The sequence below is a fragment of the Heteronotia binoei genome, chromosome 2 (genome assembly GCF_032191835.1).
Source record: "Heteronotia binoei isolate CCM8104 ecotype False Entrance Well chromosome 2, APGP_CSIRO_Hbin_v1, whole genome shotgun sequence".
NCBI lineage: Eukaryota > Metazoa > Chordata > Lepidosauria > Squamata > Gekkonidae > Heteronotia > Heteronotia binoei.
Window position 1 is genome coordinate 175,057,417 of NC_083224.1, and position 288,358 is coordinate 175,345,774.

At 44.4% G+C, this 288,358-nt stretch overlaps 5 protein-coding genes and 1 non-coding gene across 8 annotated transcripts in view; 4 read left to right on the plus strand and 2 right to left on the minus strand.

The window, feature by feature from the left end:
* The first annotated feature begins 28,143 nt into the window (after positions 1-28,143).
* FAM20B (FAM20B glycosaminoglycan xylosylkinase) lies at positions 28,144-49,483 on the plus strand. The gene is made up of 8 exons (XM_060232497.1): positions 28,144-28,379; positions 35,436-35,965; positions 37,185-37,271; positions 38,677-38,786; positions 39,977-40,148; positions 42,873-43,064; positions 44,049-44,108; positions 46,603-49,483. The coding sequence occupies exons 2-8, from the start codon at positions 35,589-35,591 to the stop codon at positions 46,832-46,834; spliced, it is 1,230 nt and encodes a 409-aa protein (XP_060088480.1). The 5' UTR covers positions 28,144-28,379; positions 35,436-35,588; the 3' UTR covers positions 46,835-49,483.
* Positions 49,484-52,979: 3,496 nt separating this feature from the next.
* Positions 52,980-131,289, minus strand: LOC132567376 (centrosome-associated protein 350-like). The gene is given in 40 exon segments (XM_060233050.1): positions 52,980-53,230; positions 54,778-54,865; positions 55,140-55,174; positions 56,163-56,309; positions 56,772-57,167; positions 58,582-60,464; positions 61,620-61,702; positions 62,212-62,348; positions 63,509-63,669; positions 64,255-64,399; positions 65,152-65,366; positions 66,247-66,443; positions 67,506-67,657; positions 68,463-68,609; positions 71,110-71,197; positions 73,470-73,654; positions 76,217-76,401; positions 83,964-84,121; positions 87,285-87,293; positions 88,526-88,642; positions 89,678-89,814; positions 91,701-91,838; positions 99,105-99,215; positions 99,923-100,086; positions 101,733-101,932; positions 104,686-104,818; positions 105,328-105,482; positions 106,074-106,227; positions 106,864-107,882; positions 109,250-109,371; positions 110,440-110,847; positions 111,010-111,239; positions 114,013-114,150; positions 114,611-114,724; positions 116,165-116,275; positions 117,193-117,800; positions 120,490-120,613; positions 129,383-129,435; positions 129,437-129,446; positions 131,280-131,289. Coding segments are annotated over 40 exon segments (8,832 nt in total). The 3' UTR covers positions 52,980-53,065.
* A 1,525-nt stretch (positions 131,290-132,814) lies between these two features.
* ABL2 (ABL proto-oncogene 2, non-receptor tyrosine kinase) lies at positions 132,815-188,221 on the plus strand. Of its 2 annotated transcripts, none has more exons than XM_060232498.1 (11): positions 132,815-133,275; positions 171,670-171,840; positions 172,967-173,262; positions 173,690-173,962; positions 174,721-174,805; positions 178,759-178,936; positions 180,162-180,346; positions 181,207-181,359; positions 182,815-182,904; positions 184,705-184,878; positions 186,367-188,221. In XM_060232498.1, the coding sequence occupies exons 1-11, from the start codon at positions 133,077-133,079 to the stop codon at positions 188,076-188,078; spliced, it is 3,516 nt and encodes a 1,171-aa protein (XP_060088481.1). In that variant the 5' UTR covers positions 132,815-133,076; the 3' UTR covers positions 188,079-188,221. The 2 variants fall into 2 exon arrangements, with proteins under 2 accessions (XP_060088481.1, XP_060088482.1); XM_060232499.1 differs by lacking the exon at positions 132,815-133,275 and adding an exon at positions 166,359-166,482.
* An 11,818-nt stretch (positions 188,222-200,039) lies between these two features.
* On the minus strand, positions 200,040-210,688 carry TOR3A (torsin family 3 member A). The gene is made up of 6 exons (XM_060232500.1): positions 210,211-210,688; positions 208,049-208,150; positions 206,281-206,546; positions 205,099-205,274; positions 202,640-202,764; positions 200,040-201,398 (listed from the first exon to the last, which is right to left on the minus strand). The coding sequence occupies exons 1-6, from the start codon at positions 210,611-210,613 to the stop codon at positions 201,148-201,150; spliced, it is 1,323 nt and encodes a 440-aa protein (XP_060088483.1). The 5' UTR covers positions 210,614-210,688; the 3' UTR covers positions 200,040-201,147.
* Positions 200,281-200,352, plus strand: TRNAA-UGC (transfer RNA alanine (anticodon UGC)). The gene has a single exon. It is a non-coding gene; the product is annotated as a tRNA-Ala (tRNA).
* Positions 210,689-268,758: 58,070 nt separating the features above from the next.
* Positions 268,759-288,358, plus strand: part of SOAT1 (sterol O-acyltransferase 1) — a 57,829-nt gene continuing 38,229 nt past the window's right edge. The window contains exons 1-3 of one of the 2 annotated variants that reach the window (XM_060232502.1): positions 268,759-268,872; positions 280,604-280,662; positions 281,538-281,668. In XM_060232502.1, the coding sequence (XP_060088485.1) occupies positions 281,554-281,668 (115 nt within the window). In that variant the 5' untranslated portion in view covers positions 268,759-268,872; positions 280,604-280,662; positions 281,538-281,553. The remainder of the gene's footprint in view (positions 268,873-280,603; positions 280,663-281,537; positions 281,669-288,358) is intronic. The other variant, XM_060232503.1, reaches the window with a different exon arrangement.

Consider the following 288,358-nt stretch of genomic DNA (forward strand, 5'->3'; position numbering starts at 1 on the left):
TGCAAGTATACCTTATAATATTGGAAGAAGATCTGGGACCCTCCAGATCTGACTCAGACAAAATGTGTGTACCTATTACCCTGGATCTTACAATAAAAGGAACTTTAGAAAGAATAAAATACTTTTTATTTCGGGGAATCAGGGAGGGGGAATCTGACATGTTCCAGGAGATTTGGGACATGTGCCTGGGAAGAGTGGAGACTGAGATGCAGAAATAACAGGAGAGTTTGATTGCATTTTAGGACTTCTGTTTCTCCTAGACTCTATGGTATACTGTAGAGTCCATCCTCTAAAATTGCTGTATCTTTCTGGGAAACTTATCTCTGCTGTCTGGGCATCAGTTGTAATTCTGGGAGATCTCCAGGCCCTACCTGGAGATCAATAATAATCAATACTGGGGATCACAGTGGAGATACATTACAAGAAACAAACAACATAACTGTGATTTAAATAGGCTATCATACTTTTTTATATATAATACCACACTTTATACCATACTTTAAAATATATAATTACTTTTGAATTTACATACTTTTAAAATATAAAACTAATTTTAAGTTTACAAATCTCTGGGATTTTAGGAGACAGTTGAATTGCCATGGCCGCAGGGGGGCGCTTGAGTGCCTCCCTTCCCTGCATGTGGATCCGTTTTGCAGGTGAAGGTGAGAGCCCTGCCACAACCATCCACCGCTTTCCGGAACCCACGTGTGACTTGATCTTGAAACATGAGATCTTAGATGACCTTTGGGTGGACGATGAGTGGAAGGGCTTCCTCTCCTTGCCTGGGGAGAGCTGACTTCCCAAGTGTTCCAAAAATGCTCCTATGACAATCCCAAAGGCAATCCAATGGTCTCCAAAACATGAGATTTTAGGAGACAGTTGAATTGCCATAGCCACAGGAGGCGCTGGAGTGCCTCCCTTCCCCTCAGGTGGAGCCGTTTTGCCAGTGAAGGAGAGAGCCCTACCATGACCATCCACCACTCTGCGGAACCCATGTGTGACTTCACCTTGAAACATAAGATCTTAGATGACCCTTGGATGGAGGATGAGCGGAAGGGCTTCCTCTCCTTGCCTGGGGAGAGCTGACTTCCCAGGTGTTCCAAAAGTGCTCCTATGACCACAATCTCAAGGGCAATCCAACGGTCTCCAAATGTTGCACATTTTAAGGGTTAAGTAACTCTTTGGGGGGTTATTTAACCCTTAAAACATGAGATTTTAGGAGACAGTTGAATTGCCATGGCCGCAGGGGGGTTGCTGGAGATCCTCCCTTTCCTGCAGGTGGGGCTGTTTTCCCAATGAAGGTGAGAGCCCTTCCACAACCATCCATAGCTCTCCTGAACTCATGCACGACTTCACCTAGAAACACGAGATCTTAGAAGACGCTCAGGTGGGGGACAAGCAACAGGTCTTTGTCTCTCCATATGGGGAGGGCTGACTTCCCTAGTGTTGCAAAAGTGCTCCTATGACCACAATCCCAAGGGCAATCCAACGGTCTCCAAAAATAGCACATTTTAAGGGTTAAGTAACCCTTTTGGGGGTTATATAACCCTTAAAATGTGACATTTTAGGAGATAGTTGAATTGCCATGGCCAGAGGTGGGTGCTGGAGTGCCTTCTTTCCCCGCAGGTGGGGCTGTTTTCCCAGTGAAGGCGAGAGCCCTGCCACAGCCACCCACCACTCTCCTGAACTCACGCGTGACTTCACCTAGAAACATGAGATCTGAGAAGACTCTCAGGTGGGTGATGAGCAGGAGGGCTTCCTCTCTCCACCTAGGGAGGGCTGACTTCCCTGGTATTCTAAAAGTGTTCCAATGACCACAATCCCAAAGGCAATCCAACGGTCTCCAAAATTTGCACATTTTAAGGGTTAAATACCTTTTGGGGGAGTTATTTAACCCTTAAAATGTGAGATTTTAGGAGACAGATGAATTGCCATAGTCACAGGGGGGCATTGAAGTGCCTCCCTTCTCCTCAGGTGGAGCTGTTGCCAGTGAAGGCGAGAGCCCTTCCACGACCATCCACACGTGACCACCTTGAAACATGAGATCTTAGGAGACCCTCAGGTGGGGGACGAGCAGGAGGGCTTCCTCTCTCTTTGTTACTGAGTGTATTTCTGGCTTAGGGATAGATGCTTTCAAGGGACAGTGCTTTTTATCAGACACTGCTGGTGGAGCAGGTGATCTTGGTAGGTTGCAGTCCCACCTGCTGGTGCTTCTGACTTTGAGATGGCCTCATTGATAGGTGGACTTTCTCTCCTTGCAGGAAATTCCATGGAATGCCTTAATAATCCATAGATGGGGAAGGGATTAGAATTTCCCTTCTTATCCCTATCTCTTGGCCTCAAGTGAACCCACTGGCACACCTGGCCTCTGCCATGACCCTGCATTGGGAAGGGGGAACTGCCCAGGTGCTAGAGGTAACCAGCCCTTGGACAAGCTAGTTCTCTGCCTTGGATCATTTTGCCTCCATCCTCTTTTCCAGCTCTCCTTGATTCTCTGGTGTCCCACCTCTACAACCCACAATTCAGTGGGAAGACTGCACCTTCCCATAATCCCCACCTCCCAGGCAGCTCTGACTGAGCATCTCTAGCCACTGTTCTCAAAAAGCATGGCCTCATTAGTTAGTAGGTGATAGTAGAATTTCCATACCCACATGTGAAGGATATGGCTGTTAGCTGTATGAGGATCCAAATGACTGCAAACCTTGTTATGCTAAAGCCAAGGAAATTGGCAGTAGAAACCCATCCTTAATAGGCTCTCTCATCGGTTTCCCTTTGAGGCAGCCTCTTTACTTATAAACACTCCCTGGGCAAAGGGTGCTGATGGTTTTTAGTTTTGGGTTTTCCCACCCCCGCCTATGGGAAACTCTCTCCCCCCCTCCTCCCCAAAGACTGGAACTTTGGCAACTGGGAGAGAAATGAATGTGATACCATCACTTTAATTAAGAACAGAAGCAAGGAAAACAGAACCAAGGAAGTTTCTGGCTTTCCCCAGACACTGGGCTTTTTTGAGTGGTGGAGTCCTCCCTACATTCAATGAAAAACAGGAAAAACCTGATCAAACAGATTCAGATGAGCCAAACACTCCCTTCAAGATCTCCAAACAGGTTAACCCTTTCCCAGATTTTTTTTTTGCCTTCTTTTATCTCAGGGCACAGAAATAGGCTACTCTTTATGCATCACAGAGAGGAGGTTGAGGTTGGTTCCCTGTTCCTTATTCATTCCTAATCTGCGACTTCTTCATTAATTCAACCAAACATTGAGAAAAGTTTAAAAGCTCTGAACCCCAAAACAAAGTTTGGACCTCCATAAATCATGCGCCCCCACATTCAGGGGACTCTCTCCTTTGAGGAGTCTTACAGTGTTTCCCAGTACAAAGTGCAGTTCTCATGCCAAATGCTGCAAAGTGGGGTGCCCCAGGACATGGGGGCCGGGAAAGGAAAGGTCCCCTGTGCAAGCACCAGTCGTTTTCGACTCTGGGGTGACATTGCTTTCACAACATTTTCATGGCAGACTTTTTACGAGGTGGTTTGCCATTGCCTTCTCCAGTCATCTACACCTTCCCCCCAGCAAGCAGAAACTGGGGCCAGACTGCACCTCAAAACAATCTTTGTACCACCCCAAATCACACATCCCCACACTCCAGAGACTGTCCCCTGCATGAAGACATTCAGTGGTGCCCAATCCAAACACTGATTCTGGCACCACAAGATCATGCAGGTCAACATTCGGCTTGCAAAATTCTGAAGAGTAAGTACCATCTTAGAAGAGAAATCACTAGTGGGGAAAGAATAGAGGGAGGATCTTTACAATTCCTCTCAGACCATTTGATGTCATGCAAAAATATACAGGGAACAATACACTGGCAACAGAATCATAGATGGATTCCCCTAAACCTCAGTACAGGCCTGTTTCTCTATTTGCATTAGGCAGAGGGTAAAGTCTGGATCTGAAATCTGCACAGAGCTACCATTCCTTCTAATTTCTTGGTGTATGGCCTTGTGCACATATATGTGCTTGCATAGGTGGGAAGATTGCCGTTGCATCCTAGGGGGATTTCTGCAAGCTGGCATTGAACCAGTGTGTTACAGAGAGAGAGTCAACCTGTTTCTCTCTTGGATGTGCTTCTCTCCCCCTCCCCCCCTCTTTCTTTCTTTCTTTCTTTCTTTCTTTCTTTCTTTCTTTCTTTCTTTCTTTCTTTCTTTCTTTCTTTCTTTCTTTCTTTCTCTTTCTCTCTCTCTCTCTCTCTCTCTCTCTCTCTCATTCCAGCACACAAACCACAACATGGGCAGTACAATCCAGATAATGGTTGTCCCAATAATTTTAGCTGAGAGTATATATTGGAGCAAATACAACCTTCCATTACTCCCTTTCCTCCTGAGTGGGGATTCAGAAACATTTCTCTTGAGGAGCTCCTTATTTCCTGTTTAGATTTTAGTTGCTAGGCAGCGCATTAAACCACCCCCAACATTAAATTTACAGCTTTCCAACTATCCCCCTTGCCCCCCCTTCGAACCGCACATCTGTAATAGGTTTTTGATCTGCCAGGATTCCCAGGTTCCTCCATTCATCCTTGGCTCTGCAGAAATAGAAAAGGAACCTGAGAGCTCTTGTGGTTTTCACAATCCTTTTGTTTTCCTTCTCTGGTCTCCCCCCCCCCTCCCACCTCCATCTCTCCCCTGCCTCCATCTGTAATTAATTCTCCCACAAAGCCACATCTGTGGGGGGAAAGGGGTAGTGGTAAAAATGAAGTCACTCTCTCTTTCCCAGTAAATGGCAAAAATGCTGCAGGTGGGAAACAAAAACAATTGAAGAGCCTGGAGCGAATCTCTCTCTATAGCTCCTGCCATGTTACAACTGAATTGCTGGAGTTTGCTCACCCTTAAATCCTTCTTAATTTGGAGGGAATAAAATGAAATTTGTTCATTTCAGTGGCACTTGTGCAAAAGATTTTTGCAATTAGTTCTCTCTGGAAAGTGAGAAGTGAACCTTTATAGGGAGACCAGAAGAAGCCAGGAAAAGCTGCTCCAGACTCCTCATGAGGTATGTCAGTGTTCTCCAGTGTGGTAGACCATGGGCACTATGGTGCCCACCAATAATTTCCTTGGTGCCCAGAAAGTGGGTGAAGCCATTGTAAGATTTGGTTTCTTACTGGCTCCATTCAGTCAATGAAAGAGTTTTCCAAGGCTGCAAAGTAGGGGAGGATGTACTGCATTTGGCTCCGATTCCTGTGGCAGCCATTTTGGAGTGGCATTCTCCACTCCTTCTCAAAATCCCATTGGTGCATTCAGGCTCAAAAGGGTTGGGACCCCTAGCGTATGTCAGGAGCCCACTACCCAGATGGCCTGAAATTTGGTCAATGTTATCAATCTTCACAAATTTATATAGATATTTATTCCCCATAGTCTTCCTCAGTGGGGACGCAAAGCAGCTTATACAACATAATTCTCCTACTGTATCCTCACAACAACCCTGTGAAGTAAGCTATCTTCCATGGCAGTGTGGGGATTCAAACACAGGTCTCCCAGATTCTGCTATTACACACTAACCCAGGGGTGTCGAACATGCAGTTTGGGGGCCAAATCAGGCCCCCGAATAACTTCTCCCTATATCTTGCTTCTTTCTGCATAACAGCTTGCTTTGCAAGGTTTGCTCAGCAAAGCTACTGAGCCAAGTCTTTCTTCCTTCTATTGGCTGAGGCTCCCCCCCAGTCCCCTGGGGAAGGAAGGAAAGAGCCAGAGCTTCCTTTGCCCAGTTTCCTGGATCCCATGGGAGAGATACAAAGACCAATGAGTGCTAACATTTTAAGCATGTTTTAAGTTTCTTAAAAAATATATTTGTGTTTGTCTGTGTCCTTTATAACATTTATATCTCTGCTACCTAATCTTAAATAGGTACAAACGTGGCCCAGCCCGACATGGCTCGGCCCAACCTGACATGGCCCGGCCCAACAAGGTCTCATTTATGTCAGATCCGGCCCTCATAACAAATGAGTTCGACACCCCTACTCTAACCATTGCACCACACTGCAGTGCTATCATTTGGTCTGAGAGAGAGCCACTCAATACTTCTCACTCCCCCATGTCTACCTAACAGCCTTGATGAAAGAATCACTATGACATAATTTATACAGAGTGTTTGGGACTCTCTAAAAGCACAATATAAAGATGTAGCATTCTTATCACTCGCATCAGTTAATGCAGATAGTTTCATTTAGGTGACAGGTAGTATCCCTTAATCCAGTGTCTCTCTTGCAGTCGTCATCGTTTATGGGATTTGCTCCAGATGTTTATATTATAATGGCATTGTAATGAATTTTCACCTAATTTCAGATGTTCATTGTCTCTGGCTGACAAAGTCCTGCTGCAAAAAGAGTCATGTAGCTGAATGTGGGATATCACTGTTCATTTTGGTGGGACTTATGCAAAAGATTTCTGCAATGCACTCTTGCCTCAGTTCTCCAGGAGTTACAGAACTGGATCATGCATTGCTTTGAGCAAGCTCTCAGGACAATTTTTGAAATTCCCCAATCTCATCATTCCTGATCTACACAGGTCACAGTGCTGATTCCTTTGCACCTGAAAAACGGAATTAAGAAAAAAGAAAATTGCTCCCCCTTTCTCCGTGATTATAGATTCAGTCAACCCAGAGGATCACATCATACCATGGAAGGGAGGACAAATTTGTAAATCCCACCCAGGTTGATGTAGTGGTTAAGTGTGTGGACTCTTACATGGGAAAACCGGGTTTGATTCCCCACTCCTCCACTTGCAGCTGCTGGGATGGCCTTGGGTCAGCCATAGCTTTTATAGGAGTTGTCCTTGAAAGAGCAGCTGCTGTAAGAGCCCTCTCAGCCCCACCTACCTCACAGGGTGTCTGTTGTGGGGGCCTGGGGGAGGAAGGTAAAGGAGATTGTGACCGCTCTGAGACTCTGAGATTCAGAGTATAGGGTGGAATATAAATCCAATTATTCTTCTTCTCCAACCCCTTTGAGTTTTGCTTAATTCTCCGGAACTTGAGCAGAATTCTCCTTCTCCTCCCTCCCCTTTACCTCACACACCATTCCACTTCTTCTGGAGTCTTTCCAGTTTTCATCAGGCTGTTTTTTTAGAAGAAAGTTTCCTTTTTCTCTGGTTTCATTTACAAAGGCATATTCTTCTGCACACTTGGGAAATCCACCTGAAGAATTACAGATCTTCTACCTTGTCTGCAGACAACCCTGTTATGCTGTTTTCATCCTCCAGGCGTGGACCGACAGCTTTACTTCTACACAGCAATGCTATTTTAAAAGGTGTGTCCGTCACATCCAGGAAAAATTGTAAGTGAGGCTATAGCTGTAGTGTATTGATGTTTGCTGTAACAGAAGAGGTTTGTGTATTTGCTTGTGTGGCTAACACAGAACTTCACACACCTGCATCTTTCTGCAAGATATTCCTCTTTAGCAGGCCTCAAGAAAGCCTCTGTAGCCTCTTCCTCCTCAGAGGACATATTTTGTTTATTACAGCCCTGACCTGGAAAGCCCAGGCAAGCCTGATCTCTTCAGATCTCAGAAGCTAAGCAGAGCCGACCCTGGCTAGTATCTGGATGGGAGGCTTCTTTGAAATAGTCCTTAAAACAAAGGGGCAGGCTGTATTCAGCCACCTCTCTGAATATACTGCAGGCCCCCAGTAGGGGTCAGTCTCCAGAGGTCACCATAACTACCAGCATGCACACACACATATGAAAAATACAGACCGATTCCCCACTAGCCTTATGCCACTCTCACTCTCCTCTTCTCCACGGGGCTTCAGTCAGATTTCACACTATCTGCCCTGGGGCTGCAACTCACTTTGCCTTTTTCATGCTGCAAACAGAAACCGGTTTTTAGAGGATTTTGTTTGCTGCGCAGAAATCTGACGGAAGCTCCGCAGAGAAGAGGAGTGTGAGAGTGGCATAAGGCTAGTGGGGAATCGGTCACATTTTTTTTGTTGTTTATTTACAGTGTTATCCTGTTCTTCCTCCAAGGAGCTCAGGACAGCATGCGTGACTGTTGAATATTTGGGCATTGTTTGCAGAACACAAGGGAGGGGCCCTGGCTCAGTGGTAGAGCATCTGCTCCCAGGTTCAATCCCTGATGTCTCCAGTTCAAAGGACCAGTTAGGAGGTGGTGTCTGAAAGACCTTGACCTGAGACCCTGGAGAACCGCTGAATAGACAATACTGACCTTGATGGACCCAAAGGTCTGATCCAGTAGAAGGCAGCTTCCTGTGTGTTCATACGCAGCAGTGGCGTTTGCAAAGCCTCCTGTTTATAAAGATAACTTGGTCAATAATATAGCATATTCTGTTAACATATTTAGGGATGCTCAAACACCAGTTTGCCTCATATCCTGCTGGCTGGTCACAAATAGGGAGCCAATTTTTTGATGATCAGTTCCAAAGTTTGCCATTTGTGGCTGTTCAGCAGTTTGCTTCATTGTCCCTTCCCAACAGTGCAATTGGCTTTTCCTGAAGCCATGGCCACCATTTCCCATGTCATATCATCATAAGGCTTTTGGAAGACTTTTTTTTTTTTAATAAAACCCATTCGTGGCTATTGAGCATGTAAGAACTAACATTCTAACAATCTGTTGCCACAATCTCTAAATCCCCAGCATTTTTTAAAAGCAAGTATATAACTCTTTCCTCTATAAAATTATCAAGGGAAAGGCAAAGTACACATCCCATTTCCCCTTGTAACTCTTGTAGCAGAGATATAAAACAGTTTTTATCTCTGCTACCTAATCTTAAATAGGTATACACATGGCCCAGCCCAACATGGCCCAGCCTGGCCCGACAAGGTCTCATTTATGTCAGATATAGCCCTCATAATAAATGAGTTTGACGCCCCTGCTTTAGACGTATGCATGTGATACTAGTTTTAGTCTGCAGATAAACCTGAAAAATGGTGCCACCTGGTGGTCAAAAAAGACTGGCAGCAGAGCACCTTTGGTTGGATTTTCGTTTGATACAGGCAGACAAGAGAACATTAAATAGGAGTTTTGTAGCATCTTAATGACTTAAAGAACTTATAACATAAACTTTTGTGAGGGAAGACCCATTTCATCAGATGCATGAAGTGTGCCCCTCAGTTGGCAGGTGTGTGTGTGTATATATATATATATATATATATATATATATGGGGGACGGCTAAATCTTCAAAGACATTCTGCTGCTATCCAGAAGTCACTATGCTGCAGAAAAGGAACTCCCAAAAAAGTGTGGAATTGCCTAATTTGAATTCCTTAATACCTTTGGTTGTATTAATCAGGTCTTAAATTGAAATGGTACCTTTCTCTTCTACTTCAGGTGTTATTTGCTTATCATAACTAGGGATGTGACAGATAAGAGACAACAGGGGTGGAATTCTAGCAGGAGCTCCTTTGCATATTAGGCCACACACTCCTGATGTAGCCAATCCTCCAAGAGCTTACAAAAAAGAGCCTTGTAAGCTCTTGGAGGATTGGTTACATCAGGGGGATGTGGCCTAATATGCAAAGGAGCTCCTGCTACAATTCCACCCCTGCAACAACTTATTTATTAATTTACAATAGTTATAGTTCACTGTTCTTGGAAGGCATATTGAAATGCCCATCTCATCCAGAGCACTACAGTCTTCAAAAAAAGAGGAAGGGCTCATCACGGACGAGGCTAAGCTAGACAGGTAGGGACTTTTTAAAAAGGTCATTAGGACTAGATGACATTGCTGATAAGATTGGGAAGGGTTAGGTTTACTGTTGCCCTGACCTGGATGCTCCAAGATAGCCTGACCTCGTAGAATTTCAAAAGCTGAGCAGAGTCAGTCCTGGTTAAACTGTGATGGGAGATCACCAAGGAAGTCCAGGGTCGCTACACAGGCAGGCAGTGACTATCTCTTGCCTTGAAAACCCTATGGGGTTGCCACCAGTCGGTTGTGACTTGACAGCACTTTGCAGGACTAGTTTTAATGTTTATGACTAGTTTTAAAGCAAATTGAAAATGGACAAATCACCAGACCCAAATGGCATACATCCAGGAGTGGAATTCTAGCAGGATCTCCTTTGTATATTAGGCCACACACCCCTGATGTAGCCAATCCTCCAAGAGCTTACAAAAAGGAGCCTTGTAAGCTCTTGGAGGATTGGCTACATCAGGGGTGTGTGGCCTAATATCCAAAGGAACTCCTGCTAGAATTCCACCCCTGCATATATCCAAAATTTCAAATAGGTGACTAGTTCATTGCATAGTTTATAGGTGTTTATATGAAACTAGTTCAATTTCATTCATTTCTCTTTTCCCTGGAGCTATAGGGAGGACGGGATATAAATCTAATTCAATAAATACATAAATATATAAATGTTTTGGTTTGTATATAATTGGAGGTATAGAAAAGTTTCAGTTTGTATATAACTTAGTAAAAATATGCGAGGATTCACATGTGGTTTTATTTCACAATTTAGTCACTAATATGTATAGCAATATGTGTAGCACTAACTAGTTATCCAATATGCAGTATTTTTAAAACCCTGCCTGTCTTTACCTGATTTACCCTCACAGCAAGCCTGTGGATTAGTCTTTTTTACAGATGGCCATCAGAAAACATTAAAGCAAGAGTGAGTCATTTATGTTGGAATAACAGAACATAAATTGGATGCTACTTTTTGCAAAGGGTTATTTTAATTTTCCTTATAATCTTCTAAAAAAGAACTATTGGGAGATCACAAAATAAGTAAAATTATCAGTTTCCAAATATGAAATCTTGTTTGGAGGCCAATAGTTCAATGGATAAGAAAATATGAACTGGATATATATATATATATATATATATATATATATATATATATATATACACAGTCTTATTTACATGTCTTATTTACATGTCAAAGTGATTCTGTTGGATGTAGCCCTGTGGAATTTGTATTAATGGTGGAGGAAAGGTGTTCTAGTGCACCAAGGCATTGTGGTCTGTCACTGGACATGGTCCCTAAAGATCATCTTGTAAGTAACCAGTCGCTTTCCAACGGATATTCAGAAACTCTGTGATTTCCTATAGTCCTTAGGAAAGAACCATAGAGTTCCAAGACCCATTCTGCTCTTTGTCAAGGCAGCATTTAGATGTTGTGGTAAACTGGAATGACACAAATTTGCCACAAAAGACATGAACAAAGCTCGTTCATTGAAACCAAGTGCATGTCTCTCTTCTCTCCCACTCTTCTCACACACAGTACAGAAGCAAACTCCAGGGAAAAACAATTGCCTGTAATGTCTGAGTACAGTCTCCTGGCTCAAATGGAGTTTGCTGGCTCTCCACAAACTAGGATTCTATTCTGGGGTTGGTTTAGAATGCCAGCTTGTGAAGAGAAGACAACTCTACTTTGCTTAGGTGCCAGCATTTGGACACCACAGCCAACTGGAGTTTGTCTTGGCCTGGAGTTTGTCTTCGCACTCTTGAAAGGAGTGGAGGAAGAATGAGGGATGAGGAGGACATGGAAATATAGCAAAGAAGTCACGTGCATGCCCATGGGGGCAAACTGAGTTTCGTTCCAGCTTAGCATGACATCCGAACACAGATACAAGAATTGTGTCCCCATCATGCTCTTTAATTCCTGTTGTATTTTTGGCTCAGAAAGAGAAAAAAGAGATGAGAGAGCGGGAGATTGGACTCCTCTCTGAGCAGGGAAGAAAATACCAGATGGAGGGATATGGGGAAAGCAGCATTTGAAATATGTTTATAACATTTCACTCATGTTCAGTTTTTGCTCCAGAGACGCTTGCCAATTGGAGTTGCATCCTCCCTGATTCTGCTTTTGGACATGTTCAGTTCTGATGTGTTTTTAATGACTCTCTTTTGCATTTCCTTCTTCAAACGGTCTGAAGCCAGACTCAGCTTGGGGTACTGATGGATTCCAGAACTGGTTGTTACTTCTTCCATGGGACATCAACCTGAACCTAAAACACATCTGGGTTTCATGCTGTACTCTGAATCTCATTGCTTAGCATCTTCTCCTTACCTCCCAAACAGGAAACTGTTCATTCTCTTTTCACCTCAAAGAAATTTCAACTGGCCTGTTCATTGGCCTTTTGGCTGCAGTCCCAGTGGTTGGAATATCTGACTGGTCTCAATAGAGGGAAAAGAAACACAGGTTGGGAAGGAAGATTGTGGCTGTTTTGTGGTCAAAGTGATATTTTCCCTTGTTGTCTGCACCAGACAGGTGTGTTTCCAGGGTAATAAAGATGTGTTGTGTTATGCTGTGTGTGAACGATCAGTAAACTGACGTAAATTTACATAATCTTTGCCAGGTCTGCTAAGGTAATGGGTGAAGACTATTCCCACGGTAGAATGGGAAGCTATTTTACACACAGTTTACATTTATGAAGGCAACACAAACCCATCCTAATTGTGCATAAACTGCAGTTAAAGAAAACCCAGCAAAAGCTGGTTAAAAGGGAGGGGGGAAATTCCTGAAAATTTACAACTGTGGAAAAGACTAGATCAAATCTGTGAACTTTGTGTGAACTGCCGTATACAGACTAGAAGAGAAAACCTCCTCAAGATTTGCAGTAATCACCACTGCCACCTCTTTTGGAATCATAGAATCATAGAGTTGGAAAGGACCTCCAGGGTTATCTAGTCCAACCCCCTGCACAATGCAAGAAATTCACAAATACCTCCCCCTAAATTTACAGGATCCTCATTGCTGTCAGATGACCATCAAGCCTCTGATTAAAAACCTCCAAGGAAGGAGAGCTCACCACCTCCCGAGGAAGCCTGTTCCACTGACGAACCACTCTAACGGTCAGGAAGTTCTTCTTAATGTCGACCTGGAAACTCTTTTGATTTAATATCAACTCATTGGGTCTGGTCCTATCTTCTGGGGCCACAGAAAACAATTCCACACCATCGTCTGTATGACAGCCCTTCAAGTACTTGAAAATTGTGATCTCCTTCTTAAAACGTGGTACCCAAAATTGAACACAATACTCCAGGTGAGATCTTACCAGAGCAGAGTAAAGTGATACCATCACTTCATGTGATCTGTACACTATATTTCTGTTGACAAAGCCCAAAATTGCATTTGCCTTTTTAGCCACCGCATCACACTGTTTACATTCACACTGGACATTCAATATTGGTGCACCAACCACATAATGGGGGTGGACACTATGTGCAGACTAAGGGTTGCCAGACCCCAGGCAAGGCCCAAAGATCTCCCACTGCTATAATCGTTCTTCAGACAATAGAGATCATTTCCCCTGAAGAAAATGGCTGCTTTGGAGGATGGACTGCAGGGCTTTTTTGATCAGGAATGCACAGGAATGCCGTTCCACCACAACCTGTGATTCTCCTAATAATTCATGGTGGAATTAAATGGCCTCTTTGGTCTGTTTTTTAAAAGTTAAAAGAGACATGGGCAAGCAAAGCTTGTATTGGAGGGCATTCCACAATACAGAAGACATTCAAGATTTGCCCTCTCAGTCCCACTACCATCGTGGGTCCCGGTTCTACACACTAAGGCCATTGCATGGGTGATCCTGTGGGTGAACTCTTTTTGGCTTTCTAACCATTCTAGCAGCTGCCACCAGTGGTTTTGATCAATATGGGGGAAGGTCTTACTTCTCAACTAACTGTTCCGTTAGACTGGTCCTGATACTGATTTAGCCTGCTCTTGGTCTGCCTCTCTATCCCTTCATGTGTGCTGGAGAGAGAAATTAGGTTTCTTCCTCCCCCTCCTCTCTTTCCTGTTTTTTTCCCCCATTCCAGCCCCTTCCCCCATTCAGTCATTACAAATGACCAGACGGCCCATTGATTTATTCCAAGACCTTCCTCCTCAAAACCTAAAATTTATTGATTAAGCATGTATTCTAGTAAGCATAGGTATCTGGGTAACATCTACAGACAGGTGGAATGATCGTACCCCCAAAAAACAAAAGGAAATGCAGTTGTTGGTTAAACTTACTTATAATATCTAAGCATCACTCTCCTTACGGAATGGGTTCAAGGAACAACCCTTTGTCAGAAAGTCTACTGAGGCCTGTACAAGGAGTTGCTGGAGAATCATCTTGCCTGAACATACCCTGCATATGTTTAGAATGAGTCATGAAGAAAGAACTCCACACCAAGCTTCTCTGTTTATCTGGTTTCCCTCTAGTTTGGGGAGTTCACTTCCCCAGCCAATGGGTTCAGATTCAAAATTCCCTCCAATAAGATTTTTGACCAATCAAATAAAATGTATAGCAGTTCTCACCAAAATCAGTGTCATAGGCAAAACTGGAGTGCCACGTGCAAATAGGTGAAGACCAGAGTACTATGCCAAGATGCACAAATGGGTCAGATCACTATGTTGATTTGACCTCCTTCCTTCCATTCATCACTGAAAAATTATCAGTTGCTTTCTGGGAATGTTGCTTGTGATCTTATTGCCTGCTTTAAACAGGTAAACCTAGTATTATATTAATCCATCCATAACAGAGGCCACCACAGAAAAGGCCCTGCTCCTTGTAGGTAAGGAATCGAGCTTCCACAAATGATGGGATTTGTTAGGGGAAAGTGGGAAGGGGGCTCTCATTAAGGGGTTCCCACAATATTCTGGAAACAGGCTATATAGACTGAGTTTTAAAAGGATATACTGTCCATTTGAGAAAATCAGCCACCAGCAGTGTTCCATCACAACTGGTACTTGATTCTCTCAAGCTAAGCTGTTAAAAATTAGGCAACTACATTTTGAACTAGCCAAAATTTCCAATCCATTTTACAGGCAGATCCATGGACAGAGTCTTACAATAATCCAATCTAGACATTTCCAAGGCATGAGCAATTGGACCTTTTGCTGTATTTTTAATTGGGGAAGAAGCAGATTTTTCTTGTTCAGACACACAGTCTGTTTGAAAAAAACAACAACTGATGTGGCCAGATTGTAAAGGATGTAATTTTGTAATTTGGCATGAATGATGTTTAGTCTACAGCCACCTGGCTACTCTGTCTAAACCGATGGCTATTCGGTCCAGGTTTGCAGAGAACCAGTTTTGCTATGATTATTGAAAAGACTTCTGCTTGTTTGGCTAAATGAAGTGATAAATTAAAATCAGCTCTTACAGCCTCCATTTTTATAATATATTTGTATTGCCACTGATTTGCCTCTGGAAGCGCACCCACACTGGGAGAGGCTGTAGCTCAGCTCAGCGGCTGAGCATCAGCTTGGCATGCAGAAGCACTCCAAATGTATCCAGATGTAGACCATAAAACAGCTGAAAGGATAAACCTTACTCAAAAGACTTGGAGAAAATAAATGTTTTGAAAGGTGTAAGTATGGTAGTGGCCAGGTGAGCCTCAAAGGGGAGAGTATTCCAAAGGCAAGGTGCCACCACTGAAAATGGCCTATCTTTAGTTGTCACCTGCCTCATGTCTGAAGGTGGGGTCACAGAGAACAGGGTTTGGGATCTTAACTGGTGGGGACACACTATCGGAGGAGTCTTCACATACTCTGGCCCCAAGTTATTTAGGGCTATTGCAGGTAAGAACCCTCACTCTCAAGTGCAGCCCTAAAGAGAATTGTGCTGTATTTACTCTTTAAATCAGGGGTGGGAAACCTTCATCCTGAGGGCCGTCTACGGCCCTCGAGATTATTTGGTGTGGCCCTCAGGGATTTCTGGACTGAGCTGAGCCACGTGGCAGCCTCCCTGGGGCCTGGCTAGCCAGCAAGGATCATGGTGCCCAGCTGCACTGTGCAGCGGCCTTCTTGGGGCCCAGCTGCACTGCACGGCAGCCTCCCTAGGGCTGGCTAGCCGGACAGGATTGCTGCGGGGCCTGGGAAAGTTACTGTCACCGTTCGGGTAGGTTTCCCCCTCATTTCTACATTTTCTTTTTTCCCCCATTTCTTTTCCCTACTTCTTTATTTCCCTTTATTCCCATTTCTTTATTTCCCTTTCTTTCCACCTCTCCCCTTTATTTTCTTTCTTTCCATTTCTTCCCCTGTTTTTTTGTTTCCCTTTCATTCCATTTCTTCCCCCTTTGTTTACCTTTCTTCCTCTTTCTTCCTCCCATTTCATTTCCCTTTATTCTTCTTTCTTCCCCCCATTTCTTTATTTCCCTTTCTACTCCCTTTCTCCCTTCCTTCCTCTCTCTTTCTCTCTGTGGCGCCTGAGTGGTGGACATTGTGAAGGACTGCTGCTGGGGTATGTGGGTGCCTTTAAAGGTCTGCTGGAGCAGCTGCAGTTTCTGCATGAAGGGAGGGAGAGAGGGGTGGCAGGCAGGTGGGGGTGGGTGGAAGCCAGCTACCACCAATTCAATTTGCACTTGATTATCCCTGATGGTATGACCTAATATGCTAATGAGTGTGACATAATATGCTAATATTAGGGGGTGTGATCTAATATGCTAATGAGTTCCTGCTGGGCTTTTTCTTAAAAAATGCCCTGGACCTAGGCATTTGCCTCGGCTGGCAGGCTGGGTGTGTGGGTGTGTGCCAGATTAGACTTTTCCCACATGACTTCAAATAGAAAAACAATTATTTGCATTAATTTTGCCAGGCTGAATCATTCTCTCTCGGCAGAGCACTGCTCATGTGTTAATCTCTGGCTAGCTACTAGTGGCCAGTCTTCCTACCTTCCTGTCACAACTCAGCATCTTTTGTCTTACCTCTATGCTAATGTAGACCCTGTTGCACAAACCTTTTGTCTTCCTTCCTGACTCCTCCTCAGAGTATCAAACCAAATTGATACCTAACATTAAGCCCATCATGGCCCTTCCTGACAAACATTAAGGGTCATTCTCGTCTTTTCTCTTGAACTGGGAATCTATTCAGGTACTCAGCAATAATAATAATAATAATAATAATAAATGGGCAAAGAACCATCAACAACCATTGAGAGTCATCATAGCCCTGGAAAGGGTTTCAACCTCTCCAAATACTATAAAACATGCAAGCAAACCACAACACCCTGGTCAGTCTGGGCACATAGACAGGTTTTCCCCCACAACAACCATCACTACCAATGTCCCCTCTAAGCTGTGGAGTCTTGTGAGCAAAAATTCTACTTTGTGAGCTGCTGGCATTAAAGTTGTGAGCTACAGCATAAATTAATGTGCTCTGGGGTCATCCTTCCTGAGCTAAGACAAAAATGTGTGAGCTGGAGGCTAAAAAATTGTGGGCTAGCTCACACTAACTCAGCTTAGAGGGAACACTGATCACTACGGTGTTAAGCATAATCAAAGGGTCCACTAGCACAACAGAACATTTACAGAACTCGTTCGAGTCTGGCTTTGCGATTTCCCCATTCCACAAGTAGGATGAAAAGCAATGAGGAAGACCCAAGCAAACACAGAATTAGTTCAGTTTTACAGGACTGGAGAAAGCCAACAACGCACTTAGAGAGCCACCTGCTGAGAAAAGCTGATATTACAACCATCAGTGTATCTGATTCTGAACAGCAGCCCCAGAGTGTGGATCAAAAGATGGGGTAGACAAGGCCCAGCAGGAACTCATTTTTATATTAAGCCACATCCCATTGTTTCACCATTGTTTTGAGCAGGGCTTTTTTGTAGAAAAAGCCCAGCAGGAACTCCTTTGCATATTAGGCCACACCTCTTGACACCAAGCCAGTTGGAACAGCATTCCTGTGTGTTCCTGCTCAAAAGAAGCCCTGGGAGAGTGGGAAAGAAGGAAAACAAGTGCAAGGGAGAGGCTAGAAGTGCTGCTGGGGGACATAAAAGAATGACGAGATAAGAATGGGAGAGAAGGAATGATGAAATAAGATCCCTCCCGACTCTTTTGGGTTATTATTTTGGGTAACTCTGAAGTAGGCAATAGAGTGCGGATCAGAAAATATACAGATTGGAGCCAGGGATAGATTGGGGGATATTTCTTTCTTTCTTAAAAAAAACCCCCTTTATATATATATATATATATATATATATATATATATATATATATATATATATATATATATATATATATATATATATATGGAGGGGGGTGCTTTCTCTCTCTCTTTGAGGGTTACAGCCCCTCAAAAACAATAGAAACAGTCTCTGCAGCTTTAAGAAATGAATGGCTACTGAGATCTCACTAGAGTACATTCTAAGATCTCAGTGGCCACTTGGGGTGCTTGCTAAGCAACCATTACAACACTATTGTCAAGCCTTTCAAACCTTGATTTCTGTCAGTCAAAGGAGTGGAGGATAAATATTGACTGAGAGCCTAAAAAGGCTTCCACACCCCTCCCCTGCCTTGCTCCATGGAGCCACACACAACTAACCTGGATGACTTGCTACTGTATAATTTGGCCCAGACTGGTGGCAACCACCTCGCATTGTCAATCCCCAACTGGGGGCAGTGGATCCCCTGGTTTGGAGACCCTCCCCCTACTTCAGGGTTATTAGAAAGTGTAAGGGTGTGTGTGTCTGCTGGGCATTCCATTATACCCTATGAAGTCCAGTTCCCATAGGGTATAATGGAGAATTGATCCTTGGGTATCTGTGGCTGGGGGGGACCCTACTTTTTGAGGTAGAGGCACCAAATTTGTAGCATAGCATCCGGTGCCTCTCCTCAAGTCTCCCCCAAGTTTGAAAAAGATTGGACCAGGGGGTCCAATTCTAGGAGCCCCAAAAGAAGGTGCCCCCATCCTCCATTATTTCCAATGGAAGGAAGGCATTTAAAAGGTGTGCAGCCCCTTTAAATGTGATGGCCAGAACTCCCTTTGGATTTCAATTATGCTTGTCACAGCCTTGCTCCTGGCTCCACACCCGAATTCTCCTAGCTCCACATCCAAAGTCCCCAGATATTTCCCGAGTCAGACCTGGCAACCCTAATAGTAATTAACATGCTTTCCAGAATTTTACCCTTCAGCTTCACTTGTTGATTGACCTTTTCCTCTCATGCCAATCAATATCTTCTTGAGACCTAGGCAATTAAGGCTTTATCTATGCAAGCCTATAACTTGCTCTATCCTAAAAAGCTGCATTAACAGAATAAAATTTTACCACACACAAAAAAAGACTACAGTCCTGCCCAATCCAACATTGGGAATAGCAACTACCTATCATGAAGCCCACAAGCAATATTGTGAAGATTATAATATTCCATCATTCATTGCTCTCCAGCAACTGGTACTCAAGGATAAAGGTAAAGGTAGTCCCCTGTGCAAGCACAGTCATTTCTGCCAATCTCTCTGCTCACAACCTGAGTTCAATCCCAGTGGAAGCTGGGTTCAGGTATCTGACTCAGCCTTCCATCCTTCTGAGGTTGGTAAGAGCTTACTGGGTGTAAAGTATAGATGACTGGGGAAGGCAATGGCAAACCACCCTGTAAAAAGTCTACCATGAAAACGTGAAAGCAACGTCACCTCAGGGTACATAGCCTCTAAATTTGGAGATTCCATGTAACTATCATAGTCAATGATTGTTAAATTTGCCCAATTCCCTTTTGAAGTTATCTAAACAGTTGCTGTCACATCCTGGCACATTATAAATTGTATTTTCTTTTGTCTGTCTTGAATCTTCTTCCCATTAGTGGGAAATACAGTGCCATTCCATGAAAAGGAACACATTATCTGGACTGAATTTCCTAGTGAGGTTAATTTTTCCCTCTCAAGTCCAAAGGTGGGGGTGCGTATTGCAGCAACTACTGTGTTAGTCATGGGCAGCCTTTCAAAATGTATATTCTCTAACCTGAGTTGTGGAAGTGAGAGCTTGTAAGGGGCATCACATTTACAGAAAGATGTAAAAAGCCTCCACAACCCTTGGAAAAACATACATGAATACCCCTTTTCCCCTCAGACATTTTGCTCAAATATTTTCCAATGGAAATATCAGAAATGAAGCCATAGAATCTTGACTCATCAAAGCCTCTGGAAAATTTAGAAGGTCTTTAGGTAACACGGAGTCCCAATTAGATCAGTTGCAAGGAATTTTATTAGTCCTGGATTAACCATAAAACAAAATAAGCAAATTCTTAGGGCACCAAGGGAAGGGTGGGCACCACAGAGGGGTTTTTTTTGCTTATATTGTTTACTGCTATTTAAAAGGTAAAGGTGCAAGCACTGTGCAAGCACCAGTTGTTTTCGACTCTGGGGTGACATTGCTTTTACAACGTTGCACTGCTATTTAGGGTTAAATAAATAAAAAATAGAAGTTTATATTTCATATAGTTGTGGGAGGAGGGGTCTGGCCTGGAAGAAAACTGATTTTTTAAATCTCTTATTTAACCTTCAGCAGTTATTGAGTTGCAATGTCCTGTCAGTTAAAATATGGAAGGGCTAAGGGGCACCATTTTGGGGCTGGGCTTAGGGCCATTGTTGGGCTGTGTTTTCCTGATTGGTGGGCACCTGTTTTAGTTGTTATTCACCCTGGCAAATTCAACAGGTATCTTACCTTTGGGGTTGCCAGACCCCCATCAGGGGTGAGGAATCCCCCGCTTTTGTGGGGCACTTCCCCACTGCTAGTCAGCTGGTCAATGGGGGGAAATCCTGTCCCCAACTGGCCTGATAGGTGACTTGATGACATCACCAGGAAGTGACATAATCACATTGCTGATGTTGAGTGACAACACTCTAGTTTTTGCGCAAAACCCTATCGCGAAATTGCCTACAAACTATAGAGTTTTGCCCAAAAACTAGAGTTTCACCCTCCAGTGTCAGCGACATGATGGTGTCACTTCTGGATGGTACTTCTTAAATATGACAAATTTATCTTAATGCCTGCCTGTCTGTGGCCCAAATAGATCTATCTGTCATATATCTATCTCTCTGTCTGTTTGTCTATCTATCTGATTGTGCTTTATTAATGTTTGTATAATAAGGCAAGTATTTTTCTCAATGGTTATTATCTCTTTTTAGAAAAGCTAATGATTTCTGCTGCTATGTACAATTAAAAGCCTTCCTTTTATTGAATTCAGACTTTGTCTTTCCTGTTTTACTACATCCTTTAGAAAGTGACGTGTTCAGGCTAGCTCGTGTTTCTCAATATTTGTTTAAACAGGAGTGTCACATTTTTAAACCACTGCACCAAACACCTCTTCAGAATCACCGTGCTTTCCTTGACTTTATTTAGTCACCCATATTGGATGAACAGCACAGACCTATATTAATACTTGGGTGGCTTATACTAATCACAACTGATGGAAAACCAGGCCCTGCACAGGCAAGGTAGGGATTTCTACCTTATTTAGAGGACTCAGCAGGTAGGCAAAAAGTATCTTCATAAATACACTGCAGAAGCCACAGATTACATCACTGAAGACATGGTGTCTATTCTTCCCCTCCATGCAATTCTTTGTGCAATTCTTTGTGTCTGGCGTTTGTCCCGGAAAGTACAGCACAGCGTGCCTGTGGGTGGTGCCTGGAAGGAATGAACGCAGCCCGCCTATGACGATCAGTGGTGGGAAGTTTAACTGGCCAGGATTGGATCTGACCAGGAAGAAGGTTGTTCCGGGAAATGTATATAATGGGGGACCAGGTCCCGCCATGTTGTCTTTGTGATGTACTTGCTAATAAAGCATGTTGCCATCTGAACGTCTCCAACCTCAGTACATTACACTGGCGATGAGGATGGGATACCAGTGAGCAGAGAGCAGCCTCCAGCCGCCCACAAGTCCTGCCCTCTGAGCTCTAGTGCTTCCACAGCCGAGGCTATGGCTACTGCTCCTGGACAAACCCTACTGGCATTCAGCATCACCCGGCCCAACTTATGGGAATCATGGGTGGACCAGATCAACTACTACATAGAGCTGCAAAAAAAATGGAGGCACTGGCAGAGAAGAAGGCGCTTCTCCTGAGTTCGTGTGGGCTGGAGACCATCCATCTGATGAAGTGACTCATCGCACCGACCACCCTCACAAGGGCCACCTATGACCTGCTAGTCAAGGCGATGATGAACCACATGGCGCCCCAGCCATCCTGTCTCACACGCAGGCACGGGTTCTACACGAGACAGCCCTGAGTATAATGCTATGCAGTCCACCTTCCAAAGCAGCCTTTTGCTCCAGGAGAAGTGGAAAAAATGTTTTAAATACGTAGATAGTAATTAAATAAGTGATCAATGCAGTCTGGAGATCAGTTATAATTCCAGGAGATCTCCAGCATCCACCTTGAGGTTAGCAACCCTAATTGTTATTTTGGGAGAATTCTGGGCCCTGCCTGGAAGTTGGTAATTGTACCCAAGTATGCAAGAAAGTATCTCTCTGTGAATTTATTCAAGAAGATGAACACTCCCTCTCCTAAAGTGGCCTGATGTGGACTGAGCCAGCTCTTGGAGCTTTGGAATGTTGAAAACTGTTGAGAGTTAGTTAAAAAGTGGGAAGGCGAAGGGACCACCACAGAAAGGAAAGTGGCTTGCTCAAGCCCTTAAGAGTTTCTAGAATCCTAGAGGGGAGATTTCCAAATTATTCCCTTCTTGTACAATATGTTGGGGAAGGGTTGCCAGATTAGGGTTGCCAGTCCCCAAGTCCCACCCTCCCGATTTTGGGGGCTTCTCCCATCACGGACCAGCTGCCCCCAAGTCTGGAAGTGACCTCATCAAGTAGGGGACATTTAGGTTTGTCAATCCCCAGGTGGGGACAGGGGATCCCTCGGTTTGGAGGCCCTCCCCCCCGCTTCAGAATCATCAGAAAGCGGGAGGGGGGAAATGTCTGCTGGGCACTCCATTATTCCGTAGGCCTATGGAGACCGATTCCCATAGGGTATAATGAAGAATTGATCCGTGGGTATCTGGGGCTCTGAGAAAGCTGTTTTTTGAGATAGAGGCACCTAATTTTTAGCATGACAGCAAACGCTGAGAAAATGATGTAAAATTATTTTGGATGTGATGAGTGAAGCATATGAGTTGGTAAAATTCACTTGGATAAAGCAGTAATGCAAAACAGGAGTTCTGTAGACTGGTTACATCCCGCCTCGGGACTTGACCGGAGGGGGGGCTGGCCCCCTCGCGGCTGTCCCCCCAGTCGCTGTCCCACCCGCTTCAGCTGACCACCCAGGCAAGCCCCGCCAGCAAGGGGCCCTCCCAGCGGGCACTGGGGCCGCCTGCAACATCCCCACTCACCTCCCCACAACCTGAGGAGCCCAGAGGATCGGGCAGCAGCCGCACTAGACCCTGCGGCCACCCGATGTGGAAGGAACCGACCGGCTGCCAGGGAGAAGCCCACCAGATAGCCGGCACGTGAGCCGGATGAAGGCCTCGCCCCAGGACGCCCTGGCTCAGCGTTGGTGCTTATGAAGAGGGGCGGGGCCAGCCTGAGAAGAGGGCAGGAGGGAAGGGGTGAGGCTCCCAGGGGAATAAAAGGAAGCCATGCTGAGAGGTCAGGGAGGAAGGATGGTGGATGTGACAAGAGGGCTGCCCGCTCAGAAAGATAGGAGTCCTAAACACCACCAGGGATAGGAGGCTGGGTGATGCAACCCCACCCCTATCCAATTCTGAGACCTCCACAGCTGGCTTCGAGGGTCCACTGGGAGGGCTGGCTGCCAGGGGACCCCCCAGGGGACAACAAGGGCGTGACAGGTTATGCTTGTAAACTGGTTTTGTTTATTGATTTTTTTTCAATACTTCGTGCATACACTGTGCAAATCCGGAATATTTATGAACTTTCATGATATTGGAAAATTTGATATGAATAAAGGAATCAATTTTCTACTACAAGTGTAAAAAACCATCTTTATTGGACATTATTGAGAACTATTTGCATTGCAAGAGGTATTGCTTTTTTGCTTTTTTGCAAAACCACCTGGAGGATGGCAACCCTACCCAGAATACCCCCCAAATCCCCCTGCTGGATTGATGAGGAAACCTGGCAACCCTATGCCAAATCCAGGTTGGGAAATGCCTGGAGATTTGGGGATGGAGCCTGGGGAGGAACGTCCACCCTTCAAAGCATCCATTTTCTCCAGGGGATCTGATCTCTGTAGTCCGGAGATGGGCTGTAATTCTGGGGAATCCCCAAGTCCCACTTGAAGGCTACAGTCCCTAGCTGCAGAACCAGTAGCTTAGAAGTAATGTCCAGACATTGCAGCCAGTTAGCCTGTGTAGCAATCATGCATCACTGGATATTGTGTTACCATTGCACTGTAGCAGGGGCCTCCAGTTTCAATGAACCTATGGACACTCAGAATTTTGAAAATCGAGAGCAGGTGCACCTCAAAATGACTGCCATGGGGTGCTGGGGTCAGCCACAAACTGTTGGGAGGTTGCATTGGTGCCAAAGGAACCATCATCTATGGTAATTATGATAGTTTGGGGGATTCCTAGAGGGTCATGAGGGGCCAGTGACACATTCCCTTCCAAGTCTGGCCCCAAACAGCTCCCAAGTAGCATGGGCACAGGCTTGAGGGACCATGTGGCTACCATGTGTGGGATTACTGCACTATAGCAATAATTTAACTGGTTTTTCTTACATAGACCAGACATGAGGTGGTTAAAGGGCAACCATAGCATAATGTTCAACTGTGTACAAATGCAGCCATTGTTCTGTAACCAAAAGTGGTTTGAGATAGGGTGGCCAGACCGTCCCGGTCTCCCGGGAAAGTCCCGGTTCTGGCCCCCAATTCCCGGCTCCCGGGCTGGCTATACTGGGACCATTAGAGGTCCCGGTTTAGCCAGCCAGAGAGCCGGTGGGCCGCGCACGCGGGCGGGGAAGGCGGCGAGTGAGGGAGAGAGCATCCCTGCGCGCACGCAGGGCGCTTGCGGCGGGCTCTGTGCATGCGCGGGGACGCTCCCTCCCTCACTCGCCGCCTTCCCCGCCCGCGGGGCCCGGCAGCGGTGGCGGAGGCCGGGGAAGCGGCGGAGAGGCCGGCGCTGGTCCCTGGAGGCCTCCAGAGGCCAGCGCCGGCAGCGGAGAGGCCAGCACTGGTCCCTGGAGGCCTCCAGAGACCAGCAGAGGCAGCGCGGAGAGGCCGGCGCTGGTCCCTGGAGGCCTCCAGAGACCAGCGGAGGCAGCCTGGAGAGGCCAGCGCTGGTCCCTGGAGGCCTCCAGAGGCCAGCGCCGGCAGCGGAGAGGCCAGCGCTGGTCCCTGGAGGCCTCCAGAGACCAGCGGAGGCAGCCTGGAGAGGCTGGCGCTGGTCCCTGGAGGCCTCCAGAGGCCAGCGGAGGCAGCCTGGAGAGGCCGGCGCTGGTCCCTGGAGGCCTCCAGAGGCCAGCGGAGGCAGCCTGGAGAGGCCGGCGCTGGTCCCTGGAGGCCTCCAGAGACCAGCGGAGGCAGCCTGGAGAGGCCGGTGCTGGTCCCTGGAGGCCTCCAGAGACCAGCGGAGGCAGCCTGGAGAGGCTGGCGCTGGTCCCTGGAGGCCTCCAGAGACCAGCGGAGGCAGCGCGGAGAGGCCGGCGCTGGTCCCTGGAGGCCTCCAGGGAGCAGCGCTGGCCTCTCCGCTGCCGGCGCTGGCCTCTGGAGGCCTCCAGAGACCAGCGCCAGCGTCTCCGCCTCCTCCTCGGCCTCCGCAGCCGCCGCCAGCCCGCCAGCAGCACCAGCCGCCGCTGCGCCTCCTGGCCAGCTCGCACGCCCGGAGGGGAGGCCGCCACCTGCCCTGGAAGAAGGTAAGCAGGGCAGACAGGGAGGGAGGGGGCCAAAAGCGGGGGAGGGGGCGGCTGGCGGGGGGGCGGCCTTCCTTCCCTCCCTCTCTCCTCCCTTCCTTCCTTCCCTCCCTCCCTCCTTCCTTCCTTTCTTCCTTCCCTCCCTCCCTTCCTCCTCCCTTTCTTCCTTCCCTCCCTCCCTCCTTTCTTCCTTTCTTACTTCCTTCCTTCCCTCCTCCCTTCCTTCCCTCCCTCCTTCCTTCCTTTCTTCCTTCCTTCCCTTCTTCCCTCCCTCTCTCCTCCCTCCCTTCCTTCCCTCCCTCCCTCCCTCCTTCCTCCCTCCCTCCTTCCTTTCTTCCTTCCTTCCCTCCCTCCCTCCCTCCTCCCTTCCTTCCCTCCCTCCTCCCTCCCTTCCCTCCCTCCCTCCTCCCTTCCTTCCCTCCTTCCTTCCTTCCTTTCTTCCTTCCCTCCTTCCCTCCCTCCTCCCTTCCTTCCCTCCCTCCTTCCTCCCTCCCTCCTTCCTTCCTTCCCTCCCTTCCTTCCCTCCCTCCTTCCTCCCTCCCTCCTCCCTTCCTTCCCTCCCTCCTTCCCTCCCTCCCTCCTCCCTTCCTTCCCTCCCTCCTCCCTTCCTTCCCTCCCTCCTCCCCTCCCTCCCTCCTTCCTTTCTTCCTTCCTTCCCTCCTTCTCTCCCTCCCTCCCTCCTCCCTTCCTTCCCTCCCTCCTTCCTCCCTCCTTCCTTCCCTCCTTCCCTCCCTCCTCCCTTCCTTCCCTCCCTCCTTCCTCCCTCCTCCCTTCCTTCCCTCCTTCCCTCCCTCCCTCCTCCCTTCCTTCCCTCCTTCCTCCCTCCTTTCTTTCTTTCTTTCTTTCTTTCTTTCTTTCTTTCTTTCTTTCTTTCTTTCTTTCTTCCCTCCTTCCCTCCCTCCTCCCTTCCTTCCCTCCCTCCCTCCTTCCTCCCTCCCTCCTTCCTTCCCTCCCTCCCTCTGGCCACCCCTGGAGTAGACAATACTGACTTTCGTGGACCCAAGCGCTGATTCAGTGTAAGGGAGCTTTGTGTTTGTGACTGGACTAGACAATACTGACTTTCGTGGACCCAAGCACTGATTCAGTGTAAGGGAGCTTTGTGCTTGTGACTGGACTAGACAATACTGACTTTGGTGGACCCAAGCACTGATTCAGTGTAAGGGAGCTTTGTGTTTGTGTCTTCTGGTGCAATTTTGTTCTCAGATCCTGTATTTACTTCATCAGTATATGGGATAAGGCACTTTCTCAACTGTGCTGCATAATGCAGCCTATTTATTTTGTCCCGTTTGCTCTGTTGGCTCTATCTGCGCCACCTTCATCACTTTCGGGGTGTGGATCCCCCAGTGGGGTGGTCTCCCGACTCCCTCCGCCGGCTGTTTCTGATAGCCCTGCGCCCCCTCTTTCATTTGATATGTGTCCCGTGCGGGTGCCACCCTCCCGCCGGGAGATGCCGCAAAATGAGCCCCCTTGAGGCTTATGGCGGCAGGGCTCGGGGGAAGCGAGCTAGACTGCTGTTCTTTTGAGGGGTTATAGAGTGTTTCGAGCCCGTCCCTGTGGCATTGGTCCCATCATTGTGGGACCCAGGGGGCCGGCACAGCGGCCCGCTGAAGCAGCCTGTCGGTCACTTCCAGGTTCCTGTCCTGCATCTCGACCTGTGTTATTAGTGACAGGCTGCTTCGGCGGGCCGCTGCGCCGGCCCCCTGGGTCCCACAATGATGGGACCGATGCACCCCTACCTTCCCCCCCCCCAAGGTGTCCCTGGCTGGCCTTCAGACATTATGGCCACCCTAGTTTGAGATTTGCATTTTTGCTTTGTTCATTTTTACACCTGGACATCAGTTAGTTATATTGGTAAAATGTGTTGTAGAAAAATGTTAATTAACTTAACCACCTATTAATCTAGGAATGGCTACCTGCTTTCCTGTCACTGATAAGATGAGCACTTTGAGCATTACAAATAACTTTTTTCAAAAGCAAACAAAACTTACTGTTAAGCATAGCGATAGCCATCATTTTAGATAAGAGTTTACATAAAATTCTGGCCTTTCAATACCTATTAGGCATGAAAGTAAATGGAGCCTGCATGTACAGGAACAGTGTTATATCACACAAGGATACCCACGTTTATTCGTTTTCTTACTGGCATTAAATTAAAACTTACAAGGCATTTGTTCGACACAGACTCCTAGATGCAACTGATTTCATATTGAGAAAATTAGAATGGAAACACTGCAGTTCCTGCGAATTCGGGTGCACTCCAAGTATTAAGAGAGCATTAGCTAAAAGTTAGTTATTAAACGGGTTTTACTCCCAGGAAAGCGTCTTTAGGGCTGCGATCACACACACTATATAATGCACTTTCATTGCATTTTCCAACTGGATTTTACTGTGTGAACTGGAAAGTGGAATGGAAGTGCATTATTTTATATGTGCGCTCGTAGCCTCTATCTCCTCCAGGCAGAAAGCTGTTAACAGAAGACCAACGCGAGGCCCCGCCTACTTTGTAGTCTTCTACCTCATGTTTTTTTTTAATTGGCTCGCAAAGAAGGAAGAAAAGCGGCATGATTGGACAGCGCCTTCCCATTGGCGCGGGTCAGCAAAGCCGAACCGCTTCAAAAAGAACCGTTGGGCGGCGACGTCTCCCCGCTTAGCGCGAGAGTCAACCGCGCGACGTAGCCTCGTTCAGGGAGGAGAAACGGCTGGTGGAGGGAGGCGTGGCCTTGCCGGGCGTTCCCATTGGCTGAAGGGGGTGAGGGGGGGGTCCAGAGCTGGGCGGTACCATGTTGCGTGTGTGAGGGGAGCTCGGAGAGAGGGGCAGCTGGCGGTAGTGCCGGCTGGCCCGGTCAGCGGGGATGGCGCGTGGGTGCTTGCGGGTTGCGTAAGTAATAAAAGTGGATGCTGAGGAGAGGGAGGGGGAAAGTAGGGTGGAAGGGGGCGCGCGTGCGTGTGCACCGAAGGGCCAAAGGTGTGGAGGAGGAAGCCGGGCTCTCTTTCCCTTCGCGTTGCGCTCCCCGCCTTTATAATTCACCGTGGATCCGTCCATGTGTATGAAGTAAAGGGGGTGGGAGAGAATAGGAGGGATGTACCAACACTGACCTGTAAAGGAGGGGGGGGGGCAGAACATGACGGCCGGCGCCAATTACCTCACTTTCCACGTTTCATTTGTGTTGAGCGGGGAGGGGGGCGGCGAAGGAATTAAGAGGGCATCCTCTTGTTTCCACCCCTCTCCTATGTTGGGGGAGAGGGGTCTTCAGGAGCGCCAACCTTGTACTGTTGTTGGCACGTTACAGGACAAGGTGAATGGGCGGGAGTGCCTCTGAACATATGCAGAGTGTACTTTACTTACACTGCTGAACCACTACAGAGAGCATGGCGCTTTGCCGCTCAGGGGAGAAGTTAAATGGGTGAAAGTGACTCTGAGCATGTGTAGTGGATACTTCCGCCTTCGTTGCTGAATCGCTACAGGGACTGCTGTGGTTGTCCTCTGGCCTGATTTAGATGTGATGCGAAAGGGCCGGTTCCAGCCCCTCTCCCCCTTTCTCAGTAACCACCACGGAGGCCCCCGCTTATGCCTTCTTTCCAGCCCACCCACATCCCCAAATGCCTGTGTTTCCTGCTTTCATGTGCTGGTTTGTGAGCTTTCCTGCTGATGGCATGGCCTTTTCTTGATAGTGCTTTAGTATATGCAGACAGGAACATCACCATTGTGCCCACCAGAAGTGCCACAATTCCTTCCCTAACTGCATGTGGCTCTGGGGTAGTGAGCAGTATTCCCTCTAAGCTGAGTTAGTGTGAGATTTTTAGCTTTTAGCTTCCAGCTCACAGATTTTTGTTTTAGCTTAAGGAGGATGACCCCAGAGCACAATAATTTATGCAGTAGCTCACAACTTTAATGCGGTAGCTCACAAAGTGGAATTTTTGCTCACAAGAATTTTGCTCGCAGCTTAGAGGGAACATTGGTAGTGAGCAGTTTTCCCTCTAAGCTGAGTTAGTGTGAGCTAGCTTGCAGGGTTTTTAGCCTCCAGCTCACACATTTTTGTGTGATGGCTCCAGAGCAAACTTATTTATGTATTAGCTCACAACTTTAATACCAGTAGCTCATGAAGTCCAGTTTTTGCTTACAAAACTCCACAACTTAGAAGGAGCATTGGTAGTAAGCCTTGCTAGAAACTCTAGATCCTGACTGCTACCCCACCCCAGGGTATGCTGATGCCAGCCCTGCGCTTCACAGTGAAAGGATAGAATGGACTTCGCCGCTTCAGGCTACAGAGGAGGCTCCATCACGTTGTTCAGAGTTCTCAAGTGTGCAAAGGACTAGGTTAGAATCTTTCCCCCTGATATACTAATGAATTATATGGGGGGAGCATTAAACGCCTGACTCTGCCTGCATTCTGAAGTTGAACAGCCTGTTCTATCACTTCATTCCACTGCATGTCTAAACCAGACCTCTCTTAGGAGGTCTAGAGTGAGATACATTCAGATCGGAAGTGTTTGCTTTCAGAAAGATCTGAACCCTGACATTTATTCTGTTCTTGAAATATGGTCTATTATTCAAAGTCCCATTACAAAATAAACATAATGGAGCAATCCTGCCCAGTCAAAACATACACAACCTCAGGGCTTTTTTTTTTTTTAGCAGGAACGCAGTTCTGACTGGCTTGGTGTCAAGAGGCATCCCTAATACGCAAATGAGTCCTGCTGGGCTTTTTCTACAAAAAAGCCCTGTGTGAAACAATGGTGCTGTCAGGGGGCGTGGCCTAATATGCAAATGAGTTCCTGCTGGGATTTTTCTACCAAAAAAGCCCTGCGCAACCTGAAATTTGTTATACCAGAACTTAACAGAACAGTGACAATTTCTCTACAGATCTGTTTGGTGCATTACAAGCCATGGTCTTTGAGGCTTACCTAATGGATTCATTTAGCTCTTAAAACAATTTCCCACAATCTCACAGAGAGGGTGGCTTCACCTCTCATAGGTAGCTCTACAAAGCAGAGCAGCTCTAAGCAAATGAAAAAGATCTCCAGATCTTTTCCTGCTAGCGCATCTTTCAAGTAACAGAATAGAGTTGTCTTAGGTTTAAATAGCAAATAAATAACCTGAATGAGATCTGTTGTCATAGATATTTTAAAACAAAGCAAATGTCTTTAAAAATGCATAAGATTGGTGTGTATTTTTATCCGGCTCTTTTTCCCAAGGCGCCCAGGGTAGTTATCCCCTCTTCCATTTGGTCTACACAATAACTGTGAAGTGGGTAAGGCTAAGTGAGGCTATTCAAGGTCTGCTTCGTGGCAGAGTGGGGGTTGTGCCTGGGTTCCCCCGCTGAGATCTGACACTTTTTAAATCTCTATGCTGGAGGTGGTGGAAAATGCAGTCACAGCTGACCTATGGCAACCCCATCGGGTTTTCAAAACAAAAGATGTTCAGAGGCGGTTTGCCACTGCTTGCCTCTGTGTCATGACCCTGATATTCTCTGGTGATCTCCCATCCAAGTACAAGACAGGGTCAACCCTGTTTAGCTTCCATGAACTAATGAGATTTGGCTAGCTTGGTTTATCCAGGTAAGGGTAACCACTGTGCTACACTCGCTTCTCCTCCTTCCCCCTGAAATTAAGTACCAGGGACAGTTCAACCAACGAACTCCAAACACTCAAGTCTCTCATTTATTTGTTAGGGGAAAGTATACTCTGCCGTCATGATTGTAAATAAGCTAGGTTATTTACAATAAATATCAGTCATAAAACAATGATGCTTGAAAAGCTAACCCCCTCCTGCAAAATAGCTATCAAAAGTCATAAAAACAGCAGCAGATTATGACCCAACAAAAAGAAAAGAAGAAACTGTAAGCCACTGAACCACATAGTCTGTGGTTAAATTAAAACTCACAAGGTATAAATAGAGGCTGTAAAATAATGCAATAAAAATAATTGGCTCCGTACACATTCCTAAACTTTCATAAGTTTTGTGGAAAAAACAGCGAAGAAAAAGCAGATTATACCACATGTCAAAGAAGGAAGGAAATGAATAATATACATTGAGCTTTCTCTCTGAATTTTAACCAGGTCTCGTCTGATCTGTGCAAGTCCTACAGTATAGATCAGTGATGGTGAACCTTTTAGAGACCGAGTGCCCAAACTGCAACCCCAAACCCACTTATTTATCGCAAAGTGCCAACACGGCAATTTAACCTGAATATTGAGGTTTTAGTTTAGAAAAAACTCAGTGAAATTAACAAACTGAAAGAACATTTGGTCTGGATAGCATTTGCTTAAACCAACAGAATAGTAACATGTCAGAATGGGAGAATGATGGTGAGAGTGTCATAAGGCAATAAATGGAGGCTGTTCATTGCTCTGTCGCTTGCAGGTCTGGGTTAAACTGAGAACATGCCTTTCCCAGAGGTGTTCCTGTCCACCTAATTTACTTTTGAACATGTAACATACATTATAAACATTGTTCTAGTTTGCCATTAGGAAAAAAGAATACATTAAAATAAAGGAATAGAGGGTATGCTTATTAAATTTGCAGATGATACTAAATTGGGAGGGGACAGAAACAGGATACAGGATGACCCTAACAGGCTGAAAAACTGGACTAAAATCAATAAAATGAATTTTAACAGGGATAAATGTAAAGTTCTGCATTTAGATAGGAAAATCCCATGCATGGTTATAGGATGGGGGAGACTTGTCGTAGCAGTAGTATTTGTGAAAAGGATCTAGGGGTCTTAGTGGATAATACGCTGAACATGAGTCAACAGTGTGATGCTGTGGATAAAAAGGCAAATGCAATTTTGGGCTATATCAACAGAAGTATAGTGTCCAGATCACGTGATGTGATGGTATCACTTTGCTCTGCTCTGGTAAGACCTCACTTGGAGTATTGTGTTCAGTTTTGTGCACCACATTTTAAGGATATAGACAAGCTGGAATGGATCCAGAGGAGGGCGACAAAGATGGGGGGGATGGTCTGGTGACCAAGTCCTATGAGGAAAGGTTGAAGGAGCTGGGGATGTTTAGCCTGGAGAAGAGGCGGCTGAGAGGTGATATGATCACCATCTTTAAGTACTTGAAGGGCTGTCATATAGAAGATCATGTGGAATTGTTTTCTGTGGCTCCAGAAGGTAGGACCAGAACCAGTGGGTTGAAATTAAATCAAAAGAGTTTCCGGCTCAACATTAGGAAGAACTTCCTGACCATTAGAGCAATTCCTCAGTGGAACTGGTGGGCTCTCCTTCCTTGGAGGATTTTAAACAGAGGCTAGATGGCCATCTGACAGCAGTGAAGATTCTGTGAATTTAGGGGGAGGTGTTTGTAAGTTTCCTGCATTGTGCAGGGAGTTGGATGACCCTGGAGGTCCCTTCCAACTCTATGATTCTATGATTAACTAGAAAGTCTGATGAGAGAAAGGAGGGCCAGTTTGATGTAGAGGTTAAGTGCATGGACTCTTATCTGGGAGAACTGGGTTTGATTCCCCACTCCTCCACTTTCAGCTGCTGGAATAGCCTTGGGTCAGCCATAGCTATCACAGAGCTGTCCTTGAAAGGGCAGCTTCTGGGAAAGCTTCTCTCAGCCCCACCTACCTCACAGGGTGTCTGTTGTGGGGGTGGAAGATAAAGGAGATTGTGAGCTGCTCTGAGACCCTGAGATTCAGAGTGAAGGGTGGGATATAAATCCAGTATCTTTCTTTAAACTGAAATGGCAATCCTGTGCATGTGCAGAGAGTAGGTGCCACAGTGCTCACTGTAGATTACTTCCGAGAAACCATGGAGAGCAAGCCCAATGAGGAAAGGCCTATGGGACTTGTGGATATTCAGTCTAGAGTAGAGGAGGTTGAGAAGGGAGACATGATTGCTCTTTTGAAGTATTAGAAGGGCTGCCACTTAGAGGTGGGCAGGGAGCTTTTCCTGCTGGCAGCAGAGGAGAGGCATAGGAAAAACTTCTTAACAGTAAGAGTTGTTCAGCAGTGCAATTGACCCCCTCACTGGCAGTCGTTAAGCAGCGGCTGGACAAACACTTGTCAGGGGTGCTCTGGCAAACCAGAACAGCAGTACAACAGTTCAAAAACAGATTATCAACAATTTGCCTTATGGTCCCTGTAGCCTGAAAGAGCTCTGCTCAGATACTGCTATCAGAAGCATCGTATTTGAAAGCATGGAAGCCTGCAGTTCCTCCCTTTCCACTCCTAAACCAGAAGCGATCCTGGCCACTGTTTCTGCCAGATTAGTAGGATCCAGCATTTCCTGTAATAAACCCACAACCCTTCAAAAAAACGTGCTTGATTCAAGGTCCTGATCTCTCCTCTCCTCCCCCCCCCCATCCCCACACACCCATGCTCTCTTCTTCCCTTCAGCTTGGATCATGCCACAACAGTTTTGAAATATGAAACACAACCAGGTCTTGGCCACATGAAAACGTGAAGCTGCCTTATATCCATCTCTCTATTGCAGGGGTGGCCAAACTGGCTCGGGAGCCACATGTGGCTCTTTCACACACATCATGTGGCTCTTGAAGCCCCCATCAGAGAAGGCATTTGTCTCTTTAATCCACTTCTTCAAGCCAAGCCAGCCAGTGGCTTGGAGAATGCATTTAAAGTTCAAGTTGCTTTCTTTCCACCTCTCTCTCCCCCTCCCCACATATTTTCCTTCCTTCTTCCCTCCTTTCCTTCCCTCAGACATCTGACGTTCATGTCTGGCAGCTCTCACACATCTGACATTTATTCTGTGTGGCTCTTATGTTAAGAAAGTTTGACCATCCCTGCCCTAGTGGGTCCCATCTAACCCCCTTCCTAAAACTGCAGGAACACCTGCAAGGAATTTTCCTCTGTGTGTTGTGCTTGGGGACTGAATTGTGGTTGCACCCACACCCCCATGTCAGAATTCCAAAGGTGCCCATGAGCTCAAAAAGGTTGGAGTGCCCTGTTGTCTCTCTGAAGGAGGCCCAGTTAGGGTTGCCAGGTTTGGGTTGGGAAATACCTGGAGATTTGGGGAAAGGAGCTTGAGTTTGGGGAGAGGAGGAGCTTCAATGAGATATGACTCCAGAGCCTCGTGCGTGGGGGTGGGGGGGCGTGGGAGTGCGGGAGCCCACAGAGAGGACTCCGAGTGCTGCCTCTGGCACCCGTGCCATAGGTTCGCCACCACTGGTATAGATGAATGGGGTGGGCAGATAAAAGGTAGGTTGATTGGTATATGGAAGGGAGAAGGAACCAAGGAAAGGTGAGGGTATGGGGACTGCCAGGGAGTGTGGAGAAGGAATACAGGGGAAAGTGAGGTGCTTTCCACAGTTTGGGAGGTGGTTAAGAGTGGCGGGATCTAATCTGGAGAACCAGGTTTGACTTCCCACTCCTCCATGTGAAGCCTGCTGGGTGACCTTGGGCCATTCACAGTCCTCTCAGAACTCTGTCAGCCCCACTTACTTCACAAATTGCTTGTTGCTGGGAGAGGAAGGGAAGGAGCCACTTTGAGACTCCTTAAGGTAGAGAAATAGGAGTCCTGTGGCATAGAGTGGTAAATTGCAGTACTGCAGTCTTTTTACACAGTCTTTTCTGTTTGTTTGGCAGCATATTTTTGCAGTTTTTAAAAGAACTTTTATAGAACAGCTGTATGGCCTGCAGCTTGCATAACTTTATTTCTCAAGCTGCTTGTCAGGTATTACAGGTTGCCCAGGTACAGCTTTTTCTCTTATACCATGTAAGTAGATTTCCTTAGAATTATCAAGTACAAATCATTCCATATCTCACAGCAAAACTCCAGTGGGGAAGCACTTATCTGAAGAATTTTCAACCATGTTGTTAAACTCAAAAATGCTGGTTACAGAAAGTAGGTCTTTTTTATTGATATGTGCAGAAGTACTAAAAAACAGAAATGTCTATTATATACAGCCAACCTGCAGATCATGCCTCAAGGTATAAAATTCCATTATGTTTATTAACTTACAGTGGTACTGGAAGATGGATCTGCCACACTGGGCTAGTTGGAGTAATGGCTATGAATGAAATCCATCAAGTTCCATGCTATTTCTCGCCTTGCTTTGTAAGAGACTTCCTGTAGCCTTTGGGAGAGCTGATCAGGATTAAAGATTATTTTCCACCATGAAGTTGAAGCAACGGGTGGTGCTTCTGGCAATCCTCCTCGTGATCTTTATTTTCACCAAGGTTTTCCTCATAGACAACCTGGACACATCGGCAGCTAACCGTGAGGACCAGCGCGCTTTTCACCGCATGATGTCAAGCCTGCGGGTGGAACTGGACCCACGACTTGACCACACACTACAGTCCCCCTGGGAGATTGCAGCCCAGTGGGTGGTGCCACGTGAAGTGTACCCGGAGGAGACGCCAGAACTCGGGGCTGTGATGCACGCCATGGCTACAAAAAAGATCATCAAAGCAGATGTAGGCTACAAGGGCACTCAGCTGAAGGCATTGCTCATATTGGAAGGGGGACAGAAAGTGGTCTTCAAACCTAAGAGGTAAAATGCTCATTTAATGATGTGTGTGTGTGTAAAGTGCATTCAAGTCACAGCCAACTTGTGGCAACACTGGCAGGAGACTTAAGAGGTGGTTTGCCATTGCCTTCCTCTGAATAGCAGCTCTGGAATTTCCGTCCAGGGCTTTTTTTGTAGCAGGAACTCCTTTGCATATTAGGCCACACACCCCTGATGTAGCCAGTCCTCCTGGAGCTTACAGTAGGCCCTGTACTAAGAGCCCTGTAAGCTCTTGGAGGATTGGCTATATCAGGGGGATGTGGCCTAATATGCGAGGGAGTTCCTGCTACAAAAAAAGCCCTGATTCCATCCAAATACCAATCAGGGCCAACCCTGCTTAGCTTTCAAGATGATTTCCAAGATCTGACTAGCCTGGACCATCCAGGTCTTGCATTTCATGGTAGAGTAAAGAAAAGACTTTCACCAGGGTTTCCCAAAGTGGAGTGCTTTATAATCATTCCCCAGGAGAAGGAGAGAGGAGGGATGGCAAGAGATGTAGCTAAATTGCTTGCCCATTTTTTTCAATACAGCATGTATTTATGGGAAGAGTACAGAAAGCTGGGGGTGGGTGTCTGAGATGATTAGTGCCAGGGCTTTTTTTTTGTAGCAGGAACTCCTTTGCATATTAGTCAATACACCCCTGATGTAGCCAATCCTCCAAGAGCTTACAGCGCTCTTAGTACTGAGCTCGAGGAAGATTGGCTACATCACGGGGTGTGTGGCCTAATATGCCAAAGAGTTCCTGCTACAAAAAAGCCCTGATTAGTGCCATTCTCACAAGGCAGCTGCTGATTGGATACAACCCCTTTGGAGCCTGGGGTTTCTACAGCTGGATGGGAAGGAGCCATAGAAAAGCCATTCCACCTCACTGGCCATGAACCACCATGTAGATTACATAACAAATTCAGTCTGCTGTTCAAAACTCTAGCTTGCAGCTCATAATGGCAGCATGATTGTTATGCAAGGAAATAACTCTGCATTAAATCCTGTTTCTTCTCAATGAATTGCATTAGAATGATGAGAGCTGTGATTCTCAAAAGCTTATGCTACAATAAAATTTGTGGATCTTAAAGGTGCTACTGGACTCTGTACTATATGTTAGAATGATGGAGACCCTCTTTTCCACTTGAGCTGTTCTTTCATAGCTTGGAAGTTGGAAATCCAGAACAACGCACTAAAATATTTCTTTTGTTCCAACTTTTAGATATGCTAGAGACTATGTGGTAGAAGGAGAGCCATATGCTGGATATGACAGGCACAATGCGGAAGTGGCAGCCTTTCATCTGGACAGGTACACTAATGCTGAATTATAATTATTTCTTAGAGACTGAGAATAGAAAAAAGTATCATTCTAAGGCACAGTAGAAGAAACGTTTCTTACTTGAACTGGTTAAAACTGTAGGCAGAAAAAAATGCTCCCCATTGTCTAGCTGACTCTTATTGCATCTTCATTCTTTTTTGCTTTTGTGTGGGAGAGCTATATGTGATAACATTTTTCCTTATTTTTTTTCTAAATGTGATCCTCTAGATAATTCTCTAGGTAAGGTGCTCCCACACGGTTCTCACGTAACTGGAGCGGCAGCAGAAGCAGCCAATTAAAAAAAAAAAACTGAAGCAGGCTTGAAATATAAATTCAGGCAGAATATAAATTCCCTGAATAAATAAATAAAAATAAAATAGTCACTTGCCTGGTCTGCTGTGAAAGGCAGAAAATTACTTCCAGGTGACCAGCATGGCAATTTTACAGCAGTTTTCTTAGGCTGCAAATGACTAGTTATGTGTCAGACAGGAAAGCTAAAAAAATTTCAGTTATGAACTTTGTTGTAAGTAACTAAACATTTGTTGCAGCAACAAAACTTTTCCCTGTCCTGTGTGAGGTATTCCAAGAGCATTAGTTATGCCCAGGATGAAGCCTTAATCATTCTTGGGGCTGGTCTACACCAAAACCTGCTTGCCTGAGTTGAGTCTCTGTTTCATCCTGTAGAACTTACATTACATTGGAATGTCCCTATGTTCTTAAATATTATGACACAGGAGGGGGAAATCTCAAGTGCTGTTTCTGTGATGATCATAGTATGAAGTTCTGAGCTTGCTGTCAAAGAGCTTAGGTACTTATATGTGAAACCTTATATGTGAAACCTCACAGCTTGAGGTACTTATATGTGAAACCTCACAGCTTGAGGTACTTATATGTGAAACCTCACAGCTTGAGGGCAAAGACCTAGCAAGCAAACTGGAAGACTGTGTATATGCATGGGTTTGTGGAATATGGGCATGCTGGCCCCCGTGATTTGCACTAATCTAGCACACTGACAGTTGGTTCTCTGCCCTTGCCCAGTACACCTTTTACCAGCTGCACTCTGATTCCAACAGCCAACCTCAGGGCCTTGGGTATGTGTACATTCTGCCCCAGCAGTTGGACCACCTGTCTTGTGGCTCAGGGCATTTTCCCCAGTGTTCTTTTCTCTAGCCTTCCTAATTGCAAGTTTCACTGCTTTAGTGGTGAGCACTGGCTCATTCATATGATGTGAATGGCATACGTAGCTTAGGAGTTCTGGCCCAATTGAAGCACGCTCCATAAATTCTCCAGCTCTGCGCTGATGGGTTTTAATTTTTGTGTGTGTTTTAAAAGATTGATCTGTACCTTGTTGCATATCCTCAAGCTTCATCTTTCATTTGCTTTCTTCTCCAAACAGAATCTTGGGTTTCCGGCGAGCCCCCATTGTGGTTGGCAGGTTTGTGAATCTCCGCACAGAAATCAAACCTGTTGCCACAGAGCAGCTGTTGAGTACCTTCCTGGCGTTAGGTGAGTGAGGAAGTCCTCTTGAGTATTGAATGAAGCATACAAAGAGCTGGTAAAAATGTTAACTGTCTGCTTGTGTTTTGGAAGGCCCTTAAATCCAGTGCAGATGTAACTTTCCTAATCTCCCAGGATTCAGTAAATGGGGGGAATGAAGTAGACTCAGGTGCTCCTTTTCCCTTCCTTCTCACCCCTTGTACAATTCTCATTTGCGGTGCCCCTTTGGAGCTAGCCATGGTGCAGAGTTACAATTGCATCAGTTATTAATACCCACCACAATGGATTTGCAAACTGTAGTTTGAAGCTAACTGTAGTTAGAGGTAACATCAGTACACAGGGAGCATGCTATGGTTAGTTCCAAGAAGGGAAAGGATTTTGGGGGGGGGGGGCTGCTCATGTCATGAGGGAAGAAAGTGGAGGGAGCACATAACTTCATGGCACACCCCAGTAGCTTAACTGTGGGAGAAAGGAAACACTGGTGACCCACAGGCAGAGCTCTGCTCATAGAATGGAATTTTCTTGCTCTACCCCCTTCTGGTGTAGGTCCCCCCAAGGGTTGGCCCAGGAATAGTGTTTTGCACCATCTGCCCTGGGAGGGTTGACACAACAGATACCCACCCCCCAACCACCAAAAGTGTTCTTCCGCATGCAGAAAGAGACCATAAGATTCAACCTGTTGTGTCTGCTAAGAAGCTTATTTCACAGATTATTACATGCAGTAATCTTCTATTAAGGAGCACTCTTTTGCCGGTTTACTTCTTTTTGTGTTAATTAGGACAACATAGAACAGCCTCGAGGCTTTGCAACAGAGCATAAGATAGCATCAAAAATAAAATTTTGAAGAAGCAGTTGTTTAAAACCATAAGCCATTAACAAGTACCAGGAAGTCTGCCATAGGCCTTGATATTACTATTCTTAGTATCATGTGAATAAATGTTCATTATAGATATACATGTAAAGCAAATATCTGTCATTACCCTCAGTCAGGCATAGGAAAATTTGTTACAGTACTTCCCCATAATATTGGGCAATAGTAGTAGCTGGGTTTTCTTTTGAGCAATATATAATAGGTTGATTGCAATTTCTGCACTGGAAGGTTGGCTCTCTGGAAAACCTTTGACGAGCCTCAGAACGTCCCATAGCATTTTTGTTTCAAATCCGAACATCAAGTTGAAGTGACTTCATTTGCTTTGAAGGGAATAATACTTGCTTCTATGGGAAGTGCTACTATTGCCGGGAAACAGAGCCTGCTTGTGCTGATGGGGACACCATGGAGGGATCTGTCACGCTCTGGCTGCCAGATGTTTGGCCTCTTCAGAAGCATCGGCATCCGTGGGGAAGGACCTACAGAGAGGGCAAATTGGCCAGGTAGGAGATTCATCACACTCGTGGTCTTTCTGCAGTGTCCTCTGACCAGTCTGGGGAAACAAGGACTGTTTCACAGATGGAAAGGGAGTGTCAGCCATTTTTCTTGCAATTTTGTGATGGTCAGAATCACTAATGTGATGGTGGGTGGGTGGGTTTGTGAATGAGAGTGCTAGAATTTGCAGGTTTAAGTGGTGGAGAAGATAGGGTCACTGATGGGGTTTGCTGTGGCTTAAGGTTGTATGGAACCTAGGGTGCACAATATTTCAAGAGCCAGTGGGAAATTCAAAATTTAGATTGTTCTCTTGGCCATTGCCTTCCTTTCTGACTGTAGAGGTGTTCCTGTGAAATCTAGAGCTTGAGAGCAAATACAGCTGGCGGAAGACCTCTGGTCTCATCTTTTAAGATTATTCTACAGCTCCATTGTTGGCGTCACACTAACTTCTGTGAATAAAGTAAACTGTTCACAAAAGCAAAGAATATGGTTCTAGTTCATCTTTTCTTCTAACATATCTGACTAGAATGAACTCTGTTTGCCTTTTGTGATTCCACTCTTAGATTTGGACTCCAGAGAATCTGCTTTGATTTTAAAGACAAACAACTCTCCTTCCCCATGTATCAAATTTCTACCCCTCATGCTTGCTTGATGAGATGTGTTTGAAAACCATAGCGGCATCTGCTAATTGCTCTTCAGGATTCCTGCATGTAACATTGTTATCTGCAGGGCTCTTTTTGAACGGGAACTCACAGGAACACAGTTCTGGATGGCGTGGCATCAGGGGGTGTGACCTAATATGCAAATGAGTTCCTGCTGGGCTTTTTCTACAAAAGACCTGTGCTAAACAACGGTGATGTCGGGAGGTGTGGCCTAATATACAAATGAGTTCCTGCTGGACTTTTTCTACAAAAAAAGCCCTGATTATGTTTCTTCTTTCTGATTTGCAAACATGCTTCCATACTTTTATCTCTTACATTTCTCCTGAAATCTTACTGCCCTTCGCGAAGAACTAGTCTAATAATTATGTGGCTGTAGGGTGATGGGTGGAGTCCATGGCCTGTGCTCGCTTTCATCACTAGTTTTTCTTCCTGCCCTTAATCTGTGTGGGCTTCCCCCAAGGGCACTGGAACCCAGCCCAACTCTCCAGTGTGGAAAAGGGGGACATTGTCAGATGCTGGCAGCTTGCATCCTAGCCTCACAAAAGGCCCACACCCTAGAAGAGGGACTCTAAAGGGGATGAGGGCAGAGAGCCCTTAAAGGAGAAGTGAGAAATTAGGATGAAAAAAAGTCAAGGAGGATAGGAGCTTCCCCTGGAGTAGACGTACTTGGAGGTTTGGTTTGGAGGCAGTTGGCTCAGGGGCTTTTTCAGCAACACTTGAGTTAGGGAAGACCAGGGGGCTATGAAGGTCACTTTCTAGAATCTAGAGCCAGACTTCCTGTTGTTAATGCAGCAATAAATGTACCATGGTTAAAAGCAGAAGAGTTGGCAGTTTGGTTTGCACAGAAGAAATGAATGCTAAAAGGTTCAGTGTCTCTGTTTCTGAGAGGATTATAGGTACATAATTGAGCAGCAGTATGAAAAAAGTTATTTATGAAAAGTGTAGAAAGTTATTTAATTTAGAAAATGTATATGTCATAGTCCCAGATAATCTACTCAAGCCTGTTTACAAAACATGATCAGTGTGTCTAATTCTCAACATGGTCCCATCAGTGGGTTCTTAAATCTGAAGTCTGGGGCCATGGACAGGCAAGACAGATCTTTCTATAAACCTAAGAAAACCTTAGATTTGCAGAAAAATCTGAAATGTAAACAAAAAAAAGTGGTTAAAATCCCCCCTAAAAAAAAAATAGAAACAGTACTGGTAGCTTTAAGAAATGAATGCTGTCTAATTGGTTGTTGCTAGGCAGCTACAATGGTATTGACAGACTTCAAGCCTTGGTTTCTGCTAGTTAAAAGCAGTGCAGGGCCCTTTCCTGTGCTTTGAGTGGGGTCATTAAGCCAGGCCTGCCATGGAGAAAAGGAAGCAAAAAGGTGAGTATATGGAGGCTATCAGGAGGAAGAGAAAATGGTGTCAGGGAGGCTGTACAGAGGGAAGTAAGGTTCCCCTGCATGTCTTTGCAGGTTCCCCCACCATGCAGCTGCTACAACACAAGATTTTCCTAGAGAGATACTGCCAGGGTGAAGGAAAGAGGGGAAGCTGAAGACAGCATGGCGGGGGGGGGGCAGATAAAGGTTGGTCGACTGGTGGGTTGAAAGGAGAAAAGGAAGAAAAAAAAGAGGAGAGGCTATAGGAAAGAGAAATAAAATAGCAGGGGAGGAGAAAATGGGATGCCTCCTTCAAGTCTTTGTAGGCCCTTTGCTTGTAAGATCATAAAACAGCAGATTGAGATGGTGAGTTGAGTCAAATATCCAATTTAAGTAAAGGGAATTTGCTTGTGCAACATGAGGGGAGACTGCTATGCTGAGGCCTAAGTGAAACTGACAACTCAGCCACCATTTGCTGTGGGCATTCACCAAGTAGGCTTTGAACAAATCTGACAAGACTTTCTGTAGATAGCCTAATCACTCATAATTTTAGTAAGGGGGGGGGGGGGTGGAACTAAATTTGGAAGTTCAGAGATTATGTAAGCCTGAACCTTTTTCAGGGTCTATTTCAGTGTCTGAAGATGGGCATTCATATGGTAAACAGATCACCACAATTTTGGCCTTGATCTTCCATGTCTTACAGGTGGGAATATGATGAGAGCTACTGTGATGCTGTGAAGAAGACTTCGCCCTATGATGCAGGGCCACGGCTCCTTGACATCATCGATACAGCCATCTTTGATTATTTGATTGGGAATGCTGATCGACATCATTATGAAAGCTTTCAGGATGACGAAGGGGCCAGCATGCTTATTCTCCTTGATAATGCCAAAAGGTAGGGGGAATATATCTCTGCAGAATCTCTAAACAAAATGTCTGCTTTTGGCCATGTAGAGCATTGCATGGTGTGGCACATTTTAAAAAGATGTCTTCAAAAGTCTAGACCATCATCATGCATTCAATCAGCTGGAACCTCTCAGCAAGTCTCTCTTAAATTTTTTCTGTTACTTAGTGGAGCTGCTGGGTACCTAAACATTTTAACAATCTTTTCCTTTTGCAGTCTTAAGTCTTTCTTACCTGTATGCTTTGAGCAAGAGTGTCAGTGCAAGAAAGTCAGATAGGTAGTGAGAATGGCACTAATCAGGGCTTTTTTTGTAGCAGAAACTCTTTTGCATATTAGGCCACTCACCCCGTGATGTAGCCAATCCTTCTGGAGCTCAGTACTAAGACCCCTGTAAGTTCTTGGAGGATTGGCTACATCCAGGATGTGTGGCCTAATACGCAAAGGAGTTCCTGTTACAAAAAAAGCCCTGAAAAGCAACATGCCTTATCATTCTCCCTTCCTCCCATTTCATCCTTGTAACAACTGCCCTGTGAGGTAGGCTAGGCTGAGAAAGAATGGCTAGTCCAACATTTATCAGTGAAATTTTAGAAACAGTTTAGCGCAGTCCCTTAATGCATATAATTGGTTTAATTGGATTGAATCCTGTGGATGATCTCCATGGATGGAGTGGGGGACTTTTGCCAGTTTCTTCGGCAACAAACCTGCAACTCCCCTCTCATGCTTTTTCTAGTAGTCCCTCTGCCTTTAAAGCAGCATTTTGATGGGTATTTGGGGTTGTAGATGGAGAGGGAAGGGGAGGAAGTTTTGCTTCACAGACAGAAATCCCTCCCAGCTGTGGAAATCCTCTGTGGGATCCAACCTATTGTTTGTGGGGATGTTGTACTATAAAGCATGTGTTACATATTCCTGCTTTGCTTTGTCGGGGAAACAGAATTTCCCAAAGGATTTGCCTGATTGATACCATTTGCTTTTCAGTTTTGGGAACCCTTCCCTGGATGAGAGAAGCATTCTTGCACCTCTCTATCAGTGCTGCATGTGAGTAAAGGCAAAATATCTATTGGTCTTACCTGTACACAACATGCAAATGTTAAAGGGTAGAATTGATGGTAATTAATCTTCCTCTGAGCATTCTTGCAACATGCAGGTCTGGCAGTGTTATTCAGTGTGCTGCAGTAATATAGTGAAGTTGTTGATTTAGATTCTGCAAAGCATATTACTTTATATTAAGTGTCTTGATGGCTGTGGACTGTTATTTTTTTAAACTTGAGATCCTGATCAGGTGAAAAGTAGCCATATATAAGCCACCCTCTGACTCTTGATCATTCTAAAGACTTTGGCAGAGACAGCCAGCTAGTGCTGTCCTAAGTGGAGTTACACCCTTCTAAGCCTGTTGACTTTAGTGGACTTAGAAGGGCGTAACTGTGTTTAGGAATGCACTGAGAGGGAGCTAGGGTTGTAGATCTGCAGGCTGCCTAGACAGACAATGGCAGCCAATAACTGTGGTCCTCTTCATCTTTCTCTGCTAATCCCCGAGGGAGCTTTCAGAATGCTCTACTGTCAGAGCCTACTTTACGCTTAAATCTCATGAAGCATCGCCACTGGTAATACATAACCAAGTGCTGATATTCCATGCAAGTGCTGCTGTGTAAATAAGGAAGTAGCTGCAGGGAGTAGGAGAGGCAGAAGGATGAGAGAAATGGCAACAAGGAAGCTAGCTCTTGAATTTCTCAAAAGAAAAGCAGGGTTCTCATTCTCTTTGGCTACAAAAATGTCGCAAATTTCTTACATCAGAAATGGGTGCTCCAGAAATCATGTCTGTGGTTTGCATCTTATAGCCTTACCATTAACTATAGCAAATATTTGAATTGCTGCTTTTCGCAACTTATAGCCAGAGCCGGACATTTAATAAGTTTCTATGTGTACAGAATGTAGCACTTTAGTTTGAGAGCCAACCTAGCAATGTGGCTACAAAGCTGAGCTGTGAGCCAGGCAGTCCCTTCAAATTTTATCTTGGCTGTGACCATACAGAAGACTAATTATCACCAAATGCCTGGAAGAATAAAATTATCTTTGCCTGACAGCCAAGCATGGGCAGATCTCTGTAGGGAAGGAAGTTCCATAGCCAGTGTGCCTCCGGACCCTGTCTCCTAAGGTCACTGAACGCATGATAGAAGATAGGGATTTCACATACTGAGATTTCTGCTGATCTTGGCAGGTTTGTATGGAAGATGTTGGTCCTTCAGGTATCCTGGCCCGAGGTCATATTGGGCTTTAAAGATAAGGACTAGCACTTTATGTTCGGATTAAAATTGGCTTGGCAGGTTCCCTTGCTGCTGTTTCACTTAGCAGTGTTGTGGCTTCATTCTGAACCAACTGGAGTTTCCCAACAGTATTAAAAAGAAGCCTTGTGTAAAGAACATTGCAATAATCTACTCTGAAACCTGAGAGGATGGATCTAATTGGACTCCAGAATACAAACCTGTGCCTTAAGGGCTGCGTGTGACCCCTGTCTAAAGCATGCTGACTTCTCAGTCTTTGGTTAGCTGTATGGTTGACTGACAGCACCTCAGTTTTGTCTAGATTGGACTTTAGTATTAGTCTTCCTCCATCCCCTTACTAAGCATCTGTTCAGTACATCTACCACCTCACCAGAGTTTGTCCAAAAGAGTAGTAGTGCTAGGTGTCATCTGCATGCTGATGATGCTTAATTCAAATCTCTGAGAAGCCCCTCTCAGTGGTTTCATATAGGCAGAATCATGTGGAGCTCTACTGTGCAAGTTCCACAGGGTCAAGCAGTAGTCTGTCAGCATCATCTTCTGGTGCTGGTCAGAAAGACAAGAATGGCTGGCTTACCCACCCTTATGTCAGGTGGGCCCGAGGGATACCATGGCCACTTTCCTCTTTTTCCCCCACATCATTTCTTAGTTGGGGAGGGACCCTGTATAATATGAAATGCAGCGATGAGGTTTGGGATAATGCATGCCAGTAGACCAGCTTTGTAGAATGTCTGCAGAGGTAGTTTTCATAAGTCATTTTCAGCATTGACTTTATCTTGCCCTTTCTCCAAGTAGGATTTAATCCCCACAATACCCGTGAGGGCTTAAATGGGTCTGAGATTGACTGGTCCAGGGTTATTCAGAGAGCTTAACGGCTGAACCCAGGTTTCCCCCGTTTGTGTCTCCTGCTTTGTAATATTATGTGGCAAAGTATGGACAACTCTACCCATAGCAGTGTTCCCTCTAAGCTGAGTTGGTGTGAGATAGCTTACAGATTTTTAGCCTCCAGCTCACACATTTTTGTCTTAGCTCAGGAAGGATGACCTCAGAGCACACTAATTTATGCAGTAGCTCACTTCAATGCCAGTAGCTCACAAAGTAGAATTTTTGCTCACAAGACTCTGCAGCTAAGAGGGAACATTGACCCATAGCTATATTTAGTGTCGATAGGCCCAAATGAACTGCCTCTATACCTCTCCACGATGTCTGTAATGCTTACCTAGGCTTGTTGCACATACTTTTTTTTCTTTCAGCATCCGTGTCTCTACTTGGAACAGGCTAAACTACCTAAAAAATGGAGTGCTGAAGTCTGCCTTAACGACCGCTATGTCCCATGACCCCATCTCACCAGTCTTGTCCGCTCCGCACATCAACGCCTTGGACCAACGACTCCTGAACATCCTGGCTACGATAAAACAATGTACAGACCAATTTGGCTCGGATGTTGTGCTGGTGGAAGATAGGATGACACTTTCCCATTTATAGCCTTTTGGACAGAGTAGAGTTGGGATTCTCTCTTAAAAAAAACAAACGATAGAAAAAACAGCACAATGGGCTTTGTGTGGCCGTGAGCAGGATAAACTGGAAATGAAATGCCTGGTTTTCCTGCACTGGAGAAAGAAGCAGCGACTTGAAGGTTCTGCTGAAGATACCGGACTTGCCCTTGGGCATCCCTCTGTAAGTCTTTGGGTGGTCCATTGCTGGCAGTGGATGTTGCACTGAGAGCTTCCCTGGTGCGTGTGGAGAAAAGATCGGAACTGAGGCATTAAGACAGACTGGTTCTAGAGAAGAGCCATAGTCCCCCTCACTTACTCAAGGTATACTTTTTAAATAGTTTAGTTCAATTCAGGGTTGTGCAGGATTGCCTGGTTTGGAATTCATGATGGCTCCCTTTTTAAATGAGCGGCAGCAAATTGCGGAAGAGATTTCTTAGCATCTTGCCTGGAATGTGCACACACACACACACCCCCCATCCAGATGTCATTCTGATTTTTTGTGAGCCCTAAGAAAGGATGTGTGACTATACCTGTGGTATTCAGTTCAGTCCTTCAATTCCAGGATGCTGAGGAGAGAAACTTTATGTTGCCCCTGTGATCTGTGCCCCATCTGCAAGCTGAATGGGGTCTGGATTGTGTGGTAATAGCAAAGACCCAACCAGTCCTAAAGATGACTAATAAATTCCTCATAGAGATTACTTAGGCAAGCCATTACTGTGTTCCCATAGACAAGGGTTCTTGCTCTCTTTAAGTACATAATAATTCCTTTGATAGCTGCTAATGCTTAAAAAAAATCAGATGCTGGTTCAGTTGAACCAAATCCTTTTTCCAAATAAGAGAAAGAGGATTGAGCTTGTTAATGAGAATATAGCTAGTCTTTCATGAGACACACAGGATTTGTTGCTGCACTTGGAATAATTTGGGCACCCCAAACTTGACAGGAAGGTTTTCTGTCAGTGGTGTCACGTCTCCTGTGACATAGTCATAGATGCAGTGGTATAGGCTCTATCTTTGGTACTGTGTCATTTGTCATGCCCAAACGTTCAGCTGACTCTAGGATCCGTAGAATGCCTTTTTTGACTGGTACACAGTGTCTTGTTTCAACCCCAAGCTATGATTTGAAGGCCTTTTGATTACTAGCCTGAAACTGAGGCTTGCATTGATGTTCAGAAAGCTTTAAGCATCTCTGTTTTTAATAAACCTGCTAGTTTTGGAAAGAACCTCCTTCCAGAATGCTAGGAAGACATCTGTAGAAGATTGTTCTGTATCTATTGTTCACCAATGCATATTCAGCCAGTTTTTATCAGTGTTCAGTGATTGATTTGAAAACTGATGCTTGGGATTCTTGATAAGGACTTAAAAGTAGGACCCAAATATTTGCCATTCACCTCTAAAAGAATTTTATATCAGCTGGGCAAAAGATAAAAAGCCAAGGCAGTATCCTGGCCAAGCAGAATAAGGGTTCTTGCTTATGTTTCAGTAACTTTCCCTGCCATGCAGGATTTTTAGACTTGTGTTCATGCCAGTGATGCTTAAAATTGCAGCCAGCCTAAGCAGACACTAATGCCATTGCCAAACACTGTCTATAGAACCAGTTTGGTGTAGTGGTTAAGTGTGCAGACTCTTATATAGGAGAACTGGGTTTGATTGCCCACTCCTCCACATACACCGCCTGATGTGACCTTGGTTCAGCAACAAGTTCTCTCAAGGCTGTTCTGCTCAAGAGCAGTTCTGGGAGAGCTCTCTCAGCCCCACCTACCTCACATGGTGTCTGTTGTTGGGAGGGGAAGGGAAAGGAGATTTGTAAGCAGCTCTCAGACTCCTTTGGTTAGCGAAGGGCGGGGTATAAATCCAATCTCTTCTCTTAGCAAGCTATCAGCTTGAACAAAAAGAACATTCATAATTGAATCAGTTTCTCTAAAGGTGGTTTAGCTTGAGTATTAGGCGTTGCAACAGGAATAATTAGGCAGTGGCTGCTACCGTGAGGGTCACTGGTTAGAAACATCTTCTGGAAACATAAAAATGAAAATGTGAGTGAATCAGGCATTAAGTTGAAATCTGTACCAGCCAAAGCCTGCTATTTTGACTTGTCCTGAATCCAGAACTGATACAGGCATTGCTAGCGAAGGAAATGTCATGCAGATTTGGCTGAGGTTCTCAGGACATTCCCATCTTATTGTTCCTACATAATGTGTTAGGTGCAAACCAGTATAAACAAACATGACCCCAGGTGTTCGATGGCTGTTTCTTTGTCACTTGATAATGGGAGAGAAGCTTCAAAGTACCAAAACTGAGTATAAAAGAGCCCTCTGTATTTTCTTTCTTTCTTGGGAAGCGGGCCAGAAGAAATCACATAACCTTCTACTTTCGGATCTGATGAACTGGAAATGTCTCGCAATTAAAAAAAAAAGACACTAATTTATTAAGAAAGTAACTTATTTGTGTGGCCGCTGAAGTGGAATGCTTTAGACTCGCATCTATTCTTGGAGCTGCCAGAGGGTCATCCTCAGCAGCAGGTACAAAATGGAACCTGTCAGCGGAAGAGAACACAGTGTAATCCCGAACGTGTTACGTGTTTTCCCCAGAGTCACACTCCACATAAACAAACATTATGTGAATAAAAATTTTAATAAGCCAAGAACTGGATGGGTTGTTTACTGAATGATGAACATATATCTTGCGGGGGCAGGAGGGGAGGCAACTCTGTTATCTAGCTCTGCCCCTTCTGTCGCTACCTCTGCAGTCATGACAGTGATGCTGACAGGACTTCTTTGCACGTTAATGTTGGTCCAGTTCTCAAGAGGGTCAGCGGGGGCGTGGGAGCAGTGTTCCCTCTAACTGGAGTTAGTGTGAGTTAGCTCACAGTTTTTTAGCCTCTGACTCTCACATTTTTGTCTTAGTGCAGGAAAAATAGCCCCTGAGCAAGCTAATTTATGCAGTATCTCACAACTGTAATGCCAGTAGCTCACAAAGTAGAATTTTTGCTCACAAGCTTAGAGGGAGTATTGCGTGGGAGGTGTTTGGGACTCAATGGCTTAAACTGAAAACCTTTGAGGCTGGGGTACGTCACGGGTTGTGCATTCTCAGGCCTCAGAGTTCACTTTGGGTGCAGAAGACAACACCACTCCCTCTGACAGAGTGGCTGTATGAAGCCTCTGGTTAGTTTGAGATAAAAACCTTCAGTTTATGTTGCACTTATTTGTAATAGCCTCTAGATGGCCTTGCACTCTATTGAATGTTCAAAATGCTAAGTATTTTTTTTAAAAAACTTTTCGATTAGTCTTTGAAAAGAAGCATAATCAACAACAAAACAGGTGCCCATCCAGAAACAGCATATCGAAGAACCATAGAAGCTCCAGTATTGCAAATAAGGCTGTATAAACTGTTTACAGTATCCAGTGCAAGTGACAAAAAATTAACTATCCATATTATCACATATTTGAAAGCCCATGTGTCCAGGAAAACTGAAGTGGGTTTAAGTAAGTGCTCCAAGTGTCATGCCTGAATCAGTGGGATCCCCCCCCCCCCGCATGACTTGTGTTCATCTTCTGGCTACAGTTATGGGGAAATAGTCCTTCCTATCATTAAATGACTAAAATGGGCTTGAACCGAGAGATTTTACTCTTGTGTAATTGCATCTGAGAGTTTAAAGTCAGGCGCTTTTAAAAAAAAAACGTACATCAATGGCTATAAAGATAAAGGTGCAAGCACCAGTCATTTCCAACTCTGAGGTAACATTGCTTTCACAACGTTTTCATGGCAGACTTTTTACAGGGTGGTTTGCCATTGCCTTCCCCAGTCATCTACACTTTACCCCCTCCCCAGCAAGCTGGGTACTCATCTTACTGATCTTGGAAGGATGAAAGGCTGAGTCAACCATAAGCCAGCTACCTGAATCCAGCTGGGATCGAACTCAGGTTGTGAACAGAGCTTGGACTGCAGTACTGCAGCTTTACCACTCTGCGCCATGGGGTTATAGACTGCCAAACTAGATATTACCACCAGAAAACAGCAGATAACTCCCTTGTTCAATGAAAATTATACAGAAAGCACAAAAATATAGAGACATGATCAATCTATATTACAAAAGAAGACAAAATTGTATAATGTAATACACTAGTTCCAATAATTGCAAATAGTATCTATATAAAAATACCAAAATACAATACAAATCCAGGCTTCCTTGGGAAATATTGTGCACTGTACAGCACCCAAATGTGTATGAATATAAATACTCCAGATCTGCATACAGGTAAGTTCTCAATAGAATTTCAATCATTATACTTTCCATTTTGATAGCTCTCAGCCCGGTGGAAGAGTATAACCATTGTGTTGTAAATATTATAGAGGCTGCATTTAAACATTAAAAATAATTTCTATTTGATGTATAGCTATGAGAGTTCCAACATAAAGGCTTGAGTTGTTGACATGCCTCTCTTGATAAAGACACTTATCAAAATGGGAAGTAAAACAATTGAAATTCCGCTGAAAACTTGCCTTTACACACATCTGGAGAATATATTCATACACCTTTGGGTGCTGTACATTGTGCACAGGATTTTCCTTGGAAGCCTGGATTTGTATTGTATTTTGGTATTTGTATGATATGGATACAATTTGCAATTATTTGAACCAGCGTGTGTATTACATTATAGAATTTTGTCTTCTTTTGTAATGTAGATTGATCATTTTTCCATGTTTTTGTCCTTTGTGTATAGTTTTCATAGAGCAAGAGAGTTATCTGGTGTTTTCTGGAAACCAGCTATTACAGCAACAATGAAGATGCCTCCATTTCAAAGTGGTTTCAAAACCTGAGGGCACTGCAGGTACTCTTGTTTCCCATTCTGTTGTGCCACTTAAAATGCTGAAACAGCTGGGAGGGGGAAGGTGTGGCCATGTCAGATGTGGGATATGTATCTGTCATCCTCAGGTCCCTCGACTGGCAACTTTTGGGAAATATTTTTAAAAGATGGCTGCATAGAATTAACACCATAGTAGCAGTTGTGTTTGATGCCAAAAAGAATGAGGAACCAGATAATTTATAAATTAGAGATGTTAAAGCAGCGGTCCCCAATCACCGGGTCCGGACCAGTACCAGTCTGTGGCCCATCAACAACTGGGCCGCCAGCTGAGCTGCTCCCTCCCACCCCGTGCCACCTCCTCCCTCTGTGTTTATTAGGTTTAGCCGGGGAAAGCGCCTTCCCAGCTCTTTAAAAGCTCACCTCCCTCCTTGGGCGGTAGCAGCTGATCTGCGGGGAAACCAGCAGCAGCAGCAGCGAGCAACCGCTGAACAAGCCGCGCCGCTTGTTTAGGAGATCGCTCACCGCTGCTGCAGGGGAGAGGGAGGGGGCTGGCTTTTAAAGAACTGGGAAGATGCTTCCCCTGGCTTAACATAATAAACACGGAGGGGGGAGGAGGCGACGAAGGAGTGGGGGCGGGGGCAGCGAGGCTGTGCTGTGCTGTGCAGGGGGGGGGGCGGCCAAATTGAGTCCCCCCACCCTGCCGGTCCCTGGTGCCAAAAAGGTTGGAGACCACTGTGTTAAAGTACATCTCAAATTAACCAAGATATTTACACTGCTGCTTATATACACAGGTACTACTCTGTTATAGTTCATAGTTACCAGAAAACTGTGCATCTTGTAATCTAATTAAGTAGTACTATAGAGGGGTGCCTGAGACTATTGGCTGAAATTGACCTGGAAACCAGTTTGTGCAAGTTATTCTCACATACAAATGGTGAGCTATTTAGGGTCTTCCCAAGACAGCTTTGCCAATGTGTATCAAAAGGTTCTGCACAACAAAACAAAACAAAAAATTGAGAGAGCAAGGAGAAGGAAACCTGTGCAGATTTTGAATGCAGGATAAATAATTACAATGACTAATGAAGCTAACTACTTATGGCCAAAAGCAGATTACAATAGCAGCTGTTTAAATAAAGGACAATGTTTACTCAATTACTTCAGTTTTCACTGCTGGCAGTGAATTTTATATGGGGTATCTGGGGTAATAAAAGGAATCTGAAATGCACAGCACAGTTGCTGTAAACAGACTGTTAAAGAATCAATGGTAGGGGGGGCTCTTTTTTGGAACAAATCCAGGGTGAAGTCTCTCAAAATCAAAGATTGGAGTGTCATGCCATCTTCTCTCTTTTCAGCCATGTTTAAGATCATATTATGTGTCAGCAGCAGCATCGCTATGACAAAGATATCTATCCTGAAAGTCACATGGGCAGCAATCTGTCCTGTTTCCCTTTGATCTGGTTAAGGACATCAATTGTTTCTCTGATTAAGGCCTCAAGAATCTCATCTGCCAGGTCCATCTTTATATTGAACTCCTCATCCTCATAATCCATCCACTGAGCTTCCTCGTCGTACAGCTCCTGAAACTGGGAATTTTAGGGAGAGAGATTGGGGGAAAAGTCACTGTGGTTAAATAGATGCTGCTTGGAATGTGGTCTTGTAACCACCTATGGCTTTTGCAGCCACAGCTTTTAGGCGTGGAGGGAGTGGTCCTGCCGGCATGTAACAAACACCAGTATAATAAATCAGACTTACACCAAATTTGGAGAATGTTGTGGAATAATATGGCCACAACTTTACTGGTTACAGCTGTAAGAAGCATTGGCACATCATGGGCTCCCCAGATCCAGAACATCAACTGGCTCGTGCCAGTCAATGTACACGTTACACCCAGTCAGTAAGCTTGAGTGGAGAACTGTGGGATGGCAAGTTGCCGGAACCCACATGGATGAGTGCCCCTCATGGTCTCCCCTGCCATCTGCTTGTGAGGGCAATTGCTGGCAGTCCCAGAGCAAGCTTGCTCCTCTAAGCCCTCACACCAAGACCACATAAGGGGTCCCCTGTATCCAGGAAAGGGCACACAAGCAAATTTCCATAAATGGATCTGGCCCCATGTTGTTACCACCAAAAGTTGTGAGAAGAAAGAAAGCAAAGAAAAATAGCAAACTATCATTTGGTTAACAATATCAGACTACAAGCTACCATTAAAACGAATTACCCAACGCACCTATAGATTGGCAATGTCAGGAAGCTCAAAATCTAGAGTGGGATGAGTGGGGGAACGTCATCACGGCTGGACAAAGAATGGCAGCAGGTGGCCAGTGACCAGCCCTTTTCCCCTTCGCAGCCCACCCCCAGTGACCCTGAAACCGAGTGATTGGTCCCTGGGAGGAAGAGAAGGCTCAATTTTCCCACCACTCTACATCCTGCCCCCAGCCTCCAGCCAACTCTCTACACCAACTCCTGGTCTACAAAAGTCAGGCCCTCCCTGCTTCTTTTTCTAGGACAAGTCATAACATTTTGCAGGGCTTTTTTTGAACAGGAACACACAGGAATGCAATTCTAGCTGGCTTGGCTTCAGGGGGTGTGGCCTAATATGCAAATGCATCCCTGCTGGACTTTCTCTACAAAAAAAAGCCCCGTGTAAAACAATGCTGATGTAAGGAGGCGTGGCCTAATATCCAAATGAGTTCCTGCTGGGCTTTTTCTTTAAAAAAGAGTCCTGGTTATTGGTAACAGCCAGTGTGGGGCAGTGGTTAGGCTAGGTTATGGGAGAACCAGGTTCAAATCCCTACTGTGTCATGGAAGCTTGCTGGGTAACTTCGGGCCAGTCACTCTCTCTCAGCCTAGCCTATTTCACAGGGTTACTGTGAGGATAAAATGGAGGAGAGGAGAATGATGGAAGCTGCTTTGAGTTCCTATTAGGGGGAAAGTCCTTGCTATTCATTGTTCATGCTAAGCCACTCTATGGGTATTGATTACAAAGACTCCATTAAGTGCTTAAACAACTCCCACAGAAGTGAACGTACTTAACATTGGCTGGATCATGTCTATGCTTTGAGACTGAGCCAATATTTCCATAGGTACTTATTTCTGGATATCAAGTACAAAGTTTTTTTTTTAATCTACTGACCAGCACCTGATTGACTCTGTCGTGTTCTTTATCTTCAAATCTGATCATTTTCTGCCAGTCCACTCGGTTGCTCGGCTCCTTTTTGAGAGCCAGTTTGGTGTAGTGGTTAAGTGTGCGGACTCTTATCTGGGAGAACCGGGTTTGATTCCCCATTCCTCCACTTGCAGCTGCTGGAATGGCCTTGGGTCAGCCATAGCTCTCACACGGTTGTCCTTGAAAGGGCAGCTGCTGTGAGAGCTCTCTCAGCCCTACCCACCTCACAGGGTGTCTGTTTTGGGGGGAGAAGATATAGGAGATTGTGAATCTGAATCTCTGATTCAGAGAGAAGGGTGGGGTATAAATCTACAGTCTTCTTTTTCTAGTTTAACAGCTTTAGCACCTTAGTGGCTACGAAGTTCTAAAGTACAGTGGACAAACACAAACACAGAATTATTTGAAGGAAGTGCTTTCTATTCACACCATACTCTCTAAAAAAACAATTCTTAGAAGATCTTTATTTATGGAATCATATATCACTGGGTACAGGTTTGGGCAATCAAAGATCTAACACATTCCCAGGTAATATTTTCCAACCCTTCCGAGAACACACCAGGATAACTGAAAACTATCAAATTCTAATCCCTATGAATATTCATTCTAAGATGAGGGAAAAGAGGACTAAGTTGTCTCCAGCTAACTCCTCTGCTGAGAAACTTAAATATAAAAAATCTGGATGTACCAATTTAATAATAACTATGTAGTTAATTAGTTAATAACCATGTAGTTAATAACTATGTAGTGGTAACAATCAACATAACCATGCACACTTTCTATTAGAGAAAATGTATTTAAAAGTTTCCTCCTATTTCCGTAAATGTTAGAGAAAACTGACTGAAGATTCCCTCCCCCCCCCCCCATTATATTCCTGTAAAATGTAGGGGGAAAGAGAGTACTAGTGTATGCTAGAAATGTAGTAGATGCAAGGAGACTTTTGTTCAGGATAGGAAGGACCTTTCTTACGATGGCCGCTGCATAGTAATGGAGCTCTTCTACTCTATTTGCTATTTCCATGGAAATAGCACAGGTTGTTAAGCTGCATGCTTAGTGTATTTTGTTTGGAAGAAATAAACTGTAATGTCTGATGTTTCAACAAGATCAGTAGGGATCTTCCCACACAAAGTTTACTCCTTTCTCTGATCTACAACAGATAAATAGCATTTTTACATATCAGCACAGGAAGAAACGGAGGAAGGGGAGGAACCAGTGTTTCAGACTCCATCAGTGACAGTTTTCAGAGATAAACCATAAACGCAAACGCCAGATAAGATTACCTGCATTTTCATAGAACATGTTATGCGTGAAGAACATCAAGTGAACCGAGTTCAAGTGAACAGCTTCAAACATACCTTGATGTCCTCATAGTCACTTGGATATTCTTCTTGATGGGAGCACGGAGAAGTCATCCTGCAGGGCTCCATGCGTATAGGCCAGCTCGAATCTGGATCTTCTGCCAAGAGCTCTTCAAAAGTCTCTCTTGTTATGTCAAACATGGCCTCAGAAAATAAAAGCAAAAAGTACTTTTAAAGTTTGTTTTTTATTATATTTAGGAGAGAAATATTCAGCATGCAGACCAGAAGCTGCAGTTCAGTCTGCATGGGGATTAGTTATTTTAGAGCCTTTCCAATCTATTGAACTCTCTTGCACTCATGGTCACTTTTGAGAGACTGGCCTAACCCACCTACCACTGTTAAAACCTGCTGGGGGTCAGCAGAGTAGTCCCTGTTTTTCCAAGGATCACGTTTTTCCCTTGTTTGCACGTGGGCCTAAAAGCACACTAACTGTTCCCAGCCTTTAGATCTGCTTGTTCTCAAGTCCCAGGACCTGTGAGCACTAGTAAAACTCTGGTGTCAACTTCTGTTGTATCTGGGGATGTACCAAGTTCAGTTTCTTCCAGAAGACAGAGAGGTCCAGAATTCTTGAGTCAGTAGATGAGAAGAATGGCCCTAGAGATGTACCTGTTTATAGCTTTGTTTGTTCATGGCTTTGATGTCATCATCTTTAGGGGAATCACTTGGATCTCTGGGGAAATCAGCAGCCTGAAGATCATGCCCCACCTCTTGGCACTTCCATAGTTCCTCAGCTGCCTCATGCACCAAGACCTCCACCTCCTTTGAAGTGCACAGGACAGCGAAGGGTTGTTCAGATGGCTTGGGGGACACTTTGTGAGTCTCTGTCTTTGGCAACGCTGCTGATTCTTCAGCTTGCTTCAGAGGGAGTTCGTGAGAACTTGAGCCAAAGTCCTCATCAAACAAATCTTGGTCATCTCCTAACACACTCAGGAACCTATGCTCCAACTCTGCTAGCCTCCTGGCAAGCTTTTCCTGTTCACTGGCACCAAATACAGGGCTTTCCTGTACAATAAAAAAGAATGTTACCATTTTAGAGGGATGCATGTTGTATTCACTACAATTAAATAACTACCAGAGTTCAACAGGCTGTAATATTGGGCAACATCACTCCACATCTCAGCAGTAATGGAAGCTGGAGAAGCAATGTTCATTAGTTTAAAAGGTAAAGGTAGGTCCCCTGTGCAAGCACCAGTCATTTCCGACTCTGGGGTGACATCGCATCATGATGTTTTTGCGGCAGACTTTTTACGGGGCGGTTTGCCATTGCCTTTCCCAGTCATCTACACTTCCCCCCCCCTCAGCAAGCTGGGTACTCATTTTACCGACCTCAGAAGGATGGAAGGCTGAGTCAACCTTGAGCCGGCTACCTGAACCCAACTTCTGCCAGGATCAAACTCAGGTTGTGAGCAGAGAGCTCAGACTGCAGTACCGCAGCTTTACCACTCTGCACCACAGGGCTGCATTGTTCATTAGTTTATACATCCCTTAAACACATTTCCAATGAAATCAGAGAAGGGCTCAGTGCAACACAGAGAAAGGGAAAACAAATGCTCTTTTTTATGTTCTCACTTTCCAACATTTGGGACATTGTATATGGGACATTGTATATGACTGGTGCTTGCACAGAGGACTACCTTTACCATATATATATATATATATATATATATATATATATATATATATATATATATATATATATATATATATATATATATATATATATATATGCAGAGCAATTTCAGTGGGAAAGGCTACAGTAGAAGCATGTAGCCCTAGAACATAAGTGTGTGGGCAGCATCCATACAGTTACTGCTGCAGCAGAATCAGATGCAGTCAAAAGGAGGAACGCAGTAGAGCCAATTTTTTCTGTTAACAGGTGTTTTTTACACAAATTCAAAGGATCATCTATTGACACAAAGCATGAGCAGAAATGCCTTTGATCTCACTTGACCATCTTTGCTTTTTAACTTCTTTGGCAGGCAAACAATATAAGATTAAAAGTTAATACATGGTATTCTGATGCCAGCGTGCTCAAACAAAGAATAAGCCAAATGGTCAGATCCAAGAACCAAGAAGCTAAGGGAGGTTTTTCAAACAGCAGTCCCCTGTGCTGAATTGCGAGCCATTTTTTGAAACAGCAGACTCTCTAAATCAGTTTGTGACATGGGGCAGGGGCGATATGTGTGGCTTAGAGAAGTGCAAAATTGTGCTGAATTAGCTCAGGTTCCTTGTGTGAGCTTAAGCAGCTTTTGGGATGCCTGCCAGTGATCTCTACATCTCTGCAAAACATTTCAAGATGCATCACAAGAAGTTGCCGTAAGTAGTAGTAACCTGTCAAGTTAAAACGACACATTTTTATGGCTGCAGCACCACCACAATATTCATTCCTGGAACCATCTGAGGAAATGGTACTTACAGGTCTGGGACACAAGTTGGGAGAGGAAGCTTCTTCTCCATCATACAACTGAGAACTTATTAAGATGCTCAGTAGATTACCAGCTGCCAACCTCTGTTCTTGGACAGCAGCAAGCTCTTGATTACGAACCTGAATCTTTTCATCCCTGACTTTTCTGATTTGCTGCAGCTGACTGACAGTGTCCTTCACAAACGCCTGCAGGAGGCTGCCGGTCAATGAGCCTATTCCTTCCTGTGGATCTTCAGATTCTTCTTCCCTGTGGGATGAGAAACTTAAACTGGCTTCTAACTGGCTCCTTTCTTCTATGAGCGAGTGCAGGAGGGGAGCTGAAGACTCCTCCAACACTCCCGGGGAACGGCTCTCTGACTTTTCAGTACATTCTTGCCAAGAGGGCTGCTGTTGCTTCCATTCTTCATGGACGATTCCATCCAAGACCCCTTCCGCTGCAACAGCTGATGTTTTGCTGAGAGCACGAGAAATGGAGGCAGGAGAGAGCCAGCCGTCATCTGCCGGGGACTCCAAAAAATTTATAGTGCTCTGTTCTTCAGCAAGGACTTCTTCAACAATTTGGCTTTTGGGGGCTCTGAGTCTTAAATAATCTCCAGCTGCTATGGAATCCTCTAGGACAGATGAACTTCTTTGGGATTTATCCTGGAGTGATTTCTCACTCACAATTTCCCCCTCACTCTCCTCCTCTTCTTCTCTGGGAATCTCTCTGTCCTTCTGATCTGCTTTGTGGTTGTGACCTAGCAGAATCTTGCAGGAAGAGCGCTCCTCCATGTTCATGAGGCCACCCAAACTCTCTGAAATCCATGAGATTTTTCGCGGGGGAGCAAAAATCCCATGTTTTTCTTTGCAATCAAAATATTTAATGCCATCGTAAGTGCCATTATTCTTTCCTTCAGGCTTGTCCAATTCCACACCAGCCCAAAAACCTTTAGCAAAATTGGTCAGGCCCTTAAATCTTAGTGTCCCAGACTGGACATTACCGACAAGGACTCTGTCCCCAATGCTGAAATCTTGTAGGGTATTTTCCTCTTCTTCTGTCTTGGAAGAGGAAGTCCGAAGCAATGAATCAAGATGAGCTGATTCTCCCTCCACATCGCTGTGGTCTTTACTCTTCATCAGTTCTGTTGGTAATGTCAGGATTAATAAGCTTTCTGAAGGAACACTAGAAGCCATAGACGGAGCTTTGTCACTGAAACATTCACTTACTTCCTCATCACTTCTACTTCTGGCAGACCTGCTTCTAGGAGTTTTCGTATAACACAGTTTCTCTTTGTGTGACCAAGAGTCTTTTCCAAGAGAGGACACACAGGTGTCAAAATCATCCTCATAATATTCAATATTAGCTGCCCCATCGTCTGACCTATCTTTTCTTGATGAAGATCTCTCAAAACCATTAGGACACAATGGCTCTGTGCAAGTGGGCAGCTGTTCTGAAAGCAAGATCTTATCCAGCTTCTGAGAGGACTGGCCTGATGCAGCACATTTCTCGTCCTGCTTCTTTTCCCCGGTGTCCAAAGTGGGAACATCGGATCCTCCAGAAAACTTGTGGATATCATCTGGCTCAGAGCCTCCTGATTTTAGAGACTCTACCCCCTCTTGTACTACAGACTTTTTAGTGGAAACATGGATATCACAACTTGCTGCATCTTCAAAAGTGTTCCGTGACACATGGGATGTTTTTCTCAAGTCTCTTAAATCTTTGAGAACAGCGAAGGGGGAGAAATTATTCAGCAAATCACCGGATTCTCCTCTCGCTTTCTGTGGAGACTTGAGGACTGGGGATGGAGCCCGGAAGCCCTCCTCTGTCTGAATCTCGGCCTCAGTGAATTTCTTCCTGTATGAAGATTTGGATCTCTCAGAAAGTGATCTAGCATCTTGAGAGGGGAAAAAAGAGAAATGTTTTAAACTTTTTTTGCATAATAATTGCTATAGGTTCATCCCACTAAAGTAGCTAAGAGTCAAGAATTAAGACTGCCCCAGAAAGGACATGGGAAGGCAGTGAAAAGGGGCAAAAAGCACCCCATCACTGTATCTACAAATGAAGGCAAAGTGGAAAGGAAACTGGAAGCTCCTTTTGCCCCTTCAAAAAACTCCCTTTCAGCACCAAGCAAATGACTGCTGTTTAAAGTGAGTCCCCTTTGTGAACTGGGTGGGTCACGATTCACTCAACTGTGACCTGGCATATATAGGGCATATTGTATATTTTGACCTTTTTACTTATTTATTTATTTAGGTTAATTTATATTATTTTGGTTAATTTATGCAATCCACAAGTTTAAAAGGACTGATCTCAAAGCAGAGACACAAGAAATCCAAGTGTGTGTGTGTGTGGGAGGTGGATTTTGCAAGTCCACAATGCACAGAATTCTCAGTAGGATCCAGTGTCATTGGCGTTGAAAGTTTAAAAGGACTGATCTCAAACCACAAAGTCAGAAATCCAAGCAAGGGGAGGGGGGATTTTGCAAGCTCTGTGCAAGAAAATGGGAAAGGAAAACAAAGGAAAGCAGCTAAGGAGGGGAAACCCACTCTTGAAACTGACAAGTGTGGTTTCAAATTGACAAAAGCAGGGAAGCCCATAGAAACACCATACAAAGCTGGGCGGGGTTTTTTGAGTTGTTTGTTTGTTTTTAGCAGGAATGCACAGGAACATAGTTCCAGCTGGGTTGGTGTCAGGGGGTGTGGCCTAATATGCAAACGGATTCCTGCTAAGATTTTTCTACAAAAATGCCTTGATACAAAGTAATGAAGTGGGAGAAAAGTAAAGGAAAGCAAAAAAGAGTCCCAGGGAGCCTGCAGTGCTGGCTCCTGACCCTGGAAAATCTCAAATATATTTTGGGGGATTGGAGGGGTGGGTGGGATTTTTTTCCAGGTTTTTAAAAAATCCTGGATATCTTTGGGATGCCAAAATATACCTGGAAAATACCAGTAATAAGGTATTTTTTGGTATATTTTTGGCTCGCATATATCTGAATACACACCCCTAACCACAGGAATAACCTTCTTGCACGGAACGATGGCTAGTTACATACCATTATGCTCTGTTATGGACTCCAGTGGCCCCTTGCAGTGTTCAGAATCAGATAGTGATTTCCAGCTTCTTGTTGTCTCTGGTCTAGAGAAAAGCCACATAGTTACTACAGAGACTTAAATAATACTGTAGCACAGAACAAAACGCTAGATTCAGAAGGATTTTTTTAAAGGAGGCTGGAAAGTTGGGGATTCTTTTGATATAAAAGAACACAAGTTACACTTAATTGGCCCTGATCACTCCTCTGTACTTGCGTGAGAGAGGACAAGAATGTGCTTTACCTCCCTAACTACCCAATGTGCCTACCCTACTCAGATGGCACCAGTGGTACATGAGGGAACGTAACATTCCTATGCACATAAAATTCAATGTGCATAGATCCATTTCCCATATAAAAATGGTATCAACTTTGCAATCTAAGCGTATGCATGAAAGTTATATTAGGATACCACATATAGGCCCAATGGTGACAGAGGTGGGGCAGGCATGCTAGGTGCATATAGTCTTGCTCCCCTGTAGAGGAGTGGTGGGGTTTTATCAGATTTGGCTCCCAAGAAACAAAAGCTTTAACTTTAGGTTTTCATCCAGTTTACCTATGGAGTGGAGGCAGCTTGATCTTGGGTTTCTTTGTAACAAAAGGTGGAGTTTTAGTTTGCAGTTTAGCTGTAGGTGCTGCCTTCAGATCCTGACTCAGCTCTGCTTCAGTCTTCTTGATAAATTCATCATAAGTCTGAATTTTTTTTAAAAAAAGATGTGAGAGTATATAAGCATTTGCTCCTTCAGAGTTTATTTCTGTGGATGGCTTAGCTGCCTGCTGTCATGAGCCCTGACGAGGAGAAGTTGGAAGGGTTAACAGACCTGGAAGAGTTGCCAGCCAGTTCCTCAGCTGAACAAACAGCAGCTGGCCCATCAATCACTCGCCAGGCACCAATGTCAGCTGTTGACAATCAATCTCCTCCAAGCTCTCCTCCTCCCATCTCAAGAGTTCAAAGCAGGCTCCAGAAAGAACTTTCAGAGCGAAGACATGAGGCACACCGATGCTTCAGGTCTCTCAGCCCTGAGTTCTAGCTGAGTCACTGCCACTCAGGGAGCAGGCTGATTGAGACTCCCATATAGCTCCCACCCAGGACCTGGTAACCTTGTGGAAGCAACAAGTCTATTCTCTGGCTTGTATCCATGCTCCTTCCTGATCCTGCCCTGCTTGATTTCCTTGGCACCCTGACCTTTTGGCTTTTGGACATTGACTTCTGATTCCGGTTTGTGATTCTGCATTGGTGACTTGACTCCTGCTTGACTTCCTGGACTTTGACCTTGGATTGGCTTTGGACTCCTGCCTGCCTGCACCCTGAGAACGTGACACCCGCAGAGAAAGGTATTCTTGTATATATTTTCCCTTGCTCGATTTTTGTTTCAAGCTACTTTAAATGATGCATCTTTGACAAGAGATGACTTTTTACAACTCCCCCTTGTCACTCCAACCACTTGATCCATATGGATCCAGTTGGACCTAGCAATCTCCAGCATTAACTTTTGGGGAATCAAAAGGGGCTGCCAGGAATGCAGGGAAGATTAGAAACCAACAGCAATACATTGCACAGCATATACCCTATTCATCTTTTAACTAAAGAGAAAGACTAATTCTACTAACTGCTTGTTGATATTAACAAAAATAACATCCATGAAGGATTCCAGTATTTTAGTTCCCGCACATTACTACCAAGTGTCAGAAAACCTTAAGATGAATAATAATCTCTAATATTAACAAATTAACACTTCATTGTGACATGGAATTCAAAAGAGACATGGTAATACTAACCTACGGTTAGTTAGATTTCTCTTACAGAATTCCTCCTAGGCTCCTATTTAACGCCTCTTCTGAATACTTCTTACCTCTAACTTTTTGATCAGGCTAGCCTCCTGGGCTTTCAACCTCTCCCTGTGCCTCTTTTTCTGCTCCTTTATCAGCTGGCAGACCACAGACTTTCTGCTCCTTACTTCATTCTTTAGTGCCTGGATTCGACTTTCAATGTCACTCTGATCTGATGTGGTTTCTGATAAGAGATTGACTGTTTTAGAAAAAGTGACCACCCTACGTGTTGCAAAATAAGATTGGGTATAGTGATCCCAGAACATCTCACGATGTCACCTCTTATTGAAACCCATTTCTTCCACGAACCCACACTGAAAACTTCTAATTTTCAGTCCAAATCACTACATCATCCAAGTATGAGCTGCTGCCTTTACTTGTGTCCATCCCTTGTTGTCTTCTATTCCACCCTGCTTTGTATAACCATCCTTGGGGCGAGGACTTGACTTTTGCTTGTGGTGTAAAATACCCGTCCTATTCATGAGAATGAAGGACAGAAACTGTGATTTAAGCACTTGTGTATTGTTAATTTCTATCCAACTATGAGAGCAGCCCTTAATGTTCTCAAGAAATGTCCTTTTAAACGCAGTTGTTAATTATTCCAGGCAATGCAAATTCCTAAGTAGACACTATTGATGGATATTTTCTTCCACAAAAATATACATCTAAACAGTCACATACCCTTTTTATAATATGAATGAAGAGCATAAGGAGGTAGCTGCCTACACTCAAACTTCTTGTAATAGTCATCAGGAAGACTCATCCTTACCTGACTGGGTCATGGATAATGACTCATCAGACCAACTACAGGATACCTCCTGGGATTTTGCTGGTAAGTGCTGCTGCCCTCTAGCTCTGTGGGCCTGTTTGCTGGACCCTTGTTTTGGCAAGGATGTGCTGCTTTTAGAAGGAGACTGTCCAAAGGAGGAAGAAAAAGTAATATGCTTGTAAATGCTATCTTTTTTTTTCTTTTTAATGAATCCTGCATTATGACTTCTAACACACCAAGTATGGAAAGCATTCTGTTGTCATAAACCCCTAGATACTCCAAACATGGAGTTAGATGTGGTCAAGCTTTCTGTAATAGATCAAGTTAAGAACTTGGAGGTTCTCCTGGCCTCAAACCTGTTAATGAAATCTATAGGCTGTTGCTGTTGCTAGGAGGGCCGTCTTCCAGTTGCATCTAGCTCATAAACTGTCACCTTATTGAGTTTCTGGTGACTGGGCTGCACTGATCTGTGCTACTGTAATCTCCAGATTAAGGATTACTCTTGCATGATGTATATGGTGCTGTCTTTGAAGACATCTCAGAAGCTTCAACTGGTACAAAATGCTGTAGTGAGGTTCCTTTCTGGAGTTAGCCACTTAAGGTAGTTTTGCCAGTCAAGGGAATGACTGCTCCTGCCCCTTTATCTAGCTGTGCAACCAAGAGGGTGGAATTCAAGGGTTGGAATGGCATGCCATAATGTCATGGCATAATTTTCAGCTATTTAGCCAGAAGTGATTTCATGATTTCACCATGCCTCCAGACACTCTTGCATTCACCAAAAACTTTATGCTAACAGTAACTGGAAAGATGTCAAAGCCTAAACCAACCCCACATTTCAAGAATGGTGACCGGAAAACCTCATTTCTACATGGTTTTTAGTACTGTGATTTCACTCACAAGCTTTCCAGGTGAGGCAGAAGATTCAATTTCTTGCATATAAACCACTTCTTCCATAAGTGCGGTGTGATCTGGACTTCCCAACTGCCCTTGGACCTCAGAGACTTTTAATGGGCTCAGCTCAACAGCTAGATTGCCCAGTTTTTCTGGGACAGAATTTCCGCTGCTGAAGTGAGAACAAGGCAGCACTGAAGAATGCTCTTCACTGGCTGTTTCTGAGATGAAATAGCAGAGTAACATCAGTCAAGTAAGAACACCCACCCCCTTCATGTGTATCTACAATGGCTCTATGTCTTTTACCCTCCTAAATCTGATCCTCATTTTTGGATAACAGAGACCCAAAAAAGCACACATGTGCACACGGGTGCGCGCGCACACACACACGTATCTAATAGTGACTTCAATGCAATGGAATAAAAGTATGGACATTTAATGACTGCTCATAGCACAAACACATAGCTATAAAGTGATGGCTTCTGTGATATATCTACCACTCCAGCATTTAAAAGACACCCCAGAGTTGTGCATATTTTTCAATCTTCTGGTGATGTAAACCCAAATAGAGGGGGGGGGGCAGTAAAAGGTTCCCCACCTCTCAATTTCCAGAGCCTAGATAAACATAAGGCTGCTGTTGCAACAGTAAGCATTTTACCATATTTGGGCCATGTAGACTACTCTCAGAGAATTTTGCTTTTACTCATCCAGTATAATCCTAAATGGAAAATTGCATTTTAGTGAGTGTCTCAAATTAACAATTTAGGAATTGTGTGCGCATTTGTGAGAAATACCCCAGATCCTCTTACTGCAGGAAAACTGCACATGAAATTGCACAGATGAGAAAAAGAGTTCTGTATATTTTAGTACTCCTTTGCACAGGTATTTATATCATAAGCTTAAATGAAATCCTTGGAAATAAGTGCCAGTGATGCTACCAGGATATACTTCCCCAAGCAGGATCATAGGAAAAAATCCCTCTAATAGAAACCCAAGGTTGCAGGAGGTCAGTGCATGGACTTTGCTCACGTAGCTGGCACCTCACTGAATGTTGCCTAGGGCTTTAGTTTCCCCCCTCAGGCATCCTTTGATTGTTGCTACCTTTCTGATCATTCTGGTCTCCTGCTGCCATTTTGTTTGCTTTGGTTTCCAGCACTTTTTTGCCCCAAGCAGCCAAGGCATGTCTCTCTATCTGATGAACCTCTGCTTCTTCTGCATCTAGACGGCATTTCCACTGCAGCAGTTCTTCAGCATGCTGGCGCCGCTGCATCAGTTTTTGCTCTCGGTTTGCTAAGAATCTGGGAAAACAAAGCATTAAGAAGTCAACCATGTACATTGATAGCTGTAGCAGCAATATACCCTACCTGTATTCAAGATAGGGTAAATGCAATGAAAAAGTATTTTAAATTCTTTCTGTGACTGCTCATGGAATATAAGCAAAACATACGAAAAAATGCACCTGGCTGACTCAAACTTCTTTCCTAAGTGCACCTCATTGCTAAGGGGTCATGGTCTAATTAATGGTATAACTCTCTGGTAAACAGCTGATAAGTTGACATGCATCCACCTTCATCAATCCAAATTTTATTTCCACTGTCCCAAGCGATAAGAGAGGCATTATTAAACAGGAGTCTGCTGATAATTTAAAGATGAACAAGATTTATTCCTGGATACCCTTCAGGAGTGAAAGGTCACTTTGTCAGATGCTTATTCAACTGGTAGATACATTTATACCCAAAGCTAAAGACAACATAAGGATGGGGGAGCGGAAGGTCTTACAAAAAGAAAGCCCAGTTTATATCTATGCCATAAAAACACAGTGAGTTCCTATGCCATTTATCGCAATATCTTGGTAAAGGATTCAGTTCAGAAGATTTCCATCACATACGAAATTTTTGTGAAACACGAAATAACTTGAACCACTGACAACACAATTTCTGCACACTAAGGCCACTGTGCACCCATAATCTTGGAAACAAATACAAGAGAATTGTTCTTGAGCATCAGAAAGTGTATTTCTTTTTCCTTTCTGTAGGTTGGGATCCAAAGAGCTTCTTATGTGTACTGAACGACTTCTCTGCATGCGTGCACTGGAAGACACCCTCCCCACCTTTCTGGTTATGGTGGCAGCCTGCTGCCTCTTCAGAGACTTTCTCAGTTTTCAAAGATATTTTTGATAGTCTGTCAGAGGGTTAAAAAGTCCCACTGTATGTATGGAAACTGGTGCATATTCCAAAGTTCTATTAACATAATTTCAGAGACTGCTTATGATTGTTTTTTTTTTTAAAAAAACCATTTTTTATGTCTGAAAATTTCACAGTAAGAAAATAATCTCAACCAACAAAAATTAAAATAGTTACTTCTTGTCCACCAGGTTGCCCATTTTCTTTAATTTCTGCATGATGCTACGAGTCTCATCGCTAGAGATAGAAGAAGGGCTGCAGGTCTTTGCATCCACCGGCAGCGGGCTGGAAGAATGAGTTTGTCTTGCATCATCTTCACTAAAATGCTCCTGTCAAAAAGTCAATCAATATCAACAGTGAGAGGAGCATCATATTACACTAGTTCCTAGTGCTGACATTCAGATACTCAAATGGAAAAATGAAAATGCATAGAAATGAAATGGTTATTTTATGGGAAACTGTAGTTTCCGCACAGGTGAAGCACCAACATCTGCTGTAAACTGGCAAATGTATGTAATTGTTTAAGCATTGTGATGTTTTGCAATTTTCCACATATCAATTATTCTCCTTTAATCAATATCTTAATAAAGTGTTACCAAGGCTTATTAGGACTGCCTCCTCTCATATTGTTCAGCCTGCCAGTTAAGTCCTGCTCTTTGCATAGGCTGGACAGATGCTGACCAGAGACAGGGCTTTTCAAGCAGTGGCTTCTTGCCTCTGGAGCCCTTAAGGCTCACCTGGTGCCCATCGTACTGTTCTTTAGGTGCCAGGCTAAAACAGTTCTTTTTGCCAAGGGGATAACTGAGGGGTATCATCTTTTGAAGTCATTTTATTTCTAGCTTGAGGACTGTTAACATTTTAGGCTGCTGAATGCTGCTTTATGATATTTTTCAGGCTTGTTTTTATGTTGATGTTTATGATGACCTTTTTACAGGTCATCTATAGAATTAATCTTGCTCAAAAGAGCAGACTGAGAGTTTTCAAATTTCATTTATTTATTTACAGAAATGTACAGCTCTCCTCTCTGTTCCAGGTAATGTTCATCTTTTTTAGATTTGAGAACTGCAGTGGCACAAAGAACATAAACAGGATAGTTTCCAGAGGTAGGATTCCATCTGTTGCGGTGCACCTTACCAGCTTATTTTCCCCTGCAGCTTTTAGTTTTTCTTGCAGTTTCATAGTAGTTTGGCATATTCGCTCTATCTCTTCTTGCTGCTTGAAGATCAGTTGTCTCTCTTTCTGGGCAGCTTTATTAGCCTCCTGGAGATGCTTAATTTCTGCCTGTACAAGCAAGCACCACAAGACAAACAAAAGGAGTAGCAAAGTTCTCATCTTCACCAGCTTACTGTTTGCTCATTTCCACCCTCCTTTTTTGTTTTGTTTTGTTCTTCATCTACTATTCAACAGATTCTTTCCATCTACTGCTCCTTTTATTCTCCTCTCTATGTATTTTCTTGTATCCACTACAAGTGGTGTTCTACAAAAGCAGTTCCCATCAGTGAGGATGCTCTTCATCCCAGTAAGTACCTTTTAAGGCAAAGGAGTTTGCTGCACTGTATTTTAAGAGCTTTGCAACATAAGGCTTGTGGCTGATTTATAATCCCCTTTTCAGAAGCAACTTTTCTTAATGCTATACCTGTCTTTGGAGACCCTTTCTGCCTTCCCGTCCCCCCTGACATCTCCTCAGCCAGCAAGAGAAAGACTCCCATGCAAAGCAATCCATTTTGCTCTCCTGCTTTTGTGCTATCTAGCAGGTCTGAACAAAGAAGTTGTTTAAAAAAATGCAATCAGGTTTGTTACTTACTTCTAACTAAAAACCTATTCCAAATGCAGCAGCCAGGAAGTTTGTCTGATGATCTGCATATTTACTCAGAAATGTGTCCCACTGGGTTCAATAGGGCTTCCTGCCATGCAGTGTATACAAGATTACAGCCTGAACATATGAAACTGCCTTATACCAAAGAACAGTACAGTATACTGTTCTGAAAGGCAGTGGAAAGTGAGGGTCATATCCATCGGTTGTTTTCAGCCCTCCTACCAAAGATCCTTTTATCCATTCAAAACACATATAGAGATGGAAGTGTCTGAAACTCAGGCCTTGAATTCAGCAGGAGCTCACAGGAGCACAGAACCTTTCTGAGGGTTCCCCCTCTTCCTCACCACCTACCTACCTTGTCCATTGAATAGTAGGTGCCGATACATAACAACCCCTGGATGAGCTCCACCACCTATTTTTCTACAAAACGAACCCTGATGAAACTGAGAACTTTCTGCTTGTGTTCTAGACTACCTTTCCAGACTCAGGACCCCTCTTTAACCAAGATGGGACACGCTGAGCTACAAGTGTCAGGCAGGAAGTCATGTTGTACCATAACACATGATAGGAAAAGGAGAAGCTGAGTTCTAACATCAGTAATATGGGGAATCCCTGTTTCAAGTGGGCATGGAGCACTGGAGGATGGCCTGACAATAGTGGCAGGTGGTCATGACAAGATGTGAGGGGAGGATGGAGAGAGAAAAGGCAAAGGAGAGGTTCTGCAGGAAGTGAGGTTCCTGAGCGTGCCTGCTCTCCCCACCACTGAAGGACCTCACCTCATCCTCCTGCTGCTCCTCTCAGTGAGCACGCAAAGAGAGGCAGAAGGTGTGTTTTTTTACCTCTCTACTAGAAGCAGATCCTTTCAGGGATCCATGATCCACAAGTGAGACCTGACTCACGGGTTATGGCTCTAGATTTAATCTGTAGCTCCTCTCCTTATCTGGATAAGTATCTGAAACAGATACTTGCTGCCAAAATCTGGATATAATCCAGTAGCACCTGATAAATTTTTTTACAGTATTTACACTATCAAGATATAAATTACAATTATTTAAAAAGCTTTTGTCTTGCACGATGCCTCCAAGTGTCTTGCTTTGGAGCTGCTAAGAACTAACTTGCTCTTTGCAGGCCTGCAAATATTTAAATGAATGCTTTAGTTCTTCTTTGGCCCTGATCCAGGGCTTCTCAGGCTTCTTATTTCATCCCTGGTGGCATGAAGACACCAGCTCAGCTTTGCCTCTCAACCACACTAGCTCAAACAGCAGAAGTATCTCAGTCCTGAACTCAGAGATGCCCAGTTTGCTGCTTCAGTGGGAGACCCCCTTCCTCTAGCTGCTCAGCTGAGTAGCAGGAGAAAAATGGGGGAGGGGTGATCACTGGCACCAACATGACATCACTTCCAGTGCAGCCAGAAGTGACATCACTGGCAATGCCCTAGAAATTGGCCAAAACTGAATGGTTAAAGAAGAGACTTTTTGGCCAAATGCTAGAGCATTACTAGCAATGTGACGATGTCATACCCATCACACCTGAAGTGATATCAGTACAGCTTTGGCCGAATGCTACAGCGTCTCCAGCAACAGCTGTACGTTGTCAGTAAGGAGGGCCCTGCTGCCACTGATGAGTCTCCTGCTGATTCAGGAACCCTAGCCTCAAAGCAGTTTTTAGAAGAACAAGAAAAAGAAGATGATATTGGATTTATATATTCTGAATCTCCTTTACCTTCCCCCCCTCCACACACACACAACAGATGCCCTGTGAGGTGGGTGGGGCTGAGAGAGCTCTTACAGCAGCTGCCCTTTCAAGGACAACTCCTACGAGAGCTATGGCTGACCCAAGGCCATTCCAGCAGCTGCAAGTGGAGGAGTGTGGAATCAAACCCAGTTCTCCCAGATAAAAGTCCACGCACTTAGCCACTACACCAAACTGGCTCTCTGTATATCACTGTTCTTTGCAGGCCTTTACCTTTTCCTGCTGCAGCTTCAGAATCAGGCTACGCTGCTTCTTTCGGATAGGTAGCATCTTGTCATCCTCTCCTTTGTCTCTCAAGTGCCTAGGGCAATCAACAGCAGGAGAGTTTCACGTTTTCAACAGTATAACTTGCACCAGTTTTGCATTTTTATATTCCTTTACCAACAACAGAACAATACCATAGCATTCTCTCTTTTTAACAAAACCTGAAATTTACAGTGATAATATACAGAAGCCATGCTGTTGGCTGTTTTATTGCACATATTCTCCCCCTCATGATTCCACTTAGCACATGACATTTTCATTTTGAGACTTTAAAAACACCCAATACTAGAATCCCAGCTCTAAGAAGATACACATAGCTGCACAAGGACATAAAACCATCTGCAACAATGCAGTGTGCAAGTAAAGTGTTACAGATCCAACCGGCAATTTCTTGTGTCTGTAGTAGTCCTGTTTGATTACTATAAAAAAATGAAAGGGGTGGGTTTGCAGTGATGCAGAGTTCCACAAAAAGTTGGTTTTAAGACAATGTAACCCTGCACTTTGTAAGCAGTGTTCCTTCTAAGCTAAGTTAGTGTGTGCAGTAGCACACAACTTTAATACCAGGGGCCCACGAAGTAGAATTTTTGCGCACAAGACTCCAAAGCTTAGAAGGAGCATTGTTTGTAAGCTACCTGATAGTTTGATTCAGTCATACCTTGTATTGTCCTTTGGTTGTCTCATCCTCCAATTTTCCAGCCAGGGAAAAGCTCAGTGCAATACCCCTTCTACGTAGCTGGCAATGTCAGCTGTTCTTGGTAGTGTATAAGCAACAACTCATTTGGGAGTACAGGCTCTTACACCACATCATTCAAGCTTGGACCACAGGTCTATTTGCAGTCATAGTGGTTCAAAGGATCAAAGCATGGAGACTTTGTAGAGCAGGGTTAGCCACCCTTATTATGGGGGGAAGGGATCCTATTCCAGAAAACAGTTGAGGAGATGGAACTATAACTGCAAATTCCACATCTGCTTGCCAGAATCTGTAAAGTTATTGCATCAATTAGATTTTTATCCCATTCCTTCTCCTAGAACCTGCAGATGGTGCACATGACTCTCTCCTCCTCATTTTATCACCACAGCTGTGCTTGGATGTATGTCTGTTCATAGTAAAGGGATTCTCTTAAATCAGGGGTGGTCAAACTTGCTAAATGTAACAGCTACAAGACATGAACATCAGATGTTTGAGATCCACAAGACAGGAATGCAGTCAGGCAGGCAAATAGAGGGGGAGGGAGGGATGGAAAGAAAAGAATTTTAACCTTAAATGCATTCTCCAAGCTGCCGACTGGCTTGGAGAAGTGATTTAAAGAGAAGAATGCCTTCTCCAAGCTGGCTGATGAGGTGGTGGGGGCTTCGAGTGCCATACAATATGTGTGAAAGAGCCACATGTGGCTCCCAAGCTGCAATCTGACCACCCCTGTCTTAAATTGTACTTCCAATGAAATCCACCTCCTTTTCTCCAAGAGCTTTATGGTAGAACAGGACTTGAAACTGGGTGGTTTTGGTGCTAGTCCAACACTCCTACCACTCCTAGTCATTCGTTGGTGACAAGGAGCTTCACAGATAGCAAGCCCTTGGAGGTCTTTGTATCATCGACTAAGGGGAATGTGGGTTGAACGTGCTTCCTAAAAGATTCCCCTTTAACAGTAAGATGGGCTTTTCCAAAATGCACATAGTACACAGTACAATAAAATAACATGATAGGTGCAGGTGAATCCATTGCTTCTTGTAGGTGCAGGGGAATCTATTGCTTCCTTTTTTCACAAGTGGAAAACAGAAGCAAAACTTCTATCCGGGTCCTAGTGGCCCCAGCAAAGTTACTTCAGAACCAGAACACACTCATAGGTATGAGATGACCAACCCTGCTCCAGAACAGCACTTCCTGAAAAATCCCTGTTTAGTTGTTCTTTCATAACTATCAGACATTTTTAAAAGGAGACTGGAAACAGAGACTGATTTTGCACTAGGGCTTGTTCCGGGTGGAGAGCCCTTTTGCCTCCAGCGCTTCTCTTGTTTTCACACAAGCCGCCCCGGAGTTGCAAGCTGGCGCACCACTTTTCCACAGCAAGCAGAAACTGCTTGTAAGAGGATCTCACTTGCTGCAGAAAAGCAACGCAACAACTTGTAGCTCCAGGGCAGCTTATACAAAAAACAGAGGGAAGCGCCAGGAGCAAAAGGGCCTTCCACCCGGAACAAGCCTAGTGCGAAATCGGTCAGAATGTAACTGAGTTGAACCATTTAATATAAATCTCCTGGAGGGACTACTAGTGTTGGTATTACAAACTATCATGTTTCCAGGATTCTCATACTTTTCTTGGTGCTGTAGCCAGGCTAGCTCAGCCTTGGTCTTCGCTTTCAGCGCTTTCTTGCGCAATTGGAGGAGTGAGGACTGATGAGCTGCCCGCATTTCTTCTTCTTTCATGTATTGCTGCACCATTTCCATTGTGAATTTGGAAAAACTGTCTTCACCTCCTGAGAATGGTAGGTTCAGCTCCTGAATTAAGAACACAGTTCAAAATGTTAATTCTCATAGTACAACCTGGAATCCCTTTATTTTTGCCATATATAAAAGCCAGACAAAACTGTCTTTATTAACTTAAGCAATGCCAGGTAACAAAGATGGAGAAGCTCTATTCCATCTGCTAAATAAGGCCAGGAGCTAATAGCGGTACAGACCATGAATTATTAATATAAAAAATTAGAACAAAATGAAGAAAAACACCAAAACATTCATAGTGCCGAAATACAATCTAAGCAACGTTCCCAAGAAGTTTAAAACTGCTAGATTTCGAGCCTACAGCTATGACATCTATGACACCTATGATATTTATATTTTTATAAAATGCACTGTACCATCCATGCTGCATATTCTGATTGTTTGTTGATTGTTTTATTGTTGGATTTTTACTGTTTTATCATGCTTGTGATCCGCCCCGAGCCCATTATGGGGAAAGGCAGACTATAAATCTACTAAAATAAATAAATAAAAAAGACCATATAAAGAACAGATCTGCATTACTAAGTTCAAGTGAACAGGAACTTTTCACGATGGCAGCTGGTTTTTGGCCACTGTGTGACACAGAGTGTTGGACAGGATGGGCCATTGGCCTGACCCAACATGGCTTCTCTTGTGTTCTAATGAACTGCAATTTAAAGCAGGGATGTTATTAAGGAAGAATGCACAAAGACTATTCCTATAGTCAAAAGAAATAAAAAGCCTTAACAGATGACTGATGAAGCTCTTAACACTGCTAAAACAAAGATTTCAGGTTTTCACGGCTGGTAACATCATTAGGGTTTGTAGAATCTTTCGGGATCAAGTGCCGTGTTCTACTGGAGAAAGTTTTCCTTCCAGACGTTTCGTTCTCAGCTGCGGAGAACATCCTCAGTGGCGTTGCAGCCGGAGCAGGCGTTCAGATCTCAATGCACAGCAGCCAAGAAGGTCTGAACGCCTGCTCCGGCTGCAACGCCACTGAGGATGTTCTCCGCAGCTGAGAACGAAACGTCTGGAAGGAAAACTTTCTCCAGTAGAACATGGCACTTGATCCCGAAAGATTCTACAAACCCTAATACTGCTAAAACAGATAAGAAGCAACAGTAAATCAAATCAGAAGACTAAATGCAGTATATCAGTGACTGGCACGCAGAGACAAAGAGAACTATTATAATATCCAATGTAAAGAAATCGAAGAAAACAAAAAGGAAGAACAAGATTCCACAAGATCCAAGAAATCAAGGAGAAATTTTAAGTACAGTTAGGCATTCTGAATGATCATCATGGAAATACACTGACTGAACAAATAAAGAACAACATAATGAAGAACTATACAGAAGAGATGAAAGGATGACAAATTTGTATTTGTAGCACCAAATTAATCTGTTTTAAATTGTTTTACTGATGTTTTAATGCCTAACTAATGTAATAATTTAAATCGAGGTATTTTGTTTGTTTATTATCTACTACCGTAATGCTGTATTTATGTTATATTATGTTATGTGAGCCGCCCTGAGCCTGCTTCGGCGCGGAGGGCGGGATATAAATTAAAAATTATTATTATTATTCTACAAAGCATCTTCTGAAGAACCTCCAGTTTTAGAACGTAAAGTAAAAGCTGCACTCAAAGTAACTGGGAGAACAAATAAACAGTTATTCCAAGCCACAGAAACACAGTTCATAAAAATCTTAACATGAATATGTTACTAAATATGGAAAACAAAACAATGGCCCATAGACTGAAAATGCTCAGTCTACATTCCAGTTCCAAACAAAGGATACATCAAAGACTGCAGCAACTACTGAACTGCAGTAACTACTTCCAAAGACTTCAGTAATGACTTGCAAGTAAAGTGATGTTCAAAATTTTACAACAAAGACTATTACCATATATAGAATGAGAAATTCCAGATGTTCAAACTGGGTTAGTAAAAGGAAGAGGTACTACAGATCATATTGCAAATGTTATGGTACAAGAGCAGGGTGGCCAACGGTAGCTCTCCAGATGTTTTTGCCTACAACTCCCATCAGCCCCAGCCGGTATGGCCAATGGATGGGGCTGATGGGAGTTGTAGGCAAAAACATCTGCAGAGCTACTGTTGGCCACCCCTGTACTAGAGAATTTCAGAAGAAAATCAGCGTATGTTTCATAGATTACTGGAAAGCTTTTGACTGTGTAGATAAATCACAATTGGGTTTTAAAATGAATTAGTGTGCCACAACATCCAATTGTTTTCATGCACAAGAGACTACTGTTAGGCCAGAATATGGAGAAAGAATGGCTTCCAATTGGCAAAAGTGTCAACAGGAAAAGAGGAAGGCCCAACATGAAATGGACTGAAGCCATGGACCTCATTTTGCAAGACCTGAGCAAGGCTGTGAGCGATAGGATGTTTTGGATGTCATTAATTCAAACCATCGCCATATGCTGGAAGTCACTTGACGACACTTAATGCACACATATATCAAAATAAGAATAAAATATATGTAGAAAACAAACAAACCCCTGATCTTTAGGAACTAACCAGAAGAGTCCCAAGCATGTGAGAGCACAAAACTTGCCTTGACAGATGAGAAGGGCATCTTTCTAGAAGAGGCTTCCTGATCAGAATAGTGACCTTGTTTCTTCAAGTTGATCTGGCGGTGACTCTCAGAGGGCAGCAATGACCGGAAGGATTCCTCTTCCATCTCATCTTCTGTCATGGAATCAAATTTCAGGGAATATTCTGTTGCAACAGAAGGTGGATCTGAAGAGGAAGATTTATTCTCAAGGGAAAGCAAGAAGGGCCATGAAGCAGGGTTTGTCTCTATGCAGGAACACACAGCTTAACAAATGAGCAATCTGTGCATGGGTTCCTTAAGTCCATGGTCCAAACTATACTGTGCAAGTGTGAATAACTACACAATGTAATAGCAGACTACCTGGCTTGTAAGTGGACAACAAAAGTCACACAATGGAGCCACCCACGAAAAGGGTGAGATCTCTACCAATACGAGGGACTCCTCAGGTATCTGGAAAAATACAACTTTGTAAATTGATTAAATGGATAAGAGTGGGAAAAGCCTGCTGAGGCATAAACATGGTCTCAGTGGGCATTACTTAAAGGAAAAAAGAAGTGGTGGAGAAAAAAATCAGCTAGCTCAAGACCCTGCACATCTACTGAATTCCAGAGGGACTGAAATGTTGAGGGGTGGGATTTTCAAATTGCTTCTGCCCTCCTGTGATTCCTTGCAGACTCCCATCTTGTCAGATTTAACATCCAACTACAGGGTCCTAATTAGGGCCAAACCTTCCTTGCTTCTTCCTTTCAGCTATATTGGGGTACCACGTAATACAAAGAGGAGCTGCAACCGACACACTGCAGCTCTTAAACTTCACAAGACAGCTAGTTTTTGTCCGCTACACAGCCCTGATATTATTGCCTGTTAAAACTCTTTCATTTTGCTTCATAAAATTTAACAGAAGCCACTGAGAACCAAACCTGCCCCTAACTACATTGCCCTACCCTGAATGTGACAAGCAGAAGGAATCTAAGACACAGCCTGCAGTGCCTTGCACAATATAAACAGGTTGCTTACCTGTAACTGATGATCTTCGAGTGGTCATCTGTGCAGTCACACACATGGGTCTTGCCGCAGGCAACGGATCCATACCTCGGAGCTCCAATAGCTCGTCTATAACGTCTTTTGGCGCGCTTTCCTCCCGCTCTGGGGAGCAGGCAGCGACCGCGCATGCCTGGAGCGGGGGGAGAGCGCCCATTCCACTCAGTTTCTTCCAGCCGCCGCCGGCACTGACACTATACAAGGTTAAGCAACAATTACAAGAGGCCAGCAGCGGGGAAGGCTGGGTGAGCGTGTGTGACTGCACAGATGACCACTCGAAGATCATCAGTTACAGGTAAGCAACCTGTTTATCTTCTTCGTGGTCTCTGTGCAGTCCCACACATGGGTGACTAGCCAGCTAGATGACCTGGAGGAGGGTGCTGGTAAAAAAGAAAGTTAGTCACAGGAAGCAATCAGATCACATGCAATCACCCATCATGCGACATGGTATGCAGCATAAAGATGGAAGCAGATGCACTCACCCCTGGCTTCAGTGGAAGATGGATCTGAGGACCGCTTGACCGAAGGAGGCGTCACGTCTCGCACGAACGTCTAGCGCATAATGGGAGACGAACGTGGATGGAGAGGACCAGGATGCAGCCGCACAAATGTCCTCTAGAGAAACGCCTTGCAGAAAGGCCGAAGACGTCGAGACCGCTCTAGTAGAGTGAGCCTTAAGGCCTTCGGGCAAAGGCTGTTTAGCCAGTTCGTAGCACAACCTGATGGCACTGACTACCCACTTCGACAGACGTTGGGTAGAAATTTTAAGACCCTTGTGAGGGTTCCCATAGGCCACAAACAAGTTAGGGTCCTTACGGAAAGGTTGTGTACGGTCAAGGTAGAAGGATAAAGCCCTTCTAACGTCCAAGGAATGTAGGGCTCGTTGTCCCTGGTCGGATGGGTTGGAGAAAAAGGTTGGTAGAGAAGTAGAGGTTGATAGGTGGAACTGGGAGACAACCTTAGGCAGGAACGCAGGGTCCGGTCTCAAAACAACTTTGTCCTTGTGGAAAATGGTGTAGGGAGGATCGTAGCGGAAGGCGCATAAGTCACTTGCCCGTTTGCCCGAGGTAAGGGCTACGAGTAATGCTGTCTTCCAGGAAAGAAGGTTGAGGTCTATGGTGGCCATAGGCTCAAAAGGGGCTTTCATCAGGCAGGAAAGGACTAACGATAAACTCCAAGTCGGAACAAAGGGCTTAACAGGTGGGTTGAGGTGCAACATGCCCTTAAGAAAGGACTTTGATAAAGGATGGGAGAACACAGTCTTGCCATCAATCGGATTGTGGAAAGCAGAAACTGCAGAAAGGTGAACCTTCAAGAAAGAATAACAGAGTCCCGATTTCTGTAGAGAAAGCAGGTAGTCCAGGATTAGGTTAAGTGGTGCCGATTCCGGCTGCAGATGAGAAGATGTCGCAAAGGAACAGAAGCGCTTCCATTTACGCTGATAAAGTCTCGTGGAAGGCTTCCTTGCGTTGAGGATGATATTGGCTACCTCTGTTGAGAGGTAGGTGGATGTATCCTCCAGGCAGCCAGGGCCAGGACTCGAGGGTTGTGATGAAGAACCTGACCGTTGGCTTGAGAGAGGAGGTCGCCCGCAGGAGGAAGCCGGCAGTAAGTGTGGCGTGACAGTTGAAGGAGCCTCGTGAACCACGGTTGCCGAGGCCACCATGGCGCAATGAGGATGCAGTCTGTGCCATCCCGAGCTATTTTCACCAACACACGTGTCAGAAGGGGGGTCGGTGGAAAGAAGTAGTGAAGGGGACCTGTCCAGTTGTGCAGAAATGCGTCGTTGCCCCTCCTGCAATAAAACTGAGGACACTTGGCATTGTCCCTGGATGCAAAGGCGTCCACCTTGGGTGTTCCGAAGCAACGGAAGATGCGCCGAAGGTAGGTCGGATTGATGGACCATTCGTGGTCGTCTATGCGAATTCTGCTGAGGGAGTCGGCCAGAATATTCTCCACACCGGGAAGATGAATGGCAGTCATGAATATGTTGTGCTTGACACACCATTCCCAGAGCAGTACAGCTATACGGCAGAGACGGAGGGATCTGGTGCCCCCTTGCTTGTTTATGTAATAAACAGTTGCCATATTGTCCGTAGAGATCTGAACATGCTGGCCCCTTATTAGTGGAAGAAATGATTGAAGAGCTCTGTGCACCGCAATCAGTTCTAAGCAGTTTATATGCATGAGGCTCTCGGCGGTCGTCCAAAGCCCTCTGACAGTTTTGTCCTCTAGGTGGGCTCCCCATCCCCACTTGGAGGAATCTGTTGTTATCGTGGCCGTCGGGGAAGTCGGTAGAAACGGCTTGCCCTCGAGGAGATTGTTGGGTACAGTCCACCACGTGAGAGATAGAAGCGCTCTCTGTGGAACAGTGAGAACAGCTTGCGGTTGCGTTTGAGGGTGGTAGGCTCGAACAAACCAGATCTGTAGTTGTCGCATTCGCAGTCTGGCAAAATGAAGGACAGATGTCGTAGCGGCCATAAGGCCCAGCAGGCGTTGGATTGTGAACGCAGACTGACGAGGTTGTTGTTGAACTGACTTGGCTAGGGCAATGATAGTGTGTGCCCGATCCTCGGGGAGAAAGGCTCGATGCAGGGAGGTGCAGAGAAGGGCGCCTATAAACTTGAGGTCCTGGGTAGGTGTGAGGTGCGATTTTGATGCATTCACGCGAAGGCCCAGGGAGCTCAGAAGAGTGAGAGCTGTGTCGAGGTTGTGCTCCAATTGCTGTTGCGTCGGGGCCACAAGAAGCCAGTCGTCGATGTATGGGAAGACTGGGATGTTCCGAGTGCGAAGCGCAGCTGCCACAACCGCCATGCACTTGGTAAACACACGGGGCGCAGTGGAAAGGCCGAAAGGTAGGGACACATATTGGTAGTGGTCCCGGCCCATGGCAAACCGCAGATACTTCCGATGTTGAGGTCGAATGGTCACATGGAAGTAAGCGTCCTGAAGATCTAGGGAAGCCATCCAGGAATTCCTGGGAATAAGGGGCAGGATGGACTGCAGGGAGATCATTCTGAACTTCCTGTATGCGATGTGCTTGTTGAGCTTCCTTAGATCTAGAATGGGACGCCTTCCTCCATCCCTCTTGGGAACTAGGAAGTATCTTGAATAGAAGCCTGTCCCCCGATGTAGGGGGGGGACGGGCTCTATGGCTTCCTTGTGGAGCAAGTCCAGAATCTCCTGACGGAGGAGAGGAGACGGAGGGGTAGCTATGAAATAGTGGTGGCGAGGTGGAGAAATGAACTCGATTGCGTAACCTAGACGCACGATGGTCAGCACCCAGGAGTCGGTTGTTATCGAGTTCCAAGTGGGAAGGAATGGTGACAGACGTGTGTGGAAAAACGGTTCGGGAAAGTCAAAGAGACTGTTTAGAAGGAAGGGAGGACTTTTTAGGCTGTTGTGACCGCGGCCTTTGTTGAAACTGAGGTTTCTGCTGGCCAGTCTTTCTCTTCCAGAAATCATTACGCTTAGGTGACCTTTGACGCCTTTGAAATGATGGTCTCCAGGGTTTTGCACGGTTGGATTGCTGGGAGAACGGTTGGGAGACTCCCAAGCGCTTAGCACGCTTGCGGCCGTCATCCACCGAGGCGAGGACCTCGTCAGTAGAAGCATGGAAAAGGCCGAGGCCATCGAAGGGGAGGTCTTCGATCTTTTGTTTAATGTCCGGTTGTAAATTTGTGGACCTTAGCCAGGCGTGGCGGCGTAAGGCAACAGAGGACGCAAAGACCCTGGAAGAGCAGGAGACAGCATGGCGTATGGTGTTGATCTGTTGCTTCGACACTCTAGACAGCTCTGATACCAAGCCGGAGGCCGTTCTTTGGGAGGTTTCAGGAAGGGCGGGAATAAGAGGTGTAAATTGGTTGGCCAAGTTGAAGACATAAGCCGAAAAGTAGGCTAGATAATTGTTCAGTTTAGAATTTGTGGAGGCAAGGTTGAATATCTTCCTGGCCAGGGTGTCTAATTTCCTGCCTTCACGGTCAGGAGGTGTCGGATGTCTGGATGGCTTAGCCTTAGTGGCTGAGTGCACAATAATAGAGTTGGGTGCCGGATGAGAAGCAAGAAATTTAGCCTCAGGAGCGTGAACTCTGTAGAGAGAGTCAAAGCGTTTAGCGGTAGGAGGGACCGAGGCAGGTTTGTCCCAGGTTTCGCGGAGGCCTTCGAGGTGCACCGGAAGCATAGGGAGCAATGAGCCAGGTGGAAAGTCCGTTTGCACGAGGTCGTGTACAACGTCAGAGACCTTAGGTGAGTCCGATGGAAGAGTAATGTTGAGGGCTTCGGCCATGGTGGTGATTAGATGGAGATAGGCCTTGGACGCATCTGATGGAGAGAGTCGGGGCTGTGGTACCGAGTCCGAGACTACCGAGTCAGGACGGTCCTCGGAGTCTGACGATGCTGACGATTCGGGGTCGGAACGAGAATCCTCACCCGAAGGAGGGTGTGGAGGCCGGATCGGGTCCGAAGGAACGGTCTTAGGCTTTACCGTCTGAGCAGGTTGGTCTGTAGGAGTGGAGACCGGAGGAGCAATCGAAGCCGAGGCTGATGGAGTGCGCGGTCTAGCGTCCTCTGCCTGGTAGGGGTCCCGGGATCGCTGTAGATCGGAGTGACGTACGCATTCCCGAAGCCTATCACGGAGTCGAGGGGAATAACGAGAGTAATCAGGCTCTCGGATCCGATCTTGAGGATAAGCATGTTCTCGGGTCCGATCTTGATCGCGGGATCGAGAAGAGAGGTCACGGTCGAAACCACGGGGCCGTGGCTCTCGGATCCGATCTCGGGAGTAATCATGTTCAAGGTTCCGATCGTGATCCCGGGGTCGAGGAGAAGAGAGGTCACGGTCGAAACCACGGGCCCGTGGAGAATCGCGGAGTCGTCGGGAGAAGTCACGGAGTCGATCACGGGGTCTAGGAGAGTCCTCGTAGCGGTACGGGGAATAACCTGAACCCTCCATAGATGGAGACCGAGAAGGACGATGGAAACGAGAGTAGTGACGGTCGTATCTGGGAGTGGCGTAGTAGTCGCGATAATAATCCGAGGAGTCGGAGTCTCGGCGCCGACGTGGCGATCTGGAGCGGTCCTTGAGAGGCGGCGACCGGGATCGGGCTCGACGTGAGGGTGAACGAGAGCGACCCTTGTTTGAGGCCTGAGCGGCCGAGTCCTTGTACAGGGGAGAAATCCCGATGTCTCGGAAGGATCCGATCCGAAGCGGAGGTTTAAGGTAGGTCTGGGTAGACTCGGTGGTGAGATCGGGTTCTAGAAAGTCGGTCGGGACCACGCTGTGTACCGAAGGCGAACGAGAGTGGACTGGTATAACCTCCACTGCTGTGGATGAGTGAGGTGTCAGTTGGGGCATGTCGGTGATGACGTCCGACGGAGCCGACAACTCAGGCGGAAGAGCGGGTTGTGTTGGAGTCGCAGGATCCATAGACGTCGATGTCGAGACTGGAGCCTGAGGCTTCTTAGGAGCCGAGTGCGAGTGGAGTTTCCTCGGAGCCGAATCGGCCGATCCGGAATGACGAGGTTTTTTGTGCGCCGGATCCGTAGATTCCAAATGGCGCGATTTCTTCGAAGCCTTATGGCCAGTCTCGGCGTGCTTCGATGACTTTTTATCGGACTTGTGCTTCTGTTTGGAGAGAGACACGTCCGTAGAAGCCGAATCTCCCGCTTGTTGTTGGGGAGGCGGCGAGTCCGACGCGGGCATAGCCCTTAGGGACAACTCAATCAGGAAACTCCGGAGCCTTGCCGCACGGTTTTTCCGGGCCTGCTTTCCGAAGTTCGCACAATGAGGGCAGGAATCGACTCGGTGAGATTCCCCCAAGCAAAAAAGGCAGTGGCTGTGGCCGTCCGAAGAAGGGATTTTGGTCCCACAGCGCGTGCACTTTTTGAAGGTAACTTTCCCTTCCATGCGCTCCGGACAAGGGAGGGGGGGGAAGGGAGAAAAGGGGAAAAATAGCGCAGAAACGGGTTTTTTTTTTTTTTTTTTAGATTTTTCGGGACGGAAGGAGAAGATATAAGAAAAAGAAATACGATACCAGGTGAAGGAAAAAAGGTCGAAAGGATGAGGTAATGGACGAGCTAAGGAGGAACGCAGCGAGGAAGGTGTTGTCCGGGCGGCGGTAGGAAAGAAACTGGGTGGAATGGGCGCTCTCCCCCCGCTCCAGGCATGCGCGGTCGCTGCCTGCTCCCCAGAGCGGGAGGAAAGCGCGCCAAAAGACGTTATAGGCGAGCTATTGGAGCTCCGAGGTATGGATCCGTTGCCTGCGGCAAGACCCATGTGTGGGACTGCACAGAGACCACGAAGAAGATCCATGTTTACAGAAAAGTCTACACAATGCTGTAGGGGCTAAATCAATGTTTTACATTTTAAAAAAGCCAATGGTTTCCAGGAAAAACGAGAGAACAATCAGCTAGCCAATGGCCGGGGGTGGCAAACCAAATGGGCACAGTGTCAGATATCAGGCTGCTGTTCCCAAGCAGTCAAATGTTTCCAAAAAAATAATTTAGGATAACCTAAATCATGCAGAAAACACGTAACAAGTGGTAAAACTTTTCTCTGGCTGTTTCACTTGCAGACACAAATGAAACAGCCAGAGAAAAGTTTTACCACTTGTTACGTGTTTTCTGCATGATACAGACACAAACACCACTGACAGAGGCAGGGACGGAACACAAATAGTCCTTTAGCAGCGCTTATCTGAGTACTTGCCTCTCTTGTCTGGGCTGGATGGAACGCTATTACTCTGTAGGGAATCGTTCACAGCTGTCAGACTTTCTTCCTCAATAGAACCATTGGATTTTTCACGATAGGAAACTGCTTTGGTCTCCATGGAAAATGGAACAAATGGACTTCCCTGGCGACTGCTGCTTTATGAAAAGATATAACAGAAGGGTGCAGATGAATTACTAGGACTGCAAAGTTAAGACTGAAGCAAATTGTAGAGGGATGGTCAAAGAATATACATCTATTGTTACACTCAAAGGAGGCAGTTTGCTCTCTCTCGTCAAGAACTACAAGAAAGGCTACAGTTAATCTGAAATTCTGAGTTGCTGTCAAATTGGCACGAAACATAAAGTACCTTCAGCAGGACTTTTTTTGATCAGGAATGCACAAGAACGCAATTCCGACTGGCTTGGTGTCACAGGGACCAGGGTGTGGCCTGTTGAGCTTTTGTGTGAAACAGTGATGTCAGGGGGTGTGGCATAATATGCAAATGAGTTCCTGCTGGGCTTTTCCTACAAAAAAAGCCCTGAGCTTAACCAATGTAATATGTTAGACAAACTAGGGGTATGAAAAAAAAAATTAACCAATATTTTTTGATGTGAGTATATTGCCCCCCCCAAAAGGGGATTCCCCCCCAAATTCCTCAATTTCAAGGTCAGTACAATATTTGGATCTGGAATATTTTGGAAATCCCATTTTTGGGGGGTCCAATAGACCCAAGAAGAAGAAGAAAACGAAAAAATTGTACACCTGAGGCTGTGCCAGCAGGGAGTAGTGGTCAGTTTCCTGCTGGCACAGTTGATCCTCGGGCTGGCCTCTAGTGCAGCCTGGTTTAAACAAGACTGCATAGGGAACCAGCCTGAAGCTGTGCAGGCGAGATGTGATCGCTCTCCATCAGCACAGCTGATTCTCAGACTGTCTTCTGCAGTCTCTTTAAATGTTAAAGGGACTGCAGCAGTAGCCTGTCAAACAGCTGAGAGGCAGGAGCAATCTGTTTCAGCCTCTGTGCTGTTTTTCAGATCTACTGGTAATTTCCAAATATATCCAGGTCCCCCCGCCCCCCAAAAAATACCAGATACATTTGGGATGCTGAAATATACAAGAAAAATACCGATGAAGTATTTTTCAGGTATATTTTTGGTTTGGGTAGATCTGAACGTACACTCCTAAGACAAGCTGTGATTTAACAGCTATGTATTGTACATCAAATGCTTGAAAACACGCAAGTCCTGTTCCAGGGAGAATTGAGTCTCTAGTGGGCTACCAAACATGGCATGAACTATATTTGAAGGCTTGTATTCTATCACTCTATAAAGCCAAGTTTGAAGCCTTCTTCCTGTCCAAGGAACATTCCTCCAACACATGATTTTTCTCTTGGTGGAAGAGACAATTCAGTTGAATGAAAGCTGAAACACTCTGGCAGTATGGCCTACTCAGGACAGAATTGCCAGCTCTGAGCTGGGAAATACCTGGAGACTTTGGGGGGTGGAGTCTGAGGATGGGGGAGGGGTGGAGGAGGGGAAGGACTTCAATGGAATATAATAGCTTTGAGTCCACCTCCTAAAGTGGCCGTTTTCTCCAGGTGAATTGATCTCTGTCACCTGGAGATCAGTTGAAATCCCAGGAGATCTCCAGCCACCATCTGGAGGTTGGCAACCTTATCCTACTCTCTTTCCAGATACATTTCACCAACCTCCAGGTGAAGTCTGGAGAGCCCCAGGAATTACAGCTGATTGACAAGGCTACAGAGATCAATTCCCCTGTATAAAATGGCTGCTTTGGAAGGTAGGTCCTATGACAGTAATGCCTTCCCAAACTCCACCACCCAGGCTCTATCCCAAATCTCCATGCTGGTCTAGGCCCTGCTCAGTCCCCAGCTACAAACCTGCTCCCAGTTCCAACCCTGAAAGGCAGTCCAGAAGAATACTATAATTTTATATCCAAGCTAGAGTGAATGACTGTCTGGAACAGAGCCAGTTTGGTGTAGTGGTTAAGTGTGTGCGGACTCTTATCTGGGAGAACCGGGTTTGATTCCCCACTCCTCCACTTACAGCTGCTGGAATGGCCTTGGGTCAGCCATAGCTATTGCAGGAGTTGTCCTTGAAAGGGCAGCTGCTGTGAGAGCCCTCTCAGCCCCACCTGCCTCACAGGGTGTCTGTTGTGGGGGGAGAAGATATAGGAGATTGTAAGCCGCCCTGAGTCTCTGATTCAGAGAGAAGGGCGGGGTATAAATCTGCAATTCTTCTTCTTCATTGAAAAGTTCTCTGTAGTTATGTTCCCAGGGTGGTAAAACAAATAGCATATACCCTCTTCCTGCCCCAGGTCTACACTGACATCTTTAACAAAAATCTTCAAGCTGCTGAAATGACAGATAGCGCAATCCTCAAATAATGCGCTTGAAAAATCAATTGACCCTGCTCATAATGCCCAGTTTTCTTGAGTGGATGCCCAGTACTCCCAAATTGCTTACACATTTGCAATTGGAACGTGTTCTAATTGGAGTGTATATACAATTTTTGCATCTCTGTAGTCAGCTGCATTCATTAGCACACCAAGCAGCTGGATAGTTGTTGCTTTGACACATACTCAGAACTAACAGGCTCAAGAAATCATGGTGCATGAAATGCAGAAAGCACTGTACAGTTGCTGTTGTGGAACAGCCAGGCCCTGCAGACGGCCCTGACTCCTCTGATGAAGAACAACGGTGTTATGTATGTGGACTCATGTGAGAACTGAGTCCTGCTTGGCTCATTGGAGCCTGATGACCAGAGCTTGGGGACTTGGGAACAATGCTCCAATCATGGCCCCCTGCTAGTTTTAATAGACCAATCAAATGCTTGTGCGGGAACACGGGTGCGTATATAGTTGGCCCCGTTGGCCCAATTTAGTAGTCTTATGCTTAGCCTGGATTATGCTGAAATGAATAAAGAGCTGATGTTGCATTACCACTTCGCCTCATCATTGCATAGAACCCACTATATTATAAACGGGATTCCGTATCTATCAGCCACTAGCCAGAAGCTGCTAAGCAGACAAGGAATCACAGCTAGGAGGTTATGAGAAGGTGCCCTATCTCCTCTAGGATCGCCAGGTCTGCAAGAACATTGGTGCAGGTGAAGAGGGGATTGACAGTCCTGATGTCAGTCAGTACACCTCAGAGCTCAGCACCAGAAATCAGCTGTAGAGGAAGGAGGAATATCACCAGAGGAGACGTGAAGCAGCTGTTGCAGGTATGATGTAGGGCTGGAAGCCATAAAAGTACGGTGGAGGAGCCCTTCAGCTTGGCTTCAACATGTTCCCTGTGACCTGCTGCTGCTGTATCAGGCTTGCTTTTCAGAAAACTGACCTGAGCCAGCTTAGACAACTATTGTACAATTTATGGACTCTGTTTATTAAACTCTGGCATCCTGCCTCTGATAACCAGCTCCTGTTATCTGTCTGAGTTGACTCTGGCACCTGCCTGAAGCAGAACAGTTGCCTAGGCAACATGTCATCCCCTGCTCATGAACCCACAGCTGGCAGTGAAAGAACATGCATGTAGAACACCTGATATAAAGTGTGTGTTCTTTTCATGGGCTCAAGGATGCTGCTTGCAGTTTGTAAACAAATGACACGAAAATCTGAAAAAGGACAGGTTACATATTACTTGTTGGAATGTTCAAAAAGCATTAAAGAACAGCAGCTGAAAAAATAACTAAGGAGGGTTCATTTCTTTTAACTCAAACCAAAGCATCCACAGCCAATTGTTACAGAGATTTCAAAGATGGCAGCCTGTGCTTATCTCAAGGTTCTTTCTTTCAAAACTCTCTAGATCAGGGGTGGCCAAACTGGCTTAACGTAAGAGCCACATAGAATGAACATCAGATGTTTGAGAGCCTCAAGGAGGGAAGGCAGGCAGGCAAACAGATGGGGGGAAGCAGAGGTAGAAAGAAAGCAACTTGAACTTTAAATGCATTCTCCAAGCTGCTGGCTGGCTTGACTCGGTGGAGAATGTTAAAGAAACAAATGCCTTCTCCAAGCTGGCCAACGGGGCAGTGAGAGCTTTGAGAGCCACACAGTATGTGTGAAAGAGCCATATGTGGCTCCTGAACCACAGTTTGGCCACTCCTGATCAAGACAGAATTTTACCATTCTACTCAGTGGATTTGAGGGGGGGGGGGTGTTCTGTCAGTACAAAATTCATTCTGCCATTGGAAAAGTCTCATGCATCAGCAGAAGCCTCCTTACTCCAAAAGGGTGTGCAACCCTGACCTGAGCAGAGTGGCAGGATACATATCCTGTATTATGGAAAGTTCTGCATTTTATATTTCATTTGTCCCTTAACAGCCATAGAAAGTGCCCTGAAAGATTTCCAAAGCTGGTTTTGACTTTGCAAAATGGTATATAGTTATGAATTAAGGAAAGGAGAGAAGAAAGAGACTGGATATGTTCTTTCAACCAGCTAAGGAAGGGCAATTTAAAAACTAACTCATGTTTCCCACATCATGAATTGCCTATAGCCTTCCTTTGTTGCATTTATAACCAGCTCTTTAGAGTCAGCTCCTCACCTCTCATCGTGTGCCTCTGATCTTGATGATTCTGAACAACAATCAAATGAAGGAGAGTAAGGATGCTTTGAGTCACCTGTCTCTTTATTTTGCGAAGCAGTAACAGATTCTGTTTTCCTATTTAAGGAAAACAAGGAAGCTTGAATAAATCAAACGTCAGAAGTTTGTTCTACTTGATAGATTTGGATATACGAAGAACTAAATCCTAAAGAACAAGCTACTTAAAGTCAGATAAACAAGATATATTCAGTGAACTATTATAAGCAGCATTTTGCAGGAAATTGCCTTAGCCTGACCTATTATTTGCCAGTGAAAATGCAGATGTGGATTCCTCCTGATCCTAGTCTTGTGTCACAGGATGATCTTGATGGGGAGGTAAGGAAAGTTTCCTATTAGACAGAGGGATCTGATCTGGCAAAGCACAAACCGTTAATAAGCTTCCCTTTCCAAGCCTGGCAGTCTGGAATGGGGAAAATAAAAAGGTTGTAGGGGGAAATTGACATTGCTTTCTAATATGGTTGCCAGGTCCCTTGGACCTGCTGGCGAAGGATGGGAGGTAAACTTACTGGGAGCAGGGAGGAACGCTGAAAAAAATCACAACGTGCCTATGTGACATGGAAGTGATGTAGCTACATCAAGAATGTTGGGAGGCAACATTCTGGTTTTCTGAGCAAAATTCTGTGGTAGAATTAGCTTCTACCACAGAGTTTTGCCCAAAAACCAGAGCATTGCCCCCCCTCCCAATGTCACTGACATGCCTACATCACTTCCAGGTCATGTAGGCACATCGTGTTTGTTTCTGGCTTCTTACCTGTTTGGTGGGAGGTAAGCAGGGGTAGAGAGGTGACTCCTCTCCACACTGGGGGGGGGGGGGGTCTGGCATCCCTGCTTTCTAGACTGCAGCTGTTTGAAGCATAACATGACAAGTAATACGTAATTATGGCTTCCCTCTACAGCCTGCAGCAGAAGGAGGAGATAAATGGATGCCTGACTGGTGATATCTTCTCTGAGGCACAGAATCAATCCATCAGAAGGACACTTACTGCAAGAGCAACTTATTTTTTTTAACCACTCATTGCTTTTTCTTAGGAACTGAGACAACAACCACCATATTCTTTCTATCTTTGGAACTTAAAAGTTCCATTAAAATACCTGCTTATATCAGAACGACCTTTTACTTTCTTTATGAATGTTGAGCGGTGCTTCTGCTTTTGGTCCAATAGCAATGGAACTGGATTTGCAGGAATAGTGACTGCATCTGGGTTCTGGGCACATGCTATCTCTGTCAGCTGAATAAATGGGTTTAGTGAGAAATAAATTTCACAAACATCCAACTATATGTTATGATTTGAGAAGCTGCCACATATTCATTTTTTAAATTCTGCCTAGTGATAAGTTTGCCTATACCCACTGCTGCTCCTGTAGCTAGCAGGAGAAAATAAGTGGAAAGTGGGGGGGGGGAATCACTATTGGGCAACAGTGTGACATCACTTTCAGAGAAACCCGGAAGTAACATCAGTCCATTCTAGGAATTGCTGGAAACTCTATGATTTTATCAAACATTTTTGAACCCCTCCTAGAAACGTGTGATGTCACTTCTGGTTTTTGAGTGATGGCACTTCTGGGTCTTCACATTGTGGGCCAACAATGCTACCCCATGTTCCTTCCCCACCCCCACTCTTGATGGCTGCCAGCTCCTGGCTGGCCACTATACTTGGTGATAGCATACGACCCCCTTACACTGAGGCCTAACTCTAGTACAAGAGACAACTATATGAATTGATTGTCATGTTATCTGAACAATTAGATTCTCAGCATAACACTAAAAGATCATGGCTAAGGGATTCTTCTAGGAGCACTTTTTCAAAATGCTTAGAAATGGATTTAGCGTGCCAGTTTAGCAAATCTTCTCTAGCTTGTAAACCTTGTTTGCAAAGATACCTATACTAAGATTCCAGTGGTCAATGATTTGTACAATTTTTTGCTATATAAAACAAAGACATTTCAGTACGGCAGTTCTCAAACAATTACTATAGCAGTATATTAGAAGATTTTTTTTTCTAAACTAACCCCTAAAACCACCCATGAAATTGTCTGGAAGGTTTTTCTTTCCGGGCCACAAAACCTCTACTGGGGAAAAAGTGCAAAGTCCCTCTCATGCTATGCAGAACTCTTCAGACAGTCTGGAATAATGTTGTTCTTACTGAATTTAGGCATATCAGTACTTATCACTCTACCAAGCAAAATCTGAAGCTTTCCTCCAGGCTAAGGAGACTTCTGCAGCTTAACCAGTTCTAAGCTAGACGAAGGTTCCTTAGGCTTCACTCCACCATCCAGCATATCAAATAGCAGTACATTAGCTTACTGGGGAAAGTGTTTCACTCTATTTCCCCCCTCCAAAAAGGGAACAGATTTTCTTTTTCCAACTTGTAGGAGCAAGGAAAAATAATAATATAATAATAATAATAAATTTTATTTGTACCCCGCCCTCCCCCGCCGAAGCAGGCTCAGGGCGGCTAACAATACGGTGACCAATGGTGCACCAACAATAAAACAGTTACACTAGAAACATTAAATTAACATTAAACTAACCTTAAAAGCCTGAATTAAAACAATTAACTAAAACATTTTATGACGCTATCCTTGACACTCTTCTAGTTGATGCTGATGGCGGATTTTCAGTTATTCATAAGCTAATTTAAAAAGGGTGGTCTTGCAGGCCCTGCGGAACTGATCAAGGTTCCGCAGGGCCCGCACCTCCTCTGGGAGTTGGTTCCAGAGATGTGGGGCTGCGGCCGAAAAGGCCCGAGAGCGAGTATTTTGTAGTTTAATTTGTCTTGGCCCAGGGGTAGTCAGTCTGTTCTTTCTTACTGACCTCAGTGCTCTCTGGGGTTCATACGGGGAGAGACAGTCCCTCAGGTAGGCTGGTCCTCGGCCATATAGGGCTTTAAAGGTGATAACCAGCACTTTGTACTGGACCCGGTATACAATCGGTAACCAGTGCAGTTCGCGTAGCCCCGGCCGCACATGTTCCCATCTTGGGAGACCAAGTAACAGCCTGCAAAAAAAAAGCTCTGCAAAAACCCATTTGGTTGCCTTAAGCCTGTGGATCTTAAGGATAAAGTACTTTTAAGATTTGGCCATGTTTGCCGAAGACTTCACAGCAGAATATCACCTTGTGGATCTGCCAAGCAGCAGCTGTGGTGAGAAGAGCGGCCTCTACCTGCTGAGCTGCTATCTTACATGTAGTCTCCAGGAGAGCCTCTGCTGCATCTTCTTGGGACTGCACTTCTTGTAGTGATTCTTCATGGGCCTACAGTGATGAGAGAGTCATCTGTCTTTTAAATGTGATCTGTTTTCACTCATTCAGAAATACCTGACTCAGAGAAACCTGAAGGGGGAGCCCAACCTCCTGCATGGGAACGCAATCCAGTACAGTGGAGCACTCAAACAAGTTAATGCACACACAAACAAGCTTCCCACGCTAATTCAACCCAGATCAAGGGTTTTCGGAATTTATTAATTTAACTATTTTGCTACTGGTTTTTAACTTTGTGCCACTTGGCATTCCAAACCCCACCAGCTATATGTGGCTCTGCTTACTGTACCTCATTCCTCGTCTGAAGAAGTGTGCATGCACACGAAAGCTTATGTTCTGAATAAAACTAAGTTGGTCTTAAAGGTGCAATTGACTCCTATTTTGTTCTACTACTTCAGACCAACACGGCTGCCTGTTTGGAACTAAGCTAATGCACAGACAGGGTTGTCAACCTCCAGAGAGATCTTGGAATTACAAGTGATCTCTGGGCAACAGAAATCAGTACACCTGGAGAAAATGACCACTTCAGAAGGAGGAATCTATGGCATTATATGTAGGAGTCAAGGAGCCGTGGGAGTCAAGATACTGTGGGAGTCAAGAAACCAGACGAGATGACAGTGGGGTAAAGAAGCTGCTCCTCCTGAGCCAGGAGCGCTCACTTTATTTATCCTCGGAAACCAGGCGTTGGCTCAGGTAATGATTGATACCCTTTTACAATAGGGCAAAGTATAATGCACATGAAGCGGTTTCGGTTGGGGCCCTGCAGGGTACAGGGAGCACAGGCAAGTCACGTGGTTTGCCAGCGTGATGTCTGACACTGGTTCCTGCACCCCTACATCTCCCCCTTTTTGTTTTTAAGCTGATGATAAGCATAATACAATGCACGCCGTTGCCATGTTTCCTTAGAACGTGTACACATTTGCAGCAAATTAGGAAGGCACTGAATACAACAACAGGCAATGATTAAAAGAACAACAATTACAATTATGGCACAAATCAATTGTCGGAGCCAAGTGGGGTCTGGGAGCAGGGAGGTTAGCCAAGCGAAAGGGTCCCAATCAGGACGGAGTGCATTATCCGCAATGAGGTTGTGCAAGTGCTTCAACTCTTCCTCGATGGTCCGGTTGAAGTCTTGAAACCGTACCTCACAGGCTGCTGGCCCAACAATCTTGCAAAACCCTCCTTGGCGTGCCAACAGATAGTCCAGGGCAAGCCGGTGCTGCAACTGTATTTGGTGCAGACTGAAGATTTCCTTCTGTAGGTCACGAATAATGGAGGTAGTTGCATTAATGGACTGTTCTAGACGGCAGGTGAGTCCAATGATGGAAGCACGGTTCTCCTGTGCTACTATATTAGAGTAGCCGCCTAAGGTTAAAATGCCTGTGAAACTTGCAGCGGCTGCCCTCCCCGTACCCCAGAAGAACCATAAATTGGGGTCTTTTATGATCCACCCACTACAAGTGGACCCGGGGGTAAAGGTTGAAACATTTGGAAACAAGAATGGAAAAGTGACATGAAGCATGTCCCAAGTAGAATTCATGAGGGAAATATTAACATTATAAGAAGAATTACAGTTCATGTTATTACCGCCTCCCACCCAGAATCGATCACTACAATGAGTCTGATTCTTGCGACTAAGCCAATGTTTGTTCCCATCAGCAAGTCCCTTCCACTTGGAAAAGGCGTTATTTGTAGCGCCGCAGCAAAAGCACAGTCCTGGTAAGGCATATTGGTAATGAAACATGCGAAAGCGAGTAGCATTAACATCGTACTCCAATGGGTTGGTAAACATATAGGATCGATTTAAGTTCTGTAATTGGGCTAACACTATTTCTGGAGCTTGAAAGGGGGTGGGCAGGAAAGACATAGAGGAAACAGACATGGGGGGTTCATATACAAGTGTAACATTAGTACCATGGTGCCAAAACATATACGCAGCGTGTCGAACCCACAAATTCTGAGGAGGAGACTGATTAACTAGTTCTGCATTGACTGGAACCAACAACAAACAGTAAAAAGGTTTTGTGCTCAGAGCATGTCACAGGAAACAGCGGAGGGGGATTCTCCCCCTTTCTGTTTTTCAAGAACAGCCAGGGCAGCGTTCAAGGTACGGTTGGCACGCTCCACAACAGCTTGACCTGTGGAATTAAAGGGAATACCGTAGAGATGCCGAACGTGCCAGCGGCCACAAAATGCAGCAAAGGCAGAGCAACAGGAAGCAGGGCCATTGTCTGTGTTGAGGGTGGCAGGACGATCCATAACAGCCATGGCGCGGGCAAAATGAGAAATAACCCGTTTCACGTTCTCCCCTCGTTGATAAGCTTCTTATACTGGGGTTGGAAGAGGATCTTCTGCCATGGACCTATTGGGTATGTGAAAGGCCTAGGGGAGGGTGAACTAAAGAGCCTGCCCACCCCCCCTAGCACCCAATGAAATGTGTCTGTATGGTTGCCAAAAGGGAATTCTTCCTGTAACCCAGCATAGAATTGGCAACGGTGCTGTCCTGCCGGTATCACCGATGGTCCATACAGCAACAGGGGGCTTGAGGAAAAAAACCAAAAAGGAACCAAAAACATTCACACATGACAACATGGAGATGACTCCGTACCAGTGTAGGGAGCAGTGAAAGCAGATCAAAAATGCATACATTCAACCATGAAGAAAGGAGTCTTAAGAAGTTATTAGTGAAGCGTCTTCCTGTCCAGAGTATGGTGACCAGTGAGCTTTTACGTCACAAGCTTACATATGTCATGTTAGGGGCCTGCATTGGGCAGGTTTGCCTAGTACACTAAGCATTCAGGACTTCAGGAGGCTTCTTCCTTGTCAAGGGAGGAAAGTAACATACACAATACAGAAAACACAACCCAAAATATTCTTTGTTGCAACATAAAACTTAAAATAAAACATTGTGCACAATCCAGGAAAATGACCATAGTTTGGGGCGTCCCCCATATGATGAAAATAGTTCCAGAAAAAAGAGACAAAAGAAAACCTGTGCTATAGCCTTGGAATATAATAAATTGTCAAAACAATATAAAAACTTCAAAAACAAAAACTGAGGCCTCAATAGAACAATGCTAGCTAGCTTTATATGATAGGTGAGCTAGATCAGAGAAATTAAAAACCTGGACATAAGTGAGGTGATCAGGTCCCACGAAATCCAGTGTTTCTCTGGGCTAGGTCAGCTAAAACGATCTTGGCATGGGGGTCTCACATGTGAGCACAGATTTCAACAAAAACTTAACAAAACAAGGATTCTGAAAAGGAACATAATGGTTACACATACATAAAACAATTCTTAACAGGACTATCAATAACCTTTAGAACTACTGAGCATGCATTAGACTTGATTTGCAGGTCCAGATTCCCTGCACATCTATATTGAAAGAAAAGATGAGCAAACTTAACAAAAGGTTACAAAATCCTAGAAATCAAATCATGGTTAATACCTTGATAGACACACTAAAACAATGCATAAAAAGAGAAAAGATGTGTCAAGGCATCTGTAGGACCAAGATTAAAATGCTGAGTTGTTGCAAGGACAAGTCAAAAGAAAGACTAGAAGCACGAAAGCATATCCCTTTAAGAAGAGACCTTTTATGGAGTAAAAGGTAGAACTAGGATGATGGCACAATGCTCCAGGTGTAAGGCTTGTGCCAGAGAATGAGTTTCCTCTGTGCATACACAGAGTGCAAAGAATGTGTTGCTGGAAGGCAACACGCTGTCAGTAATACCAAGGAGACCAAAAGTTGAGCATAAGACAACAAGACTTAAATTGAAGGGCCTTTATTGAGGCAAAAATAACACAAAAGGACATTTAGTAGCAAGAAGAAAATCATGATCAGAAATGAACCCTAAGGGATCTACATTAAGAATCTAACAGGTTATGGCTCATTTCCTTGAGAACATGGAAAATAGAAAAGGGTGCTCACTCAGAAAAGTCTGACTCTAACAAGATATACTGAGCCCACAAGGTGGGGCCTTTTAAGAACATGTGGATACCTCTTTCCACAGGCAGACTGGATTAAACAACAATTAAAACTCAAGCTGCACCAAATAGCTAGAAAGGGGAAGATTGATCATAGATGGAACATAACTACAAATGACATTCAGAGGGCAAATGAAGATATCAATAGTTGAAATACATTTGAGGAATCCAGATTTCTAAGGGAGACCAAGAACTTTCAGGAATTCTGCCAAAGCAAGAGTATTAGTTCCTGAGGCTTAAGAGAGAAAAAGCACAGGGAGAGGGTAATTTTACCCCAAGGGAGTGTACAGATGTCCTATACTTCTTGTAGGAACCAAAATTTGTGAGGTAAAGTTTAAAACATTGCCCTGTATAAGAAAACTACTAGAAATAACAAAAAGGATTCTCTATTAGGTGCACCATTTCCTTAGAACAATGGAAATCATAGGCTGACTATTTTAAAAGGGTTTACCAGTCACTAGAAAATTATTAACCTAGGAGAACTCCTGGTATTAGGGCAGTTTACAGGCAGAGGAATCTCTCCAGCGGAGAAGGATTAGCTGTAAGTAGAACTTTGGGATGCCAGCTCCAGGCTGGAGATTCCTGAAATAGTGAATCAAATGTGAAAATCACAAGGCATGCAGTTCATTTCCTTGGACACCTATTCCCTCCAGAGGCTTTAGCCTCAATGTAGTGGGGAAAAGGCTATGATTTCGGGAGAGACCTCCAGGTCCCACCTGGAGACTGGCGACCTTACAAAAACAAAGTAGTATGCACATCTTCCATCCAGGTATTTCTCTGGCTGGGGAGAGGCTGTCTGTGAGAGACTGCAATATTAGAAAAAGGTTTGGTAATGAAAGACTTTTGAAATTATATCTTTTAGACCCAAAATCAGGAGATGAGAATTCAAAATAGCACAAAAATATTTCCACACTATTTCCACCCTCGCGCCCCCTTATGGGGAGCGCATGAACAACAGGAGTATCAGAAGGAAACGAAAAAGGGAGTTGGCTCCATGCCTGCACAAGGAGCGGCACCCCTGGGGGGGGGCCTCCTCGCAGGCAGGGATGATGAACACTCCTTGCTCCCCCATTTCCCGTAAGGGTAAGATCAACACTGCCTCAGCAGGAAATTCAGAGGGCAGAAGGACGGGCAAGGTGACTACCTCTCCTGGCAAGGGTTGCTTAACAGCAGACGCAGTCACCAAGGTCCAGAGGAGCGACTCTCCCTTTGGGCTTGGGCTAGGAGAGGGCCCGCCTAAGAGTTTTTTCGCTCCGTATTGCTTGATGGGACAGAGCGGCATTGATTGGCCCAATGATATCCTTTACCACATTTTGGGCACTTCTTGGAAGGTCTGTTAGCTGCAGTACCTCCTTGTACAGTGCGGGAGCGACACTGAGCTTTGTAGTGGCCGGGTTTCCCACATTGGAAACAATTGCCAGTGGGTTTCTTGGGTCGCCCCCCACCTCGGAGGGCAGCTGCCAGTAAGGCCATCTCGTGCTGCTTAGACCCAACCTCTGCACACGCGGTTAGCATGTCAGCCAATGTATACCCAGGGCGGCTTATAACTGAACTTAGCACCCGCTTGCAATCAGTGTTAGCATTTTCATAGCCTAATTTAGCCAGCAGTTCGCTCTGCGCCTCGATGTTGTCGAGCTGCCGCTGAATAGCCTCTCGGGCTCGAGCCAAGGAGCATTCTAAGGGACTGAGAAGGATGGCGGGAGAGGACTGGGGCACTGGGAGGACTGAGCCCAGCGGCTCACTGGGAGACACAACCGTCTGGGGGGCTCCCGCGGGAGCTGAGACCCCTGGCCAAGGGGCCAGGGCCGGGTAGAGATGAGGAGGGGGTTCACCCGACGTCTCAGGGGGCTTACCGAGGATGTTATCAGCCGGAGTGAACTGGCAAATAGCATGATGAATCCGCTGCCAGGTTATGAGCAGAGACATAGGAGCACGGGGTTCCTGCTTTAATTCCGCCCCGATTTTCCCCCAGTCACTGGGCTTCATGGAACCACATTGTGGATACCATGGACACTGGCAGTCTATCTCCCGCAGGAGCTCAAGGATCTCTTTCCCTGACGGGCATCTGTCTGGCTGCTGTGACTGACATAATTTCCTTAGTTCATCTGCATGCACTACCTGTTCCTTAGACAACGTTTCCCCCATACTCACCTGAAATTGGTGCACCGTGAAGACCGTTGGGTCGGGCGAGCAGGAGTCGGGAGCTGATCACGTCGGGGTCACCAGCTGTAGGAGTCAAGGAGCCGTGGGAGTCAAGATACTGTGGGAGTCAAGAAACCAGACGAGATGACAGTGGGGTAAAGAAGCTGCTCCTCCTGAGCCAGGAGCGCTCACTTTATTTATCCTCGGAAACCAGGCGTTGGCTCAGGTAATGATTGATACCCTTTTACAATAGGGCAAAGTATAATGCACATGAAGCGGTTTCGGTTGGGGCCCTGCAGGGTACAGGGAGCACAGGCAAGTCACGTGGTTTGCCAGCGTGATGTCTGACACTGGTTCCTGCACCCCTACAATTATACTCCACTGAAGTCCATTCAATCCCCAAACCCTGCCCTCCTCAAGCTCCAGCCCCCCCACCCCCCTCAGACCTCCAGATATTTCCCAACTCAGAGCTGGCAACCATAGCAACGGAAGAACATCACACAGAAGTGCTTACAAGGTGCACTACAGCACAGTAGACCTGCAAGCTGCCCTGAATCTCAGCAGTCAAGATAATTGTGCTATAGTTCACGATGGCTAAGGTCTGGGGGCTAAGCACAGTATGCATATGAGAAAATATGGATATGGGCTTGTGAAATACATGGCAAACATTCCCAGCCCTAATTTTGCCTGCATTCCAGGATATTCTGTCCTCTTTATTATGTAAAGGGTGTGTGTGCAGAGCACACAATTGTTTAGAATCAGGGTAGTGCCTTTCTTCTTATGCTAACTTTCCACAACTGAGATTCTGCAGGTGGAGTCCTTAAAAGCTCACACCACCTTAAATTAGTGGTGCTGGGAAATTAAGGCTGCAGAAACGCTCTCCACAGGAAATGCTGCAGGAAAATTAAGGTTGGGGAAATGCACTTCATAGTGTGCACTATAGGGTTCTACATACTTGGTACCAAAATACCAGAAGATTCGTTGCAACCGAATCTTTCTCCCCCCACCCTGAAGCATCTGCCACAGTTTTCTAGTTCTGTAACAAAAAAGGCCCCACACAGGAAATCTATTATATCCACAATATTCAGACATTTACTGCATATTTTTCACAGTTTTAAAAGTTGTATTACCTGAGCTGCTTTCTGTTGTATTTCTTTCAGTTGCCTCTGACTTTCCAAAGTCTCTTGCTCTGCTTTGAGTTTCAGAAGAGCCAAGTCCCACTCATGTTGCCTTTGCTGGGCCTGCACAGCAAAGACATTAACACTTCAGTCATCATATCTGATTTACTGTTAAAAGATGCTCAAGTATGTTTCCAGCATCAGCATATTTTAACATGCTGATGCCGGAACATTTATATTTAACATTTATATTTCCATTTCAAAACTTCCACTCTGATAGCTGTGGTGTTACATCATTAAATTAGTCACAATGCTATCATGGCTACCACACACACACACACAAAAAAAACCCTTGGCAAAAATTTCCTCTGGGCTCCCTTCCTCACATCACCCAGACCCAACTCAAACATCACACAAAAACAAATCATGTGACTTTCCCCTGGAATGTTGTCCCCTTACTCCCCTCCCTTTGCACCTCTGATGGGTATTTATGCAAAACGTGGCTAACTTGTTCTAAGGAACAGTAGACCTCAAAGTTATCTCTTGTAGGATCAAATACAAGAATTTACAAATAAATGTTGTGCTATCTTCTTGTAATATTCTGGTGAAAACACTCAACAGAAAAAAGTAGCATAATTATATTTATATAGATTATTTATATAGGAACCTGGTAGTTTGGGGAATTTTAACGCAAATGTGACACTGACAATATTTTTTCACGAGATCTCAAGTGACACCTTCTTAGAGCAACAGAAATGTTTCCAATTTGTGCCTAAGACTTAGAGAACGCAAAGACCATTTAAAGCAGAGAAAAGTACTTCTTTGGTTACCATTAGTATTTGAGCAAGTGAAATGCCTTCTTGTTGTACGAGTGATATGCCCGGCACTCGTTTCACATACGAAAGCTGCTGTAGAGACTCCTTAATGGTACTTAAGTAGTGAAGCTCTTCTAATATTTTATGCTGGAGGCCAGCAGGGGAGAAATGCATGGAATCTGTAGGGAAAAAATGTACAATACTACCCTAAGAAGTTGCCTTATACCAAGTCAGAAATCAGGGCTGCACTTACCTGTAGCTGCTGTTCATTGAGAGGTCTTCAGTGAAGGCACACATTGGGACAAGCGTTCTCTTTAAGCTGTTAGTGTGAGTTAGGCTCACAGTTTTTTAGCCTCCTGCTCACACATTTTTGTCTTAGCTCAGAAAAAATAGCCCCAGAGCAAACTAATTTATGCAGTAGCTCACAACTTTAATGCCAGCAGCTCATGAAATAGAATTTTTGCTCCCAAGACTCCAAAACTTAGAGGAAGCATTGATTGCGACTATACACATGCACATCAAATTCTAAAGGTTTCCAGTCCTTTTAATAGTGCGAGGAGAGTTCCCCTGCCTTCAGCCATGCGCTGGCCCTTTCCCATCAAAACAAGCATGTGACAAAGGAGGAGCAATCCTTTCCTCAGTTCTCCCTTTGCTGCTGTGCTGTATCCCAAGATGCCTAAAGCAGAGAGCTCACAATGGGGAAAGAAGGAAAGGATGCATACCTACATGGAAGACCACTCAATGAACAGCAGGTACAGTTAAGTTTTCCTCTTTGGAGCTTCTGTGCAGTCCCACACTGGGAAACTCATATGTTTACTTACGCTGCAGATGAGTATAGTATTTTAACTGAAGAGACTCCATAGAACACCTTTGCACAGAACACACAGAACACATTCTAGCACCTTTAATATTAATGCCCCCTACCTGGTTGAGCTGGCTTTACAGAGGTGGTGCAAAAATGAACTGTTAAGTTGTGCATTTCATTGAAGATCAGGTCATCTGAACTGATCGGGCCCTGATATTATAATTGGGACTGGGTCCCTGGTTTTGAGTGGTAACAGAATGAAATATTGTTCAGTTGTTTTATCCATTTTGTTATGGTGTTAAGTAACTCTGTAACCCGCCTTGATGGAAAGACTTCTGGGAGGCTTCAATGATTTGAGCTTAGAGTGAGGATGAAGATGGTGATGCAAAATGTCCCTAGACTGTAACAGAACTTCAGATTCCATGTATATATCTTAGATGTGGGGAGGAGGCATGAACTCTTGGCCCTTGGTTCTTATCCTGTGGCTCATTCTCTGCAGCCTTGGACAACGGACTTGTTGGATTCCATCCAGACCGGCCCCAAGTTACAGTTTATTCTTGGGACCTTTTATGGATCTTTAACTGCATTTCTTCAATTGTATCTGATTGTAGTTTTATTTCTTTTAAATTACTTTAGATCTCATTATGGAGAAAAGTGTCCAATAAATACAGGTTCAGATCCTATGAATGTGTTGCATGCATGCAAGACAGCCTCAACCATGGAGCATACTTCCTCTTGCACTAGCACTTCTGTTTGCACAAAGTTAATTAAAAATGGAATTGCTCATGCAAGAGAAAACACACCCCACAGCATAAACCACACCCCAACCCATTCGGAACTTGTTCATAGGACCCAATCCATACTATTTACCTATCATTTTGGACAAAGTTGAGCTTAAAATGTCATAATTCACTAACTCACAGTGCTTCCACATTTAAGCACATATATTCATGTGCTCAAAACAAACTTTTACACACTCACTGAGAGCATCATATTCTGCAGGTTTTTTGGTAGGCTCACCACTCACAACACCTGTCCCAGTCCTTTTGGCTCCAAGGTTCATATCAGAGAAAGCAAGCTTTGGCTTGAATCCAGGAAGTGTAGTTGCTTGAGATCTTGAAGAGAGCCTGGGTTGTTCTTTGACAGGTTCCAGCTCTTTCTGTACCCTTGGAGACTGAGGACAGCTTGCAGTCCTTGGTGACCTTATTTTATCTGGGAGACTAATAGGGGGAAAAAACCAAGCTAGAAGTTTAAAAGTCCAGACAGATAGGGCATTTACACAGCAGTAGCTAAGAATGATTTCCTTAGAGCACGGGTCTCCAACCTTTTCGAATCTATAGGCACCTTTGGAATTCTGACATAGTGTGGTGGCACAGTCACAAAATGGCTGCCACAGGAGGTGGAGCCAGCTATACAATGGCTGCTGCAGCTTACCTTCAATAAGATATCCTTAAGTTGTGGTCACAGCTGCTGCCAAAGCAATATTTTTAAAAAATCTGCACAGACAATCAGATTGCCAAGAACCAATCAGAAGACTTGCTGGGCAAATACCCTAACTGGCCCTATCCACTTAAAAACACTTGATGGGCACCAGGAAAAGTATTGGTGGGTGTCATGATGCCCACTGGTACCACGCTGGGAACACCTATCTTAGAGTCCTGAGCATCTCCAGTAGTATACAAAGCAAAACGTTTGCAATATTTGAGAAAATCACTCATAAAATGTGTGCAAATGTGGAGATCTTACCATCCATATCAAAGGACCAGTTCACAAATTACGGTTTTAACCAAGCTAAAGTATCTTAGATGCACATATAAAAATGTAACATTTGAACCATTTGTTTGTTGCATGACAAATGGATCACACAGGTACATTCATCATGTAGTTATGACAAACTGGACCTCCGTAAGTTTTTCAAACATTACATTACATTTATAGGTACACATTTTAAAAAATGAATGTGCAAATAGATGCTGCAAATTCATATGCTCTATTGGTATATTTTTCAGAGTTTGCAATCTCTCTGTTGAGTTACACTCTATGGCAAACCTACGCCCAGAGATGTTCTATAAGCACTGCTGATTTCTGCATCCCAGAGGGACTAGGGGAGTCTTTCAGCGCAGTATATATATAAACAATACATTCCGTTGTGGTTGTTGAACTATCAAAATCTGTGGAAATCAAGAGTCATTTACAGTAATTAGAATTCTAGAGTAGTTACAGAAGTATACTTCTATACACAAAGGGGGCAAAATAGAGGGTTGGATCCAGACTAAACTTTCCACAGTCAGAATGGTGGAGAATGTCTGTCAAGCAGGACTGCCAACATCAATCCAGGGTAAGTCGGATGCTTCAGCACACAGAGAGTCAAGAACCAACCCTATAAGCTGAATGTGCTTTGTGAGACAGGTGTGAGATTTGGGTCTGTCGACTTGCTGACCTAAAACTACAAGGAGTGATTGTGACAAAGAAATGACTGATGGGAGTCCTCTGCATAAATCTATGTGGGAGCTATGCAACATACCCATAAGAAGAAAATGTAGGATAACCGTAAATAAAAAGTGAGAAAGGAATGTGAGGAAACTTTCAGGCTGACTCTGATGATCCAAAGAGAAAACTATCATGTCTGGCACCTGCTTCGAGTGGCCAGAACTAACACTTAAATTGTCATCCCAGAAGATTCTGAATCATGCTCTGTGGTCACTGATTTCATTTGTGAACATTAAATACAACCATTCAAAACACTGACATAAGCAAGTTCTTCTTTGAGAATAGTCCTCAGTTTAGGTTCTGAGACCCAGGCCTCTGTCATTCTCTTGGCTTTACTTTATATATAAATATATGCTCTAGAAATAATATTTATAGCATGTCCAAATCTGCAATAAACATTAGAATTTAACTCCTATAATATTTTGCTCCAAATATCAGAATACACAACAACAACATATGTCTATTTAACTGCTAAATATTGTTAGTACTAATTATCATCATATCACATATTTATAGGCATAAAAAGATGTTGTTATGCTAGGAATGGGGATATGGTGCCTTTCTTTGCTGGGAAAGCAACCTAGTAACCAGTTGCCAACACTTAAGATCTTTTGAGAACCTCTATCTAGACTGACCCACTGAGAAGGCAGTCTTCCAACACAGTACTAGAATAATAACAAAATAATTTAAAACCGATCTGGTAGCAGTCTAGCACATGTGGAAGAGATTAGAAGAAATATTCTAGAGCAATAGATTATAGTAAGAGAAGCCAAAAAAAAGTATTTTAAAAAAGGTTTATTGTAACAGAAAGAAAAAAAGGGATAGGATGGCTGGATTAAAAAGGGGGTGGAAATAGGCAAAATAAAATATAGAGACAAGCACACAGCAAAAACATTATTTAAATAAAAAGAAATACAATTGAACTAACTAAACTGTTACACATGCTGGAGCAGGTTCTTCAGAGCATGTGCAGAGTTTCTTGTAGTAACAAGAAGCTGAAGGAGTCCTTAACCCCTACCCAACTTCCTGTGGATCCAGTTTCCACTGAAGACAAGAGAAAATCCCAAATGTCCATACATCTATGCTAAATGGAATTGGACCTAAACCAGCCTCCTTTCTAATAATGACAAATGGCTTCCTCTAATCCCAAGCCCCATCTCTGATGGCAGAGGCTACTTTTACCAAACGGAGTCCCACCTCCATCAAGAAGCTGGCAATAGTTCTGAACTTCCATAACAAATAGTCTGGTCCAAACCAGTTTGTCCTTTCTCCAAAAGGAATTAAGTTTGCCAGGATGGCCCAATCTGGAATGAAAGTGAATAACTCATTCTAATTAAATCTAAGGGATCCAAGATCCCAGATGCTCTAGGTGGTACTCTTGAGTTTTAGGATTTATGTCACAGATGTATGATAATATAAATACAGTATATTGTCACAATTTCATGGTAATATGCAATTCACTCCTGTTAGCAGCTAACTTTACCTCATCAAAGAATGATCAGAAAGTTCTTCCAAAGTGTTGTCAGAGTCTGGCTTCTGTACTTGTTCGCTACTGGATATTCTACTGTTTTCTCCCCACAAAGAGAAACATGAAACACCAGTAAAAGAGTCCAGTCCTGCAAGACATATTTTAACAAAGGATTTTCTAAAAACAAAAAAATTATCAGTGAACATAGCCTGGTTGTGAGACAGATATATTCCTTCCAAGATGGGGGATCACCTACTCCTAGCTTTCATTTCCCCAGCTCAGAGTGGCGGGGAGAGAAAAATAAACAAAAAACTGCCATTGGACCAATGGCATGATGTCACTTCCAGGTATAAACCAGAAATGATGTCATGGCTGCAAGTTCTATGCTGCAAGTTCTATGGTTTTCAAACCTGACTGCATTCGTAGCAAGGGGAAATGCAGGGGAGAGATGTGGAAGACAACATTCCCCAAATGATCCTTTTAGTCATCAGCTCTTGATAGTACAAAATACTGCACTCTGTGCTATATTCCACCAAAGTTTTCCTGCACCACTCTTGTAAAGAACGTATGCAATACGTTACTCAGAGACGATACTTAAACTTAAACCACCTCAAACAGCCAATGAAGAAAGGCAGTCATAGTTAATAGCATACTTACTTTCCTTTTCCCTTCTTCTTTTAGAATATGAAGATGAGCAAGAACTGGAAGATGGAGTTCCTGAGCAATGGCGGGTAAACTTTTTAACCTGTAGTTCATAAGGTGATTCCCTGTTGATAAACTGTTCTTTCGGGTTTGGGATGCTGCTGCAAACACTACCACAGAACAAAAATACAGATAGCATTTCTCAGCTACACAAGAGTGAAATTCAACTGGTTTTCGGGGATGACCACATCCAGGATCAACGACAACAATTCGCCATTAAACTTCTTAAGAAATCAATCTTTTAAATGTCATATAAGGCAGTGTTAAGCTCAGGATTTTTGCTAGCCATGCTGGAAACGGATGAAAAAATACATTTTGATTGGATCTGAAAACATTACTGTAGTCTATTGTTAGTTAAGCTTTAGCTGACTGCTCTGTGAGCTAAGCACTAAGACCACACTGATTCTAAAGCATGTCACTGTAACTGAGAATTAAAATATCATATTGGAGTTGTACACATCTAAAATTTAATTAATTGATCTGTTAATGGGCAAGTGAATAGTCCATTAAAATCCTAACTCAAACCATTTTAACACATTAAGGAAATATTTAAAAAATTATTTTTTCCCCCAATCCATACTCTGGGGGCAGGCTCAGAATTAGACAGATAGATAACACTGCAGCTTACAATAAAATATTCCTCAGTACACATGACTTTTGATTCTGTTCTGTTGCTACTTATATTGTAAACTCATATGTACCTGGGCTCAACCGCTGTCTTTTTGTCTGTCACCATTCCACTATCTTGTGATGAGATGAAGTCATCCTCATATGAAACAATACTAGCTGGAGGGCTCATTACTGGAAGTGAAGGTCGCTGGACTGGTGATCCTTGCCCTGACCATTCCTCAAATCCTATAAAAAAGAGAGTAAAAACCGAATATAGTCTACATTACAGAACGATTTAATAATCTCAGCAAAAGCTCAGAGCCCAGGTATGTTCCAGATGAGCAGAGATTCCAAATTACTGGCATTCCAGTCTTCTTCTATATGGTTCCAGAAGAAATTGGGAAATGTACTTTCTGAGAAACATAATGTGGAAAAGCCATAAAACTTTACCAAAGACAGTAATTAGTAAGTGCCAACATTTCTGAAACAGAGTAGACCCACTGTGGTGAAATGATCAGAGTTATGCATTGGGACCAGGGAGACCTGGGTTTAAGTTCCCATTCTGCCCTGACTCTCACTATGTATTATTGGGTCAATTAACATCCTCTTGGCCTAACCTACCTCAAACATTGTGGGGATAAAATGGAGGGAGGGCAATCCTTGTTAATCACCCTCAGCTCCTTGAAGGAAGGATGGGATAGAAATGCCTATAGCTTAGAATTTCCCTGCTTATCATCAAAATAATCCACATATTTACTATGGCATTAAAAGAGCTGAACTTCAGAGTTCAGGTTATTTCTATAACATAACGCAAGTGTCCCAGCAGTTCTCAATGAAACATTAGTGACAATACATTTTCTTCTTTTATTTATTTTCTCTTACCTTGCCCACATAGCTGATTTGATTTTGTGAAGGTGTTCGTGACAGCATGCGGACTTCCTTTGGCGATTTCTTCCCAGGGACTTAAAGTACTCCTCAATTGTGCAGAAACAGGTAAATTATTTTCTGCCTCCTTCTGAAATTGTTCTGTGGGCTCATCATCAATTTTACTTGCAACACAGTCCTCGTTTCCCTTTGACGTTATGGTTATCTTCAAAGGTAAATGCTCATGCTGGCTTCCATCCTCCTCAGAGAGGAGATGCTCACTTATTGACTGTACACTACACTGCTCACTTACTGACTGTACACTACACTGCTCAGTTATTAACTGTACACCACAGTCACAGGGAATGACAATACTTTCCACATTAGGAGAATTTTGCTTCTCGGATAGGTTTCCTGCTATTCCTTCAGATGTGTGCTTGTGTGGAAGACTGATGGCAACAGTAGTGTGAGGGCTGATGGTCTTTCCCACTCCAAAATTTTCCAGTCCAGGGAAGTGACTGTCAAAATTTGGCTGAGACACACAAGTACTCAACATATTCGGAAGAGTGGCTGAGAAAACATTACTCTTTTCTCTCACAGGGGGACTGCTGGCCTTTGCCCAGTAGCCATCACCCTGACTTCCTTGCACCAAGTTTTGTCCAGAGCTACACACTGCTCCATAATCCATGCCGATTCCAGCTAACCTTTTGGCTTCACTTTCAATTCTGCTTGACAAAGAAGCTGCTGTTGCTTTCAGGGCTTCAAGACGGTTCAAATTACCTTTATGCTGATTCATTGTGGACTGTAGAGTAGATTTAATTGGTGGAGATGCCATGGGCAAGACTCCTATAGCTGTGCTGTGGTTTCTGGTAGATAATGTGTAGTCAAAGTCCTTTTGCGAGACACTCGTGTGATCCAAGGACAAATGCTGCGAAAAGACACCTCTACTGAAGTCAGTAGAAGGGTGTGGGAAAGCAAGCTGGGATTCTGAACTCACTTTATCTGGCTGAATCCACAAAGGTGCCAACTGATCACCCCTAGAAAACAAAAGGTTGAGTACTCATAAGATGACAAAAACCAAGTCTGGGGAAATGCACACATAAGACATCTTTGCAGCCATTTTTTAAACTGGATGTTTGAACCCAGATTGGATTAGACCTTCCCCCTATTCCTGTGGAGGGAAAGGGAGTTAAGAACAGAGTATATCTGTCCAACGACCAGTGGTCCACTTGTGAAAATCATGAATATGGAGCATGTGCATAAAATTAAACAGCTAGATTTTATCTGGCAAATAGATTGCATCGTTTCAGCCATGTGTCAGACTTTACATGCATATGTCATATTCAGACATTACAGCCACAGTTGGATGACCAGCGGGGCAGGCTCATCCAATGGGTAGGATGGCATCCTTCTCTTCCCTACTGTGGATACAGAAAAGATTGGAAAAATACTGTCCAATTTGGGCTGCAGTTTTATATTATACCAAGAGGTGTGCACATTTCCATGTTAATAATATTTGTATCCTGGCTTTCGAAATTCTGCACTAAGAAAAGCTAAATTCTACAGTTCACATAAATTTAGCAAATCTGCATAATTCCTACCTTAAAAAAATACTTGCTTTTGTTAGCTACAATCAGGGCCAAGAAATTGTACAGGAAGGGTTTCAAACTGATACTCCCAACAACTAGAAATCATATGTAGCCACCACTCTGGCGTCCAAAGTTGGCATTTCCCACACACTTTCAATAAAAATCTTTTTCCTAATAAATATGGAACACTAGTGTTCTTAGAAAGCTGGATTCTGTACCCAACACATTTGTGCACTGTCCGCATCTCTACGAAATCATAGTGTACATACAACCTTGATTATACATAAAGAGCAACCTTGGGATCTTAAACCACGTTTTCATATTCATCCTTTTAAATGAAATGTTTCAGACTCAAGATCCTTAGTGCTGCTGAATTCTAAATATTTTAATGAAATTGCAGGAAAAAGTTTCAGATATTTTAGTATATTAATTAGACTGCTAGCCGCCTATCATATAACTGCTTTACACAAAATAATGGCAGCAATCCTAAACAGAATTATACCCAGGGCTTTTTTTGAGCAGGAACGCATAGGAACGCAGTTCCGGCTAGCTTGGCCAAAGCTCCGGCTCCACTGTACTGTTCTGTGTCAATATGCAAAAAGTAACCTACTGAACAGGCAATGTCTTGTCTGGTGATGTCAGGGGGTGTGGCCTAATATGCAAATGAGTTCCTATTGGGCTTTTCCTACAAAAAAAGCCCTGATTATACCTAATTACACACAGGATGGTAGAACGCTGCTTAGGGTGGCACTGCAAGGCTCCAAAGGTATTGTATACTTGTGTAGTCTTTTTAAAAAGCACTCCTTTCCCTTTACCTAACAAGAGAATGTTGAGGTTCAGACAGAGACATATCACTATTGGAGGATGCAATAGATGGATGCCCTTGTACCTTGTCCTCTTTGTTAGAAAGTTCAGATGGGTGATGTCCAGAGTCAGGCTACGAAAGAAATGGTAATACATTAAAAAAAACTGGAGGCATATTTTTTTAAAAGTAAAAAAGAGACAGTCCAAAAGAGAATCTGATCAATCACAGACAAGAGCTGTTATTCAAATCCCATGGAGATCCATGGTTTCTTTAAAAGGCAACAAGCCTCTGAAGCCACAGGCAATTATTGCTATATCCTATCACTTCAGTGAGGAGTGCTCCCAGTCAAAGGCAAAAGAAGGCCCAGTCATTCATTCTAGGAGGAAGACAAGTGTAGCAGAGAAGAGAGATGTTGGCCCAGCAGCAAAAAGTTGAGCCCATCCTCCTGTTCTTGCTCAACAGGCAACTACTACATACTAGTAGATGAAGTCTTCTGCTATAAATACTAATAATTATTGGTTAATTAAATCACAGTATTTACATAGTAGAAAAGTGCTAGTCAACTTCTATTTAGACCTCTCCAAATTTGATACTAAGAGAAGGGCAAGATGTTACTAGTCACATCGGGGCTATTGATCATACATGCTAAACAATCCCATTTCAGTCCACTCTCAGTGCACTTTCAAACTGGATTTTGCTAATTCACACAATAAAATCCAATTGGGAAGTGCACTGAAAGTAGACTGAAACTGCATTATTCAGCATGTGTGATCACAGCCTGGTTGTTGCCACCCATCATGTATGCTGTTTTGAAAGAAAGAAAGTTTTCAGCTTGGCTACTAACTCAGCTTCAAAAACTGCAATCTTCCTCAGCTGTTTTGTATACTGTTCTTAATTTCCGTGCTCATTTTTTAAAACTTTGAAACAGCTGGCATGGTGTAGTGGTTAATCTGGAGAACCGGGTTTGATTCCTCACTCCTCCTCCACATGAAGCCTGCTGAGTGACCTTGGGCCAGTCGCAGTTCTCTCAGAACTCTCTCAGCCCTACCTACCTCACAAGGTGCCTGTTGTAGGGAAAGGAAGGGAAGGCAATAGTAAGTCGCTTTGAGACTCCTTAGGGTTGAGAAAGCTGAGATATAAAAACCAGCTCTTCTTTTTCTTCTTCAAGATGTCACCCTTCCCAAATAACTATACCTGTACATCCTGTATGAGTGTCTCCACCAGCAAGACTTGGTTGAGGAACAATTTGGAATAAGTCTTTTGTAATCGCTTGGGGACTAGCACAGGAGATGATGCACTCTTTTGCTTATTAGTAAGAGCCTCTCTCTGTTTCTTATACAGTTCCTGAAGTCTCTTGTTTCTCTGCGATTTTGCCTCCTTCTGCGCTTTCTTTTGTTCACCCCACCTCTTCTTCCTCTCCTGTTTCTGTTTAAAAATATACTGGCGAACTTCATCTGCATTATAGTGGCGTTTCTTACAAGCCACTTGAGGCTCTTTGTTAGCAGCTAGTTTGTCTCTTTTTTTCTTCATTGGTCTGCGGCTCCTTGGAAATGCAGCAGGCACTTCTGAATTCTGATTTTCTTCATCTGTCACTTGATTTGTACAAGTCTTAGTTGAACTGTGGCTCCTTGGAAATGCAGCAAGCACTTCTGAATTCTGATTTTCCTCATCTGTCTCTTGATTTGTATGAGTCTTGGCTGAACTGTGGCTCCTTGGAAATGCAGCAGGCACTTCTGAATTCTGATTTTGTCCATCTGTCTCTTGATTTGCCTGAGTCCCAGAAGCCACTTGTAGGTCATCAAGAATATCTTGGATATCCATTGACAAGCGGTCTTCATTTATGTGGTGGTCTCTCTGTTCAGTATCCTGAACAGCAGCATCTCTCTTCCTCAAGCTGTTTTCCCTTCTCATTTTACTCCAAGACCGTTTAGGATTTCTTAAGGGGGATTTTGTGGCTTCATCCTGCATGGGATTACAGCCTATCTTCTCCATATAAGATGCTGGAAGGGGAGAAGACATGTCAGAAATATTCCATTTTGGATAGCCTGAAGGATTTGTAAGGAGGGCCAGAGAGCAAATACATTTTGTTTTATGTCACATGATTCAATGCATGAAAACACAAGAGCTGGAAAGATAATTTTTATTTAATTTCCCATATAAAATGTATATATTACTTATTATTACAAAAGAGAAAGCTATTTTGAGCAGCAGCTTCTTCATTTGTAACAAGCTTTCACATACACTAAAATAATGCACTTTCAATCCACCTTCAGTGCACTTTGCAACTGGATTTTACTGTGTGAAACGGCAAAATCCACTTGCAAAGAGTTGCTGAAAACTGCATTATTCAACATGTGTGAAAGTGCCCTTTAATTTGGATCTAACCCAGTATCTATAGCATCTACAGATATACATGTCCTATTAGTCAGCCATTAGTAATGATGGAGGCCACTACTGAACTACTGACAAAGCAAAGGATTTCAAGTTTCTATTGATGAAATACAGACCGATTTCCCACTGATCCTACGCCGCTCTGACATTCCTCTCTTCAGCGCGGCGTCCTTCCAATTTCCCACTATCTGCCCCGGGACTTCAGCAAAGATTGGCGTTTTTGCGCGGCAAAGAAACTGGTTTTTAGCGATTTCTCTTTGCCGTGCAAAAATGCCGACGTCAGAGTGGCATAGGGTGAGTGCAAAATCGGTCACAGACTTGCCAGGCTACTACAAATGTTTTATCTGGGTCTGGGGGTTCTGGGGGTGGATGCTCAACAGGATCATGTGGCCTTTTTTTGGTGTTAAACAAAATTCTTCTTTTCCATTTGAACCTAAGATAAATATTAAACAACCTAGTTCTGTAACTGGACCAGCTAAATCTTGTACTGATTCCTTCGAATAAATCCATGTCAGCCAATGACTGGACAATGAGTCAAATGCACCAAAGGACCAGTGTTTGAAAATGCTCTCCTGGAATACTGCTGGATGGAAATCTAAAAGCCCATCCAGAAATTAAAGAACGATTAGCACAGAAAGACTTTTCATATCTTTAGACAAAATCTTATTCTCTAGTCTAGGTTTCAGGCTTATTCACTTGATGCTATTATGTCTGGTGGTAAAGAAAGACCCTCAGGGGATCACCTTTGTTTGATATCACTGTCAATATGTTTTAAAAGCTCCCCATTTCCTAATCCCCCCCTTGGGCATTAGCAGTTCTTGTTCAGATAGGCTTCTTAACATTGGTCTTAATAAATGTTTATTTGCTTCCGCAGTGAGTAAAGAAGTAATCTGTTACCCCTTGGGGTCACTTTAATAACTACATTAAACTTTTGACTTGCAGATATCATGGGGCATGATTTTTGCAGGTGATTGTAATGCACATACTGTTTTAGATGTCTTTCATTTTGTTTCTCCGGAATATTAATGGAGAAAACAAGTTGTTTTAACTACGCTTATAGATCTAAGGATAGCACGATCAATTTATCTCGTAATCTAATAGCAGAAAACGGATTGTTTTAAATTGTCTTCAGGAGAGAGTAGACCATAGGGAGTTTACCTGTTTGAACAATTCTGGGGCAAGTGTTATAGACTGTTTTCTTATCTCCACTGATTTGATTGATCTGGTAAACTGTCCTGAAGTGGGGGAAACTATTGCTAGTGATTACTACCCCTTAATAAATCTGCTTACTGATTCTGGTGCCCAAAATAGTCATCTGATACCACTCTGTCAAGACTATAACAAATTGTGAGAAATAAAACAGAATTCTGAAAACTATACTTTGTGTAGAATCATGCTAGCTCTTCAATTACACTACAAGCTTTTATTTTTTGGGGAGGGGGGGAAAGCTTATAGACAAGCAGAATCATTCTCTGCACAGGCTTGAAGCCCATCAGTGAGACAGATGCACAGAGACTATAAAGGAGAAAAAGGAGTTACTTTTCATCTCTTTGGTAGTCCCTGGTTGTTTAGTTCCGGTGCCTCATGGCTATAGGCCCTTTTCACCAATGAATTAAACCTGATGCCAGCTGAGTCCAACTCCATTATGTGTTGCAGTTGTATAAATAGCCTGTTCAGCATATAAGGAGATGAGAAAGTTGCTGAACTATTAGACTTTTACTATTACAATGTTTCAGAAGCCAATTGCCTGATCGAAGACCATGTGGAGTTATTTGCTTAGAACCTATATATATCCTAGCATTTCAGGATACCTCTACTGGAGTTCAAGCAGAAGGCAGGAGAGAAGAAAACAGAAGCACTGATAGCAGAGATGTGCCTGCCAGGCTGGAAAGCCAAATAGCATTTGTTATAAAATTGATCTTACAAGTTAAAAAAGAATAACCCAAATCAGCACAGGTACCAGTGCAAGAGTCCTTTGGGGCTATATTTTCAGCTAAGATCTCTTTAGCTACTCAGGTGCAGAATACCCTTCTTAGACCGTTAAAAAAAGTCAAGCAGGCAGCAGTTTATGGAAAAATACATACTCTGCATATCCTCAAACCAAAAACAAACCCCTTTGAACGATTTTGGTTTATACAGAAATTATAGCCAGAAAAAGAAGGAACTATAACACATCTAGAGTTTATATTTGTTATGATTCCCCAACAAAGATGCAGCCGAAGCCTCTGACAACATCTTTTAAGAACAATCCCTCCAGTACACAAAAGCAAGCAAGTTTGTGAAATACTTTTCACAGCACAGGGAGACTTTCTGCAGTTGCCCAAGAAGCACACGAAACAATGTAAAAGTAGAAAAGGGAATAACACAAATAGCTCATCTTACCAGATTTAATAGATTTATCACTACAGCTTTCATCAATGGAAGCCAGTGTCTGCTTTTTTACTTTAGGCGCTGGACCAAGTATCTTCCTTGCCAGTCTTTTCCCATCACGCCAGGATGATACACTTATACTGAAACTTCCTAAACAAAGAACCAGCAATGATATATAGATTGCAGTGTTCCTTCTGTTATAAACTATTAGGTATGCTAGAGCTGGAAAGATATTTTCATCTATTACAGAGTATACAGGCTAGGTCTGGGTCCACATTGTGTCAACTGTAACACGATCGCATGTAAGTTGTAGGTTCTCATCAATTCCTCGTGGTGCCCAATTAGGAGCACAGCCAAGGTGAATGTAGAGAAGGGGCTTCAGCTTTCCTCCTGCCATTTTCCCAACCTGAAGCAAGCCAGGGGGTCTCTTGGGAAAACCCAAGGAACAGGTTGGGTTCCCCAAATCTGATAAAACAGAGATTGTTTCAGAGAAGGGACAACATCTTGCATGGAGTGGATGCTAATGCAAAAAGAGAAGATTTAAACTGAACCCTGTTTAAAAAGAAAATACAGGCAAAGCATATGCTTAAACGTAAGACTTAAAATTCACCTGGTTTGGAATCACTTCCTGGTTGCGCTGTCACTTTCTGGACTTTGCGTACTGTTCTGGTTGCCTTTTTCTTCTTCCCTTTTTTAGCTGGCTTGTCTTTCAGAACAGAATCCTCTTTAGAAAATCAAAAGAATACATACTCACCAATATTGTTTATTACCTACATTATTAAAACTGGGGTAACATACCTTTCTAGGTTTGGGGTAGGCAGAAGGTCAGGCGAGAGTGATTGGAAACTTCAAGCAATTACAAGGAGCTCCTACAGCACTGCTAAAATCCCTTCCTTATCCTTCCCTCTAAAGCTACCACAGCAGCTTCTCCTTTTTGCAAAGGAGGCAGCACATGCTTGCACCTTTTCCCTGGATGGGAAAAAGACAGCAACAGCACTCTTTCCTATTCTCTTCCTCTTTCATGCATCCAATGTTCCCTCTAAGCTGCAGAGCCTTGTGAGGAAAAAATTCTACTTTGTGAGCTACTGGTATTAAAGTTGTGAGCTACTGACATTAAACTTGTGAGCTACTGCATAAATTAATTTACTTTGGGGGCATTTTTCCTGAGCTAAGACAAGAATGTGTGAGCTGGGGACTAAAAATCTGTGAGCTAGCTCACACTAACTCAGCTTAGAGGGAACACTGGCTCAGACACATCTTTGCTGTGGGTCGGAAAGAAGCATGATATGCCTTCCCTCCACTGCATCAAAGCTGCTATTTGCCTCTTTTAGAATAAATACAGAGGTAACTGTACATAATACCTGAATCTTTTTTCTGGGCAGCATTATTACTGATTTTATTTCACAATTATTACTGAAAATAATTTTGTCATATAGAGGAGAGGTCCTGACTTGGATTGCCCAGCCTAGACTGATCTTGTCAGATCTCAAGAGTTAAGCATGGCCAACACAGAGATAAAAGATAAAGCACCTAGTCGTTAGGTAGGCAATGGCAAACCACCTCCAAACATCTCGTCATGAAAACCCTACAGTGTTGCCATAAGTCAACTGCAACTTGATGACAAGAAAAAGAGGCGGGAATTCTCTTTTCCTCCATTTGCATAATTTAAAAAAAGAGGCGGGGAGCATTAAAAAAGTTATCCACTTCGGATGCCAAAGAGAGTAGGTATGCCATTGAGCAGAGTTACAACCTTCTAAGCCAATTAATTTCAATGGACTTAGAAGCATGAAGCTCTCATTTGGATCGCACTGCAGGTATTTTTCAGCTTTTGCTTACCTCACTAAAACTTTATAAACTAAGAGAAAAGGGAGGATTGATACATGTTATTAAGTGGTTCTTTATTTAGGTAATATCACTTTAGATAATATAAAAAAAATAGATTTTTAAAAAGATACTAAAGCCAATACCTAAACTAGAGTGGCAGGATAATCAGCCTAAACTAGAGGAGCAAGGTAATCAACCATCATTCACTGAAGACTTCTTAGTTTGCAGTTTTGGTACTGTGCATGAGAGGAATTGGTGAGGGCGGAAGAAGAGGGAGTACATGTGGTCTTTAATTCATTGTTGTTACAAACAAAACAGTATCTGAACACAGCCCATTTACCTCCTAATTGGCGTTCCAAGTCTTGACAGAGCTCTCTGCTGAGACGGAGGAATTCTTCATACCATACCTTTGTATCAGGAGTCTCAATCTTGGCTTCTGATGGACTGAAACCTAACAGAACAGCATAGACTGAAACCTAACTGCATAGATATACTAAGGAAACCATTTTTAAAAACAAATTGGTTAACCAAATAAATCTTCTAGTTATGCAATCTGAAATTTATGATATCAGGGGAAAGTACTATTTTAAGCCTCTCAAAAATATTAGCTAGTTCATTACCACAAAGATAGTGATACACAGAGATCCTAGCCTTTATGACATAAATTAAGAACCTTTTCTATACAAAAGCAGCATTCGTTATCAAGTGTACAAAAACCAGGTGCAGGAGACATTGCAGGAAAAACAAACTATTCCCCCAAAGGAACCAATGAAGCTTTAATATACTTTTCTGATTCCAAGAGATTCCTGAATGACATTATATTTTATGACTGCTATGCACATGCAAAGAACCAGTAATTTCAAATAAGCTAATATAAGAAAAAACATTATACCGCTAGGACAATGACTGAAAATTTAAAATAGCTTCAAAACAGCTAATAAATCTAACAGAGATTGCGACATCATCTGTCGTGACCCAAAATGATGCCTGAGATTGTGCGACCCCCTTACATTGTGCATGATCTTCGGGGTGGGGTGGGGTTGCTAGGAGGCTGGAGAAAAGCACCTGTGATGAGAATTAGGGGGAGAAGAGCAAGAAGGCAGGAAGCCGGAGCCAGCACAGAATGGCATTTTCTCTCCCACACTAAACCTCACAGATCTCCTGCTTGTACAGCTGAATACAAAACACATGAATGAGAAGAAGGAAAACCCAAGCAGGGCCAGGGAAGCAGAAAGCATTTTAAATGTTAAAATACTTCCACTGGTTAGAATTGTAACCACCGCCACCACAAGCATTATATAAAAGTCACTGTATATCAATACAGATTTATTCTTGTCTGCACAAAGACTAGAGACAGAGATTACAAACCTTTATATGCTGGAGTAGGAGGTGCATCAGCTGTCACTTTTCTGGCTTTAGGTGTTATGGGATTCTCTGAAGCTGCAACAATCACTGGATGATCAACATAGTCCCAAAACTGTCCTTTGCTGTTCGGGTCTTTTTGAAATCCCCCCTGCTTCTTAACACGTTCCCTCAGTTTGTCCAGCTTAGCATCATGCTGGTGACGCTTTAAGTTAGCTAGCCTGTGAGTACTGGAGGTACTGAAAGAGGAAGCTGAAGATTCGACCAACTGAGGGTCTCTCATTTCAGCATCTGGAATTGTGATACTTAGAGACCTTTTAGCATACTCATCCCCGGATCCCTCTGCCTTTTCCTCTTTTGATCTTGTAGATGTTACACTTTTAAAGAAAGGATCTGAGTTCTGCAAGGCATCGATTGCTGGTTGGTCATTCAAATATCGCACAACAGTTTCATCCCCAGAAGACAAGCTTTCGAAATCTCTGTTCGGCAAATCCGGTTCATCTTTTTCATATGCCATATGGCTCATGCCTTCAGCCTTATTCCTGGCTTTGTACTTCAAATACTTTGCCTCCAACTGGCAAGAGCTTTTAGAGGATAAGGACCATTTTGTAACCCTAGCAAGAGAGGGACATTGCATTAAAAAAAATGTGGGAGTTCTATGCAACTCTGATCAAGCTGTATTAGTATTACCCAAATAGGCGGTCTCCTAATTAGTTGCGGGAATTGGCTTTAAGGAGGCAGAGTAAGAGGGGGTAACTAGAATTCCCCACCTATGTATACTGGAATGTTTCCCTTAAGAGAACTCTCAAAATAAACCAGGGAGATGTTCAACCAAAAAGGTTTTTATTGAGGAAAAGAGAAAAAATAAAACAAAATACATACAATAAACATGCACACAAACAAGAGCTAGTTAAGAGAAACACACAGAGGAGAGGGGGAAAGTGATTTCAGGAAAGCACAATAATTACTGTTCCTGGAGAGATCTGCAGAAGTAGCAAAATGACCAGCATTTCAAGAGAGAAGAAAGCTCAACGAAGATGTCCCTACAAATACCTGTCAGGAAGGGTTAGGTGAACAGAATTAAGTGTAGCTTAGTTAAGGTAAATGGGTGCAGGGAAGTGAGGCTGGGTGTTGATGAGATTAGTCCAAGGGCAAGTCATTATGTTTTTGGGAGACCCATTGCCCTAAATTGTGCCTTTCTCTAGGGCATGGACAGGGCAGTAGACAGCCGCTCTTACTCACACTTTTAAACTACATGACCAGGCTTGTTTCTGACTGGCATCCATTTTGTGTTATTTTTGCAGTGTCTTGCACTTATGATTTTTGAGATGGTATCTTAAGAACAGTGTTTATGGTTATTCTAGCCCAAAAACTACCCTTCAGCAAGAGGGGGGTGGGTCTGACTGCTAACCAATGATACCAAACAAAAGTTATCTTGAGCTTTTTGATGGAAGAACTGCTTTTATTCAGCAAGTATTCAATTTCTAAGTCACCTCTTATTTTGACTGAATTTCTTACAACACAATCTTTACCTTGAACCACTGAGGCTATGAATCTAAATGCATAAATGGAAGGACAGACAGAGAAAAGATACAGAGAAAGTAACCCAAGCTCCAAGTTGCCTAAACATCATGCACAACATCTAAATGCAATCTCCTACTATAGCAGGAGACTTCCTGCTGGCAATCCCTGACCACCTGCCACCACTTGGTGGAGAAGCGGGAGAAAAATAATGGAAAATAAAAAAAAAAATGGTGGTGTGCTGGCACTATTACCTCAGTTCTGGTGGGAACCCTGAAATGACCTCATCATTCCAGGATTGTACTGAAACCCTGCGGTAAACTAAGGTTCTAGGGCATTGACTTAATACAATGACATCACTTCCAGGTTAATGCCAGCACCTGGGCTCTCCTGCCAGATGCCAATGCTCAGCTGGCAACCCTTTAGATGGCATGAAGAATCAAAGGAAGCAGGCAATTAAACAACAGAGGAATGTACCTCCCCCATGCAAGCGTCTCAGGGACTAGAAGAGCAGCTTTCTGCTCACCTGAACACCTCCCATATCCTTAAGCACTTACTGATAAGGAAAAAGCTGATATCTAACCCTAGAATCTGAGTAATAATGCAGAGGTGAGACATGTTTTTACTTCACCCCATACTGTAGGAGAGAACAGTGAAAGAGGACTGGTGATGCACACACATCCCTCCTCCCTAATTGTACGACCCCCACCCACCACAATTTCAGGATAAACTGTTACAAGTTCTGCCTCCAGCTTGAAGATTGGAGGAGGGAGTTATTAGGATTAGAGCTTCTAACCCTAATGAATCTCCAAATTATTAGCTTCAACACAGTCAGAGCCCTTAAAAGCTTTCAACATGTGTGTGGATTTTTGATATACATCCCCAATATATGCTATGCATTGTTAGGGGTTTGAGCAGATCAATGTACTCCTCCATCTCTGTTTTTTTGTTTATTTTTGTCTTTTCTGCACATGGAGCTAGCTGCCTTCAATATGCTTGTTCTCCTGGAGAGAAATGCACATGACCAGTCTCCTGAACAGTCTCTTGAACAGTCTCCTAAACAGTCAATTGTAAGAGGTTCCCCCCCTTCTTTTTACAAATGAACAAACAGGGGAGGTATGATTCTAAAGAAACCCCTACATTCTCTATGAGTCATTCTATTTCACTATCCAACATAGTTATGGAACCATTCAGTTCTCTATTATGACAATCTGTGAGATCACAACAAATCCTAGATTAAGTCTCTGTTAAAGGGATAGGACGCATTCTCCAAACCACCAACAAATAATTGAGAAGGGGAAATACTCCATTTGGAAATTTCAGCTTCTCACATACCCAAATCTTCTTTGTCAAGGATTCTACAAGCTGGGATGTTTCCCTCTCTATTTTTCCCTTTAATTGACTTTCAGAATTGTGCACCTCCCAGATTACGCCCAGTCCTCATCAAACCAAGTTTTTAAAGGGTAAAGTTTTTTTGGTAAATTTATAACAACATAAAGTCTTCATGCCTGGGAATCCTCTAAATATGCTGTATGTTTGTTTCCCTGATTTCCTTAATCGCACAACTAGTATTTACCATTAAATCGTCTTCTTTCATTTCCCATTAAATACAGTAATATATTATAAAAGTAAACTACCCTTAACAGCTGAATGCAGTTAAGCCAAAACTAGTCAAAACCTGAACCTCTACAACCATTCAGAAGCTTCCAAAACAAGTCAGATGGACATTATAATTCTATTTTGATATCATAATTTGACTTTTCAATTGTTTGCCAGACACACCTAAAAGAAGCAGAGGCCTCACTACATTCAAAATTACTTTTCTTTTTCATGCTGTTATCCAAAGCTGTAGCAAAAACTGGGCAGTCAGAGGACCTCTCAGTCTTTTGGCTGGAAGAGCTGCAGGCTGAAATGAAAAATTAAGAATGTAGGTATCCACAATTCCCTTGGGATTCTGTAGTAAATAAATCATTACTCACCATATCCGGAAACAGTCTCAGGCTTTCAGGAATAAGCTATTAGAAGACTGTTTTTAAATACAATTTGTTAATTTTTTTTAAATAAAATTTGTAAAAAAAGGGTATTAGAAGTATGACAGCGCAAGTTATTAAGTAATACAGTTCTGAATTAAAGAGCCACGTTTTCATCAGTATTTCGGAACTCTGGAAGAGCAGTTATTCAATTTAAAAACTCACTTCCATAAAATAAATTAATACCTCTACAAAAGCCAACCCAAAAGCTCGACAGAAGCAATATATTTGTACTGCCCTCCTAAAAAGTCAAAAGTGAAGGTGCCAGCTAAGCTGCATAGGGGAAGACGTCTCATAATTGTAGCACTGCCTCATCACACTATCACCTATCAAACCTGCAGAGAAGAGACATACAAAAGTAGATTTCACAAGATGACCTCAATATTTGGTAGGCTGATATGCTTCCTGAGGCCCTGGCCTGGCTAGGTAAAGTCTAAGAGCGACTGTAGCTCTAGAAGCCAGCTCACAGGCCACAGGATTCCACAAGCATTCCATCACCCTAAATGGGACTGACAAGAGCACTTCCTTGTCCTGCCAGGGGGCTTAGGTGCTCACAGTCAGGAAGCGACTACTTTTCTGTGGCAATGACAGCTGTCTTGCGCCAAACAAAGCTGATTATTAGTCCTACCCTACCCAGAACACTTTGGCCGCACCTCTAGTCTGGCTCCAAAATTGGGTATTCGTTATGTTTTGCTTTAGAGCTTGACCATTAAGAGATACGTCTACATAATTGGTTCCAGACCTGTAAGTAAAAACATACCGACACAAAGGGAAGTCTCCCATGCCAAGTCCCAAGCCATCAGGGCCAATTATTTTATAACACAGTTTTTCAGTGTACAAGGATGAAAGTCTACATCGGAGGAAGCTGAGTTGGAGACAACATCTGTTTTACATCTGGTTATCAATGAATCCCCATATGAGCTTACCCATGTAGCAAAGGGAAAAGAGGGCTATTACTGACTGTTCTGAGTGGGCTGCAAATACAATCACTTTAGTTTCCTTGTGACACTATTTTTTACATCAGCTGGGTGAAAAAATTCTTATCACACCCAGATGTTGCAAAATGAATCCAAAGCGGTAACAAGTACAGCAACTACATAAGTGATCTCATTTTTATAGTGGGTTTATTTGGCTTGCACACCATGCAGTTGATCAAGATTTTGCTGTCGTTTCTGACTCTGGGTTGATGTTGCTTTCACAATGTGTTCACGGCAGACCTTTTATGGGGTGGTTTGCCATTACCTTCCCCAGTCTTTTACACTTTCCCGCCAGCAAGCTGGGTACTCATTTTACCGACCTCGGAAGGATGGAAGGCTGAGTCAACCTTGGGCCGGCTACCTGAACCCAGCTTCTGCCAGAATCAAACTCAGGTCGTGAGCAGAGAGATAAGAGTCATACAGCCACCCACCAAGTATTTAATCTGCTTAATGGTAGAGAGCTTCCAACACCGCCAGCTGATCAGCAGTGCCATAGGGGATTCGAGGATGCCAAACGGAGGCATATACAAATGTCACATGACCATCTTCTTTCTCTTTGGTGGAGACCAATGAGTTGTGCAATGATCCTTCTAGGTAGCAGCCTAGGCCTTGGCATCTTTGCATTGCAGACTGTATCACTGCTCCAGCTGCAGTGACTCCTCTATCGCATGGGAGAGATGGCACATCCCACCCTCTAGTCTTCTTTTCTTCCGGTTCAGAAGTCCTTTTACAACGCGAAGCATGCTCCCAAGATTGGTGTCCTGACACTTGACAGCTGTGCGTATGGTTAGAAGAACTTGAAAGGGGCCTCTCCCCCAAGATCATAGTAATGTTTCCCAACAGGAATACATACCCAGTCTCAGCTTCTGAGTTGTAGAAAAGTGTTTGTGTCGTTTGAAGTCTTACCCTGGCATGTGACTGATCCAATGACCTCAATTGTTTTGACTTGCAGGGCTCCCCAGTATTTGGGCCCCAGCAAAATGTCTTAGCCCTGCTGTCTTGAGGAGTCAAAAGCTTCTTCAGGTGAATTTCTCTCAGCTGTTATCTCAACTGATAGGCACTGGTCTTTAAATCTGTTATTCAGGGTGACGAGCTGGAAGCAGCTGTTGGAGGAGAGCTATTTGAAGGAAAGTCATATTTTCTGGTGTCCCCCAGTCTTGTACTGCTCTTGCCCTTTCTGTTTTGGTGCACCTTCTCCTCACAGGGGGCACAGGGGCTACTCACTTTTCTAATATCAAAAGGAATTTGTGTGGGTTGGGGTATAAAATATTTTTAAAACCCTTCTCCAAAAATCTTCTTTCAGGATTTAAGCTCTTGGGGGCTTGAACAGCCCAGTAGCCCCATCTTCCATTTTCCTCCTTTGATTCTCAGTTACTCTTAATATTGCTGTATGCTCAGTCTTCATCAAGCCTCTGGGGAGGGGTCCTTTTTCTTGTGGTTAATATGCAAAGTCTTGTTTTTCTGTGTATGTGAGGAAATTCCCAAGTAGGTAAAAATTCCCACTTTCTTCATGAGTGGCCCCGTTGTATGGCTTTTGTTACCTATCCAAGGACCAACTACTGTCCTAAGGTGCAATAATAACAATTATAATGGAATAGACTGAAAAGAACTGCCCAACGTAATATTTTATTCTTATTTTTTAGGGTGCTTCCAAATATCACACTGATCAGCACCCAAACAGAGATCACATTTGGCAATATTTCATAGGTGAGGGGCTTCTGCTCACAGAATATTACAATTCATGATGGGAGTACTACCTGCCATGCAAATCCATTTAGTCTGTTTGAAATATATTCTGCTCTTCCACCCCCACTCTGCAAATGCACAGTTTGTGTTGTGACTAGCAGTCCAGTTAATTGCCCATAAATCCATTAGTCAGGAAATGATTCTTGAAACCTATGGGCCAACTTACACAGTATGCAGACTGAGCCTGGAGTTGCCTCTGTTCAACAGTGGATTGCTAATTCTCCTCATTTCTTGAAGTGTTCAGTTTAGATCATGGATCAGAACCATGAGGCCTGTGCAGAAAGTATTTTAGCCACTCCACCCACGTGATTTTCTTGACCTGAAATAGTTCAGGGGTGTTCTCCAGCCAATTGGGGAAACCCACATTACCACAAAGTACATGCAGGGTTCCCAGACAGAACAAACAGCACCCCCTGGACTGTTTCAGGTTGGGGAAAAAGCACAAAGAAAGGCTACAGCGCAATCCAGAGGGGGGGGGGGTGCTGTGGAAGCGGACTTACTGCTACGCCGGCGGTATGGAGACCTACGCTGGCAAATCCTCCTCCGTGCTGGTGGAAATGGGGCATGCGCCACTCTCCGGACACCGCAGTGTGCCGCTGCTGAGGGCTGATGGTGGAGTGCTGCCACGCCGCATTTGGGGCACAGCAGAGGCACAGGGCGGCACTTCGGCATAGGAGGGTGTCGATCCAGGGGCATGACCGCTGCTGGTCAGCTCCCAGAGAACTTTTGGTGCAGGAACGCCCCCCCCCCCCCGCACCAGGTGCACCACGCAAAATGCTGGTGTACTGCTAGTGGAAGCAGAAAGCACACGCCGGCAGCGCCAGTGCGGCAGCGCACAAACCTGTTTAGGAGTCGTGTTATCGCCCCACCAATCCCCTCCCGCTCAGGGCTGGGTACGGCCCACCTCCCGCACCCAATCAGTCCCCCCCCCCACAAAGGTTTTGACTCCTGCCACACACAACTCCCCAGGGAGGGAAGGGTGCACAGCACGGCACTCTGCTCTGGAGGGCCATGCCATGCGGACTTAGCGTGAGGAGGGTTGCACTGGAGGGAACGGCACAGAGAAGGATGTTAGTTAAGTTACAGAAGATGTACTTGGGGAGAGGTGAGCTAAGTTTGGGCTGCCTGCTTAACCACTTGTGCTTCCCATTCCTAACAGGTCTCGCTTCCAGAGCCCCCCATATGGATGGGTAAGTCTGGCTAGGAGTCCCCGCAGCCCCCAGTCCCCAAGACCGTCCAGTGTGGTTGCGGCTTTGGCCGGGGTGCCGACCACCGCACATGTGCATGTGGGGGTGCACCCTGGCCGTCCATCCCGCTGGTGGCCTCCCACCCCATATCTCAGACATCCCCATGCCGGGGCGAAGGGGGTATGACATGTGTCCCGCCTTTCCACAGCCCAGCCAGCGACTCGCCATCTAGTGCAGGTCCTGCCGCTCATGCTGGCCCCCGCCACGGCTGCCGTGATTGCTGACTCGCATGCGATTTAGCTGGCCTGTTATGCAGGACATCTGGAATTGTGTGGGATGGCTCCACTGGAGGCAGACGAGCCGCTTGCCCTGCTCCCTGCAGGCTCGCCCAGGGGTGGAGTCCTATGCCTGCAGCCGGCAAGGCTCCCCCCGTCTTTCTGTCTTTCAGGTGTGTGCGCTGCACTCCAGCCTCTGCAGTCGCCAGAGCACAGCCGGCTGGTCCCATCGGCCCCGCAGCTGTTGGTGCGTCCTGCGGCAAAGGCATTTCGAACTGCGGAAGCCAGGAACCTCCACATGTGAGCTTGCTCTCCCTGCTTGCAGATCAAAACTTAGCCCAGCATGCCCATCTCGTCTTCTGTGTCTTTCACTTTTTCCACCTCGCCCCAGCTGTATCCCCTGCGCACTCTGCTCGTGGCCGTCCCAAGGGCATGACTCTGTGGCTGGGGGGGACTCTCGGGGCACCCACTTAGTGCAATTGTGTGGGAGATGCAGTGGACAATAGTGGTGAAGGGCGGGGGCTAATAGGCGGCGAGGCAGACACTTGTCCGGGGCTGCACCATGTGTCCACGCCATCTGGGTCTGTGATGCAGCTGATAGGGGGGCTGAGTTCAGGGTGGGTGCCCACAGAAAAGGGGGGGCGGCCCAGGGAGTTGACTTGGCCGACCAAAAATAATGGCTGGATGGCAGGCTCAATAAAGAGGGAAGCTGGCCATGTGAGCAGTCCTGCTGCAGGGCGGCCTCGAACCCACAGGCCCAGCATTATGAGGCAGGGGAGTAGGTTGCAAAGCCCAGCCGCCTCCACTGTGTTCTGAGGCAGCTTACAGCTGCTACATGCCAGGGGCAGGGTTGGTCCTGGCTGAGAGTGTCGGCATGATCGGGCTCCTCCCAGGCCCCTTCAGAGCGGGCTTGGTGGGGTCACGCAGGGGCCACAAGAAGGGGGTGGTGAGGGCCGCTGCGGGGGCTTCTGGATATGCAAATGAGATAAACCTGTGGACTTGAAGGTGCGCCTGCTCAGCCCAGGGAGCATGTGGGGAGGTGTGAGTGGCAGCTATTGTCCCCGTTAGCCACTGTTTGCCGAGGGACGGTTTCAGCTGGGAGCTGAGTCTGTGGCCACTCACACCTCACAGAATACCTGCCCTGGTGCCCTGCCTGACAGTTCCACGGCCACAGCATGCGGGAATCCTGCTGAGGTGCGCCCGGCATTGCACAGGGTTTCCTGGGTCCCCTCCCTATGTTTTTCTACCTTGTCTTTCTTTTTTGTGTCTCCCCCCCAGGACTTCAGCTCTGCCTGCCATTTCGTCGTCTTCCCCATGCCTTTTCGAACAAGTGCATGAATGTTTTTTAGTATATGTGCTGCCGAAGCGAGCACAAGTGCATGAATTTTTGAAGAGATCCCGAGAGTGGTCCCGACATTTCTGGCTTAATAATAGAATGAAGTGCCCAAGAGGCACCAGTATACATGGGAGCGCACGGTGTCCCCCCGTTGGCCCCAGGCATGTGAGCAGCCGCACTCATGGCATGCTCTCGTCCTCGGGATGCCCTGTCCACGTGTCGACTGGCCCATATGTGAGCTCGCACACGCTCCTGATGCAAGTGCTCCCCAAAGTCCTGCTGGGCAGCGGCTCATGCCCCCGCCTCCTTATTCTCCCCCATCGGCGACCCGGGGTCTGGGAGGGGAAGGTCCTGAGGGGCCAGCAGGCATTGATGGGTGGCGATGTTGTGTAGCATGATGCACACAGCGACCAGCTTAGCCACAGGCAGGGGCTGCATGCTGCGTGGGCCCCCGCCATGGGTCCCCATGGTTTGCATGCTCTGGTGCGGGCTGCAGTGGCCGTGCCGCCGCCCCGAGGCACTCCACCACAGCTTCCAGACACCACTGGAGCTGTGAGGGGCCCTACACGAGTGGTGGCGTTGGGCTGTCGAGGCCAACAGATGCCCTGCTGGTGTCCCATGGGAAAGCTGTGAGAGTGACCACTATCAGCCAGCTGTGGTTAACAGCCCCCATATTCCACTGCCCGTGGGAGGAATGGTGGCAGACAGATCAGCATCGACCGAGAGTCACCGCCAACCGAACTGGACTGAGGCAGAGAATGCGCTCCTCTTTGGCTTGGTGGCCGAGAACACCACGGTGGCGCTTGCTGCCACAAGAGCCGGTGGGGAGAACTCCTGTCAGCAGGGTTTCTGGCGTATGGCAGCGGAACGAGTGTCCACTGCGAGCCAGATCCCCCACACAGAGCAGTCCACCCTGAAGCATTGGAACGACTCGTTCAGCCCTGCCAAGAAGCAAGTCCGGCATCTCATCGCTGAGGGCTCGACCTATGAGGAGGAGGTGGCCCAGGCCCTGACCGGTTCTGAGGCGATCATGGGACCCCTCATCCGCCCAGTGGCTGTAGCTGGTCACGGCATTAAAATGATCCGCGGTAGGTTGGCACCTTTCCCCCCATCCTCGCCACCGTGGGACTGCCAGATTCTGATGGCAACACTCTTTGCCCCCCCCCCCGGTGGCTCCCAGGAATCGTCGGAGGCTGCTATGAGTTCCACTGTGGACTTGGAGGTGTGAGGCCGCTCTAGCGAGACAGGCAAGGACTGGAGCTGGCCGCCCAGCACCTACGCGATGTGAGGTCGGCAGGTCCCAGTGCCCCCACCGACCCCAGAACGTCCGGACAGCCGTCAGGAGGTGCCTAATCAGGGGGAGGACACATCGAGTGAGGAGGTCATGGATGCCACGGTCCACAGATGATGAGCGGCCTGAGTCCCCTCAAGGTGCGACAATGAGTGCGGGTCGTGGGGCATCCGTGACTGGACGCTCGTGCCAGCATCTGACCCGTTCCGTTCCACAGGTAGCCACACTGTGACACTGGCGGCCAACGTGGAGATCATATGGAAGGCATCCCCACGCAGACGGTCGGCCATAGCTGCCTCCCTCATGCTGCGGACCCTGGTTGTGCCCACATCCCCTCCCCGTGCCCCGGGGGCCGGGAATGCGGGGGAGGCCGGGCACAGCAGACTTGTGTGTGGGGCGGCTCCCCCCCCGGACCCGGCTCCTAACCAGGGGGAGCTGCTGGGGGATCTGGAAGGTGGCAGCGATGCAGAAGGCTGTGCAGGTAGCGGGGAATCGGGACCCAAGGCTCGGGGACCACCAACAGCTCAAAGAATCCACACCACCCTGTTCTCCATGTGGGCAGCCATAGAGTGGGACTGGCTGGAGGGGCACCAGGAATGGCGGGAGGCCATGGCCACGAGCCAACGCTGGATGGTAGGGATGGAGGGGACCGTGTCCACAGCCACTGGTCACCTGTCCAGTCTCCTGGCCATGGCGAGGCAGTCGAAGGAGTGGGGCGCGAGGGTGGAGCGGCTGCTTGCCAATATCGACCAGTCCCTGCTGGCCAGCGGAGGGGCTGCTCCTGCCGCTCCCAAGGCGGTCCCCCCCCCCGTCAAGGTGGGCAGGTAGACGCTGCACATGGGCACCATCTGGGATGACGTCCAAGATGCCGTGCCCGCCCCTGACAGGACCAGCCGTCCCACGGCCAGCCGCCTCTGCCCACCGCGGCTTGAGGTGGCTTTTTGTGAGGGGGCCGGGCGGCAGCCCCTCTGCAGCCCGGCACTTTAATAAACCTTATCCCTGCACATTGCATTGAGTTCTTATTCAAGGGGGATCTGGGGATGGGGGGAGGCGAGTCCTGCACACGGCCACTTCGAAACCACCTCACGCCCCTCACGGGCGGGCACGAGCGCAAGCCACTGCAGAAACTGTCGCTGGCACCTTTGATGCATGGATGCCTGCAGCAAGTGGCCTACTGTGTCCTGGAAGGGGCCCCCCGCAGCATCTGGGACGCCATCCGGCCATGCAGCCCACGGGAGGGACAGACAGGGGCTGGCTTCGCCCCTTTGGTGGGTAGGCTGGTCCATGGAGCTAGCAGTAAATGCTGACGGATGCTTCCCCAAGGATTACACAGCCACACCATGGGGCTGGGTGTGTGTGTGTGAGGGGTGCGGCATGCGGGCAGCCTATCGCTGGGCAGCGCTCTCTCCACCAAATGTCACATGGACTGGCTCCCTGGCTGCCGCCAGCCAATCCCTGGCATCTTTGTGGAAGCACCCCCTCCCGTCTCCGCACTCGCGCCACTCTGGGAGCCCACACTCCAGTGTATTTTACACATCTACAGGTGGAGGCCTGGGCTTGGGCGCGCTGCACTCCTGCGCCCCAAATCCCTTTGGAAGCCAACGAGCGGCGCCATAGATCCGCCAATGCCCCAGTGGCCAGCTGCCATGTATGTCTGGATTGGGCTGCCCAGATCCTTCTTCACAAGTCTTGCGGTCCCATTTGGAACAAGGCACCATACATTCAGTAACTGGGGAAACCCTACAATTAATGTATGTTACAGAGGTTGGGAACTCTAAATACAAGCTGTGTCTTCTATAATGTGTGCACTAGTCCATTTAATACTATGCATACCTTTTTTACTTTTTTTCCTGGTAGTACCTGTAGATGGTTTCTTGGTATCCATAGTCCAACACAGCTATTTGTGTAGGAGCTACTCTTTCAATTTATTTTCTTTGTGCTGCTGCTATGGTTTGTATATGTATGCTGAAAACAATTAGTAAGAAACAAATATTAAAAACCTCTGTTGCATTCATAAGGAGACAGCAGTTAAACCACATCTTTGTAGATTGATTTGTACATAGGGTTACCAGCTCCAGGTTGGGAAATTCCTGGAGATTTTGTGAGTGAAGTCTGGAAAGGGAAAGTTTGAGGAGGGGAGAGACTTCTGTGAGGTATAATGCCACAGAGTGCACTTTCCAAAGCAACAATTTTTTGGCATCTGGAGATCAGTTGTAATCCCAGGAGATCTCCAGCTACTACCTGGAGTTAGGCAACCATATAATGTATGGGGATAGCTCAAAAAATAAAATAAAATAAAACAAGAGTTGGACTTAGAACTCTTATGGTACCCTAGATCCCAATTTTACTTACTCCAAGCTATTAGTATATATATATATCACTTGTGTTTTATATTTTCAACCTGTCTTGTTTTTCCTTTTTTCTTGGTTCAACTGGAAGTCCTTTAAAGAACATGAACCCATGTATTTAACAAAGTCCATGGAATTAACAGCCTAGTAAACCCACAGAACATAGATCAGGGGTGTTTAACTCATTTGTTATGAGGGCCAGATCTGACATAAATGAGACCTTGTTGGGCCGGGCCATGTGTGTCATAAAATGTAATGTCAAGTAGCAGAGACAAACTTTATAAAGGGCACAAACACAGATTTTTTTAAAAAAAGAACTTAAAATAAAACATGCTTAAAATATTAGCACTTATTTGTCTTAAGAGTGCTTTCTTTGTATCTCTCCCATGGGATCCAGGGAACTGGGTAAAGGAAGCTCTGGCTCTTCCTTCCTTCCCCAGGAGGGGGAGGAGCCTCAGCCAGTAGAAGGAAGAAAGGTTTGACTCAGTAGCTCTGCTGTGTGATTGAGAGTCTGACAAAGCAAGCTCTTCCTTCCCCCCTTCCTCCCCAAGGGAGGAGCCTCAGCCAATGGAGAAAACAAAGGCTTTGCTCTGTAGCTCCTGTGTGATTGAGCAAGCCTGGCAAAGCTAGCTGTGATGCAGAAGGAAGCAAGAGAGCGGGACAAGGAAACGGATGACAGCCAGTTGCTCGGGGGCCTAATAGGAGCCCTCTGGGGGCCTGATTCGGCCCCCGGGCTGCATGTTTGACACCCCTGCTATAGATTAAAAGACATGTATAAGCACACTTTATAAACATTATGCTTTAAGAAGCATGAGGCAGTGTGCGTTGTTCTCTTCTATTCCACACCCTGAGAACAGAGGTAAGTTAGGTTGAAAGAGAATGATTGGCCTATGGCCTCCCGGACTTGAAGCTGGGCAGATGGCCACCATCCCATTCACTAATTTAATTGTTGAATAAATTCAGGTGGGTAGCTGTTTTGCTCTGAAGCAACAGAACAAAGTTTGAGTTCAACAAAGTTTAATTCTGGGTATAAACTTTATTGTGCATGCACACTTGTTCAGATACATAAATAAATAAATAAATATTATTAATCTTTAAGGTGCAACTTTTATTATGCTACAATATATAAACACAGGTATCCCGGTGAAATTCTCATGATTTCAGTAATCTTTACAAGAACTGTACAAGGTTGGCCAGTGTTGTTATCCCCATGATTCAGAAAGAAGGTTGATTTGAACTCTGGACCTCTCATCACAGTTTCTAAACTACGGTATCTGTAACACTGTGAACACTATTAACTGTGAATAAAACTCTGTTGGTCTTAAACATGCTGCTGGACTCAAACATTGTTCTGCTGCTTCAGACCAACACGGCTACCCCACCAGAATCCATCTTCACTCTGAACATAGTCATACATATATGAAATTGAAAAGGGAAGGAGGATTTACTTTGGGTCAGTGGAACTGAAACATTCAGATGTCAGGACAACAGAGAGTAATGCTAACAGACTATGGGAAAGTCTCAAGGGGCTGGTTCTACCATGGATGTGCTCGACTCATTTATTCAGTTTTCTTTTTTTTTTGGAAAGCATGGCTCTAGCTTTTTTAATAATGGAGATAAATTTAAAAATATGCAGGCACATTCTCGTCAGTTATTAACTTAAGAGGTAAGTTGCTCACACTTGCCAGTGTTCTGGCAAGTGTAAATAGGACAACTCAATAATATGGGATTTGTGACTAATATTTGCTGGACTGTATGCTAAATGTTCAGTTCCCACTTCCCAGAAGTGCCCATTGTTTGTAATGCAATCACGGTGAAATGAGTAGTTATTTGTTGAAATTTTAACTGGAATACTGAGGCACAGCTTGCTTTAATCAATATTACAGATTTAGGAAGCTGCATAGAAATATTAAGATGTGAGAGAACAGTTTGTCACCTGGGATTAAGCGTTCCTCTCAAAAATGTCCATCTCCTTGTTGTGTAATGCATGCAGGGGTTAAGCTTGCAAAGGTCTACTCAGTAGTAAGCACCATTTTGTTTAATCAGGCTTCCTCTCAGAAAACTGTCTGTAGAATCCCACCTTCTTCAATGAAGCTTCAAATAAGCCTTAAAAGGAAATCTGGACAGCAGCAGCAGCAAGCTACCTGCTGTTTCATTTTTCAAAACCCTGCATGCCTACACAAACAGAAGCAGCTTAATCTTTGTTTTAGGTTTGCATTATTATTAAAGGCTTTTAAAGTCCTACATAAAAGACCCTTTTTAAACAAAGGAGAGCATCATTTTAAAAAAAGGTTTCCTTTTAAGAGTTCACAATCTCTACACCTAAGGGAACATATATTAACAACCATTTCAAATGATTATTAAACCCTCTAATTCTGAGGGAATACTTTTAGTAATAAATAAGTGTATTTTTTTTTATTCTACAGAGGCGTAAATATTTACGATTGCTACCACTAAAAATAATATAATTAAATTTGATTTTCTCTGACATCAGAGTGTATATTCATAGTAACTAACATATTGGGGTTTAAAAAAAAATTCTACCTCTGAGTGTTTTATTTTTTTTAAACCTTACATCTGAGTAGACATTTACTGTTCATAATAGCAATTAAATGTTTCCTACAGTACATCTGAGTGAATAATCACCACACCAGCATTTATTGGGAGGTTTGATCCTACGCGTGATTGAAGATTTCTTATTAATAATAAGACCCACTGGCTGTTTTATACAGGACAGCCCACCCTTGAAAAGATGTTTTAACTGCTGTAGACGGTACTTACTTCGCAAATTGAAAAAATAGATCCCCCCCCCTCCCTTCATAGACGCCTCACAGCGGGGGGAGGGGAGCCAGCTCGCTACAGGGGCGGGGCCAGGGTGGGCGGAGGAGCAACGGCCGCCTTGGGAGGACCGGAGGTGGGCGAGAGGAGCCGCTCTGTCCCCTGCCCGGAGCTTTGTGGTTAAAATGGCGGGGACTGAGGGGGCGAGCCCGTGAGGGCCTGGCCGGAGCGGTGCGGCGGCGGCGGCGTAGGCGGTGGCAGAAGGAGGCAGGGCAGCCCTGTGGGGAGCCGGGCTTCGTCGGGCGCGGCGCGACAAGCGGCGGACGCGGCGGCATGTGAGCGAGAAGGAAAGCAGGAGGCCGGGGGCGCTGGCGGGGGCCCGGGACGGGAGGAGACCGGGGATGGGCCAGCAGGTGGGCCGTGTCGGAGAGCCGGGCGCCGCCGCGCCCCAGCAGCCGCCGCCTCAGCAGCAGCAGCCGCCTCCTTCCCAGCCGAGAGGGCTTCGTGGGAGCAGCAGCGCAGCCAGGCCCGCCGGCCGGAGGCGAGAGGCGGCAGCCCCCCGGGGCGCCGAGAGCGGCTTCAATATCTTCACCCAGCACGGTAAGCGGGGAGGCGGACTGAAGGAGGGGGGGAGGAAGAGGGAGGCAGGGAGAGAAAGCTGTGGGCAGGATGGTAGGGGAAGGAAGGGAGGGAGGAAGACTGCTTGGAGTGGGCTGCCGCCGGTATTGGAAGCAAATGGGTGTGGCAGCCAAGCGGAGGCTGTAATGGAAGTGGGGAGGCGTCCTCCTGCTCCTCTGAAATGGTACCCCTGGAAAAGGTGGAGGGAGACAGTCGCCATCCGCGCTTGGGAGAACAGGAATGGCTCTGCTGGATTGTACAAAGGTCCATCCGGATCTGTATCCCATTTTTTCAACAGTAATTGGGGGTGTGAAGGAGATAAGTGTTTACCGTGTGCCTTTCTTTGTACACAATCTCGTTTTTCCTCCAAGGTGCTTGGTGTCATACCAGGGGTGTGATATATAAATGGTTATCTCTGATTTTTTGTCCTTCAGCAAGCCTGTGTGGCAGGTTAAACAATGACTTGCTGAGGCTACGCCGAGTTTCGTGGCAGAGTGAGGATTTGGTCTGTCTGGTTTTCATTCAGCAGTCTTAATAGCTACAGTGTACTAAGAAGATGATGATATTGGATTTATATCCCGCCCTATACGCTGAATCTCAGAATGGTCTTAATCTCCTTTACTTATTCCCCCGGCCGCAGCAGACACCTTGTGAGGTAGGTGGGGCTGAGAGAGCTCTTACAGCAGCTGCCCTTTCAAGGACAACTCTACGACAGTTGTGGCTGACCCGAGGGCATTCCAGCAGGTGGAGTGGGGAATCAAACCCAGTTCTCTCAGATAAGAGTCCTCACACTTTTCACCAAATTGAGTATACAGACTCCTCTTCCTAGATCAGTCCAATTTAATGGGGGAGGGGATTCCTCCCTACTATTCTATAGCTCACAGAGGCATGCATTGTTTTCCTTTTTCCCCTCCCAGTCACTCTGCAAGGCAGAATAGGCTGACAGAATGTTTGGCTTGAGATAGCCCTGTGAGCTTCAGTGGCCTGAATGGGTACTTGAACCTGGGTCTAGTCTTGACAGTCTTAACTGCTCTGCCGCAAGGGCTCTCCCATCTAATCCAGTATTGCCTCTGGAAGAGTACATAAGCAAGGCATGAAGATAACAGATTGCCTCTTTGACAGTCCTAAGCATCTGACACTCGCAGGTGTACTGTTCCTGGGCTTGGAGTTACAGTTTAACTGTTGTGGCTGATAACTGTCAAACTAAAGGTTAAGTCATCTTGAAGCAGTGGCCCTCATTGCATTACTTCCGATTGCTATTTACTTCAGATTAATATCTACTTAAGTGATTACAACATACTTTTGGCCACAAATGAGCTCTGGTTCTTGGAAATGTCAAAGGCCTCTTGGGCTGTTTATTTTTTTTGCTTTGAATATATAAATACAGCTGCTGATCTAGAATTCTGACATGAGGCTGTTTCTTTGGAAACACCTTATCTGTGACTGACGTGCTGTTTCTTACACACTCGGTAACCATTTCTATAAGCAACTGAATGGGCTTGTGTACTACAATGTCAGATTGCAAAAATGTTTTTAAAATATGCAGTTTTCTTTACATTCTTTAGATTTCTTTTCCCCAAGGAGGATAGAAAACAGAAGATAGCCGTATATGTTACACAGTCTCCTTGGAGGAAAGAAACAAAGAATGTAAAGAAAGTCATACATTTTAAGAATCTTTGTAGCAATTTGACATTTTAGTGCAAATTGTAATGTTTTTAAAATGTATTTAAATATATCCAAGTGTAGACTTCAGACTCTTGTGCTATGTTTCCTCTCTCACCTTTGTACACATATACACATATCCCTGCTGCAGCATGAAGTGATGTCTCTGCTCATCTTCCTCCTATGCTTTCCTAGCTCTGTTATGGTCTGTTGATGTGTCTTGCCTCTTGTCCTGGGGAGGAGCCATGGCTCAGTGGTAGAGCTTCTGCTTCGCATGCAGAAAAATCCTAGGCTCAGTCCTTGGCATCGCCCATTAAAACAGTCAGGCTGAAAGGTATCACCCTGAGACCTTGGAGATCCATTGCCAGTCTGTTTAGACAACACTGACCTTGATAGACCAATGGTCTGATTTAATATAAGGCAGATTTCATGTGGTGTCTGAGTGCTGCTTTATTGGCATGGTAAAGGTTTACCATTGTTGTTTATGCATAAATCTCCACTGAAATAGCACATCAGGCAGTGTAGTTCTTGTCAGTCTTCTTGGATGATGCCCGTTCTAGAACTCCTTCGAGCGCTCTTGTGGCTGTTATTCATCTTTATTCCTCTTTGGCATTCTTAAGAGGCATCAACATGCCAGCTTTGTTCTTCTTAAATCAATGATCTATTGAGCTTTACTGGCAGGACTGAGGGCAGAAGTGAATGCCGTGTGTATGAGAGACAGTGGCATCTCTTGGGGAGAGTGTCAGCATCTCTAGCTGGGAGATTTTGGGTAGGTCTATAAGAAATGCAGTGCTATTTGGAAAAAATCAAAAAGCTTTATCAGCTTCTTCTGTCAGTATTTTTTAAATGATCTCCTAATAGGTCTCTTTGCAGCAGTATGTTGACAACTCAGCAAAATTGCCTCCCAAAATCAGACACAGTTTCTCCTTCATTGCTATTGGGAGGCAGTCCACTGTCATTTATGGTTTTCATAGAAAGCTCAACCAGGCTGGGGGGAGTGTAGGCTAACAGGAAATATCTGATGATAGTGAACTGTGTAATTATCCCTAGGGTGATGACTAGTGCTGTAGAAAGGTATGGCAAATTTCTTGCATTACAGTAGCAGTTTGAAAACCTCCACTCAAGGAACCTATTACATTTTTTTAGGGGATTCCCTGAATTTATATGGAATGCTAGGCTAACCCCATTAGCTCTGCTCTTCGTGCATGAAATGAGAACATACCCAGAAATATTAAAAACTTGTGATCATGGCTGTGGATTAGAGGGGAAGGTGAGAATTGATGGGAAAGGTTTAGGGACACTTGCTCACTATGACTGATCTTTTCATTGAAGAAACCTTTTATAAACTTTTGAGCATCTCTAGAATTCCCTGTAATGTAATTTTGAATATTACTGAGTGAATTCCCTAGATAATTATGAATATTACTGGGTGAGAGGGATGTAGGAGACCCTGGATTTGAAATAATGTAGGTGCACAGCTTATCAAGGACTTTATTGGTATTCTCTTTTTCCTCTGGGATTTGCTACCTTTTGTTGCTGTGTATGTAAAAAGGATGTATTCTCAACATATCTTATTATTGGGGATAAGTCTGAAATATTTATCTAAAGTTCACATCCTGAAGGCTGTGGGAAGATAAAAACTTAAACACTTACGGTAGTTGCACAGTTCTGATAATTTGGTCACATCATCTCTTGTTTAATTTGTTCCCCTAAAGCTGGCTTAAACAGGTCTTGTTGGACAAATTCTGTTCTTGAGCAGAAGGCAGAAGTAATCACTAAGAGTATTTCTTTGCATCTTGCTGCCTGGGATTGGTGTAAAGATGTCACTAAGAGGGTTGCATTAATCTGGTTTTGTAGGCTGTGAATAATTAGTCTTTAATGAAGTATACACTTAATTGTGTTTTCCCTTAGCCTTAATGTACGGTAATTTAGCCAGATAAGACTTCCCTCAGTCTGCCCTTATATGTACTTAGTTTTAACATGTCACACAGAGATAGCTACTGTTGCTGCTACATATAGGTCAAGATACCATCCTTGAGGCAGCAACTAAGCGTTTGCTTTATGTTTAGTAAAGCCTAACAGCCTAAGCTTGCTTTAAAAGGGAAACCTGAAAGTTATCAAAGGGTGGAGAAGTTCTAAGACGACCTGTCAGAAGTGGAGGTTTTTACAGGATCTCAGGATAGCAACTGCTTTTGTCTCTTGGTCTTTGTATGTAATCCTTTCTGAGTTGTTAACACAGTGAAGTGAAAGCCAGTTAAATATAAGTATTGGAGCACCAGGATAATAAGGTACCTCCCCCTTCGTTCCTCCCAGGTGAATGAGATCCCCCTCACATGTTACATTTTAGAGTGTACACCTAGAAAAATGGAGAATGAATGTGACAAGCAAAGTGGGGGGGTGTAGTGGGATGGAATCAGCAAAAAATCATCCTGAAGTCTTCCGACTAAAGGCCGCTTCCATCAGCATAAAATATTCTTAGAATACAAGCTATTATATTTACATCTGCAGAAGTAAGTTATAACATCACCTCAGGGAAATTCTGGCTCTGCTGGAATTGGCCCTTCAACCTGGTTCATCTCGACTAAAGCTAATGCCCTAGAGGTTAGAACTAGAATTTGGAAGGGAACATATAGTAACAAATACTGTACACGCAGTGCTTTTACATTTAAACATTTTTAATTTTGCCAGGCAGGAATCCAAGCTTTGAATGCATTTTGAGAACCAGAAAATCATATAACCTGGCAAGAGAATTCCACATCCCGCCCCCTACTTGCTTTCCTGAACCACTTCCCTTCTTTTTGTTGCTCCTCTCTTACTGGTGTTCACACTGCTTCTTTGACTTCACGTATCTTGTTCTGCTCCTCCCAAGAGGATTCTTATTTTAGATTGCAGTACACATTCATACACCCACATTTTCTTTTTAAGATGGAACCTTCTGAAGAGCGTTTTTGTCTTTTCCACTTGGTGCAAGCAATTGAAGGCAAAACCTTTTTTAATTCCCTGGGCAATCCAGTGATGAGCTTAGAACAACTAGAAGGCCCTTTGCTCTGGTGATAAACTTGTTTAATGGCTTTTCATCCCTGTCCCAGGCCACTGTAGAAAGGGAGAAAGAATCAAGGCCAGGGCTGTGGATGACTGAATCTGAAATTAGAGGTGAGGAATTATGAAGTTTTCAACTCAGGCTTTTTAAAGTTAATGATGTGACCTGGAGAAGGTGCAGCCAACAGGGTGCAGTTCTGTTGGCCATACAAAGGAGGAAGCCAGATTCCTAATTTGATAGTAGGCCTTATCAGAAGCTTTTTTGTGCCTTCCAGTTGTTTATATATTTTTTTACAAAAAGTTTAAATGTTCATATTGCACTCTTCTGTTCCCTTCTGCACCTGAAGAGGGCTTTGAGGCCTAAGCTCACTAGGCTAGGTCAGGTTACTTAGGTTCCTTACCTTAGGCAGGGCCGGTTAGTTGTAATTAACAGATCCCATTCTCTGTTCTTGAGGTTCTCACTTCAAGCAGTACTGACTCTGGATGAGTTTTGAGCTAAGTGTCTGCCCTCAAAAGGAATTTTCACTGACATGATTATCTGCTACTTAACACTACAATTTTTGTTGTTGCTGTCAAGTCACAGCTGACTTAGGTTTTTCAAGGCAAGAGACATTTAGAGGTGGTTTGCCATTGCCTGTCTCTGTGTAGTGATCCTGGTATTCCTTGGTGGTCTCTCTTCCAAATACTAGCCGGGACCAACCCTGCTTAACTTCTGAGATTGACAAGACTGGGCTAGCTTGGCCTATCCAGGTCAGGACTATTCATTATATCTGCTAACCTTCTTCTGTCATGGAACTCAAAGCGGCAGACTTGGAGCTCCCAACTAGGTGCTTAACAGTTCTCCTTAGTTTCAGAAAAATTGCTGTATCATGTGCTTTGTAGAATGTAGCCTTGGACCTTACCCTCCCTTTAATGTTGATAAATCTTCATGCTATTGATAAGCTGCTATTTGGGTGAAAACTAGGGATGGGCGCGAATCGAAGCACGAATTCTGATTCGTGCCTAAAATAGCTGATTGTTGGTTTGTTCAGAATCGGTTTGAGTACTTGCACTAAGCATGATTCGCAAAACAAAATGGCTTTTTTTTGGCAGTTTGTGTGTCGTTATTGGCGAGGGATCCTCCTTGTGCATCGCCATATGCCCAGCATTATGACATCACCCAGAAGTGCTGCTACTGCACCAGGCACATCACCCTGGCAAATATACCTAGTGTAATAGCATCACTTCTGGGTGGCATCATCATGCCAGGCTTTTCTGCAGCGCACCAGTGCTTTCTAGCCCTCCTGAACCAAAAGAAACAACGAACCACAGTTCATTCAGAAAATTAAAAAAAAATCAACTGAGCCACCAAATTGGGCAAACCAACAAACCACCATTTTGCATTTCATGCCCATCCCTAGTGAAAACTCGCAGCGTATTAGAAGACAGATAACGTTGGTACAATAGGATGATTTCTCAAACTTGAATCCTTTTAAATAGCAAATGAGGGGGGATGAATTGCTGGACAATTTGTCTTGCTTGGTTTTCTTGAAATGTTGGTGTATAGAGAGTTGTGTATTTCATAGACAACTGAGTACGTGCAAATACTTGAATGTATTACGTACAAAACACACTTGGGTTAGTAGCATTTACTGTTGCTGGGTGGTACATATTTCTGTTATTGTTTCCCCACATGTATAATAAAGATTCTTGCTGTGAAGTGGATACCTCATACTTACACCTCAAATTAGAGGAATGGATAACCTCTAATAATGTTCTTGGGTGGGAGCAAATTGGCTGTAGCACCTGAAAGTTCATTGTTTGATTCTAACCCATGTAGTTGAAAAATACACCTCTCCACCTAGAGGTAAATTGCATGTCACATTTATAGACCTCAAAAGGAGCTTTTGGCACCATACTTAACAGTAGACTGTGGGGAAACTGGAACGTACCTCAGTTGATAAAAGATTGCTGTGGCTAATAAAAACCCTTTTCTCTTCAAATTTTCAGTGGAGAAAATAGAGAGCTCACTGAGTGTTTTTTGCCTGGATAGAGGAGTAAAGCACCATTACTCATCAATCTGCATTTGAATAATCTATCAGTTGCTGGCTTTTCAGCAGAATTCCATCCTCCATACTTATCTTCAAAGGTACTAACCGTACTCCTTTGTGCAGATGACTCTACCCTTACATCCTAGATACAGGTTGGATTGTGAAGTCTGCTTGGCCATTTCTCAAAATACTGCTGATCTGAAGATCATTTATTTAAAATCAAAGGTTATGGTCTTTTCTAAAGCTAAGAAAACTACCTCTGATCTATAAAATTGATGATGTTCAATTAGAAAAAAGGGAAGGAAGGGAAGTACCAGTCGTTTCCGACTCTGGGGTGACGTTGCTTTCACAACATTTTCATGGCAGACTTTTTGCGGGGTGGTTTGCCATTGTCTTCCCCAGTCGTCTATTCCTCCCAGCAAGCTGGGTACTCATTTTACTGACCTCGGAAGGATGGAAGGCTGAGTCAACCTCGAGCCGGCTACTTGAAAACCCAGCTTCCACTGGAGATTGAACTCAGGTTGTGAGCAGAGCTTAGGACTGCAGTACTGCAGCTTTAACACTCTGTGCCATGGGGCTCTATGTTCAATTAGAACAAGTCTCCACATTCCTGTATCTGGGTGTGGTCTTTGAATCTAATCTCAACTGGCAACCCCACTTCAAATTTAGAACACTTTTTCTTCTCCAAGGGAGGCATATACATTCCAGGGGGATTGCATGTATTTAATATAAAAATTATCCCACAGCTCCTATATGGAGCCTCTATATGGATCCTTTGAGTCAGTGAGAATTTAGATTAGCCTCTTCCACTTTTTGTGACACATTACGGGGACTCACGAGATGTGTAGCTAGGGTAACTTTAGGATTAGAATTGGGCCAGGGGTCTATTGAAGCCAGAGCATGGCTCCATGCATTCAAACATAGGTTAAAAGTTATTTTTTCCAACGAAGAAGGATAGCTTACTTTACGAGCTCAGTCAACATCAGTTTTACTCTCACTGGATGCAAGAAACAGATAAGAAATTACCCAGGTTTGGTCTAGCAAATGATGATTTATTGAGACTTGGAAAAAGCAAATCCCTACTAATTACTAAGAAATGATAAACCACTTCAGCTCAGCTATATGTGCCTGGAGAGTGTGTTTCTCCCAGTTCTTCAGCATCCTTCTATCTCCTACCATGCCAGATACTTAACAGTTCCTCATTACTTGCTCACATGTTTGAACACTGCCCCTTTGGTAGTCTTATATGGAAGATACCATAATCTGCTTTGTTCAGATGGGCTTTGTCAATGTGACCTGAAAAAGATTGCCTCCCTATCACACATGATATTGGAATGCCCTCACTATAACTATTACTACAATTTATGGATTCCCCCTAGTTTAACTAAATTTCCTTCTACTGTAACAGCAGATAATGTAGTCCCCTGTTTGTTGGTGGATAGAGATCCAAGGACTGTATTGGCAGTGGCCAGAGATCTCTCCACCTTAAAGAAATAAGCACTCCTCATTCACTGCTCAAGGTCATTGGATCAAAGGAGCTTGAAAGAAAGGAAAGGATTCTTGCTGTGAGTGTTGCAGATTTGAAGGCTTATGAACCACTTTGAAGATGAAATGCATGGCAATTGCTATAATTTGGTACTTAGTACATAACCAAGATAATGAGTCTCCAATGTAGCTGTTTCTACAGAAGCTGCTTTTGGTAATGGGCCTGTTGGGGACTAGCACTTTTGCATACCTTTGGTAGAGGAGGAACAATTCTGTGCCTCTTTCAGAAAGGGAAATTTAGCAGAGCTAGTTTATATGTGAATGTCAAGCAAGCCTGTTTCTCAAGGCCTCCAAAATGGGAGATTGTGGTAAAGTCAACAACTGTAACTACCTATTTTACATTAGAACAAGTAGAGGGAGTGTAAATAGATATACATATGCATACGTGTGTGTGTGTGTGTATGAGGAGTGTTCTGTATCTTCTGAAATACTATATTTCATAAAACCTGAGTTTTGCAGGTTCTATTTACATTGTGGAGGTGTGAAAAGCTCCTGCGGACTTGTGGCTTCTACTGATCAATTGGCTCAGAGTTTATCATTGGGACTCTCATAGAGATATTAAAGGGTCAGATAATATGCTGATATTACTGAAGCCACCCCTAGATGATTGTTAAACCCGTGATGCACATGCCAGGGGCTGTACTGACTTCTTTTTTTGTTTGCTGCATCTTTGGGGCTCAGTGGGTAACTTTAAGGCCAGCTAGATTTCATTAAAATATCAATATATCACACTGAAATCTTCCCAATATATGCTGTTTTAGCCAGTGAAAATAGAATGATCTAATATACTTATAAAATGCTCGGGGTTTTTACAAGTTTTCAGGGAAAGGTTGTCTCTACTGAATTGCTGTAGGAATAGTGGAGGTTCAGGGCAGGCAGGCTTCTTTATTCCCTTAAGTTTCCTTCTGCTGCTGGTCACTGGGTATGGGAATGCAGTTCATGGAAATTCTGTTGATGCCAGCTACTGAGTCTCCATACTCTGATAGAGAAGAAGCAGGGTTGCCTCAACATGTAGCTTCTTACTGTCTGGTAATAGCAGCACTGTTCAGGAAGACAGTAGCTAGGAGGTATTCTCCAGCATTACAAGATTTCACAAAGGTGATTTGCTTACCACTTTGAGAATTTCATATAAGCTAGTTACATTTAAAGTCTTACCCTTCTCTAGTTTACCAAGCATCACTTGGAAAGTTTCTACCAGTCAGAGGAATTTAGCCAGTGCTCTGAGTTCACTGTTCTCCTCCTGTCTGTGGAACTGTGATATCAAGATCAGCTCTCTTCCCCAAAGAATGTGAAACAGGGCTTGTTACTGAAACAGAGTACAAAATAAGTCCAGTGGCAGTTTAATAATTTATTCCAGCACAAGCTTTTGTGAGTCAGATCTTACTTCATCAGATGCATTAGGCTGACACATTTATGTCAGCCAAAAGTAGGAGGAGGGAAAGACATATTACAAAGAGGTTAGCATTTATTTCTGTTAAACTGATGTGAAGAAAATATTACACAATACTATACAGGGACACTTGATTTTGCGCAAGAAAGAACATAGTTATGCTCTAACTTGACTGAAGTTCTAGCTGCTGGTTAATTTTCTGTCACACCTTGTACCCTTCAGGCGTATTTTGTCTGCATTGCTTATTTCCCAACAACTTCACATTTGTGCTCAGTTTCTCCAGTGTTGCTCATTAAGCTACATAAAATCTTTCATCAGTGATCTCTTTCTGTTGTAAATGTGGCCCTTCACCTTTTGGCTAAATGCTTCAAACTGTTAAGAATGCACAAACCCCGAATACTAGATTATGCATAGTTATACATTCTTAAGGGCCAGAATGAGTTGCTGCCTAGCTTGATCTGTTTTATGAACATGATCTCCAATCTCATAATGACGTATCGTTCAAGGACTATTTTTGGTCTCGTTAGTCAGTTTACTGCTCCATGTTTTAGGTCTAAAGTCCTGCATGTCAGATTATTGTAGGAGATATTTTGTTAGATGTTTCCTCATAGTTATGTGGAATCAGGGAGGTAACTATACATAACTCCACCAATCTTCTTTGTGCATATGTTCAAATGGTAACTTGTCAGTTTATTTCATTATGAAATAATGGCAGGTTGTTGACATTTAGCTTAAGTGTCACATGTACCTTTTAGTAGCAAGCAACTCAGTTATTTCCTTGAAGAATGTTAACTTTTATAGCCTAGTTGGTCTTGGCATTTTGTTGTCTTTGGTACCCTGCCATATATGAGATCAGTTTATTTCTACTGTTTTTCCGTAAGGATCTGCAGCGATGTTCCCTTTAAGGTGTTGAATCATGTGAGCAAAAATTCTACTTTGTGAGCAGTATATAATAATATTAAAAATATTATAATAGAACAAAAAGAGACTCGCAGCTTAACTCCATTTTGAAAGAAACAGCCAGCAACCCAGTACATAAGCACTAGAAACTCAAGCTTCCAAAGCCCTTCTGAGTAGAACAATCGTTACCTGTCTGCAGAATGCTGACAAACAGGGTATATGGAAGGCAATCACAAAGGCTGTCTCTAAATCTGACATTGACACAGGTGCCCAGGAAGACATACGCACATCGGACCCAGATTATAAATCAGCCTGGGGAGAATATCATATACAGTGTACTCTGGATTTCGCTGACCAAAGCAAATGTAGCAGTCATCTTCTCTCTTCTGCCTAGGAAAGGCTGCAGCTGACATGTCAGCCGGAACAGGTAAAAGACATTCCTGGCTACAGACACCACGGCCATCCAGGAGCTGCAGTGCCTCCACGTGTATGCTCAAGTCACAGATCTGGTTCTCAGAAAAGTGCAGTGGTGTCTGATGACAGTGATATTTCTTCTCCCAGCACCTCTGGTAGTTTGTTGATTTCAGACACAGTTCAGAACTTTCACTGCCTCTCTAGGATGAGACAGAAATGTGTGAAAGAGAAAGCTAGGAGTCATTTGCATAGGGGTAAAGCCAGGGCCGGGATGGGGTCAGGCCAGACTTGTTTGACCTGGGCCTCAAGCTTGCGGGGAACCTCACATTTAGGCAGGTTTGGGGTGTTTTTGGCACTTTATAAGTTCTGCAACTTGTCTTATTTCTTTTTGCTGTTTTATTCTGTGTTCATGTATTGCCATTTTATTATTATTATTATGACTAGGGCTCTCAAGTGGTCAGTGGCCTGGGTTTCTCTGGATCGCTGAAAGGGTCTGGGAGAAGCCAAAATCTTCAGACAGCCTTTGCTTTTGGTTTCGTGTAGATAATAAAGAGTTTCAGTGATATAATAAAACCCATTTAGCATCTCTTAGACCAAAAGGGTGCTCTTAAGTTTTTATATGGCTTTTCATTGAAAGTTCTTCTCTGCCTCATTTGTTGGGGCAACAGTTCACCATCACAGTTTTTTCAAACCAGCCCTTCAGAAAGGAATGGAACCACTCAAATCTAACTTGGCCAGGTACAGCAGGAGGATACAATGACTAATAGAGAATACTGATGAGAATTCCAGATGGACTAATAGCAATGCTCTTGTCCATTTCCCAGCATAGGTTATCTATCAGGGTATTCAAGGCAGTTTCTGTCATCTGTTCATCCCTTTGTCCAACAGTGTAATACTTGAGACTGGTTGTAAGTTTCAGCTGAAAGCTCTTTCAGCAGTGGCATTCACTACAACTTTGTCCAACATGCTTGTGCCCCTTTCCCTCAATAATTTGATAAGCACTTATTATCTCTCCTAGCCAACCAGCAAGTCTCTCTGATAGCTTTAACCAGCTGGGAAGGGTAGAGCTGAACATACCAGAAAAAAAGGCCTCACTACTCCAGGAATCCTTTCCATATCCTTAGTCTGAAGTTTGTTCTACCCATCTATTATGACCAGGCACTGAAAGCCCGGAAGACAATAGGGATCTTGTCTGAAATCAGCGTGGCATACATTCTGTAATGAATAATTTGTAAGGTGCTCCATAAAAGTCAGCCCTAATAAGCCATCAAAAACTCCACCTCATTTTGTGTGCCTCATTTTAACAGATCTTCAGAATGGTCTGCTGAATGTCTTTGCACAGATGCAGTGGTGGTGAAGTACTGTTTTTGTTGCTGGCATCTGCACTGTACTGTAAGCCTTAAAATAATCTTTTGATGGTATCCAGCTGGATTCATATTGAGGGGTATGGGGTTTTTTGGCTGCCTTACTCTAATTGTTGTTGTTGCTGCTGTTCCATTGCCCCAAGCTCTTCAGTAAGCCAGGGTGATAACCAGCCTACTTATTAAAACATTTGTATCCTGTCTTTCCTCAAAATTCAAGGTGGCTATTCAGAGGAAAAGGCTGCCTAGGACTAATTCTATCTATTATTCAGCTTGCTTTCCCATTCCAGAGATAACCAAGGCTTTGAAAGAACTGCCAGCCATTCTATTACGGTCTCTCCAGCACTCCAAATCATTAGCTATTTGGTTACTATAATTTTTGGTGTGGATTATTTTGTTGGTTTCTAGTCCCTGAAGAATTCTACAGCTCTTGTTTGTCAGTCTAGGTAGCAGTCTGTCCATGGCAAGCGTTCACCCTCCCCAGATTCTCTTCTGGTCCAAATGAAAGACCAGGTCATTAGTACATCTAGCTGTGTAAGATTTGAAAATAAGAGTGGCTGTAGTTCAGTGGGAGACCCTTCACTTTGCATGCACAATATCCCAGGTTCAGTCACTGGCATCAAAAGGACCAGGCAGTAGATGATGTGAAAGACCTCTGATTAAGTCCTTGGATAGCTGCTGGTATTCTGAGTAGACAGTACTGACTTTGATGGATCAGTCATCTGATTTAGTATAAGGCAGCTTTGTCTGAGTTTAAGTAGAGAAAGGTGACTACTCCATGAAATCCAGGTGTGAAGATATTTCAGAAGTTAGCAAGGAGTTGCCTTAGACTTTCAGTGTGTAATTTCTCTGTTCAGTGAAATTTGCCTCGATTTCATTGTCGTGCAGTGTTTCACTTCACTTAAGACACAAATATTGATATGGACTGTGGAAGCATTTTCTTTTAGATAAATTTGCAGCCAACTGCATTACAAAGCCCTTGAGGTTTCTTTCTGGCAGCACTAGTAAACCACAACGCATAGCTTTATTTGTATCAGCAATGTCTGCTTTAGAAATTTCATGGTTTGTGGGTTTTTATGCACATATATAGATACCTACTCCATAGGACAGGCTCCTTGCAGTTATATTTGTAACACAATAAATAACTATAATGGTGAGGGTGGCTTTTCTAACAGCCAGACCGGCAAAAATTAATTCAAACTAGCTTTTGATACTGGTGTCTTCTGAAGATGTGGGAAAGATGGAACCCACAGTTTCCTCTCTAAGAATAGAGTTGTTCAGTTAGCTTTAGTAAGTCTCACTTGGCTTTTAGCACTTTAACATTACGCCTGGCCTGCTCTTTCAGGATGGACACACCATTCTGAGAAGGTAATAATAGGAGCATTATTTTGACAACTTTTAAAATCACATTGATTCACAGAGCTCGATCTGTAATGTATTCTACCCCACAACTTGTAATTGTCTTGTTTTCTAATGCTTCTTTGGTGTGTTAGAGGTACAGAGCATCAGCTCCTCTATCAGTGAGTGCTGCTAATATTGAACATTGGATGGAAACTTATAGCCCATCCTGTACCAGTGGTTACCCGCAAGAGGCCAACCTGCAGATGGAAAAACTGCAATGATCTCATGCCTTGCTCATGTAATTCTAAATTCCTGTTGCTCTAATTGAAGTACAGCTTTCTCCCGTCAGTCTACATCTTCCTGTTTTCTCCCTTACAGGCCCATGTATTTTCCCTGCTTCTTTATTTTCAAAGGCTCAGGTAGCTGTTTTCCTGTGGCAGCTTTCTTCTGCAGTGCAAACCTTGCCTCCGTGTTGTAATGCAGAAGTGAAGAGTTGATGGGCTCTTCATTGTTCCTGAGAAGAGATGTATGTTGGTATTGATTCTTCAAAATTTCCTAGTCCTCATGAATACTAAGAATCTCTATCAGTGGCAGGTGTATAATGAAAGATACCTGTCACTTAATTTTCTTTTGTCCTTCTTTTGCTACAGGAAATTATTTCTGTAACTTGCTGCCAGCAGTGAAAGTGACTGGAATATCAGTTCTCTCTCTCTACATCCCCCTCCCCCCACTTGAGAAATCTGTAAATGGTAGGCAGTTGTTTAGCCTGCTGGCTAGTATTGGGATCAGGACACAACTGTATAAGTTTATCCTAGGACAGATAAGGCTATAAGTGCCTTTTGGACTAAATGTCATTTTAGGTTTGAACTTTAAGTGTGACTACATCATTGTGTTTTTTCAGTAGTGCTTGTGTTTTGAATCAGGGACACAACAAAGGCCTGTGTTCATGAATGGCTAGGCTAATTGTTAGAAAGATGATGCAAAAGCTCATTAGATCAGATGTGGAGAGTCTTCAAATAAGGATTTCTAAGTGATCTGTGTTGATTTTTTTTTTTGCTTTGTCACTAGTATGAGCCCAGCAATCTGAGTTCATTGTGGCTCTGAATATGCACTTGCATGCTGCTTGCGTGCCTTGTGATTCATTTGCTTTCAAGAACATGCAGTTTTATAAAGCTTTCTTTGTTTGCAGCTTTTAGTTCACTAGCAGAAGTTGGCTATATCTTTGAGTGGAGTCTGTTAGCACAAGCTGCTGACTTGAGGCTATTCTTTCATGCCACAGAACCCTGTGCATTGCAAACAATGCTGAAATAGGGGAAAGCATAAGGCACACACGCTTAGTGGTGGCCAGGCCTACTAGACATGACTGCTGGCCCAAATTTTTTAAAAATTATTTACTTTGTAGTCCGTCTTTCTCACTGAGATTCAAGGTGGACTGCACAATGTAAGTCAATGGAATCAATAGGATTAAACACTTAATAATCATTGTAATAGTACTAGGATTGCAGAAGTCTGAAATAAAGCATTAGACATGCTAAACAATGCAGAATGTGGTATTACATAACTGGAAAATGGTGTAGTGAGAGCAGGATGATATCTACAGCTGATACATACTGAACAAAGCGCTATAGTCCTGTTCTCTTTTTGAGAAGCATCTTTGAGAACTGTTCTGCTGTAACGTGGCTCTATTACCTTTAGTGAAATACCCTCTTAAATAATTTTGTTTTACATAGTTGGTGGTTATCCAAGCCATTCCACAAGATAAGGGCCGCAACAGAGAATGACAGTGTATGGGTAGTTGTTGATCTTGGCCATTTACAGGGTGCCATTCCCAGAAGACCTTCTTATGGCAGAGAGGCAGTTCTTCAGATTCAAGAAGTGTGCCTAGAATATATCTGACATCCATTTTCCTGTGGCAGCTCATTACAGGAAGTGGGGGGGGGGGGAGTTGTCGGAAAGCTTATCTGTCATTGTCACTGATTAGCTGCCATGGAATCCCAGGTTTCTGTTGAAATATACAATATAGAACAGGGTTTTCAAAACATTAATTTGACTTATATTTGGTTTGACAGTCCTAGACTTGGCATAAAAATTCTGAGTATCCTCAGTTGGGTGGCCACATTTTAGCTTTACCTGGATGTTGGATGGCATGAAGTAAATGTGGGGCTTCTTATGGAGAGTATAACTAATAGAGTTTGCACAGCTTTCCCAGCAAAAGTGGCATTTTAGCCTCCAGGGTCTAGTCAGTAAGACTCAATTTAAAGCATGGTTTTCTACATAAAGGCTCATGGTAGTTGTTACAGTGTTAATACTTACCCGAATGAAGCTTCATTTTTAGAATAATAACTTTTGAGGCTAGTTTTAAAGTTATTTACCATTTGAAATAGATAATTATGAAATAATTGAGAGGTGAGCTGTCTCCAGTTGTCATTCATACTTGGACAACTTTTCTGCTGTACTGTATTGGAAAAAGGAAAGTAATCATTGACAGTAATCACTTACATTGTTTTATTTAACTAAAACAATAACATTATATAGCATATATATATTTTCTTGAATTTGCTTAAACATTCAAGAGGCTACACTCACAGAGATCTCAAAACTTCTGGCGTATTCCACTTTAAAAGTATTGGTTTCATTTGTACTTCTTGCCCCTTCCTCCTCACTCTCTTAGCTCTTAACATCTTTTCCTTATCCAGATTTAGTTCACCCCAAGCAATGTTCTATTCATTGAATTTCTTGAAACTTAACACCTAAGAGGTAAGGGGGGTTGATTCTGTGTACATAGATTTGCAAAAGAACAATAGATTAAGGTCTCCTCCTTAACTCTATGTGTTTATTTAAAAACCTTGCTGTTAAGAGGAGGCATGTTATCTCTGCGGACACAAATTCACAGCTTTGAGAACTGCAAAACAAGTGACTGTGATGGTATGTTCTAGATAGAAAAGTTGCTTAAAATAGTTTTACAGAAACCTTTGTGAGAGCATGACGTTGGAGTCCTAATAAATAAATTAAATGGAATTCATTTATATATATATATATATATATATATATATATAAAAGCATTGCATGAAGATACAGTCTCATGCTGCAGAATTAAACAATCCTTATTTTATGATGTTAAACCATTGAGCTATAATGTATCTTAAATGGGGGATGGGCACTGAGCATACCACTCAATCAATATCATAGTTATATCTTTACTCTGGATCAGTCACCTGAATTGGGCTTTTGATTTCTTCTTCCTGAATTAAGCCTCACCTGTCTTCCACCCTCTTCTGCTGGAGACAATCAAGGGGAGTGACTGATTAATTCTCAAGAGAGCAGGCTGGGGTACCTGCCATTTGTAACACCGTCTTCTGCAGAGAGAATGTAGCAGGCTGGGATGTAAAGAAGGACATAAGTGCCCATTGGACAAAAGGTTGTGTGTGCTGAAGGCTTCTGAGAGATGGAGCAAGGAGTTGCCTTCCTCTTGCATGACTGGTCATGCTGCTTAGGATGCAAGCTAGATTCTATAGGTATATACAGTGAAGGTATTGGGGGTAGGGGGATCTTGATTGCAGCAGCAGGTTCCAGCCTGAGCTATGTGCATTCAGCTCTCTCCATTTGATTACGTGTCCTTCCTTTCCCATGTTCTTGGTTCTGTGCATAGGTTGTATCACAACTAGGTTGAGATAGAGGCTTGCCTCTTGATTCCACTCTCCCCCATATGATTGATGAAGTTCTGCACTAGCACCAAGCAGCCATACAGGGGGTTGGTGACTGACAGAAAGGAGAACCTGTCCCCCTCAAAAATGTTCACAGTTAGACTAATTTGAAAAAGGCCTTCATTTCTGACCTTTGATGGGTTTGGAGCTTTATTTTGCCTTCACCTTTTCTAATTCTGCAGTAGTAGCTTTCTAAAAAGTTGCAGTGAAGTCATGTGCTGCTTGATCCACTCAAGGTTCTAGAAGCTTTCCTCTAAATATCCTCACATGAGTAACATATTTCTTACAAGAATGACTTGGTCAGTATTCAAGTAGGAAATTTACCCGTGTGTACTACTAAATATGCTTTACTTTTTTGGTTGAAAGTTCTCTTTTAAAATATGACAGAAGGTACTTGCAATAGAGGGTAGATTATAATGTGTAGTGCTGGGTTTGAATCAAGGAGTCGTGGGCTTATTTCTGTTCACCCATAAAGTTTGGAAGCCTGTCAATGTTTCTAGGCGTAATCACAAGGGTAGTCCTCGTGTAATCTTGAGCTCTTTGAATGATTCAAATGTAGAGGGCATTGTTTGAAGGCACATGATTGTGCAGCTTTGTTGAAGTGAAGCAAGGATGGATCTGGTTAGTGCCTAAATGGGAGGGGTGCCTGAGAACCCCGACACTCATAATGTTGAATTCTGTGGGTGATGAAAACCAGGATGATGAAAAACCAAGGTTGACTGTGAAAAGCTCCAAGAGGATCTCCACAAACTGGGTGAGTGGATGGCAGTGTGGCAAATGAAGTTCAGTGTTGGTATCAAGTGATGCTCATTGAGACAAAAAATCCCAACTTTGAGTATAGGCAAATGAACTTGCTGAGACTGAGAGGGGAAAAGATCTCGAGGTCATAGTGGATAGCTCAATAAAACTATCAACACAGTGTGCTGCAGCAGTGAAAAAGGCAAACTATATTAGGGATCATTAGGAAAAAGGTTGAAAATAAAATGGTCGATATTATGGGGAGAGTCATGGTGATCTCTGGAGACTGACCTCTACTGAGGCCATGGAGGATATTCAGAGAGGTAACCGAATAAAGCCTGCCTCTGCCTTTGACTCTGGTATCCCAAGGAGGTCTCCCATCCAAGTACTTGCCAGAGTCGGGCCTGCTTAGCTTCTGAGATCTGATGAGATTAGGCTTGCCTGGGCTATCCTGGTTAGGGCTGAATGGCCAATATTATAATAACACTGTATAGAACTATGGTGTAGCTTCATTTGGAATACTGTGTGCAGTTCTGGTCACCGTATCTGGAAAAAAGTAGAGGAGGGCAACCAAGATGATTAGGGGGTTGGAGCACCTTCCGTATTAGGCAAGGCTGAAGCATCTGGGACTTTTCAGTTTAGAAAAGAAACAAGTAAGGGGGGACATGATAGAGGTTTATAAAATTATATATGGGGTGGAGAGAGTTGACAAAGAGACATTTTTCTCCTCCCAAAATACTGGAACTCAAGGCCATCTCATGAAGCTGATGGGCAGTAGATTCAGATTGGACAAAAGGGAATATTTCTTTACACAGGGAGTGATTAAAATGTGGCGTTTGCTGCCAGAGGATGTAACAATGGCCACAGTAATAAATAGCTTTAAAAGATTAGATAGATTATAATGGAAGATAGGTGTGTATCAGTGGCTACCAGCCATGGTGTCTGAGGGGACCTCCACATTCATTGGCACTAAACCTCTGAATCCCAGAGCCAGGAAGGACATCAGGGGAAGGTTTTGGCCTCTATGCCCAGTTGTTGGCCCTCAAGGAACTGAATGACCACTTTGTGAGACAGGCTGCTGGACTAGGTGGACCAGTGATCTGATCCAGCAGGGTTGTTCTTATGGACATCTAAAAACATGTTAATATGTTTATTAAAACATGAATGCCATCATTTTGAAATCTCTCAGCAGACAAGTTCTGCATTTAGAAGTGCCTTGTATAGTGTAAATCAAGGGTAGGCATTAGTGCTACAGACCCTAGTCTGCATACTCTGGAGCACTGATCCCCATTTGAGAAACTGAAACTCACAAGTGGCTTGTATCCTGATTTAAAGTGGGCTTCACCACTATTTTTAATAATTGCTCACTTAAAACAGAAAAAGTGTTTTGTAGGAAGGCTGAATGCAGCCCCATGGTGCAGAGTGGCAAAGCTGCAGTACTGCAGTCCCCTCTGCTCACAACCTGAGTTTGATCCCAGCAAAAGCTGGGTTCAGGTAGCGGACTCAAGGTTGACTCAGCCTTCCATCCTTCTGAGGTCGGTAAAATGAGTACCCAGCTTGCTGGGGGGAAAGTGTAGATGACGGGGGATGGTAATGGCAAACTACCCCATAAAAAACCTGCTGTGAAAATGTTGTGATGCGACGTCACCCTAGAGTCAGAAACAACTGGTGCATGCACAGGGGACTACCTTTTACCTTTTTAGGAAGGCTGATCAAATGCAAAAAGAAGAAGATGATGATGATGATATTGGATTTATATCCCGCCCTCCACTCTGAAAGTGGCTCACAATCTCCTTTACCTTCCTCCCCCACAACAGACACCCTGTGAGGTGGGTGGGGCTGGAGAGGGCTCTCACAGCAGCTGCCCTTTCAACCTCTGCCAGAGCTATGGCTGACCCAAGGCCATTCCAGCAGGTGCAAGTGGAGGAGTGGGGAATCAAACCCGGTTCTCCCAGATAAGAGTCAGCACACTTAACCACTACACCAAACTGGCTCTCCAGACACTGGAGCGCTTACCTTTAGCAGTTGTTATAGGAGCGGGAATTTTAACCAGGTGTCCATAATCTCTCTTCTCTGAAAGTCTCCTAATATTGATTTCAGTCATCCTATCTATTTTAAAAATAGGTCCCATACTGTCTGTAAACAGTGGTTAAGAGTGGGTCCTTGATAAGACTTCTGTAGAGGTAATAGGGTTGCACTGTACAAAATGGTTTACAAATTTGCTTGGATAAATGATTAGGGACTGTGGTCAATACTGCTGTGTATACCTTACTTGTAAGTAGCATCCTGTTTAATTTTTACATTGCTTAATATGTTATGCAAATGTTGTGCTAATACTTATGCTGTGCTTCAGTCCTTTTAGATTTCTGGTTGCTTCCAGACTTCCACAGTCCTAGTGCGTTGTATATTGAGTGTCCCATTTTGTTGACTGTATTGACTCACAGTGTGTAATCCACTTTGAGTCCCTATGATAATTATGGACTATAAATAACATAAGTAAATAAATACTTTCAAGTAAGCTAACATCCCATTAAATTTCATACAGAATGTTTTAACATGGAGTTCTGTAGGACCAAGCCACAAGGGAACACAAGGTGTTTCTAGAAAAGGCTCTTCACTGCTTAAAGTCTAGTGTGTAGCGTGGTAGTGCTCAACAGTGTGATGTGGTTTAAAGAAATATAGCCACCTGTGTTAGCACATGGCAGAAGTGATCTGTGATGCTGATTTGCATGGTTTTTTAAATTAAAATAATTAGAACCACATAGCTCTCTATCTAAGAAGTTGATTAAAAGATTCTTTTTCCCTTCCTACCGTCTTACTTTCTAACTTTCCCTCATAGATAAGCATGTTAAATATTCCACAGTAATTTCTTAGGGAAAACTTTAGCTGCATTAATTAGCACGTAAGAGGACTGACTTGTAATTTAACTGCTGTAAAGCATTGTAAAGTAATCATTCTGTTTTTCCACTAGGGGATGCTGCTGGCTGTAAGCAATCGACACATATGCCAATAATAAAAACTCTGCTAGCCTGCACGCAGAAAAGTTGTGAGAGTTAATGTATGTTAGTGCTTCTTTTTCCTCAGTCACAGGTACTTGGATACTAAGTATGAGAGGGCAAATGCTGTGGATCATGTTCCTTTTCTGTTGTCAAAAGGGAAAAACATCCACTAAGAACCCTAGAGTTCTGAGTGCCTTTAGAGGCTGCTGTGGAAACGGCCTTTTAGCAAGAGTTCAGCAGAAAAGGCTTTTACTTTCTTTCAAACAGATCTCTCTTTATTACACTGAACAATGTAGTGCTTGGTTAATTTTTCACTTTGGGCAAATTGGTCTGTGCTGTGACTCTGCTCTCTCAGTTTTTAAGAATATCAGTCTGCATATTAAAGTCAGTTCCAAGGAATTTGGAACACAATTATAGTACCCACTTCAACCAAAAATGAAGTTTTTTGTGGGGGGATGTTGATAGTCTCTGGTATTTTACATATTTAAAAAGTTTTATGCACTCTTGGAGATGTTGAGGTTCTAATTACTTAAGCAATCTGTCTTACACAAAGAACAGCTATGCACTTACCTCTCTTTCTGTTCTTTGTGTTGCTTATTACATAAATTAAGGAATACATGGGGGGAACTCAGGCAACAGAGATATAGGAGACATCCACTTATATAAGACTTTTTTAAAAAGATCACTAGGACATAGCATAGCTCAATTGTAGCCCCCCACTGGTGGAACCAATTGCCAGAGGAGGTGCGGGCCTTGCGGAGCCTTGCCCAGTTCCGCAGGGCCTGCAAGACTCCTCTTTTCCAGCTGGCCTATACTTAAGAAGGAATCCACTGTAGAAGAATACCGTCGCCATGGAAAAGCTGTAAAATGTGTAACATCAAGATTTTAGCTCCAATTTAAATGGTTTTAATGTTTGATTAGTAATATATTAATGTATGATTTATAATATGTATTAATGATCTATTATATGTATTGTGATTGTTGAAGTTTTTATGCTGTGAGCCGCCCTGAGCCTGCTAGGGCGGGGAGGGCGGGATATAAATTAAATATTATTGTTATTATTAATGTAGCATTTTCATTTGAGGCTTTCAAACTGCACTTTGCACAGTTGCCACAATATTTGTGTACATGTATTCTGATTTAAGCAGGGCCTTTTCTGAGCAGGAACGCAGTTCCAGCTGGCTTAGCATCAGGAGGTGTGGCCATGAGTCACATGTCAATGAGTTCCTGTTGGACTTTTTCTACCAAAAAAGCCCTCTGTGAAACAATGGTAACATCAGGGGGTCTGGCCTAATATGCAAATAGGTTCCTGCTGGGCTTTTTGAGGACAAGCATATAAGCACTGGTATCTTGATGTGGATGGCCATGCTCATGATGATCAGAAATACTGTTTGAAAATTATACAGCTGCAGCCTTTTTGGCTGGAAGAATACTTTGAGAACATGTGGTAAAAGTCTAAAACTGTTGTCAATGGGGTCTTTTCTGATCAGTGTAGCTGGGTATTAGAGCTGCCCCCCGGACAACATTTACAAACTGTATATCTCTAATGTTTAACTCAGTTGCCCTTTCAATTTTACTAATCCTCGAAGAAAGTTACTAATGGATTGGAAACAGAATGGCATCTATGAGGGGAAGGTGTGCAGCCTCTCGAACTTTAGAAGGCACTGCGAGGCTGTTCTGTTTGCTAGGGCTTTAAATGGGATATAGGCTGCAGGAACCTTTTTTTAGGCTGTGTGGAGGGGAGAGTTTAATTTCTATATGGTGTTTTAGTTTGGAATTCTTTGAGTTATAGCAAATGGTAGTGTATCCTAAAAGCTAGATATTGGATTCGTTGCGCAGAAGAAGAAGACTGTAGTTTTATCCCCCACCCTTCTCTCTGAATCAGTCTCAGAGTGGCTTACAATCTCCTTTATCTTCTTCCCCGACAACTAGGGTGGCCATAATGTCTGAAGGCCAGCCAGGGACACCTTTTTGGGGGGAAAGTTGGGGTGTGCGCGTGCGCCGCCGGAAACAGGAAGCGACGTCACTTCCGGCGATGTCATGCCACCGCCGGAAACAGGAAGTGACATCATTTTTTCCCCCCCCCACGCCACCTGCCGGAAACAGGAAGTGACATCACTTCCTGTGACATCATTTCCCCTGCACCACCTGCCGGAAGCAGTAAGTGACATCACTTCCTGTGACATCATTTCCCCCAAATGCCACTGCCAGAAACAGGAAGTGACTTCACAGCACTTCCTGTGATGTCCCCAAAAATCCCCCAAATATCACTGCCGGAAACACCAAGATTATTTATAGAGAGGGAAAGGGGGAAATAAAGTTAAATAAAACTCTTTTTTTACTTTTTTCAAAGTGAGAAGACTAGAGAGAACGGGTTCCACACTGAGAAGCCAGTCAGATTCCAGTGAGATTCCAGTGAGACTGTGCTGCATAATGCAGCCTATTTATTTTGTCCTGTTTGCTCTGTTGGCTCTATCTGCGCCACCTTCATCACTTTCGGGGTGTGGATCCCCCAGTGGGGTGGTCTCCCGACTCCCTCCGCCGGCTGTTTCTGATAGCCCTGCGCCCCCTCTTTCATTTGATATGTGTCCCGTGCGGGTGCCACCCTCCCACCGGGAGATGCCGCAAAATGAGCCCCCTTGAGGCTTATGGCGGCAGGGCTCGGGGGAAGCGAGCTAGACTGCTGTTCTTTTGAGGGGTTATAGAGTGTTTCGAGCCCGTCCCTGTGGCATCGGTCCCATCGTTGTGGGACCCAGGGGGCCGGCGCAGCGGCACGCCGAAGCAGCCTGTCACTAATAACACAGGTCGAGATGCAGGACAGGAACCCGGAAGTGACCGACAGGCTGCTTCAGCGTGCCACTGCGCCGGCCCCCTGGGTCCCACAACGATGGGACCGATGCCACAGGGACGGGCTCGAAACACTCAAATGTTTAAACCATTAATTTGTTAGTATTGTTACAGAGTGATAAGCTTATACTGCTTCAAAAAGAATACGCTGTTATGAAATTAGGAATTGTGAAAAGAACAGTGAGTGCAACTCTGCTTGCACAAAACATCTTTGCTGCCTTCCTCCTTCAAAATGAAGCCCCTACAAAAACTATTTCTAAGGATCAAGAATCATTGGGAACAGATAGGCTGATATGGAGGAAGGGGACACTGGCAGAAATCTCCCCATCCCTCTCTTGACCAATTTAAGTAACTTTGCCCTTCCACTCATACAACATAGGTGAAGATGCAGTCCAGTGAAACTAAATTCTGAATTATAAGTGCTGTGCAAACTTAAAACTATCTAAATAAAGATAAAGGATTCTTGTTTTTAAGACAAAATCCAATAAGTAAGCCAGACAATTACAGGGTTTTTAAAAAGTAAGCAGCAGGAGCCAGCACTTCAAATTGCAGATCATATCATAGGGTGATGTAGCTTGCTCTTAGTACTATGTATTGTTCCCAGCTTTTTACAGGGTGGGGGAAAATTAAGCTTCTCTACCACCTTTGTTTTCTCAGATTTGAGGAGCTCTCTGCTTCATGAGGTCTGAGAGATTTGCATGGCAACACTGGGTCTTGCTGGTGCTTGTGTTTAGACTGCCATAAGAACAGGAAGGAACTTCAGCATATACTTACAGTTCCTGTTGCTTGAGCTCTTTTTATTGAGTGAAGTAAGGAGTGCCCGACTCAAGAAAGACAGTTGCAAAAGCAGTGGAAACTTTATGGGTATGGGAAACGGCATAGAGTACTGTCCCATGACTAACACTATGGGGCATTTGAAATAGTCATGTGGGGATGAACTCAGACTTCTCTACAGAAGTGGGAATTATGCTGATAGGAGTTGACGATGTTAAAAATAGAACAGGTATATAGTGGAAAGACACACTCATACAGGTATTCAGGTGTGCTGAGAGAAAGTGCTCACATGATCAGAAATTTTGTGAGCAGAGCTCAGAGGGAGGAACACAGCTTTCCTATCTTCCCGTATCCTGCTACCCTGTGCCCACAAAACATTGCCCCTGTGGTTAGGAGACCCACAGAAAGAGTGCTGTGCTGTGCATGTTGTGAGGATCTGCAGTGGGAGGTGACAATAAAAATCATGTGCGCACACCACCAGCAGAAAATACAGATGATCCAAACCATCCCTATTTGAAGAAAAGGGAAAACTCTCCACCGTGCACTACTGAAATTATTGAGGGAAAGGTGAAAAAGTGATAATATAAGGACATGCTTATTTCAGCTTTTCTCCAATAATTTGACAAAGTGTCAGTTAAAGCCATGAGACTTTCCTAGGTGCACACACTTTGCATGTGCATTTACTTCATGATAAGCACTGCATTGGGTAAGGCAAAATGTTTGAAAATGATTGTAACTTGCCCAGCATTCTTTAAATGAGCATTTTGTAAGTCATCTAGATCAATAAGCACAAACAGGATCTAAATATTTAACCAAAATCACTCCTAGTTCCAGTATCTTTCACAGATGATTTTTGCTGCCATTTTTGATGATATTTGTGAGCTTCTAAAAAACCGAGGAAGTTGCACTGCCAAAATTCTTCTGGGAGATCTGACTCAGGCAACAAATAGAAGAAATTCAGTAACCCATGCAAGTTCTCCCAGAAGAATTCTGGCAGTGCAGCCTCCCTCCCCCCAAAAAATATTATTTTTAGAAGGTTGTAGATGTCATCATAAAATGACAGCTTATCAATGTGAATTTTGGGAGAATGTATGGCTTGAATTTTTCTGGGAGAAATGACATGGCCTACTGCTGATGTGAGAGATCTGTAGATAAATTTTAAGTTGTGTAACTATGCAATTAACTGGTCAGAATCAAGAGCACAGAGGGTCAGAACAGCTGATGAAATCATTCAGCCATCTTCACTTATATTTTATGTGAGAGGAGGTGGAAGGAGTCCTAGGCTCCAATTTAGTATTGGTGGTTTGATCTTGGCTGCGATTCCCATTCTATAACTGCGTGCATTATCTTGGTATGCCACCATGGCAAAAGCTTTTGTAAATGGAAGAGGCATTAATATGAGGGGACAGGCATCAGAGGGGGGAAGTGGCAGAAATCCTACTTTTTTTCTGGACCTTCTGCAATCCAAGCCACCCCTCCCCCACACGAGCCCAGCTACTACTAAAATGGGCAAGTAGGGTTGTCAGCTGGCAACTCCTTGGAGCTTTGTGGGGAGAGGGTAAACATATTTTGGCATCACTTCTGGTCATATAACTGGAATTGATGTCACATTGCTGGGGCACTTCAGCAATCTCTCTGAAAAAAATGTAGATATTTTGGGGTTTACTAGAGTGTCACAGCAGTGTGTGATGTCACTTCTTTTCACACCATAGGAAATGATGTTGTGCCACATGCGCCCTTTTTCTCTCACTGCTGCGCCAGGGCAGAAGAAATGACCTACATAATTGAAAACCTGTTTGTGTTTTGCACCCATGTTTAAAAATAAGTGGTTGTAGTAACTGGCTGAACTAATGTAATGGCTAGGGTTGCCAAGTCCAATTAAAGAAAAATCTGGGGACTTTGGGGGCGGAGCCAGGAGACTTTGGGGGTGGAGCCAGGAGACACTGGGGGTGGAGCCAGGAACAAGGGTGTGACAAGCATAATTGAACTCCAAGGGAGTTCTGGCCATCACATTTAAAGGGACAGCTCACCTTTTTAAATGCCTTTCTTCCATAGGAAATAATTAAGGATAGGGGCACCATCTTTTGGGGCTCATAGAATTGGACCCTCTGGTCCAATCGTTTTGAAACTTGGGGGGTATTTTGGGGAGAGGCACTAGATGCTATACTAAAAATCTGGTGCCTCTACCTCAAAAAATAGCCCCCCCAGAGCCCCCAATACCCACGGATCAATTCCCTATTATTCCCTATGGGAATCATTCTCCATAGGGAATAATAGAGTGCCCAGTAGACATTTCCCTCCCCCCCCCATGCTTTCTAAAGGGGGGGAGGGCCTCCATACGAGGGAATCCCCCTCCCTGCCCCCTCCCTCTCTCACACACACACACACACAAATACTTACTTGGTCTTCTTCCGGAGAACTGTGCCTGCTGTGAAAACGAAAGCAAAGAAGGGAGGGGCCGTTCTCCGAAGCCCTTCCTGTTTCCTCCTTCCTGCCCAGCCTTAAAGGGACAGGGATTTTACAACCTGCTCAGGAGCTCTATAGGTATGTTCTCCCCCCCTCCACCCCCCCACCCCCCGGTTCTCAATTTTTGAAGACCGGGAGATTAAGCTGGGAACCCAGAAGTCTCCCGCTAAAGCGGGGGGATTGGGACCCCTAGTAATGGCTGATGCAGATTTTAATTTTAACACACTGTGTGTAATAGAGGAACTTTCTATCTTTGTTTTCAAATTCAATTTAGTATGTGCTTAGCTTCCTTGGAAGCTTGTATCCAGCTCTAGTCCCTGGAGGAGCACTTCTGCCTAGCATGGCACATTCTTAATCTGGCTGCATTATATATTCAAATAACAGTCTTTGCTAGACCTTGCAGGCATTCAGTAGCTTTGCTGTTGGGTGGAAGAATTGCAAAGAGCTCCCGAGGCTAAAAGAATCCTCTGGAAGCAAGAAGCCTGTGATGGACTACACTTTTAAAAGCTGTACAAACAGCTACAGGACTATGGAAGGTTAATTCTTCACAGAAACAAAGCACCTTGAGTAGGGTTCTTTTTCTAGCAGGAGCTCCTCTGCATTTTAGGCCATGCCCCCCTGATGTAGCCAATCCTCCAAGAGTTTAGCAGGCTCTTAGCACAGGGCCTACTGTAAGCTCCAGGAGGATTGGCTACATCACGGGGGTGTGACCTAATATGCAGAGGAGCTCCTGCTAGAAAAAGAGCCCTGACCTTGAGTGACAGGCTGCTGCAAGCAATCTGATTGGTTACCTGAATGATGAGGAAGAGAATGCATTTGGAATTCAGCTGTGACTGAGAGCAGTTTAACACAGACAGGAGAACTGGGGAAAGCTGGCAAGGACAAGTGGGTAATTAGTTGGAGGCTCCTATTTGGGCCTAGGAAAGGGGATAGATCTTCTAGAAAGAGAAGAAAATTCCCCACCAATTTAAACAAGGTGGTAACTCTGAAGAATGCAGAGATCTCTGGTCTAGTGTGGTTAGAAACTGCCTTTTTTAGAGACCTTAAGAGTTAGTTAAAAACTCAATATGAGTACTGGTGTTTCAAGAGAAGGGGTTTGGATACTGGAATGAGTGCCCCAGCCTTCTGGAAATCAAAAAAGAGAGAATACTCAAAGAAAGTGGAGTGTTTGGGGGAAGCACTGGAACAAAAGCCTCTCAACATAAAGATTTTAAGTAACTCTGAATAGCTTAAGAAACTCACATTAGCTTGAAACAGAACTGAAGTCTGTGCATGTACTGGTTTTACCTCAGAGTTATCTATATTGAGTTACCTCAGAAATTTTACCCCTGATTTCACCTGACCTTTCCCCTCTGTGTTGAATACAATATTAATTCAGGATGTAAAAACTCCTTGAGTGCCATTTTAAGTTAAGTTAAAGGGAGCTCCCATTTCTTTCCTCAGGTTCCTGGGTTGAGCAAACAGCCAACATATTAAACTGTGACAGGGTGGGACAGCCAGAGTTTTTCAGCAAAAAAAAAGAAAACACATTACTAGGGTCGCTCAGTCAGTGAAGGGAAAGAAAAACAGAGGGAAAATCCTGCCTCTGAGGGAGGGAATTGAACGGGCCTGTTATAAAGCTCTTAACATTGCAGTAGGACTAAGATATTTATAGTTGCAAATGTCAGAGCAAGTCTATACATGTTGCTACTTAATTGTGTAGGTTAGGAACAGATCTACAATGAAGCTTCTGATTGTGCAGGCAAATAGAGAGACTACTTTCCTGTGAGCAAAGCCAGGAGGAGTATCATGTCAGTGGCTGATTTTAAGTGTGGACACTAACTTGACCTTTATATAGAAACAAAGTTAATTATGCCTTTAGCTCTGTAATTAATGTTAGGTCTCCCACTGTGGTTTTTCTGTCTCTTACTCAATTTGAGATATATAGAAAACTGGATCTTAAGACTGGCGGCTTTGAGACAGGTGTCATGGAGACAAATGTTCATGGGGCCTCCCATACAAACGGCTGATGCCGTCCTGACCAATCTTTTATGGCATTCCACTCACACCACCACTGTGACAACAGGAAGGAATGATGCAATAGCAGCCAAGTTCATCTCTGTGTGGGAGGAAGGCTCTTAAAATAACAGTAGGTGGGCCCAGTTCCTTGACTTGTTTGTTACAATTGGTTTGTGAAGGCAGGTTTGGGAATCATAAGGTCTTGGCCTGCAGGAGAGTAGGCTGTGGGCTGAGCTCATATTCAGTTTAAGTCCATCTTTTGTCCTGGGAAAATTAGGGATCCAAACAATTCTTTGAAAGAGATTGACTTGCCCATGGTCACTCAGTGAGCTTCATGGCTGATTGGGGATTTAAATCTGGGTCTCCCCATTCATTTGTAGCCCAGCATTTCACTGGCTCTGAGGTCTTAGTTCCAGACTCATTTGACAATGCTGCATGACCAGTCTTCTGTTCTCATCCTACAGTTAGGATTGTAGGAGAGTAAATTACTTGTAGGATTGTAGGAGAGTGAGTAACTTGAAAGCACTACTTGAGAAATCTTTTGTTGCCTTCCAGTGTCCTGTAATGCATATCGCAGGTAGTTCAGTTTTTTATGTAATTCTGAAGGATGCATGTGTGTTGTGTGTGTGTGTGTGTTGAAATTGTTTATCAGAAAATACAAGCCAGAGGGTACAACCTAAATTTTGAAAATTTTCTGTTGTTGGAAAGATGTAAGGCAAACTCATACTGGTGCACTTAATAAGCCTGCTTTATAGCTCAAATTGAAAATTTGGAATGGCTTCAGATTACCCAATCTCTGTTATGTGTAACTAGAGAATCATACCTTATATGATACCAGTCCTTTTCACTTAACACCACCCCCATTCCATTGATTTCTTTCAATAAGGCAGATTGTTTTCTTTTTCCCCACTGAATCTGAGGAAGTGAGCTCTCAGAAAACATCATATTGGAATAAATGTTGTTAGCCTTTATGGTGTCACTGGATTTCTGTTCTGTTTTTCTACAATAGATTTACATGACTTCCCCTCTGAAGAGTTTGGGACTTATCAGTTAATAAAAGAGACTACTAAGGGGGGCATGATAGAGGTTTATAAAATTATGCACAGAGTGGAGAGAGTTGACAAAGAGAACTTTTTCTCCTTCTCCCAAAATACTAGAACTCAAGGCCATCCCATGAAACTGATGAGCAGTAGATTCAGGAAGGATTACAGGAAATACTTGTGTACACAGAGAGTGATTTAAATTAGGAATTAGCTGCCAGAGGATGTAGTGATGGCCACAGGAATAGATAGCTTTAAAAGGAGGATTAGATAAGATTAATGTAGGATAGGGCTGTCAGCATCTACTAGCCATGATGACTGAGGGAACTTCTGCATTCAGAGGCAGTCAGCCTCTGAATTCCAGTGCCAAGAGGAAACATCAGGGGAAGGTTTTGGCCTCTGTGCCCAGTTGTTGGCCTTCCAGAGGAACTCATTGGCCACTGTGTGAGACAGGATGCTGGACTATGTCCTTATTTCACATTCAGGGATGGGAATTAGAAAAATATGGTTTAGTGTCCCACAAACCCTGTTGAAAGAGACTTCAGTTCCTTTAAAAAGGGTTTGCAGAAAGCCCTCCCAAAGCCAGAAAATTCAGGTGTTTTTGGGCTGTCTTGTGCAGTCCCTTAAAAGTTTAAAGGGACTGCAGAAAACAACTTGAAAAATAGCTGCATGGCAGGGAAGCATTCACTGCCACTCAGCCGTTTGGGGCTATGTTGTGCCTTTAGAGGGACTACACAATATGACCCGAAACACTGAGGTGCTCCCCTCCACTCAGCTGTTTGTGTGGTTTTAAGAAGGGAACTGAAAGCAAGGGTTTAAAGGGACTCAGAGTTCCTTTAAACTCTAGCTACTGCAATCATGAACCACCACGAACTGCTTTAAAAGTTTGTGGAAGTTTGTGACAGTAGATCCATCATGAATGGCTGTTCACAAACAGGGCAAAATTGTGCTTTGTGGTTTGGTTCGTGCCCATCCTTATTCACATTATTTTGTCAGGTAATATGTGAGTTTAATTCTGATGGGAGATTGCAAAAAAGGAACATACCTTTAAGGAAAATTATCATAGAGAGTGAAGACTTCCCCTCCCTAACAATGTGAATCTCCACATATTTATGTTACGTTGTGTTAAGCAAGGCTACTTTGTCATAAATGTCATAAAAGACATTTGCCTTAAGTGGCTTGAGTGCCTTGTCTAAAATAATTACTTAAAAACTTGGGCTTAGTTATACAGCTAATTAATTGGACCTACAAAAAACACACAGGGTGGACATAAAAACCACATATGATGGCATAGTTTGGCACATGCTATCATTATCGGGGGTTCATTGAGGAAGAGGTCATTGGAACGAGGGATTATCTAGGATCCTCTTGTAGACTAGGACTTCATAAAGGACTTCTTATGGACTTGATGGATTCCATTTGAGAACTGATGAGTATGAACTTATAACGCACTTTGTGAATTAATTTCTTTTTCCATTGGACTTTCATGTACTCTGCCTGTTGCTTTAATGCTCCAGTTTAAGTGGCAATAATATTGTGTACAAATATAATAAGATTCAGACATTATAGACATTAATGAAAATTGTTCTTTATTTACATCCTTCTTGTGTGCTATTACAGCTAACAGTGTGTTGGTTAATTTTGGTCTTTCTTAAATATTTTTATCTCACAATTGCACAGCAGAGCTACTGAGCCAAGCCTCTCATCCTACTGTTGGCTGAGGTTCCTCCCAATCCTGATCCCCTGGGGAAGAAGGAAAGAGCCAGAGCTTCCGGTGAAGCAAGCTATCCCTCCCCCACACCCTCTCAAAAGGAGGAGCCTCAGCCAATGGAGAAAATAGAGGTTTTGCTCTGTAGCTCCTATGTGCAAAGCAAGCTGTGATGCAGAAGGAAGCAAGAGAGAGGCAGAAGAAAGCAGATGACAGCCAGTTGCTCAGGGGCCTGATTCAGCCCCCAGGCCCCATGTTTGATACTCCCTAGTAGAGACTAAGCCTGGAGAGAGGATGGCACCAGTATATGTATTGAACCAACCTTCTGACCCTCAGAAGGTTTTCAGGGGAAAGCTCTTTTATCTTCCCAATTCTAAATGCTTGCTTCTGTTACTTGTCCCATGTCTGGTTAGCATAACTGATCAATTTGATGCACCATCAAACTGCGCAGGCACTGGCCTGTTTGTGGTGATTGTTCAGTTCTGTTGTCATTTAAAACTTGACTCTGGAGCAAGGATTTTTATCAGAGAAACAGCTGAGATTAGCAGTCCAGCTTGAGTACTTGTATACTAATAGTCTAATACTAATGCTAATAGTCTTCACTAACCCCTCCCGTCCCCGATGCTTGTGACAGTATTAGTCTAAGAACTTAATTTGTGAAGAGTCTTCATTCCACAAATCTTATTTGTAGTGAGATTCAAGGTAGTTTTTAGTGAATGAATTCATAGAAATACATAGTGCTCTGTACACATGAAAAACGTGTGGGACTAGTATTCATTGCTCAACTATGCTGAAATGCTTCATTCAAGCAATTTGATTTCCTACTATGAATGAATAAGGTTCCATTGTTGTTCCATGTCAATTCCTGGACTGTTTCGATTTGCAGTCCATTCCTGGCATCCTGACTTTTAGGAAAAGCTCCACCTTTCTAAAGCTTCCTGTTGCTTAATGCAGAAATGCTTTCCCTTGCTTGTTTCCCCACCCACACCAGCAGTTCTGCCTCTTGTTGGCTCCAGCTCTTGTTCATAGTAGTCACATTTGCGTGACACACCATGCCTAAGGGAGTTGCTTTCTGACTCTGACTTGTGCCAGGCACTTGCGTTTGGTTTTCTGTAGGGTGCAATATGATTCTTGGGACCATTCTTCAGTCAAACAGTTTTGGTAAAGAGAATGACAAGCATCTGTGCCCCTTCTGCGAGGAGGCCTCCTATCCTAGATTATCTGGTTTGACAGGTATGTTGGAAAGGAATATTACTTAGCATTTTAAGTCCACCAGAACGGTGGGCTTAAAATCTCTCATGAGCCGAAATGAGCAGCTGCCACATATTAGAACGCTGTTTGGTGCTCTCTTCAATTACTTTCTGCTTGATTTTGTGTTGGGTCCGAAGAGAAACTATTGAATATCTCAGGGGTGGCCAACGGTAGCTCTCCAGATCTTTTTTTGCCTACAACTCCCATCAGCCCCAGCCATTGGCCATGCTGATGGGAATTGGCCATGCTGAACATACAATTTTAATACTTATTGATTTTAATTGAGCCCGCCTTTGGCGGGGGAGGGCGGGATATAAAAATAAAGTTGTTGTTGTTGTTATTATTATTATTATTATTATTATTATTAATTGTTTGTGGAATTTTATGTTGCAAGCCGCCTTGAGCCTACTTCGGGGGGGAGGGCAGGATATAAATAAAATAAAATAAATGAAGTAGTTTGTAGTATGGTCGGACTGTGTGAAATGACTCAGGCGGGGAGTAGGTTGTTTGAGGGGGATGCATGAGAAAGGGGTGGTGAAGCAGTCTATTCACTATCAGAAATTGTGCAGCTTGGTTGGGCAGCAAATGTTTTGAAGTGCTAAATTCTTCCATTGTGTGTGAATGAAGTGCCATAGTATAGTAGGTAGATTAGTGAGCCATAGATGTAGAGATTGCATTCCTACATTTCCATACCATAGAAGATTATAGTGATGTTCACATAAAGCACATAAATGGGCTCTTGCTAATGCCTTCACTGCATAAGGTCAGAGTTAACTTGCTATTTAAAATGCTGTTACTTAAACAGTGCCGTTGGTTTTAAGTATTCATTTTCTTTGTGCGGTTAAGGAAAGGGATTTTATAGTCCAGTTTCTTATATTCTCTGCTCTGTCATGGGTTTCTTAACTGTAATTGTTTTTAAAGTACCAAGAGTTCCCATTGTGCCTTGTTCTTCTGTTTACTCCTTTTTCAATCCTGGCCATTCTCTACTAGGTTAAGATGTGGGACATTTTATAGAACAAAATTTGAATCCAGTGACACATTCAACACAGTTTAATTCTGGATATTGGCTTTCATGTACATGCACGCTTCTTCACATACCCAGAATTAAACCTTGTTGGTCTTAAGGATGCCATTGGACTCAAACTTTCTCTTGTCACTTCAGATCAACATAACTCAGCTAACCACCTGAATGTACATTTTATAGTAAGGATGAGTACTTCTATTTACTTTGAGCAAGATAGAGCAAAAGCAGTCTTCTGACTGTGTTCAGCATTAGGAAGTAGGTTGAAGATGGGAATATAGAAGTGTGTTCATCAGGATGGAGGTGATGGTCTAGATATGGAGTGCCCAGTATTAAAAATATTACTGTGATGTGTTAGATAGATGTCTGTCAGGTATGACTTTGCTTTAACTGTCCTTCCTCAAATGCAAAGGGTGATCTCCCACTCAAGTGATCCCTTGAGGTCTTTTTAAACTTTGTATGCTCATAAATTATGTAGTCTTAAATGCTTCAGCATTAATCTTTTATGCAACTGGATTGCACAGTTATCTGACAATTTCCCCCTTTCACAGTGGAGGAAAGTTAACAGTAAATAAGTAATAGTCAACTTAATTATGACTGGTTTCTCAGTTCTTGCAGTATGACTCGAATTGCTGCACATCTGCCTCGAATTCTTGATCTAGATATGTGATATGGCATAGCACAGAACTACAAATGGCCTTGTGGGCAGCGCTAAGAAACTGGCAGCAGCAGGTGGGATGCTTCTGCAGCTTTCTTTCATTGGGACCTTACGTGCCTTTCACGTGTGTTGCTGTGGCCAAGTTGCATGTGGCTGGGCTACAGAGGTGCGGCTGGTGCTTATGTGTGCTTTAGCACTGAACCAGTCTTGGGGGCGTAATGAAAGGGGGGAATGGTTCTTTGTCCTCCTCTTCCTTACCCTTTCTGCTGTCAGTGCTGCTTGTCGCCCCCACACACTTTCTGGCTTGCTGCTGTCACCTCGTATGAGATGAGGAGCGGCAGCTGCTTTCTGAGCAAACCCTTGAGGGGCAGTTTTCAGCTGATGCTCTGTCCATCCCCTGGATGAACAGGCTGACCTTGGTCCTAGCGTGACAATCGTAATGTTATGCTGTTACTGTAGAGTGACTTGTGTGACCATTGAAGGTTATGATGGCAGCAGCTTATCCCTATATCAAAAGAGGGTACATCTGTTCAAATTATTGGAAGTCTTTATTAGGGAATAAATTTTAAGCCTTTTCTGGCAAGACCTGCTTTGATTAGATTTTGCTCCTCTTTTTTTGAAAGCTGTAGGCTGTAAAGCAAAGGCATAGCTGAACCTTGCTTTTTTCAGGCTTCAGAAACTTTGGTTAGCACCAGCCTATTTGGATCATAACTGCACTGATGAGGCCTGATCCAGTACACGTGCATCTTCTCTCAGTTCTAATAGCAGAGTTTCACCCCACATGCTGAATTCTTTAACCACAAAATCCAAATTCTGAGGGTAGGATATATTTTGCAGTTTGCAGGCTTGTCATGGTCCTAGGCTTAGTGTGGCCTACAGGCTCCAGGGAAGCCTGTATCAAAGTAACTACGGGGCCTGTGTTTCCCAGGATACCTTTTGTCCCACTGATCGAGTGGGCAGGAGTTTAGGAGGGAAAACTTGCCCAGTGAAGAACAGAGGGGAGGGAACTGGGAGGAAACAATAAAAAGACTACCTAGAGATGGAGGGTTGTTCTCTCTGGAGAGGCTACAGTCAGGAGAGTTCTCTCTAAAAAGACTGGGTTGAGAGAAGGTTGCAGCATGAGAGTTCCCTCATCCAGGGAAGGGTGAATGCATTGAAAGCAGAAGGGAACATATAATTAGTTGCATCAGGATTTTTTATTTTGCTTTATACCATCTTTACTGTTTCCATGTTCACTGTAGCACTAACTTTACAATCCACTTGTTCTTGAGCATTTACAATAAACTTTGTTATACTGCCTGGGTCTGCACGCCTCTTCAGTCACAGATAAAAGTTGCTTGCTGAGAAGGAAGACAGTGATCGGGTGGGTGCTCTGGGTCCTCTCAGACAGACCCTTACCAGAGTGGTAGCAGCCAGCAGAAGGCTGTCCCTGGTCCCCTGCTTGTTACAAGGCTTAATGCCATTTGGTTAATGCTTCTCCTAGCCCCACCCATCTTTGAATGTGTGCAGTGAAAGATGCTTGGTAAGCACAAGAATTAGATCTAATAGTTTGGAGAGAATGGTAAGAAGAAGGAAGACACAGAGTGGAGTTGTAATGTATGGAAGGAAGGAGACAAAGGGTGAGGCATGAGGTGTGGCTAACAGCTGTGTTGTTTGGTGGCCAGAAGCATGCCAAGTTGAGAGTATGGGATAGTGCTACTATGGGCTTGGTGTGGGCTTACCTTTAGCTTATTACATTAGAGTGAGGCAGCTGTACATATGAGAGGGAAATGGCAAGAACATCATGAAACTAACTTACAATATAATACATATGTTATAATAAAAGAATTTAATCCAACACATTGTAAAGTAATAATTGGGATTAAGTAGAGTACAATAGACTGCACAGCAATTCTTAAACATAGAAGGTAGAATATATCAAGGCACATTTGACAAGACATGAACAGTCCAAAAAGCAGTGTCAGTAACTTAAAGACCATAGTAAAGAGTACATAATACACGATGCACAAGCTGAAGTCCTTGTATGAAATGCAGAATCACCGGGGAAATCGCCCATGGTATTTAGGGCAAGGACTTCAAGCAGAAACTTGTCATCAATTGAGTTAATCCCGACAGACATTCAATAAAGACTGTTTCGAGAAGACCCTTTTTCAAGAGCGGACAACCTTATATAAATGTGGTCAGACACCACTTATCAGGACATATTAAATGACAAAATGCCTCTGCCTCCTATCACTCCCAAATGGTCTGCTTCATATTTCAGCTGGGCGTTCTTGTATTTTGCTTGTACATGTGAGAAACAGGTCTAGGCCTGATTATGTCATGGCCAGGGATTAATGTTCGCATAGGAGAGAGCCCTGCATTTAGGGTTGCCAGCTCAGGGTAGGGAAATTCCTGGGGTATAATGCCACAGAGCACACCCTCCAAAGTTGCTGTTTTCTCCCTGGGAACTAATCTCTAAAAGTTTGAAAAAAATTCACTTGGGATCCCATACTCTTGGGATCTCACTTGGGATCTTGGAGATCATGCAGAGGTCTAGGTCCCATATAAAGCCCCTCTGTTGAAACATGGAGGTGAATGAAGCATATGAACTGCTGAAGCAAGTCATTCTGGTGAGCTTTCTGCTCATGCTGTCTTTAATTTCCAGGTTTATTATGTTAGCAAAAGGTTCTCTTGAGACTGTTTTCTCTGTCTGTTTGGCTTAAGTACTTCTTGAGTCTGTATGCATGAATATTTGATCTTACCTGGAGTCATCATTGTCATCAGCGCTAATGACATTAATCTCTCACATAAGATAGTTGCTGCTTTCCATACAGTTTGATAGTCTGATTGCTTAACTTGGTGGTCTAGTGGGTTGTTGTTGTTTTTTTGGTACTTGGCAGGACTAGCTAGTTCTCCTGTAGCGAGTTAATAGTTTCATAAAATAAAACTTTTCCCAATGACAAAAGAGCAATAAATAACTACTTGTGCAAGTGACCTGGTTACTGCAGTGTCAATGAGGTGCCAAAGGTTTGATCCATTTGCTGTCTCATGATGAAACAAAACTTAAGGGGAAATTTCAAGTAGTAAATTTGGAATGCCTTTAAAGATGGGAGGGACAGCTCTGATCTGTGGAGAGTGTTGATGTATAAACCCCACTGAAATGAACAAGAACTGTGCAACAATAGTTACTTCCAGTGGATCAGCTGTCTCCCACTCTGCTACCTGCTAGTTGGTAGGTCTTCCAGGGAGATTGTGTCCTATGTTAATTGGTGGGAAGGAATGGTTCCATTTGCCTGGGGCTTTTTGCACCAGGAACCCAAAATTTAAAGAAACTTGAAACAAAAGTCCTGACCTATCCGCTCTATTGCCTCGGAGTTATAATGAGGAATTTTGTTTTTGGTTTGGATAGCTCACCGTTGTGCTTGTTGCCTAGGTCTTGATTCATGGCAGTGACATATCCTGGATTTTAACAGATATGGAAACTAACCATTTTTTTCTCCTCCTCCAGAGGCTCTGCACCGCCCCTATGGTTGTGACACTGAACCCCAGGCACTGAATGAAGCCATCAGGTGGAGCTCCAAGGAGAACCTGCTTGGAGCTACTGAGAGCGACCCCAATCTTTTTGTTGCACTTTACGATTTTGTAGCAAGTGGTGACAATACGCTCAGCATCACCAAAGGTAAGCCTGACTGTTTCCTTTCTTGGAGGGGGATGTAAAAGAGGTGAGAACATGATTTTTGTGTAGGCCAGTGTGATGTGGAGGCTGAGAAGGGGAGGGCCTGCAGCAGTGCCTCTTATGGCCATGCAGGAAGGAGATGAAAAAAGTGAAGGCCATGTGAAGGAAGTAGTTGACCCTCACTTTGGAAATACTGCAAGACTTGTCAGTAGTGATCATCTGAAGACTTTTGCAGATCTGTTTTGAATTGGCTGTTTTACTGCTTGGGTTCACTTCGGACTCCTTGTGGCTTGGAATTCATTCGTTGCATTTTGGCTTCTTTAAAGTGGGGTGAAACCGAATGTGATCCATTTGCTGTCTCATGATGAAACAAAACTTTGCTGTTGGTTGCCTTTGTTATGGCAGAGAGTCATTAACTATAAATTCAACCTCACCCCTCCCCTCCACTCCTGAGACTTTATGGTGCCAACTGGATTCCAAAACTGCTCTGGAACCACAGTGTACAGGCGTTCTTGGCTGCTGAGATCTCTGAATGACTCACAGATTTAAAAATAGTAAACCTAAAAATAAAGACTAACATTTAAAAGCAAAAGAAAACCTAACAAAAGTACTCAGCTTCCAAATACTAATCTGGTCTATTATAATCACTTACAGACTGACCTTTCCTTCCATCCCAGGAGATCCTTTTCCATATGTATTCACTATTCAGTCCATCTCAATAGCATTAAACATTTTTTTCAGAATTGTTTCCACAAAGTGGTTCCGGAACTCATTTCCACTACTGCCCCCCCCCCCCAAAAGGCCCTGGTTTAGCTCCCCCTTCTTCTATGTTCTGGGGCACCTTTAGATCCTAAATAACTATAGAGGTCCTGGCACAACAAGGTGGACTCATGCAGTTGTTAGTTCTGTTTTTAAAAATGCCAGGAGATCTGAGGTCTGATGTATATAGTTTGACCTAAAATAAAGGAATATGCTTTTTAAAACTACTTTGTGCTTACTGGTGTATTTGTTGTCTTCTCATTGTGTAATTTTCCTTTCATCTCTCAACAAGGAATTTTATAAAACTTAAAATCATTTTGCTGTGTTGGTTCTCTTCCCCTAACCCCCCCACCACCACTACCCCTTTTAGGTGAGAAGTTACGAGTATTGGGTTACAACCAGAATGGTGAATGGAGTGAAGTACGCTCTAAGAATGGGCAGGGATGGGTACCTAGTAACTACATCACCCCAGTGAACAGTCTGGAGAAGCATTCCTGGTATCATGGACCAGTGTCACGCAGTGCAGCTGAGTATCTGCTGAGCAGCCTCATTAATGGCAGCTTCCTAGTTCGGGAAAGTGAGAGCAGCCCAGGACAATTGTCCATCTCGCTCAGGTACGAGGGACGTGTTTACCACTACAGGATCAATACCACCACAGACGGCAAGGTAAATAACTGAGGGAGCACCCCTTCCCCCTTTTTTTGCATGAAAGCATTCTTACTTTTATTTCCTCTTTTAAAACAGTGGTTTGCAGTGAAAGGAATACTGAAAATTCACGTTTCCGTTATGTTAAGCAGAGGATTTGCTTCTTTAAGTACTGCTCAGTAACTCTTGATTTCCCTTGGAATAACTAAATAATAAACTTCTTGCCAAGAGGAGATCTTCTGGTTCTGTATCAGTAATTGGCAGCTATCTTGCCAGATTAGCTCCAGATTTTGTGTGAACTAACAAGCTCATAGTTTGAGTTTACAACACTGAGTTTACAGGCCTCACATTTCTCTTTCCTTTATACTAGGCAATACCACCGAGGCTGCATGCTCTGGAAGAGAATATTTCATAAAAGATTTTTTACAGACTGTTTCCTTCTTAACAGGTGTATGTAACAGCTGAAAGCCGCTTCAACGCATTGGCAGAGTTAGTTCACCATCACTCAACTGTAGCTGATGGCCTGGTGACAACCTTGCACTACCCGGCTCCAAAGTGCAATAAGCCCACAGTCTATGGAGTGTCCCCCATCCATGACAAATGGGAGATGGAACGAACAGACATCACCATGAAGCACAAGCTTGGGGGAGGACAATATGGTGAAGTGTATGTTGGGGTATGGAAGAAATACAACCTCACAGTTGCTGTGAAAACCCTCAAGGTATGTTGCAGGTCCTCTGTTCATCAGATTATGCCCAGTGTGTAACTAGAAACTCTCAGAATAGTTCTGGAATGCATGCTTGATTGCCATGAACAAAACCAGTTGGTGTTTAAAGGTGGCAGCTTATAGAGGGCCTGTCACCAAATCAGAGTATGTAATTTCCATACGGCATTGAACTGTGGCATCTCTTAGATATTATAATCTCTTTGAGAAGTGGCAGATAACCCACAAACAGTGTTGAGCTGGTATTATTAAAGGAATAAAATGCACAGGTTAATTTTTGCAAGCTTTAAGTAAATGCTAACTAACTAAAGAGTTGTTTTCATAATATCTGTAATAAAATGGAAAACATTGGATGCCTGGATTTATTCATGGCCAGTGTGTCATTTTTAAATTGGAAGCGTCCCTGCCACACAATATGTGAAGCAGCGTTTCCCTGTTACTGAGAAACATCAGTGCCCATTTTGTCCTTGCTTCCCAAGATCTTTGTGTTCCAAGGAGGGGGGATGACAGCAATTTCCCAAAGACATCTGATTGGTCACCAATGTAAGCAGAAATTCTGGACTTAGTGGACCTTGGTCTAATTTTGCAGAGCAGTTCTTAAATTCTTACCAAATATGCAAAAAACCCCATGATGACAATGGAATATATATTTCTGGTGCATGTAAATATTTTCTTGTTTATAATGGTTATTGCTCTCTGGGTTTTTTCTGTTTGCTTGTCTATACTTTGTTAAAAGTATCCTGTCCCACTTTTAGGAAGATACTATGGAAGTGGATGAGTTCTTGAAAGAAGCTTCTGTTATGAAGGAAATCAAGCACCCTAACCTGGTGCAGTTATTAGGTGAGCTCGCTAACCTGACCACACTGCCTTTGTTACTTATAATTTCAGAATCATTATTTTGATCCGCATATGACCAGTCTGATGTCCCCAGCATGCTCCAAAAAACAGTTTGAACGTGACATCCAAACTTCACTCACTTTGTTTGGGACATATTAGGCAGATCTCTGTGTGGTGGGGCAAATCACAGTGAGAGTTGGATTGTGTTTGCATTTCTGTCCTTCCTCTAAGCCTGCCACAAGTTGGACATAATATTTGCATAGGGTCTGAGTACCTAATTTGTAGCTCGTATAGACCCAAATTGTGTAGTTGTTGCCCAGATTTTGTGAACTAACAAGCTCACAGTTTGAGTTTATGTGCATTGGATTTTATGTGCACAGGCCTTGTGTAAGCATTCGGTAACATGTGGCTGTCCAGATGCAAGGTGGGTAGCCACGTAATGTGTGCATTAACTTAGGTATTGCCCAAACTGACCCCTAGTCTGTTCTGACAAACAGAACAAAAAGCCCTAGCAAATTAGATTCAAATTGTGTTAAAGGCAAGGAGTCTCTGCCTCTTAAGCTGCATAATTCTAAGTATTATTGCTGTGCATGCCTATTATTCTAGATTTTTAGGATTCAAGGTCCCCCCCTCAAAAAAAATGTGAATTGTGGGCAGATGAGGTAGATCTGTATCCTGTAGCCATACTTTTCTGTTCAGCCATGAGGCCTAGTAACCTTTTCATTTCTGCCTAGTGGAATTGTCATGGGAAAAATTGCCACATGCCACAACAGAGCTGTGGTGAGGCAGACTTCTAGATTTCCCTGATTTGACACCATGTCCTCAGAGTGTATAATGCAACTCAACTGCTACTTTGCAGTTTTTCTTCAGGTACTGTGGTAAATTTGACCCCTGTCCCCTTCCCGCCCAAATCAAACTAGTTCTTGGTTATAAAAATATACCAGTCACACTTTGGAATCCTTATTCTGTCTGCATCATTTGAGATAAGTTGACGGATAAATCCTTGTTGAATTGTGTTTTGGACATATTAATGCCTTCTCAAATTACATCCATGAGCTTATTGAATCAACCAATGCGATTTGACCAAAATTTTATTTTTCCTGGCACCATAAAAGAAGGCAAATGATGCATAAAAGCAAAGGTGATCTGTTTTGGTACAGTTACGTATAAGAAAAGAATGTGTTGAGAGAAATTATTTAAACCAAAAATACTCAGTGGCGTGAGAGCAACAAGTAGCTTTTTGACATGCCACCTGTAGCCCTTCAAAGCATTGTTCCCCAGTGTGGCATCTTCTTCAGTGTAGTCTCTCTGCAGCACTCTGTTGGCTTTGCAATGATCTGGAAACTTCTGGAGTTAGCAACTAGGCACAGAAGCTTTGAACTGTGCAAGCCTTCTCTGTCATTTCTCCTTCCTCCACCTGAGCAGCAATACCATTCTCGCTTTCCTAGGTTGCTTTGAGGGGTCAGGATCTGGCCCAGTCTATAGGCTTCAGATGAGCATGTGCTTGGTTTATATGAAAGAATTCAATGTGTTCTTGAAGTATTCTGGGAATCTCACCAAGACTAACTGTGAGCAAACCTCTTGTCTATCCTGTATGAGTATCATTTTATCTCCACAACAACTCTGTGAGATAGCTTGGGCTAAGGGTGGCTGGGCCAAGATCATGGCTGAATGGAAGGTTTGAACTGGGTCATCTTGATTCTAGTCCGATACTAAATTCTTTAAAACATGGGCCCTTTATTGGTATTGAATTCTAAAAGTACAGGGTGGGGTGTATAGCTGAAGGTTATTAATGACTGAAGTAAGAGTATTCCAAAGAAGACAAAATCCCCTATTGAAGCCAGGCACAAGTGGAACATACTTGGCAGCTTGCTGCTTTTTTCACACATCCCTCGCCCCCAGTGTTGGCATGCATACTGTGGTGGCTGTTGCCATGTACTTTGAATGCTCTCAGTGTTTGGAGCTATTCGCTAGTGTATACTAACATCTGTTGCCAGGCTTCAAATTAGCATTGCCAGTTCATAGTAGGGCAAAAGTCGGAAAATGCTGGGAATGCAAGGAACTTCAGTGACCTCGACCATACTGCACCCCTTATGATACAGACATTTGTGACCTGTATGATGCATTCCACTTGTAAGCAAAGATATTTTGCCTTCATTAGACACAATGATCTGTTCTGGAGCTGTAACTTTTAGATTGTTTGTATTATGGTAAATGTGGAAAGCACCTGGGCCCGCTATACCATCAGACCTCAGCTTAACGGGGGGGGGGGGGGGGAGATTCCCATTTTATACAGGGCTAAGCAATACTGTCTTGTCCATGATCTAGGACAGTCAAGTGCAAACCTCTCCCTGGCCGAAATGCAACCCTGCCCAGTTGAAGGCTCTGTCTCTCTCATTGTAAAATAATCCTGCAGTTGTATGCAACTACTTGCATGGTAGAATGGCAGAGACACTGGGCATCTGATGATGCTTTGAAGAGTGAAAAAAATCTTTGGAGCGTCCTGTCTTGTTTATAAGTTCAATTATTCTTTCCCATGATGACTGTGAGAGCCTAGCGTAGGGACTAAAGCAGGGGTGTCAAACTCATTTATTATGAGGGCAGGATCTGATATAACTGAGGAGACCTTGTTGGGCCGGGCCACGCCATGTGTATACCTATTTAAGATTAGGTAGCAGAGATATAAACTTTATAAAGGACACAAACACAATTTAATTTTTTTAAAAAAACCCTAAAGCATGTTTAAAATGTTAGCACTTGTTGGTATTAAAGGTGCTTTATTTGTATCTCTCCCATGGGATCCAGAGAACTGGGCAGGAAGCTCTAGCTTTTTCCTTCCTTCCTTCCTTCCTTCCTTCCTTCCTTCCTTCCTTCCTTCCTTCCTTCCTTCCTTCCTTCCTTCCTTCCTTCCTTCCTTCCTTCCTTCCTTCCTTCCTTCCTTCCTTCCTTCCTTCCTTCCTTCCTTCCTCCCTCCCTCCCTCCCTCCCTCCCTCCCTCCCTCCCTCCCTCCCTCCCTCATCTGTGGATAATGAGGTGTTTTTTTCTTTTCGTTTTAAAGCCAGTCATTACTTCCTATCTGTTGATGAACATTCCTACTCATAGAAGCTATAAGGAGGAAGGAGAACAGGTTGCAAGGGGTTGTTCTCTGTTGGTGCTGGAGTTTCATGATGCCACAGTCATTGCAGATAATGCACCTGAAAATCAAAGTTCCCCTGCTTTGTCATACTTGTGCTTTTTGCCTAGAGACAGCCCCATTACTCTCAAGTTAATAGTTTCCTTGCAATAAACAGCTAGCTGTATTTTTCATTTATGTGCTCCTTTGTGTTTGTACAGTAGGCAGCTGGCTGGTAACCCCTGTCGGTGCACACACTCAACATACTCAATCACTGACTCCTTTACTGTCTTAAGCGGCTGTTTGACTTATTTCTGAATCCTTATTTCTGAACCCGACTTGATGTTAATGGCAAATGAGAATATAACTTAATAGAATGGTTACCCAGGGTCACATATGCCTTCCCAGAGTATCATGGCAAACATAAATGCTTTCATTGCAGGGCTGACTTTGCACCTCCTGTTTGTTAAGGGACTGACCCTCACTAGGGTTGGGTTACTGCTTTGCCCTCTGGGGAGGAGGACTAGGAGGAAGCAGTAGCAGAGTTATGGTGGAAGGTGCTTCTGCTTAGTTGTAGAAAGCTAGGAACAGCATTCTTTTCTCCATTCTACTGTGCTTCTTAGGCAGAACTACTGCATGAGTGGTGCCTGTGTGAGAAAACCATCACCTATGATCACACATACAAGGCAGGAGGAACATATACCTGGGTCCTATACCTCGGTTGCCTGTCTTGTATTAAAGATGCCTGTGAGACCAAAGTTGAGAATCCCACCTATTATTTCCCTAGAAGACTGTACCTAAAAGTAAAATTTAAACATTGGCCTGTTCTCCTTCCTCCCGCCAGGTGTGTGTACTCTGGAACCCCCCTTTTACATCGTGACAGAATACATGCCATATGGGAATCTGTTGGACTACCTGCGGGAGTGCAATCGGGAGGAGGTGACTGCTGTTGTCCTGCTGTACATGGCCACTCAGATATCCTCTGCAATGGAGTACCTGGAGAAGAAGAACTTCATCCACAGGTTAGCAGGCAACTCTTGAGTTCTCTAGAAGGACAGGGTCATGGAAGGAAGCTTATAGGATTTGCTAAGCAGCATTATCACCAGCTGTTCTGTAGCAGCTCCTTAGCCCAAGAGCTTTGTGCCAGCTGTTCTGTGTAGACAAGGCCGTGCATATGCTTTGTGGGTTTTGGCAACATGGATTTGTAGTTTCCGTGGAGGGAGGAATCAAGTTTCTTCCTCTTGGCTCCTCAGAAGTTTGAAATCGTATATCTGAAGTCTTACAGAGATAGCACTTCAGTAGCAACAGGACAGCAGTTCGTTATCCCACGCAGCTATTCAGTTATCTGGTTATCAAGCACCAGTCTTCACTCCTATATGTTCAATTTTCCTTTCAAATACAAAGCACCACCCCAAATTTAGGACTCAGATTTTACAAAGTGATGGTTATATAAGTCGGCTGATTGTGTTCAGGCATTCTTTCTTTTTCCCTTTTGAATGTTTGAGACAGGACTGTGAAATATATGGGGTACATCACAAGAGGCTATGAAATTAGATGGGCAAGGAATAAACATTCCTGGCATTAAGCCATGTCACCTAAGCACTAAAGCATTGATTCACCATTGCCTTCCCCAGTCATCTACACTTCCCCCCCCCCTGCTCCCAGCAAGCTGGATACTCATTTTACCGACCTCGGAAGGATGAGTCAACGTGGGTCATGAAGCTGCTAGGAGCCCCATGGTGCAGAGTGGTAAAGTTGCAGTACTTCAGTCCAAGCTCTCTGCTCACGACCTGAGTTTGATCCCAGCAGAAGCTGGGTTCAGGTAACCGGCTCAATGTTGACTCAGCCTTCCATCCTTCCGAGGTCAGTAAAATGAGTGCTCAGCTTGCTGGGGGGGGGGGGGAGTGTAGAAGACAGGGGAAGGCAATGGCAAACCACCTCATAAAAAGTCTGCTGTGAAAACGTGATGTGACATCACCCCAGTCTCAGAAATGACTGGTGCTTGCACAGGGGACTACCTTTACCTTTATGTAAACTATATATATGTACAAACACGGTAGCAAAACAAAACCCCAACAACAACAAGCTACTTGCCTGAGCACCCAATTACAGTTCCATGTCAGGCAGTAAAATTTTTCTGTCCTTTTATGGCAGAGAGACAAATGCCAAGTATTTAATGGAGATGAATTTAGGATAAATCTAGATGGCTACAGCAGTCTTGACTCTATGCTGTCTCTGTCTGCATAGAGATCTAGCTGCTCGCAATTGTCTGGTGGGAGAAAATCACGTGGTGAAGGTGGCTGACTTCGGCTTAAGCAGACTGATGACTGGAGACACGTACACAGCTCACGCTGGAGCAAAATTTCCTATCAAATGGACAGCACCTGAAAGTCTGGCCTACAACACATTTTCTATCAAATCAGATGTTTGGGGTAAGAGTTCCCATATGTACAGTGGCCCTGGTTGCATACAAGGCTGGGGGCAGGACAGTATTTGCATGCTATAGTCTTAAAACAGTGATTTGGGTGCCAGGCCCGTATTTTGTATGGCATGCTGACCAGATCACTGTTTATCAGTTTGACGTGTACAGTTGATGCCATCAGGAAGAGAGTGTGTCATGGTTACAGAATAGTGCATGCACTCAGACTCAGCTAGGATTATTATATTACAAGATCCAAAGAGTGATTTATTATTCACACTTGTATTTGCCGCAGAGAAAATCGGAAACCTTTTGTTTATATTATATTTCTCTTCTTTTTTTTCTATTTTTTAAAAAAATTAGTATATATTTTTAAAACTTTGAATGAAAATATATCCACAAAGAGTTATTTGATACTGAAACATAGAGAGTACTTTCTTTTTTTCAACTTTCAAATATAGTTTTGCTTTTTTCCTTACAACTGGGCATACTTTCTATCACATCTTGATTGAAAATTTGGTTAGACATGCACTGGGAGCTGGTCGAATTTCGGTATGGAGGTTGGATGCAGGCTACAGAATGGCTGCTGCTGAGTGACCTAGTCTTTCACACTTTTTGCCCTCTTCTTATGTCCAGTAGCAGGGCTTAAGAACATTCCAGTTAAACTAGATCGCTACATCAAAGACAAACAACACTCCACACATGTTTCTAAGCATCTGTTTCTCCCCCCTCTGATTTTTTGATTAATAGTAAATTTTTCCACTAATAGTAAAATATTTTTCAAAAACAATCTTACTTCAGCCACAGTTTAAGAAATAATGTTATGCAGACAATGAAGAAGGACAAAGCTAAAGAAATCTTGTTAACTTGCAGCCTTCGGAGTGTTGCTGTGGGAGATTGCAACCTATGGGATGTCTCCCTATCCTGGCATTGACCTCTCTCAGGTTTATGATCTGCTGGAAAAAGGGTATCGGATGGAACAGCCTGAAGGTTGCCCCCCAAAGGTGTATGAGCTCATGAGAGCATGTGAGTACTGCATTTTTATTCTGATTTTGGGAGGGGAAGTGGCAACACAATACTATGGTAAGTTGACAGTCATTGGGGCCCAAGAAGTGGTGCAGATTATTTTTTTGTTACTATATATTTTGGAGATATGCACATTACTATTGTGTGCATTACTATGTATTGTGGAGGCATTAGTATGTGGCCAGTGTCTTAGCCGCAGAACAGTTCTTGAAGAGCTGTTAACTAGCTGACATCTTCATAAGCGTTAACAGGCTAGGCAGAGTGTAGGTCTGCATACCATTCAGTGGAACAAAGAAATCTGCATAGTGCTTAACCCAGCATCTTTATCAAATTCAAAATATTTTAGTCATTTTTTTACTACCAAAGTTACAGAGAAACCCTAAACATTATTTTTTTAAAAATAAACCATAATATATTTTTTTAAAATTACAGAGAAACCCTCGGAAGTTGTATTTCTGCTGAAAATCTTTAAAAAGTCTCAATACGGTTTCAGCTAATCTGTTATGTTCCAGTCCATTTTCCGTGGCTCAGGCCTTTGTCTACATGTTTATCAATCCATGATTTTTCATTTCCCATTTTTCCATCATCCACATCCTAGTCTGTTTAAAAGAAGCTGCATCCCACTTCATTGTGAAATCATCCACTTGAAAAACAAGCGACCCAAATGAAATGTGCATGTAGACTTGTGAAACTGTGTCTGATTTCTAGAATCACAAACTCTAGCAATGGTTCTGAATTAAAAGGTGTCAGTGGTGTGACTTTTAGAGCTTTGTGAACATTTTTAGCGTTGCTGCATGCCATGTCACAGCAGAAGCCTAAATTTAAAAACATTATGAAAGGCTGCCCAACGTGGTTGGGGTGGTGCCGGTATCCTCTCTGCCTGTCTCTCTCTGAGTTCAGTAGAAACTAATGAACCTGATTGGTGGTGGGTTCACATCCAAATAAGGTGTGGCTTCACACAACACACAACTTCTGAAATTCAGTGCTGCAAGCAGGCCTTAAATGGGGGTTAAATTCATGAAGGGTAGGTCTAGCAGCAGCCTCTAAATGAGACAGGTAAACAAAATCCATACGCAGGTAAACAAAACATCCACACGCAGGACCAGTATTACTGCAGAACCTCAAATACTGGGTGCAGAAATTGGGAGCTCTTGACTAAATTCCCTGCTTTTGAGCTTCTCAGAGGTGGAGCCGTCTGTTTGACATCAGGTAACAGAATGCTGGTCTAGATGGACCCTTAACTGGGTTCAGTTTGGTAATTCTCAAATGCTCATTCGACTATTCTAAGGCACATATATAGAATGCAAAACGTAATAGACAGTGACATGAATCTTAAAGCCTTTTGTCAGTAAAAAATGAGTGATGATACCGATGCTGTATGTTTCTGGCAAGTAATGTGTTCTTCATTCCACAATATGCAATAGTAATCTCCCTTTGGCTTTGCTAATGCTATAGGCTGGCAGTGGAATCCCTTAGACAGGCCTTTATTTGCTGAGACTCATCAGGCCTTCGAAACCATGTTCCATGATTCTAGCATCTCTGAAGGTGAGACCCCTTCTTGTTACCTTACAATCTAGAAAGCATTAACATTTTTACTTCTGTGGAGGATATGGTATTTTTTTTTAAGGTGACCTTTTTAGCATATACTTTAGATGTCTGTCTTCTAATTAACTATCAGATTTCTGCTGGAAGTCTGGGCTTCTGTTTGTATTTGCTGTTCTCCAGAAACTGGGTTTCCTAATTTGTCAAAATCAGGTATTTTATTTCATGCAAGATGTCAGTTATGTGAACTTTCTAAAAGCTGTTAAGCTATTTTTCTACATCTTTCTAGTACTTACGTTTTGCCAGAAGTTTCAGTTTGATAAGCTACATTGTGCTCCAGTCCCAACATTGCTCATCTTCCCTTCCATCCTTTTGTCGTATGCTGATTCTCAACCCTATTTCTTACACTCTGTGCTATACTTCACGTTGCCAAAAATCCATATGTTGCAGAGATTTAGTTTGTATTCAGAATAAGGTGCATACAGTGAGCAGTTTTATTGCAAAATAAGCAAATTGGCTTTACTAACTTTGATCACATTTTCTTAGTGCACTTTTTTTGGGGGGGGGGTGGTAGGGCGGCAGGGAGTTGCACAGGGAGTTGCCCTGGAGTTTAAAAGCTACTGCCTTAGCAAAGAAGCTTTAACATACAATACCAAAAATCTGAAATTGCAGACTTGGAAATTTTGCAGAGCTTACTAGAAGGGGACATCAGACAAGATACGGATAATCAAAAGAAGGTCTTCCTTTTCCCTTCATGCTTCAGATTTCAGGCAAAGAAAGGAGGGAGATTTGTATATCCCTTGCATTAAAGGAATCCACGTATCTGATGTAAAAAAAATACTAATCACAGTATGAAGGGTGTAAACTTTTCTCCCTTCTCTCTGTTTCATGTGCAATTCAGAAACTGAGGGACAACCTATGAGTCAGTCTGCAGCTCAGTTTTGAAGAGGGAGTGACATAGAAATATGGGTGAGAAACAGGTCCACATTCTTTTTGGACAGGTCAGGTGAAGCTTCAGCACTGAGGTCATATCCCAGTCAAGTGATTCCATTTTAGGAGCCTTGCTAAAATAATGGGTCTATTGCCAGCCTAAATGGCTATGGCAAATCTTCAAAGAGAAGAAGGCAAAGAGGGGATGAGTGGGTATTTGAATAATTATGTACAATTTCACTTTAAACTTTCAGCTCCTTGGTATTTTGGATGGCGTTGCCTAAAACTCCAAATCTCAGCACGAAGTTGATTTTATTTGTTTTTTGTTTTTGTTATTTGTTTTTACCTACTCTTCTGGGTCTTGGGCATAGGCGAGCAAGGGTACAATTTCTCTGTTGTGTGCACAAAACATATATCTTGCCACGGGGAATATGCACACCTTTCCTGTGGACACACAAGTCAGTCATAGTTCCTCTCAGTGTTGCTTGCCACTTTGTTTTTTTTGTGTGAAGCCATCTTGTGCATCTGAGCCCCTAGCACCTTCTGCCAGGATGTAAAAACTTGAGTAATGGAAGAAGTTTGTGTCCGTGAGAAGTACACTTGGACCACTTTGGCCCCTGAACAGCACTCTTCCTGTGCCTGCTCCTGGATAAGAGCTCTGATTTAGCTATGCTTTATTTGATTGCTGTGCAGTCTGTGAAGTCTCTTACAGCTAGTCCCTTTAAATATTTCAAGTGAGTATCTTCATAACTTCACTGAATTTCTCAGTGATTTTTCTTTCCCTTCGCCTAGTGTTTTTGGTTAGCACCCAGTCTGCTTTCTTCTTTGCCTGTTGGTCTGTGTTCTAATTGTACCCCTTGCGGTTTCTTACAGAGGTAGCAGAAGAACTCGGGAGGACAGCATCTTCCTCATCCATTGTGCCATATCTGCCTCGGTTACCCATGCTTCCTTCCAAGACCAGGACTTTGAAGAAACAAGCAGAAAACAAAGAGAATATCGAAGGAACTCAAGAGTCCGTAGAGCATTCCACCTCCAGCTCTGCACCAGGTATGCCATGTGAGCTACTCTGGAGTGGCAGCTTTGTGAACAAATGTTTCCTACTCTTCTTGAGTGAGTGGTCCAGATTTTGGACACTGGAGCATAGCTTAACCCAGGCCCAAAACAAGAACCTCCCTTTCTGTCATGATCAATTCTGTCTGCCTTTTGGGGAGTAGCAGGCAGCCATGGAACTAAGTAGCAGACCAGCTGTGAGCAGGCCTTATGGCGCAGGTAATGAAGTCACAAGGGCTGCTAAGAGGCACAGCTGAGCTTGTCTTCTTTGCAGTCCAGGCTGTTTTCAGCATGTTTTTAGCTGCCTTTTCCTTCTCTTCACTCACCCGAAGGAGAACAGAGAGAGGAGTTGGCTGAATCTGCAATCAGGAGTCCAAAAGTGTATAGCCTTAAATGTGACGCCAAATAGAAATTGGATTAATCCAGACAAAATGGAATGGGTTATTCCTGCATAAATGAGACATAGATGAGCTCTTGATAGCTCTACATTGTAGAAGTCACATTAACATAATACCTTGTTTTTAAAATGTGCTGATTCCTGTTCATTTTGCAGCATCCTGTTTTGTAAGTCCAGAATAAGAACGACAGGTTCAAACTGGATCCAGGGTAGGACTGCACAACAAGAAAGGATTTTTGCTCTGTTTTCTGTAGATTCCATTGAGTCTTACGAGACAAGATCAGTGGATTTCAGTCCGAATTCACTTGAAGGTGGCAAAGCCTGCCCCTCCCCCCACAGGGTTGGGGCTCCTAGCACAGATTTACCCTCTGCTACAGCTCCATCCCCAACTTGCATCTCCATGGGAAACTGTCTCTTATATATGTGGGTGTCTGCTTGAGGGGGACAATGCATAACATTACAAATGATGTGCAATAAGCGGATAAGACTCCTTGCTTTTCCAATAACACGAGATCTTTGGGTCCTAGAGTGAAATTGATTGAGTAGATGCAGGACAAACAGAAGAAAGGACTACCTCACACAAAACATGTACGTTAATTTATAGCTGCCACAAATAGTTGTGAAGATGATTGGTTTAAAGGGTTTTAAAAGGGGCTTAGACAGATCCATGGATGATAGGCCTATCAGTCACTGTGTGCCGTGATAGCTAGCCAAGTCCTCCATGTCAAGGGACTGTGGATCTGATCATTCGGTGTTTGAGGACCAAGGACATGGTCTTCTTGCCCTGCTTCTTGGAAGCATCTAGTGGGCTGCTGTTGGAAACAGGATACTAGACTAGATGGTCCCTTTGGTCTAATCAGGATGGCACTTCATGTCACCATTCACTTCTATGGCAAAAAGTTTAGCCTTCCTTGATGAGTTCAAGAAGGCTCCTTGTCCATGCTCATAGCTTGCCCATCATCTTGATTAAACAAGACTCAACCAGGTTAGTATGCATCCTGTAGCTTTGTAGAGTTCTAGTGTCATGGATATGTAGCAAGGTTTAACATTGGTTCAGAGAAGTTATTTACATTCCTTTCTCCCTCTAGGTTTTATCAGAAGCACCCAGCAGACGAGTGGATCGCCAGCACTACCTCGCAAGCAGAGAGACAAGTCACCCAGCAGCCTCTTAGAAGAGACCAGAGAGACCACCTTCACCAGAGACCGAAAAGGTGGCTTCTTCAGCTCTTTCATGAAGAAGAAAAATGCTCCCACCCCTCCAAAACGCAGCAGCTCCTTCCGCGAGATGGAAAATCAGCCTCACAAGAAATACGAGTTGACGGGTAACTTTTCAGCAGTTGGTCCTTTGCAGCATATCGATGGGTTTTCTTTCAACCCCTCACAGCAGGATGGAAACCTTTCCTCTTCCAAGTGCTATGGTGGAAGCTTCACACAGAGGAACTTCTATGGCGATGATGGTGGTTGCGGCGGTGGTTCTGGTGGCAGCGGAGGCACAAGTGCCAGTAGTGGCTGGTCGGGCATAACGGGCTTCTTCACCCCACGCCTGATTAAAAAGACACTGGGCTTAAGAGCTGGGAGGCCTGCTGGCAGTGAAGAAGCTTCCAAGCCTTTTCCCCGGTCCAACTCAACATCTTCCATGTCCTCAGGGCTTCCCGAGCAGGAAAGGATGGCAATGACCCTTCCCAGGAATTGCCACAGGTCAAAAGTCCAACTAGAAAGGACGGTGTCCACCTCCTCCCAGCCAGAGGAGAGCACAAGCAAGTCCAGTGACCTGCTCCCTAAAAAGTGTGAAGATGTCCCTGTTCTGACCAGAGACCGACCAAAAGCCAAACTTCTGCCAAGAGGTGCTACAGCTATTCCCCTCAAGACCCCTTCTGTGGACTCAACTATTTCAGAAAAGGACTGTCCAGGGCCGACGGCCACTGCAAGCCTGAAGAGTAAAGAAAAGAACAGCAGTACTTGGCAAGGGTTGGCAGAAAGCGAGGAGAAACCAGGTTGGTCTTCTCCAACCAAGGGTTCAGCAATACTTCCAACCACTCATAACCACAAAGTGCCAGTCCTGATCTCGCCCACTCTGAAGCATACTCCGGCAGACGTGCAGCTCATTGGCACAGACTCTCAGGGGAATCGGTTCAAGCTCTTATCTGAGCATCAGGTCGCAGCTTCCAACGACAGGCCCAGGCGGATCAAACCAAAGTGTGCTCCACCCCCGCCCCCGGTGATGAGGCTCCTGCAACAGCCTGCAGCTTGCCTGGAGGCAACGGATGAGTTAAACAATGGAGCGCTGGTGCAGCAGCACGGGCAGGAGTCAAGCGAGGGCAACAAAAGGGCAACGATAGCACCCGCCGGTGGAAAAACTGGCAGACCCATGATGCCTCCGCCTCAAGTGCCTCCGTCGTCGTCTTCCACCTCACCCTCCAAAATGGCAAACGGCACAGCGGGGGCCAAAGTAGCGCTGAGAAAGACAAAGCAGGCGGCCGAGAGGATTTCAGCTGACAAAATCAGCAAAGAGGCGCTACTGGAGTGTGCGGACCTCCTCTCGAGTGCCATCGCCGAGCCCTCCACAAACAGCCAGCTGGTGGATACGGGGCACCAGCTGCTCGATTACTGCTCAGGCTATGTGGACTGCATCCCCCAAACCCGCAACAAGTTTGCCTTCCGGGAAGCTGTGAGCAAACTGGAACTCAGCCTGCAGGAGCTGCAGGTGTCCTCGGTGGCTGCTAGCTTGTCCGGCGCGAACCCTGTGCTTAATAACTTATTGTCTTGTGTCCAAGAAATCAGTGACGTTGTCCAGAGGTAGCTACTGTCGAATACCTGGTTGGGAAGAAGAACAGTACACAACATGGAGAGAGAAGAGAAGGGTTGGGATGACTTCTTCTGTGGGTTTTTCCCTCCCGCCTCCCTCTATGTTGTAGCTTTTGAAATGAAAGACTTGATACTTGAGCGAGTTTTTATGTGAAGTACCTCAGATCACTGAGCTCTCATGTTTACAGGTTCATCTCAGTACATAGGGCGGATGGGAGGGAGGCCAAGTTTCAAGGGAGGGGGAGGTCCGAAGATCGCAGCTGATACGGGCAGAATGTCAAAAGTTCGCCCTAGCCAGAGAAACGCAATCTTGTGTCCACAGAGAGGTTCGGGCGGGACTTACATTCTCAGTCCTCTTCCTTGAAGGCAGGAGAATCGTCAGCAGGGATCTTTGTCTTGGGAAAGGTCTGCTGTTATCCACGTTATCCAGATGACCAGAGCGACTGGGAGGGGAGGCCGCTTCCTTTTCTGCACTACTGCATGTTTTGGCCTTCTGATCTATGGCAGAAAGGTTCAGGGGCACCATTGGAACTGGAATTTGTTACCCCCCCCCCAAAAAAGGGAAGGGGGGTTAGTTGTGGGGGCAGGGTCTGTCATACTAAATATCGCTGGGAGCTTTGAGGAAGGAGATACTTTAAGTCCAGGTAGCGTGACTTCCACAGTGTGTTTTACTGCTGTAAGCCAGCTGATGTATGAAAACCCATGTCTTTTTGTTCTCCTCACACCATTTACCCCCCCCACCCCAATCACCACCGTCACACATCCATCACTCCTTTACTGGTAGCTGAGTGATGCTGGGCAAACTTGCCACTGGATTTCACTCCTCCCACCCCCCAAAAGCACTCGAACGAGCTATGATCACCATTTTGGGTAGTGTAGCATGGGTATCTAACCTGGCAATCACTTGAGTAGTTTGGGGCTGTAGCACAAACAATAACCAGCATGTGTCTGAAAGCTGTCCCCCCCCCTTTGGAACTTGTATCTGTGTTGAAACTTTGGTACAATATTGGCTCCCGTTCCTTTGATAAACCTTCAGGGGCCACCCCACCCCGGTTTAAAGGCATTGCAGGATGCTGCTGCTGCTGCTCTCTACATTCCTTGTTTTAAATTTAGCTGACTCTAATCCAGCTGGGTTGTTTTTTTTTATGGAACTAGAAAAATATTGCTGTACCAGACTTGAGGTCATTTCTCTGCTGCTCACAAGCTGACCTCCAGGAGTACCTAGTGATATTACTTAACGTTCATATAAAAAAGTAGGGCTTTTTTTTTTTTTTGGTGCCCTGTTCTAAATTGCTTGTTTTCTAGATGTGCATTATTGGGGAAAGTAATATAATGGTGCAGATAGGATGACTCGATAACTTATAGGGGCTAGAGGAAGAATGAATCATTAACTCTCCTTTCTCACACTTCTAGTTCAGTTGAGAGTCTACCTAAGTTTTTGGGCCCACTTCAGACTAGAGCAATAGCGGGCCTCCTACGGTGACAAAATGAAAATAGTTCTCTGCTTTTGCCATGCAGATAACATGGGAGTGGATTGGCCCTGCAGTCTTCCCCTCCTTAAGGGGGTAGAAGAACTGACACCCATGTGAAGCACCTTTGTCAGTTATTTTGGGGAGGTGAGGAGCAGGCACACCTTCATGAGAGACTCTTCTTGCCTGTTGGTGTGAGCTGGGCCTTGGCTGCCTATTCTGGTTTAGCATGCTGGTGACTTTATCGGTCTTAAAAGGTGCCACTGAACTCAGATGTTGATTTCCCTAACAAAAAGCAAAGACACGAGTCCTCATTTATGCCTGATACGGTCCACAAAAAAAATCAGTTTCCTAAACTAGAATTCTGTCATGTCCTGAAGACACGTGTACTCAAAGATTAAGAGAAATTGATTTGTCCCAGTTAATACTTCCTGAGATGTGGGAAGGGAATTCATGGTCTCAGCAATGCGCCAAACTGAATACGAACCTCACCTTGTGTTTACCAAGGATACATACTGCGGGGGGTGGGTTGAAGACTATGTAGCTCTAGCTACTGTATATTAACTCCAGGTTTAAAAACGGTCACAGTCCATACACAAATGCCAGCAAATTGCCATTCTTGTAGCATCACTGGTGACAGTTTTACAAGGTCTGAGACGTTGTGCACCTTAAACTTTAAATGCTGGTAATTTTAGTTTTAAAATATGGAGATTTTAAAATGCTAATGCCATGCTGCTCTTTTGATTTATATATGGGGCTTTTTTTGTAGAAAAAGCCCAGCAGGAAATCATTTGCATATTAGACCACACCCCCTGACACCAAGCCAGCTGGAACTGTGTTCCTGCTAAAAAAAAAAGCCATATACAAGAACTCGTGGCATTCAATGAAATTGCTGAGCAGTCAGGTTAAAACGGATAAAAGGAAGTCCTTCTTCACCCAAAGGGTGATTAACATGTGGAATTCACTGCCACAGGAGGTGGCGGCGGCTACAAGCATAGCCACCTTCAAGAGGGGTTTGGATAAAAATATGGAGCAGAGGTCTATCAGTGGCTGTTAGCCACAGTGTGTGTGTGTGTTTTGGTCACTGTGTGATAGAGTGTTGGACTGGATGGGCCATTGGCCTGATCCAACATGGCTTCTCTTATGTTCTTATATATGAATTGAAAGAGCAGCATGGCATTAACATTATATATGTGTTTATGTAGAGACAGGGCCAGCCCTAGACTGGCTGGCACCCTAGGCAAGGCTAACTTCTGCCGCCCCCCCCCCCACTGATAATGTAACTGAATCACATGGGAGACATCCAATTGGGCACCCCCAGAAGGCCAGCACCCTAGGCAGTCTCCTAGTTTGCCTAGTGGCAGGGCTGGCCCTGTGTAGAGAGAAACAGCAGGTGACTGAAGAATGTGAATTTGGGCCAAGAGATTTTGGCCTTCCCTTTTTATAAATAGCTTTCCCCCTCCCCCCAGTGTCTGTTTAAAGAGCCAAAATAACATTAACTGAATGAAAAGTGGCTGTATCTGCTCTAAAAGTAGAAAAATAAAGGGAAGGGAGCTGCATCACTGTCCCAAGTTGAGTGAACAAATGGGAGGCAAGTGGAGGCGAAGAGCCTGGCTGCCTGGGAGATTTAGCTCATTTAGAGAAGCAGGGAAATTTAGCTCATTTAGAGAAGCAGGGAAATTTAGCTCATTTAGAGAGGCAAGGAAATTTGGAATGGACCCTAAGTAAATGCACAAGAAAACTGGGGGCCCTGGTTCCTAGACCAGACACACTTTTGGGGCCCAGCCATTTGGGAACCATTGATTTGAATCATACTGTGCCCCCCTCTGCCTGTTTCCATTTGAGACCACCATATTACTTTTTGCTTGCCAAGTTCAATGCATAACGGCTCTGAGAGGTGATGTTTTATATGCTTTTTTGGCTTCCGACCTGTGCATATCAGACTAGGGACAGTACAAAGTAACAGATTTTAAGCAAAACAAATTTGCCATTTAATTTGCAAATGCCACAGATTTTTTTTTTTTTTAAAGTAAACACTAATTGTTCTGTTTTCCGCATGCCCTCATGAGCCAAGAATCCTTCAGCAGAAGACACAAGAGTGGACTACCTGGTGGTTCCTGTTTGCAAGACGTGTGTGCAGCTTTAGTGTGACGTTCTTGGTAGAGCAGAGAGGGTCATTCATACAGACATCATCTCAGCATTTGCTTTTTGTGTCTTTGCCTGCACAAACTATTCTTTCTGTATTCCATACCTCAGGTAGCTCACAAAATGGATGGTTTTTAAGGATATTTGTGTTGGCTTGCTTTAAACCTTTCACTCTCCAGTGCTCTGAGCAAGGAGGGCGTTTTTGCAAAAGGTTGGAGATAGTAGTCTTCTAGCCTTCCCGAGAGGTTCTGCAGCAAAGCAAGAGGAGGACAAAATCCTTTTGGTTAGCACTTGCGCATTCATGATGGTCACAAGAAGCGTATCAGCACTTTTTGTCATGCATCACTTTGAATTTTCAGCCACGTCTTGTCTCATTTTCAAATTGTTCCATACCATACCTTCTTCCATCAGGTGGAGGATGTAGTGGTTGAGGGATCTCAGAGTCACCTACAAAGAGCACAGAACTTAAAGCCTTGTCTTATAGATGTGCTGGGTTTTCAAATCCTAATGCTAGGTTTTATACTTGGCTTCATGCTTCTTTGTAAGTTGCCTTGCTCTCTTCTGCACAGGGAATGTATATGTGGGATTTGGGGGGGGGGGGCAGGAAGGATAGGATTCTGCATCTTGTGCCATTCTGCACCATGTATACTGTCCATATTCCTACTTTGGTTTCTCAGGAATTTAGTATTTCTGAGCAATCCAAAACTGTCTACAAATTCCTCCATCACAGGTATTCAGGTGACTCTAGTGACTCTCCCATCCCCTCTGTTTCACTTGCTGGTATTACCAGAAGACACCACAGCCTGCTGGGGTTACATGTATGTGTGGGCTTGAAGAGGCTCATAAATAACCATGAGGCCACCTCACAGCTTGCTTTGCTCGTTGATGGGATCTCTCTTCTGCGTATGCATTCCTGGATTGCTGGAACACAACGTGCAAGTTATCTTGAGCACATGAATTGTTTTCTCTGCTGGAGGTTTCCCATGTGGACTCCAGAGTATACCTGTTGATAGTCATAGCATTCATACACTTTGTTATAATCACTGATCCATGATTTCCTGTAGGCTCGAGCCCTTTGGAAATTGAAAGGGTGATATTTGTCCTAGTGCCCATTTTCAAGTAGTACCTTGCACAATTTGTACCCCGTTCAGAACGGCACTTTTAAATGACACGCACCGGGGAGGAGAGGCTGCTGCCCTCACACCTGCCCCGTTTGCCTTTTTTTTTTTTTTTGGAATTGTGGCACTGATCCTTTGGAACTGACCATGATCCTTAAACCAGACTCCTGTGAAACTCAAGTTCATACTGTGGGAAGAAAATGCAACTGGTCTGAGGGAACAATACGTGGCATCCACAGGAAGCTTCAGCTGAATGGAGGTTTTTGAACCTGTGGAGTATAGAAGTAAGGAGGGCCAGCTTGCTCCTCTATGGATTGGAGTTTGCAGGAATACTTCCCCACCCCCGGCACTGCTGTTGGTTTCATAGCAAGGTTGTGCTAGGTAACGTACATGTACGCTTAAGAAGACTTCCATGCGTGATGGCATGCCACGATGTATGCACTCTGCCTGTGGACCGTTTTGTGAGTTTTGAGGTTTCTAAAACCTGTCTGTAGTAGAGTGTCAAACCCATAAGCTTTGAAAGCATTCCGACAGGCATTTTTGTGTTCCAATCATGGGGGGGGGGGGGGGGGGGGAGTTGTGTTTTTTGCCCTGGAAAGCAGTGGGGGGGGGGAGGGTGGGTTGAGCAGTGGCATCAAATCTTTTGTTCCCTTATTCAAAATTCTCATTGGGTGAGCGCTCAGACCCTACCCAAAGGCCTTAATTATTCCCATCGCCCGTATGAAAAGAGAAGCTGCCCCCAGTTCATGCAGCAGTTACTGGGTCCATTTGATACTTGTGGCAGAGTCCTAGCAATTCATGCCTATGGTAAAGCTTTTCAACTGTACAGCTCCAGATGCCTGTGGGGATTATGTTTTACTACTGTGCCATCTTAAAAACTGCATGTGTACATTTTAGAGAAGCTGGCGACACCTAATCATCTAGCTGACAGACTATCTCCCTTTGGCAAAGGAACTCTGAAACGTGCAGTTTGTGCGCATGTACACAGCCGTGAATCCCACCGCCTTGATAGCGCAGTCCAGTGCTTTACCACTTCTGCAGATAGTACAAACAGGCCATAAGTTGTCATTGAATGTTTTGACCAAATCCATTCCAGCTGCTCCATCTTGGAGCACGGAGTCTGTGAGTGAAGTGGCCATTACTTGTCTTTGTTCCTTTGCAGGGCTCAGGCCCATGGTTCAAGTAGAGGCTTAGAAAAGCCACACACACCCCCCCCACAATGACTGAATATGGAATATTCTTGGGAACCTCCTGGCCTCCGCATCCCAAAACTGTAAGCAGTTGGCTCTGTAAAGCTAGTTTAATGCAATGAAAATGTGTGTGCCTCCACATTACAGAAGAGTAGCATTGGAAATGCCTGGTTTCTCTGCAGATGTCCAGGGCACCAAGAGCGTGCAGCGGAAGGGGGGTGGGTTTGGGGGGAGGGCGGGGAAAAGTTGGTTTGGGATTCTAAACAAACCCAACACTCTTTGTTAGTTGAGTCAGTAGTTGAAGTCACTGAAGAGAGAATTTGATGGAATTGAAAACACACGCCGCTCACAAACAACACCCACACTTACCAGTGTTGTCAATTGTTCTTTTTTGTTTTGTTTTTTAAATTTGTTGTTGTAATATATTTGAGGGGTTTTTTTTTCTAATTTAAATTCTCACTATTGCCTGACTGTGAACTGCGAACAGTGTTAACTTGATGTAAATAAGGGCCCCGTTGTGTGGGCTCCCTTTGCCTGTCGTTCCAACAAAAAAGATTTTTTGCCAATTTGCATTTTGTTTTAAATAAAAGTTGCAATATTTTATTGGCAAATAAACTTGGAGACATGATGCTTCTTTTTCTTGTTGATCTGCCTTCGCTTGGGAAGAATGTTTGATGAAATTTACGTGTGAAGTTACATCCACAGAAAGAATCAGATGCAACCCTGCAAGAGGTTTGAAGGGAGGGAGGGACTGACTAGGCAGCAACGTTGTCAAGGTATTTATTTTAGCTGCAGGGCTTGTTTTTTGTAGCAAGAACTCCTTTGCATATTAGGCCACACCGCCCTGGTGTAGCTAGTCCTCCTGGAGCTTACAGTAGGCCCTGTACTAAGAGCCGTGTAAGCTCTTGGAGGGTTGGCTACATCAGGGGTGTGTGGCCTAATATGCAAAGGAGTTCCTGCTCCAAAAAAAGCCCTGGATGCAAGGCCCTGTTTTTCCTCCCTAATGGGGAGCCCAAGCAGCGTACAGCTTCATTCTCCCTTCTGCCATTTGATCCTTCCAACAGCAATGCTCTGTGAGGTACATTCCGGTGGCTAGCGTAAAGACAGTGGCTAGCGTAAAGTCACCAGCAGGCCTTTGGATCCTAACCTATGGGCCCCCAACCTGCTGCCCATACAGTGTTTTTAGGAAGTGATTGGGGGCAGGAGGGGCTTTTGCCTAGCAGGCCTTCTGACTGCCCAGTGTAGATCCATCCCAGTAGGCAGCCGGGTTGGTCTGAAGCAATTGAACAAAGTAGACAAGTGCACCTTTAAGACCAACTAAGTTTTATTTAGAATGTAAACTTTCATATGCTCTTAAGCAGATCCAATCGGCTGTGCAGATTTTTAAAATTGTTGCTTTGGAGGCAGTTGCTTCCGCATCACAAGGATCTCCACTATGTGACTGAAGGTAAGCTGCGGCAGCCATTTTGTGGTTGCACCCACCCTGCTTGTGCCCAGAGTTGGAAAATACAGGTTTGTGTTGGAAAATCCTGGAGACTTCGGGGGTGGATCTGGGAGAGGATGGGATTTGGGGAGAGGAGGGGTTGCAGCATGGTACAAGGCCACAGATACCACCCTTCAAAGCAGCCATTTTCTCCAGGGGAGCTGATCTCTGCCAGCTGGAGATCAGCTGGAAAAGGGGGAGATCTCCAGGCCCCACCTGGAGGCTGGCAATCATGGCTGTGCGCAGAATTTCAAAGGTGCTTGCAAGCTCAGAAAGGCTGAGGACACTGTACCATGTTGTTTCCTTGAGGGAGTGATCAGACTGGACAACTAATAACTGATGTAGTGATGCATTCATGCCCTATCTAGGTTGCATAGAGCAAAATATCCTGTTCATGTTTTTAGCGCTGCATTATCCAAGGCCAGTTTACATAACATGTTCATCATCCGTCTGCACCATCAAGTGGTAATCTTGGCCACGAATCAATGGGTCATCCTGCTCCAGACAGAACTTTGATCTTGTCCCATGCCAACTTGAATACAATACTTGCGAGACATTCCTGTTGATTACCCTTGAAAACAACCAGAAAACTTGGCAGCTGGATATTGTCAGGGGCTAGCCAAGGACATCTCACCTACTTAAACTGGCCACGGGGGCTTCCACTTGATTTCAGAGTTCAAGGTGCTGGTTATGACTTTCAGAGCCTAGAACCCTTATATCTGAAAGACCATCTCTCTGTGTTCTTGTGTACCAACTGTAATCCTCCTGCTAGCTGCTCCTCTGTTTATAGTAGTCTACCTGGCACTGACCAAAGTAATGCTTTTCCCACCCTATGGAATAATCTCCCAGGCAGGGGGAGTGCTGCCCATATTTTTTTAGGAGGCAATGTAAGTTTTTTTTTTATTTGTCAAGACTTTTAATGGGTGTGAACTCCAGGTTTTTTTAAGGGTGGAAAGGGGCTTGTTTTATTGTATTTTGTATGTGTGTTTTTTTGTATTTGTGTGTGTGTGTGTGTGTGTGTGTGTGCATGTGTCTGGGAGTCATAATTGACTTCTGGTGACCCCTAGTGGGGTTTGGATGTTCAGAGGTGGCTTGCTATTGCCTGCCTCTGACTCCCAGCCCTGGTATTCCTTTGAGGTCTCCCATCCAAGTACTTGCCAGGGTCAGACCTAATTAGCTTTCGAGATCTGATGAGTTCGAGCTTGACTGGGCTGTTTTGTATGCTTTAAATGAGAATTTGTAAGCCACCTTGAGCCATGGCAGGAGCTGAATATAAATATTTTAATGTCGTATCTTGGATGCTCCCAAGTACTATTGTGTGTGAATCAGCCTTCAGAGGTTAAAGGAAGACTAAACGGCTCCAGGAAGCTGCTCCTGTGAAGAGTTTGTGCAGTGTTGTGGTGAGGGGACTGAATGACGTACCTGAAAGTCCCCAGTTCGAAGTTTGCCTCTGCCATGAAGTCTGTAGATAAGCCACGCTGTCTTAGTTGCGGTCTCCCATCCTGGCAATAATATGATCACCCACTAAGTGCATACTGCACAGTGTGGTGGTAGAGTGTCCAAGATCTAGGGAGACCCAGGTGGAAATATATACTCCGCCATGCAAGCTTGCTGGGTGACCATGGGCTGATCCCTTTCTGTCTTTCTGCTTTGTCCCTTGGTTGTATGTTCTGCATTAGAACATTTTGAATCTGTCCAGTCACCTTCCTTGCTACATGCAATGCCACGTGCTTGATTTTTTTTTCACTTGGAGGTCTTCAACCTTAAAAGTACACTGGGGGCCCACAAGGCCAGTGGCTGAGCAGCCAGTTACGTGTTCATGTTGTAGTATTGGTTAACTACGTTGGAAGGTCTTTTTGACCTACAGGCCAGAGAGCAAATGATTACTTTGCTATTTGTTCTATTCTTTCTCCCCTCTATTGTGGCCATATCAGTTTTGGTCCTGCATGCTTTTATAGTTTGGCAGACAAAACCAGACAGCAAATACAGCCTCTTAGTATCTTCTCTGGCTAGCAGTCATAAATCGTAATAAGCAAATAGAACTGCCATCTGTGTTATGCTTCTAGGCTCTGGCCTGTGCCCCAGTTGCATACATATTTTTCCATAAGTGATGTTCCACCTTCCCTTGCAGTTACTGAAAACAGGAGGCTTTGTTTCAGTACCTTTAGAGCAGGGGTGCTGAACTCATTTGTTATGAGGGCCGGATCTGACATAGATGAGACCTTGTTGGGCCGGGCCATGCCAGGCTGGGCCATGTGTGTACCTATTTAAGATTAGGTAGAAGAGATATAAATTTTATAAAGAACACAGACAAACCCAAATATATATATTTAAAACTTAAAATATGCTTAAAACGTTAGCACTCATTGGTTTTAAAGATACTTTCTTTGTATTTCTCCCATGGGATCCAGGGAACTGGGCAAAGGAAGCTCTGGCTCTTTCCTTCCTTCCCCAGGGAACTTGGGCGGGGGGGGGGAGCCTTAGCCAATAGAAGGAAGAGAGGCTTGGCTCAGTAGCTCTGCTGTGCAATTGAGAGAGCCTGGCAAAGCAAGCTATTCCTCCCCAAGGGAGGAGCCTCAGCCAATGGAAAAAACAGGCTTTGCTCTGTAGCTCCCGTGCAACTGAACAAGCCTTGCAAAGCAAGCTGTTTTGCAGAAGGAAGCAAGATATAGGGAGAAGGAAACAGATGACAGCCAATTGCTCAGGGGCCTGATTCGGTCCCCGAACTGCATGTTCTGCACTCTTGCTTTAGACAGGGACTCTATACAGGGGAAAGTGGGCAAAGGTTCTGTCTAGTATATTTTTAAAAATCCCAGCCTTTCTCCAATCACCCATGATGGTTTGCCTTTCCCCCCTCTGCACCTATCCTGCTCAGTGGACGTGCCTGTCTATTTCCTTTAGTAAAGTGGTTCTTCAAGAGAGGCTGCTTGAAGCAGCTTGCAAAATAGAACATAACACTAAATCCCAGCTAGAACGTTAAAAACAGCAGCCTAAACAGACTGTTACAATCCTTAAGCTGAAACCAAACTAAAAGTGTAAAACAATCAAGCCCTTAAATGAAAAAGCCTGGGTAAAGAAAAGCAACTTCTTCTGGGCCTGGCCCCTAAACAAGGGTATGGTGGGTACCAAGCATCAAAGGAAAGGGCATTCCACAGATAAGGTGTCACCACTGCAAAAGCCATTTCTGGCCACCACCTGCCTCACCTCTGCAGGCAGGGACACGGAGAGCATGGCTATGGGAGGCCCGCTATGAAGAGAGACATGCAGCCAGTGCAGATCTTTCAGGACCTGGGTGATATGAGCCTTATATCCTACACCTGACTATAACCTGGCTGCCTTCAGCCCTACTGCATCCTTGCAAGGAAAAAAACCTGATTTTGTTAGAAGCAACGGAATCCTTCTGAACTGAGTTTTTCTTCTCCAATTGTGGGTACATTTTTCTAGATGCATTTTTCTCTGCCTAAGCCAGGGGTGGCCAAACACTTTCACACATTTTGTGAGGTTCTCAAAGCCCCTAGTGTCCTGTTGGCCAGCTTGGAGAAGGCATTTGTTTCTTTAAATCACTTCTCCCAGTCAAGCTAGCTGGTGGCTTGGAGAATGCATTTAAAATTAAAGTTGGTTTCTTTCTACCTCTCCTCCCCATCGATTTCCTTCCTTTCTCATGGCTCTCAAACATCTGATGTTCATGTCTTGTGGCTCTCAAGACCCAGTTTGGTGTACTGGTTAAATGTGTATAGACTTATCTGGGAGAACCGGTTTTGATTCCTCACTCCTCCACTTACAGCTGCTGGAATGGCCTGGGGTTAGCCATAGCTATTGCAGTTGTCTTTGAAAGGGCAGCTGCTGTGAGAGCCCTCTCAGCCCCACCCACCTCACAGGGTGTCTGTTGTTGGGGGAGATATAGGAGATTGTAAGCCACTCTGAGTCTGATTCAGAGAGAAGGGTGGGGTATAAATCTGCAGTCTTTTTCAAACATTTGACATTTATTCTATGTGGCTCTTGTATTAAGCAGGTTTGGCCACCCCTGGTCTACACCGTATTTCCATCATCTTGGAACACTTCATCATTTACTTTGATGAGAAAAAGAGAGTAGAAATTAATCCCAAGAGTCTGCGCAGTTGTCACACACAGTTTTGTAGCCACTGGCTTGATTTCAAGCTCTGAGCAGTGAACCATGCCTAGACTCTAAACTATATCAAGTTTAAGGCACCCAGTGGCATTGCCACAAAAGGGAAAGGGGGTTGGATTTAGTGGTTCCTCATATCTGGGGTCTTAATCCATTGCTTGCTTAGCTGGTGTGTGAGCACAGCCCTGGCTGTGAGCCTAGGCCTTCCGCAAACAGTGTGTCCACCTGTGAATAACTGGCAGGCAGACAGACTGGACATGTGCACGCACAGGGCAGCTGCATTGCCTCTTTGGTCTGTCCAGACAGGAGTAAGTAATCATTCTCAGATGCAAAGTTTAGCCACGTTTCCAGTTTCAACAGCAGTCAGTGATTGTGCCAACCTTTAGCTTACAAAGATGTAGGTGTGAAATAACAGCAGACACTGGTTTGTTTCATGTAAACAGAGTTTGCTTTATTGTAACCACTGTATGCTTATTGCTCAACATTCATGGCCGAGCGCAGCGTTGGGTTGGAAGTGCATCGTTGTACCAGGGCACGCAATTTTGACTTTGGTCACTGATTGCATGTACATACTGTGAACTCCCCAGCATGGAAACCCAGCTTTAAATCCATTGCACATTTGAGTTCCTTATGGCATTTATGCATGCTGGGGAAAAAAACGGGGGAGGGGGCATGGCTTAGTGGTAGAGCATCTGCTTTGCATGCAGAAGGTCCCAGGTTCAATCCCTGGCATTCCCAGTTAAGAGAATGGAGAAAGGGATGAGAAAGGCTGCTACCAGAGATTCGGGAATGCTGCTGCCACTCACAGTAGATGATACTGACCTGGATCAATCAGTGGTCTGATTTGGCATAGGGCAACTTCGTGTTCACATAAGCAACTGGCCACAGGTTCCCCAGTTGTGAATGCACGACTCCTTCTCCCCACAGTCCCAAAATGCATTAAGAAACTGGAACCTATCACTTTTTTTAAAAAATGAGTATCGAACCAATAAAGTGCAGGCTACCTCATTCTTAGCTGATGATCTCCATCCAATGTCCATGGCATCGCTAGAAAATATTCTAGCCCCATCTAGTTTCTAAAGAGGAGACAATTGCAGCCTTAGGACAAAAGTTACTCAAAGAAATGGCAACTTCCAAGCCAAATCTTGCTTCTCTTTAAGAGTTTTCTCCCCCTTCAAGATCAACCTCTGCCCCTTCCTCAGCAAATGAGAAGGGATGGCCCCCCAGTAACAATTCTGTGATCCTTCAAAATTGTACTTGTCTCTCTCTTCAACAGCACCATTAATGTAGATTTTAGCTGCATAGTTGTATATTTGTTGAAAACTCCTCCACTTTTTTCTTTCTGATGAAAGTTCTTCAGTGGCATCTTGCAACCAAAGCAGCTCATATCAGCTTTGGCCAACCTGGCAGCACCCCCGTCACAGGAGGATTTAATACCCAGTCATAGTGCAATGCACATTAGCTAGCCCTTGTGCAAGAGGAAGCAGAACTGGCCACATTGCAACATTTGTGTGCAGTGAAACCTGGTCACAGTCAGGGCAGGAAGTAGTTGATGCGCTGGGAGACCGATTTGCACCCTTGGGCAGAGAAGAGCTTCTCTTCTTTGGGGACAAATACCATCATCCTTGCAACCTCGTCTAGTGCCTCCTCAGTGAACTGCAGCTCTCGGGCCAGGAAAGCATCCCGAGCACATAGCTTCACATGGCGATACTCCAGGGGCAGGAAAGGTACCAAGAAGTCAATGAGGTTCTCTTCCAGAAGGCGGTTGTGGGCAGAATCCTCATCTGAAAACAGCACAAAGCACATATGATATAGGCTATACGTCTTTGCAGTTATTCCTTGCCAAAGAAGCCAAATTTGATGTTCTAGTAATATTTTTGCATGCTTTGTTCAAAGCTGTGTTTCCACAATACTGAACAGTTCTGGGGTACAAAAGGAGTGGAATGGCATAAGGACATGTAATAACGTAAGATGCTACAAAGCTGTATATAAGGTGGGGCACGTGAGCAGAATATGTCCACCTAAGGCTGTGGCAGCAACGGCACTTTGTGCTTAAAGAGGCACAGGAACACAGTCCCAGCTGGCTCAGCATCAGGGGGTGTGGCCTAATATGCAAATGAATTCCTGCTAGGCTTTTTCTACAAAAAAGGCCCTGAACGGAGTCATGTTTGCCTGACAGGGAATCACAGCCAGTCCTGGCCTGCTGTCAAGCATTAACATCTATGCAGAAGAAAATGATGTGTGAAACAGGGTATGATTTAAAACATGTGCTCAGGGCTTTTTTTTGTAGCAGGAACTCCTTTGCATATTAGGCCACACGCCCCTGATGTAGCCAATCCTCCATGAGCTTACAGTAGGCCCTGTAAGAAGAGTCCTGCAAGCTCTTGGAGGATTGGCTACATCAGGGGTGTGTAGACCAATATGCAAAGGAGTTCCTGCTACAGCCCTGCGTGTGTTTCACATTAGTGGCTTGATCCAGATTTGCAATGCTGTGTGAAAAATGTGTCACTTTCTTTTCTCTTGGCAAAGTGAGAAATGATCTTCTGCCCCCCAAACGCTGGAGCTGCAATAGTGCATGAGGAACACCTGTGAGGTACCTCGTCTATGGAGTCACAGTCACCAGCTTTCTTCTTCCACCCTGCTGTGTTCCAAGAAAATATTATTAAGGCTGAGGCCCTGTTTTTTCCTGTCAGTCAATGTATCTCAGTTAATTTCTACTGCTTTGTTCTATTACCTGCTATCAGTCCAGGAAAATACAGTTGTTATTATTATGCAGTTAGTACCCATATGGTTCAAGATGCCTTCAATGTACTTCAGTTAATTTACCCAGTATTCCATTTTGGTCCAGGAAAATACTGTTATTATTATTATTATGCAACTGGTACTCATACAGTTCAAGATGCCTTCAGTTGGTCAATTTGTTTCAGTTTTTAACCTGCTTCTTAAAGTGACATGGAACAGCCAGCTCTCTTTTTTTCTTCTCAGTCTGACTGATCAGCTTTTAAATATATTTTTTCTTAGTCACCTGCAGAATCCAGCAGCTCCGTCCTTAGGTAGTGTTCCAAATACTCCATGGTGATTTCCTCTCGGGCTCGACCAGCCCGCCAGAAGTCTAAGGCAACTTCGTTTATGATGTTGCCTCCAGTGTTACTGAAAAGCAGAGATGAGAAGAGCAAAAATTATTTATTTATTTCAGGGGGGAAATAAATGTGCCACCTCTCCAGGGAAGCTGCCTGATTTCTTTGGATCAACTTACAGCTTAGAAAAACAAGCAAAAAACCTTACATCAAAAATAAAATGGTGGAGGTGGGCAGGGGAAATGTGGCGCCAGCCTGCAAAAAAAGATTTTGAATCCAGTGACACCTTTGAGACCAACAAAGGTATATTCAAAGTATGCATTTTTGTGTGCACGCACACTTCTGCAGATACAGAGAAATGGAAGATAATGTTTCATGTATATATTTTGACTTCCAGTTCTATGTCTCTGAAGAAGTGTGCGTGCACACGAAAACACATACTTTGAATAAACTTTTGTTGGTCTTAAAGGTGCCCACCTGGACTCAAAATCTGTTCTACTGCTTCAGACCAACAGGGCTGCCTACCTGGATCAGCCTGCAAAAGACATGGAAGCTTGCAATGCTGATACAGCAACTTTGTAAAATAAGACTGGGCCGAGAGCTTCCTAAAGGCCGCTTAGTGATCAGATCCTCACATCCTCCTTTTAATATGCCACATCCCCAGTCTGATCGCAACGAGTCATGAAAAGGGTATAGGAAAAAGCTGTCAGTGTGGAAGAACAGGTGATGGGACAGCAAGGCTTCCACCAGCCAGGGGGAGATGGCAGGCTCTTGAGGCCTGGGTCAACGCTGCTCTGCATTCAGTAGAAGGCTCATGTCAAGGCTTTGGACATCCTGGAACATTCGGCTGCATGTTTGCAGGAGATGGCTTGGGCTGTGGGGGAGACTTGGCCTTATTCCAACCCATCGAAAAGTCAGCAAAAGGGCAAGAGAATTGGCAGGGATCCCAGCAATACCAAAGGGTGAGGTGCTGGGGTGGAGGGGAGAGTATAGGTGAATTGAGCAAGACAAACAGGAAAATTGGATGGGGACAGTTTGTGCAGAACGTGGAATCCAACACACAACTACAGGAATCTGAAAGACTTCATGTAATAGAATCCAGAAGAATGAAAATGCTTATAAAAACACAATTCCCTAACACAATTGCTCCGTTTATTATAAAAGTGACTTGTACTAGATATATTCAGGGTTTGACCTCAAGTGAGGACTTCCCTGATAAAGAGCATCTTCACCTGAGGAAAAAGGCTCTTGTGAGAGAAAGTCACCTGGGCTGTGATCAACCCACTTTCGATGCACTTTCCAACTGAATTTTGCTGTGTGAACTAGCAAAATCCAGTTCTAAACTACAATACAAGTGGATTGAAACTGCATTATTTAGTGTGTGATCACAGCCCTCGTGTCAGGAAAAGAATGGATCCACAGGACCCAACTCACTAAATAGTCAAATTTTCAAGGTTTACATGAGCTTGGATCTTAGTGATATGGGTCTCCCTTGGCTACCTTCCCACTTCAGCCCAAAGTGACCCCCAAAATGCTGCCTCAGGGGGCAGGGGACCTCCAGGAACAGCACAAGTGAGTAGCTGGAAGCCTGCAGCAGGATGGGGAAATTGCTAACCTCTCCCCCAATTTGCAGAAATGCTCCACATGATCTGACCCCAGGGTCCCCTCAACTTGGTGCCTATGGGTAGCATGGAGTCTGCCAATACTTCCCCAGGTGCCTGCTTGGGTTTCAGAAAGCGAGCAGGCCCATCAAAAGGAAGGGCTTGCTATTCGCTGCCAATTCCAATGAAAGGGTTTTCTGTGGCTGTAGTCGTTGCAGTCCCTGGTGCATCAGAACTGGCGAACACCTGGATTTTCCTTAGTTACTATGTGGTTCCATTCCCCATTACCCACTCAGCCTTTCCTTTCATTGCCCTTTCTCTTTCTCCTGTCTTTTCATGTATTCAGCAAGATTGCCAAGCAATTATCTTGCAAAGCAAGAAGAAAGATAGTGCATTTGGTTCAAGCAGCCATCTTAGATTAGGCTCTGCCTCCTGCAGCACCCATTTTTGGGTGCCCTATCAAAATTTCAAATATGCCCACAGGCTCAAAAAGATTGGGAATCCCTAATCTAACACATGATCTCAATGTCTTTTTAAAACAACACTATAGATTAATACTTTCTTTTACAGAACCATACCAAGATGAAAGATTCAAATACAACGAGAATTTACTTGGAAATCCATATACCCGTAAGTGTGCTAGTATGGGGCTGGTATACATAATATGAGGTTTTGAAGTATCAAGTATGTTTTTTACTTCAAAAGATGTTGTCATTGTATCTAGATTTCTCTTAAGATGCTGCTTCTTTCTCAACCAGTCAGACTTCTAACCCCTTCTACGACCTTATCCTTTAACAAAAGTTTACCTCAGGAACAAAAAGATGGACCGGCGGTAATCCACTGTATCAACGCTGTCATAGTGATCCAGATAGGGTTTGATGGCATCTAGGAGGCCGACATGAAGTTTTTCTACCTCATCAAAGATGAAGAGAGACTGCTGACATAACTGCACCGTCTCGCTGATCTGCTTTGCTAGTTGGACCTGGGCAGACAGACGGAACTGGTGTGAGTCACAAAGCAGAAAATGATATATAGAGCAGCGCAGAAGCAGCAGGTAGCAAGACTGAATCTATATATTTAATTGTGAACATGGCTCCAGAGTGCAGTTTTTAAAAAATCTGCATATTGGCCAGGTACAGTAAGAAGTTTCTGCAAATGTGGAATGCCCAAGTTAGCACAAAAAACCTGGAACATTTAAAAAAAAATACATGGAGGGGATTTTCAAAAATCTCAAAACAAAGGAATGATGTGCAACTCAAACAGAAAATGCGGAATGAGATCTCACAAGTCTCATATGTGTTGTGTGATCTTGGCAAAAATCTGACCAAAGTTGGTTTCGAGCAGGAAGAAGAAGAGATTGTACTTATATCCCTTTCTTCACTCAAGAGTGCCTCACAATCTCCTTCTCTTTCTCTCCCCTCAATAGAGACCCCATGAGGCTTTGTGAGAACCACTCTTGAGAGAACAGCTCTGAACTATGACTGACCCAGCAGCAGAATGTCGAGTGGGGAACCAAACCCAGTTCTCCTAGATTAGTCCACCATAAATACTAAATTGGGTCTCCTGCACACTGTCTGCTCCAAGCCTCCTCTGACACCACCAGCCAAGTAATCTTGGAAGGGAGGGGGCCTGATCCTGGAGTAGAAATTATGTGAACTGCACATTCGGCTCCAAAGCTCTGCCCCCCACAACTGGCTGCTGGGAAGGGAGGAGTGTTGGAGAGGGACGTTTGTCCAGTATGCTTTCTGCTCCCAGCTGAAACGCCCCCCCTCCCATCATCTGGCCACTTTATATGAGAGTCACGGAGACCAGCAAGGGAAGGGAGAATGAGTGGAACTGAAGGTGCTTATGTTGTATTAGATACAGGAAGGCCAAGATTCTACTACTGAACTGTGATAACAGTTGCAAAATGTTAAGATTCTCACTCAGCACTGGTTCTCCTCTGTTCCCACCCTTCTCAATTTGCCTCACAGGAAGAGACATCTCACCTTGTACAAGTCCATGTATGTTGGATGTGGGAAGTGGAATAGTGAGATGAAGACTTTGACACATTCACTCTTGAGGCCATCACGGTAAAGGTGTTCTGCTATTAGCCGGGCCACAAAATTCTTGCCAGTACCAGACCAGCCATGGAAGGAAAGAGCCAGGGCTTTTTCTGGCTGGGGTGTCTCCAGGAAGCCTTGGATTGCTTTCACAACAACATCTTTCGCCAAGTGTTGTCCATGAAGTCGCCTGCTAAGATCCAGCTCCAATCCTATCCAAAAGAGCAGAAACACTCTATGCATACTGTACACAGAGAGAACACCACAGTGAAGAAAAGACTTCGCTTTTGGGAGTTTGTTCCCCAAAATCAGAGCTGGGCAAATGATGTGGAAACAAGGGAAAGAATGAATAGCCCTAAAATAAAGTGTTAGTTATATATTCCCCCAGCTTAAAAAAAAATAATTTTAAGAAGCAAGTTTCTAACCCTTATGGATAGGAAGGTACGTTTAGAGTTGTCTCAGATATCAGAAGAAGGGCTAAATAAGACTTTCTGTAAAGTCCCCCAACTTTTTTGTATCTGTGGGCACCTTCGGAATTCTGACGCAGAATGGTGGGCACAACCACAAAATGGCTGCCAAACACACAGAGGGAGCTCAAAATGTAGGGGGGGAAAAGGTAATTTTAAAAACACACTGTGAAAGAGGGATGAGAAGGAACAAACGAAATACTGGAACTGTAGCTGCCAGCAAAACAACATTTTATTATCTGCACTGTCAATGAGATCTTCATTGGTAAGGGCCGTGTTTGAAACTTGCATTAAGTCCTACAAATTGCCGAATCCAGCTTCTCTTGTTGCCAAATACAGATTACACTTGTGCAGAACTTTATTTCGCTGTGTGTAGAACACACAATGCACAGTCCCATCTAATATCATGTTACTGTAGTTTACTTGGCGCATGAAAAAGGGATCTGTGCCCAAGTTATAATAGACGGGCCAGCTCTTGATGGGATTTGACCTCTGAGAGTCTCTGCCATTTCCTCTTGGCCCTAATCCAATTAAAGCTAGCCAAACTAATCTGGCAGCAATGGAATAAGTTATCTGTAACTAACTTGCACTGTCGATTCTGATGGGTCTTAGTCACAATCAGTTTTAGCTATATTCTCATGGCTGTGGGAGAAATCACATTATAGAGGTATCTTAAGTAGCTTTACCCAACTTTTAATGGGGCTAACTCTCTTGGATCTAACAGACCTCATTTTGGGCAGAAGCTCACAGACGCAGAGTTCTGGAACCTATAATTTTTATTGTGCTCTTTCTCCCCCCGCCCCCCCCCCGCCAAATACTTGCTTCTGGGCTCAATTGTTCAAACTCCCTGTGAGAATTTTGCTGAAATCTAAGATTTGACAAACTTTCTAATATTTCCCCCCACAAAAAATTGAGAAAATAGCCAAATCGTATAAAGCAGACAGATGGAAATCTTCATCATGCCACTGTGGCCACATAGGAGAAAGTAATTTAAAAACCATGATGGGAGTAAGGTTTTACTATGACAATTATAATTAAAGAAGCATTTTAAGGTAGATTCTGAGCTGATATAATTTAGTACACCTTCTGGTGATGTCAGGGGTGTGTGGCATATGTAAATTAGTTATGCTAATGAGCTCCAGCACCTCTTTTTCTAGAAAATGACCCTTGGATTTAAGCTAGGACAGCATCGTGTGGCGGAAGCAGGGCAGGGACTTTTCTACTAGCTTTCTGGAGAGCATCTTTACCTGAAATGTTGTTGGCCACCCTGCAGTCTCCAGTTGCGCAACATCTGCCGAAAGAGCAGTACCAGCTGGAGAGGATCTCACTCATGATAGTCATGCGCCACCCTAGAAGAAAGTCAACCCAATGTTGAAAAACTCGAGCCATCCTTTCACTCATGAATGAAGACTGGTCCTATATGTTCCTCTCTCCTACACCTTCAAAAATCTTTTAAAAATTGGTATTGAATTATTTCAGATTCAGGACAGACACACACAAAAAAGAACAAAAGGGATATTTATTTAGCCCATGAATTATTAAAATGTGGAATTAACGGCCAGTGAATGTAATGATTGTCATGAGTACGATCTTTAAGTACATGAAAGGATGTCATAGAGAGGATGGTGCAGAATTGTTTTCTGTTGCCCCAGAAAGTTGGACCAGAACTGGTTGAAATTAAATCAAAAAGGTCTGGTGAAATTGATGGATTTTTAAACATACTTTTGTACACCCCTTTTGGAAGACTTTTGGAAGACTTTACAGCCTCTATGTATAGGTTTAGGAAAAGTGCCTTGTTACAGATCATATTGCATATGTTTCCTATGGTTCATACAGTTTTGTGAATGTACATCATGTACCTTTAAGCATAACACTGGATTCTGTCAACTTAGGCAGATCATGAGAGGGACGGGGGAAAGGCTGTATCAATGCTTAGTTGTGGGTGAGGAGTTCCAATCAACTGTACCTTTAATAGTAACCAGGGCTTTTTTTGAGTTGGAACGCACAGGAATGCAGTTCTGGCATGGCATCAGGGAGTGTGGGCCTCATATGCAAATGAGCTCATGCTGAGCTTTTCTACAAAAAAGCCCTGTGTGAAACAATGGTGGCATCAGGGGTGTGGCCTAATATGAAAATAAGTTCCTGCTTGGCTTTTTCTACAAGAAAAGCCCTAATAGTAACTAAACCAGCCTCATGAAAAGGCCATCCTTAAGCCCGGGCCTATATTAAAATAACTAAGATCAGTTGCATTGTAGTTGTAGTTTGGAACACCTTGGTCTGTTTCTGCAGACCTGTCCTCAAAGGCGAACTTATTTGATTTATCTCCTTTCTATTAAAATGTCCAGCGTGGTATTTTATGCAGAAAGCACAGAGCAAACCAAAACATACTACACAGTAAGGAGGCAACATTGTAAAATAGCTTTAAATGTCCGTGTGTACTTCCCTCTGCCTCCAAACCATGCCTCTGTTGAAGTGTGCTCTGCATCAAGAAAGCTACTTGGTGGAATACATGTAGTTTGTGCTGCAACAGACTAAACCCTATTAACCAAAGCAAGGGAGGTACCTGTCCCCCATAGCTTCAAGCTAGGGATCCAAACCTACAGGAGGAGCTCTGAGGCAGGAGTGGATTGTACCACTTCAGATTACTACGTGTTTTCTAGTAAAGATTCCTCAACATAAATAATAATCCCCCCATGGGAAAACTTGCAGGGCATGGCATGCAAAGGCTGGAAACTTGCTTGCTCTGAAGGGCTAGACTTTTTGTTTGCAAAGAATATTTGCATCAAAAACTGTGACTCTCCCCACCCACTAATCCCATTTTACCACTGGGGCATGATAGTGCCTCCTTCTGCAACAGGTGTACAGCGGATTTTCTAATGGTTCAAACCATACCGGAAAAGAGCGGGGGGGGGGGGGCAAAACAAGCTCTGGTATTCCTCAGTAAATCCCACAAGATGCCATAAAGCAGTCTGGAATCTCCTCCTGCAGCAGGGGAGATTCTATGACGGGTCGCCAAACTATGGCTCGGGGGCCACATGTGGCTCTTTCACACATATTGTGTGGCTCTTGAAGCTCCCACCATCCCGTCAGCCAGCTTGGAGAAGGCATTTCTCTCTTTAAATCACTTCTCCAAGCCAAGCAAGCTGCCTCCTTGGGAAATGCATTTACAGTTAAAGTTGCTTTCTTTCCCCCTCCCACCTATTTGCCTGCCTTCCTGCCTTGTGGCTCTCATACTTCTGACTTTCATGTCTTGAGGCTCTCAAACATCTGACATTTTAGTGTATGCGGCTCTTACATTAAGCCAGTTCAGTCACCCCTGCTCTACGGCTTTAAAAGGATAACGTGTGAATATGCAGTCTCGTGAAAAGGAGAAGCAACTCCCCGCCCAACCCCCCCTTGCTCTTCCAACCTTGTGTTTCCAGGGCTGCCTTGCCCTTGTCTTCCTCCTCCGTTATCACCGCCACTCCCTCCTCCTCTTCTTCTTCCTCTTCCTCCTCCTCCTTTCCTTCGCACTCCTCCTGCCACATCCTGCAGGCCAGGAGGCGCCAGTAGCGCTTGGAAAGGGCGCTGACGGTGCCCAGGTGCTCCTGCAGCCGCTGGTAGGGCCGGACACCCAGCAGGGCTGAGCCGGCGGCCTCTTCGCCGCGCTCCCAAGGCCTCGCTTGCCTGGCGTGAGCTTGGGCAGCCAGGAAGACCAAGCAGAGGCAGCCACACAGCCAAGGCGCGGGAGCAGCCCGCAGCCAGCGCGCCATAGCCCGGGGAGCCTTCCCCGCGTGTTTGTGCGAATGAACCAGAAGGTGCAGCAGCAACATACACGGCAATCCTGCTTCCCGGAACGGTGCTCCCTTGGCCAGTGTCAGCCGGCACGATGATCTCACTTCCCCGGCGGCCTCTAACCCGGTCTGCCTTCTGCGCCGCCCCTTCGGTCACGAGAGGCGGCGCTCCCAAACGGCAACGACCCGCTCATTGCAAAGGGAGGTGGGTTGGCGTTGCTCGCGTGTCACGGCCAAATAAGAGAGGGCTCCGCCTTAACGACTCACTGGGTTTGCTCTGGCATGCGCCGTGATGACTCAGAGCTGGCTGATGCACGCCACGCGGGTAGATTGCAACACACGCAAACCCAGCGCGCATGCCGGCGCCCAGGTTGAGCACTCGGGGGACGATAGTGCGGGGCCCGGATAGCGCCATAACAGCTCTTAGGAAACCATCAGCTGGCTTCGGTCTCCAAGCATTGTACAGATCCAAAAGGGACAGGGTAAAAGCCTGAACGGGAATAAAACAAGGTAGACTGTCACAAAAGACACTGGAATACATCACAGACACTCAAGAACAATATTCTAGAAAAGAAAAAGTGGAACTCACACATCTTTATTCGCGGGTTCCTTGCCAAAATGATCCGGAACCAGCATAAAACAAGGTGGACTGTCACAAAAAAAAAAAAAAAAAAAACCACTAGGATGCATCACAGACACTTGAGAACAATATTCTAGAAAAGAAACACACACATCTTTATCAGCCTGTTCTGGGCCAAAATGCCACTGGAACAGGCCGAAATGGGCATAAAACAACCTGAGCTGCCACAAAAAAACACTGGGATGCCTCACAGACACTCAAGAACAATATTTTAGAAAAGAAAAAGCGAAACTCACACATTTTTATTACCCCGTTCTGGGCCATAATGCCGCCGGAACGGCCATCAGACAACCTGGGGTACCACAAAAAACACTGGGATGCATCACAGACACTCGAGAACCATATTCTAGAAAAGAAAAAGTGGAACTCACAAGTCTTTATTACCCCGTTCTGGGCCAAAACACCTCCTGAACACCCCGGAACAGGCTGGAATGGGCATGAAATAACCCAGGCTGCCACAAACAACACTGAGATGCATCACAAACCCTCCAGAACAATATTCTAGAAAAGAAAAGGTGGAACTCACACATCTTTATTACCCCGTTCCCAAAATGCCTCCGTAACAGGCTGGAATGGGCATCAAGCAACCTGAGCTGCCACAAAAAACACTGGGATGCATCACAGACACTCAAGAACAATATTCTAGAAAAAAAGTGGAACTCACATGTCTGTATTACCTCGTTCCAAGCCAAAATGACTCTAGAACACCCCCAAACAGGCCCGAACCACATTCTAGAAAAGAAAGAGTGGAACTCACAAATCTTTTTTAGCCCATTCTGGGCCAAAATGCCTCAGGAACACCCTGGAACAGGCCGGAACAGGCATGAAACAACCTAGGCTGCCACAAAAAGCACTTGGATGGATCACAGACACTCAAGAACAACATTCTAGAAAAGAAAAAGTGGAACTCACGCATCTTTATTAGCTCGTTCAGGGCCAAAATGCCTCTGCAACACCTTCTGGAGCAGACTGGAATGGGCATGAAACAATCTAGGCTGGCACGAAAAACACTGGGATGCATCACAGACACGCAAGAACAACATTCTAGAAATGAAAAAGCAGAATTCACACATCTTTATTAGCCCATTCCGGGCCAATATGCCTCCGGAACACCCCGGAACAGGCCAGAACGGGCTTAAGCAAATAACAGTATCGCCAAAAACTGTGAGGTGTGTTAAAGGCACTCCAGAATAATATTTTGGAAATCCAAACAGGAAAATGTTGTGCTCTTATTAACCTGTTCCAGGCCAAAATGCTATTACTATTGTACTCACCTTCATTTTGACCCACAGCGTGGAGAAAGTGTAGATGACAGGGGAAGGTAATGGGAAACCACCCCATAAAAAGTTTGCCATGAAGATGTCGTGATGTGATGTCACCCCAGTGTTGGAAATGACTGGTGCTTGCACAGGGAACTACCTTTATCTTTTTACAGAAGTTGTATAGTACTGTGGTTGGAAATACCATAGAAGGTTTACTTTTTGTCATCTTCAGTTAAAGAAGAATCTCTGCAAGCCAGCCTATAAAATATGTTATGTTAGAAAACCTGGGACAACCATCACCAGTCTGAATAGATGTGACTGGCTACGTGGAGTAGTCCTTAAGCAGTTCTAGTGATTCAGTTGTTTATACATTTTAATATGACATCTCTGTTTTACTGTTAGTTTAGGGTTGCCAATTCAAGAAATATCTGGGGACTTTGGGGGTGGAGTCAGGAGACATTGGGGTGAAGCCATACGCAAAGTTGTGACAAGCACAATTGAACTCCAAAGGAAGTTCTGGCCATCACATTTAAGGCGACCACATACCTTTTTAATGTCTTCCCTACATTAGAAATAATGGAGGTTAATAAAATTAGACCCCCTGGTCCAATATTTTTGAAACTTGGCGAGCATTTGGAGGAGACTCATCAGATGCTACGCTGAGAATTTGGTACCTCTACCTCAAAAAACCACCCCTCCAGAGCCCCAGATACCCCAGGATTGATTCTCCATTATACCCTATGGTCCAGCAGACATTTCCCTCCCTCTCCCCCCACACCGTTTCTTTTTTAAAAAACAATTTTTATTCTTTTATTACAAACATATTCAATTCAAACATTAATACTTTGTACAGCAAAATATTCTCAAATACATGTACAATAAACTTTTCAGTACTTATGAAAAGGAGGCATTCACTTATAAATCAAGACAATATAATGGCCTTACGTATTACACATTTGTTGACTGATTCGATATACAATGCATCTACATCGATCTTGTCTAAAACTGGATACCATTTCTCATAAAATTTTTGAGCAGCTTTTATCGGATCGTGTGAGTCTAATTCAGCCATAATTTTTTCTAAGGTGATGTATTCCCAGATCTTAAGCAGCCAACTATCAGTGTTCAAAGTGCTAGAGGCTTTCCAGTTTTGAACTATAATAGTTTTTGCCGCTGTTATGAGAGAGATAAGTAGTGAAACTTTAGAGGGTGGTGCCTCTACTGATTGCCAGTTATTCAGGAGAGTTACTTCCATCTGCCGAGGAACCTTTACACCAGAAATGTTGTCAACTAAGGGCGGAATCTTATTCCAGAAGGTTTGAATTACTGGACACCCCCATCAACAATGGATGGGTGATGCAACAGTGCCACAATTTCGCCAGCAGATAGGGGAATAGAGAGGATCTATCCAGGCAAAATGATGTGGCGTGCGGTACCATCATGACATTAATTTGTAATTTTGTTGAAGGGTATTGATAGAGTTGGTGTGAAAAGCGTGTCTCCCAAATATAGTCTCATTGCGAAGCGGATAAAAGAACTTTACTTTCTTGATGCCAGCAATTACAATAGGAAGGTAGGGTACTGCAAACCTTGGACATCAATATATTATAAATTTTAGAGATAAGACCTTTAGACTTGGGATGGGATCTGGTAAAAAGATACTCAAAATCTGTTTGAGGGCATTGCATAGACTCGCGGTAAGGGACACTGTTCAAGATGCGGCATAACTGCAAATATTCAAACCAAGGGATTTTGGTACCTGTTTTATCTTCTAATTATGCTTTAGTTAGCAGTTTATTTTTAGAGAAAAGTTGAAAAATATAAACCATAAAGCTCATTCTCCAGATAGGAAATGAGGGTGGATGCTGTGCTGGGGGAAACCATGGTTGTCCTATAAAAGAGGAGATGGGAGACAGGTCAGGAGCCAGATCTGACCGGACCTGATCCCAGACAGTGAGTAGAGCTTGCATTAATGGGTTAATAATTTGCTAGCCTGGTCTGTCTTTTTTCTTACGCCAAATGAATTCAAAATATTTCAAGGATGTAATATGTGCTTCCTCAATGTGTACCCATAGTGGGCAAGGATGAGAATAAAGTATTTTAGCCATGGAGGCGAGCACCGAAGCCTTATAGTATAGGTAGAGATCCAGAGCTGCCAGTCCTTTTTTCTTTGGCCTCTTGATGGTATCCATGGGCTTTGTTGCTCCAAATGAAATTATTTAGGAGCACTTGCCACTTATGCATTAGATTTGTTGGAATAGCAATTGGAAGAGCCCGGAATAAATAAAGGAATTTAGGAAAAATAAAAGTTTTAATAGTGTTTAGTCTATCTAGCCACGATAGAGCTAGGAAGTTCCAGGACTGGAGAGTTAGCTGGATTTGGTGGTACATGGCCATGTAATTAACCTTAATCAGGTCCTTTAAGTCTAAGGGGATGGAGATCTCAAGGTATGACCAAACGTTAGTGACCCAACGGTATGAATAGACAGCTTGCAACTGTCTTTGCAGGAGAGGAGATATATTGATGGGATAGATCAAGGAATTAGAAAGTTTGAAGGATAAGACTGAGACCTGATGCAATTCGGCAAAGAGTGGGGTCAGGGTCTGTAGTGTTGAAAGAGGCTGCTGTAGGAAGAGGATCATGTCATCTGCAAATAGGCTTACTTTGTATTCTGTTTGGGCAATATGAAATCCAGGAATTGAGGGAGAGTGTCTGATGCAATTGGCTAGTGGCTCAATGGTGATAGCAAATAGTAACTGAGAGAGGGGACATCCCTGGTGTGTTGCTCGGGAAACAGCAAAGTCCGGAGTTGAGATATCATTAATGTTGAGAAGGGCCTTTGGGAAAGAGTAGAGTGCCTCGATAGTGGAGAGGAATTTTGGGCCAAATCCCATTGCTTGTAGGACTGCTGAAAGATACTTAGGTTCAACCCTATCAAAGGCCTTTTTCACATCTAAGGCTAAAATACAGGATTCATTGGTTTGATATTTGCCGTATTGAATAAGGTTTAGGACCTGTCTTCTATTGTTGGTTATTTGCCTTTGGGGTATGAAACCAGTCTGATTCTCGTATGTATTGGCCAATAAAGTGGTTAAGTCTGGTGGTCAAAATGGATGTAAAGAACTTATAATCTGTATTGAGGAGAGAAATGGGACGAAAAGATTTCAGGTTTAGGGGGTCCTTCTCTTTCTTGGGAAGCAGTATGATTTTGACCAGTGTCCAACTTTCAGGAAGGGTACCAGAATCTAAAGTATGGTTACAGAGCTCTGTGAAGTGTGGAAGTATGCTTTGAGCAAATTTCTTGTAGAATTCAGATGGAAATCCATCTCGACCTGGAGACTTATTGATTTTTGCATTTTTAAAAGCCGTCGTTACCTCTAAAAGCGTAATCACAGAGTTAGCAAAGGATTTGTGTTTTGGGTCTATCCTTTTAACGATGTTGGGCTGATTAAGAAACTTATTAATTGAAGATAGATCCAGGTTATCAGAGGCATATAGAGTTTGAAAGAAATTCTGAAAGACTTGACGAATTTTAGAGGGTGATGAGTGGACGTTCCCTGCAGGGTCTTTTATAAAATGAATTGCCTGACTGCAATCTCCGTACGAAACTTCCAAGAAAGAATTTTAAGGGATCTGGGGTGGTTGTACCAAAATTTCTGCTTAGTGAAAATTCCTTCCTTCCTTCCTTCCTTCCTTCCTTCCTTCCTTCCTTCCTTCCTTCCTTCCTTCCTTCCTTCCTTCCTTCCTTCCTTCCTTCCTTCCTTCCTTCCTTCCTTCCTTCCTTCCTTGTCTTGTGGCTCTCAAACATCTGTTGTTTATTCTATGTGGTTCTTATGTTAAGTAAGTTTGGCCATCTTTGATATATAAGTTCCAACATTTAGTATACTGTAATTCTAAAGTTGGACTGTGTTCGGATTTCCACTTTCCTGCATCATTGTTTTTCTCCAATGCCCAGTAAACCCTTTATTAGAAAGTAAAGTATCTTTTTAAAGTTAATACAATTACTTTGCTGTGTTAATTTATCTCTGCTGCAGTTACATTTTACCAGGTGTCATTTTGTAGAAAAAGAGGTGCCGGAGCTCATTAGTGCAACTAATTTGCCTGTGGCACACACCCCCTGACATCACCAAAAAGTGTACTAAATTATATCAGCTCAGCAGCTACCTTCAAATGCCTCTTGAATTATAATGGTCATAATAAAACCTTACTCCCATCCAGTGTTCCCTCTAAGCTGAGTTAGCATGAGCTAGCTCACAGATTTTTAACCTCCAACACATTTTTGTCTTAGTTCAGGAAAAATGGCCCCAGAGCACAATAATTTATGCAGTAGCTCACAACTTTAATGCCAGTAAACAGATTGCTTTAATACCAGTAGCCCATAAAGTAGAATTTTTGCTCACAAGACGCTGCAGCTTAGAGGGAACATTGCTCCCATCATACATTTCAAATTACTTTCTCCTAGGTGGTCACAGGGCATGATGAAGATTCCCATCTGTCTGTTTTAGATATTTTGGTTATTTTCCCATTTTTTGTGGGGAAAATATCAGATAGTTTGTCAAATGTTAGAGTTCAGCAAAATTCTCCCAGGGGGGTTGAACAATGAAGGCCAGAAGTAAGCATTGGGGGGAGTGGGGGGGGAGGAATAGTAAGAAAGAAAGAGCACAATAAAATTTAGAGCTCCTGTGAGCTTCTGCCCAAAATGAGGTCTGCATTTTACCCTAACAGAATGTCCACTAGGCCAGTTGCTATGGTGCCCAATGAGGTCACAAAGACATTGCTTGATGCCCAAGTGGGGGGAAAGCCACCTCTGCCTCACTCTTGATTTGAGAGCCCTACTAGTCAGAAGCAATTGAGAGAGTGAGAAGGTATTTTTTCAAATAATCTACAAGTGGGAAGGTAATCTACAAGTGAGAAAGTAATTTTTGTCCTTCCATGATTTCTATACACTCAATGACCTTTAACCAAAAAGGTTGGATTTTAGGTCATTCCAGCAATGAATATATGAGCCAATCTGTTTGCAATATTTATTAGGGATTTGTTGTTTTATCTACATAAGATAATTGTAAGAGGAGGTAAGGTAAGGTACCAAACTATCATTATTTTAAACATTTGTAATTTTAATGAGATTATAGAAGAAGAAGACCATAGATTTATACCTCACCCTTTTCTCTGAATCAGAGTCTCAGAGCAGCTTACAATCTCCTTTCTCCTCATTGGAGAAGTTGTTCCTCAGTTGTTGCTATTTAGTTTGGTAGTTATGAAGTCTATCTTTTTCTAAGGCTTGCAAAATCTGATATATCTCTGCGATAACACCTCTTTTTGTATTCATTTGCTGATTGTATTAATATTTAAAAATGAATCAATGGCTATTCCATTATTATTATGAGAACACACATGATTTATGTGAAAATATTGGTACCCATATTGATTATTATTATGAGAACACACATGATTTAAGTGAAAATGTTGGTACCCATATTGACCTAAAAAAAATCTGTGGGACAGAGTGTAAATACAAGTTGATGGGGTGAGGGAAGTTTTGGAGGGAGAGGATGCTTGTTTGAAAAGAACATTTATCATGGATGCTTCACATGATTGGAACCCACTGATTCCCTTTGATCATCTTCTTTAACTTCTAAAACCATTATTGGTTCATGATGCCACTGCCCAATTTCAGAGAGCCAATAACCTCTCCAAGTCCTGGTTTGACAAAGAGTGCCATGAGGCAAGAAGAGATCTAAATTCAGCCTATCATGTCTATAAGAATTCTGTGGGCTCTAATACTTTGTGTGCACAATACCATCTTTCATGCTCAAAGAAGTCATATAAAGAACTGATAGCTGTAAAGAAGAGCAAGGCTATGAAAGTCCTGTGGAATAAGATAATACAGTCATCCAAGGAGAAGATCTCGACAGGATTCTGGAAACTGATCGCAAGCCACTCTCCTGGAGATATTTCTTCCCTTGACTCCTTGTTTCCCTAGAAAATTGGGAATCATTCTTCTGAAAACTGTACTCCTGCCATTCCGCATTCCCTTCGATTCAGGAGGCCTTATTGGACCTGCTGCCCTGGTCCCCAGTGACGGTCGACGGTTGAAGAAGTTAAATCTCTGGTCAGCGAACTCAAGAGAGGAAGGCACCAGGCCTGGATTTTATACCCCCCGAACTACTGAAAAATAATATAGACTGGTGGGCCTTTCTTTTGGCCCTGTTGTTTACCTTCACTGATTCAACAGGGGATAAACCTGAGACCTACAGAGAAGCTACCATCCCCTTTTTAAAATCTGGGCGGAGGGACTATCCAGCTATATGCTAGCTGTCTCCTGGAGAAACTGCAGAGTTGGCTAATTCAAGAAAACGACCTGGTAGAGGAGCAGGCTGGGTTCAGGGAAGGGAGATCTACATTAGGAGACAATTTGATCCTATCCCGTTTGATAGAAAAATATGCAATCAACAAAACAGTCTCACATTATGCAGCCTTTATTGATTTGGAAACAATTGACCATGTTTTGCTTGAGTGTAAACTATACAAAAGCATACATGTTAAGTATATTCATCCTTTGCTAGAGAGATGCCGGGGCCTTTTGGACTCCAAAACTAGAAATTTATTGTTAGCTGACTCTAATCCCTAATTTACATATGATTGTTTGTGCCAGATTTCTGGCGGTTGCCAGGAGAATTAGTGACGATTTTGTAAAGGAGGGACTTTGAAGTTGACTGTTTTTAGCTTTTTGTATATTTTATAATTTAGCAAAGCTCCTTTTCCCCAATATTTTTATTCCACTGTAACAACCATGCCTAAATGTTTGAGTATTTCAAATTTGAATGGATTGACTTCTCAAATTGTTTTTATTGTTTATGTACCGTAATAATAAATCTGAGTTGATGGGGTGCGAACTGGCAGATAACTCACTGAAAATATCAAGACAGTGTGTGACTGAAATAAAAAAAAGTCAGCACTATGCTGGGAATTCTTAGGAAGGGAATTGAAAAAAAAATCAATTAGTATCATAATGCCCCTTTATAAATCGATGGTGCGGCCTTATTTGGAATATTGTGTACAGTTCTGGTCACACCTCAAAAAAGATATTAATAGCATTGGGGAAAAGTCCAGAAAAGGGCAACTAGAATGATTAAAGGGTTGGAACACTTTCTCTATGAAGAAAGGTTAAAATGCTTGGGGCTATATAGCTTGGAGAAACATAGACTGAGGGGTGACATGATAGAGGTTTACAAGATTATGGATGGCATAGAGAAGGTAGAGAAAGAAGTTATTTTCTCCTTTTCTCACAATACAAGAACTCATGGACACTCAATGAAATTGTGAGTGGTTGGGTTAGAATGGATAAAAGGAAGTACTTCTTCACCCAAAGGGTGATTAACACATGGAATTCACTGCCACAGGAAGTGGTGGTGGCTACAAGTATAGACAGCTTCAAGAGGGGATTGGATAAACATATGGAGCAGAGGTCCATCAGTGGCTATTAGCCACAGCGTATTGTTGGAACTCTCCGCCTGGGGCAGTGATGCTCTGTATTTTGGTGCTGGGGGGGGCAACAGTGGGAGGGCTTCTAGTGTCCTGGCCCCACTGATGGATGATGGCACCTGGGGTTTTTTGACCACTGTGTGACACAGAGTGTTCAACTGGATGGGCCATTGGCCTGATCCAACATGGCTTCTCTTATATTCTTATGAGTCAAAAATTAGGAACACTTCACTTATAAATATACTTTGAACAGGGTTTTTATTTTATTTTTTTAGCAAAAGCCGAGCAGGAGCTCATTAACATATTAGCCCAGAAACCCCTGACATCACCATTGTTTCACACAGGGCTTTTTTTCTGTAGCAAAAGCCCAGCAGGAGTTCATTTGCATATTAGGCTATACACCCCTGACATCACCATTGTCATCACCCTTCTGTCACCCCTGACATCACCATTGTTTCACAAAGGGCATTTTTTTGTAGCAAAAGCCCAGCAGGAATCATTTGCATATTAGCCTACACACCCCTGATATCACCATTGTTTCCCCTGCTAAGGCCCCTCCCCTGCCCAAACCCTGCCCTCTTCCAGATCCACCCCCAAAGTCTCCAGGTATTTCCCAAGGTAGACCTGGCAACCCTACAGCAAAAGCACTAAAGATGCAAACTTGCATTTATTAATCACAGACAATTTGGGTTGCCAATCCCCAGGTGGGGGCTGGGGATCCCCCCGTTTGGAGGCCAGTTTTGGAGGCCCTCTCCCCGGCTTCAATGTCATCAAAAAGCAGCAGGGGGAGGGAAATGTCTGCCGGGCACTCTATAATTCCCTATGGAGACCTATTCCCCTAGGGCAGGGGTCCCCAACCCCTGGGCCACAGACCGGTAGTGGTCCGCGACCTGTTTCCAGGTGGGTCGCGCAGCCACCCCACCCCCCATGCAGCCTCGTAAGCTGGGGGGGCCCCTGTTTTTTGAGACAGAGGCAGCAAATTTTCATAATTGTATCCAGTGCCTCTTCTCAAAACATTCTTCAAGTTTCAAAAAGTTTGGACCAGAGGGTCCAATTCTATGAGCCCCAAAAGAAAGTGCCCCTATCCTTCATTATTTCTAATGGAGGGAAGGCATTTAAAAGGTGTGCAGTCCCTTTAAATGTGATGGCCAGAACTTCCTTTGGAGTTCAATTGTGCTAGTCACAACTTTCAACCTGGCTGCACCCCCAAAGTCTCCTGGCAACCCTACAGACAATCATAATTCACAGTGTATATGTTAACTCATTTCAAATTGTCAAATACCTACATGGCAGAGAATCTGGGAAAAAGATCTCAGCAGTAATTTGGTTCATAGCTCTGTAAGTGGTCGTGTCACAAACTCTTGCATTGTGGTGGAGTGAAATACAGTGTTTAGAGATTTTTTTTTAAAGTTTTTTTTGCTTAAAGAACACTACCTATAAATTACTTGCTTTTCATAGGCAGAAGAGGAGGAGGACACTGCGGAGAACACTGAATCATCTGAGAATGGAACATCCCAAGAGGACCATCCTCAAGGCCAGCCAGAAGAGCTACTGTCGAGGCTGGGGGTCCCAGATTGGCTGCAATCTTGTACATGGGGGCAGATGGAGTAGAACTACTCTCAGAACAGAGCTTCCAGCAATGGCTGGAAAACTTCATGGCCCACCTGAAGGCAGAATGTCCAGAAATGATTGGGGGGTGAAATGGAAGGAGAGCTCCAGATGTTCCTAAACAACCTGCAGAACTGGCTTCGAGAGTCCCCAGAGAACCTCGGTCAGCCCAACCAAACAGCACAGGAACAGATAGATACACCAGGGGAGACTGGAGATTATAGCAGGTCAGTCACTGGGGACGATGTCTCCATTAGGAACAAATTGTATGGCTCCATCTTTGATGCATCATTTTCCAGTGGGGATGTCTTCCAGTGGGCAGCAGAACTTCAGCAAGACAAAGCAGCTTCCAGAATCTCTGTCAGCACTGAAGGAGCAACACCAATGGACAGCAGGGAAAGGAGACCCAAGAAAAAAAGACCACAATGGTTGGAACTCAGTCCTAAAATGGCTGACTGACTCCATCTTAGGTAATAGTAATGTTGTTTCTGCAATGTCATGCTGAGTCATGCTGCATCATGATCCAGCTGTTACCTGTTACTGAGGTAAGGTGGAATGACCTCACCTGTAATTAGGCTTTGTGCTGACTCACAAAGCTGATGCAACCTTCTGATGAGATTGCATGATTGGTACGTGTACTTAGGGAAGCTCAGTGAGCCTGCTCTGTCTGCCTGTAAGGATTGTGGGTACTGTGAGACTCACTGTCTGGGTGGCAGCAAACACTGCTGGTGTTGGATCCTATGCTACTGTGCTTGGATCGTGCTGTGTATACTTACTGCTGTATACTGTTATCTACTGAAGTGTGTACTGATTACTGTATATGACCTTGGCCTGGCAACGACTCTGAATATTGGATACTATCCTGGTAAATATATCTACCATTGAATACAGTTGTTTCTCTTGTCTATTAATTCCTGTGTTTTGCCTGTCCCTCTCCTTCAGCTCTTCTGCTGCGTGCAAAATCTCTAACATTGGTTATGGGCCCAGAGCTCCCAGTGTTTCCAGAGGTGGTGCTGTTCTGAAGACAGAGGAGGCAACACAGTGTTTTGGAAAAGACAGAGGCAGACTGCCAAGTTGCCCAGGTGTCCAGTGATAAGTAGCAGAGATGGAAGCTGCAAATGTTGTTTCCTTCTCTGGGCTCAGCGTTACTAAGCTGAATGGGACTAACTATGCCACGTGGTCCCAGAAGGTCAGTCTGTTATTAAAGCACCAAGAGCTGTGGGAGGTGGTGGCTGCTCCTTTACGGGGGTTGTTGGCAGCTGCTGAAGACAGAAAAGCTGCAGACCTTTTGCGTAAAACGGATGTTAAGGCTGTGTCTTTAATAGGTCTTTCTCTAGATGACTCCCAGCTGGTGCTTATAGCAGGACTGGAGAAGGCTCATGACTGTTGGAATGCTTTGAAGCAAATTTACGTCCGAGGAACGGTCGGCTCTCAGATACGTCTGGTGAGGAAGCTTCTGCATACCAGGTTGGCAGCTAATGCAGATATGTTATCTCATATAGAGTCTATGCGTAGAATGCTTCTAGAGCTAAGAGAGCATAACCAAATGTTTTCTGAATCACAGGAGGTGTGCATACTTTTAAGTTCCCTAGATGCATCATATGACGCTGTGATAACGAGCCTGGAGGGTTTGCCTGACACAGGGTTGACCATGAACGTCGTAACTGGACGGCTTCTTGATGAATTTGGCAAGAGACAGTCCAATTCCTCTCTACGTGCGGAGAGAAAGCCTGTCTGTAAGCCAGAGAGGGGCAGTGGATTTACTGTTAAGGAGGATCCTGACTGTCAAACCGGTAATGTAATGGCTGTAAGGAAAAAATGTTTCCGGTGTGGCTCAACTAAACATTTGTTTAGGAATTGTCAAGGCCAGAAAGGGAAAGAGAGACGGTCTGAAATGAGGTCTGCTGATAAGAGTGGTAATGTGCATCTCGTTACTACTGGTAAGTCAACTAACCACACTCAATTTTTCCTAATTGACAGCGGAGTGTCGGAGAACCTCTGTAGAGAGAGGAGTTTGTTTACTTCTTACACATCTGTTGATAACCAGTCTGTTATTTTAGCAGATGGAATTAAAGCAACTGTTTTTGGCAGAGGGAAAGTGTTCCTGCCAAGCCTGAGGAAAGAGCTGCATATGGGTTTTGTTCCTTCACTTAAAATGAATCTGCTGTCTGTGTCTGCTCTGTGCAGGAAAGGTTTCAAACTGCAATTTGACACCTCGTGCTGTGAGCTGAGGACCAGTGACGGTTTATGTGTAAAGGCTATGCTGAAGGAAGATTTATACTTCTTGCAAACCAAGGTACAAATGTGTAATAACGTCTGTGTAAATAAACCAGTGCATGATAATTGCTGTCATCTTTTACACAGGAAATTAGGACATGCTGGTTTTCCTGCTCTAAAGAAGACTGTGGAACAGGCAGAAGGCATTAGTCTTAAACCATGCAAGGAATTTCTTGACTGTGAAATCTGCAAGCTGGTGAAGTCAACTAAAGCTCCTGTTCATATTCCAAGTAAATTTACTAGTAAAAAACCTCTTGACCTAGTGTTCTTAGATCTGATAGGGCCCTTTAAGGAGTCAGTGGGCGGGGCCAAGTATGTATTAAGCATAGAAGATCACTATTCAAGGTATGGGTTTGTTTACCTGTTGAAAGCTAAAACTGAAACCTTTCAAAATGTGCAGAATTGGCTAAGGTTTGTTAAGAGAAAAACTGGAAATGTGCCTGCATGCATTATTTCTGATAGAGGCTCGGAATTTGTTAATAAACGTTTTCAAAGTTTAATTGCAGAATTTGGGATTGAGCACAGATTGACTGCTCCATACAGACCTACCCATAATGCTTTTTGTGAGAGAAGAGGCTGTACATTGCAAAACATGTGCCAGTGTATGTTACGTGATGCAGATATGCCCTGGAGATTTTGGGCAGAGGCTATGTGCTGTGCCAACTACAACCTGAACAGAGTTTGGTGTTCATCTACAGGCAAAATACCAGCAAGCCTATGGCATGACAAGGTAACTAACTTGGCAAATTTGCATGTATTTGGAGCTTTTGTCCATATTCCTCAACAGCTCAGACGTAAAGGCCAACTGAAGGCTAGACGTATGAGGTTTCTTGGGTATGAGAGAAACGGGAGCTGTTATCGTTTTGGCACGCTCGACAGTCGTGAGGTGGTGATTAGTGCTTCAGCCACGTTCCTGGAGAGATCAGAGGGCTGGAATCGTTGCACCCAATCGCCAGCATTCTGTCCTGAGGATGACCAAGGAATCCGGTTACAAGTCAGCTCGATGCCTAGCAACCCAGAGGAGGGAGAGGCGGCTGAGTTAACCCCTGCTATACCTAAAGAGGAGATGCCTGATGAGGACGAGATGGAGGAGAAGCCTACGCGTGAGGAATCATCCGGGAGGAATGTGCCAACTGATGAGCCTGCATTGAGGAGATCTACACGTGAAAGAAGAGCTCCTGAGAGATTTAGTCCTGTGATGTCTGCTATACATGAGCCTGAGAAATATACTGACATTTTCTCTTTGTCCAAGGAAGAGCAGTGTAACTGGAAGGCTGCTATGGACGATGAACTTTCTTCCCTGAAACGATTAAATGTTTATGTTGAGACTGATACTGTACCTGCTGGTGTAAAACCCATAGGCACTAGATGGGTATACAAGGTGAAAACAGACCAGTCTGGGGGGGAAAAAGTATAAGGCGAGGCTTGTAGCACAAGGTTGCAGACAGACTAATGAGACTTATGATGAAGTGTTTGCTCCAACGTTAAAGAGCAGTTCACTTCTCACTGCCTTAACTGTGGCAGCTAGAGAAAAACTCCATTTTACCCATTTGGATGTCTGTGTGGCATACCTGAATGCTAATTTGGAGCACCAAATTTATTTAAAGAGACCAGAAAGTATTCCTGGTACTGGAAAGGGATACTGGTTGCTAAATAAGAGCTTGTATGGTCTAAAGCAAAGTGGTCATCAATGGTCAAAATGCCTAGTGGGTACACTTAAACAACTAGGGTTTACCCAGAGCATTGCTGATCCATGTGTGTTTACCAAGGGAAGTGGTGAAACACGATGTATTGTTCTTACTTTTGTGGATGACTTGGGGATTCTAACCAAGACAGAGAAACAAACAGATGATATTGTTTCAGCCTTAAGTAAGAAGTTTAAACTGAGAAATCTTGGTACTGTACAGACCTATGTGGGTGTAGATATTGCAAAAACTACACAAGGTTTTAAACTATCACAAAAACCTAAAATCATAGATTTGTTGGACAAGTACAAGATGACTGATTGGAAAACTGTTTCAACCCCTATGGTGACTGGCTTTGTAAATGATGTTACAGATAGCCCACCATGTAATGTTGAAATGTACAGGTCGTTAATTGGTAGTCTGAGCTATATCAGTAATTGGACATGGCCAGACATATCAATAGCCTGTAATCTGTTGGCAAGAGCTACCCAGAACCCTAAGCAGAATCACTGGATTGCTGCTAAGCAGCAAGAGTGGTCCAGCGTGCTTGGGAAAGGCTACGGAAATCGCTTTTTTGTTTTTCTTCCCCTGAGGAGACAGCTTTTCAGAAGACAGAGACCATGCTGGACTTGACCCCTTCTGCCACCCAATAACACCTATTGGACTGAAGCCTCTGCTTCCACCAAAGAGGCCATGCTGGACTCGAGCCCCTTCTGCCACCCAATAACACTTGGTGGACTTGAGCCTCTGCTTCCACCATAGAGGGCGTTCTGGAATTGAGGCCTTTCTACCACCCCAATAACACCTGGTGGACTTGAGCCTCTGCTTCCACTCAAAGAGGCAATGCTGGACTCGAGCCCCTTCTGCACCCAATAACACCTAGTGGACTTCAACCTTTGTTCCACCTAAGAGGCCATGCTGGACTCGAGCCCCTTCTGCCACCCAATAATACCTGGTGGATTGGAAGCTCTGCTGACACTCAAAAGACCATGCTGGACTCGAACTCTGTCTGCCCCACCCCCCCAGTAACACCTGGTGGACTCGAGTCTCTGCTTCTACCCAATACGCCACGCGGGACTCAAGCTCTGTCTGCCTCCCAATAACACCTGGTGGACTCGAGTCTATGCATCTACCTAAGAGACCATGCTGGACTGAAACCCCTTCTTCCGCCCAATAAAATCTGGTGGACTCGGGCCTCTGCTTCCACCCAAGTGGCCATTCTGGGCTGGAACCCCTTCTGCCACCCAATAACACATGGTGGATACATGCCTCTGCTTCTACCCAAGAGGCCATGCTGGACTCGAGCAACTTCAGCCACGCAATAACACCTAGTGGATTCGTATCTCTGCTTGCACCCAAGAGCCCATGCTGGACTCGATCACCTTCTGCTCCCCAATAACACCTGGTGGACTGGAGCCTCTGCTTCCACCCAAGAGGCCATGCTGGACTCGATCAGCTTCTGCCCCCCAATAACACCTGCTGTAATCGTGCCTCTGCTTCCACCCAAGAGGCCATCCTGGACTAGACCACTTCGGCCACCCAATAACACTTGGTAGACCTGAGCCTCTGTTTCCACCCAAGAGGCCATGCTGGACTGGAGCCCCTTCTGCCACCAAATAACACCTGAAGGACTTCAGCCCATGTTTCAACCAAAAGGCCATGCTGGACTCGACCCCCTTCTGCCAACCAATAACACCTGGTGGACTGGAGGTTCTGCTATCACCCAAAAGACCATGCTGGACTAAATCTCCGTCTCCCCCCCAGTAACACCTGGTAGATTCCAGCCTCTGCTTCCACCCAATAGGCCATGCTGGACTGGAGCCCCTTCTGCCACCTAATAACAGCTGGTGGACTGGAGGCTCTCCTGCTACCCAAAAGATCATGCTGGACGCGAGCAACTTCAGCCACGCAATAACACCTAGTGGATTCGTATCTCTGCTTGCACCCAAGAGCCCATGCTGGACTCGATCACCTTCTGCTCCCCAATAACACCTGGTGGACTGGAGCCTCTGCTTGCACCCAAGAGGCCATGCTGGACTCGATCAGCTTCTGCCCCCCAATAACACCTGCTGTAATCGTGCCTCTGCTTCCCCCAAGAGGCCATCCTGGACTAGACCCCTTCTGCCACCCAATAACACTTGGTAGACCTGAACCTCTGTTTCCACCCAAGAGGCCATGCTGAACTGGAGCCCCTCCTGCCACCAAATAACACCTGAAGGACTTCAGCCCATGTTTCAACCAAAAGGCCATGCTGGACTCGACCCCCTTCTGCCAACCAATAACACCTGGTGGACTGGAGGTTCTGCTACCACCCAAAAGACCATGCTGGACTAAATCTCCGTCTCCCCCCCAGTAACACCTGGTAGATTCCAGCCTCTGCTTCCACCCAATAGGCCATGCTGGACTGGAGCCCCTTCTGCTACCCAACAACACCTGAAGTACATCAGCCCGTGTTTCACCCAAGAGGCCATGATGGACTCGACCCCCTTCTGCCAAGCAATAACACCTGGTGGACTGGAGGCTCTGCTACCACCCAAAAGATCATGCTGGACGCGATCTCCGTCTGCCCCCCAGTAACACCTGGTAGACTCGAGCCTCTGCTTCCACCCAAGATGGCATTCTGGACTCGAATCCCTTCTACCACCCCAATAACACCTGGTGGACTTGAACCTCTGCTTCCACCCAAGAGGCCATGCTGGACTCGAGCCCCTTCTACCACCCAATAACACCTGGTGGACTCGAGCCTCTGCTTCCACCCAAGAGGTCATGGTGGACTCGAGATCCTTCTGCCCCCCCATAACATCTGGTAGACTCGAGCTTCTGCTTTTGCCCAAGAGACCATGCAAGATTTGAGTCCCTTCTGCCACCCAATAACACCTATTGGACTTCAGCCTCTGCTTCCACCCAAGAGGCCATGCTGGACTCGAGCCCCTTCTGCCACCTAATAACACCTGGTGGACTTGAGCATCTGCTTCCACCCAAGAGGTCATGGTGGACTCGAGATCCTTCTGCACCCCCCCCCCCATAACACCTGGTGGACTCGAGTCTCTGCATCTACCAAGAGCCCATGCTGGACTCAAACCCCTTCTTCCTCCCAGTAACACCTGGTGGAATCAGGACTCTGCTTCCACCCAAGTGTCCATGGTGGACTGGAACCCCTTCTGCCACCCAATAACACATGGTGGATTAGTGCCTCTGCTTCCACCCAAGAGGCCATACTGGACTCGAGCCCCTTCTGCAAACCAATAACACGTGGTGGACTGGAGACTCTGCTACCACCCAAAAGACCATGCTGGACTCAATCTCCGTCTGCCCCCCAGTAATACCTGGTAGACTCGAGCCTCTGTTTCCACCCAGTAAGCCATGCTGGACTAGAGCCTTTTCTGCCCCCCAATAACACCTGGTGGACTGGGGCCTCTACTTCCACCCAAGAGGCCATGCTGGACTCAATCTCCTTCTGCCCCCCAATAGCACCTGCTGGAATCGTGCCTCTACTTCCACGGAAGAGGCCATCCTGGACTCGACCCCTTCTGCCACCCAATAACACCTGGTGGACCCGAGTCTCTGTTTCCACCCAAGAGGCCATGCTGGACTGGAGCCACTTCTGCCACCCATTAATAACACCTGAAGGACTTCAGCCCGTGTTTCACCCAAGAGGCCATGATGGACTCGAACCCCTTCTGCCAACTAATAACACATGGTGTACTGGAGCCTCTGCTACCACTCAAAAGACCATGCTGGACTCCATCTCCGTCTGCCCCCCAATAACACCTGGTAGACTTTGAGCCTCTGCTTCCACCCAAGAGGCCATCCTGGACTCGCCCCTTCTGCCACCCAATAACACCTGGTGGACCAGAGTATCTGTTTCCACACAAGAGGCCATGCTGGACTGGAGCCCCTTCTGCCACCCAATAACACCTGAAGGACTCGAGCCCCTTCTGCCCCCCAATAACACCTGGTGGACTCGAGTTTTGTGAGTTCCACTTTTTCTTTTCTATTGGAGGGCTAATGATGCCTCCCAGTGTTTTTTGTGGCAGCCCAGGTTTTTTGATGCGTGTTCCAGCCTGTTCCGGGGTATTCCGGAGGCATTTTGTTCTGGGGTAATAAAAACATGTGAATTGCACTTTTTCTTTTCTAGAATGCTGTTCTTGAGTGTATGTGAGGCATCCCAATGTTTTTTGTGGCACCCAGATATGACGGACCTCTATTAATTACTTCTGTTCAGGATGGGTTTTCCCGTCACTTTCTCCAGGAATAGCAGAAAAGGCACTGGAGACGTTAATTAGAAAATTAAATTAAATAAAATTTATTGGAAAAAGCCAGGTGGAAATAAGGAAATACTTTTTGGACATTCATGTAAATATGTTTGGCCCCACACTCTCTTTGGCACTCCCCTTAAGAACATAAGAACATAAGAGAAGCCATGTTAGATCAGGCCAATGGCCCATCCAGTCCAACATTCTGTGTCACACAGCGGCCAAATATATATATATGAGATCTTCCCGGAGACACCTCCTAAGTGTTTCTCTCTCCCAAGAATATCTGGGGTTTTTTTAACCACCACAACTGTCAAAACCCAACTCCCCCTTCAGAACTTTGTGGCCGTGTTCCAACCAATGGGAGAGCTAGAAAAAGAGCTGTCAATCATAGCCACTCTTTTCTCTCTGACCCTTTTCAAACGATTCTGCCATTTTGCAAAATCACCCTTTTGTTTTAGTCCATCACATGTCCCACCCTTTTGAAAACATTGTGCAAGTGGATGGTGCTCCAAATCACACCTGAGCAATGGGATCATGTGTTCGCATTTTACCTTCATACCATATTCATATCAACACTATGTTTGCTTACAGTTACACACATTAAAACACTTTCAACAATACAGTTACTTTTACACATATTACAATAATCAATCACCATTTTAAATTCAATTTCTGAAATTTAAGATTAAAAAAAAAACATTTATATATATTAAACCTTTTACTTCTTTAAGGGTACCTGGAGAGTGCGTCTGCAATCACATTCTCTTTACCTTTTACAAGTTGTATGTCAAAATTGTAATCTTGGAGTTGCAGAATCCACCTGACCAATTTACTGTTTGTGCTCTTTACGGTTCAGCCAGCGTAAAGGAGAATGATCGGTACATAGTGTGAACTTTCTTCTTTATGCTTAGATATAGGATGGGATGTGGCCATCCATCCTCCCCACTTTGGCTCAGCATAGCCCCAATACCTATGTTTGAAGCATCGGTATATAAGGTAAAGGGCTTCATAAACTCTGAAGCCTTTAATACCGGTTCTTTGGTAAGTATGGATTTTAGTTTGTCAAACGCTTGCTGACATTCCAGGGTCCACAAAACTGGATCCTGATACTTTTTCTTTGTACATTCACACAGTGGGGCTGCAATGGTACTAAATTCTGGAATGAATCTTCTATAGTAGCCCATGACCCCAATAAAAGCTCTTATTTGTTTCTTTGTGGAGGGTCTAGGCCACTTCTGTATGACTTGTACCTTGCTCCAGTCAGGAGTGATTTCTCCACCTCCCAGAATGTGTCCCAGATATTTCACCTTTCCCAAGGCTATCTGACACTTAGTCAGTCCCGCCTCTTTTATCCTCTGGAACACAATGGTAAGTTGTTGAAGGTGTTCTTTCCATGTCTGGCTGAATATGGCTATATTATCGATGTAGGCCAGGGCAAAATTCTTCAGCCCTGACAATGTCTTGTCTTCCAATTTATTGGAAAAAGCCAGGTGGGAATAAGCAAATACTTTTTGGACATTCAGGTAAATATTGTGTTTTGGCACCACATTCTCTTTGGCACTCCCCATGAGATCTTCCCGGAGACACCTCCCAAGTGTCTCTCTCTTCCATGAATATATATTTAACCACAACTGTCAAAACCCAACTCCCCCTTCAGAACTTTGTGGCTGTGTTCCAACCAATGGGAGAGCTAGGAAAAGAGCTGTCAATCATAGCCACTCTTTTCTTTCTGACCCTCTTCAAAAGATTCTGCCATTCTGCAAAATCACCCTTTTGTTTTAGTCCGTCACACAAGATTTTTTGATGTCCAGTCCAGCCTGTTCCAGAGTTTTCTAGTAGCATTTTGACCCAGAACCGGGGAATAAAGATGTGTGAGTTCCACTTTTTCTTTTCTAGAATATTGTTCTGGAGGGCCTGTGATGCATTCCGGTGTTTTTTGTGGCAGCCTAGGTTGTTTCATGCCTGTTCTGACCTGTTCCAGAGGCATTTTGACCCAGAACGGAGTAATAGAGACATGTGAGTTCCGCTTTTTCTTTTCTAGAATATTGTTCTCGTGGGTCTGTGATCCATCCCCTTGTTTTTTGTGGCAGCCCAGGTTGTGTGATGCCTGTTCCGTGGTGTTTCGGAGGTATTTTGGCCTGGAACGGGGTAGTAGAGATGTGTGAGTGCCACTTTTTCTTTTCTAGAATATTGTTCTGGAGAGCCTGTGATACATCTCAGTGTTTTTTGTGGCAGCCAGGTTGTTTGATGCCTGTTCCGTGGTGTTCCGGAGGCATTTTGTCCCGTAACGGGGTAATAAAGATTTGGGAGTTCCACCTTTTCTTTTATAGAATATTGTTCTGGAGGGCCTCTGATGTATCTCAGTGTTTTTTGTGGCACCCCAGGTTTTTTGATACCTGTTCTGGCCTGTTCTGGGGTGTTCTGGAGGCATTTTGTCCCGGAACAGGGTAATAAAGATGTGTGAGTTCCGCTTTTTCTTTTCTAGAATATTGTTCTGGAGGGCCTCTGATGCATCCCAGTGTTTTTTGTGGCACCCCAGGTTGTTTAATGCCCATCGCAGCCTGTTCTGTGGTGTTCCAGAGACATTTTTGCCCAGAAGGGGGTAATAAAGATTTGTGAGTTCCGCTTTTTCTTTTCTAGAATATTGTTCTCGAGTGTCTGGAATATATCCCAGTGTTTTTTTGACAGTCTATGCTTTTTTTATGCCTGTTCCGGCCTGTTCCAGCTTTTACCCTGTCCTGATCCAAAAGCTGGTGGCCAAAAGGCGTTGCAGGTTGCGAAGGTCACAGGTGGGAAGAGGCCAGACAGTCTGGAACTCTAGCCAAAGCTAACTTCTGGCTCCCCCCGCACTGATAACGTCACCGAGTCACATGGATGGTGCCCAATTTGGTGCCTAGGGTTGCCAATCCCCAGGTAAAGGCAGGGGATCCCCCGGTTTGGAGGGCCCCCCCACTTCAGGGTCCTCAGAAAGTGGAGGGGAGGGAAATGTCTTCTGGACACTCCATTATTTCCCATGGAGACCGATTCTCATAGGGTATAATGAAGAATTGATCCATGGGACTCTGCGTCTCTCGGAGGGTTGTTTTTTGAGGTAGAGGCACCAAGCAGCATAGCATCCAATGCCTATCCTCAAAACACTCTCCAAGTTTCAAAACGATTGGACTAGGGGGTCTAATTCTATGAGTCCCCAAAGAAGATATTCCTATCCTTCATTTTTTCCAATGGAGGAAAGGCATTTAAAAGGTGAGCGGTCCTTTTAAATGTGATGGCCAGAACTCCCTTTGGAGTTCCGTTATGCTTGTCACAACCTTGCTTATGGCTCCGCCCCAATGTCTGCTGGCTCCATCCCCAAAGTCTCCAGATATTTCTTGAATTAGACTTGCTAACCCTATTGTCGCCCCAGAAGGCCAGCGCCCTAGCCAATTGCCTAGTGGCAGGGCCAGCCCTGGAAGAGGCCAAAGGACTGCGGGGTGGGAGGTGTGAGTAAGCTTCATGGTGGGGAGCTTCTGGTGTAAGTGAACAGGGGGAATGACGAGGATCGAGATTGGATAGATATTGTAAAAGGGAAAATACACAACAATAGACAGCTGCCAAATAAACCACAGGGTGGCGGTCAGCTTACGGGGAGACTAAACATTACTAAATTACCTGCGAGGCTTGTCACAATCTTGGTCCTGGCTCCACTCCCAAAGTCTCCTGGCTCCACCCTCAAAGTCCCCAGATATTTCTTGAATTGGACTTGGCAACCCTACGTCACTGGATCGCTCTCTAATCCTAAAATCTAAAGTAGCCCCCTGGTTCAGACTAATCAAATCTGATCATCTGAGATCCCCATACCTGGTTAATATCTCCAGATTTAACATCAGAACATCCTTCCCAGCTAGGTTTCCCCCGCCTAGGCGGGGGACCGCTGATTTGGAGCCTCCTTCCCCAGCTCGCCAAAAATCCGGAAAGCGAGGGGGAGAGGGGGAATGGCAGCCCTTCCCACCCAGCCCCGATCCCAGCAGCTTCTCCTCGCCCCTTCCCTTCCCACCGATCCCCGATGCTTCTCCTTGTCCCTTCCCTTCCCACCCCGGATCGCAGCAGCTTCTCCTTGCTCTTCCCTTCCCACCCAGCCCCGATCGCAGCAGCCGTTCTTCCGTTTTCCCAGGCTGCTTCCCGCCCCCAGTCAGCTGGACCATGTGCCTTTGCACCTCCAGAGGCTTGATTGAAAGGCTTCAATTTGGGATGGTGTGTCTGTGTTGCTGTAAAGAAGCTGGCAGCAACTCGTAAGTAGAGAGGCCAATCCCCTGCATCAGATTTGCCAGAAACGGGGGGGGGGGGGGGGAGAGGGAAACGTCTTCATTATTCCCTATGTGGAGATCGATTCTCATAGGGTATAATGGGGAATTGATATGGAGGTTTCGGGGGCTCTGGGGGAGCTGTTTTTTGAGGTAGAGGCACCAAATTTTCAATATAGTATCTAGTGCCTCTCCCCAAAGTACCCCCCAAGTTTCAAAACGATTGGACCAGGGGTCCAATTCTATGAGCCCCAAAAGAAGGTGCCCCTATCCATTATTTCCTATGGAAGGAAGACATTTTAAAAGGTGTGCTGTCCCTTTAAATGTGATGGCCAGAACTCTCTTGGAGTTCAATTATGCTTGTCATACCTTTGTTCCTGGCTTCGCCCCCAATGTCTCCTGGCTCCACCCCCAAAGTCCCCAGATATTTCTTGAATTGGACTTGGCAACCCTATTCACAGCTCTCCGCTTTCAGACTATGCAAACAACTCTGTTAGCTGGTCGATATTCCCACATCCCAACAGAACAATGTTCTTGCATTTGTGGTTCTCCTATGATAGAGGACCTCCCCCTTTACATTCTATCCTGTCAACTCTACAATGCCCCCAGAATTAAATTTCTGTCTGGAGTACTAACCTTCTTAAAAGCACATTCAGAAACTGAAAATATTATATTTCTGTTATCTGACAATGGTGCTCATGTGCCCTATAGAGTCTCTCTGTTTGCCCTTGCAGCTAAGAAGATAAGAGCAAGAGTAGTTTCAAATGCTGTATCTTCTTGAAGTTGGCCTTTCTGGGGAACTTTTAAGGTGTTAATTTGAAATTTTGTTGTTTGGGTTCTGTTTTGTTTTGTAACGGCCAATGGTTATATACTGTAAATTTTTGACTGACAGACTGACCCTACTTTCCCAACATCCAGACCTTCTCTTGTTCTCTTACCAGTGCCTGCTGTGCACTTTTTTAATATGCGAGGCCGGCCCTGGTTGTAACCTTGGTGGTCTCCCATCAAGTACTAACCTGCTTAACTGATTAGACCTGTTGAGATCACGCTAGTCTGGATTGTCTAGGTCAGGGTAATATAATGAAAATCATGTCTAAAAACAATCATAGAGCTGGAAGGCACCTCTCCAGGGTCACAATGCAAGAAATTCACAAATACCTATACCTGCCCCCCACACATACTCCCAGAGACACGTGTTTCACACCCAGAAGTAAAATGCTTGTAGTTTCTGTATATGGCCTAACATGTCAGGTCTCACAGGGTAGCTGATTCTGTAGGGCAGGGGTGGCCAAACTGTGACTTGGGAACAACATGTGGCTCTTTCTCTTTCTTGTGTGGCTCTTAAAGCTCCCACCACCCCATCAGCTTGCTTTGAGAATGCATTTGCCTCTTTAAATCACTTATCCAAGCCAAGCCAGCCAGCAGCTTGGAGAATGCTTTTCAAGTTAAAGTTGCTTTCCTTTCCCCTCCCTCCCACCTCCCCCCATCTCTTTTCATTCTTTCCTTCTGTCCGTCTTGCAGCTCTCAAACATCTGAGGTTCATGTCTTGCGGCTCTCATCTCTTGTGGCTCTTATATTAAGTAAGTTTGACTACCCGTGCCCTGAGTTCTGATTAGTCTTACAACTTGATTGGAAGGGACTTTGCACTGGAAATTATGAAGAACTTTCTTATTGGTCAAAAACTTCTATATAGAGGTCCACTGAACAGGGCTGAGAGGAAGCCTGGGAAATGTTCAGAGAAAAAACAAAATTAAATAGCATCATAATAAATTTTAAATTCTGTTGGAACCCTTTTGGCTGAAACTCTGCACTGAAACCCTTTGCATTGAAAAACAGAAAGATGTTGATGATGATGATATTGTATATCCCGTCCTCCACTCCAAATTTCAGAGCGTCAGAGTGGCTCACAATCTCCTTTATCTTCCTCCCCCACAACAGACACCCTGTGAGGTGGGTGGGGCTGAGAGGGTTCTCCCAGCAGCTGCCCTTTCAAGGACAACTCCTATGAGAGCTATGGCTAACCCAAGGCCATTCCAGCAGGCGCAAGTGGAGGAGTGGGGAATCAAACCCTGTTCTCCCAGATTAGAGTCCGCACACTTAACCACTACACCAAAAAGAGACATCACTGTATGGATTAGGCTGTCAGATAAGACATTTATTAGAAAATGTTCTTAATATTTAAGAAAGACAAAATATAAGTTGCTCATCCACAACTGTCAGAACCATATGGGAAAAAAGTTAACATAGTTATTGTTGTGTGATGTGTTATTCAGAAAGTCAAGGAAGCACAGTACGTAACATAATATACCTTTCAAAAGTGATCACAGGAATGCGCATCTTGAAATTTTGTGTTGCAATGAATTATTAATAACATCTGTTTTACGCAATTCTTCTGGAAGCTTTGTTCTTTGCCTATGTTTAATATGTTCACAGTATTAACAAAGCTACCATCGTATAATTCTTTGAAGGGTGAGGGACAGGCCCGTAGCCAGGGTTTTTCATTTGGTGGGGCCCACAGCCACTATTTTCATTAGTGGGGTACATTTTTTTTGTGGGGGCCCTAATTATTATGCTTTAGATAAACAAATAAATAATGCAGACAAGTCATTCATCACTCAAAACTATTCCAAGATCTGCATTCAGCCTAACCCATATTGATTCTGCTTCTAACAAATAAATTTGCCGGCAAAGGGGGCAGGGAGAGGGAGACTGTACTTCTCATACAACTGTGAGAAATAACTGGCTGGCTGGGATTCAGTCACAATATTGCTCTAAGGCAGGGGTGTCGAATTCATTGATGATGAGGGCTGGATCTGACATAAATGGGACCTTGTTGGACCAGGCCATGTGTGTCATAAAATGTAATGCCAGGTAGGGGAGATATAAACATTATAAAGCATGCAGACAAACACAATTAAAGATTTTGTATCTCTCCTGTGTGATCAAGGGAACTGGGCAAAGGAAGCTTTGGCTCTTTCCCTCCCTCCCCAGGGGATGAGGAGGAGGTGGAGCTTCATCCAGTAGAAGGAAAAGGGGCTTGGCTCAGTAGCTCTGCTGTGTGATTGAGAGAGCCCGGCAAAACAAGGAGCCTCAGCCAGTGGAGAAAATGGAGGGTTTGCTCTGAAGCTCCTGTGCGATTGAACAAGCCTGGAAGAACAAGCTGTGACACAGAAGGAAGCAAGAGAGAGGGAGAAAAAAGCAGACTTATTTGTGGGCCTGATAGGAATCCTCTGGGGGCTTGATCCAACCCCTGGGCCACACATTTGACACCTTGTTCTAAGGAGCGGGGTGGGGGGCAGTGAGATCCTCTACAATTTCTCCCCTTTCCATTTCTAAGTATACACAATAAAGGAGGGGAAAGCAAAGAAAATCACAGAACTGGCATCTCTTTCCCTCCCTCATTTTAGCTCCTAGAATGCAGGGAAATTGGGCTGATGGCAAATATCCAAAACCAAAACAAAATTGCTCCTCTATGGGCAACCTGGGCCTCCACCCACCATCACCCCCCTGCTTGACAGGCAGGCCATCAAGTTCAGCCAGACCCACGCAAGGACTGCTGCCGCTGCTCTGCTGGGAGAAGGAGGGACACGGCACCTCAGAAAGAGGAAAAGGACTCTTCCTCCAAGTTACTGCAGCAGCAGCAGCGGGGGGGGGGGGAGGGAAGAGAATGAGAGAGAGGCGAGGAGGAGAGTCCAGGACAGAAACGACGCCTTCTGCTGTTGCTTGCCCTGTGCTTAACTCCATGTCAGGCTGGGGGGCATTGTGTTTGGAGGGCCAGGAGCTTAAACACCAGGAAGGAAGCAGACAGGAGAAACTGTTCATAGCAGGACCATTGGTGGGGCAGCAGTAAGGATTAGTTTAGAGTGGCGGTGGCAGCAGCTGCTACTTGATCAGGGTGATGGCAGCGACAGTGAGTGACAGGACTGATTGATGGGGCCACATAGGTTAAATGGGTTTGACTGATGGGGCCTGGACCATCCCCACCCCCGGAATCTCCCTAGCTGCAGGCTTGGTGAGGGGGAACTTAGATTTCCAATAGAAAACAATTTATGCACTAACCACTGACTTTTTGAAAACCGAAAGCATATATTGTAATCTCTCGGCATTTGTGGTGGATTTTCAAACCACACCAAAGGTTGTGTCCAACTTGAGCAGAGGGGCTGCAGTTTGAACCATGGCTGTTTCCAGCTCCAGGGAGATCCACGACGACCTCTGCTATTCCTAAACACAGGAACATATGAAGCCGCTTTGGTCCACAGGGACAGTATTATCTATTCAGCCTCATGGCAGCTCTCTAGGGTCTCAGGTGGAGGTGTTTCACATCACCTGCTGCCTGCTCCTTTTGACTGGAGATATCGGATTGAACCAGGGACCTTCTGCATACCAAGCAGATGCTCTAGCACTGAGCCATGGCCTCTCCAAAGACATGTACTTTCTCATTTGAATAGAAAAGCTGGACCTGGCGCTGCAAGCCATGGTGAAGTGTCTCAGGCAGCGTCGACTGAAATTGAATTCAGCAAAGACGGAGGTCGTGATCCTAAGTCACAGTGGTCTGGGAAGAGAGATCCCCCTACTGGCCTTTGATGCTAGTGTTGGGGGTTAAGAGCCTGGGGGGTACTCCTGGAGACTTTGTTGACAATGAAGGCCCAGGTAGCGGGCACTGCCAGATCAGCCTTTTATCATCTTAGGTGGATAAGGCAGTTGGTTCCCTTCCTAGAAACACAGCGACTTGGAAATAGTGATCCATGCTACAGTCACCTCTAGAATAAACTACTGTAACGCCCTCTACATGGGGCTGCCCCTGTCTCAAATCTGGCAGCTGCAGCTGGCGCAGAACACAGCAGCCAGGTTGTTACTAGAGCTACCTGTACGGGAATATATTCAACCCGCATTGAAAACACTGCATTGGCTGCCTGTGGCATTCCGGATTCATTTCAAGGTGCTGGTCTTAACCTTTAAAGCCCTATACAGCTTGAGACTTGCTTACCTTTGAGACCACCTTTTCCCACGTGCCCCAGAGAACACTGTGTTCAGGATCTCCAAATCTTTTAATGATCCTCAGGCCAAAAGAAGCCTGGCTGACTACCACCAGGACCAGGGCTTTCTCCATGGCAGTTCCCACATGGTGGAATGCACTCCCCGATAACATCAGAGCCCTGCAGGACCTCCCACAGTTCCGCAGGGCCTGCAAGACTGAACTTTTTCACCTTGCATTTAACAAATAATAGGAGACAGCTGCCACGCCACAGAACTGACAGTCTTGGCCGACACCACTGCACTAGTGCCATAACCAGGGCTTTGTTTTGTAGCAGGAACTCCTTTGCATATTAGGCCTCACCCCCTGATATAGCCAATCCTCCAAGAGCTTACAGGGCTCTTAGTACAGGGCCTACTGTAAGCTCCAGGAGGATTGGATACATTGGGGGTGTGGCCTAATATGCAGAGGAGTCCCTGCTACAAAAAAAGCCCTAGCCATAACCATTAAAGCGCCATATCCATTAAAGATCTTGGATAGTTGTTGGTTATTGATTTTATAATTTTACTTATTATTTTATTGCTTAGTATTGTTTTAAGTTTTATACTTTGATATCCAAATAAATAGTTTCCTGCAAAGTACCACCAGGTGGCACTACTTCATAAGAATATTCCTTGTTGCAGCTGGCCACTTCGCTCAGCCTTGGTTGTCAATAGGTGATCCACAGGCTCAAGCTTGGGGAAGAGGGGAGACTGGGTACATTGGGATCTGGAGATCCAGGAGGGCATCTCAGGGCATCTCAGACTCAGTGGCTCATACTGTAACCCATTACCATTGAGGGGGGAAAGTTAAATTAAAAGTCTTGAGGATATTTATGGAAATATAGATCCCTATGAACTATGACCCATGTCTTTATGGGTTGACCAGACGAGTTCTTATTTGCTAGAGCTGGTGATAAACATTCTTGGAATGGAACAAGCAACACTGTGAATGGCTTAGATGCTGATTCACCACAGCCTTTTCCCTACAGCAGAGAGAGTGGGCTTAGGCAGTTCAATTAGGTCTGAGATACAGACCAGTGTATACTTCCCTGTATGCAACAAGCTCTCTCTCAAGTACTACCAGTCCCAGAGTTCTTTGTGCATAGGAAGGGAGGGACAGCTAGTGTGGAGGGGCAATGCACCTTAAAAATCAGAAACATTCATCCCAGGAACAGAAGAATTACACCTCATCTTCAGAATACAGAGATCAATTGCCCTGGAGAAAATGGATGCTTTGGAGTATCCCCCTGAGGTCTTTGTGCTCCCCAGACTCCACCCCCAAATCTCCAGGAGTTCCCAACCTGGGAACCTAGCAACACTACTCCTCCCTTCCTGCTTTGAAGGCCAAGGGGACCTGACAACCCTAATTCACAAGCTCCAAATATATGTGAATACTACTTTTACAGACACAAACACCTCAACGATCTAGCTGCTGCTTCTTCGTTGTTGTTGTTTTGTTGTTGTTATTTTTGGTGTAGTGGTTAAGTGTGTGGCCTCTTATCTGGGAGAACCGGGTTTGATTCCCCACTCCTCCGCTTGCAGCTGCTGGAATGGCCTTCGGTCAGCGATAGCTCTCGCAGGAGTTGTCCTTGAAAGGGCAGCTTCTGAGAGCTCTCTCGGCCCCACTCACTTCACAGGGTGTCTGTTGTGGTGGGGGGGTGAGATTCGGAGTGGAGGGCGGAATATAAATCCAATGTCGTCGTCGTCTTCTTCTTCTTCTTCTTCTTCTTCTTCTTCTTCTTCTTCTTCTTCTTCTTCTTCTTCTTCTTCTTCTTCTTCTTCTTCTTCTTCTTCTTCTTCTTCTTCTTCTTCTTCTTCTTCTTCTTCTTCTTCTTCTTCTTCTTCTTCTTCTTCTTCTTCTTCTTCTTCTTCTTCCTCCCCTAAGGAGCTCAGTGTAACATACATGGTTTTCTCCCCCTCCATTCTATTCCCTAGGGGTACCAGCTCTGAGCTGGGAAATATCTGGAGATTTTGGCTGGTGGAGCCCAAGGAGGGTGGGGTTTGGGAAGGCGGAGACCTCGGGTAGGGTATGATGCCATGCAGTCCACTTCCCAAAGCAGGCGCTTTCTTGAAGTGAACTGCTCTCTCTTGCTTGGGGATTAGCTGTAATAGTGGGAGGGCTCCAGCCACCGCCTGGAGGTTGCAAACAAAAAGACATCGTGATAAAATTATGAAAACACTCAAAACCAATAGTAACAAATTGATCACGTCCTTGGAAGGAATTGTGCGTGCTTGTATGAGCTCTTGAACATTTTTCTGTTGTGAAATATCTTTGAAGAACTGCAGACTCCCGTCTTTGACAAAGAGATTTGAAACGGCGCGGCAAACGTCAGCCAGCTTCGGGCTCCATTGGAGGTGGACCTTGTGGAGTCTTCTTGAAATGGACCTTGAAATAAATATACTTCTAGATGCGAGCACTCCTTTGCACTTAGCACTTCATTGTTAGAATCGGTTTTCTCATGAATATTTGTATGTGCTGGGATGCTGGAGATATTTTGATATGAATTGCTTACCCTGTGAAAGAAAATATTGTACCAATGATACGTGTTAATGTCACTATATTTAAAATTCTGTGATCTATTTGTTACAGGAGGTCTCCAGGCCCCACTTGGAGGCTGGCAACCCTAAGAGGAATGATCCTTGGCCATCAGTCGAAGAACTGGATCCAGAACAGAAGTCTGAGAGAAAGGCAGGAGGAAAAGGGGGAAAGTCAGGGACTGGTGGCGCAGTCCTAAACAGAGTTACACCTTTCTCAGTCCATTGACTTCAGTGGACTTAGAAGGATGTGAGTCTGCTCAGGATGGCTTCCCAGGTTTCGCAGCCCTTGAATGCTTCCTGATCTATACTGAAGCAATTAGTCAGGGTCAAAAAGCACTGAGGGATGGGACTCAAATTAATCAGCTGTGCATTTGGCTCCTAGCCCTGGGGGCTTGTCCTTGAAAAGAGAACAGCAAGTTTTAATCAGCTTAATCAGGAGATAAGCCGTGTCACCAGGGCCTATGAATGTTTATGCAGAAATAAGTACCCTAAAGCAGTCTTCAAGCCAGTTCTTAAACTGCTTGGGATAGCAAATTAGCTCCATACAGCATCAGGAGAGCCAGTTGGTGTACTAGTGGTTAAGTACAGGGACTCTTATCTGGGAGAACTGAGTTTGATTCCCCACTCCTCCACTTGCAGCTGCTGGAATGGCCTTGGGTCAGCCATAGCTCTCACGGTGCTTGTCCTTGAAAGGACAGCTTCTATGAGAGCCCTTTCAGCCCCACCCACCTCACAGGGTGTCTGTTGTGAGGGAGGAAGATAAAGGAGATTGTGAGCCGCTCTGAAACTCTGAGATTCAGAGTGGAGGGTGGAATAGAAATCCAATGTCCGGTGGAAGCTGGGTTCAGGTAGCCAGCTCAAGGTTGACTCAGCCTTCCATCCTTCTGATGTCGATAAAATGAGTACCCGACTTGTTGTGGGTAAAGTGTAGATGACTGGGGAAGGCAATGGCAAACCACCCCTTAAAAAGTCTGCCAAGAAGATGTCATGATGTGATGTCACCCCAAGGGCAGTGTTTGCACAAAGGACTACCTTTACCTTTAATAGAGACCTGAGAAAAATGCCATAGATTTAAAGCAGCCAGTATGTAAGCTAGTCTTGTCACAGTGTGAATTTGTACAGATTTGTGATCAGGGGATATATAAGATGTTTTTTCAATGGTAAAGCACTCCCAAAGATATTGAAAAGATGGAAAAGAACTATATAGAGATGTGTTGGAAATGCGGAGAGGTGGATGGCACTTTATACCATATATGGCGGACATGTAAAAAGGCAAGAAAATTTTGGAAAGATATACCAGGGGTGTTGAACTAATTTGCTATGTGGGCCGGATCTGATATAAATGAGACATTGTTGGGCTGGGCCATGTGTGTCATGAAATGTAATGCCAGGTAGTAAACACAGACACACACAAAGATTTTTTTTAAAAAAATAAAATATGCTTAAAACACATTAGCACTCTTGCAATATTTTGTTTATTTAACAGTCTCTGATAACTGACACTTCTTGTTCTGAATGACTTCATCAAAAACTGGAGACAACATCTGTGCTGTAGCAATCTTGAGTATGCTGTTCAGTGTATATCTGTAAGTTGCAAACCTACTTTTGATTTGCTCGCTGGCCTGATCTGGTCCCCAGGCTGCATGTTTGACACTCCTGATATATATGCTGAAATCCAGAATTTTTAAAAATTAAATTTGCTATGAAACAAGAGACTATGTTGTTAGGAATTCTACCAGACAATATTGAAATAAATCCATAGGAACCATTTAGATACACATTAACTGCAGCCCGAGTACCTCTAGCTGGAGATTGCCCGAACTGTGAGAACTGGAAGGACAAATTGGCTGAATATGCAGTAATGGCAAGACTAATAAGCTATATAAATAAAAGACTGATTAAAGACCTATTTTCTAAAAAATTAAAAATATATTATCAAAATATACTCATTAAAAGCGGAGAGATTAAAAATAGTAACAAAATGCATAACATACAGTCAGGCTGATCAGTTAAGAACTGCCTCCCAAACCTTGCTGTCTGTGCTCTTTCTGCAGAGGACGGGAAGGCCGCAACCAGAGGCAGATTTCCAGTGGTGCTTCTTTGCCTTTGGAATTCCCTCCCTCTTCAGACTCACCTGGTGCCTACCCTTTACTGTCCTTCGGGAACCAGGCTAAAGCATTTCTCTTTAGCTAGATGAATGACTGAAGGATTCCATCATTTTTAGTTGCAGTTTTATGGACTGTTTCTAGACTGAGGGCTGTTTATGGATAGAATTTTAGTCTGCAGAATGTTGCTTTCATGTTCCTGCTGGCTACTCAGCTTGTTTTAATATTGATCATTTTATGGTTGCTGTTTTTATGCTTTGTTTCTACATTGTGAGCTACCTTGAGCATGGTCTTTGGGGAGGCAACGTAACATTTTCCTAAAATAAATACGGACTAGAGACCAGTTAGGATAGTTTTGTTCTCGGAATTAAATTATAATGCCCTGCTGCCTCCTAAGGTGGAGGCACAGGTTATGAAGGCCACCACTAGCAAAACGGATCCTTATCTTTCCTGGTTATTAAATCATAGCAAACTAAAGATCAGAATGTATTTTGGTCATCCATGTTTCTTTGTTTCCCCTTCAATGTTCCCAAGGAGGTTACAATACTTTTGAAGAAGCCAGCTTTGGCAAGGGATAACCGTGTCAAGCTATACAGCATTCTCAGGTTACTAGAGGATATGGGTACCTCTTCCCCTTTAGTTTCAATACATCCTCCTGTGGCCTTTGCTACTGTGGATCCCTCTTCTTTTTTACCTCAGAGGAGAAGGGCACTAGCACTTTGCTCCTTTTCTATCTGACAGAACACAGCGTTTCCAATAAAGATGCAGAATTAGCCACCTGACCCTTGGGAATGAAACAACTCTGGTTTCCACATTGTTCCCCATGTTGCTTAATATATATATTAGGTCATCAATAAGATAATCTGAATTTCTTCAGTTAGATTTCATCAACATGCTGATGCCTATATTTTGCTCTCTATTTTGTCAATGATGCCTTCAGAGGCAGCTGTCTGTGTCCTAAATGGTTACTTGAATGTTGTAGTCAAGTGAATGGAGGAAAACAAGCTGAAACTGAATCCAGGTAAGACTGAGGTGATGCTGGTTAGACATGCCGATGTTTTAGAAGCTCACATTGTCCGAGCAGGTAATAAGTCATTGCATGTTTGCAGACCATTTCCTTCTTTTTTGATAAACAAGTACAGGCTAGAACATAAGAGAAGAAAAAGAAGACCACAGATGTATACCCCACCCTTCTCTCTGAATCAGAGTATCAGAGCCACTTACAATCTCCTTTATCTTCTTCCCCCCACAACAGACACCCTGTGAGGTCGGTGGGGCTGAGAGAGCCTCTCACAGAAGTTACGCTTTCAAGGACAACTCTTGCAAGAGCTATAGCTAACCCAAGGCCATTCCAGCAGCTGCAAGTGGAGGAGTGGGGAATCAAACCCAGTTCTCCCAGATAGGAGTCTGCACACTTAACCACTACATCAAACTGATAGACCAGTCCAGTGGCCCATCCAGCCCAACACTGTGTCACACAGTGGCCAAAACCTGGTTGCCATCAGGAGATCCACCAGCAGGGCCAGAATTCCAGAAGCCTCCCACTCAAGCACCAAGAATACAGAGCATCACTGCCCCAGACATATACCAGGGGTGGCCAAACTGTGGCTTGGAAACCACGTGGCTCTTTCACACATATTGTGTGGTTCTTGCCCTGTTGGCTGGCTTGGAAAAGGCATTTGTCTCTTTAAATCACTTATCCAAGCCAAGCCAGATGACAGCTTGGAGAATGCATTTAAAGTTAAAGTTGCTTTCTTTCCACCTCTCTTTCCCCAATCTATTTGCCTTCCTGCTTGTCTGCCTGCCTTCCTTCCTTGCAGCTCACAAACATCTGACATTCATGTCTTGTGGCTCTCAAACATCTGATGTTTATTCTATGTGCCTCTTCCATTAAGCAAGATTGGCCACCCCTGCTCTATACCTTGTGGCTAATGGACTTCTGTTCTGTATATTTATCAAATCTCCTCTTGAAGCTGTCTATGCTTGTGGCCACCACCACTCTCTGCGGCAGGGAATTCCACATGTTAATTATTCTTTGGGTAAAGAAGTACATTCTTTTATCTGTTCTAAACCTACTGCTCATAAATTTCATTGAGTGCCCACGAGTTCTTGTATTGTGAAAAAGGGAGAAAAGTACTTCTTTCTCTACCTTTTCTATCCCATGCATAATTTTATAAACCTCTATCACAGGGGTTCCAACTCATCTATTATGAGGGACGGATCTGACATAAATGGGACTTTGTAGGGCCAGGCCATGCGTATCATAAAATGTAATGCCAACTAGCGGAGATAAAAACTTTATAATGGATACAGAGAGAGAAACACAATTAAATATATTATTTTTTACTTAAAATACAATCATGCTTAAAATTCTTGTGATGTAGTCTATCTGTGCAAAGAGACTTTAATGGAACGTCCATTCCGCATTTTCTTTGCAGCTTTTCAAGCCCAGAACTGTTTCCTGCTTCAGCCCGCAAAGACAAGAAAGGACCTGGGAACTATGGCAGCCTCAGAGCTTCAAAGGGTGAGAACAGGAGGGGGGGAAAAGAGCCCCATGGATCTGATTAAAGCCCTGGGCGGGCCAGTTTTTTTTTTTTTTTTAACCATTTAAACATTTTATTGAGGCATAAAAGTAGCTTACAATCCATAACACAAGGAGTTTACCGTCAATATTAACAGAAATAACCTCGTAAGCTTAATAAACAAAATATAGAACAAGAACAACATTAAAAACAAAATACAAACTGAAAGTAATAGTAATTATAGTTATTATAACACAGTATTTTAAAATAAAATAAGATCAGGGAAAGGAAAAAGGGGGATATAATACACTTTAAATAACTTGAAATTAACTTGTTAAAAGAATTTTATAGCAAAAGGAAATCCTTATACATTTTGTTTTTAGAATAAGAGTTAGCATAAAATGGGTCGGTGTCGAGCTTTTCTAGAATGGGAAGCCAAGTTGCCAGATATTTAGCGTAGGCTTGGTATGGGTCTTTGTGGTCTATGGCTGCCTGAATTTTATCCATTACAATGTGTTCCCAGACTTTAAGTAGCCAGTTGTCAAGTGTCAAATTCAATGAGTTCTTCCAGGACTGCGCAATCGTGGTTTTAGCAGCTGTCAGGAGTTTAACTATCAAGGATTTTTTAGAAGATGAAAGACGGGTATCAGACCAATGATTGAGAAGTATCCTTGTTGGGTCATCTGGGATCAAGACCCCAGTTAGGGAGGAGAGATGGGCACAAATTGAGGTCCAGAATGGTCTGATTTTGGGGCAGTCCCACCAGCAGTGAAAGTAAGAGGCTTTGAGCCCACAGTTTCTCCAGCAGTCTGGAGAACCTAATTGGGTCATATGGGAGAACTGGTTAGGAGTAAGGTACCAACGTGCTATCAATTTAAAGTTTTGTTGAGATATATTTATAATGGTAGATTGTAGGGCATCACTAGCCCATATAGAGTCCCATTGGTCGGGAGAAAGGATGATGCCACAGTCTTTATGCCATTGAGTAGTGTAAGAGGGTAAGGTTGCTTCGAGTTTAGACAATAGGATTCGATACAGCCGTGAAATGAGACTTTTAGGCGTTCTTTCTTCGTGAAAATGAAGAACTAGATGTTCGTAGTCAGATGAAGGGCGAGAAAATGAAGAGATCACTTTAGGGTCCTGAAGAAAGTGCCTGATTTGAAAGTATTCAAACCAAGGTGCTGGCTTAGTCAAAACTTGGTCTAGGTCATTTTTGGGTAGAAGTTGTTTAGAGGATGAAAGAAGATTAAAGAAAAAAACTTTTGAGGAGTCTCTCCAGACCTTGAAAGAAAAGGGTAATTGGGCGGGGAGGAAATGTTTTTGTCCTATAAAAGATGAGATAGTAGAGAGTCCTGGAGCCAGAAAATGACGCTCCGAATCCCATACTGACAAGAGCGCCCTGAGGAATGGGTTTATGAATTGCCACGGTGGGCGTTCATTTTTCTTGAGCCATAGTAGTTCGTAGTATTTCAGTGGGGTAAAGTGAGCTTCCTCTATGGGCGTCCATGGTGGCGGGGGATGTTGGTACAATATTTTGGTCATCTGGGATAAAATGGTAGCTTTGTAGTACTTTGCAATGTCAGGAACTGCTAGGCCACCTTTTTGCCTTGATCGACATAAAGTTGAAACTTTGATTCTAGGCTTTTTATATTTCCAGATAAAGGAGGTCAGTATTTGTTGCCAGGATTTTAAGATAGGCTGAGAGATCTCAATAGGAAGAGCCCGAAAAAGATATAAAAACTTGGGGAAAATAAAGGATTTAATTACATGGATTCTTTCCATCCAGGATAGTTGCAACTTATCCCATTGCTTTAGCGTGGTAGTAATCTCAGAAGCCGTGGCCATGTAGTTAGTTTTTAATAGGCCAGCTATATTTAAGGGGATTTTCAGCCCCAAATAGGGCCAGGAATCAGAGACCCAATGAAAGGGGTAGTTTGCAACTATGTCTTTTTTAGAAGTATCGGAAATTTTAATCGGATAGAGAATTGATTTCGAGTGGTTAACTGTAAGACCTGAAAGTTTGCTATAATCAGACAGAAGAGAGGAGACGGCTTTAATAGACTGTAGTGGATTTGTAATATATAAGACTATATCGTCGGCAAATAAACTTATTTTAAAAGTAGAATTTTGGACAGAGATGCCAGAAATCTCTGAAGAAAGCCGTATCAAATTTGCAAAGGGCTCTATGACAATGACGAATAGCAATGGTGATAGGGGGCACCCTTGACGAGTCCCTCTTTCCAGGACAAGTGAAGGGGACTGTTGACCATTGATTTGTATAAACGCGGATGGACAGGAATACAAAGAATCTATAACCGTTCTGAACCTAGGTCCGAAACCCATGTGATGTAAGACTTTTTTAAGGAAGAGAGGTTCTACACTGTCGAAGGCCTTCTCTATATCTAAGGCAAGAATGCAGGAGTCGTATGGCTGAAAAGTGCAATATTGAATTAAGTTAATTGTTTGTCTAGTATTGTCCGTGATATCACGATTCGGAATAAAACCTGATTGGTTGGTGTGAATATAGAGCCCTATGATTGTGTTCAATCTAGCAGTCAAAATAGAAGTAAATATTTTATAATCATTATTTAGTAAAGAAATGGGGCGGTAAGATTTAACATTTAATGGGTCTTTGTCTTTTTTGGGAATCATAACTATTTTCGCCTGGGACCAGGAGGGAGGCATACAGCCTGAGTCCAGAACAAGATTGCAAACAGTGGTAAGGTGAGGTACCAGGGAAAGATTGAATTTTTTATAAAATTCTGAAGGTAGCCCATCTCTACCTGGAGTTTTATTGATTTTGGAGGCCTTAATGGCGTCAGCGACTTCAAGAGAAGAAATCGGAGAATCTAAAAAGGCTTGGTGTTCATGGGAGAGTTGGGTAATGATATTCTGGTTTTGAAAAAAGTGGTCTATTAGGTGAGAAGGAGGGTTGGACGAGGTATATAGCTGTTGGAAAAACTGATGGAAGGTGTCCAAGATTTTTTTATTTGATGAGTGTATTTTGCCAGAGTTGTCTCTAAGACATTTAATCTGTCTCTCACCTAGCTCTTTCCTGAGTTTCCATGAAAGTAGCTTCAACGAACGGGGGTGGTTATACCAGTATTTTTGTTTCACGAATAGTAGATTTTTTCGAATACTGGATGTTTCCAATAAATCTAGTTTCTGTCTTTCGAGAACAAGTTTTTGGTAAACTTTATTAGAGCAAGTTTGCTTGTGTTTTTGTTCCAAGTGTTTAATATTGTCTAAAATAAGCTGTTTCAGTTCTAATTTTCTTTTTTTGTAGGCCGAATGCAGGGAGATACACTTGCCTCGCAGAACAGCTTTCATTGCGTCCCACACAATTTCTTTAGAAACCCCACAATCCAAATTGTTTTTGAAATAAAGATTGATCTCTTGCTCTAATTGTGTACAAAATTCTTGGTTCAGAAGGAGTGATGTATTTAATGTCCAATTGAATGAAGGCCTGTCCTGAGAACCAATATGCAGTGTGCACTCCAACCAAGCGTGGTCGGAAAGTGTCCTGAGGCCAATGTTGGTGTGTGAAACTTGGTTCAATAAGGAGGGAGAAATAAGAAAATAATCAATCCTTGTAAAGGTATTGTGTAATGCCGAAAAGTAGGTGTAGTCCTTAACCCCCGGGTTATGCAGTCTCCAAACATCACATAGGTTAAAATTATGAAGGACAGATTGCATAGGTGCTGGGAAAGAAGTCGGGGGAGAGTATGGCTTAAATGATCTGTCCCACTTGGGGTCTATGATTTGGTTGAAGTCCCCCCCTATAATGACTGCCCCTTCTTGGAAAAGGGCAAGTTTAGAGAGCGTGTCTTTTATAAAGGTAATTTGTGAGGAATTAGGAGCATATAGAGAAACCAAAGTGAAAGGAGAGTCATTGAGTGTACCTTTTATAAAGATATAACGTCCTTGGGGATCGACTTCTTGAGCTGACAAAACAAACTGGGTATTTTTTGAAAGTAGGATGGCGACTCCGCGTGATTTAGAAGAACCGGGAGCTACATACTGTGTATGGAACCATTTAGATCGAAGTATGGTGGAGCTTGCCGACTTAATATGGGTTTCTTGTAGGAAAAGAAGATCAGGTTGTAGTTTGGTCAAGGCAGAAGAAAGCCGCTTGGCTTTAATAATGTTGTTAAGGCCTCTGCAGTTGAGAGAAATTAACTTTAAGTCAGACATAATTTAGTTACATTAAAGTAAAAAAAAAACATTGTTAAGATCCATATAACGCCTGTAAAACCCGGACTGGGGCTCTGTATAACAATGATGAGAAAAAGTAGAAGAAACAGGTGACAATGACCAGATTTCCCTTGTTCTCAAAACACAGAATAAACAAAGAGAGAACATTGGGGTGGGAGTACCAGGATTGGTGACCTGGCTGCCAAAGTCTAGGTTCACAACAACAACCATATTTGTCTGAACCAAATTGAACAAACACAAAACACTTTTCAGTATAAATGTAAAAATTTCCAAAAACCTAAACACCGCTAAAGGGATCCACTGAGTTCGAGGGTCGTGGCCAGAATATACCAGGACATACCAGTGCTGGTCAAAAGGCACCGTCTGAAGAGGGCCATAAATAAACACCAGTAAAAGGTACCTTTTCCCTTTGAAAAAACAAATCAACAATATTAACAACATAAATCTTACCAAACTGTTCATTGTTTCCTACCAGGAAACAATGCAACTTTACTCAGTATATAAGAAATATACAATCTAATATGAAGGGAGCAGAAGGAAGGAACATCCCGGCTGTTCCCTTAACAATGTGACATAATAAGAGGAAAGAAAAACCCCGCTCCCTTAAACCAGAACAAGATGGCATGGGCAGTGCAAATACGACTGTTCAGTAGCAGGAGATGGAAGTAACAGGAGGTGAACTGAACGTCCATGAAGAAGTCAGCATCGTCTTCTTGGCTTGAAAGAAAATGGTGGGTTAGTTGAACGAGATGAAGTAGCCCCACCTGAGTCAGGAGATGAAGGAGAGTCAATGTTTAGTTGTTTAAGGAGATCACAGCCGGAGGTGAAGTCAGAAGCTGTTAGCCGAAGGCCCTGGTGAACAACCAGTATCTGGATAGGAGAAGCCCAGCGAAAGCGTATTTTGTGTTCAAATAGTGAATTTAGAATCGGCTTCATTTCTTTCCTATGCTGCAGGGTTTCTGGTGAAAGATCAGCTAGAACCAAGATCTTTTTGCCCTTGTAGAGTAGACCCTCTTCAGATCGGGCTCTCTGTAAAATCAGGGTTCTGGTCCTGGAGTCTGGAACCGTGGCAAGTATGTCTCTTGAAAAGTCTTTTGACTTGGGCTGTAATGCCCCCAGACGGTAGGCAGAATCAATAAGAGGGGCGACTCCATCTTGGAGGTGGAGGGCTGAAGCAAGCCACGAGGCTAAGAAGGTTTTTACCTCCTGGTTCTCTTCCGCCTGTTCTGGCAGGCATCTAAATTTCAGGTTGGCAGCCCTTAATCTGTTATCCAGGTAAAGCACCTTCTCATGGAGCCATAAGTCTGAGCTTTGCAGGGCTTGTACAGCCTCGTGGGCCACCGTAGCCATTTCCAGCGCTGAGTCTGCAGTTTGAGTGACTGCTGAAAGTGTTTCATTAATTTTTTTTAGTTCTAATTGCAAGGGGGTAATAGCTTTGCTGATCTTCACCCCCATTGTGACCCCTATTGAGACCTCCAAGCGTGAAATCGCCTCTTGAAATGTTTGGGTCGTTAATAGAGAGCCCTCTTCCTGAGCAGGGCCGGGGGAAGGGCTGGACGCCATTTCAGAGAGAGGTAAGGGCCCGGGGCTCGTTGGAAGAAAGTTTAATACCTGCTGCGTCGGTGTGGCTTTCGCAGGAGTTTTCTTGGCTGCCTTGGTGTTCCCTGCAGTTCGTTTGCCCATGCCAGGTGAAAGAAATGGTTGGGAACGGGAGCGGGAGAAGCAGGAAGGGACTGTGAGCCGGGAGCCACTGCTTCAAGCGTCCGCCATCTTCCGCGTCGCCGCCCCTCCCCCACCCCTATTTCATTATTTCTCCAAGCCAAACAGCCCCAACCTCTTAAACCTTTCTTCATAGGGAAAGGTGTTCCATCCCCTTGGTTTCTGTGATTCCATGATTCAAATGTAGAATGTCAGTTTGGAAACGGGGCTGAATCGGTATTAAAGATCCAGTGTGGAATTGGAATTAGTTGCACTTTTTTGCACTTTGGCCAGTGCTATAATTTCTTTTTTGAGGTGTGGTGATCAGAACTGTACACAATATTCCAAATTAGGCTGCATCATATATTTATACAGGGTCATTATGATACTGGCTGATTTGTTTTCAATTCACTTCCTAATAATTTCCAGCACTTCCTAATAACCTTTTTTAATGCAATCGCACAATGAGTTGACATTTTCAGGAAGTTTTCTACCATGACCCTAAGATCTCTTTCCTGGTCGGTTACCTCCAATTCGGATCTCATCAACATACTTATACTTAGGATTTTTAGCTCCAATGTGCATTACTTTGCACTCTCCAACATTGAACCTCATCAACCACATTGACGCCTACTTGCCCAGCTTCGACGGTTCCTTCTGGAATGCCTCACAGTCCTCCCTGGTTCTTACCACCCTGAATAACAATCTGCAGTCTTAGCCTCTTCACCACTTAATCCAAATTCTAAATCATTAATGATCATTTAATCATTTAATGATGGCTGTGTCACTTGGGGTGGATCCAATTGTCCTCTTAGGTTAAGAAATTATCTTCCCTTCTAGACTCAATTGATCTGGCCACACTGATCCAAGCGACAGTCACCTCTAAACTGGATTAGTATAAAACACTAGTTGCTCTTGAAAACTTCTCAGAAGCTACAGCTGGTCTGAAATGCAGCCACATCACCTGCTTTCAGGGGTTTCTAGTCAGCTGACAAATCTTTGTTATGACTCATGTTTGCATGAAGTTTCTTGGGTAATAGGGTGACCATTTTGCTCATTCCTTTGAGTGAAGGTTACAAAGGTTACTAAAGGACATTAGTAGCTGTAATTTTTCAGGAACTGGTAAAGTTTCTTATTGCTTGCACCAGTCCTTTCTTAAACATGTTGCTTTGTTACCCTGTAGTTTAGTATCCATCCCTGTAGTTTAGATCATCCACTGCTGTCTCTAATACTTTCCTTTCATTTGCAAACCTGAAAACACTGGAAAATAGTTTGCAAATTTGCAACTGGCTTGCTGCTGTGATGCAAGCATAAAAGATATAAGAATGATGGATTCCCAGTTTTAAAAAACTGATTCCACTCTAGGGTCGCCAGCTTTCAGGTGTGGCCAGGAGATCTGGTATTAACATTGATCTTCAGATGTCAGAGATCCATTCCCCTAGAGAATGTGGCTGCTTTGGAGGATGGACTCTATGGCTTTGTAACCAGCATCACTGAGGTTTCTCCCTTCCCCAATTCCCACCCTCTCCAGGCCTCACCTCCACAATCTCCAGGTATTTCCCCACCCTGGCAACTCTATTTTACTCCTATGCATTCAGCAGCAGCCTAATGCACAGAAACTGAGCTGGGAATGCTTTAATGGCATGGAAAGTGAGAGGCTATGACTCAGGTGTAGAGCATCTGCTTGGTGTGAGCAATGTGCCAGGTTCAGCCCTTCGAATCTCCAGGTAAAAGGATTCAATAGCAAATGATGTGAAAGACCTAGAGCTGCTATCATTAGAATACACAGTACTGACCTTGATAGACCAGGGGTCTAACTCCACATAAGGCAGCTTTATGTGTTCATGGGGAGTTAAATTATTTGAAATACTTCACTTGCTTGTTTTCTGTGAATTCAGGTGTTAGTTGATAACCCAGAAGCAAAAAAAAATAAATATAAAAATCAGTCTTATTAGCCACCATAAAATGTCTGAGCGATGACAGAAACTCTGCTGAGATGGACAGCACAAACCTAAACAGAGTTCCACCCTTCTAAATTTTTATTATTTACTTATTATTTTTGTTAATTTCTATTCCTCTCTATCCCACCAGCGGGAGTTAAGTAAGCAGGTTTAGGACTGCACTATAATCATGCTGCAGTTGCAAAATGGTAGTCATTCACAGATACAAAAATAAGTCTTGTGTTAAGTTGCACTCATAAGTGACCTTTTGGGAAAGAGGAAATGGTTCTTCACATAAGTGTTTCAAAGCTGGATAAAAGAAAGAACTGTGGCACACATAGCTTTGCTCATCAGAGCAAAGACTTCTGAAGGCTCCTCATTACAAATGGGTAAGCTCCCACCACGAGGAACACTCCCACGCGTGTGTCATTCCACAAAGTGTGCAAAAAAGGAACATGCAGGAGTGTATTTTAATGGAATCAGATCTGTATTAGATGGAGCAGTCCTGAAGGACAGCTTCATACTGGAATAGGTCTGTAGGCCTCTGCAATAGTTATTGTTAATTATCCTCTACTGTAAGAAGGATCAACTGGCTTTCACTGCATTGTCTCATACTTTGTAATCCCCAGTTCTGTATCACTCACATAACACCGTTGCCTTAAGGCTTAAGCAGTCTTCTAGTCTCGCTGTTGCTTGCAGCGTCTTTCAGTTTTGCATTGCTAATCCTTTTGCATTGTTCACTGGATATCTTGTCATACGATTACATCCCCCCTCTTCCCTCCCCCTTTCCTCTGTAATCAACTATGGTTGATTCCACGCTCACCTTGCTCTGGGGCAGGCTTCTGTTTCTGTCTGGAGCAAGCTGGCGATTTCACACCAGTAGCTCCGCGCCACCATTTTGCCCCAGAGCAACTCGTGATTTGCCCCGCAGCAGCATAAACCTGTTTTTTTAGGTTTACACTGCTGCGCAACAAATTGCGGGTTGCCCTGGGGCAAAATGGCGGCGCGGAGCAGCTGGTGCGAAATCGCCAGCTTGCTCCAGACAGAAACGGAAGCCTGCCCCGGAGCAAGGTGAGTGCAGAATCAGCCTATGAGTCTCAGGTGATAAATAACCTAAATAAAATAATTTTTTAAAACTTCCAAATTATTCCCTCTAGTTGTTTTGCCATGAAGTCACAGCTGATTTATGATGACCCTGTAGAATTTTCAAGGCAAGAGAAGTTCATAGGTGGTTTATCATTGCCTGTCTCCACATCAGGAAACTCTGGTATTTCATGGAGGTCTCCTATAAAAATACCAGCCAGGGCTAACCCTGCTTAGCTTCTGAGATCTGATGAGATCAGACTAGCCTGGGATATCCAGGACAGGGCGTTCTACCATTAACTATTAAAAGTACAGGAGCCCTGTGTTCCTTTGTAGGTAGTTATTGTTCTTACTGGATCAGTGCATGCAAGCTTTCAAGTTACACAACACATCTCACCCACACCCAGCAGGTAGAGTTGCCAATCCCCAGTTGGGGAATATGCAACTGACAAAAGTCACACGGAAAGGAGAACCGGACATAAAGCTGGCAACTCCGTGTATAATACAAGCCTTTTCAATAGATTATACCTCAAGTTTCTTAATGAAGATGTTCACAATTTATTCTTTTGTTTCCAGTCTCTTTACCAATGGCACAAAGCTGCATATGGGTATACGAATATTGCAACGTCCAAAACAGCTCCAAATAGCTTTAAGCAAGAACAGTCCGTCAATATAAGTAAGCCTGTGGAAATAAAATAATAATTTGTGAACATCTTTATTAAGAAATTTGAGATACAATCGATTGGAAAGGCTTGTATTGTACACGGAGCCACCAGCTTTATCTCCAAATCCCCAGTTGGGGGCAGGGGATCCCAGTTTGGAGGCCCTCCCCAGGGTTATCAGAAAGTAGGAGGTTATCAGGAGACCCGGGGGGAGAGATGTCCGCTGGGCATTCCATTATTCCCTATGGAGACGGGTCACCTCGTGGTGGCGGCCATCTTTCTGTCTTGGTTTTCCACCTGGGCGCAGCGACTTCCACCGATAGACCTGTGCAAGTTGCCCCGTTTTTCCACACATGTGGCAGACGGCATTCCAGAATTTGCAGGAACAGCACTCGTGGGCTTCCCCGCAGCTGGCGCATCCTCCCATCGAGGTAGGGTCAGTGGCACATGACTGTTGGAGCTTTGGGGTCTGGCATGTCTGCAGGGCGTCTTCCTCGCCGGAGTCTTCCGAGTTGACCCTGCTGGCGACCTGATTTGTTGCAGCAGCCCGCTGCTCTTTATGCGACTTCTCGTATGCGACCGCTTTGCCCAGGGCGTCCACTAGCATAAGCTTCTTGTGCCTCGTCAGTTTTGCCTGTATCTTCTCATCATGGAGGCCCGCCACGAAACGGCACAGCAGTGCTTCGTCGAGGCTCGCGAAATCACAATCTCGGACCAGGCGGCGTAGCTCCACTAAGAAGGTTGAAGCGGTCTCATCGGTCTTCTGTACCCTCTTGTGGTATTCTAGTTGCAGGGCTGTGAGCATCGGCCTGGGTGAGAAATGCTCAGTGAACCTCTCCATGATGGCCTTGTATGTGGCGGCGTCATCGGTCAGCCGCACCGGCGACATCAGGCTCTCTGCCAGCGCTAGCATGTTTTCTCCGCAGAGACTGAGCAAAAGCTGTTTCCACTTCTGCTCGTTTTCAGCGTCGTGGTAGAGGAAATAGAAGTTGAGTCGCTTCACCCATCGGTCCCATTTTTTGGGTTGATTGGGGTTGAACTCCGGCAGTTGCCCATGGGGGCCAGGCGCTGTGGCCTGGTCAGGGTTGGCCCTTGGAGAAGTTGTTTCCCCGGCCCTGGCGGAGCCAGAAGCTTGGCTCTGACTCATCTTCTTTCCTGGTGACCCTTGAGAGCAATGGCGGTGCGATGTGATGCACGGAGCGGGAGCTTGCTGCAAGGCGCGGTGCGTTGCCGGTTGCTGCATCGACTACCAGAATCCCATCCTTGTCACCACTATAATATAGTGGGTTCAAAGCATTGCAGAGACAAGATCATAGTGAGGACAGCTCTTTATTAAGGAAAGCATGGTGAAGACTCCTCCCAACAAAGACTGACTAAGGGCCTGTGGGCCAAACCTATATACAACTCTAATCTCCCACGCTAGCCTGCCATTGGTTCATTCAAACAGGCAGGGGTCTGTGATAGGCGGCAGGTATTTGGATCGCACTACCCATTGTTATACAGTCCCCAAGCTCTGCTTTCCTGGCTCCAATGAGCCGGCAGGAAGTACATACTTTAAGTACATAACATAACCTCTATGAACTAGCACTCTAGCAAATGGGGTTTCTACAGTGCCTAATGTGGGAGTCAGGAAACGAGACGAGATGACCGTGGGTGAAAGCTGACCTCCTCCAGGGCGGGAGCGCTGCTTTATTTAAATCCATGTGTAAGCCAGTGATTGGACAGTTTAGCCACAGGACTGCACATGCTCTTTACGCCATGAGACACTAGGCACTTGCTGATTGGGCTACGTCGGGTGCAGGCAGCACAGGCTTCCACGTGGTTTGCCAGCGTGGCGTCTGGTACTTTTCCTACACCCTACATCTCCCCCTTTTTGTTTTTAAGCTTGTAGTAGGCGTAATACAATGCTCGTCGCTGCCATGATTCTTTGGATTGTGTACACAATTGTATCAAGTTAGGAAGACACTGAATACAACAGCAAATGCTAATCAATAAAATAACAATAGCAATACCGGCACAAATTAATTGTCGAAGCCAAGTAAGATTTGGAAGGAAAGAGGTGAGCCATGCAAACGGGTCCCAGTCTGGGTGGAGCGCGTTATTTGCAATCAAGGTGTGCAGATGCTCCAGTTCTTTCTCTATTGTTCGGTTGAGATCTAGAAAGCGCACCTCACAGGCCGCGGGCCCAACGATTTTACAAAAGCCTCCTTGGCGAGCCAGTAAATAGTCCAGAGCGAGTCGATGCTGTAGCTGGATCTGGTGTAGACTAAAGATTTCGCTCTGTGAATCGCGTATGACAGCGGTTGTTGCATTGATGGATTGCTCGAGACGACAGGTGAGTCCAATGATGGAGGCTCGATTTTCTTGAGCAATGATGTTAGAATAGCTTCCTAGGGTTAGAACACCCGTGAGACCTGAAATGACTGCTCGCCCCACTCCCCATTTCTCGGGACCCCCGCTCAATTGGGGGTCCACAAACACTGTGTCCGAGCAACCTGGTCCCAACGGGCTCCGTCGTTGCCGGTGGCGCGGGGGTGCAGGTGAGGGACGCAACACTGTGACAGGCAAAGTAAGAAATCCAACGGAAGCACACTCATAATCCCCTGGATGAAAATTGGTGGCAACCCCCCCACCCCAGAAAAACCACAAATTAGGGTCCTTAATTATCCAACCACTACAAATGGAACCGGGGGTAAATGTGGAAACATTAGGAAATAAAAAGGGGAAGGATACTTGCAGCATGTCCCAAGTCGAATTCATAAGTGACATATTAAGGATGTAGGAGGAATTAAAATTCATATTGTTACCCCCTCCCACCCAAAAGCTATCCGTACAATGGGTTTGGTTTTTACGGTGAGCCCAGTATTTCCTCCCGTCCGCGAACCCTTTCCAAGACCCAAAAGCGGGATTATTCGCACCACAGCAAAAACACATACCAGGAAGGGCATACTGATAATGAAACATGCGAAAGCGGGTGTCGTTAACGTTGTCCTCCATGGGGTTAGTAAACATATAGGACTGGTCTAAATTTTGCAATTGAGCCAACACTATCTCTGGTGCCTGAAAAGGGGTGGGCATAAAGGACATAGAAGAAACAGACATGGGGGGCTTGTACATGAGTGTAACATTAGTCCCATGGTGCCAAAACATATAAGCGGCGTGGCGGACCCACAAATTTTGAGGGGGAGACCGGCTCAGTGGCTCTGCATTGAGGGGAACCATAAAAAGACAAAAGAAAACAAACAGAAGGCCCATCATAGAGTTGCGCTGAATACAAGTAATAAAGGCCACAAAAAGACGCTCAGGCGTCGGGGGTTCCTCGCCACCCAGTAGTCCGAGCGCCTGCTCTGTCAGTCGCTTCAGGCTTCCCCAAGTGACCAGAGGTGTCGGAGGGGCCCCTGCTGGCCGACGGCGGCGCTGTTGCTGTACTGTCTCGGTCAGGGACGCATGGGTCTGGAACTCGGGAATCGGGTCGTGCAGACCTTGATGCCACGCCATCGGTGCTGATCTCTGGACGGACCAAACGAGCTGGAACCCACAAAGGTCCGGAAGCAGTATCCACAGCTGCGTACCCCCGCCCCCACGTTATCAAGGGAGCAGGCCCCAGCCACGCAGGATCGGGCGCGCGGCGATAATAAACCAATGGCCGGGCCAAGGGGGTCTCTTGCTGAAAATGGCGTTGAGCACGCGTATAAGACGACTGCTGAGAAAAACATAAATTCAAGTGGTTAATAGTAAAGAGGGTTTGTGCTAAGAGCATTGCACAGGAGACAGCGGAGGGGGGTTCTCCCCCTGTCTGTTTTTCAAGAACAGCCAGGGCAGGTTTTAAGGTGCGGTTGGCACGCTCCACAATAGCTTGACCTGTGGAATTAAAGGGAATACCGAAGAGGTGCCGAACGTTCCAGCGGGCACAAAACTCAGCAAAGGCGGAGCTGCAGTAAGCAGGTCCATTGTCTGTTTTCAGGGTGGCGGGACGGCCCATGACAGCCATGGCGCGAACAAAATGGGAAATCACCTGTTTAACAGTCTCCTCACGTTGGGGGGAGGCGAAAATGTAGCCGGAATAGGTATCTATGCACACGTGAAGATACTTCCAGGGGGCGAAGGCAGGAAAGTGAGTGACATCCATCTGCCAGAGATCGTTGGCAGCGGTACCCCTGGGATTTACGCCCATGGAGGGGTGGGAAGCAATGGCGGAGCACAGGGGGCATTGCTCATCGACCAGGGAGTGCAAAGCCTGTAATTTTTCAAGGGGCAGCGGCCATTGTTCTACCCAAACGGGTTCTTGAGAAAGCCAAGAAAGGGCCACTGCGGAAGGCTTGGCCATTACTCATCAAGAATCAGGCTTGCTTTTAGCTGATTGAGAAGATCCCTCCCCCAGAGATTTAACCCCAGCGGGACCACAACGGGCTGAATATAACCCAAAAGAGTTTTCGTGTGCGCGGAAACGACGGGGAGGGACCGCTGACTTTGACGGGCGGCCCTGGTCCCACCAACACCATGCACCGCTGGACTATCGTCTAACGGCCACTCGGCCGGCCATTGAGCAGAGTCAATAACAGAAATATCAGCTCCGGTGTCCAGAAGGCCCTCAAAGGGTTTTCCGTTGACTAAATAAGTTCGTAAAGGCTTGGAAGCAAGGATCTCTTGGTTCACCAGAGCGATCTGAAAAACAGAAGAAGAAGAGAAACCACCCTCGCGCCCCCTTATGGGAAGCGCGTGAACGACGGGAGTCCCGGGCGGAAGTGAAAAAGGGAGTTGGCTCCATGCTTGTACCAGGAGCGGCACCCCCGGGGGAGGGGCTTCCTCACAAGAGGGAATGATAAACACTCCCTGTTCCCCCATCTCCTGCAGGGGTAAGAGCAAGGCTGCCGCTGCGGGGAAGTCTGGAGGCAAAGAGACAGCCAAGGTGGTTACTTCTCCTGGTAAAGGTTGGGCGGCAGCAGACACCGTCTCCAGGGTCCAAAGTAAAGGGTCTCCCTTTGGGCTCGGGCAAGGAGACTGCCCGCTTATGAGTTTTTTTGCTCTGAGTCGCTAGGGGGGGCAGAGCGGCACTGATTTGCCCAATGATAGCCCTTCCCGCACCTCGGACATTTTTTCGATGGCCTATTGTCCGAGGAGCCCCCTTGGGGGGTCCGGGCGCGGCATTGAGCCCGGAAGTGGCCTGGTTTCCCACATTTAAAACAGTTCCCCGCGGGCCGTTTGCCTCTGTCCCCATTTCCCCGAAGGGCTGCGGCCAGAAGCGCCATCTCGTGCTGCTTGGAGCCCACCTCAGCACAGGCTGTTAACATGTCGGCTAAGGTGTAGCCAGGGCGGCTGACGACAGAGCTCAGAACTCGCTTGCAGTCAGTGTTGGCATTCTCATAGCCTAACTTCACCAGCAACTCGCTTTGCGCCTCGATGTTATCCAGCTGCCGCTGGATGGCCTCTTGGAGGCGATCGATGAAGGCGCCATAAGGCTCCCCGTTGCCCTGCCGGATGGCACTGAATGATTTCTGTGCCTTCTCTGTAACTGGGACCCGGCGGAAGGAGCGGAGGATGCAAGCTTTAACGCCTGCCAGATGAGCGTCAGTGAGCTGGGCTTGAGCAGCCAGGTCAGCAAACTGCCCCGCCCCATAAAGCTGGTCGGCGGTAATTTGAGCAGTACCCGCAGCAATGGCGGCGGCCCGATATTCGCTGTCCCACACGACATATTGGGAGGGGGACAGAATCATACGAGCAAGAGCCTTCCAATCATAGGGCAACATAGAATAACCTTGTGCGATACCTTCTAAGGTCCCCTGCACAAAGGTAGACTTCAAGCCATAATCTTTAATGGATTTATTCAATTCTCTCAGGACGGAATAGGGCAACCCTGTCCAAGTTACTTGAACCTGGTTAGGGTGCCGCGGATCCGGGGTCCGTGTTATGGGGAACAACCCCGGAGATTCCCCACCCCAATCCTCTGACAAGTCCAGTTCCCCTGCCTCTCGGGCTCGAGCCAAGGAGCGTTCTAAGGGACTGAGAAGGATGGCGGGAGAGGACTGGGGCGCCGGGAGGGCTGAGCCCAGCGGCTCACTGGGAGACACAACCGTCTGGGGAGCTCCCGCGGGAGCTGAGGCCTCTGGCCAAAGGGCCAGGGCCGGGTAGAGATAAGGGGGGGGGTTCACCCGACGTCTCAGGGGGCTTACAGAGGATGTTATCAGTCGGAGTGAACTGGCAAATGGCATGATGAATCCGCTGCCAGGTTATGAGCAGAGACATAGGAGCGCGGGGTTCCTGCCGCAACTCTGCTCCGATTTTCCCCCAGTCACTGGGCTTCATGGAACCACATTGTGGATACCATGGACACTGGCAGTCTATCTCCCGCAGGAGCTCAAGGATCTCTTTCCCTGACGGACATCTGTCGGGCTGCTGTGACTGACATAATTTCCGTAATTCATCCGCATGCGCTACCTGTTCTTTGGACAATGTTTCCCCCATACTCACCTGAGAAGGTGCACCGTGAAGACCGAGAGGTCGGGCGAGTAGAGGCGGGGAGCTGATCACGTCGGGGTCACCAGCTGTGGGAGTCAGGAAACGAGACGAGATGACCGTGGGTGAAAGCTGACCTCCTCCAGGGCGGGAGCGCTGCTTTATTTAAATCCATGTGTAAGCCAGTGATTGGACAGTTTAGCCACAGGACTGCACATGCTCTTTACACCATGAGACACTAGGCACTTGCTGATTGGGCTACGTCGGGTGCAGGCAGCACAGGCTTCCACGTGGTTTGCCAGCGTGGCGTCTGGTACTTTTCCTACACCCTACAGCCTAACGTTTCTATTGGTGGGCTTGTATTCTGGGGGCATGTTTTGGTGGCGTGTTATGTGTATATAGTTGTGGCTTGCCGTGTGTGTTTCTCAGTGGTGTTTTCGCTAATAAAGAGCCATCTATAACTTATTTATAACTTGTTTACAGTTAATTGTACTGTTTTATATTGTTCTTATTTTAAATGTACATTTTAAATTGTTATTTTATTATGTTGTTATCTGCCCTGAGCCCGTTCCTGGGAAAGGGCGGAACATAAATGGACTAAAATAAATAAAATAAAAATGCTGAAATCACTCTAGTGTCCGAACCTACTACTTTACGGGCTGACTCAGGATAAGTGTAGAGAAAGAAGATGGTACAAACAGCAGCTGCTAAAGTTGCCTGGCAAGGAAAAAGATTGTGTTTTTCAGAAAATTGTTAGCATGTTTACAAAGCTTGGGAATTTTTTTTCTAAAGCTTGTAAAACACTGCCCTTCTCATTACTTTTAAATATGGCCTAAGTGTGCCTCCTGATTGCCTCATGAGAGCAATTTCATTGTGTTTGCATTTTCTTGTACATGCAACATTTTTATATTTTTTCTTTGATAAAATCTTAGATCAGATTGGCAGAAGAACATCTTCTGGGGGGAAAAGGCCTCAGGCCATTCAAAGCAGCTCCTTGCTTGTTGTGGAGTGTACTTTTCCTAGGATGTGGGAGCCACTCAAGCAAGGAAGCACAATGTTTGTTTTTTTGCAGCAGGCAAATAACAAAATATTTGAATACGCCAGTTGCCAGGCTAGGATGAACAGGTGCAGAAGAGGACAGAGCTCTACTAGCTCTATGGAAGAGCAGATTTTGGCAGCTATGCAGATGAAAGAAAAGCTGTACCTGTGAAAATTCTTGTCTCTTATTTAACTGGAGAGCCAGTTTGGCATAGTGGTTAAGAGTGGTAGACTCTAATCTGGAGAACCAAGTTTGATTGCTCACCCCTCCACATGCATCTGCTAGGGTCACTCACAAATTCTCTCAAAGCTGTTCTCTCAGAGCTCTCACAGCCCTACCTACTTCGCAGGGCATCTGTTGTGGGGAGAGAAGAAGAGAAGAGATTGGATTTATACCTCACCCTTCACTACCTGAAGGAGTCTCAGAGTTGCTTACAATCTCCTTTCCCTTCCCCTCCCCACAACAGACACCCTGTGAGGTAGGTAGAGCTGGGAGAGCTTTCCCAGAAACTGCTCTTGAGAGGAACTTGTGACTGACTCAAGGTCACATCAGCAGGTGCAAGTGGAGGAGTGGGAAATCAAACCCAGTTCTCTCAGATAAGAATCTACGTACTTAACTACTACACCAAACTGCAAGGGAAGGAGATTTTAAGCTGCTCTGAGACTCCTTTGGGAAGTGAAGAGTGGGGTATAAAACCAACTCTTCTCCTTCTCCTCTCAGAAGGGGTCCTGTCCTCATGGGGACCTGATCAGCCTAGTTTGTTGATGATGATATTGGATTTATATCCCGCCCTCCACTTCAAAGAGTATCAGAGCGGCTCACTATCTCCTTTACCTTCCTCCCCCACAACAGACACCCTGTGAGGTGGGTGGGGCTGGAGAGGGCTCTCACAGCAGCTGCCCTTTCAAGGACAACCTCTGCCAGAGCTATGGCTGACCCAAGGCCATGCCAGCAGGTGCAAGTGGAGGAGTGGGGAATCAAACCCGGTTCTCCCAGATAAGAGTCCGCACACTTAACCACTACACCACAAACCACTAGTTTGTGGCTAGATACGGCTGCTACTTTGACCTTTGTCAGGGAAATACTTGGCATTCACAGTGATGGTATGGAAATTTACATCAAGATTATCTTAATCAGTTTTGTGTAAAAAGGTACAATGAAGGATGAAAACAGGAGCAGAGCAACCCACTGTCCTGATCAGCATCCATTTGGTATCCTTAGAGCCTAATTACACAAGACATCGTTCATGGGTCTGCCCTGACTCCTGACAATCAGACATATATGCAGAGATTTCTGTGCTAAAACATAATTCCCAGACATGTGGAGGCCTAACTTAGACTGGACCATGGTGCTGGGAAAGAGAAGGCTTAAACCCTCCTCTCCATTCCAGTTTCATGACTTGAAGTGGCTCTGAGGATCTGATATTTACCCTGTTGGGGAAAAAAATGCATGTGGTTTAGGACTGGAGTACGTTTCCCCCGTGGAGAAAACAACTGCTCCTTGAGGCCATTTCAGATCTGGGAAACAGTACAGGGGCACTGAAGTCTTAATTCCCCTCCCTCTGCACCCCATATCATCATCATGCCCCTACATGAATGGAAATTAAATTTCAGCATGGGACTCCCAGTGCATGTCATGTCAGCAAGACCAAGGGCAGACCCGTAAACAAGGTATTGCGTAGATAGGCCCTTAGTTTGACCCTAATTGGTACCCATACATGTGTATAAATCTAAGAGACAGGAGGTCAAATACTTTGTCACTCCAGAGAAGCCTTCAGTCAGGGTAGATCAGGGGTGCCAAATTCATTTATTACAAGGGCCAGATCAGACATAAATGAGACTTTGTCGGGCTGGGGTATGCTGGGCCAGGCCATGTGTGTACCTATTTAAGATTAGGTAGCAGAGATATAAACTTTATAAAGGAGACAGACAAACACAATTAAGATTTTTTTTTTTTAAAAAAAAAAATCAAAACAAAACATTAGCACTCATTGGTCTTGAAGGTGCCTTCTTTATATTTCTCCCATGGGATCCAGGGAACTGGGCAAAGGAAGCTCTGGCTCTTTCCTTCCTGCCTGAGGGAACCAGGAGGGGGAGGAGGCTCACCCAATAGAAGGAAGAGAGGCTTGGTCTGCTGTGCAATTGAGAGAGCCTGACAAAGCAACCTCTGCCTTTCTCCCCAAGAGAGGAGCCTCAGCCAATGGAGAAAATAGAGGCTTTGTTCTGTAGCTCCTTTCAAATCAAACTGTTATGCAGAAGGAAGCAAGAGAGAGGGAGAAGGAAGCAGATGACAGCCAATTGCTTGGGGGCCTGCTGGATACTTTGGACCAGTCAGAGTTCTCTCAGAACTCTCTCAACCCCATCTCCTACACAAGCTGACTGTTGTGGGGAGAAGAAGGGAAGGAGGGAAGCTGCTTTGAGACTCCTTAAGGAAGAGAAAATGGGTTATGAAAACCAACTCTTCTTAATTCAGTCAGTCAGACAAAGCAATGGGAGAAACTGGAGGGATCTTCAATTGATAAGACTACTAGCAACATCAACTACACCACCTCAGGCTCATTCACTTGTTCATCTTCTAACATTAAATGCCAACAATTGCCTTTGGTTCTCTACATAGGGCAAACAGGACAAACCCTATGCCAAAGGATAAATGGACACAAATCTGATATCATGAATCACAAGACTGACAAACCTGTAGGAGAACACTTCAGCCTTCCGGACATTCAATGGATGTCCTCAAAGTAGCTGTTTTATTACAAAGGAACTTCAAGAACAGAATGGAAAGGGAAACCACTGAATTACAAGTTATTACAACACTCAGAACAAACACCCTTCAGAACTTAACAGGGATATTAGTTTCTTATCTCATTACATATGTTAAACTCATTCAGTCCCTACATATGTATTCTCACCAAAAAGGAATATACATCTTCTGTATTACAATGCAGTTCTTTTTTGGAATAGTACATTGGAACAGTGATTGTAATGCAGTGCAATATACTGGAATATATTTGTCTGACGTAACACTGCACTCCACCTCTAAGAGAAGGATGCTGTTAATTAACCCATTGCCTGAGAGGAGATTAACTAAGCATAACTGAGAGTCTCAGTTAATTACTCTCAACAATTAAGAAGAATATTTTTACATATCTGTCGCCTATTTTGGCATATTTATTGCTATGCTGTCCCCCCCATTAAATCCAAACAAATGGTGACCTGGTGACCATATATGTCAAAACATATTCATAAAGTGGTATGCTAATTTGTTGCTCACCTATGTAGCTGCATCTGCATGTGTGTGTGTGTTACACACACATACACACACACTGTTAACTTCTATTATCTGTCTAATAGATTACAGTAGCTGAGACTTAAAATATAAGAAATTCTCCAGCTGGGTAAGGCAGAGACTAGATTGTCAAGCATTGTCTTATCAAGCATGGTAATTTGTACTTGTAAAGTTTGTTCCACCATCAGGACCTGGAGACTTATTGGTTTTTAATTTCCCACTTGGCCTAGAACTTTATCTCTTGTTACCTCAAAGTTTGAGTCCAGTGGCACCTTTAAGACCAACGACATTTTATTCAACGTATGAGTGTCCGTGTACACGTACATTTCCTCATATACATGTGTGCATACACATGAAAGTTCATACCTTGAATATAACTTGTCTTTTTTTGGTCTTAAAGGTGCCACTAGACTCCAACTTTGTTCTACTGCTTCAGACCAACATGGCTGCCCTGCTGGGTGTTGTCACATCAATATGACTCAGCTCTTTGGAGACTTTTCCTGAAAAGAATGTCTGTGTCCTCCTAGGCACATTCCCCCAGACTTTCCATAGTGAACACATGCAAATATCATTGAGCTTCTCTGCCATCTCCTTATGTTCCTTTATCAATCCTTCTGTTCCTTGGTCATCCAAAGACCCAAGTTTCTCTGGCTGGTTTCCTGCTCCTTAAGGAGCAAGGCATTCCTCATATTTCTCTTTTTGCACACTTACGTTCAGTAAAGGCTTTGCTTAAGGTTGTCAACCTCTAGATGGTGGCTGGAGATTTCCCACTGTTAAAACTGATCTCTAGGCCACAGAGATCTGTTCACCTGGAGAAAATGGCTGCTTTGGAAGATGGACTCTATTGCATTATACCCCACTGAAGTTTCTCTCCTCCCCAAACTCTGCCTTCCTCAGGCTGCACTCCTAAATCTCCAGGTGTTTCCCAAGCAAGAGCTGGCAACCCTGTGTTGTACTTTAGTTTAAAGGAAGCAAGCAGCAAGGAGTTGCACTTTGTGAGAAAGTGCCACTTTTGCCCTAAGAGACCAGCCATCCCTGTGTTATGGATGCTAGCCTCCAGGGGGACCTCGGGATCCCCTGTAACCAGGGCTTTTTTTGAGCAGGAATGCATAGGAACACAGTTCCAGCTGGCTTGGCATCAGGGGTGTGTGGTTTAATATGCAAATAAGCTGGGCCTTTTCTACAAAAAGCCCTGTGTGAAACAATGGTGATGTCAGGGGTGTGGCCTAATATGCAAATGAGTTCCTGCTGGTCTTTTACTACCAACCCCCTCCCCCCCCCCCACAGCTCATCTCCAGATCAGTTCTCTTGGAGAAAATGGATGCTTTGGAGGGTGGACTCTGTGGCATTGTACCCTACTGAGGTCCCTGTCCTCCCCAGGCTCCATGTTTCCCAAGCTGGATCTGGATACCTTACTCCCATTCCCCTCTGTGGACAACCTGACAACCCTAGTTCAGTTTGAATGTATTGAAATGTGCTCAGGGCTTTTTTTTTTTTTAGCAGGAACACACAGCAACACAATTCCGGCTGGTTTGGCAGAAGGGGGTGTGGTCTAATATGCAAATGAGTCCCTGTTGGGCTTTTCCCACAAAGAAGCCCTGTGTGAAACAATGGTTATGTCAGGGGGTGTGGCCTAATATGCAAATGAGTCCCTGCTGGGCTTTTCCTACAAAAAAACCCCTGAATGTGCCCTTTAGTAATGGATAACAGACATATATTGTATACATTTTTCTCCCTGCGTCCCTCCGTTTCCTGCGTTTGACGCGGCTGCCTCACTTGACTGACTCTCGTTACAGCCCCTGGCTAGGACGGGGGCTTTTTGCTTGGGGATGGGGAGAAGAACAAAATGTTCCAGTTCTCGTCGTCCCCACCCCCCCGGCGGGTGGGGGGGGGCTCTGCCATCTGCGCGTGCTCCTCAGACTTTCCAGCCGCCGCTTCGCTCGTGCCCTCCTGGAGGGCGCTCCCCCCACGCGCTCGCAGCCCCTTCCTTCCTCCCTCCCTCGCCAACGCCACGCGCTGGAGGGGAGGAAGCAGCGGCTGGGTGCCGGCCGCCTCGAGCTGTCCTAGCCAATAGCCAGCCCCGTTTCTCTTTGCCGCCTATAGGGGTTGCCTTCTCTCCCCCCTCCCCTCTCGCAGTGACGAGGAAAGTCACACGGTGGTGCGTTCCGGTTTGTATCCTCTCGGGAGCAGCGCAGGGGAAGGTGCAGGCGGAGAGCTGAGTGCACCCTGGCTGGGGGCGAAGGTGAGCCAGGGGGGTGGCGCGGGAAGCCTGGGTCCTTCGTTTCCCTAGGAAAGATACCGCGGCCGTGGAGAGGAGGAACAAAGGCAGCAGGACCTTCCCTTCTTTCTCCTTGTGAGGAGGGGTTGAGCTCACATGGAAGGGGAGGAAGGAGAGAAAGAAGAGGGTGGGAGAGAACGGGCATTTGTAGCCCCATCCTAGGCACGTCTGCTTGCGAGCCTGAAGATGAGCTGCCGAGGCAGCGAGTTTGGCCAAAGGGCAGCTTTGTGCTCTCAAAACACTGGTGTGATTCGTGGTCATCCCCCCCCCCCCCGTTGTCTGGAGTGAAAAAGGCTTAACCTGCCTTTCTGCGCCCCTAGAACCAGAACGGCATGGATGTGTGTGTGTGGTTTTTGACCTGACCAGGAAAAGCATGGGGAAAGGGGGCGTGTGTGGAGAGACCGTGCTGGAGAAATTACGCCGGCTTGCGGAAGCTGGTGGAGACAGGAGGAAGGAAAGGCACTTATTTGAGAAGGGAGAAACGGGGAGGTTTGAGTATTGAATATTAAAGGCATTTCAAAATAAATGGGCTGGAAAGGCAGAGGCCCACTTACCTGGGGGCTGCAAAGCATCCCGGCTGAACTAGGAGACTTCTCTCCACTTTGATAACAGGATGAACAAAAACCTGATTAAGTTTTGCGTCCTGGCTTTTTAAGCAATCAGTTTGTTCCCCAGGAAAATGGATGAGAAACTGAAAGTGTCTCTGCAAGTCTTTAAGCTCTCTTTTGCTTTCCCCAAACTCTCAGTGCCTTCTCTCCCTGCCCCATTTCCCTTTTGAGGATCCCTTCTATAGCTGTCAAGAGCCCAGTGGCACAGAGTGGTAAAGCTGCAGTACTGCAGTCGGAGCCCTCTGCTCATAACCTGAGTTCGATTCCGGTGGAAGCTGGTTCAGGTAGCTGGCTCCAGGTTGACTCAGCCTTCCATCCTTCTGAGGTCTGTAAAATGAGTCCTCAGCTTGCTGGGGGGGGGGAAGTGTAGATTACTGGGGAAGGCAATGGCAAGTCACCCCATAAAAAGTCTGCTGTGAAAACGTGAAAGCAGCGTCACCCCAGAGTCGAAAACGACTGTTGCTTGCACAGGGAACTACCTTTACTTTTTTTCCCCCCTATAGCTGTAGTGATGGGAATTTTCAAGGCAAGAGACATTCAGAGGTGGTTTGCTATTGCTTTCTGCATCACAACCGTTTTTTGATGCAAAACCCACCTTTCCTGACTTGTCTCTGTTGTGAGTACTGTAGGGCTCTGGCAGGAGGCACAGAAAGCAAATTTAAGCCTTGTTACCAAATTTAGACTTTCTCAGTTCCACTAGCTGTTTGGTCACATGGCACCTGTGAGTTGTTAACACTTTCTGCTCCCTTGTTTTTCTGAGTGTTGGCTCCTCTCCCCTTTGGTTGAGTTTCTTGTGTAATTGGGATGCCAACTGAAAGGACTGAGGACAAAACGAGTGTGATGAGGACCTTTTTTGCAGATGGAAGATCTCTGGTACACATACTGATGTCTTATCTTGGAAAATGCACAGATTGTAATATGCTGGGCATGTTAAAACAGTACCCCCCCCTTATAATTATTTTCATTTCTCTGGCTTTTATGAACATTTTTAATATGGAACATATGACAATGATTTATTTCTTTTAAAAGTGTTTTATTTCAGGGCAAAATAGTATTTTTATCTAGTTTTATATTATTTCCTTTGAAGTGATGTCTCTTTGTTATTCTGATCTATGATGATAATAAATATCTTGATGTACCTTGCAAAAGTCAGCCTTCTTCTCACAACTTTCAGGAACTCACAACCTACATGATCTCGGTTAAGTTGGTTAAGAAACTTTGTTCTCTCTTCTGAACTTCAGAAAGGTTTTGCAACCCAAGGGTAAAATTATTGCAACATTTATGGGCTTTGGTTTTGTGATAAATGCAAGCCCAATAAACATTTCATAATATATGGATACTTTATGGAAAGCCATTCTGCTGGGTGTCTGGCTAGCTGGTAGAATAGTTAAGTTTTGGTTTAAAAAAATTAGGTGTTGTTTGGGATTGTGAATGGTTACTTGTTAAGATAAAGACAAGCATCTTCATCCATATAGAATACCTGAAATGGTAAAAATGTCTCAGTTTGTTTAAAAAAATACATTTATTTATAAGTGAGGACACTTAATATAAAAGGACACCTGAACTTAATACAGACATGCTTATCCATGTGACATTGTCAATGAATCAGTCTTCCAAAATAAATATTGTAATGGTTAGCATATCAGCTTACTTATTACGTGATCAGCTCCCCCCAGCCTGTTGCAAAGACTGTGTGTGTTTCTTTCTTTCTCTCATTAGTCCCTTCTAAACTGGCTTAAGGAACTCCTGAAGTACAAATGATTTAAATCTGGTATGAATAACTGGTTTCAGTTTTTAAAAATTTGAATTGGTCCATCCAAGTTTATAGCTGGGTGTGGTGGTCAGCCCAGGCTAGTCTGATCTCAGCAGATCTCAGAAGCTAAACAGGGTCGGCCCTGGTTAGTACTTGGGTAGGAGATGCCATGCTTGAGGCCAGCAATGGAAAAACCACCTCTGAACATCTCTTACCTTGAAAACCCCACAGGGTCACCCTAAGTCAGCTGTGACTTGATGGCGCTTTCCACCACCATTGTAGTGTGAGCCTGTAATCCCAGCTGCTGGGGAGGCTAAGGCTGAAGGATCACGAGTTCAGGGCTGCAGTGGGCTATCTCATTTGGGTGTCCGCGCTAAATTCAGCATCAGTAAAGTGAACAGGCTTAACAGAAGCAAGATACCAAATAAAATGAACCATTTTTCTCACTCCCAGCTGTGTGACCTGGAGAAGATACAGCCTGTGAGATTAAATATTAGGCTAGAAGCTCCAAACATCGGAAGATAGCTACTTCAAGTATACTTTTGTTAAACTGAAAGGTAGTCCCCTGTGCAAACACCGAGTTGTTACCGACCCACTGGGTGATGTCATGTCACAATGTTTTCTTGGCAGACTTTTAATGCGGTGGTTTGTCATTGCCTTTCCTAGTCATCTACACTTTACCCCCAGCAAGCTGGGTACTCATTTTACCAACCTCAGAAAGGTGGAAGGCTGAGTCAACCTTGAGCTGGCTACCTGAACCCAGCTTCCGTCAAGATCGAACTCAGGTCGTGAGCAGAGCTTGGACTGCAGTACAGCAGCTTACTACTCTTTTGTTACGTTTTGATTTTTTAAAAAAACCACCTGCCAGAAGAGTGGCTTTAATGAAGCTAGGGATGAGCTATGTCCTGTTCCTCTAGAGCACTTGCATCTTTTAATCATAAAAGAAAAATTCTAGATGTTGTATTTGAAGAGAAAGTTTGCAAAATATGATGGCAAGTGGAAAGCTTAATACTTGATTCCTTCTTTCCGGTAAACGTACATGACAGTTCAGTTTGGTGTAGTAGTTAGAGTGTCAGCCTTGGATCTGGGAGACCCAGGTTCGAATCATCACTCTGCCGTGGTAGCTTGCTGGCTGACCTTGGGCCAGTCACACAGTCAGCTTAACCAACCCTGCAAGGTTGTGAAGATAAAATGGAGGAGATAAGAACAATGAAAGCTGCTTTGGGTCTGCTCTGAGGAGAAAGGCAGGATATAAGTGAAAGCAATAAGCTCCAGAATTCTCTGGGGGAGAAAACTCCCCCCCACACACTTATTTGAGTTTTTTATTTTTACCTTTCTCTTCTTCCCAGTGGGGACCCAAACCAGGTTAACACATTGTTCTTCCCCCTTCCATTTCATCTTCTTAGCAGTAACCCTGTGGGGTAGCTTAGGCACAGAGTTTGTGACTTGACCCAAGGTCACCCAGCAAACTTCCATAGCAGAGTGTGGATTTGAATTTGGGATCTCTCAGATCCTAATCCAACATGCTAACCATTACACCACACTGGCAGTAAACATTTTTGAATAAGGATGTTGCAGAGTAGGTGTAAAATATCACTCTAGTAGTGCGACACTTGTCAAATTAATAAACTAGAACTGTCCATGTAAGTTTGCAGTTAGCAACGTGCCTGCAAATGCATCCAGTAAAAATTGCCTTCAGGAAGCCTAGTAAGCAGAGGGACATGTTATGACCCATTTTTTCATCCTAAACTGATAATGTCCCCTTAGTTACTTAAAAAAAAAGCAGCTATCTCTTAGACTGTGAACATTTTCTGATAAGAACAGAGTAAAGGCAGGTAAAAAGCTGGAGTAAGCCTGCTAAAAGGAAGAGGAAGTTTAGGATGCGGCAGGAGGGACGTGTTTGACTTGTAGTTAACAGGAACTCCAAAGAATGGGGCTAATATAATGGGTCAAAGAATTGGCCTGTTCGCATTACCGGAATGGTAGCTTTCCTGGTTGTCAGGCAGCCTTCTTTCACCTTTGGATGGGATTTAAAATTTTTCATTTAAAACAAATAGTCTTTACACAGTTGATCAACCCAGTCTTACTTTTAAAAAAACTGGTTGCTGGAGTTCTGGTTTTTGTTGTTTTCTCTTTTTCTTCCATCAGACTAACTTGGCTCTGATCTCAGTGAAGTGGGCTGCATCTGGTTAGTTATGGAGTACATGAATCGCAGTGCTTTTTAAAGGGGCATTATCATCCATTGTGATATTTTAGAAGCCGTGCTGGGAATGTGGGTTAAGAATAGGTATTGCTGTTGCTACTGGAGATAGAAGCACTGAGAACAAAGCCCAAGAAAGTTTAATAATAGAAAGTTCCCATTGTCATTTGCAGACTTTCAGGGAAACAGCTAAGAACCATGTCGCTGGTATACATTGAGCCCTAACAGAAAAAAAAATAACACCTGCAATATGAATTATACCAGTTATATTGCTACTTACATACAATAATACATTTGTGATAATACTAAAAGTCCTTTTAAAGAAGAAAAAAGCCTATGAAATGAAAAGCAAAAATAGATTGTAATGTGGTTTGTATACATCGTTAAAAGCCAAAAGTTCTTTCCCTAAAAATGTGCACATTACATTAACATGCGTAAGTGCAGAAGAGGCATGCTTGGGGTGCATGCAGAAGATGCATTCAGCCTGAATAGGCATGAACCTGGCTCGTTCTGCTTGTGTGTGCTCCTTGCTTTTTCTCCTTCTTTCCTCTTGCTCCCTTCTTGCATGGGGCGCAATGGAGGTATCTTAGCTGAAATGTAACTCCACCTTACCTTCAGCCTACGAATGCCAAGTGTGCAGATTAATTGGAGTTAGGCTTGATCTAATCGTGCCACAGAATGAGGTTAGTGGTAGAGTTGGACGTAAAGCTGCAAGGTGGGGAGAATAGCATTTTCAGTACTCCCAATGTAAAAACTCCCTACACTTTAACAAAGTGAAAGGGTTTTCTTTGCATGCTGTGCTTGTTTTCCGCTTAAGATGAATGGGTCTCCCTCGTCTGTATTCTAAAATAGTATACTCCGTTCTGGCACCTCATTACTATCATCGATCTGCTATGCATGTAGGCCAAACTATATGTTTCCCCTACAAACTAGGATTCTAGAGTAGGGTTTAATGTGGGCTTAGAATTTTATTTATTTATTTGTTTAGGCCGTTTTCTCCCCAGAGGGACCTAAGGTGACTTACAAAATAAAACGAAATAGCAATTGCCCCCCGCCCCCCGAGTCTGGCTAGTTCAGGTCTGTCAAAATGATTTCCACAGATTGTAAACCTCAGAATAAGAGCCAAGAGATCTTTGGCCTTTGACCCCGCCCCCGCCCGCCCGATAATTCCTGCAGAAAGTGGAAGGGGAAAGCCTAGACTAAGATCCTCAGCGTGGTGCTTGTAGGTGTCATGATGTCTACTGATATATTTTCCTGGCATCTGCCAAGTGGGTAGGGCCAAGTGAGGCTTTTACTCAACAAGACTTCTGATTGGCCATTGGAGATTTGATTGGTTATGCAGATTTTTAAAGATACTGCTTTTGCTGCAGCTGTCAGTGGCAGAAGGATCTTCACTGTGTGACTGAAGGTAAGCTGTGGCTGCTGTTCTGTGCCTTCTGCAGCAGCCATTTGGGGGCTCTGGCTACCACACTTTATCAGAATTCCAAAGGTGCCTGCAGGCTCAAAAAAGGTAGAGAGCCTTGGCTTACATGGAGCTCAGCTGATGCTATCCTGATGCTGTAAACCAGCAGGATTTCCCTTAGTTTTCTGCCTGAATGTCTGGAGAAACTCTTTTTACATGTTGCCTGCATTCAGACATCACAGGTAACTAACTAGGATTCCTTTGTCACACACTGTCAGCCAGCATGGTATAGTGCAGGGGTGGCCAACAGTAACTCTCCAGATGTTTCTTGCCTACAACTCCCATCAGCCCCAGCCAGCATGGCCAATGGCTGGGGCTGATGGGAGTTGTAGGCAAAAAACATCTGGAGAGCTACCGTTGGCCACCCCTGGTATAGTGATTAAGAGTGGTGGGCTCTAATCTGGAGAACTGGGTTTGATTTCCCACTCTTCCATGTGATAAATTTATTGTATGTATGTATGTATGTATTGGAACAGTCTGCTTCTCCCCTAATAACTCTGTGATAATAGTTTGGTCCTATTAGGTGGAACTCTTGTTTCAGTTTCCAGTTTTGTATGTTAGCTAGAGATGTTGGTGGTTGGAGTTGTTTCCTTGCAAATAAATGGCTGGTATTTTGAGCCAGCTTGCCTCTGCTGAATGGACCTGAGAACAGGTACCTGAGTGAGTAATCTAACCTGGGAACCCAAAGCCTGCTGAGTGACCTTGAGCCAGTCACAGTTCTCTGAGAGCTCTCTCAGCCCCACTTGCCTCACAAGTCGCCTGTTATGAGGAGAGGAAGGGAAGGTAATTGTCAGCAACATTGAGAATCCTTAAGGTAGAGAAAAGCTGGGTACAAACACTAACTCTTCTTCGTAAGCAGGAAATGGGAAGGAATGGGAAGTATGCATACGAACCGGGCAGTATCAGTGGTTCATGCACATTCAAACTTAATGTGGTCTGCATATGATAGTTTGAATGCAGCCACTTGTAAACTTTCCATAAAATGTTTTGGCTTATGCCTTTCTGATAACAGGAGGAGGTGATGCCTAAGTTGTTTGCTACTGTCTTGTAAACTACTTTGTGAAAGTTACTAGTTCAGAACTTTTTTACAACTCTGTCTGCATACCCGTCTATATTAGTTAATTTACATCACATCAAAGCACCACCAATCTTAGTTTTATTAGGGCTTCCTTGTTTGAGCATCCAGAGATTATACTTGCTTGCCACAGATCAAAACGCCTAGAGTATCACAGTAAGAGACTGAAACAAAGCAAAAAACTGTGCAATAAATAAGTTTGCTAGATGCAGATGGCAAGGTAAATTTATAAGTCTGCACCTGACTAACCAGTCTTGGTATATACACTAATAATGAATAACATCCTGCATTGCAGACAGAAGTGAAAGATGTCATCAGGACAGGACAGTCATGGTCCATTGAAACGGAGCACCTAGAAACCGTAAACCAGGGGTGTCAACAGAGCACCTAGATAAGGGGTGTCAAACTCATTCATTATGAGGGTTGGATGTGACATAAATGAGACCTTGTTGGGCCAGGTTGGGCCATGTCAGGCCAGACCATGTGTGTACCTATTTAAAATTAGGTAGCAGAGATATAAACTTGACTAAAGCTTTGTTTTTTTTAAACATGCTTAAAACATTACCACTTTTTGGTCTTAAAGTTGCTTTCTTTTTATTTCTCCCATGGGATCCAGGGAACTGGGAAAGGAAGCTCTGGCTCTTTCCCTCCCTCCCCAAGGGACCAGGAGGGGGAGGAACCTCAACCAATGGAAAAAATTGAGGTTTTGCTCTGTGATTGAGCAAGCCTTGCAAAGCAAGTTGAGATGCAGAAGGAAGCAAGAGAGGGAGAAGAAAGCAGACAAGAGCCAGTTGCTCGGGGGGCCTGATTTGGCCTTCAGGCCGCATGTTTGACACCCTCTGTCCTAGGCCATCCAAATGTTCCGCACCACCCTGGCAGATGCTGATACTAGGTATGCCAGCCTCCAGGTGGGACCTGGGATCCCCTGGAATTACAGCTCATCTCCAGACTATAGAGATCAGTTCTCCTGGAGAAAATGGATGCTTTGGAGGGTGGGCTCTATGGCATTGTATGACACTTGAGGATTCAGTCCTTTCCAGGATTCACCCCCAAATCTCCAGGAATTCTCCAACGTGGATCTGGCAGCCCTATTGTTTTTGCCATTGCCTTCCCCAGTCATCTATGCTTTCCTCCCAGCAAGCTGGGTGCTCATTTTACCGACCTTGGAAAGATGGAAGGCTGAGTCAACCTCGAGCCGGCTACCTGAAAACCCAGCTTCCACCAGGGATCGAACTCAGGTTGTGAGCAGAGCTTAACATAAAAGCTACATAGAATAAATGTCAGATGTTTGAGAGCCGCAAGACATGAACAAATATTACATATGCGTCTTTATTAAAACTCTTAATGACAAGGTTAGTAAATACAGCATCTAAAAGAGCTATGAAACTAAGGGGGGAACCCTATGCCACCTCTTTAATTCCATCCCTCCTTCCCTTGGCTCATGCACTCTCTTTCCCGGCTCTAGGTTTCTAAGCGACCTCTGTCATGAAGAAGAGGAGCTTGCAAGCTTGCCTATTTCCCCCTCCTAACTTGCGTTACACATGGCAGAAATAGTTGCCTGCATATGAGTCAGCACTCAGAGGCTGACTGAGGTCCTGATGCTAAACATGCTTACTTGAGAGTAAGCCTGCATTAAGTTCCTCCTGAAACTCTGGGAGCCACACAGTATGTGTGAAAAAGCTGCATGTGGCTCCTGAGCTACAGGTTGGCCACCCCTGGTTTAGAGCAACATACAGACTAGGCATGTTGAACGAAGAACCAGCTTGGCAAATTGACTAATAGCATTCTATTTCAGTTAGCATCCCCTATATATTAGGTTGTTCACCAACCCCAAATGGAAGGACTAGGTATATATGTGTAAGTAGCAATACTTTAGAGACAGGCAATGGCAAACCATCTCTGAACATCTCTTGCCTTGAAAATCCTACAAGGTTCTCATGAATCAGCTGTGATCTGACAGCAAACAACACAGCAACAGTCTTCCATAGATCTGTCTCTCTCAGCGGATTCTTGGGGCAGTAAGAGGTTAGTTTTACTTGTATGCATCTTGTGGTTGGTTTTGGGGGCATGTTGGGGCTCTTGCTGGTTTACCATCTGCCTAGCTTGCTGATAGGTGCCCTGACTGAGCTGACGAGAGAGATCTCACTGTTAGGTGGTTTCAGAAGGTGGTGCTTGGTGAATGCTGCTCGCAGAAAACATCTGGCCACTGTGGTGCATGTCCTGGTAACATTTAGATTAGTGTGTGTCTGCCCTTGAAAAGTGTCCGGAAATTTTATTTGATACACAATGCTGCAGCCAGGATTTTGATTGAGGTGGGTCGTATGGATCAGATCACTTCGATCTTGGTCAATTTATGCTTGCTTCCAGTTTGTTTCTGGGCCCAATTCAGGGTGCTGGAGTTGACCTTTAAAGTCCAGTGAGGTTTGGGGCCATCATACCTAAGGAACAGCTGCTCCTGTGCAAATCTCCATGACTGTTACAGTCATCCTCTGCTTCAGGTGCTTTTTCTCAATTGAGGCACTGAAATTATGACCTCCCCCCCACCCCTGGAATATCATTTGTCTCATTCTGTCACTGTCTTCTGCCAGAAGGTGAAGACTCCCCCCCCCCATCCCCTGAATTACCACTCTTTCCTGCTTTATGGTTTATTGTTTGTGTTTTTTATATGTAGTTTAGTTTTAAATCAGTTTTATGATGTGCTTTTATAATGCTGTATTTTAATTGCTAGTCACCTAGTCCTGATGCATGGTGGCCCTGATTGGGCAAAAAGGTAACATCTGAATTTTGTAAATAATAACAACAGACATGCTCTGAAAGATCAAGGCAATAATTGGGTTGGGTTACATCAGCATCCTGATGAGGCCACCTTGGTGGGTGAAATTCAGGATTTCATGGGTGTTGACAGTTGTGAAACTGTCCTTGGTTGTTTGTGGCCCATCCCATGAAAAAGGGGATACTCTGGATGTTCTTTTCTGTCCTGAGCAGATAATCAGTGATCTAATTGGGAAAGGGACTGCCATTACACCTTTGTTGGATTGTTATTTACAGAATGTATGTTTGAACTTGCTGCCTTCTCATAAAGTTGATGAAACCATTATCACAGACTACCTTGGGAAACTAATGGATTGAGTTGTTTTCACGAGTGCCTTGGGGAATTTTGAGAAGCTTCATGCCATCTTTGTAATGTTAAGTTGGAATGATGGGCTATCTGAGGTGTTAAGACTGAAGTGTACCTCTCATACCCTCAAGCCGGGTCCTTAGATCCATGGTTACCCTGAGAGTTAGGGAAAAGAAAGAGAGTTGGGTGACCTCTTGAGTGTGATTGGCAGAAGATGTGGGATGAACCAAATCAGAGCTGACAGAGAGTCCATTTCTAGGCCAGTGGGGTAGCTGTGATAGCACTGAAGATTTTCTTCTAGTCCCATTGAATCAGCTGAATCTTGTTCAATTTTAATTTTTTGAGGTGGTTCATGATCTGATAATACTTAAATGAATCTGATCTAGATAGTAATTTGACTCTTAACTGTGATATTCTGACCAAATTGTTTGCTGATTTAAAAAATCTTTCATCTACTCTAACCTGGATGCCAAGTTGAAGTCAAATTTCATTACCTGGATTTTAGAAGCAACTTTGACTGGCTTTTTCTTGTTAGGGGCCAGTAGACATTAACAAGTTGCATTGATTTAAAAGTGGTTATATCATAACTTGTAAGTTTTTGACCATAATTGAAGGTGCTGGTTCATAGCTTTTGAAGCTCTTTGTGACTTACAAAGATCTGTGTGAAGGACTTCTTCCTCTGTGAACCTGACCACCAGCTGTGTTTCTCAGGTAAATCAGACTACCAGATATGCTTCTCAGGTCAGTTTCCTTTCATTGTTCTTCCACTTAGGGTAGTCCACTCATCCTTTGCAAGAGCTCACCACCTTCATTGCACCCATCCTATGGAATGGAATGCTGGAGGAGATGAGAAAGTTTTCTTCTCTACAGATCTTTCAGTGGCATCCAAGTTGAATTTAACATTGATGCTTGGGTGTATTATAGTTTTGCAGTTTTAGTGTTTGGGGTTTTTTTAAATGATGGGTTTCAAGCTCCTTTGAGCCGTTTTGAGGGAAAGGCAAGATATAAGAATAATTAAAATAATTAAATTAAAGAATAATTTAATAATTTAAAATAATTAAAGAATAATTTAAAATAATTAAGATGGAATGTATACCTCAAGTGGTCTTATGTGTGAATATGCTGTAGCAGAAAAATCACCACAGATATTACTTTAATATCGTCCTTTATCAGCTCAAACACAATTCCTAAGCAGCAGTACCCACATTTCACTGAGACTGGGATCAATCTTGGGTGACCTTAGGGAAGATGAAGGCTTTCAGCTTTAGTTTTTCTCTGGTAAATCTCTTGTGTCTATCCTGATTTTACCCAAATGGTGTGTGTGTGTTGGGGGGAGGGAAAGAAGAGGTGGTCATTAGTTAATGTTTTACAGCTTTCTGTTTTGATGAATCAGGATGTTTGTGTGTTTCACTGAGGCACAGTCTGTCCCAGGAAAAAATATGGCAACAAAGTTAAGATCAATGTTATGTTTTTTTTCAGAATCTGAGGTAACCCTGACAGAGAACTGCTATATACAGAAGAAGAAGGGGGAAAAGGAGGTGAGAATTAGGCACTGTTGAATTGTGTGTCGAAAATGTGTTATCACAGATTTCTTATAAAGTGCAGGGAAAAATCTGAACCATGGAAAGGGAAGGAGAACAGTGCTAAACTGTTATCCTGCTTTTACATCTCTCCCCCCTCCTTATTTTAGGCTTCTACTTTTCTCTTGCCTTCTTCATAGTGCTGTGCCCCTTTGAGAGGAAAGAGACTGGGGGAAAGGAAGTGTAAGTGGGACATGGGTTCAGCCAGGGCTTTTTTTCCTGTAGAAAAAGCCCAGCAGGAGGTCTCCTGGGCCTTCCCCAGCGTGCCTGCTGCAGCGGGCACGCTGGGGAAGGCTGAAGCCATTGGGGATGCATTTAAAAATGTCTCCGTGTACCTTCCCCAGCATGCCAGCTGGAGCCCTGGCCAGCCTAGGTGGAACTCTGCCCCTATGCACTCCTGCTCCAAAAAAGTCCTGAGCACATCCTCTTGCTGTGTTGTTGTTTAGCACCCCCTCACACACACATACTTTTATAGAAAATTAGTGTCAACCCAGTTTTAACACATGGTTTTTTTAAAAAACCATCATATCTAACTTACCCTAGCAGCCAGTTTTAATTTGGTGGGGAAAGAGTTCAAAACCCAGAATTCCCATACTCTAATTGCTGGAAGGATGGTATTTTTACTTCCTTCAACAAAAGAAACCATTTTAAACTATGCCTTTAAAAAATGCTCCCTGGCAACCATGTGAGTTAGAAACTTGTTTTTTTTTTAAAAATGAAGTTCTTGAAATATTCCTCACTGCCTTGTGTGCAGTACATGCTGTGTTGAAGAACAATTATTGCTTGGATGTTACTTTTGCTAACTATGTTTTTTGCCCATTTCTGCTTTGCAGTGTTAAACCTGTTATCATGGTGGGTGAAGACCATATCTCTGTAAGGAATCGCCGATACGGCACCACAGAGGAGAAGGACAACATGTCAAGGAGGCTAGAAGGAGACTGGGCATTCTCAAAGTCCAGCAATGGTGAGAATTTTTCAGTACTAGTTTTATGAAGTAGGGCTGTACCAGCCTAAAGGAAAATCTGGGTTGGTTTTACAAGTCAGTCCTTTTATTAGTCCAGTTAAATCTGCCTGTGACGAAACATTCTGAAATAAAAAATGCAGTTCTCTTTCTCTGTTTTTAGCTGAGCTAGCGTCTAGCTAAGAATAAAATACAGGGGTGTGCTTGTTTTGTGGTAAGGCCTTGAAGATGCCTTTTGACCTCCCCTCAAGTAGTGCTGGTTTTCAACTGAGTGACTAATCCACCTAGATCTTTGTGGGATCCTTTTCCTGCAGTCTTGTGCCTACAGAGTGGTTGTAATTCCCGGAGGAGGTTACTCTCGGTTATCCTATAGTGTTGCAAACACAAGTGCCATGTTTTATGAATGATTGACTCTTTATCTCCCTCTTTGAGGAAAATCTGAGGCCAAGAAGGCAGCTTTTGTTAGGCACCTTGGCACTGGCGGTGGCAGTTTCTCTTCAGAAAATGACCTCATTGTTTCTTTGTCATTCCACCCTGGACTCTCCATCTTCTAGCCTTTTATTGATTTGCCAGGAGAATGCTATCCTGCTTTTCAGGCAGGCCATGAATAATGCAATTAAAAGTGATGAACCTAATTAAAATAACCACAAAACAAAACTGCTGCCTGAGGGGTAGGTTATATAAGTTAGTTATCACCAGAGTTCCATATGTGCCTGGTTCTAACTTCTGATCATGAAAAGTTCTGGTTAAGGAAAAAGTAGTTTTTTATATCCTGCTTTTCTCTACCTTACGTCTTGAAAGTAGCTTACCATCACTTTCCCTTCCTCTCCCTTGTGAGGTAGGTGGGAGGTAGAAGGGAGATAGGAAGAGGTCTCTGCTCCCTTGCAGGGGGTTCACTACAGAGTCAGAGCTGTATGAACAGGACTGTATTTCTGACAGGAGACCTCCCATGCAGACTCAGTCTCTATCAATGTGCAACCAAGAAGTTCCTGCATATATTATGGCGTGCATTACATGTAGCTTTTTGGTGTAGCGGTCAAGTGTGTGGACTCTTATCTGAGAGAACCGGGTTTGATTCCCCACTCCTCCACTTGCAGCTGCTGGGATGGCCTTGGGTTAGCCATAGCTATTGCAAGAGTTGTCCTTGAAAGGGCACCTGCTGTGAGAGCTCTCTCAGCCCCACCCACCTCACAGGGTGTTTGTTGTGGGGGTGAAGATATAGGAGATTGTAAGCCGCTCTGAGTCTCTGATTCAGAGAGAAGGGCGCGGTATAAATCTGCAGTCATCTTCTTCTTCAGAACAGAATTTAGCCAATGCTGGGAAGGATGGCACTCATTTTGTAGCTTGCACTTATGAAGCTCCCTTATAAGTGGAGCATCAGTTTATTTAGGTCAGTCTTGCCTACTCTCATTGACAGAAGCTCTTTCCAGGGTCTTGTGCAAAGGAACACTTTCATATCATCTACTACATTATCTTTTTAACTGGTAATATTGGAGATTGAACCGGGTGACTTCTGCATGCGAATACAATGCTCTCCCACTGAGCCAGGGCCCCAGCCCTTTTGAACTCTCTGTCGTTAAAACTGTGAGTTTTAGGGTTCAAGCCAGCCGAAGTATGAATGTTTCTTCTAAAGCTTCATCAAATTTAGGATTATAGTATTAGGGCAGAACTACACACCATGAGCTACAAATAAAGCAGAGAGCCCCAATTGCCACTTTCCCATTGCAGGAAAGGAGGGAAGCATTTGCAATAGCAGAAGGAGGTCCTTGGCCTTTCAGGCTCCTTTCCTCTGTGATCCTCCTTGCTCCATTTTCCCAGGGCTTGTTTTGTAGCAGGAACTCCTTTGCGTATTAGGCCACACACCCTGATGTAGCCAATCCTCCTGGAGCTTACAGTAGCCCCTGTACTAAGAGCCCTGTAAGTTCTCAGAGGATTGATTGCGTTAGTGGGGTATGGCCTAATATGCAAAGGAGTTCCTGCTTCAAAAAAAGCCCTGCATTTTCCCCAGTTGATATTGCAAGCACAGAATAGGGATTATTTTTTTTGTCAGTGGAGGAAGAGTAAAGGCATCTGTTTCAATTTGAAGCTCCCCTTCTTCAAATCAGACTTCCTTCCTCATCACATTGCAAAATTTGTCTTCATAACTCTCCTAAATTTGTAGCTACTCTTGACCTTGCTGTGTTTTCTCAGATGCCATGCTGATTTTGGAAGGAATCAAGGTGCTTCCAGAGCTCAGAAAAGAAGTTGCAAGGCAGCCGCACCAGTCCAAAGCAAAATTCACCTAATACCTTTTTGAGGGCCAACCTTAAATCATGTTCAAGCTTTCAAATTCACTAGAACTCTTCCAAACAGACAAACATCTGGCCTGAAAAAGAGTTCTTGTGAACGCAAAAGCTTGCACACTGTTTTGTGTGATCTTGGTTGGTCCTAATAAAAAGGTACTAGGTGACTTTTGTGCGTGTTCTTGGGATAGTGCCAAGGATGATATTGGGAACAAGATGCAATATTCAGGAGTCATGTTTTATTTTAGAGGCAGGACACTAGAACAGGGTTCTACAACATGGTGCCCGTGTACATCATGGTGCCTGTCAACAACTTCCCTGGGACCTACCAAGTGTTTCAAGAAAGGGGGTACAACCAGAGTTGATTTCATTCTCTTTCCCACTTTTTCCCAGAGCATTTAAATAAAATTAGGCCTTGATCTCCACACTTGGGCTTGTATGTGTTTGTGCCTGTCTCCTATGGCAGCCCTTTTGTGGTTGCACCTGGTGTCAGAAACCCAAAGGTGCCCACAGGTTCAGAAAGATTGGGGACCCCTGCACTAGAATCTGGAGTAGTTCCACTAGGTTTGTCAGCTCCATGTTGGAGAATACCTGGAGATTTTAGGGGTGAACCCATCGAAGGGTGGGGCTCGGGGAGGGGAGGGACTTCAATGGGGTATTATGCCATAGAGTTCACCTTCCAAAATGGCCACTTTCTTCAGGTGAACTGATATCTGTTGCATGGAGATCAGTTATAATAGCAGGAGGTCTCCAGCCACCACCCGGAGGTTGGGAATCTTTATTCCAGTCCAGGTTTTATTTCTGTCTCTGGAAATGCTGGTTATAGGAACTGCTATGTAGAACTCTAGTAGGCCTTTTGTTCTTTTACTTGTTTCTCCTGAATAAAGTTACTGTATGTATATTAAAGAGACCAGCATCATCTTCCTGGATGGTTTCAGCATATCACCCAAGCCTCCTGAGTTCCAAGTTTGGGAGGAATGTGGGGAAGCTCTCTGCAGGGGTGTCAAACATGCGACACAGGGGCCAAATCAGGCCCCTGGAGGGTTCCTATCAGGCCCCCGAGCAACTGGCTCTTGTCTGCTTCCTTCGTCCTCTTTTTTGCTTCCATCTGCATTTCAACTTGCTTTGTAAGGCTTGTTCAATTGCACGGGAGCTACAGAGCAAAGCCTCTATTTTCTCCATTGGTTGAGGCTCTTCCCCCTCCTGTTCCCCTGGGGAAAGAAGGAAAAAGCCAGAGTTTCCTTTGCCCAGTTTCTTGGAACCCACGGGAGAAATACAAAGAAAGCACCTTTAAGACTAACAAGTTTTATTTTAAGCATGTTTTAAGTTTTTTTTAAAAAACCCTTTAGTCGTGTTTGCCTTTGTCATTTTAAAAGTTTATATCTTCGCTATGTAATCTAATATAGGAACACACATGGCCCAGCCCGACAAGGCTCGGCCTGACAAGGTCTCATTTAGGTCAGATCTGGCTCTTGTAACAAATGAGTTTGACACCCCTGCTCTACAGCATGCAGATTGTTAGACGTTCTTAAAGTGCCTTCTGTGGTAGGCGTAGACACATAATACCTTGCCTCTAAACACCAAACTCAGAAGGGGAGGTGGGTGCCTTGCAACCCTTCTACTCAGCCCCAAGTTTGGCGCTGGTGTGTATCTACCTCTTCTGCTTTCCAAACCTTCCTAGAGTGTTTAATCATTGTAGCATTATTCTGAGGGAGGGCGGGGGGGGGGGACATGTTTTGCAACTTAGACTGGCCTCTAATCTGTACCGGAGACTGACTAATTGTGGGTGTCTGCCTAGAAGGTAATGGGTCATGTGTCACTTTGTACAGAATCGTATGCCTGAGAAGCTATCTCCTCAGCAGCACAGAAAGTTTGTTGAACGTTGTTCAGCGAGGGGAGGGGGAAGGGAGAAAAGCAAACTTTTCAAGGTGGAAGCAAACACGTTGGAATAGGTTTGGCAACTGTGGTTCAGAGCTAAAAATAACCAGACAAACATACTTTTGGTCTTGTTGCTGATGTTATTGAGGGAAGTTGTTGCCCAAAGCAGAGTTTAAAAGAATTCCAACAGTCATTCCACAACATTGTGTCCACCCACATGTTTCCTGGTTTCTACTTGCTTCTTTCCCAAAGATAGCCAGTCCTGCATTTTCCTCCATCTCATTGGAGCAGGAAATGTTTCAGAAAAGACCAGGAACTTCATGTGCAAGGAGCACACATTTGGAAACAGCTGCCCCCTGTCGTAGGAGGATGCTTGTCTCAGAATCTCCTAGCATTCTGTATTATTTCTAATGTTTTGTTTTTGTACCCACATTCTGGCATCCTTTTTTTTTTTTTTGTGGTACTTGTTCACAGAATTCCAAAATAATCCACAGGTTCAACAGAGTTTGGGATTCTTGAGATTGTTAAGTGGCCCTTTCTAAACTTAAGTGCTAGCAGGTGAGTAGGTATGAATAGCTAACAGACCTTAAATGACTTTAAAGACTTCAGGGGCAGCTTTAAAAGCAGGCTAATCCTCTTGAGTTGATTAAATCAAATATTGACTGGTGATCGACCAAGATTGACCAAGTTAAAGTGTTGCATTCCTTTCATCTGACTCATGGACAGTTTAGCTTTCTCAGGCCATGGAATCCACCCAAAGATTAGCCTCAGCTACATTAAAATTCTTTTATACAAAAGGGGATCTCACATCCCATGTGCTCTGAAAGTCTTTCAGTGGTGCCTCAACTTATGTACGGAACACAGGTTTCCTTGTATAATAACAACTGTAAATTAGAAACAATCCAGTCAAAATGTTTTAAGATTTTTATTTGGAATACCTCAGTGTGTTCCCAATGCCTTGCTTAGGCTGCTAGAGAAGGACTAGTAACACTGGAAACACAAATCTGGTTTCATGCTATATGCTTTTGGTTTAAGATAAATCTCTCTCCCTCTGGGTTAAACTCTTTAATTCCCATTGATACTTTCCGTTCAAGATGGGTGACGACACTAGAACATAAATTGTCACTTCTTGATTTTTCTAGTACAGCTCTTTTGCACCTTAGCTACCAAAGAGCCAAAGCAACAATTAAACAAATATTTTGGGATATTTCTCTTCAAGCAGATAGATTACAAGCCAGCTCTGCTCCGTGGGAAATAGTAATCGGAATTTTACTCCATTGAGTTATCTTTTTTTCCTGAAATTCCCCAAATATTAAAGAGCTTTTACTAAAGATCAAATTGCCAACATTCGCTGGATTATGGAGAAAGCACGGGAGTACCCGAAAAATGTCTATTTCTGCTTCATTGACTATGCTAAAGCATTTGATTGTGTGGATCGCAACAAACTGCAGCAAGTCCTTAAAGAGATGGAAGTACCACTTCATATGTCTTCTGAGAAACCTGCATAAGTATCAAGAAGCGACTGTCAGAACAGGATATGGAACAACTGATTGGTTTAGAATAGGAAAAGGAGTTCAACAAGAATGTAAATTGTCAGCCTGTTTATTTAATTTATATGCAGAGTACATCATGCGGAATGCCGGCCTGGATGAAGCACAAACCGGAATTAAGATTGCCGGGAAAAACATCAACAACCTCAGATATGCAGACGACACCACTCTAATGGCAGAAAGTGAACCTCTTGTGGAGGGTGAAAGAGGAGAGCGCAAATGTAGGCTCAAAACTCAACATCAGAAAAACTAAGATCATGACATCTGGCTCCATCACTCTTTGGCAAATGGAATAGGAAGCCATGGAAGTAGTGACAGACTTCACGTTCCTGGGATCCAAGATATGCATATGATATGCATATGATATGATATGCATAGCATGAAATTAAAACATTTGTTCCTTGGGAGGACAGCTCTAAGCTATGACAAATCTAAGCAGTATAATAAAAAGTAGAGACATCACCTTGCCAACAAAAGTCCGTATAGTCAAAGCAATGGTATTCCCAGTAGTGATGTATGGCTGTGAGAGTTGGACCATAAGGAAGGCCGAGCGCAGAAGAATAGATGCTTTTGAGTTATGGTGCTGGAGAAGACTCTTGAGAGCCCCTTGGACTGCAAGAAGATCCAATCAGTCAGTCCGAAAGGAAATCAACCCTGACTGTTCTCTGGAAGGTCAGATGCTGAAGCTGAAGCTCAAATACTATGGCCACCAAATGAGAAGGGAGCACTCCCTGGAGAAGACCCTGATGCTGGGAAAGACAGAAGGCAAAAGAAGAAGGGGACGACAAAAGATGAGATGACTGGACAGAGTTACTGATATAACTAACATGAATTTGAGCAGACTTCGGAGGGTGATGGAAGACAGGAGGGCCTGGCATGACTTGGTCCAAGGGGTCACAAAGAGTCGGACTTGACTGTGCTACTAAGCAACAACAACCCAGGCCAGATTTAATGCTCTCCCATCAGCTCTCCTTGGGGGGAGA

Excerpts from the sequence above, each read along its gene's own strand:
- FAM20B (XM_060232497.1), top strand. The coding sequence starts at position 35,589 with ATGAAGTTGAAGCAACGGGTGGTGCTTCTGGCAATCCTCCTCGTGATC. Across the intron at positions 37,272-38,676 it reads GCAGCCTTTCATCTGGACAG|AATCTTGGGTTTCCGGCGAG; the intron begins GTACACTAATGC and ends TTCTCCAAACAG. Across the intron at positions 40,149-42,872 it reads AGAGAGGGCAAATTGGCCAG|GTGGGAATATGATGAGAGCT; the intron begins GTAGGAGATTCA and ends CATGTCTTACAG.
- ABL2 (XM_060232498.1), top strand. The coding sequence starts at position 133,077 with ATGGGCCAGCAGGTGGGCCGTGTCGGAGAGCCGGGCGCCGCCGCGCCC. Across the intron at positions 173,963-174,720 it reads TTGCTGTGAAAACCCTCAAG|GAAGATACTATGGAAGTGGA; the intron begins GTATGTTGCAGG and ends TCCCACTTTTAG. Across the intron at positions 180,347-181,206 it reads TATCAAATCAGATGTTTGGG|CCTTCGGAGTGTTGCTGTGG; the intron begins GTAAGAGTTCCC and ends GTTAACTTGCAG.
- TOR3A (XM_060232500.1), bottom strand. The coding sequence starts at position 210,613 with ATGTTGCTGCTGCACCTTCTGGTTCATTCGCACAAACACGCGGGGAAG. Across the intron at positions 202,765-205,098 it reads TCCATCTTTTTGTTCCTGAG|TAACACTGGAGGCAACATCA; the intron begins GTAAACTTTTGT and ends TCTGCTTTTCAG. Across the intron at positions 201,399-202,639 it reads GGAGCTGCTGGATTCTGCAG|ATGAGGATTCTGCCCACAAC; the intron begins GTGACTAAGAAA and ends TGCTGTTTTCAG.